The 212884-nt window shown below is 44.3% G+C and overlaps 1 protein-coding gene across 1 annotated transcript; it reads left to right on the top strand.

Moving 5' to 3' along the window:
* Window positions 1-41866: 41866 nt before the first annotated feature.
* Window positions 41867-189838, top strand: ATXN10 (ataxin 10). The gene is made up of 12 exons (XM_081059850.1): window positions 41867-42243; window positions 62108-62299; window positions 63770-63852; window positions 73020-73116; window positions 75123-75281; window positions 87371-87451; window positions 94972-95137; window positions 102696-102804; window positions 104537-104706; window positions 160718-160781; window positions 188816-189003; window positions 189536-189838. The coding sequence occupies exons 1-12, from the start codon at window positions 42128-42130 to the stop codon at window positions 189536-189538; spliced, it is 1428 nt and encodes a 475-aa protein (XP_080915976.1). The 5' UTR covers window positions 41867-42127; the 3' UTR covers window positions 189539-189838.
* The last annotated feature ends 23046 nt before the right edge of the window (window positions 189839-212884 follow it).

Below are 212884 nucleotides of genomic sequence, written 5' to 3'. Positions count from 1 at the left end.
GTCGCCAGGCTGGCCTCTGCCAGATGCCCGGTGGAGAGGAGCCACCAGCGCCCGGTCTGCACCCACACCTGGTCACAGCTCAGCCTGAGAGCCTGGTGGCCCCTGCTGCTGCCTGTTGACTCTGCTGGGTCAAGTCTGAGGCTGCTCCTTGGAACCAAGGCTCTGCCAGGGTTGTTGAAGTGAAGATGTTTCCTCGCCTTGAGGCTGGGAAGAGTTAACGGTTTCCCTTGGGGCTTGGGCCATTCTCCCTTTGGGTTTTGGAGACACTTCTGGAAAACCAGCCTCCATTTCCTCTCCATAACCCCCCTCAATGGTCCACATAGCCATGCGTATGCTCTGGGTCTGATTCACCTGTGCCCGAGCTGAGCCCTAATCAGCCACAGTGCTGGGGAACCGTGGCAACTCCACCCTGGGGGCTCTCCACCTTCAGAGAGCTAGGCCATCGCTCAGACTGCTGTCATCTGGAGTGGGTATGCCCTGTCATGGGCCCTGGTGCCGCTGGACCAAGTGCTCTGGGTGCTGGGGACAGAGAAATGCTCCCCCAAATTAGTCTTGATTCTCTGAATGACCCTCCATCACCACCACCATCACCACCATGCTGGGACTCTGGAGCCTCTCTGTGAGGCACAAACTGCCAAGTCTGCTGTTCCAAGTCTGTTCTCCCCAGTCTGCTGTTCCACAGTCTTCTGTTCCACAGTCTTCGCACACGCAGCCACCAGTGCTGAGGAGCAGGAGTGGAGGGGTGGGCTCAGGGTTGTTTTCAAGGGGGCAGTGGAATAACCACTCACGTCACTGGTCTCCGTCCCTCTTAGTTTCTCTCTCCCTCTGCAAAAAATTCGGGGACAAAGCACACAGTCTCTGTTTGTGAGCAGCTTGTGACCATTTGCCTGTGAGTCTGGGATTACCTTAGCACACAGTGCAGAACCCCAAGCTGGGGGGAAAGCTGGAGCCCTCCCTGTAGTACCCTTCTCTTCCTACATACACCTAAACTCGGCCCCGGAACCCTGGCTTTGGGCAACACTATTAAGAAAAGTGACAAGTAGTAGGGGAAGAGGTGGGCGTCCCTTGTGAAGCTGAGAGAGGGGCGTGGCAGGGGTCACAGGAGCATGGAACTGGGTCAAGGAAAAGGGAGTCACTTGGAAGGTGGGACCCAGAAATGTCACAGAACAAAAGCGGCCATCTAGCACCCCTACAGGCCTCTTGGGGTGGTGGCCAAGTTCCAGTGTCCACATGGGAAATCTAAGCAGTTAGCAGGGCCAACTCTAATGGCTGCCTCAAGCAGCAACTCTGCCCCTGTCGCTGTATTATCATTCAAGTCCCTCACTGGCAGCACCGAGTCTCAGGCCCCGGCACCTTGCCCCACTTCCTGCGCCTTTGTGGGTGAATTATTCCAGCCCATCTATTGAGTAGCCAGCGAACTGGGCTGTGGACCAAGTCAGAGAGAGCCGAGAAGAAATTTTCAGATTCCCAAGAACACACTGTCCTGGACATCCTTTCCTTTCTGCCCGTACACCACTGCGCACACAGAAAGTGCTTAATTCTTGCTGTAAAGAGCCTGCCACCCCAGCATGAAGAGTTTGGATGTGCACAAAAGAACTATTTCTGCCTTGCCTCCGTGATTAGAAGAGGCCCCTGATTAAAATTGCTTCTCCTGAGCCTCTACCATTAGGAACTAATAAGACCCTCCCAGTAGCATCACCCTGGAAACCTGAGCACATCAGCCCCAATCCCAGATCACAGCAGAGAATGAGGCAGGCATCCCAGGACCACATGCTGATAGCATGGAGGTCCCTGGAGAACCCACTCTGGCCTGTGCCGGTGGTGACTTACTATTGATAATATTAGTGTTTTCGGTGAACAGGAAGAAATCCATTCCAGCATAATTAATCCAACTGGAATTTCAGATGGCTGGGGATTTTCCACATTCCAGATTTCTTTGGTTCCATGGGAGGAACAAAAAGAGTTATTTGTTTTTTGTTTGTTTCTTTTATGCCACATAAATGTGGCAGGGAATAGTAACCTAGGGTGACATGAGAAAGTTTATTAGATCAGTCTGTGGCTTTCCTGCCAACCTTGTGAGTTATACGATGATGGGAAGACTGACACCAGCTCCCCAGAACATGGGTCTTTGCAGTTGGATTTAAGGCCAGGCTTGGTGAGTCAGCACCCGGGGCCTCACTGCCGCAGGTGTTTAGGGAGAGGCAGGGTGAGTGGGTGACAGGCGACAGGCATGTGGAGCGCAGAGATGGAAGCTACCAGTATTCCCAGAGTCTTAATAGAGATTGGAAAGGAGATGACCGCTCCTGGAGCAGGATGACTCTTTAGAGAAACGTCACCACCTTAACGCACACCACGTCCAACGAACACTGCGAGGTCAGTGTCACTATTACCATTTTTCAGAGGACAACCTGAGCCTCAGAAGTTAAGAAACTTGCCCAGGGTAGGACTCGACAGAGCTGCTTCTCCCTCTGGAGCCCTCCTCAGCTCTTCCCACTACAACCCGAAAGGACAGACTGCTTCCATCTAAGCTCCTGATAAACTCTGACATCGGGGAACCAATCTTTCCTCCTTGCAAACAACATTCAGTTTAATTTGATAAATATCGATGGAACCTTTGTTATCTACAAATCCCTGTGTCCAAATACACCTGAAATAAAAAAAACCACAGCACAGGAATAACCAAGTGAACACAAGGCCACACTGCCCGGGCAGGCCCCTCCGTGGGACGTGTGTGTGTGCCAGATGGAGTTAGCGGGGCGGCCGCTCCCAGTTCTCCAGGGGGGCAGGTGTGGCATTTCATCACTGGAAAAGGACCCTTTCCTCACTTCTCCCCGTTGGACCAAACCCAACGTCTAGTGCTTTTCCCCAACTCATTGCAAGATCCTCCTAAAGTTTTCTTTAGGATCCGTATCAGTTTTCTGATCTGAAAAATGGGCCCAATAATGACTAGCCTGCTGGGCTTTTGTGAGCAGGAAGCAAGATGGTGAATGGAAAATGGCACAGTGCCTGACCCAAGGCTGGGCTCAGAAATGTCTGTTCCGGCTTTTCTCCTCCTTCCCTGGGGAACCTGCTTTTGTAGCCTCTCAGTAAACATCACTTTACTCTTCATTCTGTTTTTTAAAAAATTATTTTCAACAAAGGTTGATTGCATATGTTCCATACCACAGGTGTAGAGTCAGGCCCAGAGATACAGTGAACAACACGCACAGTGGCCCGCAAGGTAATGTAAAGAACGGTATGCGGGGGGGCGGTGGGGGCGGGTCTTTTGGACCCAGAAGAAGCCAGTTTCTTTCATTGTCTGTCACAAACTTGCTGGACTAAGTTTTGTTTTCATCACTTTCATTTTGTTAATTTTCTGTCTAGGCACCAAGATAAAACTTATTTAAGATAAAACTCATTTCAACTTCACAAACATTTAGAGAAATAAACTCTCAAAGAGAGATCCGATGAGTTGGTTATAATTTTACTCTGCTAACTTTGCTAATAAAAATATCGTCGGCTTTTAGAATCCTTAGAACTAACATACCCCTTTTTACTTTGGCTGCTGAGAAGCTCGAATCTATACTGAATGTCCCATTGGTTAATACCTTACTCCCATTTACATTTTACTTTACCTCCCACCTTGTTTCTGATCTCCATTGTCTTAGTTTATCCCTTAGTTTAGATATGTTTAAAAATATATATCTAAAGAGTGTTTTTTAAGGGAAGTTGTCTCAGACCCTCAGTTAAAATGAGCCATACATTATAAATAATTTTGTGAAAAATGAAGAGAATATCATCATAGAAATCGCCTGACACAATAGCCCAAAGGTGGAGGCCACCCAGGTTTCCACTGACGGATAAGTGGGTAAACAAAATGTATTATATACATACAATGGAATGTTATTCAGCCCTAAAAAGGAAGGACCTTCTGACGCATGGATGGAACTTGAGGACATTATGCTCAATGAGATAAGCCCGTCACAAAAGGACCAATACTGTAGGATTCCACTTATCTGAAGTAGAGTAGTGAAATTCATCAAGACAGAAAGAAGAATGGTGGTTGCCAGGGGCTGTGGGAGGGGGAGTGGGGCGTCAGTGTTTAATGGGGACAGAGTTTCAGTTCGGGGAGATGAAAAAGTTCTATGGATGGATGGACGGTGGAGATGGTTGCATACTGTGAATGTTCTTAATGCCACTGAACTAGACACTTATGAATGGTTCAAATGGTACATTTTATGTTACGTACATTTTACCACAATTTTTTAAAAGTTAGTGAAAAAAGAAGTCACCTGAAAATGAACATTGTAACACTTTGGTATTACAGAACATGCCCTGGGCCAATTTCTGCTGGGGTTTTTTGTTTTGTTTTGTTTTGTTTTTGTAGTCGAGGGATCTTGGAGTAGCTTCCACATTTTATATACCTCCTACCAAAGTAAATTGTGTTTTGACCTCTCCGAGGAGGTGTCTGTTGTGCAAATGCTGACTTGCTACCCAACGCACCACAGCCATCCCCAGTTTTCTATAACGTGATGAGCGAGCAGAGCTGTGTCCCCAGAGCAGACGGGTATTTGTTGAGCAGCAGGACACCGGCTGGAGCTGGAGCGCCGGGCACCCCCACCCCCTGCCAGCCGGCCCACAGGCCTCGTTGGAAAGGAACACTGTAAATGTAGGCTTTCAGCAGCAGCAGCGACTGTCATCACCGTTTTATTTTATCTTTGGCCTCCAGGTATTCACACTGCTTCCTCGTTATTAGTCATATTATATCATCAGCCACAATTTTGCTTGTCAGTCCGTGGGGGGAGGAGGTACCATTGTACTATGGGGGCACTCTCTCCGGGAGAGGAGGAAGACAAGAGGGGGTGACTCAACGCCTGGTGCTCTAACTGTGCTGGTGACAGACGGGGGCCAGAGAAAGGCTTCCTCTGGCCAGGACCTCATACATACTCGCTGTCGTCTCTGGGGCCCTTGAAGCGAGTTTTGCTTAAGGTGGACAGAGGCCGGTCACCTTGTTGACTGGCTGTGCTTGTGCCTGACTCAGTGGGTCTTACGGGATCTCTCCTGAGTGAGCCAGAGGTGACCATGGTCACCCTGAGGCTGGGCAGGAGCACAGTTGCCTTGGTAACTCATCCTAACAACAGCCCAAGTGCAAAGGTGGAGCCAGATGGCCTGGATTTGAGTCCTGGCTCTGCCACTGGCAAGCTGTGTGATGTGGGCAGGTTGCTAAACTTCTCTGAATCTGATATGGGGAATGAGACGCTATTCACGATAGCTCCTAGCACGGTACCTGATACCTTTTCCCCTTCCCCATTCTCCTCCCCGTCATTATGTGGGGAAAACTAGGCTGGTAACAAGACTCTAGACCCCTTCCTGCGTGCTCAGCGCCTTCCTCCCCACACTTCCCTCCATCGATGGAGAGGACAGCCTCTACGGGACAGTCATGACCATACCTTCTTGGAACCACTCTGGCTGGTGTCCTGCAGAGTCAGGAGGGCTAATTCCTAAGGACTTGCCTTGGACATTCTGCTCGACTAATCTCTGCTGAATGGCAGGCTGCAACCCAGACAACAGGAGGAGAGGATAATATGAACAAAGTATTAAATAGAGAAAGTCTCCATGGGCCGCCCTAACTGGGGGCAATGTGTAGCAAGTGAATTTAGTTCTTTGGACGATGCATGGGGCAGTGTTCTGCAGTCAGCTTGCGGTGAATACCGGTTCCCTTTCCTAGCCCCTTCTTTCCTTCTGGAATGTGAATGAGCCACTTTCCATGTGTAAGAATTGGCAAGCACAAAGCCCAACAGAAGAGCAATAAAAACAATGAGCCCTTTTTGGATTAAACAGTGAAAGGAAGAGTAGCCCCGGGTGCCAGTTACAACGAGACTGTCACACAGATGACAGGCCGCCCTGTTACGAGGAGCCCATTCTAGCCTGCAGCTGTACCTTGAGTCTCAGACCCCATCAGGACCTGAGTTGGTGAGAACTGGATGTCCAGTGATTTCGGCAACCGTCTGAGGACAGGCTGTTGGTGGACAGGGAAGAGACAGAGGAATGTTCTTTGAAGCAGCTCCTCACACAAGGTTTCCACGCTGTCGTGGTGCGGAAGGACCACAGACCAAGACTCAGACCAGCTGTGTTGCAAGCCTAGCCCACCTGACCTCCGTGGAGCACCTACGTTGGCCCTCCCTGCCAGTGCCCAGCCCCCTAGAGGCAACGCCTCTCCTGCCTCCTGTCACAATTTTGCTTATTCTTGAATGTCCTGTAAAGGATATTCTGTATCTCACTCTTCTGTATCTAACTTCTTTTGTTCAGTATTATGTCTGTGAATTTCATCCATATTACCAGGTACATCAGAAGTTCATTCTTTTTTTATCATTGTGTAGTATTCTGTTGTGTGAATAAGCAACAATTTATTTATCATGTGACAGCCGGTATGTGCATGCTTGTCCATGTGTTTTGGTGGACACGGGCACCCATTTCTCCTGGGTAGACACTTAGGAGTGGAAGGTCTGGTTCATACTGTAATGATCGTACCAATTTGCAGTACCGTAGGAGAGTTTCACTGACAGTCTTAGCAATACTGGTGTCATCAGTCATTTTCATTTGAGCCATTCTAGTTAGCCACATGACTTTGAGTACTTTCTTCACCTCTTCAAATTGTATATCGTTATGGTTTTAACTTGAATTCGTTTTTGATGGTTAATGATGCTGAGCTCCTTTTATTTATAATTCCTGGTCCTTTGGGTACCCTCTTTGGTGAGGTGCCTCTTCATGCCTTTTGCCCATTTTTAATCCAGTTGCTTGTCTTTTTCCTTTGGTTTGTAAAGATTCTTTATACATTCTGGGTATGAGTCCTTTCCTGGATATATGCAATGCAAACGTCTTCTGCAGCTTGTATTTTCACTCATTTATTGGTTTCACTTGATGAACTTCTGTTCTTAATTTTGATTAAGTCCAATTTTTTTTCTGTTTTTTTGTTGTTTGTTTGTTTGTTTTTTGTTTTTTTTTGTTTTGTTTTTTTTTTACAATTAATGGCTTTTATGTCCTGTTTAAGAAATCTTTGCTTACCTGAAAGTCATGAACATATTCTGCTGTTTTCTTTGGGTAGCTTTTTTGTTTTACCTTTCTTATTAGGAATATAGTTCATCATGAACTAATATTTGTGAATGCTATGAGGTAAGAGTCAAGATTTCTTTCTTTCCTCATGGATATCCAATTCAGCATCATTTATTGACCAAACCATCCTTTCCTTTACTGTCTTGTTTAGGTACACTTATTGTAAATTAAGTGGCCATATACAAGGTGTGCTCAAACAATACGGTGAATGTTTAAATAGAAAAAATGTATTACAGTAAAAGACGCACTGCCATTAATCCCCCTCAAAATGCTTCCTTTCGCTTCGAACACACTTATCCCATCGTTCTTGTCACTCTCTGAAGCAGTTGGAAGTCCTCTTTCGTCGTGTCTTTAATTACACTGTTGTGGCTGCCTCGATGTCCTGAATCATTTTGACTTTGGGGAAGAGCCAGAAGTCGCACGGTGCCAGATCTGGTGGATGAAGACACACTGTGTTTTGTTTTGTTTTTAATTTTTATTTATTTAAGTGTGTTTTTCCAGGACCCATCAGTTCCAAGGCAAGTAGTTGTTTCAGTCTAGTTGTGGAGGGCGCAGCTCACACTGGCCCATGTGGGGATCGAACTGGCAACCCTGGAGTTATGAGCACTGCACTCTAACCAACTGAGCTAACCGGCCACCCCCATAATGTTTTTATTTGACAGAAGTTTCTGTACCGGAAGCGATGTGTGACAGGGAGCGTTGTCATGGTGGAGGATGATTTACAGCACACTTTAAAACACACCGTCTCTCAACTGTAACTCACACCCGACTGACTGCACTGAACAAATGGAAAGTTGTCCCACACGTTACTAAGGGTCAATGCACCACTTTCCATATTGATCCTGCCTTTCTGTTGGATGGCACTCGGCAGCAGCATTCACCGTATTTTGTGATAACAATGGAAAGGCTCCATGTCACACATCGCTTCTGGTATATGGCATTTTCTGTCAAATAAAAACATTACGGTGTTTCCTCGTCTACCTTATTCCCTAGATCTGGCACCGTGTGACTTCTGGCTCTTCCTCAAAGTCAAAATGAGCATGAAATGTAAATGTTTTGAATCAATTCAGGACATCGAAGCAGCCATGACAGAGCAACTAAAGACCCTCACGAAAGAGGACTTCCAGAACTGCTTCAGAGAGTGGCAAGAGCGATGGTATAAGTGTGTTTGAAGTGAGGGGGAATATTTTGAGGGGGATTAATGGCAATGTGTCTTTTACTGTAATAAGTTTTTTTTTAATTTAAACATTTACGATAATTTTTGATCACACATTGTATGTGTGGGTCTGTTTCTGAGCTCTCTATTCCAGTCCGTTGGTCTGTGTCTTTTCTAATGGCAATGTCACACTGTTCAATTACCATGGCTTAATTATACTTGCCTTATTGTCAGTCAGCTACTAGAATAACTCTTCCAACTTTATTCTTTTTAAAAATAGTCCTTGTTCTAGATTGTTCTCAGTTCCATACAAATCAGTTTGGCAATGTCCATTACAAAAACACTGCTGAAATTTTGATTGAGATTTCATTGAATCTATAAATCAATCAGGAAGACTCGACATCATAACAATATTAAACTTTCCAATCTGTAAATGTGGTATATCTCTCCCTTTACTTAGGTCTTCTTTAATCTCTCATAGAAATGTTTTATAGTTTTCAGTATAGGTCTTGCACATCTTTCAAAAGATTTATTCCTAAATATTTTATATTTTATGCTATTGTAAATTTTTTAAAATTTCATTTTCTACCCCTTTGTTGTTAGTATATAGAAATAAAATTAATTTCATATGTTGACATTTTATCCAGTGATCTTGCTATATTCATTTATTAATTGTAATAGTGTATAGATTCTTAGGGGTTTTCTATGTACTTCATTACGTCATCTGAGAAGAACAGTTTTACTTCCTCCCTTTTCCAGTCTTTATACCTTTTCTTTTTCTTGCATGATTGCACTGGCTAGGACTTCCAGTACCATACCGAAGGGAAGAGGTGGTAGTGGACAACAGGTAAGTGCTTAATTGTTTCATTTGTAGTAACAGTCTAGTGTTTAAATATAACCTTTATCAGATTAAGGAAGTCTCTTTTATTCTTAATTGATTGACAGTTTTTATCATGATTACGTGTTGAATTTTATCAAATGATTTTCTGCATCAGTGGGCATAGTCATATGTTTTTTTCTCCTTTATTCTGTTACTATGGCAAATTACATTGACTTTTCAAACATTAGACCCACCTTGAATTTCTGGAAAATACTCTATTTGGTCATTAAGCATTATCCTTTTACTGCTTCTGTATTCGATCTACAAATGTTTTGTTTAAGATTTTCATTTATATTTATGAGCAATATAAGCCTATAAATTTCTTTTATTGTAATGTCACTGTGAAGTTTTAATATCAGGGTTTTGCTGGCCTAATAAAATGAGTTGGGAGGTGTTCTCTTTTTCTCTGTTCTCTACAAGAGTTTGTATAAAATTGGTATTTTTTTCCTTAAATGTTTGGAAAATACCCGTGAAGCCATCTGAATCTTAAGTTTTCTTTGTGAGAAGGTTTTTAATCATAGATTTCATTGTTTTTAACAGTATAGGATTCTTTGGATTTTCTATATCTTCTTGTATTAGTTTTGTTATATTTTAGTTTTTAAAGAATGTGTTCATTTCATCCAGGTTGTCACTTCTATTGCCATAAAGTTGTTCAGAATATCCTTTTATTACATATAAAATGTCATTGGATGTGTAGTAATGGCCCCTTTTTATTTCTGATATTGGGATGAAAAACTGTGGAGGTTATTTTTTTCGTTTTTTTTCCTTAAGCAGTCTTGATGAGATTGTCATTTTCATCAATCGTTTCAAACAATTAATGTGGCTTTGTTAATTGTTTCTATTGTATATCTATTCTCTAGTTCATTGATTTCTACTCTTGATTACATTCTTCTCTCCACTCTCTTTAGGTTACATTTACTGTGTTTTGTTTTGTTTTGTTTTTAGTTTTATGAGACAGAAGCTTAGGGTATTGATTTTCAACCTCCTTACTTTCCAATTCATGCATTCAAAACGAAGGAGGTCCACTTACGCCCTTCTTGAGCAGCTTCTTCCACATTTGAATATGTTTATTTTCATTATCATTCAGTTCAATGGATTTTCTAATATCCATTGTGATGTCTCTTCTGACCCGTGGGTTTATTCAGCAGAGTGTTGCTTAATTTCCAAATACTTGGGGATCCTGTCATTATCCTTCTGTTGTTCATTTCTTGTTTGATCTCACTGTGGTCAGAGAACATACTCTGTGTAATTTCAGCCTTTTGTCGAGACCTGCTCCATCCAGCGTATGGTCTATTTTGGTAAATGTTCCAGGGCTCCATGTAACCCTTTCCTGCCCTGGAGTCATTGAGATTATGCATTTTAGCATTTAGTCATTTATTATTGTTTTAAATCATCAATATTACCCAATATTTGCCCTTTTCAGTGTTCTTCATTCCTTCCTGCAGTTCAGTGCTTCCATCTGGGTCGCTTTCCTGAAGAACTTTCCACTGGGTTCTTTGTAGGGATGATTTGCTGGTGACTGATTCTCCTCCCTTTTACTTGAAGACATTTTTATGTAGCATTCATTTCTGAAGAATATCTTCTTCACAAAGGTTGGTAGAGTGTTTTTGTTCTTCCAGCAATTAAAGATGCTATTCCATTGTCTACTGGACTGGATTCCAAAAACGTGAACTGCTTCACAAATCTGCATGTCACCCTTGGGGGCCATGCAGTTTTCCACGTGTTGTTCCAATTTTAGCATAGCGCTGCCAAATCAAGCACATAACGTAGTCTTTCAAACATTTAGACTTGTCCTTTAAAAAAATCTTTCCTTCCAGCTTCTCTTCCAGTTCCGTCCTCTAAATGAAGAGTAGATAACGTCTCCCACACCCTCTGGGTGTTTTTTTTGGTTTGTTTTTGGAGGGGGTGATTGCCAAAAGGCCCTAATACCTAATACCTTCCTCCCTCACCCAACTTCTGAGGAAGCTAGGAAGCAAGTGAGCAGTGCCAGCTGCAGAGAGCAATAACCCTTTTTATTTTGGACACAGGGGTCCCAAGTCGAGGGCGGCAGGGGATATTTGGAATAGGCACTAACTCCCACTTAATGAGGGCCCACCAAATGTCCAACACCATACCGGGCATGTCCCACACATTTTCTCAACCAACTCAGAACCCCATCCTCTGAGGCCAGTGTCGTTAGCTCCACCTGACAAATAGGAGGCCAAGTTTTAAGAATTAAGCAAAGTTCCCACCAGCCTCAAAAGCAGGCAGGCCAGGCTTCAAATCCTGGCCAGTCACGGTTTAACAAGGTTCTCAAAGTGGAATGGATCCTCAGTTCCCCACATAGCGCTCCCCACGTGGCGGACATGTTAAATGGAGTAGAATATATTATAGTTTTATGTTGATCAGATAATAGCATCAAGCCACCGTCTCCCTTGCTTATGGGACTCTAGCTCCATGGCCTCTTGTCAGATCCGCACACATTCCAAACTCTTTCCCACCTTGGAGTCCTTCATGCTGCTCCTTTGGTTAATATGCTTGTCCTGGCCCCCTTCACCTGGCTCACTGCCACTCCAGTAGTTCTTAGTTTAAATGTTCTTTTTAAGGTGTCCATTTTGACCCCTCCCCCAATTTAAATCAAGTCCCCTTTATGGCCGTTTATCATATCCTGTCATGTTTTTTCCTTTCTAGCTCTTACCATACATATAGTGAGTCTTGTTATTTAAGTAATCTTGTGGTTTATAGATGCTTCTTTTAGACAGTACGCCTCTCAGAGGCCAGGACCCCTCTACTCTGTTCCTGGCCGTCCTCTCAGTTCCAACCCAGTACTTGGCACTCTTAATATTTAATCATATGATTGATTCTCCTTTTCCTCTTTTCACAACTTTCCTCTTTCTCCTCCCAGGAGGAGAGGGCTAAGCTGGTGTTCTCCTTCTCTCCCATCCCGATTCTAGTGGAGACAAGCCAGGGAATTTTCTGGAAGCTGCACAGGTGAGTAGAGCTGGATACCTGGCATGACTGTACTGGCTGGATCATAGCAGAGCGACTGGCAGCTCGGCTTGATAACTTGTTTACCTGAGTCATCTTGGCAAAGGTTGCCAGTCTCCAGGATGAAACATGTGTGTGAGAAATACCTCTTCTAGGACACACCCTCTTCTCTTTAAAGTCAGACAAGGTGGGTAGGTGTGGTCCAGACCAGGTGAAGAAGTCTGGAGGTTACTAGAGTTGGGGAATGTATGTGCCACATATAGAATGGATTTCATTTTCAAGAAGGCGAGGAGAAAACCCTGTTCACGTTAGAATCCTTTTGCCACATTCTGTCCCGTTTTATTTGTATTAAGCCATGTCTTCACAGCTGGTTTCGGCTACTCTGGAGTGAGGATTATATACCTTTTTCTTCTGTCTTCCGCAAAATACCCAACCCAATGCAGGGCCAGAAAGTGCTCAGTAGGACAGACTTTTTAGTGAGGATGGTCATAAGAGTCATGGCAGGAATTGAAGATTTTATCTACATAGTCCCTCATGCTGACAACAAAGTTACCTTTTTTTTTTTTTCATTTCTGTTTGACACCTGAGGAAACCGAAGCCCAGGTCTTGCCGCATTCGCACCTTTAGTAAGAAGAGGATTCCAGACTCTGACCCAGGTCTCAGCACAGCTCAGGGTGCAGGTATAAATAGGAATAAACTAAACCAAGAAAGCAAAAGCAAACAACGTCTAAAGGCATTGGAACTAATTACCGATGATATTGAAGTGTAACCCTCTAAATGCTGTACCCTTCTTTGCAGAGGCCCAGGCTTGCTGTTGGGATGAGGTCACCGCAGTGTTTGCACTGGCCACCCGCACCCCCCCACAGCCCCTCCCCCTCCTTGCAGGTGCACCAGCCGTGCAGGGTTCACCCAGAGGGAGCTGTGTTGGAGGCTTGGAGGCTTCGCTTATCCTCGCAGACCTTACCCTTGAATTCCTTTCCTGGGACCGTGTAAATCAAAACAAACCCCCAAACCTCTGACGAAATAGGGTATCACAAGTCAATGAAAACACTGCCCTGGAGCCTGTTTGCTTCTGTGAAACACTTCCAGAAACCCAGGCTGTCCCTGGGCCACAAGATGGTGCACTGCCCTGGGGGCCGTTACTAGTTATTACGGTTTTGTCCCTGCGCCAGAACTAACCTGAAAACAACTCTCGCTGGAGAAAGATTCAAAGGTAAGCGACTCCCTTCCGCCACACAGATGGGTGGCAATCGTGTTGTTTCTGCTTCAAGTTCAGCAATGATACTTTGTGGCAGGAGTAGTACATGTAGCAAAAAAGTAGTAATACAGGTAACGTGACTTGTAGTGGCGTTAATTGCTGCAAGCAACAGTGGTTTGGACGCCACTCCCAGCACACCTTGGTGTGACTTTTGCGCATCATTGAGAGTCTTTCTTTCTTTCTTCTTCTCTCTCTCTCTTTTTTCTTTTTTTTCTTTTTTTTTTGTGACGCTAGTATGACTATTGGAGGCACACCGAGTAAAATTTACTTCTCTTTAGGGAGACGCAGCATATGTCACTTAAAAATGGCTCCAAGCAGGTAGTCCACCAAAGTCAAAACACAGAGACTTGGGAGTGAGGCAGACCTGAGTTCAGGCGGCCGCTTGCTTGACAGCTCTGTGGGTCTGGACAAGTCATTTCAACTCTCTGAGTCTGTTTCCTGGTGGTGGAGTGGAACTAACACGTGCCTCGCACTGTGGTTGTGCCCAGCACCCAGCCTGGCACCCAGTCGGGGCTTCGGACATGTGAGCTGGTGATCTTAGGTGCAATCACAGCCATTGTTACACGTTCTCCCTCTTTGATCAATGGCTGTGGATCTCAACCATCATTTTTACCGAGAACCTACCAGATTCTGAGCACGAGGTGAGACAGTGACATCTTAGGGTGGTTAAATGACTTGACCAAGGTCACAAAGCTGGTAGGAAACTGAGCTGGAATTAAAAGGCAGAGTTTCTTGTTTTTTCTTATTTTTTGGTGTTTAAATCCTTTCCCCAACCTCAAAAGTGTTAATGAGCTCAGCTTTTTGAAATGGGACCTTTTGGACTCAATTTGTCCCCTGGATAGTTATTGTCAGGGCTTTTCTTCCCCATCTTTTCCTCCCCAACTCCTGTGTCAGAAGCCTCCAGGATGCACAAATTCTGGGGACGTCCTCAGTGGTCTGGCAGGCCACATCGAACTAGTTTGGCCAGGTTAGCTAGAGTTTATACACTTGGCCTTGAATTTCTCCCTTATACATGATCTCCCTGTCCACACTCTGTTAATTTCATAACATATTCACACTTCTGCTAAGGGGTCTGTGGGGAAAGCTAAGCCATTTGGGCTACTTAAAAACTATAGGGAAAAGCATGGAGCTCATGGCTCAAAGCGGCCCGATGTTTAGTGATGGGCTTGTTAACCGCAATCTGTCCTTGCTCTTCATCACTGATTATCCTAATTAAGCTGTGAAAAAGCTTTAAACATCCACATCTCTGAACTAGATTGTAGGGGGGTGACAGGCTGGGAGGTCCCTCAGTGCATTGATTCACTGATTCATTCAGCAAAGCGGGTCATGACCCAAGGCCTGTCATTAAGCCACAACTCATTAGATTCACCTGAGGTTCCAATTTAAAACTATTTGAAAAAAGCAGAGGGATGAGTGGAAGGAAGCAGTTGCCTCTCCAAGCACAAGAGGCTGGTAGCTGGAGGGAGACCGGGAGAGAGAAGTGGCTGGCCGGAGGCCTAAGCAGGAGGTGGACCCCACGGAGCTTGGTGATTCCACAAATATGACTAACTTTTGGGACAGAGCAGGACCCTTGGAGCACAACAGGTAACTGTTGTAAACAAGTCTGAGGATTACCCATGCTCCTGCCACCTTCAGGGTCTCGTTTAGCATCACAAGAGCCCCAGAGGAGGTCCAGCTGGGGGGTGGGGGTGAGGGCAGGATTGATAAAACTGGGGTTCACTGTGTGGGAGGAGGGCTGCAAACTCTGAGTTAGCAGGGGAGAAATCGAATGAGTCTGGGGCATGTATAAAGGTCGCTGAGACCTTGTGGAGAAACAGACAAAACCAGCAGGAGGAAACTGCAGATTGTACCTTCTCACGGGGGCCGACTGCACAGCTGGAGCCAGACCAAGAAATGCCAGGTTCTCCCAGAAGCCCCCAAGTGAGTGAGTAAGCAAGCCAGTCGGCTCTTGGTTGCCCTGGCAACATGGCTGCTTAGGATCAGGGAATTAGAATGAAAAAGCCATATGCAAATGTGGTAAATTGCAATTAGGGGAACTGCACAAGGTCTGTCCTTGAGGAAGTGCTGGAGGGAGGAGGTCTGGGAGGGACTTGTGCCGCAGACAAAGGATGAAACCAGGAAAGGAAGAACTTGGCATTGTTTCAAAGCAGCACCCAGGCCTGGGGTGCCCAAGGGTCCCTTGGATCCTGCAGACCTGGTATAACTCCCCTGAATGTTAGCAGTGGTCAAATGAAGAGCGTAGTTACAGTGTGGTATCCTGTGGCCGCCTGGGCCTGTGTAATGCCATTGCTACACTTACCAGAGGGAGCAGGGTTAGCACTCAGCAGTGAGAATGCTCTCCTTCTGGAGGAGAAAACAGGCCTAGAAAGATGTAGTGGTTTACCCAAGCCATGTGTGCTGGAAGAAGATTTGAATGCCCGTCTCTCTGAGATAAATCCAAAACTTGGTTTCTAGATCAGTCAGAGACCAACATTCAATATCCTGACATTTAGGGAGCCGCTACTCACCTGGTCACACCAAACTGAAGCCCGCCTGTACAGGGCTCTGAATCAGCTGGTGTATGTCTCGCTATCAAGTGTGAAGAACAACTGAGGGGCAAGGACTTCGAGGAAAGCTTCTGATGTTGGAGATCAAAGCAAACCCAAAGAAGAAGAATCCTGCAGTCGCCGAGAATTGAGGGAAGGGTGAGAGCTAGCACATCAAGAGAACAACCACAAAAACCTTGCCCTTAGCGAGATTGGAGAAGATACTGCATTCATAAAACAAGAACAGAACACACTGAGAAAGGAGCCCCAAGACAGGAGAGAGATCCTGTCTGCAATAATAACAGTGCAAGAAAGAAAAAATAAGTATATGACTAAAAAAGAAGGAGACAGAGGAGGAAGAAGTGGGGAGAAGGTGTAGGGAGAAAGAGTTCCAAGCAGAGGAAGGCATAAGAGGCAGGATTTCTTGGTGCCAAAAATTGGTCCTTGGTGACTGGTTGGCCAGCCCAGGGCCTGGTGCCCACCACCCACCAGACCAGACCAAGTCCTGCAGCAGTCCCTTCCCTACCCCCCAGCCGAGAAGTGCCCAATCAGTCCTTTTCTCATGGGTCCAGGGCCAAGTTGTCCCCTGTTTCTCGACTAAGCTCCCACCCCCCACGAAAGTGATTTTTTATTCCCCAGGACAGGTGATGAAACAGAAAGGCATTGTGTCGGGGTCCACAGCCTGCCTTCCCTTCCTTGGGGGGGCAGAGGGTGGGGTGGGTGGGAGTGCCTGTGTTTATTTTCCTAACTGGTAGATAGCCTGGGCGTGTGACCTAACTTCAAACCACCCAAGCAAGAATGCGCTTCTATTGTTCTGTCTCAAGAAGAGACCTTAGTGTGTAGTTCAGGGCCAACCCTGGAAAATACCAGTCATGGAAACTAAGAGGCGATGAGGGATGGGGCTGGTAAATGCCTCTGCCGAGGAAGAGCCGACTAATCACTGCTTCCCACGAGCCAGAAGTGAGTCTGGCTGCGGTGGAGAAATGCTGACAGTAAGACCAGCCTGCCTGACGCGTGGACACCAGGTCACTGGTGCGCAGATGGAGAGAGCCGGGCAGAGAGCCCAAATCCTCCAACACAGAGAGTTGATGGGGAAACTGAGGCATGGAGCGATTGTGTAATGGAGCTGCGGTCACACAGCAGCAGCAGCACCAGAATTTGCAGTGGGGGGGTGGGGGTGGTGGTGGATGGGATGACACTGCCCTTCCCCCCATGCTCTTAGGCCTAAATACTTTCAAAAATGTATGTTCTCAGATGGGGTATAATCAAAACACTATGTGCTGAAACCACCTGCTTTGTTTACATTGGGCCTTTTTTAAAAGTCCAGTTGAGGGACGGCAGGGTGGCTCAATTGATTACAGCGTGTTGCTGATGACACCAAGGTTGCAGGTTCCATCCCCTGTGAGCTGCGCCCTCCAAAAAAAAGTTCAGTTGAAGTTTGCATAACTGGGTGTTTAAGGAAAAATGAAAAGGTTCCCAAGGAAAACCACAAGTTAAATGACTGGAACTCATGCTGGGTGGCAGGGGGGCCGGGCTGGGATGTCCAAGCCAGACTCCCACTGTGCTTCAGGAAAACTGTAGTTAGGTCCCGATGACCAGGTGACCACAATGACCACACAGGCCAACTTGTAAGCCACAAACAGCCTTTGCTCCTGGAGGAGGAGCAGCAACCCGCTCTGCGGCTCCAGCTGCAGAGAAATGTTTAAGTTCCCCTCGTGAGGTGAATTTAACCCAATCAAATGAACAGCAGCCAGGCAAGGAATATTCCATTTACTGAGTGATTTTAAGCAGCTGTTTTTGACTCTTCTTTGTAAGAATACGAAAGAGTCAGCCCAGCTATTTCAGAGACGACGCTGCGATGTGAGGGGGATCCTGCAGAATCACCTCCAGATTAGAAGCTGTGGCCCTTGTGGACTCCAGGATCTTCTACACCCAAGGCCTCTCTTTGCACAGTGGCTGCAGGTCAGATGGGGGGAAGTTGCGGAATGTTTGGTAAGAGGACACAGCATTCCAGCTCCTGCCTACCTCTAGGCAACCATGACTGCCTGCCCCTTTCGGGGCTCCTTGCTGCACGCAGGCTGCCCTGTCATGGGAACACTTTATAAAAATTGCCAGTCACATTTTTACTGGGAGACCTGCACAGGCAAGAGACAGGGTAGGTTGGTCTTGGTTCCCCTACAAACAGGCAAGCAAGCTGGGCTCACTCCTTCAGAACCTGGGTCAGACTGCAGCCAAGCGAGGGACATGTTTGGTAAGAACAGTGGACAATTTCTGTGGTCTCTCATGGTTTGGGCCCGGGCTGGCTGGCTTCCACTCTCGAGAGGGTCTAACATTCCTAGACTAAAACTTCAGATCCCCAGTTAGTTTCAGAGCAAACAGGACACCTGGTAGTCAGTGAAATGGGCCATTTCAAAGTTCGCCTCCTCTTTCCCACTGTAACTGCAATCGTGCCAGACACATGAGCAGTGAGAGTTGGAGCTGTCTCCCTGAGTTGATATTCCAAATACTTACATTCGCTGACTGATATATATTTAAGAAGCAGAATCTTCACTGGTTTTGATAGCTATCAGGAGAGGAGCAAACGGGGTGGTGAATAGTTAACGCTGGCAAGTTATTTACTTCTGGTGAATTTTGCTAACACGGGAAGGGAAGTGATAGTTTTGGAATCTGAAATTTGCCATGAAACTGCCTTTCCCCTCCACCCATAAACCTGTCACGGCCTTGCTCGATCTCTGTGTCCAGGTAATGCCTTTCCAAACCCCTTCAGGCCATATGAACCCCACTCCTTTGTGCTCCCATCTCTGTTACAGCACCCGTTTCATTGCTGTCTGGATATCCAGCCAACTAGACCAGCGGCCTCGCAAGGCCAAGGGCGGTGTCGTGTCCCCAAAACACTCTCATTGGAGGGCAGACCAATGGCTCCTTTCTTGAGGCCCCTTACCACTAAGCCTCTCCTTGACTGTGACTGGTGCTTCCCAGACCCGAAGAGGGGCAGCGACTGCAGAAAAGGGTTGAACCTATAAAAATTAAAAGACGTTCACTGATATGGGGGAAAACTGCTCTGACCTCTTAGGTTTTTGCGTGTTGGAAAATGTTGACAATCCCTTTCAGTTTTCCCTTAGCATGCAGATTTCCCTCCTCTCTCCTCTTTCTTTTACAACCTATCCCCAAAGAGGAAAATTACAAAATCCTCTCACAAGAACGTTCTCAGAGGCAGTGGAAGATCAAAGAAAATGTTATTGAGTTGGGCGTGAGTCGTAATCTATATTCATTCTATTCTTAGCCATCTATATCCGTCTGTCTGATCAGATTCCTTTATAAGTATTTGCACCAAGGAAATTTGACTTGCTACCACTTGAGCTATTATGGATAAATGGGCTCTTGACTCGGCAAATCCAGAACCTTCCATCCTCATCAGCCAACCCTTTGTGAGCACTTATTAAGTCTCTGGCAGGGTCCTGTACACAGGCAATGTGATTACTAAGGTTTTTAAAGTCGGCTAAGAAAATAAATCAACATTTTTGTTTGTCAGTAAGAAGTTGATGGCCTATCTATATGTGTGTGTGTGTGTGCGCGCCCACATACACATGTATAAATAAATGACACACATTGGTGAAAGCAACGTTATTTGGTTAAGACTAAAAGCATTGTTCGGAAGGAAGGTAGTGGAATTAGATGTTGATACAGTAGGTGTTTCAAATGTCAAATTTCAATGGTAATGAAAAGGAAAAGGAAAGAAGAAAAATGGCTCCTTTAGAAGATATCAATTCATCATTTCCCCATTTGCAAACATTGAAAAAAGCCGGAGAAGCCGTGTGCCTTTCCTTGAGAGGTGCCCCTTAGTTCTCAGAGAGATGAATTTCGGTCTGATGTCAAGGTTACTAAGGAAACGATGTATGCTTACGAACAGCAAAGCAAATAGACATACACAACGCGAGTAAATCATTAATTCATTAATATTATTAGTGATGGGATCTGGAGAGACTTACATTTTCCTTCTTTATTCCAAGTTCTCAAAAGTTTTCTTTCATCGCAGAGCAAACACTGGGATGGCCACTTCACGGATAATTATTCCCCTCTTTGCCTCACTCTAGAGGCGGAGGAGGACTCGCTCTCAGATTTTAATGGATCAAAGAAAATGGCAAACCAAGTGTGCTTCGTGGTTTTGTTTTTTTTTTAATTGGCGGCTGTGGTTTTTGTAGAGAATGAAAAATGCATTAAGGAGAGTTTGATTTCAACACAAAGCACCTTTTGGTTGGACAAACAGATTTGAGTAGAGGCAAAGCCACACTATCCGACCCACGATGATGTCTGCTTTAATGGTGGCTTTTCCAGTGGCCAGATTTGGTGGTGCAGGGGGACGGGGACGTGGTGAAACCACCTCCTGCAAGGTGCTGTCGGGTGCAGAGATGTGAACATCGTCTGTGTGTTCATGCAAACCGGGGAGGGACACAGGCCTGGTGGCCGGCGAGGACACCTCCCGCAGGCCCCGGTTGCCACGCCAGGGAGTGGCCCAGCTTCCTATTATTCCAGGCCGCCCAAGTGAGTCAGCATTTTATTCTCTGGCACCCCCAGGCCTGAAGGTCACCATGGAGGTTAGTGAGAGGTGAACTCTCCCAGCTGGGTTTTGCCCCTGGCCTTCCTCATGGGTCCAGATCACCTTCCCAGGCACCCTCCCTTCACCACTGCCTCCTCTTTCTCTCAGGATTGCAAGTGTCCAGTCTGAAACGAGACCATGACCCTTGCCACCCAGGGAGCATGAGGTTGGAGACAGGCCTTCTACTGCACGGACACACCTGGGGTAGCCAAGAGTGCTGGCCAATAGCAAGTGTCCGTGTGGGGTCCTGGAGCTGCACCTTCCAAGCTGTGTGACCTGAGCAAGTTGCTTTACCTCTCTGTGCCTTGGCTTTCGCCTCCATAAACCAGAGTCAGCCATGGCACCTACCATGAAAGGTTGTCAAGAGCATGGCCTGGGTGAATTGCATGCCTCACTGATGTCCCACCAGTGAGGGACGCAGAGGCCAACAGAACTGTGGCTTAGTGGGCAACGTGGCCACTTCTGGACCTGCTGCAGGCACCCGGTGCCTCACAGCCTCCAGAGGACTCTAAATAAGTCCATCTCTTCACTTTGAGCCGGGGGGGACATATCATTTGTCTCCCATCACCCAGCAAGTTCAAAGAGAAATGTCAGAGCACAGTTCCTCTGCTCTGGGGGCCGAGCTTGCACGACCAAGATGAGGCCCACCTAGTGAAATGCTAGCCAGGAAAGAAAGAGCACAGCGTCTACTGATGGAATAACCGTGGGCCTGGCAGGGAGGTGCTGCTCTGCAGGGAGGCAGGAAGGCCACGGCCATGTGCACTTGTGAGCTAGAGCTGCCTGGAGCACCAGGTGGGAGCCGCGGTGTGCAGGCAGTTCATGCTGTTGGGGCACAAGTGGTGGAACCAGGGAAAGCTTCCTGGAGGAGGTGGCATTTGAGGTGGGTCTTGAAGAATGAAGAGCAGCTGACAGGGGCTCGGGAAGCTGAGGGAGCAAACCCATGGAGGTGTGGGTGTGCAGGGAAAGAGAGGGAGTCTCTTTTCCCCTTCCTCCTCCACCCCCCAGGGATACTTTGGTCTCAGCAGGCAAGGAGGAAGCTTTGCTGTCAGATGCTACCATTTTTGAGGGCAAACCCACCCTAACCCTCCTTAAACCCCAGGAGCTGGAAGTCCTGTGCGTTTTCTCCTCTCGGTGGGGTGGGCAGCAGTGCCCTGGCCCTCAGGGTCGGAAAGTGATGCCGCCTCTCAGGCTGTGTCCCTGGTCAGGAGGGGTCTGTCCCACTGCCTGTCAGCATCAGTGGTGGCAGGTCCTGGAGACTGGGGCAGGGTAGGGATGGCTTTCGGGAGAGTCCCTGTCCCAGAGGGACGGCTATGGAGGTGCCTGAATTTCCCTCCTGAGTGCGCTAGCTCCCGCTCTGAGACACACACCTGTAACTGCCCCTTTGAAGGGACAGGCCTTACAGCTTGGGGAGTCCCAGGATGGGGGGCTGCAGGTGGCCCACGGGATCAGCTGGGTGCATTGTATTTGTGGCAGCCACATTCAGTTTTGAGGACAGCCAGGCATTCACATCTGCCAAGAGGTTGGGACTGGATACTAGGATACTGTCTCCACTCTCTCAAGAAAAGCAAGGGTCAGCTCCACCCCTGCCCTGCACTAACCAGGGCCCATTCAGAGCACTTCAACCCTGAGAAGAAGCAGAGGCGCTCCCTCTCCTGTTTGGCATATAGAGCAGATGGGTTTCAGAGAGGTTAACTGACATACCCGGAGCAGCACAGCCAGGAAGAAGCACAGTGGGCCCAGAAACACGCTCCCCTAATGCCCAGTGCTCCAGCCATGCGTGCTGCCAGCTTAGCTCTTGGACAGTTCTGAGGTCCTCTTTTGCCCAGCAGCAGCAAGTCTGGGCATAGTGGTAGTCACACATTCTGTGAACACGCTGGCTGAGGCCTGAGGGACAGTGGCCTTGGAACCTCAGCTCCACTAGGTGTGAGCTTTGGCGCAGGCTTGAGCTCTGGGCCCACCTGCAAAATGGTGCTGCCAGCTTGTGGGGTTTAAACAGGCCAACGTTTGAAGAGTCCTCAGCCATAGGCAGTGGAGGAGACAGAGGGCCGGTGGGCAAAGCTCCATGGGGACATGGCAGGGGCAGGGTGGGACCTCAGCAGAGGTGGCGTTATAGATTTGATATTTCTGTTGTCCTGTTCATAAAAGTGACAGATTCCAACCTGTTTCTGATTTTGCATAGAGGTGGCATTGGAGCCCCATGATGTGAGCGATGGCCGTGTCAGATGTCCACCCCGGACAAAGAGAAGGCGTGGAGGGGGGACTGGGCTGACCACCAATGCTCGCTCCGGGGGTCTTGATTTAGTGAGCAGCCAGACCACTGAGATGATGGACATCCTGGCTCTGAAGGTCTGGGGTGGAGCCCTAGAAGGTGTGACTTTAGCCAACCCTGCCAGTGACATGTCCTGAAGCAGGTGGGCTGGCACTGGGCCCCATGGGGGCTGGCCTCCCCCAGGTTTGGGTGTGGGGTGCTGAGGGAACACAGTGTTTGGGATTGTGGGCCTTTCTCCCGAAAGGAGTGTCATTATGAAGAACAAAGTCCCCTTTCACTCACTGTCTCCCAGGCCCTTTGGTGAGCCTGCCCACAGCACATTCCCAGAGTCACAGACATTTGGGATTCATCAAATCATGGGGTTCACTATCAAACCCCCTCCCTCCTAGCCTGGAAAGGCCCGTCTAGTGGTGACCCAACTGGAAATGGACACGGGTCTGCCTTCACCCTCTCCTCTCAATGAAACACTTTTTACTTTAGCTACCGTTTTTTAGATTCGATAGTTCCATTGTCCTGTTCTTAAACGTAACCGATTCGTTCTGTGTTCTAATTTTTTTTGTAGCAAAAACTCCCCTAGATGGGAGCCCTGATCTCAGAGGCTCGTCCACATGCCGCGGGGCCTGAGAAAGGCCCCTGATGGGTGAGTGATTGAGAGGCTGGGTGGTAAACTGAGCAAACACCAAAAGCTTTCCCAGAGGTGCCCACATTCCACCAGTTACTACTGCTCTCTGCATTGTTGACAGCTCCCGAACATTCTTTCCACAGGGAATCAGCCCGCACACGACAAGAATGGGCTCGTTTTATATCAGAAGGCTGAATTTTAACTGACAAATTGGACAGGTTCCCTAAGGCAAGGGTTACTAAGCTTTGTCATTCTCACTAAAAATGTGATTTATAATATATTCCTATTTGCTAGACACTCCTGGGCCCAGGAATGAAGGCCTAGTGAAGAAACAGGAGGTCTACTTAATGTCTTGAGCCCATATAAAAATACGCTCCCCCGGAGTCTCCGTGAGTGTAAAAACAGGTGTGCATAAATCAAGATCTGACAGAGCCAAGTGAGTTTAATTTCATTAAGTTTAATGATAGTTTAGGCAGTCAAACACTTAAAATTCAGGACAGGGCAAGAACAACCCGCAATTTACTTTTAAGATTTTCTATTCTAAAGGAAAGACCGAAGGGTCTGGTGAAAGGAGTTTTATTTCCTCTGCTTCCAGTTTATAAAAATAAAAACAGTATTTGTTGTTCGTTAAATACTGACATTTGTGAATATAGACTAGGTCAGATATCAGAGATCAATCCACACCTTCAGCCGGGCTTCCTCAGAGATCTTTGGTAAAAAACACACACGCCAAAGCAGGGTAAACCACCTGACTTCTGAAAAGTCGCAGTTAAAGTTGCAAACTCATTTTGCCCGAGATAACCAGCCCCACTCTAAGCTGTCTAAGTGGGTAGCAATGGATTTGATCTCTGGAACTGATTGCTTAGCAGCAGAAGTCAAGCAGCCAACTTTTCAACAATGTCTCTATATCATGAAACTTCCTAAAAATCTTCAAGGGGGTAACCTGAGCTTGTGAAAAACGATCCCGAATGTCAATAGGACAAAGCTTCCCTTCCAAGATGTAATTAGGGGAGCCCCAAGCACGCCTTTCATATTTTACTTGACAAGCATCTTTTTCTTTGTTCTGCCCGCTCTGGAGCGCTTCGCCATTTCTTTGTGAAGAGGAATGGTTACAAATACGTGCTGATAATCATAGTAACCATTTAAAATTGAATCCACCTGATTAGGAATGTTCATTTTTTTTACCCAACATTTTGTGTGTGTGTGAAAATAAAGTCGTTTTTCTAGGTGATACACATATTTTTGAACTTGTACACACATTTGAGTTTATCAAGTCTTTGTTCAGAAACGTTAAGGACATACTGACCACAAAGGATTAGCTAAGAGGGCGGATGGAATCTTAAGGCTCCACGCAGAGCTATCCGTTGTGTAGACTCCAAATGCCCAGCTGGTCAGAGCTGGGCTGGACTCCTGGAACACAGCGCGGTAGAAACGTCAGTGACGGACGAAGAGTATCCACGGGAGTATCCACGGGAGGGGCGGGGATGTTGAGATGTCTCGGAGCTCGAGCTGGGGGCCACGACCCCAGCACTCACTCATTTGGGGCTGGGTTCTTCTGTGTGTGTGTCTGGGGGGTGGGGGTGTCGCCTGGGGGGGCCCTGCGGAGCACGGCCGCGCGGCGCATCTTGGCCTCTGCCCACTAGATGTCAGTAGTAGCCCCTCTCCTCCGGGTGTGACAACCAACTTGTCTCCAGGCACTGTCAAAGGACCCCGAGGGGCAAAATCGTCCTTGGTTGATAACCGGGGGTCTAAACAATGAGGGATGTTGAGCACGTTTAGCCAAAATGACAGTATTTACAGGGAACGTAAAAGCTTTTTTGCAGGCATTGCATTAAAACGAAAGTTATTCTGAATCGCTTTGGCAGGCTGAGCAAGGACAAATGGGGTAAAGTTGTAGAGAGGCCAGTGTTGACTAAGGAATCGGGAGAAGTTTCTAGAAGAACTGCTCGGCTCCCAGTCCCCACGGCGCTTATGTTTAGACTAGGCAGGAATCCTGGCCAAAGACCCAGGGCTCGTTCCTCTGCCAGCTCTTTCTGGGGCACTTCCCACCCGCAAAGCACTGGCCTGGTGGTAGGTGCTTGGCTGCCAGGATGGGATGTCCTCCTGTGTCGGGTGTACCCTAAAAGCTTTAAAGGCGGGCCTCGTGCCCTGAGGATGAAGGCCTGCCCTTCCTGCGAGCTCGCTCCGGTTGCAGAGAAAGGGTGGGCAGAGCCGCAGAGGCCCGGGCTGTGGTGGTGGGTCTGGGAATCCCGGGACGTTGGGGCCGCGGAGGAGCGCTCGGGCTCCCCGGCAGCTTCTGAAGTCTGCGCCAGGCCTGAAATCCGGGATCCTCCCAGCGCGAGGGAGGCGGGCTCCGGGGCGCGCACCTGGCCCAGGTTCTCCCTGCCCTGAGCGCCCTGGGCTCCACGAACCCACCTGCGCTCGCGTGTCCGCGGCGGGAAGCATCTCCCCAGGTGTCCACGAGGTGTCGCTCTGTGGTCTCGAATCAGCGCTTGGGGGCGCCTCGGACGGGGGGCGGCTATTTGCAGACTACATTTTCAAACCCTCCTCTCTGCCTCCGGCGCAAACATTCCCAAACCGTCCACGACAGCTATCTTTGCTTTCCCGCTCAATGGCCTTCCCTCTTTTCTCCGCGACAAACGTCCTCCCCCTTTTGTGGACCTTTCCTTGGCAGTGTCCCTCCGGAGAGGTCAGGGCGCAGCGGTGCGCTGCTGGGGGTGGGAGCGGAACCCCCAGAACCCCCAGAACTCACCAGAACCCCCAGAACTCACCAGAACCCCGCGGAAACGCAGTCCTGCGGGGGCGCGGGGAGCAGGGGGGGCCGCCCCGAGTGTGCCCTGGGCAGGAGTGCGGCTGGCCCCACGGCCCCAGGCTTGCCGCTTGTTGGCCTAGGGTTTCTCGTGGTCTGCCGGGTCACGCCTTGCTCTGCGGCCTGTCCCACCTTCACCTAGATTGGGAGCTCTGAACGTCTCCCACCTTTCTAGTCCCCACACCACATAGCTGGCAAAGCATGTGGTAGAATGTGGAGTGTCTGGGACTGATGTCCCTGAAGGGGGGGAAAAAGAAACATTTTAAACACAGATCACCGAGACGAGGAAACACATTAAAAACCAGTAGCAATTCTAGTCCTAAAAGTGAAGAACCCAGGGAGGTGTGTGTCCACAGACAGGATGAATTTGGGGAGGAGCTGGCTAGGAAAGCTTTGGGGGGTGGCAGATGGACCTGCAGGGTACCGGAGGCCCTGGCAGGCGGTGGGGCATGGAGAGCACCCCAGGTGCGGGAAAGGTGTGTGCTCTGTCTTGGAGGCAGAAACCAGTGCCGCCTGGATGGAACAAGGAGGGGTCGCCAGGAATTCCTTCCTGTAAATTGAAAGAGCCGCTTGAATCTGCTTCCCACCCCGCTCTCACTTCCGGTCCCAGGTGGCGTACAAAGGTCTCTTCTCCCAGAACCTAGGTTAAAAAATCGCCAAACCATCAATTACTTAACATTTTCTTCTGGGCGGTACTGCCTGTGGTGGTGGGGTTTGTATGTGGCACAAAAATAACAAAAAACAAAGTTGGGAAGCACCGAGGATGGGGGAGGGTCACTCTGTGGATGAGTGTCGGGCCTTGGGAGGTGTTCAGCTGAGACATCAAGTTGTGTGACCTTCCTAACAGAGCAGATGACAGAGATCTTTATGCATTTGGGGGAACACGTGGACATTTTTTAGGTAGTGGGGTGAACTCAAGAATGATCTGTTGTTAATAACAATAGCAGCTAACATTTATTGAGCACTTACTATGTGCCAGACACTGTTCAAAGAGTGTCCCACGCCCTGTCATTGAATGTTCAGTTACCCAATGAGATGGTTACATCACGTGCCCAGGCCACACGGCTGGCAATGCTAACAGCAGGCCTTTGGGCACAGGCAGCTTGACTACAGATGGTCTCTCTACCACGGTCTGTAGTGGTACTGTGATGGCTCTGAATGATATGCACAAAACAGCCTTTAAGGGAGAGTGTTCTCCTTGGACCCGGACTGAAGGGGTACATGTTGGCAGTATGTATATATTGAGAAGCCTGGGACAATAATTTGTTAACTTACTTGAGACTACAACATCACCATTTGCAAAGTATCTTCCCGTGCGTAACCATCTTTGATTCTCTTTGCAGCTTCGTTCTGTGGGCAAGGCAGATGAAGTCTCAGGGCCAGTTGGGTGACAAGTCAGGGGTGGAGCAGGGCTCAGCAGTGGCCCAGAGCCTGGGCCACCATCCAGAGCAGTGTGGGTAAATCTACAGCCAGCGTCGTTCTACTGGAAGGGAACTAGCACCCATCAGGTACTTACTATGTGCCAGGCGTGCTAATAGCTAGTACTTTCAGCTCATGTTTACAATATCCCCCGTTAGGTATTGTTTTCTTCGATTTACTGAGGCTGAGAGGAGCGCCAGGCCTGGAACCCACATCTGTCCGACTACCACATTGTGCTACTTCTCCCCCATCTAAGGACTTCGTCTCGCTGCGGGTTCAGCCCATTTCTCTTGCTGCCAGTTCATGAGCAAGAGTTTAGCTCTGACAATTGAAAGAAGGGGCTTGGCTCACAGCTGTTCTGGACAAAATAATTCATGAGGATTCATAACAGACCAGACGATGGGAGCAAAACCAGCAAGAAAGGAGAGGAAACGAATGACATAAAAATTGGGGGATTGGGAAGACAATGATAGGGTGGTTAAGAAAGGGGAGGATTTGGTATAAACAAAATGAGTTCCGTTTGAGGTAGGTTGAGTCGCCAGTGGTGGTGAAACCTTGTTCACATGTTAGGTAGAAGGCAAAACAGAAAAGAGGAACTGAGGGTAAGAGGTGGGGGGCCAGAAGAGCTCATCTGTGAGTCATCTGGAGGACAGACAGAACCCCAGAAACTGGGCACAGAGGTCCCAGAGCCGAGGGGAAATAAGTGAGCAAAGGAGATGGGGGTTGGGGGGAAGGGGCTGCCAGGTCCGTCCGTGCTTCCCACGCCTCCCCCTCAGCCGGTCACTTTCACCTCCACTCCCCTCCGGCCGCCCACACCCTGGGCCTTGTCATCACTTGGATGGTTCCAACTGCACTCCCTGACCACAGCTTCCGAAGCTGCCAGTCCTCTCCCGCCTCCACCCCACCACGCCCCCAGCTGACCTCATCCTGATCTCCAGTCCCCGGACTTTCCCACGTGGACCAGCACCCCTGGCTCCCCATTGCCAGACCTCCGGACTACACAGGACATGGACGCAGCCATTCTCTTGCCAGTATCCTCCACGGCTATGCCCCTTTGTCCTTCCGCCCTGCTCCTCCGGCCAAATTGGAGCCAAGGATTTGCACAGGCACCTGTCTTCTCCGCCCTACACCGCTTCTGTGCCCTGAGGGAGGAAAGCCCATGCCAAGGATGTCTGCTGCCCACAGAGCCATGGTACCTAGAGTCAGCTGCTCCCTGCGCACGGCCCCACCTCCTCTTCTTCTCAGCGTCTATTCCAAACCTCAGCAGCTCCCCCCAGCAGATGGCTCTGCCTTCTGGTTCACGCAGGAACTAAGGGAGCGTGGCCGCCATGCCATCGGGGACTCTGTGCTCCCCTGCCCACAAATGTATTTCTCTATGTGTGTGCACCATTCTAAGTGCCGTGTTACTGTGTTCTCTCACGTATCCTTGCAACAACCCTCCTTTGTTCTCATTTTACAGGTAGGGACCCAGAGGCTCCGTGACTGGCCCGAGGGTCCACGGCCTGTAGGTAAGAGGTGGGGGTGGTGGTAAAAGGAGGCTGCGTGTCTTTCAATGTGTGTGCGTGGTCCAGAGAATCAGGTGATGTGCTGGAGGCTGAGGACACACTGGTAAACAATTTAGACAAGGTTCCTGCCCTCATGAAGCTGACATTCCAGAAGGACAGGCAGACGATAAGTAAATGAAGGGCTACATTAGGTAGTAAGAGACTAAGTGCCAGCAAAGGAAGAAGCGGAGTTCAGTGACTGGAACAGAGAGTAGACCGCTTAGATAGTGTGGTTGGCGAGACCTCTGAAGGGAAGGAACGTGGATAGCCTCCCGTCCATCCTCACTCCCCACTTGTCCCAGAAGAGACACCTCCATTCACCGTGTTCTGGATGACATCATTAGCAAAACAGTCTCCCCCACACTGGGAGCAGGTATCTCCTGTTAGATGATAAGCTCAGTGCAACCGAAGGTGGGAAGGTAGTGGGAATATTTCTCAGTCAGTCAATCATCCAGGAAAGAAATGGGTCCTTTGAGACTTGGATCGTTAGCCGTAGATGGCTGCCCCCATTGCACTCCTCCATGGTAAGAGAGAGATGACACTCACCACAATGGAGTCGAGTTCGTTCAATTCCATCCAACAAACAGTTGTTGAGTAGCTTGTTCCAGGTTGGGTTCCCTGGGGAGTAGGGGGCTAGAGATCTGGGGGCAGGGAGCTTATTGGAACATATTCTCAGGATTGACACCTGCAGGAGTGACGGAAGTGGGATGGGGGAGGGAGAAGACTGAACATATGGTAAATCAGCTTTACTGTGTGGTTGCCATGCTGTTGGGGCCACACATAGCCCCAGTCCCTGAAACAATAGCTAATCGACTCATGAGAACATTGTGTCAGTACCAGGGCGGTGGATGGCAAAGGTTGGTAAAGTGATTCTGTCCACTTGGTTGTTTAGGGCCCCTTTTGTATTGGTGGCATTAACATGTGATGCAAAGATGTATTTTCTCTGTGCCCATTCTCTTAGGTTGATTCACATCTCCTTCCCCAGATCCTTCTGTTCCCAATCTTCCAATATTTCTTCTTTCAGGCCTCTGATCAAGCGGCCAAGCTATTTGCCACAGCTCATGGGTCTATGTATTCTAACCTTGGGCCATTTCTCTTTCCACATGAAATGGATGCGTCAGTCCTCTGCTCTAAGATTTCCACTCACTGCTGTCTTTTTTAGCCATTCCTCAATGGGGCTACCCCATAGCCACATTCCACTTTGGCTTGAACCCGCATTCCAAGGGTGGTAAGCAGAATAATGGTCCCTAAAAGATGTCCCCAACCTAGTTCTTGGAACCTGTGACAATGTTAAATTACATGGCAAGAGGGAATTAAGGGTGCAAAATAGTTGATCTTCAGATGGGAGCTTGTCCTGAATTACCTGAATTATCTGTCAATGTAATCACAAAGGTTCCTCTAAGTGAAAGAGGAAGGCATGCGAGTCAGAAGAGAAGGTGTGGTTATGGAAGCAGAGAACTAGAGGGGCAGAAGTATGAGGGCTCAACCCTTCAGCCCTGTGTTGCTGGCTTTGAAGATGGAGAAAAAGGCCACGAGCCAAGGAATGCGAGTAGCCTCTAAAACTGGAAAAGTCGAGGAACGGATTCTCCTCTTGAGTCTACAGAAGGAATGCAGGCCTGTCCCTCCCAACACCTCGATTTTAGCCCAGGGAGATCCACTGCAGTCTTCTGAACAGTAAGACTCTAAATCTCTTCAGGCCTCTAAGTTTAGTGATGATTTGTAAGATACTAAATTTGTGTTGTTTCAAGCCACCAAATTTGTGATGATTTGTTACAGTGGCCATTAGAAACGAATATGACACTAAGCAATCCTATCTGTAACCAAGCTGGCTACTTTCCCATCTCCATCTGATCATAAGCTACTCCCTTCCATGTGGCCCGAGGTGGTGAGGGCTTCTGGACACGTGCCAGTACAACAGCGGTGGATGACATGATTTGGGGCTTCTTGTTTATGCTGCTTACGTGTGCCTTGTAGTACTTAATCCCAGATATTCTACCTCCATCTTATGAGACTTGCTATTGCAGCCTTGGAGGGTCTGAAAGAGTCCAGCTCACCATGGGCTGTGCTGGCCACATGGTCACATGATGTCACGGTCACGTGCTCCATACCTACCAGGGCCCAGTAGCGTGCCAGGAGCTTTCTTTCTTTAACACTTGGATGAGTTTTTGTAAATTTATTCAGTTGTGTAATCATCACTATTTCTGTTTTAGAACACTTCCTTTATCCCCCCGAATTTCCTTAAGTCCATTTGCAGTCTATCCCTGTTCCTACCCCCAACCCCAGGCAAATACAGATCTGCTTTCTGTCTCTATAGTTTTTGCCTTTTCTAGAAACTTCATACAATGCAATCATGCAATCCGTAGATTTTTGGTCTGATTTCTTTATGTTTTTGAGTTTCGTCCATGCTGTATGTGTGGCTCCAATCTGACTGGCTGAAACTCAGGCTTCTAGCCCTGTGTGCGCTCTGGGGCTCGTTCTCTGTCTTGCTTCGTGGACTCTCGCCCTGTGCAGGCACCGTTTAATATTTAGTTCGAGACCCAAACAGACTGCTATCTGATCTCTGGAGTTTGCTCTCTGCAGAGCTCCCACCTCCGCAAATTCCAGCCACGTTGATTTGCCATCTGTGATCTCTGTCTCCTTTATTCAGTGAGGCCGTCTTGCTATCCTGGGCCCCTGCTTTCTGTGCTGTGATGTGGAAAGTGAGTCCTGGCAGAAAGGCTGGGCAATCAAAAGATCATCTCATGTATTTGTGTTGTCTCAGGGATCCCAGTGCTATGTCGCCTACTATTCACTATCTGAAAATGATTTTGTTTTTGTTTTTTCCTTTGTGTTTTGTCCACTTTTCTAGTTGTTTCCAGCAAGAGGACCAGTCTGCTACTAGTTATCCATTATGGCCAGCCATACTTTTCTTGTTGAATTTTTTTTACTAGCTATTATTTATATACAGTCAAGTTCACCTTTTTAAAGTATGTCGTTGGAACAATTTTGGAAATTGCACAGTTGGTAACCACCACCACCATCATGGTAGAGAATAGTTTTCTTATCTGAAAATATTTCCCCACACCCCCTCACGCTCCATCCTCTCACCTCTTCTTATGCAACTCCTGTCAGTATAGTTTTGCTTTTTCTGTAATTCTGAAATTATATAGCACATAGCTTTTTGTGTTTGATGTCTTTCGTTTAGCGTGATGTTTTTAGGTTATCCAATTATTGCATATGTTAATATTTTGTTCCTTTTTATTGCTGAGTAGTATTCTATTGTGTGGATATACCACAATTTGTTTATCCATTCACCAGTTGATGGCCATTTGGGTTCCTTCCAGGTTGGGGCTATTATGAAAACGTTACGATGAACATTCATGTGTACACGTATGTATATGTATACGCATATACACACATGTCTTTGTGTAAAAAGACATATACATGTACTCTGTGGATATAGAAATGCTGGGGCCTGCTGTAAGAGTATGGTTAATTTTTAAAGACATGGCCACACTGTTGCAAAGTAGCTATGTCACCTTGTACTCCCACCAGCGATGTGTGAGAGTTCTAGTTGCTCCATGTCACTTATGACCCTATTGTTATCTGTCTTTTCATCTTTAGCTTTTCTAATGGGTGCAGAGCGGTATCTCATTGATTTCCCCTTTGAATTACCTTGGTGCTTTCATCAAAAACCAGTTGCCCACGGACTCTCTTTTCTATTCCATTGATCGACGGGCCAATTCCACACTGTCTTGATGACTAGATAGTAAGTCTTGAAATCAAATAGTTTAAGTCCTACAAATTTGTTTCATTTTTCAAAGTTGTTTTGAATATTCTAGGTCCTTTGTCTTTTCACATAAATCTTAAAATCAGCTTGTCAATAATATTTTTACAAAGTCTGTTAAAATTTTAATTGGAACTGCATTGAATCTATACTCGATTTGAGGTATAGAATGACAATATTAACCCTTCCAGTCTATTAACATGGTATATCTTTTCATTTATTTAGTTCTTTTCCAATTTTCTTTTGTAATGTTTTAAAGTTTTCACTCTAACAGTCTTGTACATCACTTATTAAATTTATTCCTAAGCATTTTTGATGTTGTCATAAGTGAAGTTGTTTATTAAATTGAATTTATAATTGTTCATTGATAGCGTATAGAAATACAATTGATTTTCACATATTAACCTGTATCTTCCAACCTTGCTACATTCCTCATTAGTTCTAGCACTGTTTTTATAGATACATTAGGGCTTTCTACATACATGGTTAAGTAGTCTGCAAAAAAGACATTTGCACCTTTCCTGATTTGTATGTCTTTCATTTCTTTTTCTAGTCTTGCCTGGGACTTCCAGTAAAATGTTAGATGTAGTGAGAGCCATCCTTACCTTGTTCCTGTCTTATGTAGAAAACCATTGAGTATGACATTTGGTGTAAGTTTTTTCTGTAGATGCTCTTAATAAGGTTTTATAAGTTCCCTTCTATTTTTATGTTTCTGGGAGTTTTTACAAAGAAAGCATGTTGAATTTTTTAATCAAATGTTTTTACTTGCATCTATTGAAATGATTGTGTGGCTTTTCTCTTTTATTCTATGAATATGGTGAATCATAAAGAGTGTTGGATGTTAAACGAATCTTACATTTTCAGAATATGTTCCATTTGGTCCTGAGTTATCATTTTTATACATGATCAGATTTGCTAATATTTTGTTAGGAAGTTTTGTGGCTATGGTCATGAGGGATATTGGTCTGTAGTTCTTTTTTCTTGAGGGGTCTTTGCTTGGTTTTGAAGTCAGGGTAATACTGGTCTCATAAAATAAGTTGGGAAGTGTTACCTCTCTGTTTTCTGAAAGAGTTTGCATAGGATCAATATTATTTCTTCCTTAAGTGTATGATCGTATTTGCCACTCTGTAGTTTGCTTTATGGGAAGGTTTTATTTATAAATTCAATTTATTTAACTGATATCAGGCTGTTCAAATTTTGTATTTTTTTTTCTTGGGTGAGTTTTGGTGATTTGTGTCTTTCAAGGAATTTGTTACATGTAGGTTGTCATGTTTATTGCCATAAAGTTCTTTATAATATGCCCTTATTATTATTTTAATGTCTGTAGAATCAGTACTAATGTGTCCTCTTTTATTCCTGACATTGGAAATTTGTGTCTTCCCTTTTCATTATCAGTCCAACTAGAAATTTATCAATTTTATTACTCTTTTCAAAGAACTAGCTCTTGCTTTCATTAATATAATACATTGTTTTTCTCTATTATTTCATTGTGTTTTTTTTCTCTTATATTTACTATTTCCTTCTTTACGCTTATTTTGGCTTTAATTTTCTCTTCATTCTCTAGTATCTTAAGGTGAAAGTTTAGGTTGTGCATTTGAGATCTTTATTCTTTTCCAATCGAGGCATCTAAAAGTATATTTTCCTCTAAACATTGCTTTAACTTTATCACACATTTTGATATGACATTTTCATTATCACTCGGTTTCAAACATTTCCTAATTTCTTTTTTGATCCAATGATTATTTAGAAGTTTGTTTTTCAAATATTTAGGGGTTTTCCAGGTTATTTTATTATTACTAATTTCTAACAATTCCACTGTAGTCAGAGGACATACTCTGCATGATTCAATCTTTATAAATATATTAAGACTTATTTTATGGGCCAGAATATGGTCTACAACGTCACTTGAAAAGAATGTACACTTTATTATTGTCGGGTGTTGCCTTTTATAAATATTAATTAAGTAAAAGAGGTTGAGAATATTGTTCAGATAGTCTCTGTCTTTGTTAGTTTTTGTCTAATTGTTCTCACTATTGCTAAGATTGGACTGTTAACATTTCCAATTATGATTGTGAAACTGTTTCCCTTTAATTCTGTCAATTTTTGCTTCGTGTGTTTGAAGCTTTCTCATTGGGCAAATACGCATTTATGATTATTATCATTATTATGTCTTCCTCCTGAAATACCTTCAGGTGGTTGTGTGTTTGTTATGTTCAGGTGTTATGATTGTTCCCAGGGTGTGTGTGTGTGTGTGCGTGTGTGTGTGTGTGTGTGTGTGTGTGTGTGTGTGATATGGTAGGGTCTTCATCCATCTTCCCCAGAGGTAGAATCTTAAGAATTGCTCCACAAAGAACACTTTGAATAGCACAAGTCTAAACCAATGATGGCTCCTTTCAGAATTACATTTGTAAGCTTCTCTTCCACAGTTTTCTGCCAGATATTTATAATTAAGGGCTCAATACTGGACAACGTCAGTGCCAGTGGAGGGACTCCCGAGTTCAGGCACAGAAGGTAGGAGGAGTGCTAAGAATATCTGAATATTGTTTGGTTCTGATTGACTTGACAAAGCTCATTTTATATCAAGCAGTTCTGGCCTTTGAAGATTATTCTCAAAGTCTTTCTCTTATTCTCTGTCAATAGACTTTTTTCTTTTCTGACCTTCAACTTTCTGTGATTTTAGTTGCTAGGAAGTGTAAAGCAGAGGAAGTCCTTAGGCAAGAGATATGCCTGGGCCTGTGCCCACAGAAGTGGCCTTTCCCCCACGTCCCCAAATTTTTAAAATTGTGATAAAATACACATAACATAAAATGTGCTGTCTTAACCATCTTTAAGTATACAGTTCCGTGGTATTAAATACATTCACAGTGTGCAACCATCACCACCATTCATCTCCATAATTCTTTTCATCTTATAAAACTGAAACTCTATTCCCATTAAAAGCTCCCTGTCCCTTCTCCTCAGCCCCTGGCAACCACCATTCTACTTTCTAGCTTTATGAATGTAACTACTGTAAAGCCCTCGTGTAAGTAAAATCACAGTTTTTTTGTTTTTGTGACTGGCTTATTTCACTTAGCTTAATGTCCTCAAGGTTCATCCATGTTGTACTATAGGTCAGAATTTCCTTCTTTTTTAAGGCTGAATAATATTCCATGCTTTGTATAAATCACATTTTGTTTATCCATTCATCCATCAATGGACACTTGAATTGCTTCTACATTTTAGCTATTGTGAATAATGCTGCTATGAACATGGGTGTGCAAATATCCCTTCGAGACCCTGTTTTCAATTCTTTGGGGTATATACCCCAGAACTGGAATTGCTGCATCATTTGATAATTTCATTTTTAACGTTTTGAGGAACTGCCATATTGTTTTCCATAATGACTACCATTTTACTTTCCTCCCAACAGTGCATAAGGGTTTCCATAGCTCCACCTCCTCCTCTTCAAACTTATTATTTTCTATTTTCTTCTTTATAGTAGCAATCCTAATGAGTGTGAGGTGGTAATTTTATTTGTTGTAATTTTATTTGTATTTCCCTACTGATTAATGATGTTGAGCATCTTTTCATACGCTTATTGGTCATTTGTATATCTTCTTTGGGGAAATGTCTATTCAAGTCTTTTGACCATTTTTGAATCAGGTTATTTACTTTCTGTTGTTGAGATTTAGTTCTTTTATTTTTCTGGATATTAATGCCTTATCAGATATATGATTTGCAAATAGTGTCTCCCATTCTGTGGGCTGCCTTTTTACTCTGTTGACAGTGTCTTTTGATGTACAAACAAAAACTTTAAATTTTCATGAAGTCCAATTTGTCTACTTTTTCTTTTGTTGCCTGTGCAGAGATGTCATTTTGAGAGACCTGGGAGCACAACCTTGGGCACCAGAGGGTGAAAAGTCCCCAGATGGTGTCATGATGGTTTGGAGCAGAGCCATGTTATAAATATTCCAATTATTTATTTTAAACCCCATGACACATGGTTCCTTTATTATTACTCTATACTTTGGATGTTCATTTAGATGAAGCTGAATGTTCACTATTCTTATTTCTCTTTTTTTCCTCCCTTCCACCTGGATTGCTTTCTTATTCACACACTTGTATTTCCTTAAGCATGGGTCTATTTATTTATATTTTTTCAGCACATTGAAGATAACATTCCATTATTTTAGTGTTGATTTAGTGTAAAATTTTAGCGTTTCTGTAGAGAACCCAGCGTAGTCAAATTCTCCCTCCTTTAAAAATAAACCATCTTTTTTCCCTATGGCTTCGTATCAGATTTTGTCATTGTCTTTTTCTGCAGATTCACTGTGTGTGTGTGTGTGTGTGTGTGTGTGTGTGTGTGTGTGTGTGTGTGTTATTCTGCTTTGTATTCATTGAGCTTTTTGAATTTGTGGTTTGCAATGTTCCCTCAGTTTTGGCAAATTCTCAGCTATTATCTTAAGTAGTGCTTCTAACCTATCACTCTCTCCTCTCCTTCTGAGACTCCAGTTACATATGTTAGACTTTCTCAATCTAGTCTCTGTGTCTCTTAGCTCTTCTTTGTTTGTATTTTTATTTCTTTATGCTGGATAATTTCTTCTGATCTACCTTCCAGTTCATTTATTCTCTCTTTACGTCTCTCTAACCTGCTGTTAAATCCATCGAGTTCTTATTGTTCTAGACTCTTTTTCAGTTCCAGAATTCCTATTTATTTCTTTTATAAATATTTCACTTTTTATATTTCAGTTCCTTACTTGGACTTAGGACTGTGTTTTGTTTCTTTGGACATAGACATTGTTGTCTCATTGTTTATGTGTGATCATTCCAGTATCTTAAGACTTTGTGGGTCAGTTTCTGTTGTATGTTGCTGGTTCCTCTCATAATGTCTTGGTTCCTTGTAAACCTAGTCATTTTTGTGCGATTCACTAAATGTGAAAATCATAGGAATAATCTGATGCCTAGGAGGTCACCTTCCTCCGAAGATGGTTTTCATTTGCTTCTGCCACGTTTCTAGATGTGCTACCATTCTGGGTTTGTCTTAGTCCTAATTCAAGTACTTTGGTTTGGATTAACTTGGTGACAAGGAAATTTTGAAAGATTTCATTCAGTAATTTTTTAAAGTTTTTCTCACTCAGAGGATTACTTTAAATAACCTAGCCTGTCATTACTAAAAGTGAAACCTTTTCCATTTTCTGAAACTTCTTGTATAAGACAGAGATTTTATCTTTTCCTTGTATCTGGTAGAACTCATATATAAAACCAATTGATCTTAGGCCATTTTTTGGTGCTTCCTTTTCTGGAATGTACTTCCACCTTCTGCCTGTCTAGCACTCATCTAATTATTTTAGATTCAGTTCAAATGTCTTCTCTAGTCTTTCTTCATCTCCCAGTTCCCTAGCTCTTTGTATACCTTTTTCTGATATTATTACGTGGTATCATCAGTATGTGTTTACATTTTTGGATTCCCTTAACGTACCTTGAGCTGATTGATGGCTGAGGCATTATATTATCCATCTTTGCAATACTAGATTCTAATACAGTTAATGATAGATGCTCAAAAAATGTTCGCTAAATTGAAATATGAAAGTGAAATTAAAAATGGATTGGTAGCAATCATAGGGAATTAAGTTACTAACTTTACAAATTGCATAAAAGTCATTAATTCCCTACAATTACGGGTAACTATCAGTAGTAACATCAGAATTATCGCCTCAAATACCAGCAGTCTACCTACCTACTCCCTTGTGTTCTTGATTTGCTTAACTACCGAACAGCTTTCTACTTCCTTGCCCCCTTTATCCCTCTTACTTACTCAATTTCATATCATATGTAGTTCAATGTTAACATTTATTGAGCTCAGCTAAATATATGACAGTGGATTGACATAGATGATCTCACTGAATCCTCCCAACCAACCAATTAATTCAGTAGGCATTATTACTATTCTATTTTACAAATAAAAAATATCTCTTAAAGAGATGGTTACTTGTACAAGGACAGCTGCTAAGAGGTGAGAGCAGGAGGCACACCATCCAGGTGTGTCTGACTCCAGAGCTCACGTTCTTTACCAGAGATTGGCGAACCTTATAAAGGACCAAGTAGTTAATATTTTAGGCTTTTTAGGCCATACAGTCTGTCAAACTACTCAACCCTGCCACTAGCATCAAAGAAGCCATAGACAATATGGAAATGAATGACCATGACAGTTTCCAACACAATTTATAAAAATAGATAGCGGGAAAGATTTAGCTCTCAGGCTGTAGTTTGCTGATCCCTGCCCTATATATAAAAACTATACTATCCTGTTCTTTTTCCTTCAGTCTGTAAGTTTTCTGTTCAGCAAATATTTGTAGCATTGCTTTTAAGCACAAGGCACTTGGTCCTGGATGGAATGAAGAAGACAAAGGCCCTTGGATGAAGGTAGATGGTACATAAACACACCTAGTCTAGTCTGACGAGAGCTTCCCCTGATGTTGTGGTGGAGTAGGTGGCGATGGTATATGCTTTCTGGAGAGAGAATCACAGGCAGAGATGGTAAGGAGAAAGTCTGAGACAGAGGGGCACCATAAGCAAGAACTTTTCCAATTGTCATTCATCTTCCATTCTCTTTACCATCCACTTATTCCTCTCTTTTCTCTGCCAAAACTATATGCCCTTTGGTCCAAATCTTTTTGTCTGCACCTTACCTACTTTCTCTCTTTCTTCTTCTTTTTTGTTTCCTTCCTTCTTTCTTTTTATGTATGTTTACTTCTTGATTACTGAACCATTGGTGATCCAGTTCTTCTGCAGTGGGCTCAAGACACAAATTTATATCACAAATTTCATCTGAAGTTTAATTCAGGTACATCAACATGGTGGCACGTTTGTCTAAGGCAAACAATTATATAGCATTAAAAATGCCCTGTAGCCCAAGTGAAATATTAACTTAGTTCTGTCAGTTCAGTCAAGGTTGAAATCCTCTAGTCGATTTCAGGCAGTCAATAACATCCACTGTTTGACCAATTTAATATCCTAGTTTGTCCTGTTAATATCTCTCTCCCTTTTAATCTTCTTTTTTCTTCCTCTTTTCCATCCTTCTTCTTTCCTGTACTTTTTCGATTGTTGTACTTCTGGAGGCATGTTGTTTCCTTTCTCCTTTCTGAAAATACCTTTGAAAAATATTCTTTGTTAATTAATTTAATGAATAGTTATTGGACAATTACCACACCGTAGGTCCTTTTCTAGGAGCTAGAGTACATTCTGGTGGTAAACCAAATAAATAAGTAACAATAAACAGGTAAGTAAACTGTGACATAGAAAGTGTTAAGTGCTGTGGAGAGAAATTCCTGAGGAATGTTGGTGGTGTGTTAGTTTTAAAGATTGATAAGGGACACTTATTAAGAGATCATTTGAGCAGAGAGTAGAAGGAAGCCAGGAAGCAAACCACCCAAGTATTTGCTGGGAATGTTGAAAGAGTTCCATGAAAAATGAACAGCTGTGCAAAGTCATGAGGCAGGAGGCTGGTGTGGTTGAAGCACAATAGAGGAGGAAGAAATGTGATCAGACTCAGGGCAAGAGGAGGGAAACAGACGACTGAGGGACTTTTCCACTGGAAAAACTTTGTCCTGAGTGAAATGGAAATCCTTTAGACGGTTTTGAGCACCGTGCAATGTTGACTTGAATTTTGAAAGGACCCAGAATAGGCAAAAGCAGCAGCGAAGTAATCACTGAGGATCCTATTGCAATTTCCAGGCAATAAATTTGAATTTTATGGGGAATGCTTTCTGGAAGCATCAGAGTAGTTACTCTTGTTTTACAATTGAGGATAGAAAAGCAAGGGGCAAGATCCTGACGCAGGCCAGTGCATTTCACTATCCCCTGCTGCTCTAGGAAAAATTGGGAGATTTTCACCCTCTAGTCTAAGGATTGTTCAAGATTGTGAATTGCGTGGAGCACTGCGAGGTGGTCTAATGCCTGGCACACGGTGGGCACATACATATTTGCGGAATGAATAGTAAGTGCTCAGTTACACCGGGGAGGTTGAATTATATACTATCACGTAACTCGCTTGTGCATGACTCCTTCCTCCTGCATACGCTGGGGTGTATTATTGTGTTCAAATTGTATTTAGCAAAGGGCATCCCAAGTGCCCCATTATAATCCCTCCTACTGTTCAAGTCCGAATGCAGAGGCTATGCATGTGCGCATCAGTGGTCCCACGGCCACTGGTGCAGGCCTCCGTCGGAGCGGTTATCGACTGCACTGCATTACGTCTGCCTCTTTCTCAAGTCAGCTCTTGCGGGGTGGGGGTCTCACCTCGCCCAGGTCTTGGCAATAACGCTGGTGGAAAACACGCACGACGGGATCGGGGCCGCGGGAAGAAAACACGTGCGTTACCAACACCTGCCAGAGAACCCCGTCCGATTCCTGAAACACATACTCGTTTCTCTTGGGAGAAAAACCAGTCTGCACCCGACGGCCGCGGAATTCAGCCCCGTCCCTTCGGACTGTCTGCAAGCCCTGGGTGAGCTGGAGCGACGCGTTCTCCCCCGCGGTCGGGTGCCCGGTACGCGGCCACTACGTGCAGGGAGCTGAGCTTTCAGGGTGAGACGCGCGAGGTGGAGACAGCCTGCTCCGCGTCCCGCGTGTCTGCGTGCGGGCACCCACACCACGTGAGGACCACGCCTCCGGCCTTCCCCGGAGCCCCTGCACGGCTCCCGCTCCGCCTGCCCTCCCAGTCGGGGCCCCGCTCGCATCTCGCGCTCAGGTGAACCTGACCCGCGCCCCCTCGCCTTTCAGGGAGACCCGGGCACCGGGCTCCTCCTCGCAGACCCAGCACCCCGCTGCCACCCCTCCCCGCCCCTCGCGCGCGACCACGCGGGCAGCCCCTCCGCTCAGGCTGCACTTCCGCCCGCGCCGCGCCCTCTCGAGCGGCACTTCCGCCCGCGCCCCCTCCCCTGAGGCTGCACTTCCGCCCAGGCCCCGGCCCCTCGGGCGGGACTTCCGCCCGCGCCCCCTCCCCTCGGGCCTCACTTCCGCCCGCTCCCCGTCCCCTCGGGCTGGGTTTCCGCCTGCGCCCCCTCCTCTCGTGGCCGCGTCCTCCCCCCCGCCCGGGGCGGCACGCGTGGCCTCGCCCCCTCCCGACTCGGCCGCGGGCTGCGGGGCGCAGAGGCAGCGGCGTGGCCCGCGCGGTGCGGGGCTCCCTCCCTCGCCTGCTTCCCTCCCGCTGCTGGTCGTCGTCTCCCGGCTCCGCATCGGCAAGATGGCGGCGCCCAGGCCGCTGCCCGTCCGGCTGTCCGGCGTCCTCATGCCCGCGTCCATCCAGGACCTGGAGGCTCTCCGCGCGCTGACGGCGCTTTTCAAGGAGCAGCGGAATCGGTAACGGCCCGCGCGGCTCGAGTGTCCGGGGCGGCCCGGCGGCAGGAGCGGCGCGGGGCGGGCGCGGCGGGTAGGGCCGCTCCGTGTCCGGGAAGGCTGCGGGTGGAGGCCTCCGCGCTCGGCCCGCGAGGTGCCCCCGTCAGCACCGCTGTGCAGCCGGGCGGACGAGGGCGTGCGCCTGTGCCGTTAGCGGAGCACGAGCGGGTGGCGCCGCCGTCAGTGCGGGGCTGGGCTCGGCCCGCGGGAGCCCACGGACGGGCCCCACGCGCACGGCGGGCGTTTCAGGGGGCGCACGCTTTCCGGCTCGCGTGAGCGCCGGTCGCTGGGCCGTGGGGCTGGGAGCGGCCCTCGGCCTGACCGTGGGCCCAGGCTTTGCTGTCCCCCGTGGGCGGCGCGGTGCGAGGTGTGCAAGGGCCCCGGCCCGAGACGAGAGGCCGCGGACTCCACCCTGCGGGCCGAGGAGGCCGGGGAGGCTGGTGCCCGGGCCTCCCACAGCCCGGGGTGCGGCTCCTGGCCTCACACGCTGCGCGACACGCTGATTTCTGGAAGCCTTAGATTTCTTGTCTAAAAGTGGGAATACGCTGCATAACTTCACTCCTGGATTGTACAGAGGGACAAATGAAATAAAGCTTGTGAAAATATAAAGTACGTGATGCTCTCAGTCAGTGTTTGTTTGATTTTGTTCTAATCGTCTCTGGGCCTTAGTTTTCTCATCTATCTAATGGGAATAATGTTGAAGGGTACCTCCGTGGTGGGATTGGCACAAGGATTAAATGAGATCATGCACGTGAAATCCTTGGTACATACCTGACACAGTACTAAGTAGACGTCAGCTGATGTTACTTCGTACGTTTATGGCCTCCCCGTGTGCCAGGTTTTGTGCCAGGTGATGCAGTTGAAAACGAAAAGGCCGCTACTGGGAAGTCAGATCGTGGGAGTATGTACACAGGGTAGAGGGAGCATAGAAGCACGGGACAGCGAGACTTGGAGGTCCTTTTGGCCCTAAACTAGACACCTTATTCTGAGCGCTTCTACCTCAAATCATAACAGGAGGTGTTGAGCTGCAGAGAGAGTGCCCAAAGCTGGGGGCACTACTCCTGGGGCTTTTTGGGAGGTGTGTTAACTGACACGACACTTCTGGGAGAAGTGTTGAGTCGTGCTGCCGCATATTGTACCGTGATAGACGCTAATCAACCATTTATTGAGCACCTACTATGAAACAGGGTCTTCGCTAGGCGCTGAGGGTACAAAGTTGAATGTGACGTGATCGCTTTTTTCAAGCATGTTAGGGAAATTGCTGTGTAAACAAATTGAAATTGGGGAGGGTGGAGGAGACTGGATGTGTTGGACACCTCAGAGGGCGGCGAAAGCCTTTAGATAAAAACTGACGGCTTAGAGATGAGAGGTCTAATGAGGAAGAACGGTATATGCAGGGGGACCCGATGCTGATTTTGCAGGGTTCCTAAGAGGATTAAATGAGATAACACAGGGAAGGTGTCTGGTACAGAGGAGACATTCAAACATCAGATCCCTTTCTATAACCTACCTGTAGGATAAAATCCAAGATCCGGAGCCAATTTACAAGGTGTTTCTTTTCTTTTCTATTGTGAGAGGAGTTAATGGGGAACTAGTGAAGGTTCTTTCAAGGGAACAGTGTGATAAGATCTGCCTGCATATTACAGAGATCTCTCTGGCTGCCTTTGTGGGGAATCAATTAGAGAGGGTGAGGCTAGAGGCTGGGGACTTTGAAGAAGCGGATGCTGGAGCCCAGGTGAAAGAAAAGTGCCTGATTTAGGATATTGTCTATGGGGATGGATGGATAAATATTGAAAAATATTTACAAGGTTGAATGGGCAGGACTGTTGGGGGAGAATGAGGAAATGAAGATGCTTCCCACATTTGGTTCCAGTTTTTCTTGGGCTGTGTCCTTGTTCCATGAGTTTGAAGAACAGGAAAGGTGAACTGACATGCAGGTTCTTGCGATGGGGAGGCAGCTGTGCGGGGAGGCAGAGAGCTCTTGATGAGGGTTTGTAGGTCCCAGTTCTGTCACTGCTTCTCTGTATGTCTTTGGACAAATCACTAGTTGCCCTTCAGAGGGGCCTGGTGGGGATTAGACCGGAGTCCAGCTGCTCTGAGAGGATCCCTCCTATGCAGATGGACTCAGGGAGGATGGGCCAAGGAGCCAGGAGCTGGATGGGACCCAAAGTAAAGCAAAGTGAGGCCTCAGAGTACCAAGTAGAAAACACCAGAAACAGACTAAGGGAAAGTAAAAACGTAATCGATGGAACTAAAGAGATGCATCTGAGCTGAAAAAAAATGTATTTTGTGGTCCTTCCTAGATGTTTGATGCTACAAAACAAGCTTCTGTCTGTGGTAGCTAAAGTAATGGAAGTGTCACACAGTGAAAAAAACAACAATGACTTGGGAACCAGGTCGACCTGGGCAAAAATTCTGGCTTTTCGCTCCTGACTTCTTATTTTTCGTCTTGCAAATGATGATGCCCAGTTTGCAGGATTATTGTGAGGATCTTACACATACAGCACAGTGTTTCATGCATAGTAGATGCCATTTATTTAGCACGTGCTATTGAAAAGTAACTGGGCTGTGACCTGAGAACCCAATTGTGTTTCATGTCCTGTTTTATAGAAAGCAATGGAAGCTATTCCAAAAAGGTGATAACTCTAATTTTGAGGTTTCCAGGAAAAGGGATCCCAGGATCTCATTCCAGTTTTTAGCCAACTCCCCAGTGAGAGGCAATTCTCGTATCTCGTTGCAGTGGTTTTAGATTGTCCACAAATTCTTTGCTGCTCTGCCCTTCAGGAGGAGGGAGGTAATTCCTCTCCCCTTGGGTAGGGGCTGAATTCAGATTGGCTTTTCAATATGGCAGAAGTAACACTGTGACTTCTGAGACGAGGTCATTCATAAAAGGCATCGCGGCTTCCTCTGCCCTTCCTTGGATCACTCACTGGCGGAGCCAGCTGCCATGTCATGAGGACCCCAAGGATCCGTGTAGGGAGATCCGGGTGGGGAGGAGTTGAGACTGCAGCCGTGGGGTGACCATCCTGCAGGTGACCATCCTGCAGGTGGATCCGTGAGTCCCGTCTTCAGACTCGTGTGCGGCCTCCAGGGAGACCCTGAGCCAGAACCACCCCACTCAGCCACTCCCAGATTGCTGACCCTCACACGGGCGCCAGACCAGAAGTGGTACTGTTTTATTAAACTGCCAGTCTCGGGGTAATTTATTAAATAGCAATAGATCATTAATATCCCAATCTAAATGCTTTATGCTCTGGATTAAACCCATATTCTGTAACCCGCTTGAGTAGTATCTGAATCACTAAAGTTCATAAAACGTTTCTGATGGTCATAAAATATCAGTATTAATGATATTACTCAACTATTCTCAGTGGAAGGTAATTTTTTAAACTTTAAGTTTGTTTTCTATCTTTTGTTTAATGTGCATATCTGCATTTTTAACATTTAACAAGTTATTTTTCTTGCTATGCTGTCTTAGCAAGTCATGTCAGATTCTTTCTGGAATGAAGTAAGATATAAATACATTACAAATTCTATTTTTGGCCTTTTCCTAGAGGTGTTATTTCCCAGCCCTTAAGTTACTGTCTGCTGTGTCTCTGTCATGTAACTTTATGATGTATCCAGACCCCCCTTGTTAAAATGTAGAGCCAAGTGAGATCACTTGTAGTAGTCACTCGCTGCATGTGGTCGTTTAGGTTAATGAGAAATAAATAAATGAGTCATTCTGTTCCTCACTTGCACTGCCACATTTTAAGTCCTCGGGAGCCACATGTGGCAAGCGGCTACCCTACTGTACAGTGTAGCTCTAAAATATTTCCATCAGTGCAAGGAAGTTCTGTTGGATAATGCTGCTCTCTATTTTTTTATATAGAGAAGATTGTGTTCTGGTTCTTGAGGAGTCAGTGAAATAATGTAACATTTGGACATAACTTTGTATAAATTCTCATACTGAAACTGATACCTCGTTGCTTTTCCATCTGCTAAGCTTCCGGAATAACGGAATAAAATGAACATATCACATTCCGTGTGCCCCTTGCGTCTTAGCCTAGAGTCTGATCATTGTTGGTGCTTAACAAATTCTTGTGCAATTGTTTCTATTTGTATAGCTTATTATTCCGTTGTGCGTGTTTGGGTCTTTTTCTTCCTTGGTCTTTTTTTCCATACTCAGGTAGACAATTTTTTTTAAGCTTCTGTCAATATGGCTTGTTTTTCCTCTTCAGTCTGTGTTCAGTTAAATCATGTTTCTGCTTCCTTCCTTCATGTTTGTGTCCATCATATTTAATAGTGCAGATATTTCCCTCCATACTTCTGAAGCCCTTTACCTTATGAACTGTATATTTATTCCTTTTTCTTTTTAGAAAGCACTTACTACATTCTCACATATTATGTCTTATTTATTCTCTGTCTCCTTCCAGAATGGAAGGCCCATGAAGGCAGAGATGTTTGGCTTTTTTGTAATGATCCTGTTTGGAGAATGCTTCTTGAATTTGATGTCTTCTGTCAGTTTGGGAAATTGTCAGCCAGTATTTCTTCAACTATTGCTTCTCTCCCATTCTTTCCTTCCAGGGCTCCAATTACACATACGTTAAACCTTTCAATTATATTTTTTATGTCTCATAGGCTCCCTTCTGTATTTCCCATTCTCTGAGCTTCTGTTTGAAAATGTTCTGCTAATCTGCTCTAGTTCTCTAATCTTCTCTGCTGTCTTACCTATCATCTGTTGTGCTTAGTTTCATGTATTTTTGAGTTGTTGAATTGCAGAATTTCTATTTAATTTTAATTTTTAAAAATAGATGACACTGTTGAAATTTGTTTTGTTATTTACCTTCTTGAACATACTATAGTTAAAGAATATGCTTGATGACTTTCTAATGTCAGTTTTTGTCTTCTTGGTGTTTAGTCATTTGGTCCTGTCTTTTTATTGAAAGTTGAATGTTGTGCATAACAAATGAGGCCATTCCCAGGGATCTTCCCTTTGCAGATACTTGCAAGCTCAGAACCAAAAACAATCTAAAAACTATTTCTTTCAACAAGTGGTGGTGGAATAACTCAATATCTAATTGGAATAAAGTGAACCTTGGCTCACACATTGCACCATTCACAAAAAATATTTCAACATGGGTTATAGACCTAAACATAAGTGCTAAAACTCTAAAGTGTTCAGAAGAAACAGCAGAATATCTTTGTGACCTTTGTGTTCTTATCCAGGACACAAACAACACTAACCATGCAAGAAAAAATTGACTTTATCAAAGTAGACTTTATAGAAATGAAAAACTTCTGCTATCAAAAGAAATGAAAATGAAAAGGTAAGCCATAGACTGAGAGAAAGCATTTGCAATACATCTGACAAAGGACTTGTTTCAGAATATATAAAGAGCCCCTACAACTCAATAATAAAAAGACAACCCAGTTAAAAAATTGGACAAAATTACATGCTTTGCAAAGGAAGATATATAAATGGCTAAAAAAACATGACCATTACTCATCAAGGAAATGCAAATTAAAACAAGGAGATAACCACTTGATGCCCTTCAGGATGGCTAGTACCGCCCCCCCACCCCCAGAAAAAAAAAAGAAAGAAAAGAAAAATAAGTGTTGGTGAGGATGTGGAGACATTGGAACATTGTATATCGCTGGTGGGAACATAAAATGGTGCCGCTACTGTGGAAAACAGTTTGGTGGTTTTTGAACATGATGTAGCAATTCCGCACCTCCTGTGTGTATTCCCAAGAGAATTGAAAACAAGGACTCAAATGGCTTGCTTGTATGCTAGTAATGTTCATTGTAGCATTATTCACAGTAGCCAAAAGAGGGAAACAACCCAGGTGTCCATCAACCGAGGAGTGGGTAAACAAAATGGGATACAGTGGAATATTATTCAGCCATAAAAAGCAATGAAGTACCCATACGTGTTACAACATGGATGAACCTTGAAAATATGCTAAGTGAAAAAATCCAGACATAAAAGGATGAATATTGCATGATTCTACTTATATGAAGTACTTAGAATAGGCAAATTCATAGAAATAGTACATTAGAGGTTACTAGGGATTGGGGGAAAGGTTGGGGGTATTGCTTAATGGTCATAGAGTTTCTCTTTGGGGTATTTGAAATGTTTGGGAATTAGTGGTGATTGTTGCACATTGTGAATATAATTAAATCCACTGCATTCTACACTTAAAAATGGTCCAAGTGACCAATTTTATGTTATATATTTTACCACAATTAAAAAAAAAACCCATGCATTTACTGTACCAAAATCCAATGTAGTATATACTTTAAATGGGTGAATAGTGTGCTATGTTCATTATATCTCAATAAAGCTGTTATAAACAAGCAAAACCATAATGAGATAGGCCCTCATCATACCTGCCATAATCGCTGAAGTTACTAAATGGCTGACAGCACTAAATTGTGGTGTGGCCATGCAGCAGCTGGAATTCGCATGCATTGCTGTAGGAGGGTAAATGGTGCAACTGCTTTGGGACTTTGTCGCAGTTTTTTATAAACACCCCTGCCCATGACCCTAGGTGTTTACCCACAGGAAACAAGAAGGTATGTTGACAAGACTTGTAAAAGGACGCTCATGGGAACTTTATTAATAATAGCCTAGAATACTAGAAAGAACTCCAATGTCCATCAGTGGGAAAATGGCTAAGACTACTTGGTAATTAAAATGAATGAACTACTAATATACACAACAACATGGATGAATCTCAGAAGCATTCTGAATGAAAGAAGCCGGACACACAGAGTGTATACTGTGTGATTTTTATTTTATGAAGTTCTCGCAAAGCTCATCAGTGATGACACAGGTCTGAACAGTGGTTGTCACAGGAGGTTAGGATTCACTGGAAAGGAGCGTGAGGAAATTTTCTGGAATAAAGGAAACCTGCTATGTCTGTGTGGAGTATTGGTTTTCTGGATGCAGGCATTTGTCACAGCTCATTCAGCTAACACTTGGAACCTGTGTATTGCACTATAAATTCTCTCTACTTTCAAAAAACTTATTTGAGCTGAATCTTAGCCAGCATGTTTGAAGGAAACAGGCCTGGCCTTTTCTGCTCACATTTGAGAGCTATCACTGGTAGAACAGGATTTTTGAATTGTAAAATTTGCTGAAGAAGAGAATTGGGCATTGTGTTCTCCAATGTTTTTCGTGTACTGGGAGCGGATGGGGTTTTGCTCCACGTTCTGACCTATGCCAGACAGTGCTCTCTGTGTGTCCAGAGCCGGAGAGGAGCTGAGCTGATACGTGAATGAGTGAATTGCCTGAGACCAAATCTAAAAAAAAGTGGAAGTAATCTTGGAAGGATGAGGGAACCAAATAGCAGATGTGGCACTGGAAATTTCAGTTCTTTGTCCACTTTTGGAATCTTGCATTGCACGGCTAGCCATGGTATCGTATTTTGTCTCACTGGTTTGGGACTTCAGAGCCTTTCTTGGAGGGGCAATGACCTCAGCTTTTTGTGAACCTCTGAATAATGCAGGGCTCCTTGTGGGTCTGTTTTGCAATTTGATTGAAATTTTCTTATTTTTATTTTTTAACAATTTGTGTTTTGGGGGCTTCTTCCCCTCTCCTCTTTTCTCTCCTGAAATGTGCTGTATGAGATAACCGTACCTTTTTGGACTCAGGCAGTGGGCTTGAAATTTGGCAATTTCAAGGCTTTTGTGAGGCATAGGCTTAGTTTCAAAAAATCCAAGTATTGCAACTTTCTCGCTGTATGAAATGGCAAATATTTTAACTTTTCTGAGCCTTACTTTTCACATTGGTAAAATGGGTATTATAATAATGCCTACCTTGTAGGGTTGGTGGGGGCAGTAGAGTGTGCTCTGTGTAGAGTCCAGAATGGTCCCTGGTCATAGTTGGTACCCAGCAAACCCCGGTATTATTGCAGGCTCGAGTCAGAGTCAGAATTGAAAAGAAGTGAAATGTGTGGTAGTTCTTGGAATTTTGAATATTTTAAAATAGTGCTTATAATGTTTTTAATTCCATTTCAATTTCTTGATCAGGTCCTTGTTTTACTAGGCTTTTCAAACTGCTTCTGGAACTTTAGAATAAGGAAAATGTTTTTTTTAGACCCAGAAGACATGGGCAGTAATTTCTTGCCAAAATTTGGATTCCTTGGTAGAAAGGTTTGTTAGAAATATTAAACAGTTCTAAAGAGCTGTGAGAATTTCCAGTAAAAAAAAAGGAACACTTGAAAATAATGTTATGACTTGAGCAGAGGCCTGGAGATGATTTTGCATGGAATAACTGCGTTAGGAAGTGACATTTTAGAAACCATACTTGCATAGTCGAAGGACAAAGGAAATTGAAGCTTTTCATTAGCTTTCATCCTAGTGTTTTGTTGGTTTGCTTATTTTTAAACTGTTGACAAGTCAAAACTACGAATACATAATGATGTGAATGCCTTTATGGATAGAAGACAACCTAACAAGTACTACCTTGCAAAATCAACAAGAGTTAACATTTTGTCTTGTTCTCCCAGAATCCACAACATTACCGGTACTGTTAATGTCCTGTGTATTAGGACAGATTACCCCACAAGTCAACGACTGAAACCACAAACATTTAGCCTTTCACAGTTTATGAGAGGCAGCGTTTGGGAGCCGATTCTGCATGAGGTTGCCGTCCCAGGTCTGCCGCCTCTGGAGGCCCCACGAACTGGAGTTGGGGATTCCAGCTCGCAGGAGGCTTTGCCGGAGCTCCTTTCCCGTTCCTTCCCTCGTGGACCCCGCCCTAGGGAGGCTCCTGAGGACAGCTGGTGTTCCAAAGCCGGGCGATCCCAGAGTGCCCTCCAGGGAAGCTGGAGTGTCTTTATAACGTAACCTTGGAAATGACATACACTCACTACTGTGGATTCTGATGGTCAGGGGGGCTGGGAGCCCGGGAGGGGTCACATAGGTAGAAGGGGGAATGGGGGGCGGTGTCCTGGTGGGGTGCCCTTTGTGTCCCTCCTCCCTCCCTCCCTCATAAATGCAGGCTGTGTGCTCTGCGGTTTGCATTGTTATTCACATGATGGTTCTGAACGCTACTAGTTTACACTCAGAGAGCTCGGTCCTTCACATCAGCTGTCCTAAGTGTACCATCCTAAGAGTACATCATTGACCTGCCTTTCCTATTACTGTCAGATGTTTGAATTTTGGGTAATTCAAACACCACCAGAGACCATCTTTGTACACATCTCCTTGTGCACCTGAATGTTTTTCCCCAAATCAGCCTCTGAGGCAAGGACTTGGGTGACGTACCTGAATCAGAAGTGAGCCCCAGCCGGAGTGTGGGAGAGGCGAAGCTAGGCCGGAGGGAGAGACCCCGCTGTGAGGGGCCTCACGGAGCTGGTGGCTGTCGTGGGCAGCGGGGCCGGCGCCGAGCGGTGCGCCCCTGGACGCCGGAGGGTGGCTGGGTCATTCCTCTAGCCCCCTGTTGCCCAGGGATTGAGGCCCGCCCCGGGGTCATTAACCAGGTGGGCCTCGGGTGTGGGGTGAGACCACGAGCAGGTCACCGTCTGGTCTTCCCGTTCCTGTCCCCTCCGCACGCTTCCCGGTGGGGTCTGAAAGGAGAGGCCCCGCGGGGCCTTCAGTACCGAGTGCCCAGGCGCAGCCTGCCCTGCGTGTCCCCTCTCCACGCGCCAGCGCGTCAGCTGGGCCACGGGGGCCGCGGGGCCGCCTGCCTGTCGTCGGGCCGGTGGCCGCGGCTGCCTGTTTGCGGTGCCGCGTGGCCCGGGAGAACCGAGCCACGTCCATCCCCCGAATCCCGCGCTGCAGACCTGCCCCTCGCGCCCCAGGTCGCCTGCTAACGGGCACGTACTCCTGCCGGGGCCGGGACCCCTTCCTTGCCTGCTGGTCCACGGGTCCGAGGGTCCGAAAGGGGACCGCCCGTGGATGTAGGTTAAGTCCACGGGCTTGCTCCCCGTGCTCCCGGGTGAAGTGTGCTTGTCTGGGACCCGGGGCCGTGCGGCACCGTCAAGAGCTGCGCGTTCTGCAGGTGGGTCACAGGGAGCGACGAGGAAGCCACTCGGGGTAGTGTTTCTCCCGGACCTTTAGTGCGCTGGCTCACGCGAGTGGGGGGTTTGCTACATGTTCTCCCTCGCTGGGCTCGCTCTGCCCCGTGGAACGGTTTTGCATTTTCCTGCACTCACCTCCCTAAGCCTAAGACCTGCTGTCGGTGATTTATGTCACTGTCGTAGTGGGACACCACGTATCGGTCACCGAGCTGGCCAGCGCCTTGGGCCGGGGCCTCGCGGAGCCTCTCGGCCTCCGGGGACGTTGGAGGTGCGCGGCTCTGCGTGGAACGCGGGCCACGGCCGCGCGGGGGCAGCTCCTTCCGGGCGGGGCTCGGGCGCCCTCCGCCTGCGCTGAGGTCCTGAGGTCCGAGCGGCTCTGGTCGCCACGGGTGGGGCCTTCCGTGCCCTGCCACCTGCCGCGGCGCCGCTGCAGACGGACTCCGCCCTGTCTGGGCTCGTCCTGCCCTTTGGTTTGAGGCCCGGTTACAGCCGAGCACTTCCGTTCCGTGTCCGGTGGGTGGACGTACTTACCTAGCTCTCAAGTCGGGCTGTGGATGTATAATATTTTAAAATAAACACGATTACACTTTTGGAATGGAGGGGAGAGGCTGAAAGTGTGAACTTCTTCACTGCACTTTTTATTTCACAGTGAAATAGCCTGGTCATTTACATGGTTTGCTCGCTGCTTGGTGGCGTCTATGTTGCGAGCTGGGTTTGTCTTCTTCACGGGATTTCCCAGCACAGCGCCCGGTCCATTTGGGGTGCGCAGCACGTGCTGAACTGGACAGAGCCGTGGCTGTGATGAAAAACCACCCCGTGCTGTCACAGAGCCAGTCGGCCTGCTCGGATGACCCCGAAGCTGTGAATTCTGTTAGGCACGGCGCTCCTTCGTGCGTTTAATCACTTGGCACACGCCGTGCGCCCTGCTCTGCCTTGAGTGTTGCAGCTGTAGTTGGTTCAGCGGAAGTGACTATATTTAGCTCACTTCGAATCACCAAAATAGCACTAGCTGGGGGCTGTAATATTTTATATTAATAAATATAAATGTCTTATGTCTTCATTCTTTTGCTTGTGCACGCTCTTAATTTTTCCTCAAGATTTAGTTACCCTTTCATCTCCTCCTGAAGGCTTTTCTGACCTAGATGCCGTTGCCCTCTATTCCCTTTGGCCCCCTGTTTGCCTCTTTCAAACAGCTTCATGTGTCACTGAATCACCCAGCAGTGCCACTAGAATGACAGCAGCCTGAGGGCAGGATTCTTATTTACCTCTGGAGTCTCAGGAGCTACTTTAAGACAGCACACAGTGAGCATTTGATAGCATTTTTTGTTATTTCCTTGACTATTTTAATTTTCTTGAGTCATTAGATATAAAAGTGAGAGCATAGAGGAAGGCATAGAGAAATTATCAAATATGATGACTGATTTCAAGAGGTGACACTGTCTTGCTATTGCTAATTGCTTGCCTAAATACGTTGACTAACTGCCATAAAGAAAGGGAATAGATTGAGCACTTTAGACGTCAACATACTGCAGAACACAAAAATAAACCTGTCCATCTGTGTACACACGTTCACATAGGTTTTCCCCAAACATTACTGAGCCTCTGGCCAGCAAGAGTCTTTGATTACGCCAAAAGCAAAACAAAAAACCCCCAGAAAGCCCACACGAATTGTCAGCTTAGTTAAGGGTGCCATATCATCTTGACTCAACCATGATTCAGATCAACTTTGTTGAGAGAGAATGTCAATTAAGTTACACTATAAAAAGAACTTTCTAGAGTGATGACAATTTCCATTATTTTTATGTGTGCCGTGAGCTGGGCTACCACATGGAAGGAACTGTTTGGTAAGGTGTTCTGACTCAGCTTCAAAATACAGATGTGGTCAGTGTGAGCCATCCCTCACATCCAATTATCCTAAATGGACCAAGTGGACCGGAAAAAGTTTGAGCCAGCAAATCAAAATAAATAAGGTTAGAGTTGTGACCAGTAGTACCCTTAGGACAGTTTCTCAGCTCTTTATTCTTCCAGTCTTTTGTAGTGGTCCCTGGACCTGGAGGCCTGGTCACAGCCCTGTGGGCAGGGACACTCCCTCAAAGGCACAGGAACCCTGGGGCTAACTCTCGGCTGAGTCACCCGGTCTGCGGGCCACAGGCTGGAGAAGTCCTATCAGCGTGGAGGAGGCGACTTGTAAGCAAGCAGCTCTCTTACTGTGGCCATCGAGGAGTTCACACACACGGTGGTAGGAAGAGTCCTGGGCACAGAACACGCACAAGCCAAGTGTTAGTGGATATTGTTGTCACAGAGAATGTCACAAAGCTATCAGACGACAGTAAAGAAAATGTAAATGGTGAGATGCTCGTATCCCATTACATGATAGGAAAACTCAGGAGCATAAAGCCATCAATACTCAGTGACATTCAAAGCAAAACCTCAGCAGGGTTTTTGTCAGAAATTCACAAGCTGATTGTCTAATTTCTATGAGAAACTCCTAGGTTTCCTGTTATGGTGGAATATGGCTCATTCCCGGGGGTCAAGGCGGGCTGTCTCCTCCGTCCAGTGAACTGCTTGGCTCAAAGGTGTGGTCGGTGTTCCCTTGCATTGTCACTTTCCCACCTTTTTCCTCCATAACCCCTCCAACTTTTCATCTCATGCCATCAGAGTATGCAGTATACATAATCTGTTGCCCTTACAAGAGATCTGTGGGTCCCTGACCTTATTCCTTGAAGAATGTAGCTCTAGTTCACCTTAACTCAATTTTCTTGCTGCTTCTCTCTCTCTCTCTCTCTCTCTCTCTCTCCGCAGCTCACAGTAGTCCACGCAGGGATCTAACCGGCAACCCTGGTATTACCAGCACCTCGCTCTAACCAACTGAGCTAACCGGCCGCCCCACCCCTTGCCTCTTCTCTTACACTTAATATTTTCCTTTTTACACTCCAGCTGTAGTTAAATACAACTGGCTGTTTCCTTTGTGCCCACACCCAAATAATTAATGAGGCTGGGGAAAAACTTGAACCCAACTGGTCTTTCTTTATATTGAAGACCACTAACTTTGGTAGGCATTTCGTGCTGCTTACCTCCCTAGTCCACACAGCCCCTTGCTTTCCTACTTAACAGTTTTGTGCCTTTCGCTCTCCCTAAGTTTCCATTGCCTCTCCATCCTCTTCTCAGCTTCCTATTATACTGAGAAGAAAGGAACAACCAGAGGATAACGTCCAGGAACTCCCATCACCCTGTCTACTCACCTCCCTGTGTCTCTGCCTGTATCTGTGCCCTCCCTCTGGTCCTGTGGACGAACTGTCCTGCTCCAAATGCCAGCTCCCCTCAGGTCTGCACTCAGTTCCACTCCTTTTTGCATGCATTGCTCCAAAGATTCTCTGCTGTCTCCGTCTTTTTCTTAAATCATCAGTTTCGCCCTTTCTATTGCATTGTTCGCATTATGTTACCCTAAGAACAGCCCCCCCCCCGCCCGTTTTCCCTGACCCCATTCTGCTTTGCTGCATCCCGTGGTCTGCATCTTACCCTGTCTTACGCTGCGTCTGCTCTAGTTCATCCCTTCTTTTGCCCTGAAACACCTTCTTCACTGGCTTCCAGAACACCACCCCTTTCTGACTCGGCTTCTACCTTCCTGGCTGCTCTTTCTCAGGTCCCGGAGCTCAGTTCTCAGGCCTCTTGCCCCCTGGACTTGCTTCCACGTGATGTCACTCAGTTTTGCGGCTTTAATTCTTTGCATTTGCTGGTGACTCCCAACATTTTTCACCAGCTGGACTTGTCTCCAGACTTGTCTATTCATCTGCCTTCTCCATTTTCCCACTTGTATTTCTAATCGGCACCTCAAATTTACCAAATCTCCAACTGAACTCCTAAGTCCCCCATTCTCCAAATATCTTCATGGCAGTCTTCTCCATTGCAGTAAACAACAAATACATCTGTCCATTTATTGCTCAGGCCAAAGCTTGGAGTCCTTGACTCCCCTTTCTCAGTTGTCTTTCACAGTACTTTATCAGCAAATCTTATTGACTATCTTCTAAATATGTTCAGAATCTCATCTCTGCTTAACCATGTCTGCTGCCGCCACTTCTTTTCAAGAAGAGAGTCCCCACTGGTCTCCTGGTGTCTTTTCTTTCTCCTGTCTTGATCAGTTCTTTACAGAGCAGCCAGAGGGACCCTTTAAAAATGAAAGTCAGGGATACCACTCCTCTACCCAGATGCCTCCTTGTCATTCATCACAGCAGGGTGACAGCTGAAGGCCTGTGGAGCCTGTGCAGTTTGTCTCCCTCTGACCTCTGACTCCCTTCCCTCGTTGGGTTTCTTCCAGGCTAGCCCCCACTTTTCCTGACTACCAGATATGCCTTCACCTCCATCCTCGCTCTTCTCCCAGGAAGGTGCATAATTTGCTTCCGTCTTCAGTTCTGTGCTCAAATGCCACTTTTTAAATAAGGTTCTTAATAAATCGTACATACCAAATCTTTCTGTACCTGAGAATAAAAAGACATTCTTCATACCGTGTTTCCCCGAAAGTAAGACCTAGCCGGATAATCAGCTCTAATGTGTCTTTTGGAGAAAAACACTAATACAAGACCCAGTATTATATATTATAAATTATATTATATTTATAATATTATATATTATACCCAGTCTTATAGTAAAACAAGGCCAGATCTTATATTAATTTTTGCTCCAGAAGACACATTAGAGCTGATTGGCTGGCTAGGTCTTATTTTCGGGGAAACAGCACATTTTCTTCAGTGTGTTATAGTTCTGCCTACCATATTATTCCTAAATCCGTCTAGAGTTACTTTTTTAGTGGGGTTATAAGTAAGGATCCAATTCAGTTTTTTCCCATGTGGATGACAGTTGTTACGGCATCTCTTCTAGAACAGTCCAGCCTTCCCCTACAGACGTTTCGTGCGAGCACTGTCATTTATCAAGTTTCTCTACACTCACGGTTCTGTTTCTGGACACTATCCAGTGGTTTATTTTTCCACCTCTGTGCAATTTCACCTTCTCTTCGCTTCTTTCACTTCTCACAGTGCATTTGAGATTGTTTGTTCTGAGAGGTGAATTTTGACTGGTGAGGACAGTGGGTAATGGGGAAGCATGCAATGCTTTGGGGGTGAAGAGGGGACTGATATGTTTGGAACCCTTTAAAGCGGGAGTCGCCAGACCATGGTCCCTGGGCCAAATCTGACCCATCACCTGTTTTTTTCCCCCAATAGTCTTTGAGTGAAGAATGATTTTTACATTTTTAAATGGTTGGGGAAAATAAAATTTCGTGCCCCAAGAAAATTAGATGGACTTTAAATGCCCGTGCCCATAAAAAGTTTTATTAGAACACAGCCATTAGCTTGTTTAGGTGTTGCCCGTGGCTGCTTTTGTATTACAGTGGAGGGGGTGAGAAGTTGGGAGAGATTGTCAGACCCTCAGAGGGGAATTTCCTCTGGCCCTTTACAGAGAACATTTGCCAGCCCTGCAAACTAGAGTGTCTGGGATGGCAGGGACAGCCTGACAGGCCTGGATGTGACAGGAGCGGAAAAGAGTATAAAAAAGAATTCTGAGATCTGCAAAGATGAATTTCAAAATTTTGCCCTAGGCTATTTCTGGTAGGAGATAGAAAAGTTTTTATTTTCTGTTTTTGTTCAATCCAGCCCAGTCAAATCAGTAAGCGGGGTTTATGGTTTTAAATAACAACCAGTGATTGTTACTTTAATCTCTGAACTTGTGTATATTTTAATAGTTTTTCTTAGTGACAGTGGTTAAACGACTCTAAACCACATATGCCAGTTTTTAATTAAATCTGAGGTATTAGAGTAAATCTTTTAACAAGTATGAAAGTCTTAGCTGTAGCATTACAATGACTAGCATTTAGTTTCCTTTTCAATAGGCTGTCCCACCTGATGAATTCACTGTAAGATGTGTGTACATATAGTATATTAGACCTATCTAACCGGTTACATGTAATCACGGGTAGTTTTCTTTAATTTTTCTCAAACAGCACTTGCCAAGATTAAACCTACAGATCTGTTCAAACTTGAAGGCAATGAAATTCTACCTTTTGTATAATTCAGAGGCTTTTTTTTCGCTTTTTTTTGTTGTTGTTCTGTAATGTAACATTTCATTTTTACGTTGTCTTCAGGGTATGCATTCCTATCTAATAGGAATGTCTAACGGTTGAATTTTAATTGTCCTCTTAAGTACTTTTTGCCTTCTGTGAATTGAAGTAACTAAGCTTTTTAAAGTCTTTGTGCATATTTTGTGTTAGTTTGGTTAAAGCAGAAATGACAGCAATTTTTATTATTAATAACATTTGTAATATAGGAACGATTGACTGATCTTTACTAGCTATTTCACTGTCATTAATCATTACACATATTTAGCTGTGTTGTCTTGACAGTGAGCAGACTTTGCAGACAGAGTACATTAGGACTACTTTGGCTCTGTGATGCCAAATAGCTTTTTTTCAAGACTGTACGGAAGGTACAGAGTATAGAAGAGAGTTAAATGCTTTCATCGTATTTCATTTGCTGTTAGTAAAAGCTTTTTTGTCCTCATCTGCGGAAAGTTGTTAATGTATTATATTGTATCAAAACGTGGTAAAGAACATCTACAGCTATTGTATGGCTCTAGCGGAAAGGGCTTTTCTCCCATCCTTTATAGAGGGATACAGACATCTAAGAAATTATCTCTGCTCTCAAGAAATTTAAAATATAATCTGGTTATATCTCCTCTCCCCTTCCTCCCCCTTTACGCGTACCCATTGTATCATTTAGCACAGAAGGAGAAATTAGATGTTTGTGAAATAGCGATCATAAGATATTTCCATCTTTAACTATGACAGTGTTCCAGTTTTGAGTCCAGAATATGTGGGTTTCTTAAAGGGAATGGAAGACTTGAACGAATGCCTCAGTATTTCTCCAGTTGCTGTGGCAAAGTGCACTGATGTCACTGCCCCCATCAGGCTTGGTGCCTGGCTTCAAGCACATGCTCAGGAGGGGTTCGGATCACATGACAAGCTGGGAAGCAGTCCGGTGCCACATTGAGGATGAGAAAAGTCTCCTCACTGTTTTAAACTTGAATTGAACACGTACAATTAGTGACTCTCGGTTCTGGGCCCTAAAAATAAAGGAAAAAATAAGATAGTCTCTATTTTGGGGCGATTTATAGACTAGCTGGGGAAACAGACTGGATGAGTGAATATCATCTGATGTGGATGAGTGTTATTCCAGTCTCGTGGACTGTGTGCCCTGGAGATGGGAACTGGTTTGCCTGGAGTAGCAGAGGAGTTTCACCGGGCTGAGAGGGAAGGAGACATAAGATTGTTCCTGGCCGAGAATCGGGTGGGGATGGCATGGAAAGTGCATTCTGGGGGAGGGCGTACGTTTGCATAGAAACAGGATTCCACGTGCCTGGTGCTTTCGGGAAATGATGGCTGTGCAACATGGGGAGAGCAAATGCCAGTAATCATAATCCCAAATTGTTTGGGATTATGCGAATTCTTGTGTGTCAGTTCGATGCTGCCATGATTCCTCTTTAGTAGCTATTAAAAGTTATTTGGAATCTTTTGATTGCTTTTAGCTCAGGTAAACATTTTTCTTTTGGTTAAAAGTGTAATAAGGGAAAAAGGCATGGTGCATATACGACAAATTAAAATATGACATTGGGAATTACTCACAGGATAGTTCATGAACTTACTAATTGTTCTGTAGTTGGAATATCCATTACTCAGCTTTCCTAAGAACAATGCTTTTTCCCTATCTTGTTTAGTCTACCGTAGTTTGATTCCAGAGTTTTTGCTGTGCTAGATGCCAATTTTGAGTAAAACGAATGTTAAGATTTCAAAGAGTGACATCAGGGAAGACCTGATGCCCAGGTGAGAGGTAATTCGCAAAGGTAACCTGAAAGAAATTGTATTGGCTTCTTTATCATAGGTGTAAACATACATTTCTTAGCCATCTTACTAGAAAAAGGAAGCTTAACTGTAGATTACTCAAGGTGTAGAGTTCTATTTTTATTGACTGAAAGATGAAATAATAAAGTTATTTTATTATTTGTTGTAGAAATCGTGATCACTCCTGGCATTCTCTGACATGTTTTTAAAATGGGTATTTTCTTAGCATATTAATGTCTACTTTAGTATTCCTTAAAGCTTTCTTGAGAGTGTTAATGAATGTGTTTTTTTATGGCATATTGGCCCTGAAAATGGCTTACTTAATTGCGCAGGCTCGATGTTGTACCCTCGAACTTTCCCTTTTTTATTCAGTCACTCAGTCACTGCGACATGGAGTCTGAGCTTCAGGAGCTACATTTAGGGACGGCTGACCAGGGAGACCTGGGCAAATTATTTTATTTTATTCAGATTTCCCAATTTTTAACTGATCAGTTTACACTATGCTTCCTTCCAAAAACGAATTTGAAGCACCTTGAAAAATAAATACAGATAAATACAATAAAAGATATGGGAGGAGATGGGTGAGAAGGGAAAAAGGCAGATAGGAAAAATCAGGTTAGTGTTGCCGTGGGATTCAGTGTTACATATGGATGGTGGATTTGACCCCAGACCTCTGAGAGGCCCCGACGGAGATGAGTAGTGTGGTTTGTATTCTCTGTCTAGAAGATAATAACATACCACTTGGAGTAGAAGTGCTCATGGTCCTGAAGTTTGAGGCTGGAAGGGAGGGGTTTGTGGCGTCCGGGCCAGCACCTGAGTGGCACGGTGGCTTGGGGGGAGGGAGGTCACATTATCGGTAGTTCTGTGCAAATGTGCAGCTCCCTGGATGTCCGGCTTAGTGCAAAGCTAAGATGGACGGGGCTGTGATTGCAAAAGGAGACGATTCACATGGTTAGAATTACTCTGTGATAATCTCTTAAATTGTCCACACAGCAGTATTTCTTCTACCATTAAAACAGATTGCTGTTTCTTTAGGGGAGTCATGGAATGAGGAAGTTGACTTGCATATAGGTGCCACGTTGTACAAAAACATTCTTGTCTTCATAGCTCTGGAATGATTGCCACTGCAGGCCGTGTTCCTGGCGCGAGAGGCGTGTGGGAACAGCCGCAGGTTCCTGTTCCCCTGGGCCTATACTCGGTTAGGGCTTTCTCTCTGTGTCTCTGTGTGTCTCTACCTACTGCCCCCACCCCCATCTATGTAGTTAAACGAACACATATACAACATTCACACACACACACACACACACACACACACACGCCGACACTCACAGCACGTGTTGCCAGCTTGTCTATAGCTAGAGAATGGCTAGTGTATTTGCCTTTTAGGTAGTTCTTTGTGAATATTGTTTCTCATAGTTGTACTGTAGGGCCGTATAGGGCGGCGGAGGACATGGCTCTGTTCTCTGTCTGGAACATGGAATACAGACATTCCGTTCGTATTAAGGGCAGATCTATAAGCAGAACAGTCACCTGACACTGGGACTTGGGTTGTCCTGTGGGTGGGAACAAAGTCAGATTGCTTCAGGTGGGATGGTAGCTCTGGCCTGGATGTCCTTAGGGGTATGGGCACATCACTTAAGTCCCCTCTGCTTCAGTTATCTGACCTTGAAAGCAGAGAGGACAGTATTGGCTTCATAAAGTTACCGCACAGATTAAATGCGACAGTACACGAAAAGGTTGATCAGAACAGTGCCCGGTCCGGAGGCAGCGCTCAGTACACGTAGCTCTTCGTTTTGTGTTGTAAGTTAGGGAGTGGGGAGAGGCCGGCCTGGCTCACCTCCCCACAGAAAGGAGTCCCAGCGCTGTTCTGCGCAGGACATTGGGAAAGTAGGTCACCCATTTCTGCTTCGTAACAAGTGGATCCTTTTTTCAGAGAGACGGCGCCCAGGACCATCTTCCAAAGAGTGCTGGATATCTTGAAGAAATCTTCTCAGGCGGTTGAGCTGGCCTGCAGGAATCCATCCCAAGTGGAACAGCTGGCCTCCAGTCTGCAGTTAATTACAGAGTGCTTCCGGTGTCTGCGAAACGCTTGCATCGAGTGTTCCGTGAACCAGAACTCCATCAGGTCGTGTTCTTCGCAGTGCCACCTATGCCTTTCCTTTCACTTCTGTGTGCGCATGCGGGTTCTGTCAGATGGGTACATCTGGTAGGAAGAGTGTGGGCATCTGCGTGTCAGCCGTTGTGACACGTCTTCCGGGCAGACTTCTGAGCATAAGTGGTATACTTGTAGTAGAGTGAGCTTAACGTGACGGGGTATTCAGGTTTCTCATTTGCATTTGTCATATGTTTTGAGGTATTTGGTTTTCTCCATGGCACAGAGATTTGAACTTATTTTTGAATTCTGGATCCTAGATTCTGTCTGCCCAAATGCACAGGCAGCTCTGGACCTCACTTGTCTTAGTTGCAAATGTTTTAACTCATTACCCTCATGTTTACTTTGAACAGGGAGCATGTTTTGTAAATTTCTAAGATGACTTCTCTTCAGATTTCCTTGAGGTGATGTAAAGTGACAAGCTGCCGTGCCACTGGTCTTGGTCCTATAACGTGGTGCCTGAACCATGGCTGTTCTTTCCTTTTTCCTGTGCCTCTCTCCTCCAGACCTGAGCGCCTTCGCTCTTTGGCTTTATGGAATCCGCTTTTTCATGAACATTTTTTACTGCGGATGAACTCAGAAGACACAAAGAACACGCTCACCTTTCTTTCCTGAACTTGAATGTAGATAGAGCCTCGGGCCTCCCTGTCACTGCCGTGATGGGGGACGTCGGGCCGGTCCAGAAGCCACTTGAGGGACGCCCTTCGCTGCCTAGACAGTTCTTAGACCTGAGGCTCAGATATGATTAATGGGATTTTTAAGATGAAAGGAGAGGGGGTGAAAAGCTAGGGTTGTTGAACTTTAATTCTAAACCAAAGCTGCCATCCACTTGCAGATAAATGGATAGAAACAATTAGAATCTTGATAATAATAGTTAACATTTTAAAAACATGACTGGTTATGTGCTAGGAGAGTGGGCCAGAGGCTAGTTTATTTTGTCCCTTTCTAGGCAAGGAGGCCCTGGTGTGAGGGAGGAGGGTAGGGAGAGCCTCGGAACAGAAACTTTGGCTGTGGGCTGGCCGTTATCTTTGTTTTCTGCCAGCCTGGTGAGGAAGGAACCGAGCATTGGGTGAGCCTGCCCTAAGCAGCAGGCTTTGTCCCAGGAGCTTGACTTGCAGCATCTTGTTTAATCCTCCGGACTCGGACCATCTGCATCCTTCTGAAAAGGAGCCTTGTGGTTACGTGAGGCCTACCCAGATAAGCCAGGATACTCTTCCTGTCTCAGGAGCCTTAGTTTCCCTTGACTGGGAAGGCCCCTTTGCCGTGGAAGGTAACATTCACGGGTTTGGGGGAGTAGAGGGGCATCTTTGGAGGCCATTGTTCTCCTACCACAGGAACTGTTCACCAGCAGTCTCACCTCAGCACTGTTTTGGGGTCATTTGAAATTGCAGGCTTTGGAAGAAGAAGGCATCTAACTTTGTCTTTTTGAACAACCTGATGCAGGAACTTGGATACAATTGGCGTTGCTGTTGATTTGATTCTTCTTTTTCGGGAACTGCGAGTGGAACAGGAATCCCTGCTGACAGGTAACTTGCTGGATGATTCATGAATTATGTGATCTTTGAAAAGGTTTAAAAACCAATACTTTGAGTATTATGTCATTCATTAAAGCAAATATTCTGTATTTCATGATACAAGACACTTGGTTAGTGATATTAAAGAGTTACCATAAAAGAAAGTTGGAACAACTTCCTTTCTTACCTGTCTTGTGGACTGAATTGTGTCCCTTGAAATTCATATGTGGAAGTCCTAACCCCTCGTACCCCAGAATACGACTGTATTTGGAGATAGAGCCTTTAAAGTGATAATTAAGGTAAAACGAGGTCACTAGGGAGGGACCTAAAAATCCCGTATGACTGGTGTCCATCTAAGAAGAGGAGCAGGACACAGACACACAGGGATGTGAGGACACGGGGGGATGGCCATCTACAGGCCAAGGACAGAGGCCTCAGGAGGAACCAGCCCTGCCGACGCCTTCATCTTAGATCCTGCCTCCAGGGCTGTGAGAAAAGACATTTGGATTATTGAAGCTTCCCAGCTGATGGTACTTTGTTATGGCGGCCCGAGCAAAATAACACAGGGTTGTTCTGTACGTAAGGATGCGGCACATTCTGGGTATGGGGTGTGATCGGAACAGTGACCCAAGCGAGAATACCTCTTACATTCCCATGGGGGAGCCAGATATTACATCTGTTAAATAAACAAACATATAGTGTGACAGAGTGGCAATTTAGCTCTGATTGTTAATGGCTGTGGGTGGGGATTAAGAGAAAAATCAAGCTTCTGAATTTGAAGACCAGGAAGCTTTTCTAGGCTTTTTTGAATGTTTTTGGTTCTTGAACTTCTAGTATCAACACTTCTCCTTTGAACTGGGGTTATTATCTTAATCTCATATACAACAAAACATAGAATTTTAATATATGATCTCTGTATCCTAAGAAATGAAATGCTAAGTCATTTAGTAAGAAAATCTCAATGTAAATATCTAGCTTATAGGTAGATATGCTAGACTGTAGGTTTAAAAAATTCTGTTTAATAAAGAAAGTATAACATAAGTCAACAAATACTCCTTTAAATGAGAAACCTCCCCCTATATTTAAAATGATTTGATTTATAAATCGATTTACATACGGTTCTTAATGCCTATGCTTTATAAGGTGAAGCCTTCTTAATGTTAATGTACTGGCTGCTGTAGGAAGGGCGATCGAGAACTGAGGGGATATTCTTTTTACAGGCATAGAAACTGAGGCACAGAGTGAAATAGGCTAAGTTAGCTGTTAGTGGTGCTGCCTGACTTGGATTATTTCTCATTCTATTCTGTGGTTTCTTAGTGTTTTCATTTAAAACTCATTCGTTAAAATTTCTGCATCTTTCTATTTGATTTAGAATTTTTCCTTTGGGAATCGTAATTATTTTTTTGAATTAATTAAGTTTTCTAAGAATTTACAAAGGGTTTGCTTTAAGTTTGTTTAAACAACAGTAATTTCTCGAATTTTCTCAAGAAATTGATAGGATATAGGACTTAGTTGTAAGGTGTTTTTGAGATGCTATAAAGTTATATTTGTTATTCCCCTTTAAATAAAACGGAAGCCTCGGTGCTCAGCTTGGAGGATTTAAAAATGAGCAATAAAATACAGATTTCACTGTCCTGCATGGAAAGGCGGCTATTTTTGAAGTCCGTGTGTGGTATGGTAATGCAGAAAGAGTTCAGAACGTGCTGTTTTGTAATTGCTGAAAAACACTGGTGTGGTGGGTAGTGTGTCACTGGCACCGCCGAGGACCTGTGGTGGCAGAAGGTTTCTCTTGTCGTGATGTGCCCCTAAATAAGATGCCCAGCGGAAGTGCTGTCCACACGCTGTGATTAAATGACGATCAGCGGGAGCCAGCGCTCCCCTTGTGCATTGAATCCCATCCCCGCTCGCCCACTCAGAAACTCTTCTCCTGAAATTATCCCGTCTCTCCCGCATCATCAGTTTTTCCCTCTTCATTTCATCACTTTCCGTTTCCCACTCTAGCAACCACCGTTCTGCTGTCTGCGTTTTTGTCTCTGGATTTACCTGTTCTGGATATTTCATAAAAATGGAGTCATAGAATTACGTGCCCTTTCTTTCGTGTCTGGCTTTTTCACTCCGGGTAATGTTTTATGAGGTTCACCCACATTGTGGCTCCTATCAGCACCTCATTTCTTTTCATGACTGAACGGTACTCCATTGTACGCTTAGGGCACATTTGGTTTATCCATTCATTCGTTGATGGACATTTGGGTTGTTTTCACCCTTTGGCTATTGTGCCACCTCAAATACATGCATGTCTGAGTCCCCGCCTCCATTTCTTTTGGGTACATACCTAGGAGGAAAGTGGCTGGGACAAATGCATATTTAAATTTTTGAGGCTTTTCCACAGCAGCTGAACCATTCTACATTTTTACCAACAATGTACAAGGTTCCAATTTCTCTACATCCTTGCCAAAATTTATTTTCCTTTTTTAAGATTATAATCATCCTGGTGGGGGTGAAGTGGTATCTCATTGTGGTTTTGATTTGTATTTCCCTAATGACTAATGACGTTGAATGTGCTTGTTGGCCATTTGTAAATCGTCTTTGGGGAAATGTCTGTTCAAGTCCTTGGCCCAGTTTGTAATTGAGCTGTTTATCTTTTTCTTGTCAAGTCGGAAGAGTTACTGATATATTGTGGATACTAGGAATTATGTTGAATTTATAGATCCATTTGGGGAGAGCTGCCATCTTAATGACATGGTGTCTTCCAGTCCACGAATAGGGGATATCTCTCTGCATATTAAAGATACACATGCATCTTTAATATTTCAGTTGTATCCTTTTCAAGTAGAGAACCTGGGTTTATAGGTAGAGTTGGAAGGCTATTACTGAGGCAAGAAGGAAAACAAAAAGTAAGAGATACTGCTCACTACCATTACCTTTGGTAATGATATTACTGAATTTTATTTGGAAATCAACAGTGAAATTTGGGTTCAACAGTGAAACTTAAAAAAATTTATAGTATGTGAGTTCAAACCTAACACAACTCTTGAAAAGTATCCTGGCTCCTAATAAAGTATCTGTATCTTGTGACTATTTCTCTGTGAGAACCTTATTCTTGGTAGAATTTTAGCAGGGTATCTGTGCCAGTTTTTTGTTAACCACTTTTGAGGTAAGAACTATAATTACATTGTCAAAATAATATTTAGAGTATTATTTTCAGAGAATAATTACAGTGGTGTGACGAATATATTATGCTCATCAAATTTTATGTAAACACAAGCATGAGTTATTTTAATTGAGCTATTGGTCTTATTTTTGGCCTTTATTTTTTCCTAATCTGTAAAAATAATGTTGGGATTTTTGAAGGGCTTTGTAACATTTGCAATATTTACATAAAGATCATTTGATAAGCTGTTTGGTAAAAGTAAACTATTATTTGTACTTGTCTGGATGGAGTTTTTTTTTTCTTGTTTCTAGGACATCTTTAAACCTTCTCCTTCCTCGAATCGTGTTTGATTCAAAGTGCTGATTTTTAGTTGCCTGATAAATTGTGGGGTCAGTTGGCTCTCAGACCAACGTATGTTGTTGGCTTTTTTTTTTGTGTTAAATTTTACAAGGATTTGAGCATTAATGTCCTGAAATACTAAATAGAAATATAAATGTGATTTAAAACTGACTTATCGTAAAAATGAAGATTTTTTTATTCTAAACATTTTGTATAATTTCATTCTAGAGTAATTTTTTTTAAACTCAGAAAAGTGGAAAGAACAATAATCACTGTCTCGGCAGGCTACATTAGACAAACACTTGACTTGTTAGTCACTTTCAGTATTTGTATGTGTGGGCATAAATGTGTACGTGCAGTTTTGTATGCCGTGTCACTGTTTTACATTATAACACCAACTTAATTCAGTTTTGAGGTGCTTGGTGCGTTGTTTTCTTTTTATACCTTTTTCATTTCAGTGTTTTGATTTTTGGCCACAGTTTTGCAAGCAAGCAGTTGTTGTTGGTTAGTGAATAAGTGACTAGCATGGGCACGTTACACACCTTATCCTTTTCAATCTTTACAACCACTGTGCCTTTGAGGTATTGGGGCCAGCAGCCTGCCCTGTGTTCAGGGATTAGGCGACAGGGTTTGGAAGGAAGGCTCAGGTCCTGGGAAAGTGCGAGGACAGCAGGCCAACTCCGTTCTTCCAGCAAAGCAGGGGTCTAGAAAGTTGAAGGTATTTGGACATTTACATGCCCTTAAAAATGTCTCCTGGTCGATGCCTGGTGCCAATTCCTTTAATGAAGCAAAATCTTTGATTTCAGCTCAAATTCTTCTGTGGCTTTTTAAACCTTTCTTGGTCAACCTTGATCCTGTGCTTTGGGAAGCTCAGGAACCATTGCTTTTCCAGCCCTACTTAGTACCACTTAAAAGCTTCATGTGAGTCAGGGGTGAGTCAGTGACCTTCTGAACTTAGGTTTCCTCTTGTGTGAAACGGGGAGAATATTACCTCCCTCATAAGGTTGTCATGGGGTGCAGAGGGAAGTAGTCCACGGGGAGATACCATGACTTGGAACTTGCTTTGAAGCATCCGAGGAAGTTTCTGGCTGTTGCACATTGCTGGTTGTCAGGCTGTGCAGGAGCTAATTACTGGAGAAGCACTGCAGGTGCCCATTGCAGGAGTCCGCTGCAGGCAACCCACCACAGGCATCCACTGCAGGCATCCGCTGCGGTGCCCATTGCAGGAGCCCGCTGCAAGAGGCAGATGCTGGAGAAACAGCGCACTGAGAAGCCTGGCCAGAGGAATACCTCAGAGCCAGCAAGAGGAAAACCCGCGCTTCCTCCATTCCTCCAGTGCCCTTCCAGCACCTCTGCTGACAAGGCTGTCTGTGCCAGCTGACAAAGCTGACTTGAAGGGCCCAGCTTTCCTTTCACAGAGCAAGCAATGAAGGCTTCATTTGGCGCTGAGAGTCAGTTATGGTAACTGGAACCCACTCTGAAATATTTTATATAAATGCAGTCGGTGTGACAGCTCAGGGAATCTCTTGGGCATAAAGGATTTTCGAGAACCTTCAGTTCCTGTTGCATTACATCCTCACAAACACTTTGTTATTTTTGACTGCAATTTTTGCCAATTTGGTAGATACATAGTAGAATCTCATGGTTTTCCCATGGGATTGAGCACTTTTTCATATATATGTATATATTTGCCTTATGGAAATCTTATTTTATAAAGTATTTTTCAAGCCTAGGTTTTTTTTTTTATTTTTGGCTCATTTTTCTATTGGATTGTTTGTGTTGTACAATGATTTATAAGAGCTCTTTTATTATATTTTATATAGGAGTCCTATGGCAGTTGTGTTCCATATCTTTTCCTATTCTATTGATAGGTTTTTTGTTGTTGTTTTTAACTCTTTGTGTTGTCTTTTGAGAAAAAATAGTCTTAATTTTAATGTGTTCTGGTTTATTAATATTTTTATGTGTCTTGTTTAAAAATCTTATTCTGCAGTGTTGTTTTCTAAAATCTTTCTATTTTTACTGTGTTACATTTATGTTAGTGCATGGAATTGACTTCCCTGTGTTGTGTGAGCAGGGCTGCCCAGGTGCCCAGTGTTAGTTTTGGAAAGACGGTCTTTGACTCAACTGTCTGCTCTTACATCTCTGTCATTAATCACATGTCAGTATAGGTTTGGGTCTGTTCTGTTCTTTTCTATTGGCTGTTGCTTATTGTCTTGTGAAAACAAATCCTCTTACCTTATTACTTTAAACAACATCTCAGCTATGTTTATCTCAATCCTTTTTATCTTCAGACAAATTTTAGAATAATCTTGTCAAGTTATAGAGCACTCACACAAACATATACACATGCTCTGGTGAAATAACACGCACGCACACACACACACACACACACACACAGACACACGTAGTTTAGTTTGGGATTGCCTTTAATCTCTAGATAAAAGCAGTCCTCTAATCTGTGAACATGATATAATTTTTCACTTAGTGCTACTTTAATATCTCTCAGTCAAGTTTTAGAATTTTACAACATTTTTGGTCATATATTTGTTGCTTTTATAAATGATGTCTTTTCTTGTTTTTAGCTCACTCCCTGTATATAGAAAAACTGTTTTTTTTTTTCATATTCAGTTTGTATCCAGCAACATTTATAGCTCTTGTTAAATCAAACAACTTACATACATTTAAAAAATATTTTCTACATACATTAGAAATGACATTTCATCTGTGAGGGTATAATGACAGTTCTGTTTCTTTTCCGATTCTTAGGCCTTTATTTTTTTGTCTTGCTGACTGAGATTTTCAGTACGGTGTTGACTGGCAATGGTAATGGCAGGTATCTTTGACCTGTCCCCTTTCAAAAGGAGCATTCCTTCTCTCCAGTTGACAATGAACGTTGGCTATAGATTTTTATGGGCACCATTTTTAGGTTAAAGAAGGCCGCTTGTATTTTTTGATGGCTAGGCGTTTTTTTTATTTTGTTTCGCTTTGAATTATGAGTGGGTGTTAAATTTCATCAAACATGTTTTCTGTAGTATTTGAGATATCATATGATTTTGTCCTTTATAAGTTAATATGGTCAGTTACAATTTTTGATTTCTAATGTTAAAGCAGCTTTCAATGCAGGTATAAATTCTACTTTGTCCTGTGGTATAACTGGATTCATCTTGTTAGTATATTGTTGAGTATTTTTCACATGAGTGTTATTTTCCTGTCTGATACTATCCTTGTTCTGATTTGGGTCTCACCGTTAGGCTAGCCTCATAACGTTGATTTGGGAGTCTGCTCCCTCTTTTTATGTTCTCTGAAAGAGTGAATGTGAACTGGCCAGTGCAACTGTCTAGGTCTGGGGTTTTCTTTTCGGGAAAACATTTGACTACTGATTCAATTTCCTTAATGGTTAGAGGGCTCTTCAGGGTTTTCCTGAATATTTCACAGAATTTTTTACCGTCAGTTTTTATTAGTTATATTCTACAGTTTCGTTTATTTAAATTTTCAAACAGTTTGGCATAATGTTTGTAATATTTTCTGATATTTTTTGATGTCTGCAAGGTCTATGGCGGTGTCCTCTTTTTCATTTCTGAAAATTTGTCTTTGTTATTTGTGCTTTTTTTCTCTTTTGGTCAGTCTTCCCAAAGGTTGGTCAGTATAAAGCTTCTTGAAGAATCACATTTTGAATTTGTTGATATTCTCTATTTTATTATTATTTTCCATTTTAATAATTGTTTTACTCTTCATCTTTATTTTCTTCATTTTTTGAGAAGTTATTTTGCCATCCTTTTTATAATTTCCTGAAAGCTTAGCTCATTTTCATCATTCGTCTTTCCCAGCATAAAGCATTTTAAAGCTATAAATTTCCCTCTATGTACTGTTTTAGCTGCATCCCAGATGTTTTGGTTCGTAATATTTTTGTTAACATTCGGTTTGAAATATTTTATTTTCATTATAATTTCTTTTTTTTTGTCCCCATGGGTTATTTAGAACTATATATTTTATGGGTTTGGACAAATGTATAATGACATGTATTCATCATTATAGTGTCATAAAGAGAAGTTTCACTGCCCTGAAAATCCTCTGCGCTCTGCTTAGTCACCCCTCTCCCCGCAACTCCTGACCTTTTTACTGTCTTCATAGTTTTGTCTTTTCCAGAATGTCATATACTTGGACTCATATAGTACGTAGCCTTTTCAAATTGGCTTCTTTCACTTAGTCATATGCATTTAAGTTTTCTCAATGTCTTCTCCTGGCTTGATCATTAATTTCTTTTTAGTGCTGAATAATATTCCATTGTCTGGATGGACCACAGTTTATGTATCCATCACCTGCTGAAGGACATCATGGTAACTTCCAAGTCTTGGCAATTACGAGTAAAGCTGCGATAAACATTCGTGTCAGGTTTTTGTGTGGACTTAGCTTTCGGTTCCTTTCGGTAAAGACGGAGGAGCACAATTGCTGGAGCGTGAGCTAAGAGTACGTTTAGTTTTGTAAGAAACCGCCAGACTGTCTTCCAAAGTGGCTGCACCATTGTGTATTCCCACCAGCAATGAAGGAGAATTCCTGTTGCTCCATATCTTCACCAGTATGTGCTGTTGTCAGTATTCTGGATTTTGTCCAGTAGTGTGCAGTTTTATTTGGTGGAATATTCTAACATGTCAACAAGGTTATTAAATCATGTTCAAATATTTAAAATATACTAACATTTTTGTTTACTTGTTCTGCAAGTTACTGAGAAAGGTATATTATAATTGCCCAATTTAACTGGATTTTTCTCTTTCCTCTATACTTTTGTCAGTTTTCCATATATATATATATGTATATAAATACATATATACATATATATGTGTGTGTATATATATATATATACACACATATATACATATATATGTGTGTATATATATATATATATATGTATATAATTTTAAAAAAACTTTTATTTATTTTAAGCGTGTTTTTCCAGGACCCATCAGCTCCAAGTCACGTAGTTGTTTCAATCTAGTTGTGGAGGGCACAGCTGACAGTGGCCCCTGTGGGGATCGAACCGGCAACCTTGTTGTTAAGAGCACTGCGCTCTAACCAACTGAGCTAACTGGCAGCCCCTTTTTGAGGTCTTGTTATTAGGTCGTTCCAATTTAAAATTATTATATCTTTTTGGTGAATTACGTCATTCTGAAACAACTTAGGAAAAAATCACTTATAACACTTTTTGCCTTAATCATTAGCTTTAACACTTTTTGCCTTAATCATTAGCTTTTATTATGTCTGATTTTAAATGATCTGTGATGTTCTTTTTAGGCTGATGTTTGTGTTGATATCTTTTTACCATTTTTTAACTTTCAGTTCTTCCGTAGTCTTATGTTTTAGATGTCTGTTTTAAATAGCAGGTAGTTAAATTTTTAAAAAGCCAGGCTAAGTGTTTAATTGGAGTCCATATTCCAATTATATTTCATGTAGTTACAAGTTTATTTGTGTTAACATTTACAGTCTTTTTAAGAAGTTAATTTTGTAGAATGCATTGTTTTGGTAAGGCATTTTATTATTGATGTCATGCCCAAAGTTTCGTCGTGGCAAGAGACATTTATAATGAAAAGAACCTCACAAACTTCCTGGGGAATATTTCTTATTAAAATGTATTCATTCATTGTGTTAAAAATATTTTTAAAATCACATGTCTTTTTTACTTTTATAAACTCAGCTTTTCGCTGTGGCCTGCAGTTTTTGGGCAATATTGCCTCACGAAATGAAGATTCCCAGTCTGTTGTCTGGTTACATGCTTTCCCAGAACTCTTTTTGTGAGTATTTTGATAAGAGTTTTTCTAACTTCTGAAAAGATTGTGGTTCTGTCATTCCATTTACATGAAATTCAAAACCAGGGGAAACGAACCTTTGGTAATAGGATTCAGGACAGTGTTTTTGCTCGGGTGGTGGCAGGTTGAGTACTGGCTGAGAGGGCACCGAGGCGTCTCCAGGGTTGTGAGAATGTTCTCTGTCCCGATCTGGGTGGGTGGTGATCACGTGGGTGTATTCGTCCCTAAGCGTTCATGGAGCTGTGCACTTAAGATCTGTGCCCATTGTTGTATGTCCGTTTTACTTTAAGAAAATAAAAGTTTTGGTTCAAATAAGAAATACATAGTCAAGGACGCTGTAATTATTTATAAGAAAACATTTACAAGGGAAAAATAAGAACCAAGCCAGAAAACATTGCACGGGCAGTGAGTCAATCATTCATTAGTTTCCTGAGCGCTTGCACACGTTTGGCTCAGCGCCGCGTGTTCTGGTGGCCGTGGAGAACTGGGCGGTGGGACCCCGGGGCCGCTTACCTCCAGCGGCTCCCGGTGCATTTCCCAAGTGATCTCGTCCTTTGCTTTGAGCAGCTGTTAGTCTGTGAGAAACTGAGCAGAGGGAAAAGGTGAGCGAATAGGGAAGAGGAAAGGCGCCGTCTGGGAGGGCGGCCCCGGCTCTGCTGCCTCCCAGCGTTGTGACTTCCGTGCTGGCAGCAGTACAAGCTGCAGGGCAGCAGCTACCGGTCAATGGCATTTGCTCTGTGTTATCCCTGTTCTGTGGATCTGGACACACGTGGGAACTGACACTGATTCTAGCAAGTGACAGAGCTGCTCTCGGCTCCAAAGCCCACACTGTTCATACCCGCGGCCTGCATTCTTTGCTGCCTTCCCTGGTTGTGGAGGTTTTCTGGGTCATCTGGAAAGTAGGGTGTTTGGTTCAGATGCCTCTCGTGTCACTTCTAGCTCGCTGAGTCTAACTGCTGCTCAAATTCCTGCAGATAATCAGAGTTGAAGGCGTATACATGCCTGTTATCTTCATGATGACTAATAATTGAGCTTAGGTGGAAGGGAAGGATTGTGGAATTCCAGCTACAGAAATAGAAATTACTTATTTTTGAGAATTCATTCCTTTAAAACAGTTTGGGTGCCTCATACCTGCCGGTTTGAGCTAGGTGAGTGGAATGTGGGTATTACTCCCCAAGAGCCGGGTGGGCGCTGGTGGGGGAGATGAAGGAGTAAGTGAGCACATGGTAGTGTAAGTACGGGCCATCTAGAGAAATCCAGGTGTCATGGAAACAGGAGGGGCCCTTGAACATGGGTTGGTGGTCAGAGAAGTTGTGACAGTTTACCTGGTGCTTTACTTACATTATCTCATCCTCACAGAGGCCGTGGGAGGTAGGCCGAGGAGGTGTTGAGTGTGTTCCATTTTCATACCAGAAAGCACACCGGAAGAGGTTAGGTGACTGCACTCTTTATGTGTTTCTGAAACACATAGAACCAAATTTGAATTCCAGCTTTGGCTGGTACTGATTTTGTGTCTTTGGGCAAGTAAGCCAACACATTCTTTATCTGTAATGCAAGGATAATACCTCCTCAGAAGAGTATTATGAAGTTGAAATGAAAACTGCCCAAGTGCATGACCCCTAGCATAAGTGACAGTTAGTGACCCCTTCTAAGATGACACAGCCGCTAGGTAGATGGACCAGGATGTACACTGAGTCTCTGGACCCCAGATCCTTTTTCTTGCCAATATACCATCTTTCCCTTAAACATTCTGTCCCTCAAAACTATTAATGGATACTTTTATGTTTGACTAATTTTATACTTGCTATTTTCACAATAAATGATGTACATGTTTCAGAGTATTGTAATTCTCAGTATTCAGAGTATTATAATTCTTAAACAATCAGCATGTACTGAATTTGTTAATGGGATTATTATTACATATGTGCTATAATAGTATTTTATTGTGTTGTTAAATTGGGCTAACACTTTTCATTTCTTTACTTTGGAAGGTCTTGCTTAAATCATCCAGACAAAAAAATTGTTGCCTACTCTTCAATGATTTTGTTCACATGCCTTGATTCTTCAAGAATTAAAGAACTGGAAGAAAACCTGAATATTGCAATTAATGTCATAGAGGCTCACCAAAAGCACCCTGAATCAGAATGGCCGTGAGTATCTTATTAGAAATTTGACTGCTTAAGAACGTCCTGACAGATCACCTTCCTTATAGAGGTGTTAAGTAGAAATTTGAATTATAACAATTGAACAATAAATTAAAACAACATATGTTGACAAAATGAGAAAAGTTTCTCAGCAGACTCTGGAGGCTCTGTGAAAGGTAAAGTGAGGTAGGTTTGAGTTAGGCCTTGAAGGATACGGAGAACTTTGTAAGGTGGTGGTGGGGGCACTGAGTATATGAGACAACACAGCGTGGACATGCACACGAGCTTTTGGAGTGTACAGATCAGACCAGTGTGGCTGCAGTAGATGGCTCATTAAAGATTAGAGGGTGATGTGTGACTTGTGATCATCTGGTCTGAGGAGAAATTCAGTCATGTGATGTCATTGGGATTGATGAATACACTATATCATTTCATTACTTTTAAATACACTGAGGCCTGTTTTATGGCCAAACATTTAGTCTATCATGGGGAATGTTCCAGGTACTTGAGAAAAATGTATATTCTGTTTTGGGTGGAGTGTTCTGTAGATGTCTGTTAGGTTTAGTCGGTTTATAGTGTTAAGTTTTCTGTTTCCTTGATGGTCTTCTGTCTCGTTCTGTTCATTATTGAAAGTTGAGTATTTTCTACTTCTCCTATTTTCAGGCTTTGTTGTTAGGTACCTCATTGTGTGTTTGTAATTGCTGTGTCTTCTGAGGTATTGACTCTTTCATCATTATAAAATTCTTCAAAATTTTTGTTGTTTTCTTTTATTAGTGCTCCTCAACTGTTTTCTTTTTTTTTTTTCTATTTAATAATTTTTTAGTTTTTATTTACAGTTAACATATCATGTTATATTAGTTTCAGGTGTACAAAACAGTGATTAGACATTTATATAACTTATGAAGTGATCTCCCCAATAAATCAGATACCGACCTGACACCACACATAGTTATTACAATATTATCAACTATATTTCGTATGCTGTATTTTACATCCCCATGACTATTTTGTAACTACCAATTTGTACTTTTAATCCCTTCCCCCCTCTACACCATTCCCCAACCCCCCTCCCATCTGGCAGTTATTAAAATGTTCTCTGTATCTATGAGTTTATTTCTGTTTTGTTTGTTCATTTATTTTGTTTTTCAGATTCCACATATAAGTGAAATCACTACAGTGAAGGAGGTGCTGTGTAGGTGCTGACCCTACAGAGTAGGATTCGCTTTATTAGGTTGGGCTCTGCTGCCTGCCCAGTTTGCCCTTTGGGTGTGTTTGTGGAGGTGGGTGGGTGGTACTCTGGTGTAGTCTGAAGCTGGCCACCAGGAGTGTTGGTTCTGGGGCCTCTTGGAAGGAGCTCTTTTGAAGGTCAAATTCAGCTGCTGCCTGTGCCCTGCCTGGGGCCACTTTGTATGAGCTACAAAGTGATCTGCAGATGGTTGCCACTTGTGCTGGGCTTGAAGGTGCCTGGGAGAGGCTAAGCTGCTGACTAAAGCTGGCTGCTGCCAGTGCCAGGCTTGGGGCTGCTTAGCAAGAGGTATGGGGCATACCAAAGCCGGATGCTGCCTGTTTGGGGTTTGGGAGCCTTTGAGAGGTTTTAGGAAAGTCTGCAGCGTGACCCAAGACAGGCTGTTTGTATGGAAAAACCACTGGAAGCAACTTGGGTGGGCTTGCAAGTTGGGCGGGACGGGGTCTCATGGAATCACCACAGCAAGGCGAAGGATGTTAGCCAGGTTGATGGAGACTCAGATATGGCAGTCACCTGTGTATGAAAGCTGGGTTCATATGCAGCACTGTTCAACAAAGGAACAGTGACTTCTGCCAGCACTTCTGCCCCATAGAAAACTGCCCCACCAGCCCTTGCCCTGAAGCCAGACAACTCAGTTCCCCCCAGTGAATCCCTGGTGCCTTTCGAGCTGCTGCCCCAGTAGTGGAGCTCAGAGCGAGTGAGTCCATCAGCGAGTGAGTCCGTGCGTGGGCTGTTTAAGAAGAGCGCCTGGGACTACAGCTGCCCTCTGTCTCACTCAGCTACAATCTCCCCTGGTTTTCACAGCCAGAAGTTATGGGGATTTCTCTTCTCAGCACTAGAACTCCAGGCTAGAGAGCCTGGTGTGGTGCTTGGACCCCTTGTTCCCAGAGGGGACCTCCACAGCTGAGATATCCCTTTTGATTTTTAAACACCGTGTGCATGTGTGTGCGTGTGTGTGTGACCAGCCAATTCTGAGTCTCGGCCCCTCCTACCAGTCTTGATGTGGCTTCTTCTGTATGTCCTTAGTTGTAGACTTCTGTTCAGCCGCACTTCAGAAGATTCTCAGTGATGGTTGTTCTGTAGTTTAGTTGTAATTTTGAGGTGATTGTGAGAGGACATGGTGTTTACCTATGCTGCCATCTTTTGTTTTCTTTAAAATCTGTTTTTACGTCTGTTTTCCACAGTGGTCAGTGTGTTTAGGGCACACCTTGTGTCCCGGTGCAAGCCTCGAGCTGCCAGTAATCTCGCTTGCCTTTCACAAGCGAGGTATGAACTTTCCCAGTTTTGGTCTTTTTTGGTGTGAACGGTATTGTTCTGTTGAAATTATATCTAATTTTTAAGTTATTTATGTTTCTGAACATTCATTTATATTTGAGTTACCACTTGCACAACAGAAGCTGGTGAAAAAAAGTATTATGTTGTGTTTGACTTAGAAAAATCTCCTTCAGTATTCAAATATGTTTTAACATGATGATTGAATCATTAGTCAGGTTACTGAGTTTTCTGTAGCTGAATTCTGTTTCATTTGTTAAGTATCTTGGATTTATATTTTAACCACCTGCAATTTTTTAGGAGCATGGAATAAAGGGCAAAATATAAGGTCTTCAGAATAACTCAAGTTGAAGTTAATCAAAGGTGACTAGATGGGATTAGACAGGAAAAAGAATGGAAAGTCATAGTTAACTGATGTCTTCTGTGGTCCATACACTGAAGAGTTTGATTTACGTGAGAGGAACTCTGCATTTGGTAAACAACAATGGGACCACAAAATATCCTGAGGCATCCAACAAAATTGTTACTTTTCACTGTTAAATGTGAACCCATCCCTGAAAATTAGAGGAAAAGCCCACTTTTTGCCCTCCCACCTCCCGACAGTATGAGATAGCTGACAAAGAGTACAAAACTACATGGTGTTAGAATTCATGGGTTTAGTATCTTTTCTTGGAAAGGGACAAATGTAAGGTTTCAATAACTTTGGGTCTTTTTGTTTCGGTCCTCCAGAAACACAGGAAATTGTAGGCGATGGCACTACTCAATTTGCATTATTGGGATAATGCCCTTCTAAAAATGTTTGTTTCTTTTGTTTGTAGGTGTGAGAGATGTTTTCATGCTCTTAGATAACCCTAGATGAATCCAAGGGCTGAACTTTCGCACTTGAATTCATCTGAGTCTGACAGCCCAGTAAATATGCGTTGGTAGGTTGGAGGAGAACAGGTGGGTCCGTGTGGAATCACGTGGGAGGGAACTGAGTGGGCCTGCCTGTGCTGTCCTATGATGTGTGGCGTGTTGTGTATGGGATCTTGTTTCCCTGGTACTGCCATCCTTTGACTGTGGTTTGTCACTCGTTACAGATGATGGCCCTGAGACTTAAGCAAGGTTAACCAGCTTGACCAACATCACAGAACTAGTGTAGAGTTGGAAGTTAGGCTAAACTGAAGGCTTATATATTTTTTAACCATGTCATTTATTATAAGAATTACCAACTATGGGGAGGTACAGACTCTTTCAGTTTTGGCCTCTTTCAGAATAAAGTTTTATCACTCTGTTGAACTTCTACACAGTTCCACTACAAAAACAAATTTGTAAGTGTGAGTAGAGTATTGTTTTTTGTTCATATTTGGGTTACTAGTTGATTTATTTTGCATGACCAAGTTTCACCCCCAGACTGATGTCCCCTCTGCTCTAGGGATGTTTCTTGCCTTATGCCTATAAATTGTACTATTTCTTTAACTAGAAAGATACTGGGAAGATAAATATACATAATTGTCCTTCTTGTTACGGATTGAATCTGTTGCCCCTCTTCTGTTCTCTCAGAGTGTCCCGTGCACTCAGATTTCACAGCGTCTAACACTTGTCCATTCGACAAGCTCCCTGATGGCAAGCTTTAGTGTTTGTTATTGGACCCTTGACAAGATAATGTCTGGCACACTGTAAGCATTATGTTAGTTGTGGTTCTTCTGAATCTAAGTGACAGAGCCCAGCTCAGAGAGCGTATGCACAAAAGAGAATTTCTTGGCTCACCTGACAAAAAGTCCTCGAGTATTGGATATTTAGGCACTTGGGTCCAGGGGCTGAAAGACCTCATCAGTACTCTCTTCTGTCATCTATGCCCCATTTTTCTTCCCTGCTGCTTTCTTCCTCAGGCACCTTCTCTGCTTCCTTTGCTGGCTCCCACTCTCTACATTAGCCCAGAGTGGGCGTGGCTGCAGCCAGTCTTCAGACCACTCTCTGTCATTGCTCATTCCCTGGGTGACCTTACCTAGTTTCACAGCTTAAAATTCCTTTCTAAGGTGATGATTTCCAAGTGTATGTCTCTGGCCTTGACCTCTTGCTGAGCCCCAGGCTTATGTATTCGTATTGTATGCTTCTAGTTGGCATCTCAGACTTAGGAAGGCTCAGACCAGACTGGGTTTTCCCACCCCCTAAGCTTGCCACTGCCCCACCAGGCTGCTGTTTCAGTGAGTGGTGTCACCATTCACCCACTGGTGAGGCCCACTGGCTTGGCCCCTACTTAGGCTTTGAGCCTGAGCGTTCAGTTTTTCCTTTTTGTAAAATAAATACGTGTTTCTCTGATGCCCCTTCTACTCCTGTTTCTGCTTTTGATAGAATATATTTCTGACCCTCCCCCAAGAAAGTTTGTTCTACTTTCCATAAAGTTGGAGTATTACTTGTGTATTACAGTCTCTTAAATATCTTTTGGCATTTTAGGTTCTAGATTAGTGGGACCCTACCTCCCTCATACAATATTACCACAAAATTTCTGACTTAATAGAAATAGTAGTTCTGTTAAAGAATTAAATCATAATTTGAACTGTGTAACTTAGACAAGATTGAGCATGATTGGGTCTCTGTTACGGATGCCTTCATCTGTGGTTACCGTGGAGTAGATATTTGTTAGAAAATATATGAAATGAATTCTGACTGAAATTTACCTGTAACTTTATGCAGCACTCTGGAATGGAGAGTATATTTCTTTTATTTAGAGAAACAGTTGCCACATCTAACACATGCAAACTTCTACATCATTGACAACCACTTAAATGACCATTTTCGCGTTGAAAGATGAGCAACCCGTCATCATCGCTTCATGTGTGCTGTATTGTTTGCAGTCGGTGTTATACATTAAATGTTAGGCCAGAAAGTGCTGGAGCAAAGAATTCCAGGTGTCCACACAGAACACGTTTTTCTGACTATATTTGTAAGTCGAATGCGGGTGATAGGTGTTCTTACCCTCTAAATACATAGTTCTAAAGTTAAAGTCAAAATGCCACTATCTCTACTCACTAGTAGATGTTTACTATTTCTTGAATGAAAGAAAGAATGAATTTTACCACTGATCATTTTGAACGGAAGGCAACATGAAGAACTAGACCCTGACTTAGGTTTTAAGTTCACCTGAAACTTCTTTCCAGGCAGGCTGCTTGAGCAAGTCCTAGCTCTACGTAGGGGAACGTTCTGGAACGGACCACGGAAGGCAGGAAGCTGAGTGCTTGTTCTGACTGAGTGCCTAAGGACCATCACCAAGACACTGAGCTTCTGTGGGCCTCCCTTTCCTTGTTTCTAAAGTGAAGGCGTTGATTTAGATTCGAAGTTTCCAGACTTTGGAACTTCACGTTCTGTATGTTTGTTTAAGGGTATGTGGACGGCATTGCAGACTCCCCCAATGTTTGGTGTGGCCCAAGGATGGGTGCAAAACCCTCTCCTGCTCCCTGTGTGCCTGAGCCTCGAATGGGGCACGTATCCGCCCTCTGTTACGTAGTGTTGTGGGAAGATGTCATTCTAGCCCTTTGCTCTGATGACTTGGTCTTTGTAGTTAGAGTCGATTAAAGCAGATCAGCCAGTATTCAGTTCTGGTGCCTTTTAGAGCCTATGGTTTTGCATTTGATGGGTAACAATGAGTGCACGCCTGATGTTGTCGCCCTCACTACTTACCTGAACAGCTCAGAAGTGCACAAGAGTACGTAGGAGATTTCCCTGGAAAACGCACAGCCCATCTGCATCTGCACGTACTTGAGAGGTGTCCTGTGTCATCCCGCCCGTCGGACAACTGCCTCTCTGCATCTCCCTGGCGTGGGTCCTGGCCTGCGCTAGGGATCAGTGCCTACGCGGCCTTGCTTTGTGTTGTTTTGGGTCTGCCATGAGGACGTCCTGACCGCACTGTCTGCCATATCACATGACAGAGGCTTTGGTTTCCATTCAGGGAACAGCTGCCCTCTTCATGAGAATGGGATGTACCTTTGTCTTGAAGAACCTGTGGTTTAGAAATAGCTCCTCCTCTGTGCAGGCTTTTAGGAAACTCAGAAGACTTACAGATGTTCATTTCCTACATAAATTAATTAGTTAATTCAGTAATTATTGATTGAGTTTTTGAAGTGTGCCAGGTATTGTTTATGACACTGGAGATTCAAAATTAATAAGACACTGTTTTAGTAAGGCAGATAATGAACAAAAAACCCCAAAATAAATGTCTGTAAAATGCCAGATAAATGCTTCGAAGAAAATACACAGCGTGTTTTGTGTAAGCTTTCCCTTAAAGTGGTCCTTGGCTCATAATAAACACTATATATAGTATTAGCTATTTTATTAGTTGTAATTTAAATACGATTGGTGGGGAGGACAGACAGTGAAAAAAAACGAGAGAACACCAGGCCTTGACGCAATACTCTGGTGAGGAGATGTGACTTTGACTAAGGAGGTGCGAGGTCACGGAATTGTCTGAGTTGGTGACTTTTGAGCCGAGAACTAGATAGCCAACCATTTGCAGAGCTGTGGGGAAAGGTGGGGACAGGCTGGGAAGAACAGTCCAAGCAGCGACTACACCAAGTGCAAAGACCCCACGGCAGAGGCTTCTGTGGCAGGACTCAGGGGCCCAGGATGGCTACGGTATAACGAGTGATGGAGAAAATCGTAGGACATGCACGCAGTCCGGGAGGTCATGGAGACCAGTTATGGAGGCCTTTGCAATCAGGAAAAGGCAGTTGAGTTTACTCTCTTTACTATGGGAGGTGAGGGGAGCATTTTAAGCAGATGTGCAACAACCCGGGTTATGTTTTGAAAGATCCCTCTGGCTGCTGGACAGAGGTTGAACTGTTGGGGGAGAGGGAAGAACGGAGCTTGCACCTTTTAGGAGGCAGTTGTAGTCCAGGTGAGAGGTGATGGTGGCTTCGGGAGGGTGGTAGCAATGGGGTTGACGAGAGACGAGTAGATTGAATGTGCTGAGTGGGGAGCATTGACGAGACTTTGTGATGGATTAGGTTTGTGGGGAGAGGTGCTCAAAAGAAAGGCCAGGATAGGAAGCTGGGTGTTTGGCTTGTTCCACTGAGTGAGGTGGGCAGACCAGTTTGGGGTGGGGATAGGGAAGATCAAGAGTTCTCTTTTGTCCGTGTTAGATTTAAGGTTCCCACTCTGCATCTAAGCGGCGATTTCTTACGTACGGTGCAACCCTCGTGGAAGTTCCAGAAGAGGAAGCACAGGGTGCCATGGGAGCCGTGGCAGGGAGTTCAGCTGGCCTGGCGGTGAGGGAGGCCTTGCAGAGGACGTGAGACTTAAACTGAAAGGTGAAGGACGGATTGGGTCGGGGAGAGGGGATGGTAGTCGGATTGCGGAGAGAGAAAAGACATACTCGGTCGGCAGTGTTCAGTCAGGGCTGTGGTTTGTGTGCAGTTACCTCTTTGCAGGGAAGAAGTAGAGACAGAGAAACTGCATTTCAGCGATTAGATTTTGATTTTACATAAGCTGAATTTTGTGCCACTGAGTTGCATGATGGAGAGGTGAGGTTAGTTCATCTTTCCTTTCTATTTCTCTTTATCTGTTTGAGAAGAGATGTAGAGATTTATTATTAAGTTATTTTGGAGAAATGACTGAACTTTGCCTGCCCAGAAATAGCTGCTAAGATGGAACTTAGCTGAGTGTCCAGCATAGAAATCTGAGTTGCGGGGGTCACCTGAATAATTTCCCACCAAGGTGTGGCAGTGCTCTCATCCTTTGGCAGAATATCTGTTAAATGGAAATAAATTTCAGAGAACTGCCTGGGTGTATTACTTAAACGATATGTTTAACTTTGGGGGAGATAATACAGTCATGTCATTCCAATATGAAAATGCATCGTTTCCCTCCCCGCCATCCCCCGAGTTGCTCCAAGCCCATCCTTTAAACGGGTTAGCCGTTCTCTCTTCTCACCACACTTCCGGGCTTCTCGCTTTATTATACTAAGTAGTACATTTCTGACATCTTTTCATATCAGTGCATGAAGAACCTCCTCATTCTTGCCTCTTCTTCCATTGTATGAACATAGCAGGATTTATTTCCTCAGTCCCTTATTGGTGAACACTTAGGCTGCGTCCAATTTTTCATAACTGCATATAAAATGCTGCAGTAAATAGTTCTGTTCATACAAATGCCGTCTTGCATGTGGGCAAGGTGACTGTCGAATCAACTCCCGAGTGCAGTCACTAGGTCCAGGGCAGTGTGCTTTCATTTGACAGACTCTTCCGTGTTGTCCTTCATGGATGTCATACCATCCACACGCCTCTTAGCATGTTTTGACAGCACCTGCTTTCCTGCATCGTTGCTAACAGGGCATGCTATCAAAGTTTGGGGTTTGCTAGTCCTGCCAAGGTTTAAAATGGTATCCCTGGATAGTTTTATTTTCTGTTTTTCTTGCAATGATGTTGAGCATTTTTTTATATGTTGAGGAACCTTTTTTTCCTTTTATGTGCATTCCCATTTTCTTTACCCATTTTCCTATCAGGATGTTAGTCTTTTCCTTATCTATATGTAGGAATATTTTCCAAATTAGGGACATTAGCCCTTTGTTGGAAATAAAATGTAAATGCTTTTTCTTTTTTAATTTGTGTTTTGACTTTGCTTGTGGCACTTTTTTCATGTAAAAACTTTTGATGTTTTTAGTAGATGAGTTTGTCAGTCTTTATTCAATGTCTTACTGATGTTTGGTAATAACTGTAAGGCCTTTGCTCTCCTTAGGTTTTCTTCTAGTATCGTGTCGTTTCAGTTTTGCTGTTTAAATGTTTGATTCGCTTGGAATTTTATCTTGGTGTAAAGGTCAAAGTTTGGATCCACTTTGATTGTTGTTCCAGGTGACATTGGTTGGTGGTCACAGCGACAGAGCACTGCAGCGGCTGTGACCTGCCGCTCCTTCCTCCACCCCAACCCCATTTCCTCCGCCCTCACCGTCCCTGTATGTGGAAGACCTTCCCAGTCGGGTTCCACTTCTTCAACACACATTCCAGCTGCATAACTAACTCCTTCCTTCACTAAGTGGGTCTCAACTCTGCCAGTTAGGCCTTAAGGGTTGTATAAACATATCGGTCCAATCACATTTGTCACCCATTTATTAGGCTATTTTGTTTTAGTCCCACAACCTGATTGACCTGGGTTTCTTGTCTATTGTCTGAAAACTGTTGTTTGATATATTTTGTCTATTTTTGTAGTTAAGGTAGGAGGGTAAATTGTTAAACATCATGGCTGGAATTGGAAGTGATAGTTGGAGATTTTAACACTCACTTTTCCGCCATTAATAGAACAAATACACAGACATCAGTCTAGAGTAGATGAGCTCGGTAGCACTGAGACATGTACCCACTTCACCTGAGTGAAGTGTGTAGAATATTATCTCAACATATACAAAACCCACTTTCTCTTCAACTGCATGTGTTATATTCACCAGTATAGAAAATAGCCTGCGCTATTAAAAATGTCTCTTTCAAGATATAAAAGATTGAAATCAGACAGAATATGTTCTCTGACCACAGCAAGCTTACATAGAAAACAGTAACAAGATGCAAACAAGAAAAATTCCAAACGTTCGGAAATTAACACATCTAAATGATGGATGTGTCAGAGAAGAAATCACAAGTCAAAAATATGTTGAACTGAAGGATAATGAAAGTACAAAATTTGTGGGATAAAGCTAAAGCAGTGCTTAAAAGGAAATTTATAGCTTAAAAACACACTTAAAGTGTGTTTCTATCAGACAAGAAGGTCTGAAATCAGTGACTTAAGGTTCTACTTTATGAAGCTAGAAAGAGAAGAGCATGGTAAATCCTGAGTAAGTAGAAAGAAGAAAATAATAAAAGATAAGGACAGAAGTCAATGAACTAGAAAACAGAAAACAATAGAAAAAATTAACAAAGGCAAAGTTAGTTCTTTAAAAAGATCAACAAAATTGATCAAGAAAAAGATAAGGAACATGAATGACCAATATCATGAAAGAAAGTGTGATTGTCAAATCAGTCTTCCATAAACTCCAACCTTGGGGGAGGCAGCTATCTTAGCTGAGATGGTTCTGAAGAGACCAGCCGCTGCTGGCCGTCTGCCAGCAGCATTCAGGGACAGAAGCTTCCAGTCCCGAATCCCTCCTTAAAACCCTAGTGCTATTTTGTTGCTTATAGTTCCTTAAGCACACTGCTATTTCTTTCCCTCATGCTGTTTTTCCAAGTCGTGTGTTTTGTTTTGTCATGTCTAATTCAGTGTTCTTTCTCCCTCCCCCCTTCCTGCCTCCTTGATCTTCTCACCCATCCTTTGTCTCCCTCCCCCCACAGCCTTCTGGTTAGATAAACCATTGTTTTCATCATCTGTAATGTGTGTCTGTATGTTGCACTGAAGACAGTTTTCTGTAAATATCTATGTACGGGTCTTCTCCACTGTGAGAGTTTGCAAATATGGCCCGTGACCCAGTCCCAAGCACAGTACTTGGAACATTGTGTTTTTGAATGAATGTTTCTGTGGGAAAGTGTTTTAAGTTCCAAATAGCTGAATTACATGAATTAACTAGGATCACAGTTTTGTGTACCTGGCTTGAAATGCACGAATTTCTATTGTTGCAGTTTGATAAGTTACCAAAATTGATAGGAAAATTGTTTTGAGAATTTTGAATATTATCCGTTGATTGTTAGAAATATTTTGCATCAAAATGTTGGCCAGTTATTTTAAAGGTTGTGGAACAAATAGAGTACATATTTAGATTTTGTTTTTATATGAAGTGCTTCATTTGGTTGTCATACTGAAAGCCATACTTTTATTATATTACTTTATTGGTTAAGAAATGATTAAGTAAACTGTGATTGTAGCTATATTTAATACTTAGCAGTCACTCTTATTACTATAATCTTGATTATTAACAGTGTATTCTTTAGTTCTTAAGTCTTCAGATGCCCCCTGGTAAATAGGATTCAGAATTAATTAATAATACTATTCAAACTTTTCAGTTGTCACAGTGGCACTTTGAAGAAATATGCTTATAATCTTTGCCTGGGGGTTTCCATAAGTTGATCTCTAAGTTTAGATGACTGCATTGCTTGGCAATGAGGATGTGTTCTTGGTAACTTGAGAGCTCTTACGGAGGAGATAATCAAGCCGATATTCATGACTGTGCTGTTGGCATATGTTTAAATAAAAAGTATGATATGTCTGTTTCTCTGGTTAATGTTAGCGCGGAGCTTCTGACTAAAACAGTTTAATGTCTTCTGTTTTTACTTGAACTTGTAGCTAAATTTCATTTTACTGTTTAAACTATGGTGAAGTATTTTCCTTTCTCAGCTTAGATGAAAAGCTGTAGTAGGTCTTTTGCTCCAGTTGAATAAATTTGAATCATTTCAGTAAATTTTTCATAACATAAAATTGGAGAGAAATATTTTGAGGGTTCTAATTTTTCTTCAGCTGCTAGTAGAAAAATAGTATGCAAACCTGTTAAAAACATTTTAAGATTACAGCTAATCAAAAAGCCCCGTAAAAGAGTGCTGTTCTGTGTAAGATATGCCTATAAAGTAGGTAAGGCCGTGTCTATTTTACTATGTTTCTAGTAACCAAACTTTCTCCTCCTTTTTCTTAGGTTCTTGATTATTACAGACCATTTTCTGAAAAGCCCGGAACTGGTACAAGCCATGTATGCCAAAATGAGCAATCAAGAAAGGTAACCCCCCAAACCAGTGTGGTTTTGAGTATTTAGCATTCCATACAGAGTATCCGGGACACATGACTGAAAAACTGTGTGGTTTCGTAGTTGGCACAAAATCTCTAAATACATGTTTCTGTGTCAGTAATGGTTTTAAATTGGTTGGTTAACATTACAGCTTAGCCAGCCACAGCAGACGGTGATTAACGGAGGGTTGCAGAATTCAGGTTGGCGCCATTATCCAGTAAAGGCACAGTAAAATCATCAAGAACAGAATGTTAGGCTTGCACCGTGATTTTATAATAGTCATTCATGCAACTGTCGGTTACAGCTGCGTATTTGAACTGTGCTCATCTGTTCACATCGCCGGTACGATGATTAGGGATGTTCTCTACCAGGTTGGTAGTTTCCAGAGGTAGTTCAGTCGGAAGGAAAGTCAGTAGCGTCTGGGACCTCACCGCTGCTGTGGGATCTCACCGCTGCTGTAGCAGGAAGAACAGTGAATGTCCTGTAGTGCGACCTGGGCTCCCTGCCTCATTGTGATAGAAACGCTACATGTGACCTACGAGGTCCCTTACCCGTGTTTGGATGCAGTTCTTGACCTGTAAGATTAGAGGATTGACTCAAATGACTCCCAGTACTCCTTCCCTTTCCAATAGTATGTGTTCTGCTGAACTCTGTTGGAAATGTCATCTTAGGAAAATCAAACTGACTCAGAAATCCAATGATCAAAAACTGACCTAATGATCAAGAACTTCAAGAAATGTTAATGTTTCCATTGTAGTCACAATTTTTATAATTGCAGCGGTTTGGAAATTCCTGCTGTTTGGGTTCCAACAGTTAAGCCTATGCGCCCCTTTGTAGTCCTGTTAAGGAGTGGTTTTTCTTGTTTAATGTCTTTCACAAAAAGGAAAGGTTCGTGCTTTTCAAGTCTGTTTAAATCCTACATTTATAAGGCCAGTGCCCCTGCCACCACCCCATGTGGATACTTTTATTGCAGAAAAAGAATTATTTGTAGTTTTCTGACCTAAAATAAGTAACATGATGAGCAGAGCTATAAGTGAGTAAATTGCTTTGCAGTAAAGAACGCCTGGATACAGGAAGAATATGTAGTTTAATGAGATTTTAATATTCAAGTTAATATTTTCCCTATTCCTATCGAGTGATGCGTTTTTTAACTGATCTGTTTCCTAACCAAATGAGGATGACAAACTAAACATTTTCCATTTTTATTTATAAAATGGTCGCAACCTCTGCTTCCTGACTTCATGCAAATTTCTGCTCGTGTTACCTCCCACTTCTCCTTTATTTTTCTTCCAAAGGAGAAGTGCTGTCATTTCCCCACGTAGTTTTTTGTACGTCATATCGTGTCACATATCTGCTTGCTGTTACATGACGTCTCCCTGGGGTTGTTAGCTGTGTGAGGGCAAGGATTTGATCTTCTGTGGTATCCACGTTTCTCAGGCCGTGCTTGGCACACAGGTGCAAAAAAAAAAAAGAAAAAAAGAAAAAAAAAGTTCTTTGAATGAAAGAATGAGTAAATGAATGAATGTTCTTACCCATGAAAAGGTTTATTTAGTATATTGATTAATGTAATACCATCTGGATTAGAAGTTTCAGAGGTAGCCTCAACCCTGCGCCTTCGCTTTTCAGGCCACACTGGTCAGCAAGCCTTCCCACGCCACCGTGTCAGTCACCTGTGAAGTCACACTCTTGTCACAGCTCCGGTTTACCCTTATGCCATCTTGGACTAGACTTGGGCTAAAGAGCCTTGTTACAAATTGTGATAAAATATGCACAATATAAAATTACCATCTTAACCATTTTTAAGTGTATAGTTTAGTGGTGTTGAGTATATTCCACATTACTGAGAAACCAATTTCCAGAACTTTTTCATCTTCCAAAACTGAAACTGGACCCTCGTCCCACAGCCCCTGGCAGCTGCCACTCTACTTTCTGTCTCAGAATTTGACTGTATCTCATGTAAGTGGAATCACACAGTGATTCCTTTTGTGTGCGGCTTAGTTCACTTAGCATGATGTCCTCCAGTTTCATCCATGTGTAGCTGTGTCAGGATTTCCTTCCTTTTAAGGCGGCCATTGTGTATATATATCACATTTCACTTATCCAGTCCTCCATCGATGGACAGTTGGGCTACTTCCACCTTTCCGCTATTGCGAAGAATGCTGCTATGAATGTGGATGGGTCGGATTACTTTGTTTTTCTTTCGTCGTCCTCTGTTACCTGCTGTACTGCCAGCGTGGACCTGTGGGTCGTGCCGTGCCATTTTAATAGCATATGTAATCTGTTACAGGATGCAGTTAAATAATTCCTGCTATGGCATATGAGGCCCTTCACAGTGCTTTGTTTCCGACTCCTCCCCACATACAACTTCTCACCATTCTCCGAGTCTGTTCTCCGGGGCCTTCCCCTGTAGTTTCCTGCTTTTGCATTTGTTTGTTTTTTCTCTGTGTGAGTGTCCTGACCACGCCTCTCCTGGTGAGTATGCACTCGTACTGTATAAGGCCTCATCAGGTATTACCTGCTTTCTTTTGGCTTTCCTGACTTTCCCAGGCAAAATTCTGTGCATGTCATCTGCTGGTTTATCATAATTATTGGCTTTTCTGCTAGAATGTGTATTCTTCAAGGACAAAAACTGACTCTTGTGAATTCTCTGTCCTGAACACCCACCACAATCAGTAGTGGACCCGGGGATACTCAGCTAATGTCAGACACTTACCGAAACAAGATGTCTGTTGACACTTTAGATGGTGGGTGGCTCTCAGCAGGATTCTGGTGACGCTCGCTGTGAGGACTGTGGTCTTTGCTCAGTGGCAGTGCTTGGCCACACTTAGCTCTGCTTCCTTGTTTCATTTGTGTTCTAGGGGGAAAGATGTCAGTAGTGACATGGAAATCTCTGGGATTCTGACACGCTGGAAACGTGCCTAAGAAGAGCTGCCAGGGCAGAGGGAGACAGTGGGGCAGGAAACCGAGTAAAGCCCCTAGGACGCATCACTGTGCCTGAGTCTCAGCCGCGCTGCTGCCCTTTCTCTAGGCGTCTGTCCTGTATTTGGTGACAGCCACCATTTTGTAGTTGCTCCATTAGAGCAACGTCTCCAGCGTGGGGTATGCAAGACAAGCCTGCCGAATATGGCAAGAAAATACTAGAACATCTATTTATATTGACTTGTTATCTAAAAAATAAAGCAATGGAGCTTTATTAATGTTTAAAATCTAACTTAACAGATGTAGGTTATCTGTAAATTACATATATTGGAGGTGTGTAATGAAAATCTTTTTATTGATCACAAAAGCTTGGAGAGGATGTGCGGGTGACCTGGCTGCGGCACCTGTCACCCCACTGATCGCCAGGGTTGATTCGGCTGATCTGGCTGGCGAGGCAGGTGTCCCCTTCCTCCCTCACCGCTCCACGTGCGTCCCTCCCTAAGGTGTGTGCACAGAGGAAGAGCACGACCTTCCCTGTTGGAGGAGAGGACTGTTCTTTGGTCAAGGGTATACGAGTAGCTGGCTCCCCAGCTGGAACCTCCGAACAAGCTCTCAAGGTCCATTTGTAGGAGAACGTAGGGTAGTTAAGCTTCCAAGACTCCAGACACATCCAAATGAGGCGCTGCACGTGGCAGTCTGCCTTTCTTAAAAATAAAGAAAAACTTAGGGAATACTACACAGAAGTGTGCCGTTGCTAGATTATTTGTTCCTGTGGCGCTTCATTCTTTGTTTTTAATTGAACTTATATTCAGTGGGTTTCTATGGTGTGGCAAATGCTAAGAACACCAAAGTTGCCCAACACATTAGTATTCAAGGAAGGGATATTGAGTTTTAGCATCATTTTGTCATGTGGGTGCGTGACAGAGCTGTTGTCATTCTGGAGTAACTCTGTCAAAACCAATTTTACAGTCTCTGATACTTGGCGGGGGGGTGGGCAGCAGAGATACCCCCAAGGCCAGCAGAAGGTAAGAGTCCAACGAAGCGCCGCAAGGCTGTTTCCAGGGCAGAAGGGAGGAGAAGGGACTGCTATCCTTGGGCACCAAGTAGTAAGCTAATCCTTCCAGGCACAATGAGATGCTAAGTGCTATGCTAGGAGACGACCTTGCTCTTTTCAAAATGCTTATTTTCTATGGGAATATGTGTGAGTCAGAAATGGAACATTTAACAGACCACAGGCGGCCTGGCTCTGGTGTCTGACCTGATGCCACTTAGAGCTGAAGGCCACTAAGGTGAGAGAACACTCGTGTTATATGTAAAAAGCGTGAAATAGCCACCAGCACACTGTATGAGAACATACACATTGAATACCTTTAAGAAAAGAGAAGCGTTCTTTGGTGGTTCATTTCTCCTGAACATTGGTGTATTTCTCTCCTGTTGGTGGCACGTCAGGCGTGCTGTTTGTCATGAGCCATCAACAGATGTTCGATGAGAGAATGAAGAAGTGAATGACGATCGGAGCCCTCAATTTCATTGGGAGATAGAATCTATTGGAGGCGGGTCTTTGTAGTTCAAATTTCATGTGGTTCTATGGCCTAAGTAAGATTTCCAGCTGCAGCAAACTTCATTTTCAAGAAACATCAACCCAGAATATTCTGGCTCGAGATTTGTGCTTTTGTTTCTGTGCCCTCTCAATTGCACATGTGAACACGTGGAAGCAATTTAATTATACCGGCAAATTGTGTGACCCACTTGACCACTTGGGATAAAAGGAAATGGGCCTGAGTGTAGGGAGACATACATGGTGCTTTACACAAGCGAGGAGAAAAGGCTCCAAGCACTTTCTACCCCTCTGCGGTTTTACTTACAGCAGAGTTTCTTTGGTTTGCTTCATTCCAGTAAAGCGTGTTGACTCCCTGCTCTGAGCAGGGCGCTCTCCTTTGTTCTTCAAGGAGAGGCCACAATTGGGTGACACTGCCCACCCTCAAGGGTCCTGTAGGCTTTCTGGAAGCTTCGCGGCAGACCTGGTGGGGAGTGGTAAAACCAGGGTATTGATAATTAACATAAGACGTGTGTGGTAGATGTCACCGGAGAGGACAGACACAGTGCTTTAGGGACATGGCGGGCAGGGCAGAGGTCTCAGGAGTAAGTCAAGACTGTGGGAGAGGTAGCATTTGAGGGAGGGCAGAGAAGTTGGGGGGGTCACCAGGCACGTGTGAGGAAAGAACAGACATTTTCTAGGCGAAGGAACCCGACAGGCAAGCACAGGAGGACTCTTTGGGTATGTTTGCTGTCTGTTTTTTTTTTTATGAAACATGAATCATCATTTTGAGGACGCAGTACGTCACTATTTAATCAGAAGTGAATTAGAAATAGAGTGTTAATGACAGCCGGTGATTGGGAGATACTGTTATAGACCCTTGACTCTGAGTTGTGGGGCTGTGTCTGGTGAGCCTGAAACAGCCTGAAAGATGGTTTCTGGCCAGACTTTCCCTCTGATGTGTGATAATTTTAGGCAGCTAATCTCTGACCTCTTTGACTGGGTTTTTCCTGCTTTTGCGTCCTCCTCCCCTGACTGAATACATCGGTGAGTGACGAGCACTTGTTAGGCCACTTGTATTTTATGTTTTCAAGGCAGCATGGAGTGTGGTTCCCCCCAGCTGGAAGAAGTAAGACATTCCCATTGTGTGCCGTTTCCCTGACTAGCAGTACATTTGAAAAATGCACACATGCTTTCTGGCCTAGAAATAGGGGCAGCAAGTACCATACAAGCAAATGCAGCCACGAGGAAATGATTTTGAAGACAGTTTCCTACTTGAGTTGTGTGTGTGATTCGTTTGTTGTAAGGAGGGTGGTTTTTGGTGGCGGCGAGAGGTAGAAGGAGATGGATCGCCAGGTGGGGACCGTGGTTGGAAGGGCCCCACGTACCCCACTAAAGAGTTTGGGACCTGCTCGCTCCTTCATAGCAGGAGCCATTAAAAGTTTTATTGGCAGATGACTTAATGTAAGTAGCGTCATTTAACGCAGTGTAATTTATTCTCCTGTGACATTCAAGCTTGGTTTATATTTTTGGATGTTAAAGGTTCGTTTCTGACTTTCCCCCTTTTTCTTCAGAGTCACTCACTGCCTGTGTCCTTAGGTGTCCTGTCTTAGAATGACAGGGTCCAGTATAGCGTGCGCCTGCTGAGCTGGGAGAAATCCCCGGACGGAAAGACTGCCTCACGCGTGTGTAAACGCCAGGTCTGCCTTTTCTGTCCTTTAGCGCCAGCTTCCAGGCCGCCCGCAGTTTGTCCCTTTGGGCCCCACAGCCTGTCTGCTGGACAACCTGGATGACCTTCCTGGTGTTCAGGCCTTTCCCCGGCGAGCCATCCGTCTTGTTCCTCGTTCCTCCAGACCGCGCTCTGTGCACACCTGTGACTTCCTCTGATAAAATTACTTATCAGGTTATATGGGAATAAAGGAAAACAAAAATATCCTACTTCTGAACTACTTGTTGTTCTTTTGTGCTCAGTTGAGGGGATTATTTGTTTGTTTTATTTTGGATTAATAGTTGCTGTGAGGAATCTGAGGTCTTAGGAGTTTCGAACATCGTTAAGGTCTGTGGGTGGTTTTTCCAGACTGGTGATCTTTCCCATTAAAATAAAAAGAAGAGTCCAGTATACTGGTTTTATTTCTTGTTGTAAAAATTCCTATTTTTCCTTCAGTAAGATGTGCTCCATACCTAATGTAAATGTGTTTTCCCTCTTTTGCGAAGCATTTCAGATACTCATGCCCTTTCTGGTATAGAAATACATAAGATTTATACATATAATCCCAGATTAAAATACGATTTTGAGGAACATCCTGCTTGATTTGCGCCAGATAGATGGCCCAGTGTGTGATTCGTTTTTCCTAAGAGAAGGAAAGAAGCTGTTGAATAGAAACATTTATTTGATAATTTAAATATTGATGTAAAAAGTAGCATAGGTTTGAACTTCAGATTTATGTCTTTGTAAGCTAAAATGAGGAACCAAACAAAAAAGCCAACCTTCGTAAGAAAGGCTCCTGGCCCTGGAGTCAGAGCTGGCCTCCTGTGTGTGAATCCTGTCTTGGCAGCTTGGGATGTGTGACACTGGGCAAGTAAACAAACCTCACTGAGCCTTATTGACCCATCTGTAGTGAGGCTAATGACAATACCTGCCTCGTGGAGTTTTTGTGTCGATCAAATGAGAAAATGCCTGTAAAATGCTTGGCTCAATAGTAACTAGTGAATAAATGTTAGCCCACTGCGCTTTGCTGTTGTTATTGTTGGAGATGGATTATAAAACTTAAACTGACAGCATTTCTGAAATGCTGAATTATTTCAGTGCTCAAAGCAATGGATATAAAAGGTGCTTGTTACTGTAGTCATGTCGCGTCAAAGAAATCAGTATTTTAAAAAATAGGTAATTGATGATTAATTTTATTCACAAAAACATGTTTTCCCTAGTTAGACATTATAAGCAAAGTAAGAAAGTTAAAAATAAAAGTATTCTCTTTAAATGGTGACTGTAAATGTTTTTAGCATTGTGTAGTTTCAGTATTGCATGTTCATGTAAAATCTGTTATGTTTGCAGGGTTACGCTGTTAGACGTTATGATAGCTAAGGTCATGTCTGAGGAGCCCCTGGCCAGGGATGAAGTCCCGGTGTTTCTGAGCTACGCCCAGTTGTTTGCAAGCACTTTCGTGGACCAGTGCAAAATGGTGCTGAAACTGACCTCCGAGCAGCATGCGGACGATGAGGTAAGAGGGCGGGTTTGTTTCTAGGGTGGGAGGAGTGGTCAGACTTCCGACTCAGCTAGGTCCTCGGTGAGAATTCTTTCTTAAAAGCTTTAAAAAATACTGCGTAAGTCATGCATCTGCCAGAGCCTGAATGTCTGCGTCTTCTTGCCCCACACCCGTAAGTTGGAGACCTAATGCCAAAAGCCGTGGTGTTGGGACCTTTGGGGGTGATGAGATCGTGAGGGAGCCCTCCTGATGGGATCGGTGCCCTTACAAAAGGGACCCCACAGAGCTCCCTGCCTCTCCTCCACGTGAGGACGCAGCAGGAAGCCTATAGTCTGCAACCTGGAAGAGGCCCTCACCCGAATCAACCCTGCTGGCCCCTGACCTTGGACTTTCACGCTCCAGAACTGCTAGAAATACATTTCTGTTGTTTATAAGCCACCCAGTTTCTGCTGTTTTTTGTTACAGCAGTCTGAATGGACTAAGACCAGTATCCTTCTTTTAGAACTTTTAAGAAAATATAAAGGAAAATAATGTCCTTTATCACTACCGTTCAGAGTTAATGACCAAAAAATTCTAGGGAAGATATATTCTGGGCAGATAACATCAATACATGCATACATACGTACGCAGGTACACACACCGACATATTAAAAATGAAATCATCCTGTGCCATCTTTTTATCAGTTCCTGTTTTTGCCTCCTGAACGGAAGCTCCATGAGGGCAGAAGTTTTGACTTGAAGTTCATTGTACTATGTACATAGTGGCACTTTGCAAATATTGTCTGAATGAACACACATGTAATACTTTCTGAACGGCTTTGTAAAATGCCAGTGTAGCATTCTATGTAAACAATGTATCATCACTTATTTGTCTAACTCCCTGTAATTGGATATTTCGGTGGCTCTTGTTTCTGTTTGTTAAAAATAGTGCTACAGCCTACTTGCATGTCTTGGAGGTTGTCCGTTTCCATACTGACTAACCGAGGACCCAGTCTCAGCAGTGGAGTTGCTCGCTGTCAGGGCATGTCCAGTTTTAACGCATTGGGTGCACATTTCTCAATTTCCTTCCTTCCAGAGAGTTTGTTTCTTCTGCCCATTGTAGGAGGTTCCTGTTCATCCAGCATCCTGTTCAGCTCCTTGGAGTGTTTTTATTCTCCTGCAGCCTACCCTAGATAGTTCAGGTCTTCTTACATTAATTCTGTTTTCCTCCTCTTCACTTCAGACATCCTCTTTATTTGTATCTATTCTTTCTTCCTTCCCTTGTGTCTTACGGTTGGAATTGTCCTTTCTTTGGAATACTACTGAGTAGTAAAAAGGAATATATTTCTGAGACAAAAACAGGTGAATCTCAGACATACTGACTGAAAGAAGCCAGACTGACTAGAGAACATACTGTATGATTCCATCTCTGTGAAATTCTGTAGCAGCAAAACCTATCGGTGGTGACAGAGCACATCCAGTGTCACCTGGGGCTGGAAGTGGGGGGTGGAATTGATTATGGAAGGACATGAGGGAGTGTCGTTGGTAACAGAGCTGTCCGGCATGTGACAGCACTCAGCACCATACACCTCCGAGCATGTATTTTATTGCATGTAAATTATACCTCGATAAAGTTGATTTAAACATGTTCAAGAACACCATAGAGGGACGTTCCTGTGCTGATACCGTAAGAATGGTGACTAGAGAGGGAATCGCTTTGGCACATAGGTGGGACTTGGTGTGGGGATTGCCCTCTGAGGGGACTGTCCACTGATGGGAAAGTAGCGGATGGGGACACTGCCCCGTGGCATTTCCTGGAGAGTTGTGTGAGCGCCTGGGAACTTGGTAACCCCCAGTACAGACGTGGACTGCGGTTCTACCGAGAAGGTATTATAATTTCCTTCTCTGCGAATATACTTTTCTTCAAGATTATTGTGCTATTGACCTTCTGTGCTGTGTCGTGCAGACCCCGTTAGGGCTCGCCGACGAGCCCCTGCTTTCACTCCCGTTGTTTGTGGTAGCAGAAGGCAGGTGTTTCTTCCCTCAGGGCTGCCTTTCCCTTCTGGAGCTCCCATGTGCCTTTGTTTCCAGCAGGAGGAGCCGTGAGCTGTGCGTCCAACAGACAGGGAAGGAAAACTCAGTACTGGTGAGATCACGGCTTTAAACTCTTGCAAGGCACTTACATTTGTAGTATAGACGATTTCAGTAGTGTAATAAGTTTCCTGATGTAACTTGATACTGAGGAAATTTTCCCTCCAAATAGTTTTATCCTCTAAGGTGGGAGACATTATTATATATTAAACGATAGAAAATTGTAGACAGTTTTGTTTTGAAAAGCCCAAATCGTTCACTTTTTGAAAATTCGTTGATCTATACACGTAAGACTTGTGCATATTAATATATATGGTATCCTTTAAGTTAGAAGTTTTTTAAAGAAAAGCTACAGGAGTTTTAAAGATGAAACTTTACCTCAATTTTTAAATACACTGTATCTCCAGGGGTGTGCTGGAGTGGCCTCTATTAGCTTCCGAGGGTCAGTTGTTAAATACTCAGAAATTTGTGAGAATTTGTTAAGCTCTTGGTAGCCTAGAGTCAGCCATGGTTGAGTATTTATTCCAAGGAAATCGGCGAATGTACAAATCAGGGCTTTAAGCTCTGCTCCCTCCTCCTCTCTCCCCCCAGTCAATCTACCCGCAAACCAAGGTGTTTACCCATTTGTGATAATTTGGGAAGAGATATCCAATAAAGTCTTCATAATGTTACGGAAAAATCAGAATGAAAATAGTCATTTTTCTAGCATCTATTTTTTAATGTCTTTTTTTGGCTTTAAAATCCTGAGATTTATTAATCCGTGTGTTTCTTTATAAAAATGGTTTTAGGTTTTCATATTAATGTACATGTTTCTGTCTTTTGGTATCTTACTGTGTGCTTGTTTCCAGTTTTTGACATATTTTTGTCAGTTCTAATATGCTTAGTCTTTAAGATTCGACTTAGCTTTGTCTTGAGTCTCCATTTTGTCACTTGTAGTGAGCTTTGCCTTTCTAATGAAAGTAAACAAAACTGTGTTTAGTTTTGTATTTTTTTTTTAATTTATTGGGGTGACAATTGTGAATGAAATTACATAATTTCAGGTGTATAATTCTGTATTACATCATCTATAAATCCCATTGTGTGTTCACCACCCAGAGTCAGTTCTCCTTCCATCACCATATATTTGATCCCCCTTACCCTCATCTCCCACCCCCCACCCCCTTAACCTTGTTTTGTATTTTTTTGTATCCATATATTTTGAGAATTATCTTCAGATTGTGGGTTTTTTCATTCTGTTTCATTCTTCACATTCCCAACTTAAGTTGTAGTGTCTGTTACATAGTAGGTGTTTAATAAATATCTGTGGAATAAGTTAAAGAGTAGTCTTTCATTCCACATACTGATAAGGGATGACATTTTCATATTAAGCAAATAATACTGGTTTTGTTGTTAAAGAAATAATTCACGCTGAAGTCAATGAAACAAAAAGTTATGAAGTCCCCTTTTATGTCTAGCCCCATCTGTTTTCTACAGATATATCAGCAGATACTTTTTTCTTTTTCTTCCAAAGGTTTTTTTGTGTATACACACCTATACATTTTTGTTTCCTTTTTTAACAATACTATATATTCTGTTCTTCAGCTTGCTTTTTTTCCTTACTCTGATCTGTCTTGTGCATCTTTTCATTTAACAGATACATGTATGTTCATCTCATTCTTTTTAGTAGTTGAATAGTATTTCACTGTATAGATCCATCATATGATTTTTCACTTGTGTTCCATAGGTGGACATTTCAATTGTTTCCACGTTTGTTTTTTGAAAAACTTTTATAAATAATGTTATGGTGAACATCCTTGTAAAAATATCTTTGCAATTTTGGACAAATAAATCTCGGGTTATAAATTCCTGGAAGTTGAATTGCTGAGGCAGAGACTACATTTCTACATTTATTTAAAAGTTTTAGAAATATTTCTAAATGATATACTAACAGAGAATCAGAATGTGTGGCTCTACAACCTTCACTAATATGATCTAATTATCATTTCTCTTTAACTTTTTTTTCCCCCAGGGACCAATATGTTAATTTGTTTTTCATATTAGGTTACCTTTTAAAAATACATTTATTACTGAGCATTTGCAGAAAATTTATGTTTGTCATATATTTTAGGAACTTGTTTCTCTTAAGTTTTTGTTTTAATTGTTGGATTTATGGTACTCTTAACATCTTAGAAGTTTCTTGTTTGTTTTTAATCTAGTTCAATTTTGTCCTTATGGCTTCTGAATTTTTTTACTTATTTAGTAAAACATTTTCCACTTTGGTTGTGGAAATACACACCTACATGTTCTCGTTCTTTCAACACATTGTCCGCATTTTTTATTAACCTAGAATTTATTTGTGAGTAAGGAATGAAGTATAGAGCCAAAAGAATTATTTATGTCCTTTTACTATCCAAGATTTGGACAGTAAAATCTTTGGTGACTGCTTGGGCTTGACTCTTGATTTCTTCTATTTCGGGATGTGTGCTTTTGGAAGTGTTACTTGCCCTCTCTGTGCCCCAGTTTCTATAACTGTAAAATGCGTTGTATTGTAATATAAGCATTTATTAATAGCCTGCTGACTAGTGAGTAGTTAATGTTCCCCAAATGTTAGCTATTAGTTGTTGCATCAGTGCCACTTAGTGAATAATTTCATCCTTTTCACTTAATACCTATCATACATTAAATTCTGATGTATTTCTGCATTTCCCACTTTTTACACAGGGAACAAAAAAGATGAACAAATGGCCAAGAATTCAGAGCCACACATGTATATGCAATAAAAGGATTTGCAAACTTACAAACAGACACAAGCACCATCTGTGCACAAGGCAATGATTAATTGCATTCCAGCCAGACACAAGTAATCTGCATTTCTGTGGACAAGAATCATTTGTATTATTATCATTTTTCTACAACTTACAATGTTGTAAAATAGCTGGGAGACACTAAAAGGCGAAGTTAACCCAGATGGATGATCCTGACAGGAGACTACTCTTTTTGTTACCTCCTTTGCCCACTTCATAATCTTGTTCTTTTATTTGCCTATGTCTTTTTTTTAAATTCCATAGTGCCTGATTTAATGAATATAGTGTTATAATACTTATAAATACTAGAAGGGCATGTGACTCGTTGTTCTTATGTTTTAAGAGAATAATGTTTCCTGGCTTTTGTTATTAATTTCCAGATGCTCATTAAATATAATTTATTCATAAAAGGATTCTAATGATTAAAATTGGGGATGTGTTAGGTAGAGATAGATTGTTTCTTTTGGATTTCTTTTAGTTAATACCAGAATTTAGGAGTTGGAAGTAAACTTAGATCATCTCTTCTAAACCCTTATTATCTATTGATTACCAATTTCGTTTTGTCTACAATTCCTCCTGTTTTTATGCTAGTTTTCCTGGATTGAAATAGAGCACCAACATATTTTATCAGTTAGTATTTTATATGTATCTCTAAAAGGTAAGGAATCTTCACACATAAGTAAAATACATGTAGCACATCTTAAAAATAACAATGAAATATTAGTATCAGGTAAAACAGTATTCACATTATCCCCATTGTGTGATTTTTTTTTTTAACTTTTTTCAAGTTTATTTCTTTGAATCAGGATACAGATAAGGGCCTTACATTGCGATTGTTTGGTATGTCTGAAATCTCCTTTAGTATAGTATATAGGTTCCCTTTTCCTTCTCTTCCTTTTCTTCTTTTTTTTCCCCCTTTGCTACTTATTTGTTGAAGAAATTGGGTTGTTTTATGTGTAGAGTTTTCTACAGCTTGGATTTTGATGAGTATATCTTCATGGTGTATTTAACTTACTCTTCTTTTTCTCAAATTTCCTGTGAATGGTAATTAGTTCCAGAGGCTTATTCAGATTCGAGTTAGTTTTTGTTTTCAGTCATGTTTCATTGTTGGTGATACATACTTTCATCAAGAGACTCAGAATGTCTGTTGTCTCTTTTTGATGTTCACAGGTGTTGATTATTACCTAGTTCCGTCCATTGTTTAGAGGTTGTGAAATGATGGTATTTTGATTGTCATTCATTTTTTATTAGCTGCAATATTTTATAAAGAGAATCTTCCCCTAATCAACTATTAGGTTATACAAGGTACATTTTGATGTCCCCTCCCCCTTTGATTACCAACGTTCAAAGTCAGGAATTGGTTTTGTCATCCAAAGATGATGAGTGACTTGTTTGAATTATTATTTTGAAGTCATGGTTCAATTTGTTTTCAATCCGTTGCAGCTATTATACTTCCTAATGTTTGGATGTGCCCTTGCTGGCCAGTGGAAGCCTCTCCAAGTGGCCTCTGATTTCTTCTGACCTGATCCTAATAGTCTCTGGTAGCTTCCTTGCTGTCTGGTATGACGAAATGTTCAGGATCATCTTGTGTGTATTGCCCCAGACCTAGAATTAATCAGCCATTCCTTGAAGGAGAAATGGTATCAGGAGATGATATTTGGGAAGCTCTCCATTTAACAAAAGAGGGTGCTGAAGGCATGCAGAGTTCATGGATTTGCTCAAGAGTCTTTTAAACATGGCACTCATTTCAGACTTCTTACCTAGATATTTTCCGCTGACTTTTTAACTAGCAAGTGAAATCTGTTAAATAAAATTGAAGATACAAGGCATTAAAAGTGTGTGTTGTTTCTTGCTATTTATTTTGAGATTTCAGAATGCTATACTAAAATAGGACCTTTAAATATCCTAATTGGAGAATAATAAGTACACATTTAGAATTAACAGAAGGCAGTATTTATTTTTCTTTTAAAGAATGTTATCTTTATGACCTAAATTTATAGCATCTACCACATTTTGTCAAATAATATATATGTTAAAAATGAGGTTCAAAATCTGTACCAAAATTGCATTTTAAATTTAATTTTGATTAATGCCATGCAGTTCGTAGTTTTCTTAATCACGTAGTCTATTTGATAGTAAATTACTTAGTAGTTATGCCAGCGAACATTTTCAAGTAATATATTTTCCAGCCTCCCAAGATACTGCATATAGATTTATATTTACTCAGAAATAATGCAAGTTCTTGTAGCCAGAATCCTTCCAACCACAGCATTTTACAGGATTCCTGTGGACAAGAAATGAATGTATTTCGTTGGGTATTCGTATTGTTAAAGTAGAACTTGTGTTGCTAGGAACACTTTAAAAGGAAAGTATTATATTTGCATAAATATGTGTATAGCTAGTAATTTTGGAATTTATTCCACTGTTGGAAGGTATTTTTGCTTGAATAAGAGCTTTTCTGATTCTCTGCTCCGGGAAGACACATGATGATGACACGTCGTCTTGTCCCTGATGGTGCTATCTGCCATCAGTGTAAAGGGACGGTCATTCATGTGCAGGCTTAGCTTCTGGTTTCTTCTGGACACTGCGGTTTCTCTCTTTACAGCTGTTAGAAGCACTGACTCTTTGGTACTTATTGTGATATTTCATTCTCTTACAGTATTTAGAGCAGTCAGGTCATTTAGCTGGACGTAAAAATTTATGTTTCCTTTTTCTTTTAGGAGGCACTGGTTACAATTAGGCTTCTGGATGTCCTGTGTGAAATGACTGCTAACAGTGACCTGCTCGGCTACTTACAGGTTTACCCTGCCTTGCTCGAAAGAGGGATTGGTGAGTGAAATATCACACGTTACTGTTGTTAACTGAGAAATCTTTGACTTGTGATACTGGAATAGAAGTCCAAACACAGATCCGTAACTTTCAGGGTATTGGTATATTTTTGAGACTTTTTGGAATATTTCTTCTTGAGAGGAATTATGGTGTTTCAGTAACAGCTCAGGCTTTTGTCATTACCTGCTGTTTAACTCAGGATGCCTCGTCAGTATGCGAGGGTACGCCTGTTACACAGGTGTGCACTGTGGATGTTTCATCAAAGGTGGTTATGATGACGATGGTGGGGTATTTGTGATGATGGTGGGGGGTTGTTGATGGGGGAGGTTTCCATCATGGCAGTTTTTATAGTACTATAGTTTTACCAAATTTGTTAGTAAATTTTTTCCTAATTCCATTTATGGGGCACGACGAATAGTGCCTTACACATAATAATTGTGTATTCTATTCTTATAGGAATATTGTTTTTAAACCAGAAGACAGTGTTTGAAATTTTACCGTCTTTGCTGAAAAACTGTTGGCAAAATAATTCAAGTAGAGCCTGTTCCTGAGTTAGCTACACTTATGGTTCCTCTTCATTCTTTGCTATTTTTTTTTCTTTAAAAAAGATTATACTTATTCTGGAGACCCATATGCTAAGAAAGATGAATTTGTATCCAGATGGTAGATAAGTTAGCAGTGAGCTATAGAAGACAGTTGGAACCTTATATGTGTTTTATTTTTGAACGCAGTGCTTTTAGTGATAATTAAAACACCACGAACATGGGAAATCGAATCATTGTGGAAAAGACATGTGTTTGGAGCCGGGGCAGACATGGGTGGCCATCCCTACTCTGTGAAATGACTAACTTCTGCGATCCTGATCCTTTCATTATAAAATGGGCAAAGTGATATGTGTCCTTAATACTGTGTTTCCCCCAAAATAAGACCGCGTCTTATGTTAAGTTTTGCTCCAAAAGACCATTAGGGCTTATGTTCAGGGTATGTCCTCCTGAAAAATCATGCTAGGGCTGATTTTCTGGTTAGGTCTTATTTTTGGGGAAACACGGTAGATTTGCCGAGATGGCTCAAGGAGATACTTAACATTTAAATACAGCTTTGGGAAGCTTGCTTATTTCCAGAGGCTGCTGAAAGGCATCTCGTAGAGCATAACAATTTTAAGGTGTTTCTTCTGAATGTGGCCAGAATAGATCTGTGGAGAGCACTGGCTGCCTTCTGATGATCTGGCCAATGAGAAAAGAGCAATATGTCTCTTGGTTTCTGTCACATGGCGCATTACAGATCGGTGTTGTTTTTAGATTTTGCTGACTGTTGTCATCACATCAGCTCTTCCGTAAAGAAGCTGGAATGGAAAACTGTTTTCTAAGAAAGATGGTGGAAAATTGTTAGCCAACTTTTCTTTGTGGATAAATAGAAAGTCTGAGTTGGGGTCATCATTCTGGCTTCTGTCCCCAAAACCAGAGTCCTGAAAAATTTTAAAGCACAAGCAGAAGAGCCTTCTAATCATTATTTAAAGAAAGCTTTCAGGACTCGCTACCTTTAGTTTATTTTATTAGGGTGGTACAAAAGTAATTGCATTTTAAAAGGTTAAAAATAATTGCCAAAACCACAGTTACTTTTGCACCGACCTAATAGTAATTCATTAAAATAAATTAGGTTTACTTACGGAAAACTAGTGCAAAATCCTAAAAACTTTTCTCTGAAAAATGAAGTTTTGTCCTCCCTGGGATAGATCTCTTGAGACTGGTCCACGTGTCTGGCCTGGACAGCACAAGCATCTTCAGTACCTGTGGTTACATAAAGGCGGAAGGCAACGTCTCAAATGTGGCCGAGGGGTTCAAGTCTCATCTCATTCGTCTGATTGGAAATATGTGTTACAAGAATAAAGATAACCAGGACAAGGTAAGATTGTTTCTTATTATTATCATGCAGATGGGACTTCATTTAGAGGATAGTGTTTAGAATTAGAATATATTGACTCTTTTGGAGTGAAAACTTTGAGGTACTTAGACCATAGCTGAGCTATGTGTATGTATACGTATCTGTTCCCACAGAGAAGCATAAGGTGTCATAATTGTTAGCATTTTTGTCATTTGCGTTGTGTTTGTCCTTGGTGTGTTTGAGTCAGTCTTCTGTCTTAAAAATTGTCAGTGTTTGTGCTCAGCTTGTGCACTTAAGCACTCATACCACATAGAGAACAGTCAATAAAAACAGGTATTTAAAAAGCCTAGACATTTTCGAACACATAGATATCTAGTAAATAAAATGGTAGTTATTATTGACATGATCATAAGAAAAAAATAAACCTTAACATGTATCTGTACCCTACATTTTGAATGATGACATCATAAGCATTTCTTCTAGGTATTTTGAAATGGACATAATATTAAATCTTTGGACACTCAATAGACTGCATTAGAAACCTACTTTGTGCTGAATAGCTCAGAGGTTAATTATATTGATAATAAGAGAGGGTGATAAAAAAGGTAGCAGGAGAATTACACCACGTGCTTCATTCACATAGCCTGCCTGCATCTTCTTAGGGCTTTACCTTAGGTGGCATTTGTTTTGCTTAATCAAATATTGGATATACATGTGGTAGATTACATTTTTCCAAGATGGTGGTACAAATAATCTGTCATTCTGCATGTATTCCTGCAGTGTGACTTTACCACTCCTCCATCAAGGGTTGACATTTATTTCTCCATCCTCTTGAATTTGGGTGACTATAACCCTGTGAATACTTTGAACAATAAAATATGGTTGGAGTGATTCTGTGCTATTTCTGGCATAGCTCCAAACTGGCCTGGCAGGTTCCATTGCTGGCCTCTTAGAAGCCAGTTGCCACGTAAGAGTGCAGATTCCCTGAGATCACCTTGCTGTGAGTTGCCAGGTCCCTATGTAAAAGCCCTGGAGGAGGAGATGTGATGAGGAGAGAGAAGGAGACTAGTCGAGGTACCAGACTTGTGAGCGAGAAACCAGCTTGGAAATGGTGCTAACCTCAGTTCCTTAGTTGCCTAGCAGGTGTTGCATGAATCAGGAATAATCTGCCCAGCAAGCCCTTCCTGAATTCATCACCCATAACATGGTGAGAAAAAAGTAAAAGTTGTGGGGAAAAATTAGGTTGTGTAGGTTCTGCTTCTGTTAATGGCCCTGTCAGCTACTGTTGGACTCATCCTCCAACAAATAATAATTACAAACTGGGCAGAAGACAGCTATGTGAAGACACTCAAATTTGACCCAAACAGGCAGATTCTAGAGTTGAATTAACACTTGGAAGAAGGGAAAAGCACAGTGTGTTATGCAGAGCAGTTAAAACTCTGATAGAAAATCTACAGACCTTTTAGTGTAAAGAATTAAAGAACAGGTTGAAGCAACCACAGCCATTTGAAGGCGAAGGAGGTAATCCTGGAAAAGAAAAAGCAAGCCCCAAATTCTCTATACCAATGACCTAAAATAAATCCCCCAATTCACACATGTGTGGGTCAAGGGCCAAGCAGTTAAATAAAGGGTAAACTCATTGTATTGAGATTTGAGCAGTCACTCTGAAGAGTTTACAGTTTAAGTCCAACTAAGATAATTGCCTGCTAACACAAAAATATCATTCTTTAGAGAAATATAATAGAATGCGGAGTTTCCACAACAGAGTACTCACAGTGCCCTGGATAAAATCTGAACTGACTTGCCACACAGGAAAATTCTTAAGTGGGGAAAGAAAGATAATTAACAGAGACTGGCTGTGTGATGACACAGACGTTAGATTTAGCAGACAAAGATTTTAAAGCAATTGTAACTATGCTCAAGGATGTAAAGGAAAATATGCTTGTAATGAACGAAAAGAGAGTGTATGTTAAAGAAGCAGGAAACTACAAAAAAAAAGAACCAAATGGAAATACTAGAGCTGAAAAATACAATATCCAAAATAAAAATTAAAAAATTTTGCTGGGTGGGCTCATAGTAAAGACTTGGTGTGCTTGGAGATAGGTCAATAGCAATCATCCAGCCTAAAAGACAGAGGAGAGAAAAGACAAAATAAAATGGTCATCTTAAATCTTAAGATGTTAAATTTGGGGGCAGTATGTTATGCAGCATTTGATAAGTAGAATGATTCTTAGGGGACACGGCACAGAACCAATGCCGGGGAACCTGCTCTTTTATTATATGTGTGCACCATTTCGACTCCTCCTTATCTTCAAGCAGGTTTGAGTGGAAGACTGCTAATCTCCCCTTGGAAAATTACTGGATTGATCTTTGTAAGAGAAAGTTTCTAGAGAATAAAACACTTTACCTCTTTAATGACCAAAACTGCCTTTCTTGAGGAGCACAAAGGAGGTGTTTTTTCTTGTGTTTAACTATTCTTTTGTTGCTACTTTGGATTGGCCTCTTAGAGGAATAAAATGTAGTAACCCTTAAAAGGCTTATGAAATAGCTCACTGAAGTCAGGCTCAGATTGCACCGTAAGTAAATATGGAGTGTGTCCAAGTGCTGCTGTGGAGAGGTCACTGGGGCGCCCAGGAAGACCACGCTGGGTGCCTTCACGTGTGCAGTTGCTAAGAGCACTGCTGATTTCTGAGCAAACACTCTCGAAGGTATGAAGGAGCTCGTTCTTTGAGTATAAGAATGCCTCTGTTTCTCCCACTTTCTTACCTGTGCCAACAAAAGGCCTTAACCTGAAAGCATTACCTCTGCAATTTTTTTTCTCCTTCCTAAGAATCTGACACAGCCTCACAATCTTATTCTGGATGTGCTGGAAGCTTCTTTATTCTGGTAGCCACGTCCTGATTCCAGCCGGGTGTTACAGACGTTAACTTTGCTCACGGTTCCCTGGAGGGATGGTACTCACTAGCCCTCAGATGACTTCACTTCCAATTTGGAGAAATGGGTGATTAGGAGCGTATGTAGCGAGTCTGTCACCAGGCCATTAACTACCATTGAATTGTCTAGACAGGTCATCCCACTTCTACCCAAATTGGTGCCTAAAGGGAAATTTAGTTCTGTCTCTGCCCTGAGACTGAAGATGTGTGTTAGGGGATTTTGTATCATGTAGCCTAACTTCGTTCATCTTTCACCCAGAAAAAAAGGGGACTGATGATTTGTTTAGTGTCCGTGATGTCCCAGCATTGTGTTTGGTGAATTATGGGTAGTACCAGTGTCATCTTTGCATTGGGTCCTGCAAAGCAGGTTCTGCCAAACACATTTTAGGGAGAGACCATCCAGTGAGTGAGTTACAGAGCCCAGAGTAGAATCTACACTTGTCTGACTGTGAGCTCCTGGCCTCTGCTTCCTCCCCAGGGCCATGGTGCCTCATTTGGGAGCATTCCAGGAGTTTGGAGGAGACATTTGAAATAGACTTCCCGAAGGACTTCAAAATGAAGATGGTGGAGGCTGGTGAATCTGGTTCTCCTAGGCTAGCCAGGCCCCTACAGCCCCTTCTTGGTGCGCATCTGGCACTCTGGTGGGATGCACATCTCTGTCTCCATTCATCCGTTCACCAAATGTGAATGCCCAGCCTTGGGGGTCCTTCAGTGCTTCTATCTCGGGGTATCTAGGGATCATGCTTGCCACTTTGAACCAGAATCCCCAAATCATGAATGCACACATTTTCCCAGAATGTTTGTGCCCTACCTGATTACTCTGAGGTTTGATCAGAAGCCATGTAAGCCCAACTGGGTCTCTGTGCTTGCTGTGTGACGCCATTCATTGCGCTGAGCGTGGTACCCACCGGCTGGCTAGCACCCGGTTGACTTGTTACAGACAGAGTTGGTTCATTGGAGCCTTATGACACCTCTGTGGAAAAGACTGAAAAGGTTTAATTGTCACCAGTTTTTAAATGAAACACCAAGGCCGAGAGGGACAGTGATTTAATGTCAGGTAGCATTGATGAAAAGGAAGCCGCTGTGTGCTGCAGGCTCTGGAGGAGACAGTCACCTTAACAGGTGATATCACGCATAAGCACATGTAACTGGAATAGAAGTCCGTGCGGGGAGGCCTGTCCCACAGGAGCCGTGTGCTGCTCTGGCTGGCTGTGCCAGGGCAGGAGTGGACTGCCAGGAGCACCACGGTGATAGGAAGGCTGAGCCTCTTCCCTTACCCCCTCCCTGTGTCTGGAGCTGTACTTCAGAGCAGCGAGGGGCCTGGCTGAGTTGGCAGATCTGCTCAGAAATGGATGTTATAGCCGTCCCGTGAGTCTGTACACACCATGGATTGTGGTGTTTCCTGAACTGGAAAGAGACTGCTAGGCTTCCCTTTACCAGGGCACGGTGGGGGGTTCCTAACCCTTCCCGGCTTGTACTGGCCTTGTTTTTGTGCTCCGCTTACACCGTATCCCCTTGCCACATCTGCGCTGATTAGTTTACCTTTAAACCTTTGTGGACTTGAAATGGAGATTTCTGTTTTGGTTTCTGTCGTAAAAAGCACACGGTATTAATGCTGTAAACATGAAGAAAGCATTCTTTGGCTTCTTTGTTAGAATAAGGAATGTATGGTTTATTTTCTTCCTTCCCCATTCTTCGTTTCTTTGCTATTATCATAAATTCTTTAAGTGAGCGCTTTATTAGGGGAGGGAAGAAAACCACTTTTTTTTTTCTCCATAAAGCTACATGCATTCTTTTTTTCAAAATGGACAGGCGGGTGACCTAGTTTATCTACCTTCTTTTCCCCAAAGAAATTGTCTTGGCTGAGATGGGCCATCCGCTGTTTTGGCTGTTGAATCCATTCTGCCAAAGGTTTTCTGGTTGTGCTGTTCGGTGTTTTACTCGTCTTCCACCTCCTCTTCCGTGATAGAAAAGATTCCTAGCACGCACATGTATGTTTGACCCCATGTGTGCAAATATGTGCACACAGAAAGCTTTTATAACAGGCCTAAATTCACTTTAAAATAAGTTTGTGCTGTATGGAAATGTTCACATAAAGGTAACTATTTGACAAGTCCAATCCCAAATTATCTGTCGTGAAGGTAGGTTTTATTTATTAATGTACACATAAAAAAACTTTGTGATACATTTTTCATTAAAACGTTTTGCCCATCATGTTATCCCCAAGTCCATATTTTACCTGCCCCATAGTAGGCATTCAGTTAATTTCTCTTGAATGAGAATTTATTTTTAAAATTTCATTGAGTCCACTACAAAGCAAGCACAGTTTTAGGTTCCGAAAATATAAAGCAAATAAGACACAACCCTCCTTTTCAAGGAGTTTTATATTTTATATATATTTTATATATATTTTATATTTTATATATATTTATATATATTTTATAATATATATATATTGGATTCTGTAATTTTTTGAAAGTTTTGTTTCGTGTATATTTGAATGTATTCTAACTGACTGTAATTTGCCTTTTTGGTATTTGACTTATCTATATCTATACTTTAGACTGTAAGAGCATCTCGATAGTACAGTATTTGCAAGCAATTAAAATACATTTAGTTTAGGCTTTATAGATGAGTGTACTTTTTTCACTAATGTTAAAGAAAGTTTTAGACTACATTTTCAGTTTTTAAGCATTCATACCTTGATCATTTTTCTTTCTTAGTGGCTTTGTTGTTGGAAGCGGGTGGTACCTTTCAGCTTTTCATATTCAGACATGAGCCAAGAGCTGGGAAACTATTAAACCCTTTTTTATGGTTTCTTCCTATCTGAAATATCCTCAAGCAACTTATTTGCCCATTAAATCATGAACCTTAAAAAAGTCTGTTGTGATTCCTAATGATTTTCGGTAGGTTGTTGCTCTTAGTAGGGTTGGTGCTTGTTCTGGACATCAGGACCGGCTGACCTGTCAGTTCCCCGATGACTGAATGACTGTCCTACAGAGAAGTGGTCGTTGACTGGCCTGTATGGGCCGGGGTAGCACGGCCTGTGCTGCCGTCCTCACAGCTGCCCGCGCGTGTCTTGGCCTAGTCTGCAACGAACGGTGTGGACTTCCCAGCCTACATTTTTTACCAGTGTGACCTTACCTTGGCCTTTAGAATTCACGGTCACAAGGAGCCTTCTCTGGGAAACCTCAGGTGGATGCAGAAACGCTTTCTACCCCCCATTCCTCTCCACACCGCCTGTCTGTTCTTTACCCCCTTCATTATTCGCCACCTGTGCCTTCGGTGTTTGCAAGTGTGTCATCGGTTGTTAATTCTGGTGCATTTTAGTAGACGTCTGCTGCTGTTTTGAGTGTGACACTCGCCGATGAACTGCCACCAGCAAGACCATGACATGCACAAACTTGGATTTGGGTATCACTCACTTGTACTTAGAAGCCTATTTCCTTCCTGGTCACAGCACCAGCACCAGCACAGCCACCGTGCTTCTCCCTTGATGTTTAGTCTCTCTAGGTCTTCCTGGATGACAATGGCTCAATCTGCCTTCTCTCCCAAGTTCTTATTTTTCTACCTTCATAGGAAGTGTCAGTACCATACCTGGGCCTGACTAATTGGGGAATTACGGGACGGCTGCTGAAAATGTGCAGACAGTGGGCTCTCCTTCACTGGCCCCACTGTCTTTGCTCGGCTTATAGCATTTGGAGCCATAAATATGCATGATGCTCGCGGAGGGAGCTCACAACAGACAGAAAGCTTGGCCTAGAACAAAAATAGGACGTTAGAGTTAGACCAACCTTGATTTGCCTGAGTTTTACCATTTTTAGCTGTGCAGATTTGGACAAGTGACTTACCCTCTCTGAATCTCACCTTCTTCGTGTGTCAAATGGAGACTGTTGCAGCTGCCTTATGGGGCTGGAAGAATTAGATGCAGTCACATATATAAAGTGTCTAACAGATTGTCTGGTGCCTCTTACCACCTCCTCCTCTCTCACCCTCCCTTCCCCACCAGTCTCGCTGTAAATGATTAGGTCTAACTCATTTCAGTGCCTCCCCATTGTATGTACTTGAATAGAAAGTTGTAGACAGTATTTCACAGGTACTTACGACATTTAAAGTAATCCTCATATTCCTTATTTTGTGTACATTTCTTTTCTAATAGAGGGGGCTTTTTGGAGGAAGTAAAGTGAAAGCAAATATGAGCACTCTCTTTACGACAAGAATCATTTTTTTTCTTGTCAGTTTGACCACAAATGCTTTCTGAGTTGAATTTTTCTTTTGTTACTACCTAGTAAAGTGTTTTCTGTGTGGATACCAAAACTGTTCTAGCTCGATTCTGAGAGCGTGTTAAGGAACTTCATTTAAATTACAGGTACATGGCCTGTCTCAGTTAGGCTGTGTGTTTTTCCTCCGTCAGAAACAAGTTGCATAGAATCCCAGCTTATTGATTTGAAGATTGAATGTATAGGCAAGATCGGACTTGCTTAGAATTCCACTTTCTTTGTAATGTAATCCCAGTTCAAGAAATATGTCAAAATTCATAAATCAAGCTGTCACCATTAGTTTCCTGAACTTACAGTTCCTGTTACAGTAAATGAAATTAAAATTCCTATCTAGAGGACATATATCGTGGTTTAGTTTGTTGCAGCTGTAAATTTTTTTTTAAAGAACCAAAACCCCCTTTTTTTCTGTGTCTTGTTGTGGAGTGATCAACTTGTTCTTTTGCAGAAAAGGCGTAACATTATTTAAAAGGAAGGCTCATCATGCTCAATGTATAAATAAAATGTAACAGTTGACTACTGTCTGTTACTATTACTACTGCATACCAACTAGGCTCCGGGCCCAGCGCTGTGGTCCCCACCACCATGCTCCTAGAAGGTGGAACATGCTCTGGGTTAACACCTGCCACAACACCTGGCATGTAGTGGAAAGAATTAATGGACGGTGCATGAGTATCCCATTTTACTGATGAAACAAAGCTTAGAGTGGTTCAGTTACTTGCTTGGAGCGATAACAAGCTGGATTCTGACTGCAGAGCCCGAGCCATTCCTTCCCACAGTACTCCACTGCTTCTATATTCACTGGAAAAAGACATTGGAAGCTCGTCCTTTGAAATCTTTGGCCAACTTGGTGGGTTCTGAGAGTGGACACCTTTGGTAAAACAGTGCAGTGCATGTGAGACAGACTGGAAAGTCGTTCTTGACAATGATCGCACTCATCAATGCTTGCTGAACTGTTTTCTTTATGGCCTGACGTGTTCTGGTAGGATCTGACTTCCCTGAGAGGCGTGTGGAGAACTCCATTTCAGGAACATGCAGATTTCTCAGGAGCGTAATTGACCCGTATCCTAGATACCCAAGGGAGACATAGGGGATGTCATTTGCCCGTGGTGACTCAGCAGTTTGTACAAGCCTGGAATCCAGTTCTCTTAACTGCCACTCAGTTCTTCACTGTGTCACAGGAGCCAGTCTGGACAGCAGGGATTTTCAGTGGATTTTATGTAACAGTAAAAATGATTATTTCACAGATTCCACAACAAGAAATAATCTGAGACTTAGGTGAGGGGAAAACATTAACTGAGATGTGCCTTGTTTCTGGATGGAAATACGGAATATTCTAAAGATGTTAGTTGTTTTTTAAACTCACTTATTTGTTTATTGCTAGGCCAGTTAAAATCCCATGGGCGGGGGCGATGATAGAATTTTGAAGAAAAACAAATTGGGGAATTGTTTTAACAATATTAAAATATATTTTAAAGCTAAATAGTGGCAGTGTTCAGAAGTATATAGGTTAGTGGAAGAAAAACAGTTTAATTCCCCTGAGAAGTTACAAGAAGTTAACATGTGATAAGGATAGTACAATAATCCAGAGAGAAAAGGAATGTTTATTTTAAAGACAAACTATGAATAAGTGGCTAACTCTTTGGGAAAAGTTAACCTCACCTGTAACAAACACCAAAATAAATTTGGGAATAATTAAAGAGTAAAATGTTAAAAATGGAACCATGGAAATCTACAATAGTATTTAACCGATTTTTTGGAATAAACAAGGATGTTTTATGGGTTAGAAATAATGAGGATTACCATAGATTGCATTATAAATAAGTAAATGAGGCTTGAATGAGCCCAAATAGGTTTAAACCTGGGTTCTGTTAAATAATAGTTGGGTGACCTTGAGCAGATTCTTTAGCCTCTCTGTGACTCAGTTTACTCCATCGAAGACAGAGTCATATTAGTAGTTACGGCAGAAGGTCGCTGTGAGAAGTAAATTAGATAATCCGTGTAAGATGTATGTTAGGCGCTCAGTCACAGTCAGCTGTATTTATGCTGAGGCTTATTTCAGCATTATTGACAATATTAGGGACAATCTACTTTTCCATCGATTGGAAATGTTTAAGTAAATTACGGTACTATGATATGCATCCAATAAAAACCATGTTTTCCAAGAGTGTTTACTGTCTTGATACAATACATATGACACCATGGTCAGTGGGAATTCAAAGCAAGACACACACTGCATCTATAAGCCCTGACTTTTATATGCTTTATAGTGATGTTACATTTATATTTAAGGTCCACACATACATAGGAGCATGAGAAAACGACCAAAAAGAAATACGCTACAACAGCACCATGTTTCCCCCAAAATAAGCCCCAGTTAAGATCGTCAGCCAGACGGACACATTTAGTACGTTATGACGCTGTTCCAGAAGATGACATGACTGTATTTGAAAAAATGTAGATTGTTGTACATGAAAAAAATAAGACTTCCCCTAAAAATACCCCCTAATGCATCTTTTGGAGCCAAAATAAATATAAGACCTGGTCTTATTTGGTCTTATTTTCTGGGAAACACGATAATAGCAATTACCGTATTTTGCTGTGTATGATGCTTACTTTTTTGCTCAAATTTATGAGGGAGAAGTAAGGATGTGCATTATACATGGATGGGTAGTACTAATTCCATATCTACATAAGTGTTTTTAATTCTTTTATTTATGCTGATGAGTTAAAAGTGTAACTCTAGAAATCAGTAACAATATCCATTTGCAAAATAATACCCTGGAATACGACAATAGACAATCGATTTTGTTGAACTTACGACCTTGGCCTTCTATGATGTGGAAATATCGTAAATTTGTTACTGGCACATAAAATTTCTTGTACCATAATATGTTAAAAAATAAACGCTAAAATTCCTTTATAATACAAAAAGACAAGTACCTAAATGTAAACAATTAAAAATTTGAATTAAAAAATTAAAGCAAAAGATTTTTTTCCCCTGAAAATTTGGGCCAAAAACGTGGGTGCATATAATACATGGGAGCGCATTATACATGGCAAAATACAGTAGCTCCAGGTGGTAAAATAAAGGATTGGTTCTTTTTTTTTTTTTCGTAGTCTTTACAGTGAACTTGAACTGCCTTAATAATGACAAGGAGATACTATTAAAAAAGAAGAGACACGTGTGTAGAATTCCTGTTTTTCTCTGTGATAAGGAGAGAATGTGTTTAGTGCACAAGTGACTGAAATACTTTCTTCCTTCCACTTCCATAGCAGTGCACCATCTCAACCTTTCCTTGGCCAAGATCTGAGGGCTTTAACAGTTACAATTTCAATTCTATTTTTAATTGAAAGATTTTAAAAAAGTAAAGCATTGGCATAGGATTTGGGTAATTTGCTAACAAATAATAGCTGAAATAGGGGTGGTGGAGAAAAAAAGAGGGAGGGAGGGAGAGACAGTGTGTGTGGGGTGGGGAGGAGAAAATAATAAAGGTTATTTTTCCAATGTGTTAAACATTGTTTTCCCCTTCGAAGGAATAGGAGTTTCAATTCAACCTTCATTGTCAGGTGTTCTTCTTCGAGTACATTCGCTTTTGCTGAGGGTTTGAGTGTTGAAGATTTCAGTTACATATCTCAACCTAATGTCACTCTGAAATTTCTATCTCCCCAGGCTTCATTTCTTTGGTGAAATGAAAAAAGTGCTCTTATTTCAAATGTTGGAGAGTTCTCTTCTTTTCTAAAAAATTAAAATGGAACTGTCTGTCACACATCTAAGACAGTTTTGATCTTTAGCATTTTTAGTTGTTTTTTTTTTTTTCCTGGCAGCAACTGAAAATTAAGAGGATCAAAGTCACGTTCCTGTAAGAGTTTTTTTCATCAGCACTATCAGACCCTCCCCCCCACCCCAAAGGTTCTGAGAGAGCTGAGTCTCATGCCCATTGCATTCTAATGGACCAAGAGTGAGGTTTAGTCTCGGTCTGTGGGTTTTTGTTCGACTGTAAATGTGCTGCTGTGTTACAGTTAAGAGTAAATTCAGGAACAATTTGGAGTCCGGGTAGGAACGAACATGCTGTTGGGCATCGTGCTAAGAGCTTTTAGTGCCCTTCAAACCTGCCGTACACTGTGTACCAGCCCAGACACTGGGACGCCAGAGAGGAGTTGGCCTAGGCTTACTCTCAAGGGATTCAGGGTGCAAGGGGGAGACAGGTGTAAGCACGGGTCATTTCAACAGAGTGGAGTAAGTAGTGTGTGAAAAGTACTCAGAGTAGTAGAACCTTTGTAAATGCTTCGTATAGATGGCTCACCTCGGAGCTTCCGGGAGAACCTCTAGGATCTAGGCTTTAAAAGAGGAATGAGAAGGAGTTATGCAGGTTGGAGGAGAGGGTCTGTCTTACAGGCAGAACGACACCTGTGAGTTGGTGTGTGGGACCACCAGCTGTGTGCTGGACTTACCTGGGACCCAGGGGTAGGAAGTAGGGGGCAAGGGGCGGGGGACTGGGCTGGAGAGCAGGGCTGGGCAGCTGGGCCACGGGCCTTGTTGGCCATGCTGATGAGCTCTGAACTCCACTGGAGGAGTTGCAAGTCTTAGGAGCTTCAGTAAAATAGATGTCTTTCATCTCTGAGAATGATCTTGAGTTGTTTCTCTGATCCACTTCTCTCATTGTTATCTCTGTATTTTGACTTCAGCCATACTTATTCTCTTTCAGTTTGCTTCTATTATTTCTAGTCCTTGGGGTGTAATTTTTCTCCATTGTCTCCCCACCCTCATCCTCTCCCCTCCTTTTCCTTTGCTGGGTCTGTGGTTCTTTTCTCCCAGTGATTTTTTTTAAATGCACCCTCATCTTGTGTGGGGGGTGACTTTCCTGCAGCAGGCCCATGCACCCTGGGGTCTGTGGACTGGTTTTCACAGAGTGGTTTGCTTTTGCTTCCATCTCCGGGGTTCCTGCGAGTCCTGGTTTTTATATTAATGTGATTTCCTGAGCAGGGAGTCTGGTACCACACTGACGGTGAACGTGTGGACCCAGCACCTGCTTGTGGTGGGGGTCCCCTCCCGCCCCCACTTGGATCTCTGGGTGAACCACAGGCCTTCCTAAACCAGGGCAGAGTTTTTCATGAAGTGGCCGCCTGTAGTGTGGCCTCATTCTAGACTGATGTTTCCATTCCTTGTCTCTGCCTTTTGTAGGCTGAAGGCCACCTTGCTTGCCAGGGACTTCCTCCTGGTTGGATCCCCGCTGCCTCTCCTCTGGTCGACCACTCTGGCTTTTCATTTGTGGCATCTCGGGTGATGGAAAGGCTGCCCAGTGGCAGGGTGATACCCAGGTTCCTTGAGCCCTATGGGGGTCAGGCCCAAAAGTGCGTCCTGTCATCCAAGCAGAGCTGCTGTGAGCCTTTCCCCGACTGCCTGCTTTTAAAATCTTCATACTCTTACCTTCAGCGTAGTGTATGGGAAAATTCTGATTTGAGGGAAAAGACGGTTTAAATTCCAGTTTTCTTATTATCAAGGTGACCTTGAACTGTGATCATTCTCAGTGGTGCTGTTCTCCTTGCGGCTCTTGGCGCAGGCCCCAGGCTCTTTGGCAGGCAGCATCCATGAATGGGAGCCGAGAGGGCAAAGGCTGGGGTCCTTTGCCACTTGTGAGCTGCCAGCAGGTCACTGGCCCTCCCTCTACACAAGGACTGGCTGGCTCTCTTGCCAGGCAGCATCCTGGAGCTCAGGAATGCTGGGTGCCAGGGCCCTAGAAAGGAAAACCACATGTGGCCCCCAGCTGGTCACCTTAGCCCTCAGAGCAGATAGCCTCCACGTCTGCTTTAGGAATTCTTCTGCATGTGCAGTGCTTATAACATCTACAGAGCTGCCCTCCTAGTGGGCAGAGGGGCCGGATTCTTCTCCATGACCCCTCCATCTTCCCTGTGTTTTTCATCATGCTAAGATACTAACCTTTCATTTTCTTTAGTCCAGATTTAGTTAAAGTGTAAATACATCTTAGAGGCGAAGCATGGTAAGCTTTTATCATCTTTTACATATTTGTGTGATAGGTTTCTTCTTTTCCTGAGAGCAAACTCGGTAAGACGCTTAGGAGAGACCAAGCCTCCCTCCTACCGAAGCCTAAATGCTGTGATCAGTCATTGTGGTCATTTCTTCACTGACACTCTTTTGCTGCTAATAATTTGTCGACATTGCAAATACCTGCATCTTTTGGAGAAAAGGCAGCGGTTACCTTCGCCACTTACTTAGATTGGAAAAATAAAATTTTTGACCTTGTCTGAGACGCTGGAAAAGTAAATTACATCTACAATGAAGAACACAATAGAGGTAAGCATTATATAGTGCTTCCTATGTGATAGACATATAAGCCCTCTCTGTACATCTGTGTTTCCTAGAGTAGGTAATATTATTACCCCTATCTTATAAATGTGTAAACTGAGGCCCATCACAGTTAAATAACATGCCCAGGATCACACATTGTGGGCCAGTGGCAGAGCCCTGTAAGAACCCAGCTGGACTGGCTGCAGACCCACGCTCATGACCAGGCTCCGCGGCCTCCCAGCCTCCTGCCCCTTTATCGATGTGTGGCCCGCACTCTGTGTCAGCCACGTCTCTGCGATAGCTGTCCGCTGGAAACACCATCAGCCAGAGACACGATTCTTCAAGCTTTCTATTTACGTCACAGATTCGGTTTCTGTTTACAAGTAAATGCGTACGGAATATCCAGGATCAATCTTTCAGGTGTAGAAGATGATTTTTGAAAATTAAAAATCGAATTCTCTTTGCTCATCCAGAGTAACTTTAAGTAACTAATATTCCAAGAGCATTGGACGTTCCCAAAGGCACCTTTATTAAAGATAGTTTTGTCTGCTAATAATATGTGCTGTATACAGAAGGTGCCAAAACAATGTGTACACATTTTAAGAAAGGAAAATGAATGACGCCAGCATTCATGTGACTAACGCCATCTTTTGAGCAGACGTCATACTACACATTGCTGCCGTAATTCAATTCAACTTCGAAAAGTAATAGGTAACGTCTCTTAAAATGTTATTTTTTGGGGGCACCCCCTGGTATATATATGTACATGCACAATTGGAAAATATGTTCTTTAATCATTTAAAGAAAAATAATAAACTCATTGGCATCAAAAGAAGACAGCGAACGAAGTAGCTGTGATGCACTTTAAGGATATTTCTGAGAGGCCAGTGACAGCGTCTCAGGCCCCTCCGCTGAGAATGCAGGACGCCTGGCTCCCCTTGCTGCTGAGCGCTGAGCCGGCCTGTGCTAGGTGCCTGTGGGGGGGGTGCGGGGGTGTGCCGCGATTGTCCTTTTGAGCTTGAACTATTTGTATTGTTGTACATCTTATGTTACAAATCCTTCCCCAAGCGGCTCTTAGCTCATGTTACTCTCTGGCATTTGAGTCACTGGTTTAACGTGAGACTAATTTCTGGGAATGATTCATCGTTATTTACTTGGTATGATTTAATGACAATGTTGAATGTATGTACCCACTGGAAAAACCCAACAGGTAGCTTTAAACATAAGTCATTTCTGTGGCAGAGTTGGGGACTCGAGGGGGTTGGAGTTGAGTTCTCATTTTGTAATCCTGTCGGTCAGTGCCTGCGATGGAGGAAGGGGGCACCAACCTGAGGGTCGAGAAATACAGTTTCAGCTGTTTTCTAAGGCACATCTCGCCCTCCTCCTTTTTGTGGCCAGGAATGACTTTGGTCTGCACCTGCAGCTCCAGAACAGACAGCCTGGGGGCTGGGGGTGTGGAGGAGGGGGGCTAGGGAAGTGGGAGCAGGGCGGTGGGTGGTGGGGGTGTTGACAGGAAAAATCCGGCAGGCAGACCTGGGAGCAGGGAGGGAGAGGGCGTGTCTTGCCTGCTGGAATTTCAACCCTGGCAACTTCCAGCTACATCCTCCTCCTCCCCCAACCCAAAACACAACAAAACAACATCTCAGGGCCTCCATGCCCAGAGGGGCCCTGCCAGCTGATTTTTACAGTGCCATGAAGGAGCAGTGGTAAACCCGCCACCCCCTGGCTGAGGAGCTGCCTCTCTTTCCCCCTCAGCTGCAGCTGCAGCGCCAGGAAAGGCCCTGGGGACCAAAGGCTCCAACCTGGGCACCCTGGCGGGGGGCTGGTGTGGCAGAGCTCTCCCTTCACTGAGCCTCACCTTGGGGGCCCCAGAAAAAGGTTCCAAAAGGGAGGAGTGGATGTTTCATGCAGCACTTTGAAGAGAAAAGAAGAGTGTCCTTTCTGTATCTTTCTTTTTCAGACAGATTTGTGTTTAGTCTTGAAAACACCCATTTCTAGCAGTGTTAGAAGAAAACAGTAGGAATGCACCGGGAAATACGGATAGGATAAAAAGCTCTTTTTCACATACACAGGATTCAAGGAATTTTTAATCCACAGACCTTGTAAGTCACATTGTTTTGAAATTTTAATGATTAAGTCAAAATTGTGATTAGAATTCTTGTGTAAATTAATCGATAATTTATTCTCTTTTAAGTATTATCCTCGTAGTAGTTTTTATAAACAATTCAGCATGGCCTTGCTAGAAAATGAAGCACTGATACACTCTCGCCAATCAGTCATACTCACTGAGGCTACATTTATTAAATTGGCATTTATTAGATGTCAGTATACGTGCACTGTTTGGTAATTTTATTTAAATTTATAAATGATGAAAAGACAAACGGTGAGATATATGAATTTGAACTAAAGTTGATGCTTCAAAGTGTCCACAGAGGGACACTCACTTAGCTGTGCGACTAGGAGTGGCAGCAGGAGGGTCCTGTGCCCTGGTCAGTGGTCCCCTGGTGCACTCTTTATACCCAACATCAGCCCTCTTCCTGAACTCACAGTGCTCCTGCCAGATCTCTGGCTCTGAGTTGTCCACCCTGCCCACCTCCCTTATTAGCAGAGTAGGCCCTCCATCCCCCCGGTAGGTCCTCCATCCCCCCGGTAGGTCCTCCATCCCCCGGGTATGTCCTCAATCCCCCCATAGGCCCTCCATCCCCCTATAGGCCCTCCATCCCCCGTAGGTCCTCCATCCCCCGTAGGTCCTCCATCCCCCATAGGTCCTCCATCCCCCTGGTAGGTCTTCCATCCCCTGGTAGGTCTTCCATCCCCTGGTAGGTCTTCCATCCCCTGGTAGGTCCTCAATCCCCCTGTAGGTCCTCCATTCCCCTGGTAGGTCTTCCATCCCCTGGTAGGTCATCCATCCCCTGGTAGGTCTTCCATCCCCTGGTAGGTCTTCCATCCCCTGGTAGGTCCTCCATTCCCCTGGTAGGTCTTCCATCCCCTGGTAGGTCCTCCATCCCCTGGTAGGTCCTCCATCCCCTGGTAGGTCTTCCATCCCCTGGTAGGTCCTCCATCCCCCTGGTAGGTCCTCCATCCCCCGGTAGGTCCTCCATCCCCCCATAGGTCCTCTGTCCCCCTGGTAGGTCCTCCATCCCCCTGGTAGGCCCTCCATCCCCCTGGTAGGCCCTCCATCCCCCTGGTAGGTCCTCCATCCCCCTGGTAGGCCCTCCATCCCCCTGGTAGGCCCTCCATCCCCCTGGTAGGCCCTCCATCCCCCTGGTAGGTCCTCCATCCCCTGGTAGGTCCTCCGTCCCCCCGTAGGTCCTCCGTCCCCCTGGTAGGTCCTCCATCCCCCTGGTAGGCCCTCCATCCCCCTGGTAGGCCCTCCATCCCTCTGGTAGGTCCTCCATCCCCCTGGTAGGCCCTCCATCCCCCTGGTAGGCCCTCCATCCCCCTGGTAGGCCCTCCATCCCCCTGGTAGGTCCTCCATCCCCTGGTAGGTCCTCCATCCCCCCATAGGTCCTCTGTCCCCCTGGTAGGTCCTCCATTCCCACGGTAGGTCCTCCACCCACGTGGTAGGTCTTCCATTCTCCTGGTAGGTCCTCTACCCCCTAGAAGGGTTGTTGCCGGAGGCCCCTGAAAGCACTGAGTGTGTATCACAGGTGTATGGGCCTCCAGCGTCTCCATGTAGTACTGCAAGCTTTCCAACTATTTCAAATCCATGTACAAGCTCGAAAACCAGTCTTACTTTAATGAAATTATCTATTCGTGGCTGGAGAGATCTCCATACTTAGTGTTGGACGTCGTTATTTCTGGTCCAGACATTAGGTTCAGTTTACTGATCTTGAAAAACTGAGGTTTCCTATGGAATATCACACCTACTTCTAGATCGCTTCTGATGTGTGCTGTGCTAGTCCACAGCCTTGGGAATTCCTGGTGGGTGCAGCGTTCCATGCTCTGCAAGTTCTCTTAGAGATGTTGTTTTCAGGTTGCTAGGTGTTGATTTAAACATACACTGGCCTGTGTGCTTACACGGGCACGCACGCCTACACACTCACAGCAGAGTGCCAGGAGCTGTAATGACAAGTGCAACCGATAGAGCAGTGGGTGATGTTTAAGTTAGAGTAGGCGCCTGATAGACAGCTTCATGTGGCATCTCGTTTTGTAACAGCCTGAGGCCTCAGGAATCTTGAGAGCAAGAATTCTAGTGCTGTCTTATGCATTCCAGGCTTGCTGTCTCTTCTGCCCAGTAAATATATGGTTTTTTTGGATTTATAAATTATGACGGTAGGATTTGTACATCTCCAAAAAAGAAGAGATTTAAGTCTTTACAGAGTTCCTAAGATTTAATATAATTTAGACATTATTCCTGCTAAGAAGCAACATTCTTATCTAAAGGCAGCGTATTTCATATCTGAGATAACTTTAGAAACATATTGTCGGAGAAACAAATATTCATTAAGAGCATACTGTGTGCCAAGCATAGTGCTAAGTGCTGGAGAGAAGGAAGTGAGGGAAATGGTCACAACCCTTAAGTAACGCAAAGCCAAGAGGAGGGTGCCACCTGGAAAGCTGTGTTTTCATGATGGAGGTAAGATGGCAGCTCTGTGACAGGTGGCTGGGGGGGCAAGAGGAAGGGCAGAGGAGTCCCACTCTTTCTGTGGCTATTACGAAGCTTGAGGGAACGCTTTCCGCGGGAGCTGGCACTGCAGACTTGCAGATAAGTAATGCGTAATAATGTCGCGAGCAGAGGCCAGGTTCACCCATCTGCAGTTTTTCCCTCCTTCCTTCCCTTCTTGCCTTCATGAGGCTCTAGTTTTGGGGGACGCTGGGAGCTAAGGGAAACAAAAGGTGTACAGAACCTTTGGTAGCGTCTGTGGCTTGCTCCCTCCACTTATACACACTAAAGTGCCCGGGTTTTCAGTGAATGTTGTGGTAAGTTTTGACATGTGCCTGTGCCTGTGTAACTGTCGCCCCGGTCAAGATACGTAGAACATTCTCACGCCCTCAGAAAGCTACGCCATGTCCAGGCTGCTTGTCGGTGCTCGGGGACAGTGGCCCTAAGTAAGGAACGGGGGACAGAGTGGAAAGGAGATGGACACGGCCCTTGGCTTAGATGACCCTGGGAGCAGCCGGCCATGTCCTGGCGACTCCCGCCCCCACTGTGGCCTGAGCAGGGCCCCACAGCAGTCAGTCTTCCCGTCTCCAGACCCTCATCCTGTGCTTTCAGTCAGCTTGCTTGTAGACCAGACGCCTCTGTGAGCGTGTCTGCATTCACACAGTCCTCAGTGCGACAATTCAGCATGAGCGGGTTTATTCAGGCAACATTATCCCCTTTGGTTTGGCGGAGAGGTACGTCTGCCATGTGCCAGACTCTCTTTAGCTCTGGGGTTCAAAAGTGACATCAGATGCAATCCTTTTCCTCAGGTAGCTTCTGACCCCCTGGGGGCATCGATGGTTAAACAGCGACAGTGGGGCACGGTCGGAGCTGGGAAGGGGAGGAAGTGCCAAAGCTTCTCATCAAGACTTGGGATGTCAGCAGAAGCTCCCTAGGAATAACAGCAACAACAATAGTAGTACCACTTACTGAGTGCTTACCAAGTGCCAGGCATGGTACTTCTCTCTTGACTCATTGAATCATCTTGTTATTTCCCCCTTTTGCAGAGGAGGAGACTGAGGGCCAGAGACGTTAAGTAACGTGTCCAAGACCACTCTGCTATTGAATGCCATGAGCGAGAAATAAACTTTATTTTAAGCTGCTTAGATTTTGCTGGGTTGTTACTGCAGCACAAACGATCCTATCCTGACTCAGACAAGCAACCCTATGGAAGCTTGGAGAAGAGCCACCCCCAGGGGGAACCAGTCAGAGGTTGTCTCAGGTATCCAGCCCGAGGAGGGCGGCCTGATGGGCTGTGGGGACGAGCCTGCAAGTGAGAGGACCGGTTACAGGGGAGAGAATCTCAGAAAGATGGGAAATGCAAGAGGACTTTTTTCTTTTTTTTTTTCCTGTTCTTTCCTTTTATTTTTTCTGGCAGGAAAGATGGGCCTGTTGTACTTGATTATCGTTATCCTGTTGGGAAAGAAGTTAGCTTTTTATTGTTGCCTTACGGCTTCAAGGACCACCTCACAATTTGAGCGTATTTATATTGGTGATTTTGAGCAGAGATTGAAATACCACCTAAAATAGGACAAGGCTGCCGACCCCATGCCTTCTTTTGCCCGTCCCTCTCCCTGGCCCCCAGCACAGCGCCTCGTCCAGCATGAGTGCTCTGTACACTTTCACGAAGAACAAAGGAATATTCTTCAGTGCAATCACGTTTTTCACTTCTCTTACGTTCTTATGTAGTGCTATTTTGCTTAGTTTTCATTTTCTCTAACATTTATAGGAAGACTAGATACACGAGTGATCATTGATAAAATTGTTAACAGTGTGATAGGTAGAAATTCCTTTAAAAAGGTGAAAGTTAAATGTAATGTAGCATTATACTTGTAATACATTCGTGCTAGAAAATATCTATTTTCCTTTTTGTGAGCCTTTTGAACCCAGTGAATAGAATATTTTATAGAGCCCATTGCTCTCTATTTTTTTGATCATATACCTCTTCCCTGCTTTTTCCAAGTCATTATTAGTAATTACGTAAAAATCTGTTTTAAGCTACACCCCAGGGAACAGCAAAAGTTGGTGGTTTGTCTAAATGGTCTTTAATTAAAGTTGAAAAAAAAAAATGAGGTTGTCATGAAGGAGATATTTTTTAAATGTTGTCTAAAACAGAAGAGGCTGATTTAAGTTCAATCGTGTTGAAACTGTACTTTAAATGGATTAAAGTATAATCTGGCTTTTTTAAAAAAAAACCACATCTGTCTGGGAAGTTTTAGGTGTGGTCCTAATTTTAAGTAGGTGTATGGACCAGGTAAGCCTTTAAAAGTCTTCTGAGTCGCAGATTTTTCTCAATTTTTAAAAATTTCCTATTTAAACGTAGGTTTTTACTTTATGGTCTAAGTGAGCTGAACAACAATAATTACTCATAAAAGATAATATTATGCTCATAACAACTACAGAAGCGAAAGGCTTAAAATTATAGATAAAAAGTAAGTTAATTTCCTCTGTACTGGCTTTTGTCATGACTTTTGTGAAGCTCTTCCCATAGTATTTTCCCTTTGAGTGTCTCCCTTGACTGCTCTGTATTTCTTTTTTGAGGGGCACGTACCTTAGCTTACTTTTCTCTGGGTGTAATTGCCTAACAGAGCCTGACCCAGGTCCTCAAATATTTATGAATATTTTCCCTGCTAGAGGGAAGGGATGACTGTTTCTTATTTATCTTTGTAGCAATGGTAGGTAACAAAAAAAGTAGATTATTTGAAGCAGAAGCAAGTGGACGCAGTAGACTCTCTGGGCCTATTGTATGTTCTTTCCTGAATATTGTTAACACACACATGTTTTGAATGTGGCATCTCTGAATGTGTCTTCACACTATACTAGTTTCTTAATAAGGATTCTCAGCCTGACTGGCTCCACTGCAATAGAAAGTCGGGCCTTCCTGGGGAACCCCCAGGCCTGGTGTGATCGGGGCCCTTCCTTCTAGTTGTTCTCAAGCTGGCTGAAGAAAAGCTGGACCAGAGTGTGTATTTCAGAGAGACGGCAGGTCCTCAAATAATGTTGTTTTGTTAAAAGTTGATGAGATTCTGTAGGAACTTAATTCTTGTTTATATCAATTATCTGTGGTAAATTTGGTTCCGCTTCAAATCCCAGAACCTATGGACGACGTGAATTGAGGACGTAACAGTGAGAACATGGAATGCTAGAGCAGGAACTGACGGGCCTCCAGGGCCTCAGGAAATTCGAAAGCCATCAGGAGCCAGAGCTGTCCCCATGGTCCTCCAGAGGCCACCTGGCCTCGTACTCTGCCCTCCCACTCACCCAGCCCAGTCTCCCATCTCCCCAGACTTCCTTCTGACGTTGCGTATCATGCCAAGCGGCCAGCAGTCTGACTCTTCCTGCAGCCTTACCTCTCCACTCTGGAGCCGGCCATTGACAGATGTCCCTCTGTGTCTTGGTTCCAAATTCTAAGTGAGAATACTTGCGTGGCTCCTTGGGTCTGTTTCCATCCTTTCAGGCCCTTGTGGACCCTGGGCCACCCACAGAGGCATCCCCTGGGCACTTGTCTGAAACGCAGATACTCAGACTCCACCTCAGACTGGCTGAATCACAAACCCCCGGTGATCTGAACGTACGGTCAAGTTTAAGAAGCACTTGTGGAGGCCATGGCCAGTCCTGCAGAGAACTGCACGGCACTGTTTCCTGGAGAAGAAGGATGTCACCACAGCATTTTAATCTGGGAGGAAGCCTAGAAAATGACCTTGCCTGTGGCCTTCCCTCCCGCTCCCCCATCGTGGTAACTGTCAGGGCAGGGGTGGGGGTGACTGAGCACGGGGTGGGAGGGGGGCAGGAAGATGGTGGACGAGCATGTTCACGCTAGCGTGCTCAGTGCAGAGTATGGTGGGAAAAGGGCTTTTTGTGTCTGTTTTTGGTTTTTTGAGGGCTCCTAAGAGATAGGGCAGCTTAGTCAAGATTATGGGAGGCCTGTGCTATCAGCTGAGGAATTTGGACTTTGTCTCTCTCGCCCACTTTGCTCTGGCATCCAGGCGGCCCTGCCGCCCTTCGTATGCTAGCCTGGCGCCTTTCATGCTCTGCTCTCTGTCGGATTCTCCAGAGTTGCTTGGCTCACGCCCTCATTTCCTTCAGCTTTTTGTTTATCAGAGACCCTTCCTGCCCCTCCTCCCTTAAAATCGTACCCCCTCCCGCATCCTTACCCCTTCCCGTCTCTTTGGCACTCACTTCTCTTTTCTCTGTCTGATTCCTAACTGCCATCTGTCATACTCTATGTGTATGGTGTGTTTGCGGTTTTGTCTACTCCCATCCCCGCTTACACTCCCGGACTGCAGGTACGATGAGGGCAGCCTGGGACCATGTTTCTCTTCACCATGCCCGTCCTGAATGAAGGGCGTGATGTCAGCTGTGTCCTTTCCTCCCCCAGCTTCCTCTAGGCCCCCTCTGCTGCTTCTCTCAGGCTGCTGCCCGGTGGTACTGGAGAAAACTGCAACACCTGGTCAGGGCGCTCCTTCTAGACATGGCAGCCCATCTTCCCTGGGCCTTTCCGGCTACGACCGCCTCACTCTGCAGAGCACGTTCTTCAGGCAGCACTGGGCCGGCTCACAGAACTGCAGGCGTTTGCTCGCTCAAGCCAGACCCCTCCCCTCCTTCAAGAGGGGGCCTTCTCTTCAGGGTCCAAAGCGCCACCACCCTTGCCCCCAGTGCCAGGGCCTCAGTCAGTCACTGCGAATGCGTAGGGGCATCTGAGCTCGCAGCAGAGATCGTGTCTGCCTCTGGCGAACCCAGGTTTGTTCTGCTGTGTCTCCTCAGATTCAGAATCTGACTCGCTCGTTATTATCCTTTGTCTCTCACCAGTGGCAGTTTGGTTGACTTTTCCTTTGTGGGCAGATTCCAGCTAAGATAGAGATTTCTCTTTTTTGGTATCCGACCCTTGCATGCTTTGGTGAAGAGGAGCTAAACAAGCTTTTAAGCAACCGAAGAATTTATTCAAAACTGTGTTAAAATGAGACTGTCTGGATGGAACAAATAACAAAAGTCCCAAACCACACATATATTTAGTAAGCTCTGCAGTTATTGAAATTCAGACACTTCTGCTCCTCACACATTCTGTTGGCGTTCTTGGTGTCAAACAACGAGAATGGAAGCCCCATCTGGCTGGCGACCAGCGGGGTGCTGGCCCGTTTTCACCTGGATTGCACGTGGCCTCATAGCCGTACTGTGTGCTCTTCATTTATCAGTCAGTTCATTCTCAGCACCTATTGGTTCTAGTGTCCCGTGTTTTACATTGTGTGTGATCATATGTTCTGCTATCCTCTAAATGGTACTATCCCTTTGAGGAATTGAAAGAGCCGTGTGGGTAGGAAAGCAACATGAAGGAAAGTACATCTTCACAGAAAGAGGACAGGGTCAGTGGAAATGACCGTCCCAACACTGGGTCGGCCCTGGCACGCACGCAGTTCTTCCTCGAGCAGTGGAAAGTGAAGTATTTGACTTAGTGCAGGGATGGTAACAGCAATAGGTTGCAGCTGTCGGTCAGAGTAACACCCAGACATGCACAGAGGGAAGACAGATCCGAGAGCCAACGGTGGGAGACTGAGAGCTGGGAGACCTGGCCGGCTTTTCAGGAAGGCCAGACTCTGTCAGGAGCTGCGGAGCGAGGATAATTCATCCATACACAAGTTCGTCTTTGCGGATGTGGGGCGCTCTCTGAATAGGAAGGGCAGGAGGCTGCTAATACCTCAGTTCAGGGAAAGGAGAGATGGCCTGGGAAAAGAGGATCTTGCTCTGTGGTAGGGTGGGTGACTAGCTGTGTGGCAATGAAGAGAATGTGCAGGAGGAACGAGTTACACCACAAAGGTACAGAGGAAGGAAAGGGTGAGTACAGCCTGGCCGAAGCCAGAAGACTCTGGAAGAAACTTGGTCAAAATAAAATGGATGGAAGCCAGATTCCACAGGACTTTGAGTCAGTCAGCTAGAGGACCTCTTGGCCAGGGCCATGCCTCTTTCATTCTGTTTTCCCCATACAGTGCCTGCTCGGTGCTCAGAAAATATTTGATGAAGCAATTTACTCTGTGCACAGTAAGGGAGCCTGATCTGAATAAAGACTTGTGAGAGTGTCAGGAAGTTTAAAAAATAGGAAGAAATGTTCGGATGGAACACAAGATAGAGATACATTGGTTGAATAAAAATGAAACTTTGCCATAAGTATAGCGCGACTCTATAAATACATTTCTAAATAAGGAGTCACGGAGGCAGTTCCACAGAGCAGACTGTGCCCCAGATGGTAAGACCAAGAGCCGAGGGAGCGATCTTAGAGTTTCTGCACTGCTAATGCTACAATTTCTTGAGATCTTACGACGTGTCAGACCCTGTGTTTTATGCCTGTCATTTACCTATGAGAGATGTTACCCGTTTCACAGATAAGGAAACAAAGTCATAGTAATTTGCCCAAACCAGTTATAGTCAAGGGTGATTGAAACCTGGATCTGTTTGTATTCCATCTTGAGCAGTTTTTTAAAAATGTGGATTGCAACCCATTGATGGGGTGTGAAACCAATGGAATGCATCGTAAAATGAGGTAAAATGGAATAGATTATAATAAAGATTGTGGCCAATTGAGATAAATGATGGGAGAAAGATAGGGGACTGTGTGTGACGATTACGTGCATTGACGGGACACACTCGCACGTGTATGTTTCTGCATGAGTCTGTGTATATTAGGTTCAATATAAAGTATATTTCTGACTGTGGGGCAGAGTCAAACATTGAAATAACACGGCAGCGGCTGTCTGAATGGGCTGGAGGGGAGCCAGACTGGGTTCTGAAGTGTCCTAGAATGAACCAGATAGAAGGGCGCCCCACAGAGCACATAGGGGAGACACACCTGCTGAAGCTTGGCCCGTCGTAGGATGACAGATGTGCGAACATAAGAGCTCACTGCTGCCAGCACCGGCCCGGGACCAAGAGAGGGCTTCCTGTGGAGAAGGAATCCAAGGTCCAGGGTCCAGCGAGCACCAGTCCGCATCCCCTGCCTCGACTCTCTAGCCGGTGAGCTGTTTTCACTGGATCGCGTGGCCTTGGAATGACCCCTGCTTCCCTCACCACTCCCTGTGCGGCTTCTAGAAACTGTCACTTGGAAACAGAGGACGGCAACCTTCCCATACAGAAGAGCTTTCACCAGTCCTGGGCAAACGCTGGCTCAGCTCTTTGGACTTCCAGGGCTGCCTTTTCCTGTTCATTCCTTGGCACGGAGTTGAACCACCTCTAGGAGACCGCAGTCTCTGAGGCCCTCTTCTCTGCAGGCACTCCTCGCAGCAGCCCTCAGGGCTGTCACCGTTTCCTACTCGAAGACTCCCCCCTGCAGCCACTCTGGCAGCTCTCCTCAGAAGGGCGTCTGCGTCCAGGGGACCACAGACTTTGCCTGCTTCCGCAGGGCTTCCCCAGAGCTGCTTGCTTTTTCCATTTCTTCCTTCATACCAGAGTTAGAGGAGAAGTTTCTAGAGCACACAGATACGTTGGCTTGTCTGCCTCTTTCTGCGTGAGGCACAGGGGCCCTTCCTCGCAGAATGCACAGTGCACAGGCTGTGCTGGAGGGACAGCACCCACTCAGAAAGTTCCAGAAGACCCGGTGGTGACTTCCTCCTGCAGATGGACTTTTCCCCTCTGACTGCCCCAAAATATCCTGGGAACTAGCAGACTAAGGAAAGCATGGAAGCCTTCTTCCTTCATCTCCTTAGAGCTCTGTAGCTTCTGAACCTCTTTTTTTTACTTATCATACAGTAAAGTTGACTTTGGGGGCAGGGGAGGCTATACAGTTCTTTGAATTTTTAAGTATATATGTCGAGTCATGTAACCACCACTACATAATCAGGATGTAGAACCAGGACCTCTTTAGACGAGTAGTTTGACCCACTCGTAGGAAGGTTTCACATGGGTGGAATCACACAGTATGTAACATTTGAGAATTGCCCTCACTCATCAATGTCTTTGACAGTCATCCAGGTTCTCCGAAGTTCCTTCCTTTTTAGTGCTGAGGAGTATTCCATTGTCTGGAGGCACTACCACACTTCAGCCACTCACCCTCTGAAGGACATTTGGGTTGTTTCCAGCATTGGGTGATCACAAACAAAGCTGCTATGAACATTCGTATAAAGACTTAGTGCTCATTTCTCTAAGGTAAACACCCGGGAGTGGGTCTGCGAGATTGCAGGATAATGTATGTTTCGTTTTGTAAGAAACTACTAAAGCATTTTCCAGAGTAGCGTTCCCATCTGGTCTGGCATTTATACCAGCAACGTATTATAGAATCGTCATTAGCGCATGGTCAGTGGTTTTTGTTTTAGCCATTCTGATAGGTGTGTGGTAATATCTCGTTTTGTTTTAGTCTGTGTTTACCTAATGGCTAATGATGTTGAACATTTTTTCATGGGCTTAGTTTGCCATCTTTGTATCTTCGATGAGGTGTCACTTTTTTTTTTTTTTTTTACTGTATGTTTTTTTTTTCTTTTTTTCTTTTTTTATTTATTAGTTTCAGGTATACAAGACAAGGTAATACTTAGACGTTCATCATTTATATCCCTCACACTGTGAACCCTCCTCCCCCCATCCACTATCCCTCCGACCTCACACTGAACCATCACATTATATATATAAAATTATAGTTGGCATTCATTAATGTTTAGCTTCTGGTGTACAATGCCATGATCAGGTATCCACAGTATCCCTGAGATGGTCTCCCAAATAGGACGCATGTCCATCGGATACCCAACAAAATCTTTACAACATTATAGAATACCTTCCCCAAATTAATTTTCAAAAAAAAACCCTGAGGCCATCTTGTGGTTACCAGCTGCTTCCAAATCCCTTCGAGGTGTCACTTTTTAATTGCATTGTTTTCTTGTTGAGTTTTGAGAGTTCTTGATAGATTTTGGATACAATTTCTTTGTCAGCTATGTGATCCACAATATTTTCTCTAGTCTGGAGTTTGCTTTTCATTTTCTTAACACGGTTCTTGGCAGAGGAAGAGTTTTATAATTTTGACAAAGTTCAGTGTATCAGTTTTGTCTTTGATGGATCGTGCCTTTTGTGTCATCGTAAGCACTCTGTGCCTAATTCAGGATCATGTTTTCTCCTGAAACTTGTATAGTTTTGTGTTTTACTTTTAGAGCTATGTTCCATTTGCGTTTGTCTTTGTAGAAGATGTGAAGTTTAGGTCTTTTCTCTTTTTCATGTGGATGACCAGTTATTCCAGCATCATTTGTTGTTAAAAGTATGATATTTTGTCCATTGAATTGCTTTTGCATCTTTGTCAAAAACCACACGGCCCTATTTGTGTTGGTCTGTTTCCGGACACTCCATTCTGTTCTGTTGATCTTTGTGTCCATCTCTTACCAATACCACCTTGTCACGATTACTGTACACTTATATTAAGTCTTCTAATCAGGTCGTGTGATTCCTCCAGCTTTACATTAGCTGTTCTACCTTCTTTGCCCTCCATGTATATTTTAGGGTAGCTTGTCTATAACTGTACAGAATCCTGCTGTGATTGGAGTTGTGATTGGAATTGCATTAAATCTGCAGTTCACTTTGGGGGAGAATTAATACCTTTACTACATTGAGTCTTCCAATCCATGAACAAGGAACATCTTTCTATATTTAGATCTCCCTTGATTTCTTTTATCGGTGTTTTGTAGTTTTTGGCATACAGATCCTGCATATTCCTGGACATTTCACTTTTTGAGGGGAGTTACTAAGAATGGTATTTTTTTTCTTTAAAAAAAGATTCAGATATCCTGGTTGTTCATTGCATATGTGTAGAAATATAATTGATTTCTGTGTGTTGACCTTGTATCTGGTGGCCTTCCTAAACTCATATTCTAAGAGTTTTTAAAAATAGATCCCCTGGACTCTTTTACATAGATAATGGCATCCTCCATGAATAAGGATGAAGTTGTGTTTCTTCCTTTCCAATCTGTATGCCTTCTATTGCCATTTCTTGTTTTACGGCACCGCCGATGAGCCTTTTCTGACTATGCTGTGATGTCTCTCTCTTTCCTCTTCCCTGGGTTGCTGAATGGGAACAGAAATCACTTTTTACTGAATAGAGAAGTATTAAAACTGAAGAGAAGAATCACAAACAAAACAAAACCAGAAGAAGGGAAAACAGACTGATTGTTTTTTAAATGACCCAACTATTGAAAGAATAAAAGAAAAATAGTTATGTTTACACATAGGCATATTTGTATGTGAAGGTTTCCTACTCTGGAATTAACTTTGGAGAGTTCTTATTTTTGTCATTTCTGGGTAGAGAAGGGCTGGTAGAACTGAACTGGAAAGCAATGCGAAACCATAGCGACAGAGCATGTTCTGGTCCTTCAGAGCAGAACAAACCATTCGTACCAAGTGCAGCGGCTACACCAGTACAATGCGTGTGTGCTTGCACACCCTCTGGGAAGCCCTGTGACAGGCCGTTAGTGTCGGGTGGGCCTTAGAAACGCAGGGAGTCACCATCTCCTGGTGACATTTCACCAGGGATGTCTTCGGCCACTGTGACTCTGTTACTGTTTCTCACTGCCACTTGTCCCATGGCGGGAGAGCAGATGGTGCCTGCCTGTCTCTTCCAATGTATCAGAGTTTTAGAGCTATGACAGTCTGCAGACAGTGCATCAGCGGGCAGCTCAGTGGAGACCTCGGCCTCCCACCCCTTCTTTGTGAAAACCCAAGCTGCCTTGGAGGCAAAGAGGAGCAACTGCTTTGTTGAAAGAGACCAGTATTGTTGGATTCCAAATGTCCTCCTGTCACGTCTCTGCCTTCCCAAATCCTACCAGTGTTGTCCAGCAAAGAATCCACCTTCAGCAAATCATCCAAGTTGAGTTCCCGAAAAGGAAAAAGGAATTTTAAATGGTTTTTACAAAACGGAGGTGGGGCTAGGGGGTCACGTTACACTAAAGTATAGTTCCTGCTTTTTTCCTTTCCTACTCCCCACTCCTGGTAATTACGAAACGGGAGTGTCCTTTGATCAGAAGCACTTATCAAAGTCAGTGACCATGCAGACGTTAAGATCCCCCCATTTCCAGAGGTTCTGAGTTTGGCCTTTAGAAACACTGCCCCTGGGTCCTTAGAAAAGGAGGGGTGGGGCGGGCAGGAGAAAGAGGATCGGTGTTTGCTCACAAAGAATGTGAGGTCTGCCACACACCACGATGCCACCATGTTTAACTAGCAGCGGGACCCGTAGCTCACGGTTCTGAGATGGTCTCTGTGTCCCTGTGTGTACGCGCTGGGCCTCAGCAGAGGAACCATTAGCTAAGTGCTCCCCCTGTGAAGTGGCTTAGTTGAGATTTTATTAGCAATCAAGACTAAAGTTGAAAAACACAACCATGGTGAGGGTTTCTAGGAAGGGAGTGCACATGCTGAAAGCTCGTATTTAGTCCATATTTAGCTGTCTATATTTTGTTCATTTACTTATTTCCTTGTTGAATCATATTCAGAAATAATTATTCTGTAGTGTGTCAATTTATTATAGTGTGTCAAGTATTAAAATACACTTAATACTGAAAAATCCGGTTAGAAGTAGGTGCCTGCCACCGATGACTTTGGGCAATTTCAGTCTGTGTAACAACACCTTTTTTCTTAGTGTGATTATTTATAACGCAAATACAACTAAGAGTGTTGTTAGTGAGGGAAGTGTAGCGAAACACAGCATCTGAGTAGTTTCATGCTGAAAGATTTTATCTTTTTAGTGTCTTATGCGGTGAACATGGACTTCAACTTACTGAACATAGTAATTCTAACGGTAAACATGTACGGTGTACCGTTGGGCCCTGCACAGCAAGCCTGGGAGATAAGCGTGGCGTCCCTTGTTGTTGATGAGAACGTGGGGCTCGGGAAGTTGGGTGGCGCTGCTGTGGGCACTGGCATCCGGCCACTCCCTAACCTTCTGTCACCTGACTGCTTCAGGACGGCCTGATGCATCAGCCCGGGCTGCAGTCAGTGCCCTGGAGCATGTCACGTGATCTTTCAGGACTCTAGTTTTCGTGTCCTTAAAATCAAGATGAGGACACGCTCGGATCTGTGGTCAGACAGGTAGCGTCCTGCAGCAGTGCAAACCCCCACTGCGTAAGGCCTGCGGTGACTTTCCCTTTCTCCATCAAGAACTTAAGAAACGCGGGCCATGTCTTACCGTAACCTTAAGTCACACACTGGTTTATTAATAGTGAGTCATCTTTTTATAGCAAAGCACTTTCACATGCACATCACTGAAGGAGATTTGCAGAATAAATCGTCTTTGCTGGAAACACTCTTTCAAGGGTCTTGGTGCGTCAGGAAATCAGTGTGTGACGAGCGTGGTCAGTGGCTCGTGGGCATCTCAATGCACAGCGATGGCCCCTCCACATAAACTCCCAGAGGACTGTAGAATGAATCTTCCTGTTTCTAGAAAAGCAAATGGTGTGCAGTTATTGAACTTTTTGCAGTGGTGTTTGTCGTGGGACTTGTAACTCTGGCCTGGATGTTGTATATTTCTCAAGGTGAACGTGAGGGTGGATAGTTCCTGTCGTTCAGTGAAAGACCTGAGCCGGAGTGGTTGGTTTGTACCCTCGCACTTCTGTCCTTAGGCCAGAGAAGAGAGAACGAGTCATTCTTTGTTTCAGAATTGCGTGAACAGATGGGAGCAGCAGGTTTTTGAAAGGGCTGCACAAGACACTGAGAACATCTCGCAAGTGTGATACATGCTACATGTATTTCGTCTGAGCTTCTGTCCCTTTCTTCTCCTTTAAAAAGTTTCCCTTTCAGCAAAGCTCACACACCATAATCATACAAAGTTTTTCATCTAGTGAGCAGCGGCCTGTCAGGTCCCTGAAACCAACACTAGGACGTCAGAGTTCAAACTCTGCTTTTAAACTAAGCTAGGGAATGAGTTTGGAATGGACACCCAAGCGGACCTGCTCTGTCCTGCAGGTGCCCGCGTGCTGGGGCTCCGGGACTCACTCAGCTGTGTGCTTTGGGACCAGAATAACTGAGCCCCAGTTGTCTCAATAGAGAAAAATAATGCACGCGTTGTATCTTGCAGGATTGCTGTAAGTGTGAAAGTATATATGCAAAGTATATCAAATGATGCTCGATATGACAGTCACCCCAAAATACTAACTGCTGCTGCTACTGGTGTTTTAAGCATTTATATGCCAATTAGTTTTTGTACCAGTGAGTCTGAGACAGATGTGAAGTTTTTATTTTCCCGTATCATTTTGTAAATAATTTCTCAGTAAATGTATTGCATTGAACTTTTTGAGCCAATAATATTTATGTCAGTCCAAATAATGGACACCATTGAACTTGAATGATTTTTTTTTACATATGAACAGTAATCTTAAAGCAAAATATAAAGCTTTTATATTTTGAAGAATAATTGGCTTGAAGTTTTCTATTTAAATTTTAGCATGTTACTCCTAAGTTACCGAGATCTGCCAGCTTTATGGAGAAGTTTGTCACACTTAGTTACATACTAAATAGCTTAAAAATTATCAAGGTTGTCCAGTTAGCATAAAGTGCAGTTTAGTTTTTGTTATGTCGTTGTTACCATAGCTGGAGTTGGGTGGGTGTTTAAACCTTTGAGAACTCAAAATTCTTTTATGATGACGGAATATTTCACATTTAATACTCTTGGTACAAAGTATGTGTTCAAATATTTTACCAGGTATGTGTTTTTAACAGGTTCATATAATATATAAAATGCATTTCTGTTCCAAGAAAAATACAAGTGGTAAACAGTTGGGAGAGAGCTTGCATATTTTCCTTTATTGTCCTGTCTGATGAGTAGTGCATTCAGCTATGCTCAGCCTCACGCTTAACCAGGTTAGTGTTTAGTTTTGGTTAGGCTGTTTTCCTTCTGAGAACAGAAACGGCCAATCCTGTGCCCTGCCTGTCTTCCAGATGGAGTCTTTGCTTTGTTTCCAGATCACAGTACTTAATGTAAGGTCAGATTTTCTTGTGAAAACAGATTTTGGATTAACTGTGTCTGTGCACTTGCACACACCCCTTCACACCTGCCTGTGCACTTAAGCTCCAGCCACCTGCTGAGGTCATGGTTCTGATTTCAAGATGCAAAAGAGAGCTGAGACCCGACTTTGCAGCAGAAATGCAAAATCACATTCTGAGTGCATGACAGATCTGCAGGGCTCCCTCTCACATGGGGCTTGGGGTTTAGTGGGAAAAGCATGTGTAATCTTGGATGAAGCCCTTACTAGCTGAGTCTCTGGTTCTCATTAATCAACCTTGTTTGAGTAGTGTGAGGATTTAATGCAGGGGCTGGCAGACTAGAGCCAGTGGACTTGTTTTTGTAAATAAAGTTTTATTGAGACATAGTCACGTTCATTCCTTTAATATTGGCTGTGGCTGTGCACATGCTACACCAACACAGCTGGGTCATTGTGACAGACACGACCGTATGACTTGTAAAACCTAACGAGTTTATTTTCTGTCCCTTTACAGGAAAAGTTTGCTGACCCCACTACAATGCAATAAAAAAACACTGGTTGAGTCTTAGCCCTGCCTCTCAGTAACTGTGTGACCTTGACCATGTTTCGTAACCTCTCTGTACCTTGATTTCTCCTCCACAAATGTCATTTATTCATTCATTCAATGAACTTTTATGTTTACCATGTGGTAAAGCATTGTTCTAGGTTCAGGAAATGTAGCAGTGAACAAAACAGACACAAATACCTGCCCTCATGGGGCCTAGATTCCAGTGGAACCTATTCAGTGAGGATAATGGTGCTTACCTCCTAGGGAGGGTTGGTGAAGTAATACTGTAAAGCACACTTAGAACATTTCCTGGCACAGGCAGTTGTAAGTGGATTGCACACTCAATGATGTCAGCTTATTACTGTTATGCTCAGTGTAGGGTGGTTCATGTACAAAACAAAGTAGAACCTCCATTCAGGATCAGAACGCTTCTAATTCCATGTGTCCTGTCTGGAAGGTTTTTACTGAAAGAATGAATAACTCGAAGTAACAAGATGTGTACCTGGTGCAGTTAGCCTGGTAGAGACAAGAACTCCTGTGAAATGATGTGTGGTCTCCACGAAGTGAGAATTGTGTCACTGTGTCTCGGTTCAGAGCGGTGTGAATCAGTTCACAGGTCGTGCTTGGTACCCAGGACTCCAGACGGAGAAGATAAGGACAGAAAACCTGAAAATCTGCAGTCTCCAATCTCTTACTATTCATTTGTAGAACTTGGAGTTAACTCTTGGAATTTTCTGCTCAGTCCATATTTTTAAATTCTCCTTAGACATTAGATCCCTTGGACTCGGCAGTTATTTGGCTCCATGTAGGAGTAGGGAGAAGTACTCAGGAGAAGGATCAGCTTAGGTGATGTCCTTTGGAGTGGTTTGAAAACTGAAGATTATTACGTGAAAGTCTGAAATTGATACTAGTTTCTTCATATACGTTAAATGTTGATGATCTAATGGGTGTTTGTACACAAGGTCCTTCGACCTGAGTATTTTATATCTCGATACTCGGGCATGTATGGCGGGTGGGGTAGTTAATTGGTGAGTGGAAGGAACACATAGTGTCAGAGGACCTCAGTGTAACTTGGGGAAAATCATTTTGTCAATTAACTCATTTGTAAAGTAAGGAGATTGGACCAAGTTCTTCCAGGTACTTTTCAGCTCTAATTATGTGATTGTGAATTTTCTCTTTGACCAGATTCCCCAAAGCAGAAAGTCTTGTCTGTTTTTCCCTCCTGCTGGAAACTGCTGCTGTTTCCTTCTCAACATGGTGTGACACCCTGGGCTCTTCCTGTTTCTAAGTAAAGAATGCATAGTACTGGGGTAACAGCCCCGTGCTTCCTGAGAAGTCCCCTGTTTCCTCCTTCTCTTAATCAGGGTACTTTCACAGTCCGCATTCGTAGGCAGGGGTGCAGTTCTCATGGACCACCAGGGGCACTTTCCAGTTCTGCCATTCGAAGGTTCCAGAGTAAAATTCTGAAAATTAAAGGTGGGCTGGAAGGGAGAGGGCTGTGTTTTGTCTCTTGTTTTGTTTTTAAGGTGGATAAGGGGGAAACCTCCAGAGCTGGGAGTTTTCAAAGACCAGAGTGGCTGTGACCCTGGCAGTGACGTCGGGTTCAATGGGCATCTGTCATGTTCTGTGGTGTTGGGCAGTGTCCTTTTTCCTGTAAAGCTTGCCCTTTGGCAGACAACTCCATAGGAAATGTTTATGCCTAAAGGCACATATGACGTGAAATGACCGATTCCAAATTGCCTTGTACAATTAGAGCTGTAAAAACTAAAACTTGGAATCTACAGTTTGTGATCTGGCAGAGGTTAAATAAAATTCACATATCCTTTTTGAAAATACAAAGGAAAAATCATTTGTACTTTGTTTGAAACATGTCATTCTTCTGGAACTTTCATTTTTGGGATGTTTACTAATTAGCAATATGTTTCTGAAAAATCACTGGCTGATGAAGTCAAGTGGGAAAATACACTTAAGTGATTTTATCAGTCAGGAGTCAGAGCCTTTAAAAACATAAGGTTAATGTTAGCTATGACTTTTAATGTCTGTAGTATTCCAAATTCAGGAAATTCCAACTAAAAAGGCTTTAATAGATCAAAGGGCAGACGGTCGTTTGAAGCGGCTGATTGTTCGCCTGTATTGGGTCGTATGTTTGGAAGACAGAGCAGAGTGTGAGTGAGGGTCTCTCACTGCCCATTTTGGAGTGTGGTATGTGCTGTAGACATTCATGCAGTGTGGTGGTTAGGAGCTCTGGTTCTAGGGTCAGATGAATCTAGGTCCAAGCCCTGGACTGCTGTGGACCCGGGCATGACCCCCTGTCACCCCTCTGAGAAATGGAGCGATGGGAAGTCCTACCCCAAAGGCCTTTGGGGAAGATGGTCAGGCAGCTCACGTCACGTGACCTGTGCTGGGCAAAGCCTTAGTAACTACTAACTGCAGTCATTTTTATTTGCACAAGGGCATTCTCATCTTTCTTCTGAAATCTAAGCCTGGATCATTGACTTCCTTCTTTATCTCCTAATGGAAGTCCTTTGGCGTCTTAAAAACAAAATGTCGGGAATGGCACGTGTGGGTCTGGATGGCGATGGTGTAGGTGTATTTCTCCCACAGCTAAACACCCTGGACATCGTGTGTCAAACAAACTAGTAAGACTCAGAAAGGTGGAGAGGAGAAGGCGGCCTGTCTGGGGACCTCGGGACTCAAGGCACAGCCTGAGGGTGAGTCCCCTGGGTTTCCTTTTCCCTTGCATATCTCAGACCAGATGTTAAAGAAGCTGTCAACCCAGAACCACAAGTGGGTGCAGACAGAAAAAGCCCCCAACAGAAGCTTGCCAAAGGACCAAGAAAGAGGCAACTTAGCAAGGCAAACTTTTAGACAGTCAGTGCCCTACTTCAGACAAACACCATGGGGAAAAGGGGGCGCTACCCTCATCCGCCAAGGCCAAGTGGGGAGCCTCGACCAAAACCTTCACCTGGATATATGAGGGACCCCTTGCCCCACTGGGTGGTGTCTGAGAAGACTGGGAGGGAGTCAGGACTTTCGTCTCACTCATCAGTAACTAGGCGTCCTCTCCACTCCTGCACAGCCTCGCTGTTGATAGCAACCATGTGGGAAACCGGAAGTCCCACCTATTTGAAGGAGATAGGTATAAAACTGGTTTGACCTTCTGCTGGCAGTAAGGAACCCTCTCCCCCATGCCTCAGCTTTCAAAGGTGGTCAAATGAGGGTCCTGCACCTTCACTCCATGTGGCAGGAGCAAGATACTGCCCCCCACCCAACCCGTCATGGTGTTAGAGGAGACCAGCTAAAAGGAGATTTGCTTAAGATCCACAATCTCTGAAGAGCCATAGCATCAGACTCCAAATGTTTTGAGTACAATTAAGAATCGTGTGTTATACCAAGAACCAGGAAATGTTCAACTTGAATGATAAAAGGCAATGAACAGACGTCAACCCCGAGACAACACAGATGCTGGAATTATCTGACAAGGGTGTCAAAGCAGCGTCATGAAAGTGCTCAGTGAGCAACGAACACTTGAAGCAAATAGAAAATCGCAGCAAAGAAATAGAAGATGTAAAGAAAAGCCAAATGCAAATTTTAAGGCTGAAAAACCCAATAACCCGAAATAAAATTCTAAAACTCAGTTGGTGGGCTCAGTAGCACAGCAGAAAGGACCCAGGAAATAGTCAGTGAACTTGAGGATAGAATAAAAATTATCCAATGTGAACAACAGAAAACAAACCAACTGGGGGGAAAATTGACAGCCTCAGGGTCATGTAGGACTCTGATAAATGGTCTGTCATTCTGTCATCAAAGTCCCAGAGGGAGATAAGAAAGGATGGGTCAAAAAAGTGTTCAAAGAAACAGTTTCCCAAATTTGGCAAAAAAAATAAACCTGCAGATTCAGGAGGGTCGAGACTGGGTCATTCCTTGGTTTAGCTTCCGGATAATAAACGACCCACCTCTCTGGAAATTTTTATGATCCCATTAACCCATCCATCCAGTTGAAACAAAGGGTCTTGTTTTCAGTCTTTTATTCTTAATGACTAAGATCCAGGTTACAGCAACCAGCGTTTTCAATAAAAGCATAACAAAATAGTCTTTTTTGCTACATATCTTACTTTTCCCGAGCACAGCAGTTACCTGGGTTACCCAGTAGAAATGAATCCTGTGTCACTGAAAGTCATGGACACAGACGTTCGTAGCACAGTATTCTCAGTAACTGAAAACTGGAGACGCCCCAGATGTCTGTCATTATGGAATGGGTGGACACCACCGTGTGCTTGGTGGAACAGTACACCGCAGTGAAAAAGACAAGCTGCCATCAATCATACTGCAGCAATGTGTTTGTTTAGTGCAGGAAACCAGCCAGGAGAGTACTTACTGTATGACTCCATTTACCCAAAATTCCAGAAGAGGCAGAAGAAATCTAAGATGATAGGGGCTAGAGCACTGGTTACTGTGAAGGGTTACCAGCTGGTGGGGGACACAAGGGAGCTTCTGGTGCGGGGCTGTTCTCTGTCTTGATCTGGGTGGTGGGTGCCCATATATATGTATATAAAACTTCTACAAGCTGTACGCTTAAGATCTGTGCACTTTACTGTGTAAATTAAATTTTAAAATAAAATCTGTATGTGATCTGAAACGAATCTCTCTAAACTCTTCCTACTGCCATCAGGATAGACTTGAAACTCATGAGCTTGGCCTTCCATGCCCCCGTGACCGGCCCCCCACCCCCGGCTGGGTTAGGTGTGTGGCTCGTCTGTTCCCATGGTACCCCCATGGCACGTCACATGTCCTCCGGCCCCAGACAGCCATGGTGGTTTTTGCTTATATCTACGGCCTTTTCTCTCTTCCTTATCACCACCCTCATCCTGACTTTTGCAAGCAGTAAATGTGTCTGATTCCCCCTTTGGTCCCCAACATGAGATCTGTCACAAAGAAGCTTTTAAATTTTTGTCAAATAAATGCATAGTTGTAGAGTCAAACATTTTCAGGTGTTCAGGTGTTAGCCAACAGAGAAATCAGCCATGGAGAAAGGACCTGGAAATGACGCTATAATTCTTACGTCATGCTCACTGTGAGATTCCTGAGGGCTCTGGAGACGTGGCCAGAGTCTGTTCCTGCCCACCGGTGGTCGGGGCTGCAAAGGGTTTGGTGCTAGAGGCCTCCCTGGGTTGCTGAGGCTGGCCATGCGCTGTCCCCATTGCTCTTGACAGCTTCCTGGGCTGGGGGCCGTCCTGTCCCCCTCCAGGCCTGTCTCATTGGCCCCTTCTTCTCCCCGTCTCAATTCTGAGCACCCTCTGCTATGTACACTTTGAGGTTTTCTAGCACATTTAATACTGTGTCAGCCACTATCTCTTTTCTGAAGACCAGAAATACCCTCCTGCCATTTGTATGGTGCGATTTATAAAAAGCATGCATGTTTAAGTTGGACAGACCTGTGCTTTGCCACTCACTCAGCTCTGTGACCGTGAACAGTTGATTAACCCTTACAAGCCTCATTTTCTTCATCTGTCAGATCAGAGCACTCCTTCCTGCCTTGCAAAGCGGTTACAAACACCAGGTTTTTGCACGGAGTACGTGGGCATCCCAGCAGCTCATGGGTGTATGTTTCCTTCCTCGTCCAGGCTCCGTTCTGTAGCAGAACTACCGTTTCTGACAGCTGGGTGTGTTTCTGACATGTGTCGTCTTTGTTCACAGACATATTCCCCTCATGGTAATCTGCACCTGAAAGGTGACAGTAGGCTTCCACGTGACGCCCTTCAGAGCCGGTGACGGGCTGTCAGCCAGTCCATCATGATTCCCAGATACGTGCCAGAGAGGACAGGAGGTTGGCTTCCCCAGCCTCACCTGTCACTTCATTCCTCCCTGTGCCAAGAGGACGCAGGGCTCAGAACAGGGCCCCTGTGGGGGCCTGGCCCCTCCTCTCCGAGCTGTTCTCACACTCCAGACTCCTTCCATGGGCCGTGTATGCCATGATTCCGGTGCTGGCTGCAGACTCCTGCTCTCAGCAACTCTGTTTTTCAACACCCTGGGCAAGCTGATCCGTTTCCAAGGCTGTATGTATCAGTGGCAGAGAGCTCATCATAATACAGCGGGCAGCTGAGGTTCTGTCCATGGGTTAAAAATTAAAGCCTGAATGTGTTCTGGACAGGTCTCTGTTTGTTCAGGCACTGAAGTGTGACACTGTAGGTGACGCGTTCGGGTGGGAATTACACCCCAAGTGGCAGAGGTGGAATGCATACTTTTAACACCTTGCTCTGTGGGTCGTTTTTGTCTACATGCGGCTCTGCATGTTAGCACAGATGTGCCAGAACGACTTTTTCGAGCTGCTTTGTGTCCTCTGCACGGCCAGGGTGTGCCAAGCCCGTTGTGGTGCCCCTGCTTTCTCAAGTCAGATCTTGTGGCGCTTTACTTTAGGGAGGCCGCTAAGTGGAATGCAGCTTTGAGTCATGTGCACTCGAGTGCGTTAGACATAAGTTCCCTTTTGATGTTTTCCCTGCTTCTGCTCGACAACAGGCCTTTCATCTAGCTCTTCAGATATTTCACTGGTCAGCCTAGGACATTTTGCTTAATTAAACAATCCGAAAGAAACGACAGTAATGGAAAAATAACATTGTGCTTTCACTCTTTTCTTACTAGTCAGCCAGTTTAAAGTTCTTTACAAAGAGTGCAGCAGAAATGCCGTCAGTAGAAGGATAAGTCAAAAAGGTGCTATTAATATCTATCATTTTATCGAGCACTTTCTGGAAGCCAGGTTTGCGCCCGTCTTTTCTCACCATCTACATAAATCACACCCTCCGCTTTGCCAGTAGAGCTTTCTGTGTCTTCCTCATGTGAGACCAAGGTGACTCCTCTACGTTCACATGGCGGAAAAGGTGGCAGGGATAGGGTCCTCCTGCAGCTTTTCTGCTGCCGCCCCTTGTCATACAGAAGTCTGAAGACGCTCACAAGCGGGGACGGTGGTGTGCATAGGCTGTGGTGCTGTCCTGTGGGAAATGCGCTCGGCGGCCTCTGAGCTCCACTCTCCTGGACCAAACGCCTGGAGAGGTCTTGCATTCTAGCTCAGGTGGAAATACGGTCGTGAAGCCCAGCCCTAAGCTTTCTGGTTGTTGTAATGGGACAGTGTGGGAGCTGTGCGTTTCCTTCATTCACCTGGCATTTGCCGAATTTCTCCCGTGTGTGAGCCATTTCCTTCTCACTTAAAAACAGTACTTTTTTTTCAGCCTGGTAAGCAGAATATAGTAAGCATCTTCAAGACCAGCCAGCTTCATTCATTATTTAAACAGAGGTCTTAGCTGCTGGGTAAAGAATGCGTGAGAAAATTGCACTGAATTCAGACGCATGCTTGCTAAAGAAAAATGGGTCGTTCGTCTCTCTGGAATTTGGTAGTTGAACTTAAAGTATTTTTATTAATTACATTGTTCTTTGTACTTCTGGGTACTGTTCCAGTCTCAGTCTTTACTCACAGTCTTTACTTGCAAAGCTTCTTTGTCTTTCTGCAGACGTTTTCAGAACACTGCTGCCTCACCCGTGAGTTTTAGTGCACAGCCATGGTTGTCATTCTTCCCTCCAAAGTCTTTTCGGAGTGTACCTGCTGTCCTAGCTGGAGCGTGGTTTATTTTTCATGTTTTGTCTTTCCCAGAGTGCTCAGCCTGGCAGCAACTTGGGGGGCAAGGTCACTTATGGGACGCGTCTCTGAACAAGTCTGGGTCCATTGCTGGCCCTCACTGTGGCCCTGCATTGGCACTGTCACCCTGTCCCTGATGGTGGCATGGAGTTTCTGTGGTGTGTCAGTCTCGTATGGAAACTTGGCAAAGGCTTGTCCCATAGGTTATCATCTTTCCTGCCTGCACATTTGTCCCCCCGTAGGAAGAACTGCTGGCTCTTCCTTATGAGGCTTCAGAAGCCACTCTGAGAGTGACTCGTGGCAGTTTTAGCTGCTCCACAGAACGTGACTGTGAAGCGCCTGTGTCTCCGGAAACCTTACGTGGCGAAAACTCAGGCAGGTGGGAAAATGCTCAACCTAATGCTAATAGTAAAAGACAAAGTAAAGCGCCCAAATTACATTTTTATATTTTATATTTTTTAAAAAGCAGCCTTTAAAACAATTATGCGCTTGTCAGTAGGATAAAGTGAGTGGTAGTTCTGAGGGTGGTATAAATTAGAAGAACCCTTTTGGGGGCACCGTGGCCGTGTGTATTAAAGAAATTTACAGATGTTTGTGTTTTTTCATCCAGTAATTCTTGTTTTAGAAATTTCTCCAAAGGAAATAATCAGCGACATAGTAAAAATATGGTATATATGGATGTTCATTATATTGTTGGTTAAATTTTAGAAATGAATCATATGTCCTGAAAAGGGGAAAGTTAGATTATGGTAGATTGTAGTCATGGACTCATATTGCACCATTTAAAAAATCACAAGTTCAAAGAATTTTTATGGAAACATGTAAAATAGTGTATATATAAAGATGATCTCTATTTTCAAAAGTGTGTATAATATACATGGGTTGAAAAAAAGTCTGAAAGTGTGCATTGATAGGATCTGTCCCCATCTCCAGGTTGGGGACTGGCCTCCAAAGAGAGGGGTCAGGTCCTAGGATGTCAGCCTGGCTGTGGAAATGAAAGGCGGCCTTTCTTATGGCTGCAGTGAGCTCTAATTCTCATTGGCTCCGAAACTCACCTTTTCCTGGTTCTGCGCTGTTGTTTTCACCCCTTTGCCCTCCAGCTAGAGGGACAGAGGGACTCAGGACACGGTGAGTCCAGTGGCTATTTCACTCCCACCTCCCCGCCTCCCGCTCCCAGGACTGGTATCTGTGTACCCTGGGCACTCAGGAGACCTACTTCATGGGAACCACCGCCCATCAGTCTTCTCGAAGTTGAACTTCTCATCAAAGTTGTCTTTGCTCTTGTGGCCTGGGCTGGGACATAATGAGTCGGTTGGAATTATGTTTTATTCAGTTTAGAGAGGTAGGTCTGTGTATCTGTTTTTTGTATATAATTTTAACAGAACAAGCTAAGAAATGTGCATGTTTCACAGCCCACAATCGAATTTGGCTCAGAAACGAGCTTCTAAAAGCAGTTACCCTCCAGAGCGGTCCGTGGTCCGCTGACAGATAATCTGATGATCATTGTAACTTTGAAAGAAAATCTTGTTTCTGTGCAGCTTCAGTTACTGGGTATCTCCTTCCAGGAAAAAAATATTCACTTTGCTTAGAAATTAATCCATCAAGAATGAGTGCTTCCATTTGCCTGCAGTGTCTAGTGTTGGATTACTCAAACGTTGTGACTAATATTTGGTAATGATGCCAACGTTATAGAAAGTTACAGAAGGAGCCCAAGCTTTCTCTCCCGAGACCTCTAAACAGGACTGGGTCCCAAGCCCTTCACTCTCTGCATCCACCCCCCTCAGGAGACCTCAGGTTCCTAGGCTTGAAAGGCCATCTGCGTGCAGATGACCCCAAAGTCCCTCTGGAGCCCAGACTTGTCCCCTCGGCTCCGCCCAGGTACGTAGCCGATCACATCCTCTGCCTGTGCAATGCGGGAGACACAACTGCTGACGGACGCTGGGATGTCTCCACTCCCCTCACCCCTAACTACTGTGTCCAGAGTCATGCTCTCAGGTGCCCAGCTCCCCCCAACATCTGTTCTCCTCTGTCTTAGGAACTGATGCCACCCCGTCCAGCCTACCAGAAACTGCCACTGAATTTTTGAGTCCTGTCTTTCTCTTAACCACCCACCTTTCTAGAAAGCAGTTCCTGTCTGATCTACCTTTAAACTCTGTCTCACTTCAGCCGGCCTGTCCCCGTCCTCACTGCCACCGCCGCCGTCCCTGCCTGTGTCCCCTTTCAAGCCCGTTACTGCGGTGCTTCCTAAACAGGTCTTCCTGGAGCCACTCTTGCTCCTTTCCAGCCAGTTCTGTTTATGACACTCTGGGGTCATCCTCAGAAAAATCCAAATTGAATTTTTTCTTTCACCTGCAGGTTTCATTCGTTTATGCAGGTTTTTCATTCACCTGCATAAGAATCTTCAGTGGTTCATTTAACACAGGGGTGTCCAAACTTTTTTCAACGGTTTTCACCAAGGGCCATATGCTGTAAAATACACACACAGCCGGGCCACTCACTCGTGGTGAAGTACATATTGCCTCACCTGGTTTATTTAAGTAAACTAAATATATTTTTGGAATTTGCTGCAGGCCAATGAACAATGGATTGCGAACCACAGTTGGCCTGCGGGCTGCAGTTTGGACACCCCTGATTTAACCCTTAGAAAAAAACCAAAATAATTTTCCTGGCCGTCAGGACTGTGCTCTCCCCCACTGAATCACCTAGGAAACTTTGAAAATATAGTAGTACCTTGGTTTTCGAACATCTCCATTGATGAACATTTCAGTTTACAAACGCCGTACACCTGGAAGTAAATCCTTCGGTTTTCGAACACGCCTCGGAAGTCGAACATGTCATGCGGCTTCCACTGAGTGCAAGATCCTGAGGCCTAGCTGCCGGCTGTTTTCCAACGTTTCAGAACTTGAATGGTCTTCTGGAATGAATTACGTTCGAAAACCGAGGTTCCACTGTACACCTGTGCAGATATGTGCCTGGACCATCATGCCCTGGTTCCCATTAAGGGGATGTGAGGTGGGACCAAGGCATTGCCAGCTTTCAGAACTTCCCTGGGGATTCAGGTTCACAGGCCTGAGAACTGCTGCTTCGAAAAGGGCGCGCCGATCACAGTCATCAGAAAGGCGGTTGCCACACTCTCTGCTGGGCCCTGACCCAGAGGTTCTGATTCTGCAGGTCTGGGGGTTGCGCCCAAGGATTTGCATGGCTCAAGAACAGGTTCCCAGGTGATGCTTCTGCTTCTGCTCCAGGGACCACATTTGGAGAACCAGCTCCTTCCTCTCCGGCCTCGTCTCCTGCAGTATGCCCATTGCTCCTGCACACACCATGCTGGCTTCTGGTCCCCCGAAGGCCACTCTCACCTGTGAGCCTTCACACTCCTGGTTCCCTCTCCCTTAAATGATTTTGGTTCCCTCTAGATCTTTGCATCTGCTCCATTTTCATGACTCAGGTGTCTGTTCAGTGTCACCATTTTATGGCAAGTCCTTCCTCACCACCCTGTCTAAAATAGAGCCTCCCCATCACCCTCTAGTTTATCTTCCCATTTTTTTTTATATACATATATTACCCATCTTCTGGTGGGACCAGTCATCAAAGCTCTTTCACGTACTTTTTATTTTTTTCTCCAAATAGTTATTGACTTCTAAGGGCAAGAGAAGGGATGCAGGAATGAGGGAAACGTGCTTTGTGCAGTTGAAAACCCCAGGGTCTAATGAAAGAGTCATACAAATAGCTGCTACATGTACCATGGACTTGATACAACCAGACTCACTAATCTGATTGTCGTTGCCCTGGGAAGGGGCCAGTGAAGGACATAGGAAGCCAAGGAATGTTAGGTTAATCCAGCTCTGTCCACAACATAAGGGAGGAGCAGTATCTTCTACCTCTCTCAGCATTGCTTTTTCTTGTTGTTCTATTAACGTGTCGGGCCAGGGACGTGCCCCTTCTTTGCAGAGAAGCTTAGTTTATCAGAATTGTCCTGCCCCCACGTTTAGGAGGCTGGCATCTCTTCCCTATACCAACCATGCTGCTTTCTTTCTCCTGGATCGGGGGAGTGGAGATTGTGCTCCCAGAAGATTCTTAAGTGGGTCAGATGAACACATGAATCAAATTAACCCCCAAATCACTTTGACCTCAAGGCAGAAAATTTATTCCATATTAGGATACTCCAGTGAAAGGTCTGAATTCACTGTGATAATGAAATGCCCACAAGAGATACTCAATATTTTAATATTAAATTCTATCTCATTATTAAACTCCCAGGGAGAGATTAAAATCCGAAGATTACATTTCATTTTAAATTAAAGTTCAAAGGCATTAAAGTCAGATTCTCAGCCTGTGTAAATTGAAATTCAAAAAGAATTAAAATGTATCCTGCCTATTCTTACTCTGCTTGGTCCTGATGGGAGGGGCTTGGTGCCTGCGTGGGGTCAGGATTCTTGTTACAGCTGCAACCTATGCCGGTGTCTTGATGTTTCACAAATCCCAACACCAAATCCCCGCCCTCTCCACACCACAGAGAACAAGCCAATCCCCAGTCTTCTAATAGTTAACCTCAAGCAAAAATGTGTCCCCAGAAGCCAGCATTCATACCTGTTGCAAGATAGCAGACCGTAGCAGACAGTCTGTGACATGGCGGTGTAAGAAGTCCTGGTTCCTGCTTCCCCAGGACTCCAGTCCGTCTGTGGCAGTTGGTGGCCTGTGACATTTGGGAGCAGTCTCTCATTCATTTCTGGGGTCCAGCTCTCCTTTGATGAGTGATTCCAGTGAGCCAAGACCATGCTTATCTTCCTCTCCTGGGGTTTGTGGGCCCCAGTCACAGTTTCTGTTGTAGTGACAACTAAAATGTTTACGCCTATCCTGAAACTCACCTTAAGAGCACTTAGGACTAGGTGCAATTTTCATTTCCCTTCAGATCCTGTTCTCCTGACCTTTTAGATAATTATTTCCTGTTTTATTCCTGGGTACTCTGTCCTCTAAGACATCAACTTTGGCTCCTAAAAAAACCCAAAAAACAAAAAAACCACTCGTCCTTCATGTAAATCAGCCTGATTCCTTTCTTTCGCTGTCGATTTTCCGCTGCTTCTGTTCTACTAGTGAGAACTTTTCACACCACTAATTCCTCTTGGATTTTCAGGGACAATGCTCCAAAAACCTTTTGAACTGCAGTGTGTCGTTGAGCGCATTGTTCTCCAACAGAGTGAGAAGACAGAGTCCTTGTGTTTTCTTATGGACTTGCGAGCTCTCTGAATTTCCTCTTAGGTATTATATTTACTATCGGTTTCTGGCACATAGCCTTTTTCCAGTTAAAAAAGTTCTCTCATTTTCTGAGAACTCTAAAAAATCATAAATAGGTGCTAAACATCAGATGCTTTTTCTGTTACAGAGATAAGTATTAGTACATTAATGAGGACAATTACACTGTGGATTTTCTGATCTGCATTAAGATCATGATGAATTTTTGTAGCATGTTTAATTTCATTAATATTTCTAGGATTTTTTTTTTCAGGGCCAACGGGGTCTATGTTTGTAAATTAAATAGGCCTGTAATTTTCTTACTGGTCTGTCTTGGCCTGGTTTTGGAACCAAGTCATAGTGGCTTCATAAAATGAAGTGAGAAACTTTTCCTCATTTTCCATCATTTTGGAACCTCTTATATACATGATAGGTGATCTGTTCATTTAAAATTTAATGGTGCCCACTTGGAGTGCTGTTTTGGTCTTTGACTATTTTTGTCAGTGAGTGTTGGTCATTGCATCTTTAAATTATTGTTTTATTCAAGCATTTTATTCATTGTGTTGATTTTTTACTTTTCTCAGAAATATCTATTCCATCTAGACTTTTAATTTTGTCATAAAGTTTATAATATTTTATGTTTATGTTTTCTATACCTGTTTCTTTTCATTCTATTCTTTTTAAATTGATGGTTCTTTTTTTTTCCCCCTCACTGGTCTTCCCAGAATTTTTCCATTCTATTAATGTTTACAAAGAACCAGCTTTTGGTTTTGGTTAATCTTTTCTATTATGTGTTACTCTCCAATTCACTGACTTTTGCCTGTCAGTTGAGAAGAACAAAGATAAGAATGATAGCAGGCTTTTTAGTTATAATGCAAAACAGCAATCAATGAATGACATCTTTAAAATGCTAGACAAAAACTGTTCATCTAGAACTGTCCAGCCAAAATATCCCTCAAAATAAAGACATTTCCAGAAAAAAAAAAGTTAAGAGAATTTATCAACAGAACTGTGCTATACCAAATGCCGGGGGATGTTGTGTGAGGTGAAGCAGAATGATACCAAATGGAGACCTGATTCTATATGAAGAAATCAAAAGCACTAGGAAAGTTACATATGTGGGTCAAAATAAAATACCTTTATCCTCACTTTTTAATTTATTTAAAATATAATTGGCTCTTTGAAGCAATCATAATAACAATGTATTTTGGGGTTTATAATGTATGTAGAAATAAAACGTATGAGAGCAGCTACCCAAATGTCAAGTAGAATATACAGCTGTAAGATTCTTACATTGTATGTGAAATAGTAAAGAGGAAGTCCTCACTTTACATCATTGATAGGTTCTTGGAAAATGTGACTTTAAGTGAAACAACATATAACAAAACCAATTTTACCCTAGGCTAGACTAATTGATAAAAACAAGAGTAAGTTCCTACAGCATATTTCTGGTCACAAAACATCACCCAACTTCTAAATAAAGACCCAAAACACATCTAATATTAGACATTGAAATAAATGTGAACTGTAGATACATTTAAGGAAGATTGATAAAAGCAAGTAAGGGAATTCTTTTCTAACTCACTTATTTCAGTTCAGGTTCCCAGGTGGCTAGGACACAAGGCGGGAGCCCAACCTGGACAGGACACCCTTCCATCGCAGGGTACACTCACACTCACACCCACAATCACACTGGGACAGTTTAGACAGGCCAGTTAATCTAATGTGCACCTCTTTAGGATGTGCGAGGAAACCAGAGTACCCAGAGAAAACTCAGACAGTGGCCCTGGCTGGGAATCATGATTTTTGTTTTTTTTTCTCATCAACATTGTAACAAAACAATGTTGAATAAAATGACATTATTCGAGGACCCGCTGCAATATTATTTGTAGATAAACTATAACAAGTTTAAGATAACGTACTCTAACCCCTAGAGCAACCTTTTTAAAAAAATTATTATTATTGAAGAAAAAGATAATAGGCCAATAGTGGAGAAAGAAGTGGAACATTAAAAAATATGCAGCCTAAAAGAAGTCAGGAAAAGAAGAAAAAGGAAAAAAAGAAAAGTCAGGGCAAATAGAAAATAAACGGCAGAATGATAAGCTTAAACCCAACCCTTTTAATAAGTACATTAAAAGTAAGTGGCCTAAATATTTCAGTTAAAAGACAGAGACTGTTAGACTGGATTTAAAAAGCAAGACAATTATATAATTGTCTACAAGAAACACACCTTGACTGTAAAGATGAAGATAGGTTAAAAGTAAAAGAATGAAAATGATATTGCAAACACAAAAAATCTATATAAATATCAGACAAAATAGACTTGAGAACAGGTATATTAGATAATACAGAGGGATATATCATAGTAATTAAAGGGTCAATTCATCAGGAAGATATAGCAACCCAAACATATTGCTAATAGCAGAGTTTCAGTTATATGAAGAAAAAACTGACAGCTGAAAGGAGAAATAGATCTTCTAATAATAATTGGAGATTTAAACACTCTTAGTAAATTCTAGAAGAAGCTGAATAAATTCAGGAGGAATATAAAAAAACTTGAACACCATCAATCACCTTGACCAATTAAATTTTATAGAAACCCCAACAGCAGAATATACATTCTTTGCAGTACACATGGAACATTCACAAGATAGACCATTTGCTAGGCCCTAAAACAAATCTCGATAAATTTAAAAGAATCAAAATCAAACAGCACATTCTGACTATAACAGAATTGAATTAGAAATCAGTAGCAATAAAATATCTTTAAAGTCTCCAAATGTTTGATAATTAAACACATTTCTAAATAGCCCATATGTCAAAGATGAAATCATTTGGAAATTAGAAAATATTTTGAACTGAATGAAAATAAAAACACAATAAATGTGTGGGATGGAGATAAAGTAGTGTTTAGGAAATTGTTTCAAATACTTATGTTGGAAAACAAAAAAGGTTTAAAGCCAGTGATCTTAGTTTCCACCTGAAGAAGCTAGTAAAACCAAGAGCAGATTAAGCCATAGTATGTAGAAGAAAAGAAATAATAAACAGGAATGGAAATAGTTGAAGTAGAAAACAGACCTACATTAGAGAAAATCAGTACAATCAAAAGCTGGATGTTTGAAAAGATAAGTAAGATTGATAAAAGATCAATAAGATTGGTAAATCTGCCAAGAGAAAAAATAACGAACTACCTGTATCAGGAATGTAGGAGGAGCCATCACTACAGATACTACAGGCATTTGAAGGATCACTAGGGGATATTATAAACAACTTTGTGCCAAAATTTTTGACAAATTAGATGATGGGGAAATTTTCCTTGTAAGACACAAAATACCAAAACTGAATCAAGATTAAATAGAAAATCTCCACAACCTATATTTTAAAAAATGAGTTTGTGACTTAAAACTTCTCACAACAAAATCTCCAAGCATACATCGTTTCAAAAGTTAATTTTGTCAAGTACCTGAGAAAGAAAAAATACCCAGTCTTTGTCTTTCAGAAAATAAAGGAGGAGGAAACACTTTCCAACTTATTTTATGAAGCTAGCAATATATTTGTCTTGATATAATCCAGACAAAAGCCTTACAAGGAAAAAAACTAAACTGTAGAACCATGAACATGAATAGAATCATGAACAGAAACAAAATGTTTTCAAAATATTAACTAATTGAATTCTGTACTTTATAAAATGATAATGCATCACAAATAATGATGGTTCATCTCAGCCATGCATTGTTGAGTCAACATTAGAAAATCAAACATTTTGATTCCCACATATTACTAGAATAAAAGTGGAAAAGAGGTATAATTATCTCGTTATATGGAGGAAAAGCATTTGACAAAGTTCAACACTCAATCATAATAAAAATTTGCAGCAAACTAATAAGAGTATAAAGGAACTTCCTCAACTTGATAAAGGGCATCTATTTGAAAAAAATTCAACAGCTGATTTTATACTGCATGATGAAAGACTGACTGCTTTCCCCCGAACATCAGGGACAGGGCAAGAATGTCTGCTCTCACCGTTCTAGTTCATTGAAGGTCCCAAGCAATCCATTAAGCCAAGAAAAAGAAATAAGTATACATAATTGAAAGGAGAAGTAAAACTGTCTCATCCATAAATGGGAAGATCACGTGTGTTAAGGAATTTACAAGAAAGTTATGAAAAGTGAATTTTAAATGGTCACAGTATACACACACACACAGTGGCCAAAACTTATGGTGAATGTTTAAATTAAAAAAAAAAATTATTTCTCATTACAAATGAGAAAGAAAAACTCATAGACACAGACAATAGTTTAGTGGGTACCAGAGAGTAAGGGGGATGGGGGCTGGGAGATGAGGGTAAGAGGGATCAAATATATGGTGATGGAAGGAGAACTGACTCTGGGTGGTGAACACACAATGGGATTTATAGAAATACAGAATTGTACACCTGAAATCTATGTAAATTTACTAACAATTGTCACCCCAATAAATTTAATTAAAAAAATTATTACAGTAAAAGACACATTGCCGTTAATCCCCCTCAAACTACTCCCCCTAGCTTCGAACACACTTACCCATCGTTTTTGCCACTCTCTGAAGCAGTTCTGGAAGTCCTCTTTCGTGAGTGTCTGTAGTTGCGCTGTTGTGGCTGCCTCGATTTCCTGAATCATTTTGACTTTGGGGAAGAGCCAGAAGTTGCACAGTGCCAGATCCAGTGAATAAGGTGGTTGAGGACACAGTGTGTTTATGTGTGTATGTGTGTGTGTATGTGTATTTGTGTTTGTATATATACACACACACAATTTATATTACCTAAAACTAATAAAGAATAATTAGAAAAAAATTAAATACTACCTACAATAGCATTATAAGACATGAAATATTTAGGGATAAATTTAGCAAAATAGGTGGAAGACGTGTACTCCGAAAACCATCAAACATTGCTGAGAGAAGTTAAACAAGACCTAAGCAGAGAGATCTACCATATTCATTTAATAAGCAGCTCACTGTTAAGATAATCTGTTTTCCCCAAGTTGATTTATGGCGTGAACACTACACCAGTCAAAAATGTAGGAGGCCTTTTTTGTAAAAATTGATCGGGTGGTTTTAAACTTTTGATGGAAACATGACAGACTCAGAATAACTTATGGGACTTGTGTGACCCCAAAATCCATATGTTGAAGTGCTAACCCCAGTACCTAGAATGTGACCTTATTTGGAAATAGGGTTGTGGGAGATGTATTAGTTAAGATGAGGTGGTACAGAGGTAGGGTGGGCCCCTCATCCAATATGACTGGTGTCTTTATAAAAAGGGGACATTTGGACAAAGATCGCATGGACAAGAAGAATGCCATTTGAAGGTGAAGACAGAGATTTACAAGCCAACGAACTAAGAGATGGTCAGCCAACCACCAGACATTCATGGGACGCAATCTCATCCCCAGCTCAGGAGGAACCAGTCCTGCCAGCACCGTGGTCACAGACTTTGGCCTCCAGAACTGGGAGAGAATAAACTGTTGTTTGAGCCACTCAGTGTGTGGTAGTTAGTTGCAGCAGCCCTAGCAAACTAATACAATAGTCAAAACAACTTTTAAAAAACAAAGTTGGAGGATTATACTCCTTTCATGATTTACTACAAGGCTGACTAAGTGTGGTAGTGGCATAAATAAAGATATGTCTGTGTCAGAGGAACAGAACAGTTAGAAATAGATTGAATGAGGAAAGGCTAGTCTTGTCAACACATGGTACTGGAGAAATTAGATATCCTTATGGGAAATAAAAAGTACCTTATCTTACACCAAGGTCAAAAATTGATTTAAAATGGAAATACAAAACCGAGACCTATAAAACTCTAAGAAGAAAACGTGAGTAATGATTTCTGAGGATACAAAATCACTCATCATGAAAACAACAATAAATGATTCATCTGAATTGAAAAGTTATACTCTTTGAAACACACGATTAAGAAAATGAAAAGACAAGCCCAGAAGAGAAGAAAACACTCGTGCAATGCATGTATCTGGGACAGGACTCACTCATAGCCAAATCACGTGAAGGACTCATACTGCTCAGTAAGAAGGAACAGCCCAATTCATCAAACGGGCAGAAGATTTGAACAGCACTTCATAAAAGATTCGGGACTGGCCCATACGCCCCGAAAAGATACTTCACTGTTCACTTCCGCACGAGGATGCTGGTGATCTTTTCATTTGTGTGTTTGTTTTGAGGAGGTGTGTTACGAATACACGTTTACCAAATGCCAGGCTCACTTCCCTGTTTGAAAAGAAGCTTTGGACCAAACGAGATTTGGTCCTGTGTTGGTAACGTGGTCTTGTGTTTCTTCAGGTTTCGGTATTTACCCTTCAATGGGAGAGCAGCGAATAATTGAGGCTGTGTTTTCTGTTAACCTAATACGCTTTCCCCAGGGAGATCAGATGTTATGGGGGGGGCGTGTTGCAGAGTGCGTTCTCTGAGATTATTGGCTAAGGGGGGAGAGAAGAGTTAGCAAACCAACCCGTTGTCCTTCTGTTTACACTTTATTTCCAGAGGCGAAATGTTAGTTTGTTTAACGCAGGCAGGTTGTCCTGTTGGGATGTGTTAGCTGAGGGAAAGCGTTGACTGCGCTTGGCTCCTAGATATGAGAGGTACAACTCGTGACTCATTTATTACGGGTCTAGAATCAGTTCCCAACATGTTCAGTGAAAAAACAAACAACTTCCTTGTTTTATGAAGAGCGAGCAGAAGAAAACGTGTTCATTTCCTAATTGTCTGCCCTGCCCCAGACATGAGCCCCACACAGGGAGCTGCAGCCGGGTATTTGAGCTTGGTCGTCCCACAACTGTGCTGACAGTCACTCCTGACGATGGTTCATCCATGCGCTCTTCCTCAGGACTGTACCTGTCCTCGTTCCTAAGTGTATACTTACCTGTTTGTCAGGATGCCGCTGCCGTCCTTGTCTAGAGCAGGTCATTTATGAGACCAGTATTTAATGAGTTTATGTAAACATTTATTTTGTTTCATTTCATAATGCGTTGGTGTGAATGAGAAATGTTTAGCTAAGGAAGCATACCCTTAGTTCAGCTGCGACTCTGGAGTAACCATCATTGTCAGGGACTCTTGAATGCACCCTTACTGCCTGCTTCAATTTTAGTTTTAAGCACGTGACTTCATTTCCTTCAAAGAACATCTTACCCATTTAGCGTATCAGAGAATTCTCCCCCCCCCCCCCGGAAAATGAGACGTTGCTCTTACATTGAATAATAGAGCCTGAGTCCTTTTATTTCTCTTACACACAAAACTGGTTTTTGAACATCAATTTACAATCTTGCCCAATATGAAGCAGAACTGTATACTCGGTTGTATGAAAGGTATCCTCCCGTGTCCTCATGCTCTCAGGCCCTGGCCAACTGAACTGGCAGTTAACAGCACTGAGTGTTACCAGCTGTCACTGTCACCCCCGGTGCCCTTCCTGGAGAGTTTACTGTGTGCCATTCAGAGTAATCCATTCCCTTCTCACAGTCCCCTTTGAATTCCGCCCTGTCGTCTCCAGTTTACAGATGAGAAAATTGGGTCTTAGAGGGTAAGTGCCTGGCTTGCAGTGGCAGCTCGCAAGTGCTGTAGACCTGGCCGAGACCCTGGCACTCTGGCTCTGCCGTCCGGCTCCTACTTACCCCTGTTCTGTGCGGCATCCCAGTTCCCTGACGCTCCATGTTCCTTCCCCCCTCCCCGCCTTTGCACATGCCCACCTCTGGCCAGAGCAGTCTGCACAGCCCCTTTCCTTTGTCTGTTCTAGTCCTTGTCATTCTTTTCATCTTGAGCTTAATGTCGCTTCCTCAGAGAAGCCCGGTGAGTCCCACACTATATGGTCCCCGTTATCTGTAAAACGCAACCAATAATGAAATCATTCAAGTGTCTGTCATCACCAAGTACGTGGTGGATGTCTATTAAATGGTACTTCATTTCCCACCCTACCTCAGTGCCTAGAAGAAAGGATGGAAATTGGATTTACTCTTTTCTTGCCTGTCCTCAGCACGTCTGCACCAGGCAACTGGAGATCTGGCTTCTTTCATGGGCGTGACATTTATAATAATTCATCTTGTACTGGAACGATCATTGCTGCTGGCTTGTCTTTGCTTCTTGGGCTTTTCAGTAAACAGCTAGGAAATAAATATTTTTTAGAAAGAGAAAAATATGTCATGAATTCATGCTAATATTCCTAATTTAAATGTAAAATTAACTTCTTTTTGATGCTGAAAATCTTGTTCTTAGTGGTTAATTACCCATTTGCTTTAAAGTAAATGTGTAAATAACCCATGGAAAATAACAGTGCCCATCTATTATGCTCAGACAACTGAATGCGGTTTTAAGGTTTCTGTGTAGTTCTCTATGAGTTTAGGATACATCTCACTAGAAATGCAAAGTCAAAATACTGTTTTAACTCTGTGAAATGATTTTTCTTTGTTTTACATGTCATCAGATTAATTTGTTTCTGTTTTTATAGCTTTGTCAATTTCATTTTTTTTAAAAAAATTACGTGAACTATATACAGGATTCCAAAGGCAGAATTACACACCAGGTACATTCCTGGAGGTCTAACCTCCATTCCTGTTTCCTGCACCTCGATCTCTTCTTTGCCCTCTGGATAACCATTAGTAATTTTTTACTTAACCCTTCATCATTTCTTTTTAGAAATACAAGAAAATCTGTATGTATCTCCTCCCTTATTACACCAGAGGTTCCCATGTAAGCCCGTTCTGCCCTTGGCTTTATTTCACTTCCCGTTCTAGTCTGATGATCCCTTCATAACAGTATATCTCGATCATCTCCATTCATTTTCACAGCTACATAGACGGGTTTTGTACTTGTGCCGTGGCCTGCATCGATGGACTTTTGAGTCATTTCCAGGACCTTTGTTGTTATAAATTTGCCACACTCAAAATCATTAGTCATCAGAGAAATGCAAATCAAAACCACAGTGACACACCACGTCACACCCACTATGGTGACTAAAATAAAAGACAGGCCATAACAAGTGTTGAGCAGGATGTGGAGAAATTGGAACCCTCACACATTGCTGGTGGACTGTCAAATGGTGCAGCCAGCCACCTTGGAAAACAGTCTGGCAGTGCCTCAAAATGTCCAATATAGAGTTACCTAAGAAACAGGCAATTCCACTCCTAGGTATACAGCCAAGATACTAAAATGCATATGCCCATCAAAAACATGCACATACCGTAAATGATAACAACATTATCATAATAGCCAAAAGGTTGAGACAAATATCATAATAGTCAAAAGGTGGAAGCAACTCAGACCCCCGTCACTAGGTGAATGGCTAAATAAAATGGGGTCTGTCCAGACAATGGAATACCATTTAGCCATAAAAAGGAACAAAGTACTGGTCCATGCTACAATGTGGGTGAACCTTGAAAGCATTGTGCTTGGTGAAAGAGGCCACATATTGAATGACTTGTTTGAAACCAAATCATGGAGGTTTGTATGAAGCCTCCAGAGTAGGCAAATCCAGAGGCCGAAAGTACATCAGTGGTTGCCAGGATTGGAGAGAGAGGGTGGAGTTTCTTCTTGGGGTGATGAAGGTGTTCTAAATTAGACAGTGGTGGTGATCCCACAATTTTGTGAAGACGCTAAAATCCACTGAATGGTATGCTGTAAAAAGGTGAGTTTTATGGCATGTGAACTGTAATCTGAATAAAACTGTTATAAAAATAGAAATTGTGCCACAATGAATAACCTTGTGCAAACAAAATTTCATGTGACGATGTATGTTTATCTACAGTCCCAGAAATGGGATTACTGGATCAAAAGAGAGAGAGCAAATAATTTCTGGACTAGGTATTGCCATTTGGACAGGTGGGGAATGGCATCTCAGTGTGATAATAACCTAACCTTTGTCTTACTGTGAACAGAGTTGAGATATTCTGATATCTCTGTGGTTCACCTGCATTTCTTTTTTGCTGTGTCATTTCTGTTCATGTGTTTCATCCATTTTTCTATGGGAATGGTGGTCTTTTCTCAAGTTTTACAAGTTCTTTATATATTAGAATATTAACCCTTTGTGATATCTTACAAATAATTTTTCTGGTTTTCATTTGCCTTTTAAAAAAAAATCTAGTCCAATTTTAAAACCCATTCCCTGAGGTTTCTGGATTTTGAATCATAGAAGAGCTTTTCCTACTCGTAGCTTAGAAAGAGAATTCACTTACTCATACTAGTAAACTATAAACTCAGACCATTTGGAGTTTATCCTGGTGAACAATATTAGGAAGAGATCTACTTTTATCCTTGTTTCTATGGCTACCCAGTTGCCCCAACATTTTTAAAAGGAAGGGGAGAGAAAAAGTCCTATATGTCCTACATTGCCTACATGTCTGTTAAGTATTTCTGGTTTGATGGTGGTGTATTTCAGGTAATTGCACCAGCAGCAGCTTAGCAATGAAGAAGGAAATAAAAAAAAAAAATGCATCATCTGTCATCTCTGACGCTACCCAGGCTGTTGCCAGCATGTAAATGTGTCTTGTCCTTTCTCTCTAGGTCAATGAGTTGGATGGCATCCCCTTGATCCTGGACAGCTGCAGGCTCGATGACAGAAACCCTTGTATCCTTGCGTGTGAATTACGGAGCATTGGTTCCCACCAGGGGCCTTAGCGCACCACGTCCCCTTCCTGGGAATTCATGTGACATGCAGCTGGCATGCTCTCTTACTTGCTTCTTCCTCAGAACTGTGACACTTGCTCAGGGTTAGTGCTGGCCAATCAGTGAGCTGAAATGTTCAAGGTAAACAGAGCATCCTAAACCAGCCTTCTGATGGAAAGGACCATAAAACTCTGGGGCCCCAGTGTGGGCTGCATGTTACCCGTGTCACCTTTCCAAACCGTGTATGTGTTCTTTGGAGTAAACGTGAAGCATTTTACATTCTTTTGCTATAAAGATTCTAAGTACTCAGTCCTTTGGGAGAGCCATTTAGACAATGGTTTGGTGACATAGAGGCACGAGGGGCATGGAGACCCCAGCAATAGGGAGAGACATTTCAATGGCACTGAACTCTCATTTTCGACGGCTCCTGTCCTGGGCTCATCTGTAACTGAAGCTGGGGGCTCTGACCCTTGCTCTTACCTAGCCTGGGGGGGAGGGGGTGTTCCCAGGGGACTTGCTTCGCCAAGTAGTTATACTGTAGGAAACTGGCCTAGTGCGGTGGCCAGGGACCAGGGACCAGATAGACCCTTTTTAGGTGGAGAGGGAAACTGGTTAATTTCAGGACCTTCCCTGGTGAGAGGTAAACGCCCAGCCATCCCCTTGCCCTGGCTTTGTGTTGTGGGGGGGTGAGGGGGGAGGGTGCAACTAAGGCCCTTGTCAGAACTTGGAGATGTGACCCTAGGGAGACAGTGAGGAGCCCAGCCTAGGACAGGAGACGGAGGAGAGGGGCGTTTTAAAATCACATTCCCCTTACTGTGGATGGAAAAATGCTCATTTATGCTAAAGATACTGTCATGTCTGAGTAGCAATAGGAAAAAATTTCTTACGTCAAAGAGCAGACAGCTCACAAGCTTGGTCAGGGAAAGACAGACAGCCTCAGACTGTCCTTCTGGGTGGGACAGTGGGCTTGCTGCATGGCGTCGTGATCGGCCACTCAGGCTGGGCTCCTGCGAGTTCTGAAATTATTTCAGTCCAGAAAAGGAAAGGAGGAAGGAAAGAAGAAAGCTTTTCATTGCAGGAAAGCAGCAGGAAAACATTCAGGTGCTGGTGTCGATTTCCTGATGAGAAGGGTGATTCATTATGATAAATGAAGTGCACCCACTGTTTTACTTTTCTATTCCCTGCACTGACCTTCTAGTGAAAACCATTTTTGTCACCAGTCTGGCTTTTCTGGTGCACAGAACGCTGAGCCCCTCAGCCGCGCATGATCGGTGCCCACGGCCTTCATGCAATCTCTTCCCTCAGGGCAGTTAGGGAGCCCTGGCTGTCTTTACCCACATGCTGTGTCTGCACCAGACGACACCATGGGCAGTGCTGTTGGGATCACCCGCCCTGTTTCCTAGGTGAGCAAGTAGGTGAGTCTCAGTGACTTGTCCTAAAGATCAGGCCCGGAATTCAAATTGGCCGTGTGTGCCTGGTTCTTAGCCACCTGCTACCTGCCACACTGTCTGCTCACCAGTCTGGGAGGGGACAAAGCACGGACAGAGAAACCATAGTAAGTCTTCGTGTAGCGGAGAAATTACTCAGAATTATAAGTTGAAAATATTTACATGGATACTCTATAGAGATAACTGGCTTTTATGATGGTGGTGAAGCATTACAAGCTCCCAGAAGCACCTCTAGATTGTCAAGAAAAGGTAAAATATTATGTTTAGTGTGATGTGTATTCCGTCATTCTTTAGAGTTTTATTCATTAAAGCTACCAGATTTTAAAGGCATATAAAGTATGCATAAGATGTAAGATAACATACTGAAATATCAGAGCAAGGGAGAAAGTGATTGATCAGAAACAAGGATGTGTTACATTTAGAGTCCAGAAATTCGGTCCTTCCACGTGAGCACGTGAGCCATAAGCTACAGCCTGGCCTTGGTAGTGGTCACAGCAGACAGTACGTCCTACTACAGGTGACAAGTAAAGGCACACCAGCGCCCCTTCTATGCTGTGTCTGCCCCCCCACCCCTCCCCTTGCAGACAATGCTGCCTGAAGTTTACCAGTTACCCTCACCTTGCTCCTTGCCTCTTGTGCACTTCGTTCTTAGGGGGTGTGTTTTCCTGTCTTTTATTCATCAAAATCCTACATCTGAATTGACTTTTTTTTTTTTTAATGCCAAAAGGTGTTGAATGAGGGTCCGAGATCTCTGGCTCCACCCTCCACACTCTTCAGTTCACTCTCTTAGCTCTTCTGGTAGTTGCTTTTGTCTTCCTAAACAGTGTGCTTTGCTGTTGCTTCTCGATATATCCCATTGTAATGTTATCTATTTGTTGTGACCCAAGGATTCCGCGCTTGTATGCCACCTCCTGTCCTCCCCCCTCACTTCCACTGTGGTTAAGATGACAGATCCCATTTACTGTTGCCTGCATGACTGACGAAGCCAAGTGTCTTCTAAAATGTTTGTTTGCTATTTGGGCTGCTCGTGTGTGTGTGTGTGTGTGTGTGTGTGTGTGTGTGTGTGTACATGTATGTGTGTACGTAAAATGTACTGGATAAACCGTTTTGCCTGTGTTTTCATTGGGTTATCTCTATATTTATTTGTGTATCTTTATACATTCTAGATAGAAGTTCTTCGTCAGCTACATGTGCTGCTAATACTTTTTTTCTTTTCTTCTGTGACTTACCTTGTCATTCTCTATACTTTGTTTTGATTAACAGAAATTCTCAATTTTTAGTCAAATTTATCACTTTTCTGTTACGATTAGATTTTTGGGGTATGCATCTTGTTAAAGAATTATTTTCGTACCCTCAGGTCATGATGATGATCTGTAGTCTGAATCCTGTATAGTGATTCACTTGGGGTTGATTTTTGTGTGTGGTGTGAGTTTGGGGTCTATTTCTATATTTTTCCACATGGACACATAATTGTCCCAGCTCAGTGCAGGTATTATTTTTGTTACCATTCATTTAAAGTGTTTTCTGATTTCTATTATGGTTTCTTTTTTGACTCATAGATTATTTAGAAATTCATTTCTTAATTACTAAACAAATAGGAAATTTCTAGTTATCTTTTGGAGATTGATTTTTAGTACAAATGCATTATGATCAGAGACCACATACTTGATGTTCTGTGTCCTGTGAAATTTCCTGACACTTGCTTTATGATCCATTATTGGGCAGTTTTTGCAAATGTTCTGTGTGTGCTTGCAAAGCACATCTACTCTCCAGTAGTGGGGTGCAGTGTTTTACATTTATACGTTAGGTCAAAGTCTGTCAAAAACTTTCATATTTTTATTGATTTTTTTTAATCTACTTTGGTTTATCAGTTACAGAGAAAGATTTTTAAATACTAGCCTATGATTATAGATTTGTCTATTTCTCCTTTTAGCTATATAAATCTTTTCCTTTATATATTTTGAGGTAATGTTACTAGATAGAGGTGTATAAGATAGATCTTGAGATATGTCCCTGTTGTTATTATAAAATGACCCTCTTTATCTCTAAAAATGCCTTTTGCCTTAAAGTCTTTTTTGCCTAATATTAATATAGCTACTCTAACACTTTTGGTTGGTATTTACATGGTGTAACCTTTTCAGTCCTTCATTTTCAACCTTTCTGTACCCAAGGTGTTTCTTATAAACAGCGTGTAGTAGTTGTTTTTTCTTAATCTAGTTTGACTATTTTTTAGCTATTGCATTTGTCCCATTTATATTTAATGTAATTACTGATATATTTATACTTAAGCCTCTGTATTTGTCCTTTCTATTTTATTTTATTTATTTTATTTATTTTGGATTGTTTCTATAATTCAATTTCTTGTCTTTTTCTAGTTTAAAAGTTCTTTATTCTTTTTTCTGTTCCGTTACTAGTTCCCTAGGAAATTACAATATGCATTCTTAACTAAGCAGTGTTTACTGTTTCTCAAACCTTTACCCCCTTCCAAGGTAATACAGGACCATTTAGCACTTCCCAGCTTATATGCTGTTACTAATGAATATCTTCATTCTATGTTTCAAACCCCATAAACTATTATTGTTGTTTTACAAATTCATTGTTCATTTAGATCTATCCACATATTTGCTAGTTTCCCAGCTCTCTCCTCCTTCTGTCTCTCTCCAGCTGTCTGCAATCATTTTCCTTCTGCCTGAAGTCCTTCTTTTAGGATTTCCTTTAAATTGCGTCCATTGGTGGGGAACTGAGTTTGTTTGAAAATGTTTCTCTTTTACCTCCATTTTTTTTATCTCCTGTGGAGAGCATATGCCAAGTGCCAGTATTCTGTTGGGATGGTTGCAGGTTCTCAACACTTTAATCTGGATACTTTCCCTTAATTCCACGATTTCCAGTGTGGGAGCTGCACCCTCTGGTATCTGGTATCTGGTATCCTCCTTTCCAAGGAGTCTCTGTTTTACCCTTTTTGTTAAGTTAATGAATCTTCTAATCTTCTATTGAGATTGAGGGGAGAACTGGAGGTTCACTTGCTTTTCAAAATTTGCAAACAACTTTCTGTTTTAATTTTCACCTTCATTTCACATTAAAGGGGTACATGTGGTCACCAACACCTGAGTTTGGGGGGTTCTACAGGGCCGATTGAATTGTAGGATCAGCTCTGCTTAGGGTTTGCTTAGTTGCTAGAGCCACTGCACCGTAAGCCACGGGCCTGTCTGTTACCTCGTGTCTGTCTGCCTGCCTTTCGGCTTCTGAAATTCTTTTTGTCCTTGTGGGTTTATGCTTTTTTAAAAATGCCAGTAGGTCTTCAAAAGGGAGTATAGATAGAGGAATGTGTTCATAGGCTTCCTCATTTGCTTATTGTCGCCAGTCCCCACCGTATTGCCCAGATCAGTGGATACTTTGCAGTTCTCATCATATTAAAACTCAGTTCGACAGAATTAATCACTTCCTCCTTCACATACCACTTTTTTCTTGGCGTGCATGATCGCACCTTCTCTTGGGTTTCTTCACGTCTCTGTGGCACCTCCCTGTTTGTCTCCTTTGTTGCTTCCTCTTCATTGTAACTTTCCAGAGTTTGAGTACTGGGCCTCCCAGAGCTCAGCGCCCTCTTCCCACTCATGTTTCTCCCTACAGAAACCCGCCTCTCATTCATTTATTCATTCAGTGTTTACTGAATACCTTTTGCATCCCAGACATTCTTCTGGGCCCACGGAATGTAGGGCAGCTCTTACCATTTCCAGGCAAGAGATGACAGTGGCTTGAGTCAGAGTAGGAACCTTGGAGGTGGGGAGACAGAGCTGTCATCTGAGTATTCTCATGGCTTTAAATACCATCTCTTCACCTGTGGCTCCTAGACTTAACCTCTAAGCAAACCTCTCCCTGAGACTCAGACGTGTGGCTAACACCCTGCGTAACATTTCACTTCTATGTCTTACCGCCATTCCAAACCTGGCATGGCCAAAGCTAAACTATTCCTATCTCCCCACAGAACTACCCCCTCTTTCTCAGTAGATGGGTGAATGTCTCCATCCCTCCAGTTGCTCGGTCCGGAAACCTGGGAGTCACTCACGGTGTGTTTCTGTAGAGTAAATGAATAAACAAGAAAATGAACACATGGTAGCGTGGTGAATACGTGTGTGTATGTGTGTATATTCTGTTGGGGAGGGTCTTGAGCACGAGAAATTTCTCCCATGAGTTCTTCGATTCTTCTGTGAATTAATTACACTTGGTTTGGCAGTGATATTATTTCAAATTTGTTTGGTTTCACCGCATCCTGATAGTGAACACCAGCCAAACTTTCGTTGAACGTTAGCTACAATATGTTGTGTTAAAAAGCAATAGATATTTTGGCTGTGCTTAGACTAGGAACAGTGCTGATGTTAAATGTTAGTGAATGAAAGTACCCCCGTTCTCTGGTCACTCTGGACCCCTGGCCATGCCCATAAACCACCTACATGTGGTGGGGTGAGGGCTCGCGGTACCTTTGGACAGCAGTCCTTGCTCCCCACCGGAAATCCGTGGTTAGGACCCCGTGAAGACCTCTCCTTTTTTGGCCACCCTTGGGGATTAGGGACTTCAGGCTGGCATACCAGAAAACTAGAGCTAAAAACTCCCTCGGGCCAGGGACCAGGCTGGAAGGCTTACTCTCCCATTTCTTGGAGGTAGATTCTGGAGGCCAGCGGGGATTTCCAGTTCCAGGGAAAAGACGTCATCTCAAAGGGGTGGCTGACTCTGAAGGCGCGTCCTGGGCTGCTGCTTCGGCGACACAGGCCCAGCCAGCGCCCAGCTGGTCACCCACCCGCTCACTTGTGGATCACCCACGGTAATGACATAGTAGCAGACGCCATCGGAAAATTCCAGCTGCACTACCACAGGGTCCGTTTCTTATTTGTCAGTTTATTGTGGCAAGTGGGATTTTTTTGTTGTTGTTTCCAAATAGAAACAGCTGAACTTTATTTGAAATGTTTTCTTTCATCCTTTTTTGATCTGTGTTTTGATCACTTGTCCTTGATGTGGGTTTTTTTAATGTTGTTTTTATTGGAGGGGAAGGGGACAGGGTTAGAATGAGAGTCCAAACAGGACTTTTTCTTTCTGTTTTCTTTTTTTTTCCCCTTCCTTTTCTCTTTCCTTCCTTTTTCTTTTTCTTTTTTTTGTATTGAAAGACCACATTTGTAAGTTTCACTTACATACAGAAATGTAAGTTTCTAGGAATAATAAGAAAACAGTGTTTCCCCCCGTAATCCCATGTTGAGGAAGTATGGCATAGTGGCAAGAGCAACAGCTCTTGGGACAGACCGACCCAGGTTCGGCCACTTCTTAAATTCTAAGCACTTCACTAAACCCCCTGAGTTTTAGCTTCTTTGTCTAACGTGGGACCTACCCCACAGGGGGATGGTGAGTGTAAAATGTCACCATGTTTGTAAAGGGCCTAGCATATAGTTTCTCAACAAATAGATGTTCTTATACAAATATCCTATTCAAGCTATTAATCCCTAGGATAAAGGTGAACTTTCATCATCTATGATTGCACTGTGAGTCAATGGTAAAGCTCAAATAATGAGAATAATATTGCAAAACAGAATAAAGAGTCCATAAACAGATTCACACACAGGCCCCACCGCAGTTCAGGGAGTTACGGATGGTCATTGCCATAAATAGTATTAGATCAATTTGGTATCCATAATGGGGGGGAAAACTTACAACCCCTACCTCACGCCGTTCACAAATGTTAATTCAGGATGAATCATAGACCTCCACGTGAAAGGGAAAACAGAAGAGCTTCTAGAAGGTGTCATAGACATAAATATTATAACTGAGAAACGCTATAAGGGGAAGAACATTGAAAAGATAATTGCATTGTATACACCTGACCGAGGCCTCATACCCATAATATATATGTAAAGGGCTCCTACAAAACAACAAGGAAAAGATAATTCTGTTTTGTGTGTGTGTGTGTTTTCAATGGACAAAAGACACACTTTACAAAAGAGGAAGTCCAGCTCGCCAGTAATCATGGACAGAGCTCAACATCATCAGTCCTCAGAGAAACGCAAGCTTAGCCCACTGAGGAACTCCCAGGACCTGGTGAGGGTGGAGAGACCATTTTTGGAGAGATGTAAATTGGAATAATCCCTTCAGAAGCCTTCATGGCAGTGTCACCGAGGCCAAGCATGCCTCTGCCCCGGAGCCAGCAGCTCCATTCCTAGGAGTGTCCCCAGGAGAAATGCGCACATATGTCCCTCAGAAAACATGCAAGAATGTTCATACCATTATTTATAATAGGCCCAAAGTGGAAACAACCCAAATATTCACAGTAAAACAAATAAATAAGTTGTGTGTCCATTCCATGGGATATTATACAGCAGGAAAGAAGAATGAACTGTAACAGATGGATGAATCTCACTAACATACTGAGTTAAGGAAGCCCCATTCAAAGAGCATATACTGTATGCTGTACGAAGTTCAACAACACGCAGAATTAACCTGTGGTGATAGAAGTCAAAATAGTGGGTACCTTGGGGTAGGAGGTGGGTCCTGAGAGGGGCGCACAGGGGCCTCCTGGCTGCCGGCCTGTCCTGAGTTGGTCTGGGTGGGGTTATGTGAGAATACTCATAGGAGACGCATCCAGATGTGTGCATTCTCTTAGACCTCCCATTAACATTTTTAAATTATTTACTCAGTTATTTCTATATGCCAAGTCTTGTGCATACATTACCTTGCACATAAAAAAAAGCAACAGACTTTTGGGGAACTATTTCCATTTTACAAATGAGAAAACTAAAGCTCACAATTTCCCAAGTCAAGCTGGTCCAGCTTCTCCCAGCCCGTGAGCGGCAGGGCTAGGGTGCAAGCCCAGCTTTGTCCTCCTGCTTTCGAGTTTCCAGCCCTCCGTGTGGGTGCCTCACTGACTCGCTCAGTGTTTCTCTCAAGTGTCCTTTCCTGGGGAACCTGCGGGTGTCCTGCCGTGTCGGACAAAAGTCTTGAACTAATCTTGTTGAGCTCCTTGCACGTCGTCCCCACTCCAGCTGAGTTCTGACCCTAGACAATGATCAAGGTTGATCCCGGAGCCCTGAGATGGTGGCTTCTTGCAAAACAGGTCCCTCTTCCATTCCCTACTCCTTCCTCCTGGAAGGCTTTAGTTACGTGTCCCTTCCTCTCGGAATTCTTCCTTGATACCCCTCAACTGAGCTGAGCACCTCCATTTGGTCTTTCATGGTTCAACTGTGTTACTCTGCCACTCCGTGACAATGTGACACAGGAGTACCTGGATATGTGACTCGGTCCCTCGAGGAAGTTGATCCTAGGCGGGGTCTGTGTCATCTTGCTCCTGCACCCTGAATGCACACCCCATGTTGGACCCCCTGGACCCAAGGGAGTGTTACCAAAATGGGTTCTGAAGTACTTTGTTTTCTGTAGTGTCTCAGATAGCTACTATACAAGAAAAGGCTTCTAAATAATAAATACACGTACGTACATTTTGGAAACTCTGGATGGTAGGGCCACATCTTGGAGAATGCATGAATTTTAGAATAAACATGGAAATATGTCCCGTTCTGTACTTTTCTTCATGGGGACTCCAGCTTGTGACTGGGCCTGCCAAACAGCAATGACAGGAGAGCGTGGAGGAAATGTCTTACACGTTTCAGGACGGTGCTCCTAGCTGGGTCTGGTGTTGGTAAAAGGCGGCAATGAGTATCCCCACCAGAGAAGCGCTTGTGCTGTGGCCACAAAGTGATGCACTTCTGCTCTCGGAGTCTCACTTTGTCCCTCCTGATGTTAGAGGCAGTGACTGGCTCAAGCCAGTCTGACCTCTGGTGGGCAAGGGCTGCCCTCCGTTTTTTTCTGTGTCCCTAGTGTTAAGCCACTGATAAACACTCCGTTACCATTTGTTCGGTTGTTAGGCTGACGTGACTTGGAAACTAGAAAACCTCTTAGTGCTGTTTTGCTTTAAAAAGGTAAATTTTTGGTTCGGCTTCCAAACCCTTTAATTCGCCCTTTTAAAACCTCTCATTGATTCTTTTTTTTTTTTTTTTAAAGATTTTATTGGGGAAGGGGAACAGAACTTTATCAGGGAACAGTGTGTACTTCCAGGACTTTTTTTCCAAGTCAAGTTGTTGTCCTTTCAGTCTTAGTTGTGGAGGGCGCAGCTCAGCTCCAGATCCAGTTGCCATTTTTCTAGTTTCAGGGGGCACAGCCCACCATCCCTTGCGGGAGTCGAGGAATCGAACTGGCAACCTTGTGGTTGAGAGGATGCACTCCAACCAACTGAGCCATCCGGGAGCTCAGCCGCAGCTCAGCTCAAGTTGCCAATCTTAGTTGCAGGGGGCGCTGCCCACCATCCCTTGTGGAACTCGAGGAATCGAACTGGCAACCTTGTGGTTGAGAGCCCACTGGCCCATGTGGGAATCGAACCGGCAGCCTTCGGAGTTAGGAGAATGGAGCTCTAACCGCCTGAGCCACCAGGCCGGCCCCTCTCATTGATTCTTTTACCCCTCACCTAGTGTGATTGGTGGTGTGCAAACCCGATCTTTCTCCCCAGCCAAAGTACACAAGTGCAAACACACAATTTTGCAGATTAGCGGAGACCTCCCCGGGACCCTGTGTGAAGAGTCGAGAGTGGGGCTAAGGATTGGGCGATAGACACACTGGCCGCTAAGGGTGTAACCCGCTGCCACCAAGCAGCCCCGCCCCCCAACACACACAGATGCAGGCCAAGTTGTCATCTAAATAGACGCATTCAAAATGCAAGAGGAAAGAAGACCTGTATTATATAGCTTTTGTGGTATCCTAGCAACTGGTTCCCCAGAGCTGGAAGCCGAGCTGGACAGGTCAGATGTAATGTCATGAATGAGGCTTTCACAAAATGAACTGTGTTTCCATATTCAGGTATTTTGGCAAATCATCAGACTTTTAAAATGAGACAAAAATGAAATGCTTCAAGTTGTACACAATCCTTCAGATTGTGTCCAGTAGGCTCTTAGTTTCGTGTTTCTCGTTGTCTTACGTCGCTGCAGTCCAGAGGATAGGACTTCCAGTATGGTTACCACTCGGTGTGATACTGTGTGGTGAAGCCTGGCGTGCCGTACCCGTCTGCCCTCACGCCACCACATCCTGCTCCTGCTGTCCTCTGGCCCTGTCGTGCTAAGCCTGGTTTGCTCGGCTCGTCCCTGTTTCCCCTCTCAGGTCAGAACGCACCAGGTCCTGCTTTGTCTGTTTACCTGCACTAAGAGCAAGATTGCCGGAGGGTTGGTCTCATCACTTGAGTTGGAAGATGAGAGTTCGTCCTTTCCCAAGGTGAGGTGCCCAGTGTGAACTGTGTGGTCTGCAGGTGGCCTGGCTCTCACTCAGTGTCGGCCTGGGCGGGACCACGGCACGACTGCCCACACACCGGAAGTGGTGCGCCTCTCCATCACGTTAGCCGCCTGGCTTCGAGATGAGTGTTTTCTTAATTTTACTTCTCAGTGGTTATTGCTAATGTTCTAAGTGCCACCCTGTAAAATTGATTTGAAACCAGAAACAAAACTTGATGTGTACACTTATTGCCAAGAATTCCTATTCTTAAGGAGCTGCTCCTTGAGGCTGATTAACTTAACGGAAGCCGTCTGATGAGTGTGACTCGGGAAGGACTGTCACCGGGAAACATGAGGCACGTGTACTTGCCTCAATAGCCACCACGGCAGTTGTGAGTTTCCTAACCTAAGAAAGTATATCTAATTTGGAAACTACATGACACGTTTATTTATTGTTATATCATTGTTTTTCCTTCCTTGTTTTTTAGGAAAAAAAATGTAATGCTTTATCTTTTTAGAGCAATTTCAGGTTTACAATACAATTGAGAGGACAGTGCGGACAGAGATTTCCCACGTACCGCCACACTTGCATAGGTCCCCCCCCCCATTTCAATATCCCCCAGCAGAGTGTGTGACTGACAGGTCATCATCACCCAGAATCCATAGCTGAAGGGTTCTCTCCTCGTGTTGGACAGTCTGTGGGATTGGACCAACATATACTGACATGTGTCCATTATTATAGTGCCATACAGAGTATTTTCAGTGCCCTAAAAGTCCTCTGTGCTCTGCCAGTCATCCCCCCCACCCCCAATACTGATCTTTTTACTGTCTCCATAGTTTTCCCTTTTCCAGAATGTCACAGAGTTGGAATCAGACAGTGTGCAGCCTGTTCAGACTGGCTTCTTTCACTTAGTGACATGAATATAAGGTTCCTCCATGATTTTTTATGGCTTCATGGTTGTTTTTTTCTTAGTGCAGAATGTTCCATTTTCTGGATGAAATACAGTTGACCCTTGAACGACATGGGGGTCAGGGGCACCAACCCCGTTGAAAATCCACCTGTTAACTTTTGACTCCCCCCTAACTAGTAACCTGCTGTTAACCAGAAGCTCTACCGAAACATAAACAGTTGATTAACACGTTTTGGGGTGTTACCTGTATTACATACGGTGTTCTTACAATAAGGTAAACTAGAGAAAAAATGTTAAGAAAGTGATAAGGAAGAGAAGACGTGTGTACGGAATTCATTGACAAACACCCACGTATAAGTGGACCCACGCAGTTCAAACTCATTCGAAGGCCAACTGTACTTGTTCTTCAAAATGCTTTTCTCTAACGAGGATATTGACACTGGTCATTCTGCACCTCCCCAGTCTCTCTGTCGTATAAACTATAGTATAAGGAGAGCTCTGTATTTCAGAGATTTTGTATCTGATGTGTAGTTAGATCATAATGTCTGAAATATCAGCCTATAGTTCACTCTCCGGAGGGCTGTACTTGGGTCCCAGAGAGCCTTTCTCTGCACAGAGCATTCTGGAATTCTTTGAAAGCATATTCAGCACGAAGCGTTCCAGTCACAAGGAAATCCTTTCCGTGCTGGATAATTAGACCTCACCTTGTCCCCAGATGGCATCCCCCAGCCGCGTCACTGGGCGTGTCATACTTGACGTGGAGTCCTTTGGCAGGTCACAGTCAGCAGTCCCCAAGGATGTAGGTTTGCCTTCACGAGTTGCTGACTTTCGAAGGAGTCTGAGCACCTGGCCTGAAGTGCCTCGAGCAGTTCCTGGCACATGGTCTGTGCTTAATAAGTGTTATTATGGTGCATGTATTTTCTCACACAGTTAATGATTGGCCAGTTTCCTTTTTCTACTTGCTTTCTTATTAAAAAGAGCAGTGACTTTTGGATGTGTTTAGGATGTTTAATAAATAACTTTTTGAAATTGCTATGCTTAAACACCATTGCCACAGAGAATATATGTTTTCTAAGACACTCGAGAGATTGGGTTGCCGCAGTTTGGCACAGAGAAACATGTTCCAGGTAACCCCCACTAATGTCAGTATTTTTTGCCTAAAATGACCTTCCTCAAATTTAGCAGTGACAGAGAAGAGTCTGGTGAAAACATGGCGTGGCATGACCATTTCAAGCATAGTGAGATAGTAACTCCCTGGCTGTGTTGCTTGAGATCGTCTTTCCTAGCAGGAACAGTTGGATTCTATCGCTTATTTTTCTAGAACCAACAGATTTAAAAAACAAACAAACAAAAACCCCTGCGGGGCGAGTGTTTGGGTCTGTGGAAGAAGGAGCTCAGTGAGCAGGCACTGGTGGTGAAATGACCGCGGGCCGGGTGCCAAGCCCAGGACCACTGGGTGAAGGAAGTGTGAGCCCTGCTCACGGGCTGGTTGGGAAATACACACGTGATCCCCCTTTCAGCCCCACGGAGCATGCGGGGGACTCTGACCACACGTTTCCTGAGTGTGTCCTGTGACAGACACCTCAGATTCTGGGGAGACATGGGGTCTGCTTTCTGTCTGCAGTTGCGGCTTCACAAGGGTGAGATGCGGGGCGAGGGAAGGGACAGCCCACGGTTGCTGTGGGCCGTTCTCGTTGTCGTGTTTTTGTGCGCCCACCTCAGCCCTGCACTTGGGTAATGGTCACAGATCCAGAAAAGAGAAAAATAAAGCCACGTATCAGATACCCTCCCTCTTCCCGCTCTTTCCTTTCTCTGGTCTGAGCGTCTTCTCAGAGGTAGAGACAGATTTGACCCCAGGGCAGCAGGCCTGTGGCTTATGGGCCGCCTGCGCTCACACAGCCTGGCACCTGGTTTCTGTAAGCTGCCAGCAAAGGCTGTTTGGGAGATGGACAGACCTTCTCTTCAGGGTTAGCTGAGTGCCCTTGAAAACTGCCCCGGGCGTGGAAAAGCCTCACTGGTGGGCAGAAGCAAAAATAGGAGGTGAGTGGCCAGTTTACAACAAGGGTCCACCCTGCCATGTGACAGTAACCAGGTCATGTGACAATAACCAGCCTTACTTTTACAGGAGAGTCTTGTCTTTATTTTTGGTCGGTGGCCCAATTTTACATTCTCATACAAGCTCACAGAAGGATGATTGTCAAATGCAGGTGGATTGCTGCACTTGCTGGTTCGGGGAGGAAAAGCTTATAAAAAAATCAAAACATTTTCCCGATTTTTGAGAGAAACCAAAATATGTCAGAATCAAAACTGCTGCTGTTTTTCTCTCCTTAAAGCACTTTTAGAAACTAGCACAGCTCTGAGTCAGGTGTTTTCCCAGGGGCAGACCTAGGAAGCACCAGGAAATCCTAACGGGTTTTTAAGAAGTAAATGATGCCACTGGGACGTGTGGCACAGCCTGGCGCCCGTTGTGAATCGCCAAGGCGGTGGGACCCACAGAATTCCGGAGTTTTGAGGTGTTAGCGACAGTATTTCCTAGCGCTGTCTAGTTGACGAAACACATGACCTGCGTTTGGCAAACCACCCCACGCTGCATCTCAATTCCATCATCATCCTAATTTTTCAAAACTATTTATTTAGAAATACAATGTGGATTCCCCAAAGTGAAAAGAGTATATATGTACTGTTTGCCAACGATTATAAAGCAGACGTGTAACAGCACCTAGTCAAGACAAAACACTTCCAGGCTTCCCTGAGCCCCTTCAGATCACAGCTCATGAGCCTGACTTGGGTCAGCGCGACCTGCCCTCCCCGGGTAGCTCCTGTGCCTGTACCCCTACACCATGTGCTTTGGGGTGGCCGTTTGGGGAAGTCATGTAAGTGGAACCATGGCTCGCATTGTTTGGTCATCTGTCCTTCAAAGTCAGAATTGTATGATTCATTCCGATCGTTGCAGGTGGTTGACCGCATAGTATATACTGAGACAATTTAATAGCCATTCACGTGTTAGCTGTTGGTGGACATTTGGCTTATTTTTGCCTTGGGGCTAGTCCAGTTAATGCTGCTATGGACTCTTTTGTACCGTGCGTGTATCTTGGCCCATGAGCATGAGGTGTTTTTCTAGGTATGGAATTTTTGTAGTTTGTGTATCTTCGACTTTATTCTAGATGCTGCTAAACTCTTTCAGAATCATTTGTGCCAATTTGTGCTCCTCCCACCAGCAGGACACAAGAGTTCCCCTTGTTCTGTGTTCTTGCCAACACTTGATGCAGTCACACTTTGGAATTTGTGCCTTTCTGATGAGTACATGTATTTTCTCACATAGGTAATGACTTGTCATTTTCTGCAATACAATTGTCGCGATACAGTTTTAATTTTTCTAATTAGTATGGTAGGCACATTTTTATGTTTATTGACCATTTGCGTTTCCTGTGTCATGAAGGAGCTGTTCAAAATTTTTTTGCTTGTATTTATGTTCTCTCTCCTTTTTATTGATTCATAGGAAATTTTTTATATTCAAGTTATCAATTTTTTTGTTCATTTCTATGTATTGAAATAATCTCTCCAATCCTGTGGCTTGATTTTTTTATTTTTCTCTATGGTATCTCTTTATTACTGAGGTGCAACTTACATGTAGTGAAATGCAAAACTTGTAAATGAGCATCTCTGCATATGTACACACCCACGGAACCCCCATCCAGGTGAAGACAGGGCATTCCCATGCCCCCAGAGGGTTTCTTTGTGTGCTCTGTCACCCAGTACCAGTCCCCACAGCTGAGCTCTGTTCTGACTTCTGTGGTGTTTTCATGAATTTTTTCTTCCCTCGGTGGTTAGAGGTTTTTGTGTCTTACCGAAGACCCTGAGGCCATAAGAATATTCTTCTGTATTTTCGTCTCAAAGCTTTATAGTTTCACCTTTCCCGTTTAGATCTGTAACCTATCAGAAGTTAATCCTTATTTGTGGTGTACAGTAGGGGCTCAGTTTTTAAGTTTTCTCCTGTGGTTATGCAGTTGTCACAGAATTGAGAAGACCTTCCTTTCACCCATGGCTCCGCCGGCCCACCTTGTCATAAATCATTGTCCTGTGGGCGTGGTTCTGGTTCTGGTTCTCTTGTCTGTTCAGAGCGTCAATCCTGCCCTATCTGTTCCTTATCCCAGCAGGAGACTTTACCGTCTTAATTATTATGGCTTTATAACATCGACCGGGTAGAACAGATTTCCACTGTCAACGAATGTTTCATTCACTATCCTTTTCCTGTTGCTGGATTCAGTTCACTGGTGTCTGTCATTTTCGTTCATCCACTCAGCAGCATTTCTTGAGTGCTGGCACTGTTCTAGCTGCGGGATACAGTGCTCACCAAAGAGGAGATACCATCTGTGCCCTCTGGAGCCTGCAGGCTGGTGGGGTAGGCTTCAGGACAGCGCCCAGCTTCCCTAGGGGAAGGAGCCCTGACCTCGCCCTCAGGAAGCCTCTTCTGTGCCCCCAGGAGCTTGTGAGGTGTCTTCAGTGGACCTGCCACCTGTATGTGATTCTGAGCTCCCTGAGAGCAAACCACATCTGATTGACCTCTTCTCGGTAGAACCACATCTGATTGACCCATGTTTCTGTCAGACTGCATCTGATTGACCCGTTTCAGTTGTCCCTGGCACAGAGAAGCCACTTAGGAAGTGCTGGCTGGAGCAGGGGCGCGTGTTTCCAGGCCTGCCCGACTGTCCTTCTGGCATGCTGGCCTCCCTCTTCCACTGGCATCCGAGCTTGTTCCACCCCCTGATATGCACATCCTATTCCTCTGCCTGGAATTCTCCCATCGACACTGGCCAACTCCTACTTATTCTTCCATTTTGATTTAAGCGTTATTTATGGAGAGAAGTCTTCTGTGACCTCAATTTGGATAATTATGGCCCCTGTTACTAGTTCATCTCATCCTGTCGTTTGACATTGTAGCTGTTGTGAAAGTTTGTAGTTTCCTGTTTCTTTCCTGGAAGGTCAGGACCACTGCCTTTCCTGTGACAAGCACTCTGATTGACACTGACCGCGTCAACCAATGGATGTGCACGTACCCAGAGCGTCTGCTCCTTCCTCCCTCTGCGCTGATGGGCTTGACGTTCCATCCCTTAGTTGGAAATCGGTAAAGGGAGAAAGAACAAACTACGAAATGGTGTTGTGTTTAATGAAATCTACACATGCATGGGGTGCTGGTTGGGAAACAGTGACTTATAAGATGCGCTAACCATCTCACATGTCCCTGGGGGAAGGGGCAGCCAGACAACTAAGTTGTGTTGATCACTGAAAAGACAGAGGCGGTCCTGGGTTTTCTGTGATACCCAAAGTGTACAGCCCAGCTTTGCTGACCTCCGGGTAGACCCCTGTGACACTAGCAATAATAACAGATCTGGGTGTTTCACAAGGAGAGCTGGCATCTATTGAGTGCCTCTTTTAGGCCAGGCATTGTGATTTTATTTAAACTTCATGGTCACTCTATGAAATCCATACTGTTGTTATCCCCATTTTATAGACGGGCAAGTAGAGGCAAAAAGGTTTTGTAACCGGCCAAGGCCATGAGCTGGTGAGCAGCAGGAAGGGCAGTTCGAACCTGGACTTTCTGACTGCCGGGCCTGAGACCTTACTGTCTGTCCGGTGCTGTCATTTGACATACTGGGAAATCATTTTGTCTCCCATGATTGTATGGCTGAGAAAACCGAGGCGAGGCAAAGTGGAGTCTCCTGCCTGACAGGGGAGCCGGGCACTCCACAGCCCTCCCAGTGTCCTAGGCTGGAGCTAGGCAGCACCTGTGGCCCTCAGGTGTGCCGATGGACACCCAATGCCTGGCGAGGCGCAGGACAAACGAGGTTCTACAAAGTACCCAAAGCTTATAGAATGGCAGAGTGGGAATTGGAGCCCGGGTCTGCCCTCTTCCAGAATCGGCATCTTGCCACGTGGACTCTGATTGGTCTCCAGTCCCTCCCTCGCCTCCCTGCACGGAGGTGCCAAAGGGTGCTTTTCATTTTTCTACCTCAGCTGCTAGTGGCTTCTCACTGCATGAGAATAAAATGCAGACTCTTTATTCCGGCCTAAGATCCCTGAACGGCCTGGCCTCGGCCTCCTTCGGCCGCGTTCCCTGCCCTTCCACACAGTCTCCAGCAGATTTCCCGCGTCTCTGCTAGTCAGCTTTTGCACGTCTGCTCTGCTGCCTCCCGCCAGTGTCCCCATCTCGCCAAGTTACCCGTTTCTTTTTATCCTGTGGGTTCTTGCTCAGTGTCACCTCCTCAGAGAGGCCTTGTCCAGCCCCCCTTGTCTGTGCTGTTCTGTCCTCCTGTTCTGATGCTTCGTCACATCACCCCGTTCAGGTCTGGGTTTGGTTGAGTGGGTTGGGTGCAGCTGGGCCTGCCTCTCTGGAATGCCAGCGCCGCTGACTGGCCTGCGAATTGCTGTATTCCTAGCATTGAGCGTCATGCCTTCCCAGTCATCGAACGTGTGAACAGGTCAGGGTGAAATTCTTAAGAGACATTCAGATGTGTGATTGGCAGTTTAAGTTTCTGTTTATATTTAAATCCCTTGCTGTAATGCCAGTATAAAAATCAAGAAGCGTACTGTTCATAGAGAGAAGGAAAAAGATGTTCAAGTATTAGATTTCTATAATTAAATAAGATTCCTGCCCCAAGATATTTCGTACTTTAGAAGTGTTAAGAGACGTGTGTCAAAAAAGAGCTTTAGAACTCAATGTCACCACGACAACCAGCTTGGCTTTTAAATTGTCTGAAGTACGGTTGGGATTTATTTCCAATTAATGCCAGAGTTATTTGCATATTATAAACTTCTGCTGACGGTTGTCTTGACTTTAAAATGGATGCAGCATGCTGCTCCCTTACTGAGGGTAAGCGAGAACTAGAGGTCTCTCAGTTCTCAGCTCGCCCGTGACTCATAGAAATGGAAGCAGACGACACAGAAGGGAACCTCCACACACACCCCGTGTTGACTTTGCAGCACGGCGTGTCCTCGGGAAGCACACCTGTCCCCGGATCTGGGCCTGTTCAAACCTGCGGGCCCACCCGCCCTTGACTGCTGACCTCTGGGAGCTACCGGGAGGGAGGAGAGGGGAGAGGCAAGCTGGCATGGCCACGGGTGACCCGCAGAGCGGAACTTCCCAGGTGACTAGTGACCTCTGGAGCCAGCACAGAAATAAGGAGCAGGCACCTAGCTTACGTGGGTGAGGAAGCGCCCTGCCCCTGTAGCCTGCTGTCGTGTCTCATCTGAAAGCCGCCAGAAGCCCCACATTGTGGCCTCCCTAAGCTGTATCTCTCAGAACCGGTTCGGCCTCCGGCTACACGTTATGAATTTGGAATGTCAGTAGTGCGAGACTCCCGCTAATCTTCTATAATTTAGATGGGATTACATCTTTTTCTGCTTCAAATATTAACTTCATTTTAACTGTTTATTAGCTACTTCTAAAGGCATTTTGCCGAGGTAGTTACCCTAACTGGTGTCTGCAGGCTTTATTTTATGCTTTAGGATGTCTTTGAAGAGAAAGGGAATCAGAAACGCTCCCATTGCTGCCGTGGGTCTGTAGGCGTAGCTGAGAAGCTTGCAGTCAGACTCACCGGGAAGAAGATCTGCCCCCCTGCAGAGGTCCGCGTTGTCACCGTGGTCGTGAAGAGTGTGAGGGCGGTATGGCCCCGTGCGTAAGGGGGTGCCGGGGCCCCGTCGTGTGGCCTTGGGCAGGCCGTAGCCTCCCGTGTCTGTCTGCTCAGCAGCGGAATGAGGATGCTATTAGTCGCGCAGAGCACGTTGGTTCCGGTGGATTGCTTTCCGAGAGGGCCTGCAGCGGCCCCTGACACTGTGCGTCTGGTCGGTGAGGGCTGCTGCCATTATCTTTGTTGTTCTTACTGTTACGGCTTTATGTGGATAACCGGACAGTCTTGGCTTATGCGAGAGACACTTAAATTAATTCCTCTTGCAAAGCTTTGCTTACACTGAAGGTAGCAGTAGACTCCGTGAATAGAAATTCAGTGGAGCCAGCTTGTTATTTGATAATTCCTTTATCCCAAGGAGTGCAGAGTACTTTACAGACACCCTCTTACCTGGCAGAAGGGGCCTGGAGCTCCCCGGTGTGTCTGCTGTGCTTCCACTGGCTTCCATCCATAAATTCCTCCGCTGTCAGGACCCAATGAGCTCAGGTTCCATCACACCCTCTCCTGCTGCCCTACAGGCAGTGACCCCGCATGTGAACCGAGGCCCTGGGCAGTATTCTAGTCTTTGGGAGTTTGCTGTGTCCAGGACGCCTCTCCCTGACGAGTTCTCCCTTGCAGCATGATGGCTGACGTATAGCACTGGGTTTCCATGCATTCACTAAAGGACACCACAGCCCAGAGCTGCCAGGAGAGCTGGGGGTACTGCCGCTGAGGAAAGAGAAGCCAGGCACCAGGGGGCATCCGTCCAGCAATTACTTAGAACATGCCTCCTTCTGTAAGTGCCAGGAGCTCCTAGGACCGAGCCAGGAGTCCCAGCACGAGGTGAGCACACACTCTGTAGAAGGAGCCAGACAGAGAGTTACACAGGGACAGTAGAGTGAGACGTGGCATGAGAGAGAGAGGGTCACAGAGAAGACAGGCCACACGGCGTGATGGACTCGAGAAGGATTATTCCTGCACCATTTACTGAGCAGCGGCTACACGCCTGGCGTGTGCCAGGCACTCTGCTAAACACTATGCGCAGTGGCTCGTTGACAGCCTCAGAACTGATGTTGGGGCGCTGCCCCAAGTACAAATGGAACGACTTCGTGGCCCCAGAACCCTTCCGTGCGGTTTAAGTCAGAAGCGGTATCGGTTGTTCCTGGTCCAAAACCTGACCTGTGACGCAGGTGCCAGACTGACTGCTCTACACCACGCGTGCGTTGAGGTGGCTGGTAAATGATGCCAGAGTCTAATGTACAAAATGAGCCCCAGGGCTGCGGGGTCCTTCACCGACAGCACCGTGGATGTGAGGTTACCTGGGAGGACGGCGCTGGTGGCGGCAGGAGCTTCGGGAGGGGCTGTTGCCTATGGCGACTGAACAGGGAGCAGGGGTCCCTCTGCCTGTGACGTCACTGCCCGACTGACAGCAGCAGCGACATGTTCTGCCTGTGCCTGTGCACCGGGCACTTGTAAAGGCCTCTCTGCTCACAGCCCGGCCGGGGTCCACACGGCAGACGTGGGGCCTTGTCAGGTGGAAAGCGTTCAGGCTTCCGAGAGGAGGGAGGCCCGTGGCGTCCTGAATATGTCATCTCTCCCTTTAGAGGGTCGATGTATGGAAAGGAAGGTGTGCCTGCCGAGGACAGTGAAGTGGCCTTTGTTTCAAATCATGAAGAAAGGGCCGATTGGGGTTTGCGCAGGGCTGAAAACTCTGGGGCTGCCACTCGTGCTTCATTGTGCTTCGCAGTTCTGTCAGAAGCCAGCGGTGAGTTTTGTTGGGCCTCTGGACTACTTCCTTTGCTGTCCAGTTCCCTGGGGGCTAGAGGCCAGACAGGCAGCCTGAGCTCGCCAGGGGTAGTGTTTCTAGGTGACTCTCCCTCAGTCGGGACTGGAACGCTTCACTCCTTCTCGTGCCACACACTAAACAAGTATCACATTTTTCAGACTGTGACCTCTAATTGACAAATTGGGCAATTATTTGTGTTCCCACCGTCTTCTGTTCATTTTTTTAACTACTTTCACCTAACCTTAATCGGTAAATGAGAGTGCACATACAGTGTACATTCTGTTAAGATGGACTACAAAACCCAGAAGAGTCCATCTCAGCACAGCAGCAAAACACTCGAACCACAGCTGTCCCCTCACATTTAAATACAAAACACGGAGGGAATGAGATACCAGCTAGATCAACAGCGTGAGGAGAAGGGAGCCACGATGGGTGGTCGGCGCTGCTTACGGAGCCCATGCGGGTCCCCACGTCGTGCGCGGAGACCTGTGTGGGCTGCGCACTTCCTACGGAGCCTTCCACTGCCTGCTCTGAATGAGGAGAGTGGGCTGTGACTGGGCGACGTGAGGGAGTGGAAAGCAAAACAAAACTACAGTCGATGAAGGCACAAGAAACATGAGCTTTACCACGAAGGCCTTGAAGTATCGCTTGGCGTTCGGAGCGATTGGCCGATGCAGGAAAGTGTGTGCACTTTGGGCAGGGCTAGGGCCCGTGCTTCTCAGGCTTCCCCTCTCCTGTCAGAGCCCTCGTGTCTGACCACCTCCCATCTTCCACTTTCTCCCGTGAGCTGCCCTCTGTCCCCTGCCCGCAGCTCACTCTTCTTCCACCATCTCCACTGGGATGATGTCCTCTGGGGTTTGGACAGGTCCCTCGCCCCCCAGCAGCAGAGCTACCTCCAAGCTACTGCCTCGGAGTCCCTGGGCAGCAGTGGTGGAGGAAATGCCTTTCTCCTTCCCTACAAAAGCTAATGTTTCTTTCGAGAGCAGGGCCAGGGTTGGGTAGGACTTTTGCAGAAGGGGTGAGAGATCAAGGTCCCCCAGGGGCCACACCACCCATCACGCACAGGCTGCTAGGACAGAGTTTGTCCTGTCAAGGGAGAGAAGTCATCTTGCTGCCACATCCCGTGCTTTCCTTCAGCTGACAGAAACTGGCATGTCTGGAAGAATTTTGGTCTTTAGCGGTGTATAGCATTTTAAGAACGATTTTAAAAGTTGAACGCTTCGCACTGTGAAAACTTGTGCGATCTTCCCTAGTCTGGGGAGGTAGTAGCGTCGATGTGGGAGGTACGAAGCGTCCTTTCAGCCTCACGTGGCAGATGCCTCGGCGGCTTTGTGGCAACCTGATGGAGGAGGTTTCCCAGCCCTGAGCACCCTGGTCTCAGACCAGCTTTCTAGCTGGTTTTTCTAATGTGTGCTCTGCGCCCTACTAAGCACTGTGCTTTAGAAAGTTAGGCGTAAATCCCTGGGTTGTCTGAAAATCATTTTTAAAAATCTGTCCTGGAAGCAAAAATTAAAGTCATTATAGATACAGTACATATATTTATTATATACATATTTATTATACATATATATGACATTAAACAGATACATTATGCATCTATAGAAATATAAAACATATAGAGGTGTTACATATATAGTGTGTATATATATATATATACATATATATATATATATAGTGAAAAGTCAGTAAAGTCTTTTAACATATTTAAATTGTTTGAATTAAAATAATGCAAGTTTTTCAGTTGACAGTACTTGTACAACAGATATTTATTGGTGCTGTCCGTGCCCTAGGCAGAGATTGGCATACCTTCAGGTTGAATTTTGGTAAATATCTTTGGCTTTCCTTGGTGCTGTATGTCTGTCCCGATCACCCAGCTCAGCCGCTGCAGCATGGAGTTGGCCATAGATAGTAGTCAGTGAAGGAGCACGGCTGTGCCAATAAAACTTTATTTGTCATGGATACTGACATCTGAGCTTCACATAGTTTTCATGTGTCACAAATTAGTGCTCTTTGGCTTTTCCCAACCATTTAAAAATACAAAAACGTTTTAACTTGTGCCGTAATTTGCCAGCCCCCATTCTCAGCAGTCTTCTAGACACAGAGTTAGTGCAGTGACAGAACAAAGTCCCTGTCAGCATGGGGCCCAATTTCTAGTCATTGACAGGATAAGTACCACTGCATCTGATCATTGAAAGGCTGTTGCCTTTTTTAGTTAGATAGAAGCTTTCTCATCAGACAGTTGCCATTTTAATGTTTTAACTCGTCTGACTACTTAAAAAGTGAATTTGGTGCGTAAATCTGCTGCTTAGTAATATCCTTGTCGTGAAATATTTCTCTGTATTGGGTTGTCTTCCAGCGTACATTTCTCGTCACCTAACTGGCACGAGGCCACAGGGCTCAGTGCTTGGAGTCCAAGCACAGCTTCTCACTGCCACCTTCCGAGGCGCAGCAGCCTGGAGGTGCCGAATTGTCACTGTCCCCTTTGTGGCCCGTCTCAAGACAGCGGAGTGCTCTGTGCAAGAGCTGGCTGGCTCTGTCGAGTCCCCCTCGCTCCAGTGCTGATGCAGCGTTCTTTCAAGGCAGTTTTGTAACCAACAGGCTCAGGCCTTCTGTTTGCAGTAGCTATGGAGACCTGAGAAGCTCTCTTTCTAAAGCTAAGCATACAAGAAAGCACTTCAAGTGTTGGTAGGATTAGAGACTTTAGAAGATGTTTAATTTTCTCCCCCACTCCTCCTTTCTTTCTGTCTCTTTAGAGAGGGAACAAGAGGGCGATGTGAATATTAACTGGGACTCGCTTTAATCTCCCCTGTGACACTCCAGGCTGTCTGGGTCTGCACAGGCCAGCAGGCTCTCAGCCTTTCACAGCGCACTAACAAGGAGGGCCATGCATATTCATGAGCCAGCCTCCCGCATTAGACACAGTTCCTAAGGGCTGTGCTGCAGTGTTTCTCTTTTCAACTCAAATTTTATGAAAGGAACAACCATTAAAATTTGGTTTTTAAATTATGAGTCAGAGACCCTGGACAATAGGGCTAAAATGTTCTCATCGGAAATAGGGACACATCAGGGGACCTTCGTGTGGTATTTAATTTGTAGGTAGACAAGGCAAACCCCAAAATGTGGGTGCTCACTTAAGGTGGAGAGGTACCTGCCCAGGAAGAGTGTGTCACAGCCGCGGTGTTCTCACCTCCTGAAATCCCCCTTAAGGAGGAAATGAGAGGAATGTCACTTACACATAAGAATGTGAACTACACCCTACGGTGAAGTGTTGGGGGCTTTGTTGTTCATTTGTAATGTCTGGTTTGCAAGGTGCTGAAAACACTTCCAGCTCCACCCACTCCTGCCACATGCACCTCTGTGCCCTTTGAATGCGAGTTTTGGAAGAAGACAAAATGCCTCTTCCGCTTTGGGCTTTCATGCTGCGTCTGTGAGGGTGGTCATGCCAGGAGTCTGCTCCTCGTGAAATCTTGACCGTCACGTTCTGTCCTGAAGTCATGCTGCCCCGTTGGGCACGACATTCTTGCTGCCCAGTGAGTGCCTGGGCGCATGCGTGTCTGATCGGTTACCCTGCGGTAACCCCATTCCCGTCTGTGCTCCTCCTTTTCTATACATCAGATGGGGATCATGTAAGTTGTTCTACAGAAATGAGCTACCAAACCCTTTAAGGGTGCCATGCTCTTAAAATACTGTGACAGTCTTTTCACCAAATGTGGTAGCTGCCTGCCCAGATGACGTGATTAAAATCCACCCTTTCATCCGTCCACATGGGACTTCTCCTGGGGTTTTGTTGTCATGGACCTTTTATTTACACAGTTCAGCTTCCTTGCCTGGGTTGCATTTATATTGGTTTACTTTCATCTAATCTCTCAACCCTGCAAAGCCCTGAGTCAGGAAACCACACTGAGAACGAGGAGGAAAAGCCCAGCCTGTGTGGGTCACTGCAGCGCCACCACGGCCCCACCCCATGGTGAAGGGCGGGTGTGTTAACTCGTCCGGACGTCCAGCAGACATCTCCCAGCACTGAGCTTGGGACACAGAACAGAGGGGTGAAGAAGACCTCAGATTTGCTTATCAGTTCACGGGGGGTTAGGGCAGACACGTATAAACAGGTCGTCGTAGCTTACATGACGTCAACAAACACAAATCCGCGACCCACTCTGTCAGGAGCTAGACTGGGTGATGAGGAGACAGAGCTCGCTTGGGCGTGGCTCCTGCCCCGCAGACGCTCACAGACCCTCGGACAGGTGGGTACAGGCGGTGTGGTGACGACAGAATGCTTGGACAACATACAGCGGGCATGCCTAACATGTGGTGGTGTCCAGGGCAGCTCGGGCAGTAAGGGAAAACTTCCGGGGCAGGTGGAGCTTAGCTGAGTCTGAGACAGGAAGGGGCAGGTGAGGGGGAAGCACGTCTCAGGTCAGGGACACGTGTGGGAAGACGGGACACCGGTCATCATGGTGTTGCCAGAGGCTAAGATATGACAGGCGCCAGGCAAGAGAGCTCTGCGGGGCCGCTCGGCAGGCGTCTGTTTGCCTGGAACTGAGATAGTTTGACAATCTGAGGCTGGGGGTGATGGTGCTTTCCTCCAGAGATCCTACGTGACAGGCTGGCGTCGCATTCCTCCATCACAGAGCAAAGCAGCCCTCAGATTCTCAGGGGCTTTCGATGCAGTTAAAGGAACTCGGGTTTCCTACTTTGAATTACATTCGAATGAATAACCAGAAAGCTTCGGACTGAAGTGCTCTGCTTCTGTCATTAGCAATAGAGAGTTACGCACATTGACTCAAACTCCCCCACCTTCCAGGCCTTTTCTTACCCAAATTTACCCCTGAAATGATGGCTCCTGCCATCAGTCCTCATGACTGCCGCCTGTCTTTTCCTACGGAAAGTGAGGAAACGGATTCATGTAAGGACAGTGTTCTGGACGAGAAATGGTTGTGGCAGATGAGTCGTCGTTCCGAGACTCACTAATATATTGGAAGTTTTTGTCGCCCGGGGTCATTATGTCTATTCTCTATACTGGCACAAAGTGGGGGTTTGGCGATTGTGCAAGAGCCAGAAAATCTAATTAAGGTTTCATGCGTTTGAATATTTGTGTGGACTCTGCTACCAGACAGGAAGTACAGCCTCACAAAGGACCTGGGCTTTGTCATGAAACGATGGCAGATCGGTGGCAAAATGAGGCCTTTTTCCCACCAAAGGGGGTTGACTGATTACAGAGTCAGCATCAGCTGGGCACCAGCAGTTCCTTACTCCTTGCCATCTGGAAAGGGTTAGTCATTTATACCCATCAGTGGTTTGGATGCTAAACCCCCAGAGACCAGTGGATCACTCAGCAAACGTTCGCTGGTCCTCTTCTTGGTGCCGGCCAGTGTCTCTCCTCCCCGGCCTGGAGGTGTTGGGAGAGACAGGCACCCATAGCCAGTGCTAGTGAGGACTCAAGTCTAAGATCCGGAAGCACCCACGGTGAGGCCCCGCCCACCTCTGGGCACCAGACAGGCCTTGTCAGGACGGGACCAGCGGGGGTGTGTCGGAGGGACGAAGATGGAGCAGCATTTAAACCCCAGGAAACACATCCCGGGCTTAAAACTGTTTGTGCTTCCTGTTTTATTTGTCTGACTTTTGGGACATATACATCTTTTACTATTTTCCTTGGAGGTTACTGAACTAGGAAGACCGTTTGATTCACTTTTCTTCCCCAAACACTATAAGAAAGAGTCCCAGGCTTTATGCATAGTGAGGCCTTTCTCTTTGGTTTCCTGCGCCATCAAGGGAGCCGGAAATGTCTGGGCGCCGGACTCACTGCTGTGCTGGCCACCAGGACAGGATCAGAAGCCTCGACTCTTGAGCTAAAGGGCCTGATCCCTTTTGGGGACACAAGGCCCCAGTTCTGCATCAGAAATACCTGCATTGGAAACTCCTGGTAATCAGGACAGGGCTTGGTTTTCCTGCTGCCTTCCGTCCATGTGGGCAGGAAGGCCTGTCTTCACTGGAAAAAGTGTTTATTCCACCCGAGGCGCTGTGTGTCCCTCTGGACCAGTAGAAGGTGCCAGGCCCACTGTTGGCATCTCTTGTGTGTCCCTGGGTCCAACACTGGACACTGGTCCACGCAGCAGCTTTTATACACTGCTAGAAGACACCATCGAATGGCAATGCGATGCTTTCCTGAGGTTCCCGCAGCCCTTGGTTACTAACTCAAAGACTTCAGTGAATGGCGCTGTGAGTCTGTCTTCGTAAGTTGTCTTCTGTCTGCTGTGAAGGACGCTGGGCAGAACATTTAAAACTAGGGCTGGGGCACATCAAGGCAGCGAGGGGGAGATGCTTTCTCGAGAGCACAAGTATTCAAATTGAACACAGCAAATCCTTCAAAGGCTTCCTAGCTTCATCTTTAAAATGAGGAGTGAGGGAAATTCCATGGTGACTCCTAGGAAACAATTCTTATTTGTAACAGGACTTTCTTTAAACAAGATGATTTTCTTGTCGGATTCTAGCTGGCACCTTTGCGACTAATTCTCTAATGCTCTTATTCTTTCCTTAGTGACTCAATAAGTATCAAGTGTGTGTGCGCGTGCTCGTGTGTGCCTGCGTGCGTGAGTGCACATGCTGGTGTCATACACTTCAGACGTGGCCCCTCGAAGCCTTTGCTTCCTTATTCATACTTTGAGCAAATCCTGCTGAAGCTGCCGGACATCGCACACAGGCTGGACACCCGTGTGCATACGTGTGATCATACCTTTGAGTACTTAGCTCTTCAGATACATACTCATAGCACATCCTCAAGAAAACCTTAATTGAGTCTGGGTTTTGGTGTTGCTGTGCTGCTCTCTTCCCACCCGCCAATGCTCGTGCGAATTTCTGAAGCAGGAGAGTATATGCTGGCAACTTCCTTCACTCTGGTTCCAGTTCTGACCCAGTGGGTGGTGTATGCCATCCGAAACCTTACAGAAGACAACAGCCAAAACCAGGATTTGATTGCCAAGATGGAGGAGCAGGGGCTGGCCGACACATCCCTACTTAAAAAAGTGGGTTTTGAAGTTGAAAAGAGAGGTGACAAGCTGATTCTGAAATCTACTAGTGACACCGCTCAGCCGGTGAGTATGCTGGCGTGGGCTGTAACGCCCTCAGCTTGTAGCAAGCGGTTCCCCCTTGCCCGTCACCTTGCACGTGGCAAGGTTCCGTCATGAGAATGTGGAGGGGAGCATTTTGCTTTTAAAATAGCAAAGAATGCCCTAAATTTTAATTGCCAATCATTTTTTTCCAGGCTTTATGCTGCCGTTTTCTTAAAAGCGTTAAAACTGCAAAGTCATTCTAAGGGAGAACTATAAAAAGCATATCAAACTTTCATGAGGTCCAGAAGTGGTTTTTTTTTGTGTGTGTGTGTGTGTGTGTGTGTGTTTTTTAGGTCCAGAAGTTTTTGACGGGAATTCGATTTTCTTTAAAAGATAGCTAATGTTGACTGCAATGAAAAAGACAGAAAACTCCTTGTATAATATTGAATGAGTTTTGTCGGGGTTCTCGGTTATTTCTGATCACTGATCACAATTCTCTGGATTATTTTTTCCTTTAATGATTCTTATAAATAGATCTGTTACATCTGCAATTTTGTTTCTTTTTTCTTTTTAGTGAACACACTCTCGAAATACCTGAAATTTTGGAGACTGTTTCGTGGATTTTTTTCATCTTTGTCGGTATGTGAAATTGCAAGTGTTTGAAGATTTATTAAGTACAAGTTCATAAACTCGTGAGGCTTTTAGGTAATAGAGTTAAATGTGTTTAAGCTTAAAAGTGAAAGTACATGAGTATTCTGCTGTTTCTTGGCATTAAAAATGTAGCTGTCTTGAATTGCTTTGTCCCCATGGACACAATATGCATTTAAGTCATATATTGTACTTACTGTGGCAGCAAATAATAAAGTCTTCTTGTGGAGAGCCCGTCCCTTATTTGGCAAAGATGTGGATGTTTGCTGGGGTTCCATTTGTTCCTTCAGATGGCGAGTCAGCCTTATTCCTTTTATTTTCCTTTTCTCGTTGGGTTTTCTGAACTCTGGCAGGCAGCCCAAGTACTTTCTCACTGTGATTAATTCTAGCAATCTCTTTCCACCCCCTCTGCCTTTCCAAAACATTGACGAGACTCATTTCCAGCTAATTAATTCGAGAGATGCTGAAGAATAGAGCGCTCTCCCTCTTCATTTTAGGACCGGGCTGTGTTGTCACCGAGCCCTGTCCCTTTGGAATTTAGCAGGGATGAGAGAACATGTAGGCCATTAACTCTTCTCATTCCAAATCCTCCTAGAATCAGACTCCTCAAAACCCAGTATGTTTCAAAGCTGGTGCCTGTATCTTACCCACCTCCACGCCTCTGTAAAGGGGGAAGAATGACTTTCTGGTCGGTTCTGTGTCCAAGGCCACTGCATTCAAGGTACATTGTGTCCTCTTCAGTTTAAAAAGCACCAGCCTCGCAAAGGCACCCCCCTCGGTGTGGGCCGTGGTTTCCCTGGACTTGCAAAGGTAGCCTTGGGGAGTGGGAGTTAATTCCACCAGTATCTGTGTGCGTGTTTGCACACACATACACATGCATACATATATGCACATACACACACACATACACATATACATATACATTCATGTTGGAGGTAGAACTGGATTAAGTGAGCACCACAATCTTTGTAACTACCAAATCGTATCATCAGAAAACTCCTGGGGGGTTGTGTTGTGAATACTTAAAACATATCATCTCCTTAAACAGCCATGTTACAAATACCTAGAGATTTGGCACAATTCATGTCGAACCTTCCAAAGTAACAACAACAAAGAGCCAACCGGAAATTTTCCAGAAATACTGATTGTGCCAAAGTAAAGTGCTTCTAAGATTTTTTGGTAGCCATACTTAAATTGCTTTGTAAAAACAGCTTAAGCACGTTAAGAACGAAATAAAAGTTTTCCCCTGTGCTATCTAATATACTCTGTACAACGCTGAAGAAATGTCAGCTTCTTGGATCATGTGGTAATCTACAAATAACACTTTTTCCTCTCACTTATGACATTCCACCAGTAAAGAAGCCATTGCAAAATTTAAAACACACAAAGAAATCATTCTCTTCTGGGACACAAAGAGTTAAAATTCTATTCTCTAAATGGAAGTCTGGCCAAAGGGAAAAAACCAGTGGGAGTCCCTTTTTCCTTTTAACAAGTTTGCAATAGACACTTCTGTTTTTTCTCTCTCAATGGATGTGTGCACACCAGTGGAATCACACAAACATGTCAGTATAAGCCATATAATAACAAACACAAATAAAAGGGAGCCTTGTGGGAATACAGAATGGGGTAATGGTTGTGTGTTTTCTAAATAGGAAATGTGGGGCTTGCAGAGTGAAAACACGCTGACGGCTGCATTGTGGCTGCGTTTTGATGCCCTCAGAGAGATTGATTCTTGGGCACAAGAGCTTCCCCGTCCTCCAGCAGTGGCCTGGGAGCTCCTGACACGCTGTAGAGGATTAAGTCACCACCTCAGCCAATCATCTAGAAGGGGAAAAGGGCAGGCCAGCCTTACCAAGTGTGTAAAGTGTCGCGCCATGTTACTGCTTCCAAGTGCAAACTGACAAAGCAGTTCAATTTCTTAGCGCCTGCTTCATTTGAGAAGATGACAGGGAAAGGCTTTCTGTTTGATGTCGAGTCCCAATGTTTGCAGAATAGTTTTTTAATACCGTAACGATGGTTGCTCATACTTCGGAAATACTTATTTTCACCATTTTAGTAATATACTATTAGAATTCATCCATGATGTATATACAGACGGTTGTGTGTGTCTATATGTATATCCATATTAATACCTCTCATGGCTTTAGATTTGGGGGGAAGCTAACATTGAGATGCATTTTGTTCAGTAACTTCTGAATCTAACTGCAGGACTCTGCAGACTACTAAAAGATGTCCATTTTGCAAAAATGGATATAGAGAAATGATTGAGGTCATTTGGGCTACCCATTAGTAAATTTTAAATCAAAATGTAATATTTTATATGTAAGTATGTATCTCTTATGTCCGTTACCTAAGTCTTTGGCATTGCTATACTGCTCTTACAACACCTATGATTTAAATGTCATTTAAATGTTTTTATACTGTTCTTGAATTTCTATCCTTGAATGAGGAAACAAAGATGTGGGAATAAAAACGCCAGTCTTTGCAGGAGGAAGACTTTTAAAAACTACCTATTTCATCATCGGTAAGTTCCACACACAAACATAAAGGAATCAGTTTTTACGTAAGAGTCAGTAAAATTAAGACTGGAAATGCAGAGAAGTTGAAGGAGGAAGAATCTTAACATTTGAGATCCAATATAAAACCAAGTCCTTTGGAGAAAACAGGCCTTCTTGGTGCTGTCCAAGGTTCTGACAATTTCAGCGACAGTGGCCTGTATGTGGAAAATCAATTAAAAACCTTGTTTTCAAACTTGAGATTCCCCCCCTTACATTTGTATGACATAATAGCTATTTTCTTCTTTCCTGCACATTGTTATAGGGTTACTTGGATTTTTTTTAGGTCAGATCTTATTTAGGTGATATTTTTACAATAATTTGATTTACCAGCTACAATATACATGAATTTGAAAGGTAAGCTTTTTCTGTAAATGTAAGGGGTTGGTATTAACTCATTCATCCACAGTCAGTTATGGCAATGGAAGTAACTTTCAAGCTTTCGGTAATTGTTTACTCGTTTAAATGAAAACAAATCAGAAACGTTAAGTTACATGTTTCTTTTTGTTTGAACAACATAATATACGTTCTTTATTTACAGACTTGTATCCTGCTTATTTCCGTGAAGCAAGAGCTTGCGTGATGTTTTAGAGCGTGGATGTGATTTTTAGCAGCTCTGTGGAAAGGGTGGTGGTTGAGAGCAGAGACTCGCACACGAGTGCCTGGTTCCAGTTGCCCTTCCCTCGCTGTCTGACTAGGCAGAGTCCTTCGCCCTGTGCGTCCATTTCCTCATCCTAATACCAGCGACCTGTAGGAGGTGTGAGGATAAAAGGAAATGGCTACGAGGTGCTTATGACAGTCCCTGATGCGTGGTAAGCATTCACTAGTGCTGGTTATTCTCATTATCGGAGTGACGCGCATGTTTAAGCACCTAGAACTCCCACTGTGAGCATCTGATGCCAGTGCACAGAGAAGCATATTGTCTCCTGCTTCTCCTGTCGCCACGGTGCTGGACATACAGTCGGTGCTTACTAAGTGCATCTTATTTCTTCAGCAGATTCTTGTGTAATGTTTTCTGTGTACCAGGCAATGTTCTAAGCACTTGAAAAATACGAATCATTTAAACTTTAGCAACTATAGCATGTTCAGTATCGATCCCATTATATGGATGAGAAAGTTGAGTTGCAGAGGTTAAGGCCAGGGGTCACGTGCAGTGACGGCCTAATGATGAATTGCTGTAGTTAATTAGAAGGGGATGAGTGAACGAAAAAAAATTACAGCTTCTTTCCTTGGAAGCATATAAAGTGAATGTGGCAGAAAAGCCTAAATGGGGGTTCTGGATGGAGAAGATGGGGGGCCCCATGGAGAGAAGGTGGGCTCTGCTCTTAGAAAGTCCAAGTTCAAATCTCAGCTTCACTCCTCGCCAGTTGTGTGGCCTTGAGCAAGTTTCTTAACTACTCTGAGCCTAAGTTTCCTCCTCAAGCAGTGTACCAGGCAGGCACTGAGGTGACGCATTGAACACGACAGACAGGGTCTGTGGTCTCATGAAGCTGATGTTGCAATGAGAATGTCAGAAAAGTAACAAGTGCACGAATAGATAAGAGCATCATATCTTAAAATAAATGCCATAAAGAAAACAAACAAGGTGATGGTCTGAGTGGTAACTGGGGTGTCCTTTCTGAGGTGGTCACATCTGATCTGAGGCCAGAGGGTGGAAAGGGTGCCAACTGTGCAAAGAACTGGGCGGGGGGAGGGGTGGACAGGCGGCAGGGGAGTAGCACCCCAGACAAGGGATCACCGTGTGCAGAGGCCCCCAAACTGACAGGCTTTGTGTGGTCAGGGGCCAGGAGGGTGGCTGGGGCCAGAGCCTGGTGACTGGGGTAGCGGGGCATGAGTGAGACTGGGTCAGAGGGGAGAGCAGGGGTCTCCAAGACCACGGGGGCGTTTGGATTTGACATGAGGTGCGCTGGGAAGGTTATGCATTGGTTGAGTGGAGGAGTGAGGAGTTTTACCTCACCTTTATCACTGAACGCTCACTGCTGTGGGAAATGCATTGGAGAGGGAAAAACAATGGAAGGAGAGAAGTCACTTCCGGGCCATTGAGGATGGTGATGTAGCAAAGCGTGGCAGTAGATGTGAGAGATTTGAATTTGATACACGCATTGGAGGTAGGATTCCTAGGATTTGCTGAGGGTTTCATCGTTGAGGATGGAGGGAAATGAAGTAAACAAGAATAACGCCAAGGGTTTTGTTGAACAACTGGGTAGATGATTATACTTCCACCGAGGTGGGAAAGTTGGATGTGAAGAATTTGGGGCAGAGAGAATTGAGAGTTCTGTTCTGGGCAAACTAAATTTGAGATGCCTTTTTTTTTTTTTTTAAGATTTTATTGGGGCAGGAGAACAGGACTTTATTGGGGAACCGTGTGTACTTCCAGGATTTTTTCCAAGTCAATTTGTTGTCCTTTCAGTCTTAGTTGTGGAGGGCGCAGCTCAGCTCCAGGTCCAGTTGCCGTTGTTAGTTGCAGGGGGCACAGCCCACCATCCCTTGTGGGAGTCGAACCGGCAACCTTGTGGTTGAGAGGACGCGCTCCAACCAACTGAGCCATCCGGGAGGCAGCTCAGCTCAAGGTGCCGTGTTCAATCTTAGTTGCAGGGGGCTCTGCCCACCATCCCTTGCGGGACTCAAGGTATCGAACTGGCAACCTTGTGGTTGAGAGCCCACTGGCCCATGTGGGAATCGAACCGGCAGCCTTTGGAGTTAGGAGCACGGAGCTCCAACAGCCTGAGCCACCAGGCCGGCCCTTGAGACAGCCAAGTGGAGGTGACTTTAAAAGAGCTGGATGTACAAGACGAGCTCTGCGGGAGGTCAGCAGTGGAGATCACGTTTGGAGTCCTTGGTTTTACCTGCAAGTGATATTTGAAGCCTTAGAAATAAGTGAGATTATCTGTGGAGAGAGTGGATAACTCACACTTCACACTATATCATAAGGTTCGTCCATAGGTGACAAAACCCTCATAAAAAGAATTGTGATGGTTGCAGCATCCAAATGTTCTGTCATGGACTTAACCATTCCGTTACCATTACTAGACGTTGTGTATTGTGTTTCTCATCATAAACGCTGCAGTGATCATCTCAGTGCATCCAGCTTTCGCCGTGTTTCAGGTTGCTTGCTGTGGGGGGTCAAGGAAGAGGAGATGGGGGCTAAAGAAGATTTTCTCAGAATTACTGATGTTAGAAAAGGGAGGACACTTCCAAATCCAGTGATAGGTGACTGGGCAGTTCCAGTCCAACCTCCCTGAAAACTCCCACAAGCAGGCCAGAATATTTTAAAACTACCATTTGATGGTATTAGGAAGTTAACGGGACACAGTGAAAACTTACGGGCCCGGGATCCGGGAGCAGACCGGCTGGAACACAAGCCTGATGTTTGGGCTGCTTTTCCCTCTAGAGGCGTTTTTCATTTCACAGGATAAGCAGAGGGGCTAAGCCACTGAGTGGTGCTTAGCACAGACTTGAGGGGCGGGGTGACTGGGGTTACTGCCCCGCAAACTTCCGTTTCTTTCTATTGGAACCCCAATGGCTGCATCAGAAGAGTGAATCAGAACTAGCTCCTCGCAGAGACAATCTCAGTGACCCAGGTGTCCTCTGCCGTCGGGCACCCTGCAGTACGCTGTTCCCCTAGCTGGCAACATACGTCCTCTCTGGGGAAAAGATCACATATTTGTCTTCAGTTCTCAGGTGTGTTCTCTAGTACTCAGTCAAAAATAATATGAGGTGACAAGGTAACATGATAAGAAAATCAAAAGAAAACCATAGCTGCTAGAAATGAACATAGTGGGGCTCCAGATAACAGTTATCAAATTTAAAATAACCTGTTCAATATGTTAAAAGGGAAAGACAAGATCGAAAATTCACACTGAAAACGTCACCCAAAGACAGGACACACTATGAAAGGGGATCAAATGGAAATTCATGAACTGAAGAAAATATAACCCAAATTAAGAAGTCAATCGTGAAGTTGAACCACAAACGAAAGAAATCATAAATGGAATATAGACCAGTTGACGATACCCAAAATGAACTACTAAGAGACAAAAGGATGGAAAATACAGAAGATTAGGAGATGCAGTGAAAAGGTCTAATGTCCACATTTAGAGTCTACGACAAAAGAGAATGTGTGTTTTGGTTTTTGGTAATAACACCTGAAAGTCAAAACCTAAACCTGAGGTTTGAAATGTCACCAAGAAGACAATAGCGAGAGGAAATTCCCTGAACACTGCTGAGCGTAGACAGATGGTTCTTTTCTTTTCTTCAAGAGCAAGCACAGGGTGCGGGCTGCGTTCCCAGGGACTGGCCTCTCCTGCCTCAGCCACCACTTGGAAGTTCCTGCCCGTCAGCACAGGGTTGGAATCACGGTCAGCATGCAGTGGTCTGCCCTCTTGTTGCATGACAAAAGAAGCAGACAGAAATAATCAGTTAAGGATAGTCAGGGTGTGGTCGATGCTATTTGACATACAGGACATTGCAGCCAGCAGCTGCAGGACGTACGTTCTTTGAAAGTAGACGAGGTGCGATCACAAAATACCGTGGATGTTTAAAAAAAATAAAGTTTTACAGTAAAAGACATAGTGCCATTAATCCTCGCAAAATACTCCCCCTCACTTCGAACACACTCATCCCCTCACTTTGAACACCGTCATTTTTGCCACTTTCTGAAGCAGTTCTGGAAGTCCTCTTTCCTGAGTGTCTTTAGTTGCACTGTCATGGCTGCCTCCGTGTCCTGAATCATTTTGACTTTGGGGAAGAGCCAGAAGTCGCCTGGTGCCAGATCCAGTGAATAAGGTGGATGAGGACATTCCGTAACGTTTTTATTTGACAGAAATTGCCATATACCAGAAGCGATGTGTGACACGGAGCGTAGTCATGATGGAGGATGATTTACACTTTAAAACACACCTTCTCTCAACTGTAACTCACACCCGACTGACTGCACCAAACAAGCTGAAACTTGTCCCACACGTTACTAAGGGTCGATGCACCGCTTCCCGTATTGAAGGTCCTGCCTTTCCGTTGGATGGCCCTCGGCAGCAGCATTCAGCGTATTTCATGATCACAACAGAAAGGCTCCGTGTCACACATCCCTTCTGGTATATGGCAATTTCTGTCAAATAAAAACATCACGGTGTGTCCTCATCCACCTTATTCACCAGATCTGGCACCATGTGACTTTTGGCTCTTCCCCAAAGTCAAAATGACCATGAAAGGTAAACGTTTTGAATCAATTAGGGACATGGAAGCAGCCATGGCAGAGCGACTAAAGACGCTCACGAAAGAGGGCTTCCAGAACTGCTTCAGAGAGTGGCAAGAGCGATGGGATAAGTGTGTATGAAGTGAGGGGAGTATTTTAAAGGGGATTAATGGCAATGTGTCTTCTACTGTAATAAGTTTTCTTTCATTTCAACATTCACCGTATTGTTTGATCACACCTCATACGTGGAAGCACTTACCCAAATCAATCCTTTGCCACATGACAAATCTCAACACATTCCAAAGGACTGAGTTCATACACATAGCGTGTTCTGACCCTGGCACAATTAAGCTACACAGCAACACCAAAGAGATAATTAGAGCATCCCCACAATCTTGGAAATTAAACTGGATTTCTCAAATACCTAAGGGTCAAAATGAAGAAATGGAAATCAGAACACATTGGTAACTGCATCTTAATGAAAGGGCGACTGCGGCATTTGTGGGCTGTAGCTGAAGTTTAGATGAGATTTATGACCTCAAGTGCATGTGTGAGAGAAGAAGGCACAAAACCGACAGCCTAAACATCCATCCGACGTGGCTATGAAAAAACTTAAACCCACAACCGAAGAAAAAAAGAAGGAAAAATATGAGAGCAGAACATAATTAAACAGAAAATGACTACAATAATATACGGGGGTACGGGAGAGGGGAACCCCAGAAACAAACATATGAAAAAAAAGAGCCAAAAGTTGGCGTTTTTTAATGTATTAAATTGATAAAGCTGTGGTAAGGTCAATGAAGAAAAAAGAGCACCCCAAAATCATTGTCACGACAGATTTTGTGGACATTAGAAGAGTATTGTGAATATCTTACACTAATAAATTTAAACTTGTAGATGACATGGACCAACTTCTGTAAAAACAAAACAGATACTAAATGAAATAAAATACAGTATTCTTAAGTACTTAATCTTTAAAACTTCCACAGAGAAACCTCCAGGCTCAGGTAGCTTCATGTTCAACAAATTCTACCAACATTTTAGGAAGAAATACTGCTAATCACGTACAGATTCTTCCAGATAACGGGGAACACCTCAGACCTCACTTGAGGTGGGCATAACCTTGATACCAACACCTGCGAAGTTTATTAGAGGGAAGGAAAGGTGAAGGCCCATCCATGGTGCCTGAACAGAGATCCAAAGATCCTTACACGTTATTAACACCGTTTTAGAGGTCGCTCGAGGCCAGTGTGGGTCAGCCTGGAGCCAAGACAGGACAGCTGCCCCTGGGGACCTCAGCCTTGTGCCGCTGCTGAGGGAGACCTGGCATGCGACCTGAGACCGTGGGGAGCCCCCCGCAGGAGATTCGCACTCGGGTGGCAGCACATGGACGAGGCAAAAACTGATGGCTCGGAGGCCAAGCAAGAGGCAGCCTAGCCAAGTGGAAGGACACAAACCGAGGTCACGTTCCCAATTCTGGAGCTCGGCAAAAGGCTGGGTATCTGGGGCTCAGTGTCTGCCTCTCAGCCATCAAGCAGGGTGAGTGTTAAGTCCGATGGCTTACATATTCAGGGCTTTGTTCTCAGCTCTTCTGCTGGGGCTCCTGCAGGACTGGTGGGGCACGGGGCAGGGGCCTACAGCCTACGGAGAAGCCTGCTCCCAGAGGCAGAGCCAGGTGAGGCTCAGGATTGGCTCTTCCTGCCCTCCTAAGCCCTGCTCATTCCTTCAGGCCCCACCAGAACACCCTCCTCCTCCAGGAAGGGCTTCACCTTGTTCTGTACCTTCGGCTAACCCCTGGGTTCTGCAGCCACTGCCTTAGTCTGTCAGGACCACCAACTCCAAACAGGCTTGGGAGGTGGAGGGCTGGGGGTGGGCGGTGGTTTGTGTCTGACTCCTTTAGCAAACAGCTCCACATGCCTTTCACACAGCTGGGCTCAGTGCTGGGACTGGAGACAAGACAGTGGCCCATGCCGCTCCCAGTTTGCTGAGGGAGGCCGACGTGGATCGAATCAACAAAATGCAATTAAACTTCAGTAAGTGCCCGAAGAGACGGAGCCTCGGGCGGCAGGTCCTCGAATGGGCCGTCTCACTCATCCATTCGTTACCATATTGACGAGATGCCACAGGAACTTATCTCTTGTTTCTATCCATTAGCCTGTAGTAATATTGATTTGTTGACCTACTGACAACATGAAGTGAGGACTTACTGTACATCATATCCTCAGCACCCCCAGAAGTCCACAACAGCTGTGTAAAACTATAATGTCCCCCCACTGCCACCCCTTACCTGCTTCACCAGGGCCTTTGAACTGGAGCTGCCTCCATTTCTCACACCCTTCTGGGCTTTCTGCCTCTGCACCCACCTTCCGCCATTCCTCCTGTTACAATGAAAGCCCACCTGACCACTGGTACCTCCACACGAGTGGTGGGTGCCGTTTGCTCCACTTACACTGGGACCTCACTGGCAGGACCTCTCTGTCCTGTATCGCCAGCCTCTTCCTACCACCAACAGGCTCACGTGTCTCCCATCTTAAAAGAAAAGGAAAATTCCCCAATTTCATTCATTATTTAGGTCAGTTGTCTTCAAACTTTTTGTTCACATCTGTCTAGAGGAACTTTGAAAAAAAAACTACACTAACATTTCAAGTTAGTATCTAATTTTTTCATCTTGTCTTTACAGATAATTGCAACAAATAATAAAGATACTTTAAAATAGAATTATTACATCATTCTGCAATGATTTCAATATAATTGAAATATAGAAAAATGTACCCACTCTAATCCATTTTAAGAATAAACATGCTTGCTTTTTTATGTATGGTAACAATATTCTCACTTTTTCCTCTGGAATCTGCATTTTCATTTCATTTCACTCACAGAATTTTATCCTAGTGTAGTATTTTTATGCTTGAAATTGCACAAGATATGTATGATTTTACATACAGAATTATCTACTAGCCATAACAGAATTTAAATCTGTAACAAAAAGATACCTGGAAAATATCTTAATATTTGGAAATTAAAAAGCACACTCCTAAATAACCTGTGGCTTGGAGAACAAATTATAAAACAAAAATGTTTAACTGAATGATTAGGAAACTATGAAAATTCTTGAAGTGCAGCTAAAACAGCGTTTAAGGGAAATCAGGAGCTTTAATATACTTTGTTAGAAAAGAGATTTGAAATCAATGATTAAATTTCCAGTATAAGCTAGAAAAAAGAAGAGCAAATGAAACACAAAGTAAATATAAGGAAGGAACAATACCAGGAAAAGCAGAAATCAATGATACAGAAAATGGGCAAACAATAGAGAACATCAATGAAACCAAAAGCTGCTTCTTTGAAAATATCAATAAAGTTGATAAATCTCCAGCGAGCCTGCTAAAGAGAAAAACCAATTATCAATAGCAGCAGTGAAAGATGGGACATCACTACAAATCCTACAGACATTTAAAGAAAAATGAGGGACTATGAAGAAAATATGAACAATTTTATGCCAAAAAAATTGAAAACGTAAATGAATTTTTTCCTGTGAAAGACATGAATTATCAAAATGGACCCAAAAAGAAATAGTAAATCCAAAGAGCTCTGTATCTATTAAAGAAACTGAATTTGTGATTCATCTTTCCACAAAGAGAATCCCAGGCTTCTACCTTCAGTCTTAACACCCTCTAAAGCTTGCGTCACCTGGCAGCCAGTGATCTTCCTAGAGCAAAAATCTGTCCTCATTCTTCTACCCAGAATTCTTCAGTGGCTTCCTCCTCAATATGACATGCAAGATAATTTGATCCAGGTGCTGCCTGCCTCTCAACCCTAACCACCATTATTCTCCACTCCTTGCCTCATCCTCCCCTTGTGTCTTGTCTGTCTGTCTGTCTGTCTGTCTGTCTCTCCCTCCCTCCCTCCTTCCCTCCCTTCTTTCACACACACACACACACACACACACACACACACGATGACATACGTTCCTGACTTCTACCCCAGTCCAGTTCTCTGGTGGCAGTACCCCCTACCCCCACCAGGGGGCATTTGGGAATGTGTGGGAGCAAGAGTTGTGACAACCAGTGTAGGATGTCACTGACATTCAGTAGGCAGGAGCCAGGGTGTCAAACAGGCCCCACAATGAAGAATTACCATGTTGAGCATGCGGGAAGAACCCCACCACGTCTGGCCTAATTGCATTGTCTGGGTTTCCCCTCCAGGACTTGGACCTGTTGGCTCTGGCTTTCACCTCTTCTCACCTGGCTAATTCTGACACCATCTCTGGGGCTCTGCTTGGAGCCCTTCCCAAATTTGCCCAACAAACTGACCGCAGTACATTTTCCTCCCTCGTCCCACACCCCTTCTGTTAAATAGAAGTCAAGTTCAATTCCAGGAGCACAGGACTAAAACACTGCAAAGAAACACGAAGAAGGGGGGGAAGGGGAATTCTAGTATTTCCTCTGTAGCCGTCGTGAATGCTCCCCGCCCTTGAAAGAGGCATTGTCCCGATCTTCATTTTCCCTGATTGTAAGTGGTTTCTGCAGGAGCCCTGGCTCACACCTGGGCCTTCCCTGCGTGTCCGCTCTCCTTCCCACCCCTTAACCGTCCCCATTAATCTCTGCTTTTCATCATCATTCTAGTTCATCTCTGTCCCAAGGTGGAGCTGTGTGAGCTTTCCAAACCCTTCTTGCTCCGGCCGGGAGCCCAGCTACCTGCGGACACCCCCACCTGCCCAGCTTCCCTGTGGGAAGGAAGGGGAGAGTCTGAACATTAACCAGAGGGGGGCACGCGCCAGCCACGGCGCTTTGCACTGTGTCTGCTGACTCGGCAGAGGCGGCCCAGCGCAGGTCTGCTGTCGCTCCTTCAACGCTGGCGTTGGTAATTACGGGTTGTGGTCTTCTGCAAACCTGGAAGGCGCAGGGAAGAACGGGGTCTCTGTGCCGTAGCCATTGATGCTTTGCTTCCCGACGTTCATGGCTGGGTCTGAAGACCTGTCAGTCAAGGCGAGAGGATTAGCCTCACCCATGTGGAGGGAAGGTCGGGAGGAAGAAAAAAAATCTTTGTCTGAACTTGAAAATAAAAATGCTGATGTGGTTTTATTCCAGAAACATATCTTACTGATTAAGAGCATGGAGAACTAGCGGCTCGTGGGTGGGCCAGCCGGAGTGGGCTCCCCGCCGTCGGACGCCGCGGGCCCTGCGGTGGCTCCACCCGCTGCACACGCACGTGGACACAAATGGCCTTAAAACGGGCCCCTTAAGACGAGGCCAGTTCCTTCCCTGGCTTGTTCATCCTCATGTCAGGGTGAGCGAAAGGCAGCACGTCACCCACGAAAGAGTCGGGTAGGGCTGGGGTCATCCCAGTACTGCCACTTATTAGCTGAGTGATCCTTGGCAAGTGACGACTCTGAGCCTTAGTTTCACCATCTACAAAATGGGGATAGTGGGCCCACTTTGCTGAGGTTGATCACACAGGTACCCACACAGAATAGGGGCTCCGTGAATGGCAGCCATTCGGTGGCCAAGATGGTGGCACGTGGCTGCCTGATACTCCCCTCCCCACCCTTCTCGCACCCTTGGCCACCTGAGGCCATGGCCTCTTCCAGGCAGCTTGATTCTACCTGGGTTCTCTGTCCAGAGTCTGAGCTGCAGGAGTGGCCTTGGCTGAGGGAGCCTTAGTTTCCATGACTGTGAAATGGGGCCGACACCTCTGCACACTTCGACCACACAGGGCTTGTGGCTTGGCATGACCGCAGAGATTCCTGCCAGGAAGGCAGCCTTCGCCAAGGATTGCTCCGGGCCCGGCCCAGCTGGCATCTTCTCCAGTTTCATTGGCTTGGGTTACAGAGCGATGGCAGTGAGTGATAATGCTGTAATTGGGGTGACTTGGGCATTTTCCTAGGTGCTGCTGACGACTCATGCTTGGTAAGTCAACATTCCACTGTCGTCGAGCACAGCAGACGGTGAAATAGCCTGATCAGGAATTCAGGTTTCACAACTTCCGTGTCTGGATGTGAGGTCCTTGAGTCACCCAGAGGTTCCACACCTTGGGAGATGTTTACGTGGAGCCTTTGTTCCCAGAGTCCTGCTCAATGGCTTTTCTTTGAGGCATTTAGCTGGCACTTAGAGGTTTTCCAGCTGCAATCTGTCCCCAGTAATTAACATCCGTAGATAATAAACCCGCCAGGAGCTCACTGAGGCCCTCGGCTCCTCTCCCCTCAGCCCTTCCAGCTGCTCCGTCTGCACTCTTCCCTTCCTTGTGACCGACCCTCCTTCCTCCTCCTTCTCTCCTGCCCTCCTCTTCTTCAGGGGTCCCTGCCCTCCTCTCTCCCTGGCTGGTTCTCTGGGCTTCAGGCTGCTTCCTGTGCTGAGCACACTCATTTCCTGCCCTCCACAGGGCGCAAAGCCAGGCTGGGCCCTGGAACGTGGAGGGGACAAGCCATGGCCCAAGGGAACTAACTGCAGGCCCTGGGGGGAGCTGGAGACACGGCCCGGCCAGAATGGGGCTTCTCTCCTCTTCCTGCCTTTCCTCCTATAAACACGTACAGTCTACAGTCCTGGGTGTGAATCCCAACCATGGTCAGCAGTGGTCACTGAGTGCCCTGTACATATCAGGCCCTCTGCAGAGACCAGGTCCCTGCTGTCCTGGGCGGGAGGAGACTACAAAAGACCAACCAATACGAGATTAGAGTGTGACAGGATCAGGGGCCCAGCCGGGTGTGTGGCAGGGAGTCCGGGGACCCAGTCTGCAGTGTCAAGGCTCGTGGGCCCTGCCGCAGAGTGGCGGGCTCAGGGCCTCAGACTGGAACCTCAGCCACTCCCTCTCTAGCTGTGTGGCCTTGGGCAAGTTGCTAGACCTCTCGGGGCGCCCGTTTCTTAATGTCCAATGGCGATGACAACAGTAAGTACATCATAGGGCAGCTGCAAAGATTTGATGAGACCCCACGCACACCGCAGCTCAGGGAGGAGCCTGCTTTAAATCCAGGTCAGGAGCCGCAAAAGAAAACCCGAGAGGAGTTTTCTTTCAGGGTACAGTCCGATCCAGGCAGGGCAGCCATGGGCAGGGGTTTCTGCCAAAGCCGGCTCCCCTGCTGTGGGGAGACTGTGTGTGGCACACAGGTGATCCTGCACTGCCCTCTGGGGGATGGCCTCGCAGGAGTGAGGAGCAGCGGACACCCAGGCCTGCCAGCACCTCCCCTCCTTCCTCCTGCGGCCCTTGGGCTCACCAGGCCCTCACACTCCTGCACTAGCTCCTGGAGACGTCCCCACCAGCGAGGTGGCCCCGCCGCCCTAGCTCTCCGAGCTTGGGCCGTGGTGGTGAGGGTGCCGCCAGCCAGCACTTACCCAGGGCCTACGGTTCCCAGGCTGCACGTCACACCGAGTTTGTGACAACTCAGGTGCAGTTACTTCCATTCTCCAGATGAGGAAACTGAGGCACAGAGAGTGACTGCAGTGACCCTCACTCAGCCTTTCTCTTCCATGGACACAGCCTGGAACTTAGGGCCCGCGACTGCATATGTCCCGTTTCCGGTGCCCCGGCCTCACTGCCTCCTGTCTCCTCCCCACAGTTCTCCAACTCCAAACTCTGCACACCAACTCAGTTCTGCATTTTCATCACACCCCCTGCACACCCTCAGGCCCCGTCCTCCCCCGCATGGAATTCTTGTCTGGCACAATCCCAGTCCTAGTAAATCCAGCCTCCTGCCTGGAGGAAGTGCTCACCACACAGTCGGGTGGCACCGATGGGACTGTGGCCCCTGATGCCCTGAGCCCTTCTGCCCACAGGCCACCCCTGCCACCTGTGCTCCTGTCACCCCAGCTTCCCCACTGCCTGTAACCCTTTCCCTCAGCTCTGGCCCTTCCTCCCCAGCTCTGGAAACAGCAGCAACCAGAAAGCTCCCTGCAGTCTCGGCCACCGCATCCACCCTCTCGCTGTCCTGAGCTGGGCTCCCCTGTTCAGCGGTCCCCCACCCCCGCCACAGTCTGTGCCCCACCATGCAGATCCCACAGCCTCGATTTCTCCCCTCTAAACCCCTTTGTTGACCCACCCTGCCCTCCAGCTGCCATCATGTCTCTGCTCCTTTTGAAGCCAAGTCCCTCCAGAGTCGCCTGCTTCTCTCCCACTGTCCCCCTTCTCCCACGAGTCTCTCACGCTGCCGGCCCACTGCTCCACATGACCCACTGCAAAAGCTCCAAAGAAGACCTTCACGTGCCCCAGCCTGATGGTCGGTTGGTGCTCAGCCCTCCTGGGACGTGGCTCTCAGTGCCAGGGCTCCCCGCCCTTTCCCCTCCCTCCCCCTGCTCCTGGCCGCCTCCCTGCTGGCTCATTCTCCTCTTCCAGCCCCTAAGCCGAAGTGGTCCAGGTCATCATTGCTAGAGTTTCTCTCTTCTGTTCTACACGCTACCCAGTTTCAGAGCTTTCAATTCCAATGACACCCCAGCAACCCCCAAATGTCCCCAGCCCTGAGGTCCCCAGCCCCAGTCTTCCCAAACGCAGAAAATGCAACTGCAGCCTTCCAGTCACTCAGACCAAACTCCAGCGTCATCCTTGGCTCCCCTGTTTGTCCCAAACCCCACATTTAACATCAGCAAATCCTCTGCCCTCCATTCCCATATATCCCGAGTCTGACCATTTCTCACTTCCACCCTGAGCCACTGTTCTTCAAAACTGTTGTGATTGCCTCCTTGTGTCATTCCGCTGCCCAAAACCCTGCAAAGACCCTCTTGCTCAGAGCAGGCCAGTGTTCCCCGAGTCGCTGGGGCTGCCCCCACTGGCTTCCCCTTCCTACAGCTCCCCTCAGACCCACCACCTCCTGGATGCCCCTGAAGCCAGCCACGCTTTCTCCTGCCCCAGGGCCTTTGCATCTGAAGTTCTGTTTGCCTAAACACAACTCCCTCAGCTGTCGGCCTGGCTTAGTCCCTCCTATCCACCCAGTCCTTGCTGAAATGTCACCTCAGTAAAGCAGCAGCCTCTCCCCTGCAATAGCCCTGTGTCCCCATCCCTGCTCAAGCCCACAGCCATCTGGCAGGCCCAGTGTCTATTTCCGGCGTTGTCTGGTTCGAGACATGGTTTATGGTCTGGTTCATGAGGGCAGGGATTTCTACCTCTGCTCACTCCTGCATTTCCTGGGCCCAGAACAGCACAGGCACGTGGCGGGGCCTGTAAATGTCCACCCAGTGAATGGCACAAGGAAGGCCCTTTGCCACCTGCTCAGAACCAGGAGCCCCAAAGGGAGGATGCCAGGGCAAGTTCTCCCCGGTCCCCAGGAAGCCCTCGCCCCGCCCTTCAGCCGTTGAGGAGCTTCGAGTCAGGTTGAGTGAGGTAGGTTCACACTCGATGTTTCATCCAGGGCCAGAGCGGGTGGTCCTGACCTGGTGCCCTGGGCACTCCAAGGGTCAGCATCAAAGCCAGATTAACGCACAGCTTAACCTCGGCTACCACATTCTTGTGACAGTTGTAAGCTGGGGATATTCAGCGGCCCCAGTCTCAGACTGAGACTCAGACCTCTGGGAGTCCCCGCTACTGTGCGCACACACGCACATGCACACACGCACACACACGCGTGCACACACACGTGCACACATGTGCACACACATGCACTTGCTGGCGCTGCCACCAGTGAGGGAGCCAGGGGTTCCTCAATTTGCTAATGACTATCGAGGCCCTGGCATCAGCCAGGACCCCAGAGAGTTGGCACTAGCAGGCCCTTGCTGTCCATACCACCTTGTCTAGAACCTTACATCAAGGCAGGGACCCTGCCCAGAGAGAGGATGTGGTTTGCTTCACCTTCGGCTCTGATTCCCAAGCAGTGTTGCTCCCCTGAGCTGCAGACATGGTGAGGGAGAATGCCAGCTCCCTGAATAAGCACCCGCCTCAGTAACCACCTCCCCAAATGTGAGTGGATAAAAGTGACCACTGGTCACTGTGTGGACCAAGCAAGATGCCCCATGGGAGTGCCCAAAGCACAGTGGCTTTCGCAAGCCAGTTGGTGGTGATTGTGACCATCGTTATCGTAATACCAGGCTCCGGGCTCCGCTTGATGCAGCCGGAATTATTGCTACAATAAGTCCCTCAACAGGCTGCTAATGTACCCTCACCTGCATTGACTGGTTCTCACCTCCTTCCTGACCTGTCACACCTCGGCCCTTTCCTGCTGTTTCTCCATCAGTCTGTTTCTCCATTTCAGGGGAGAATGTTCTCTGAACAGTAACCAAAGCATAACCTAGGGGTTCTAGACTCTCCATGCTGGCGTCACGAAGACAGTGAACACCAAGCTCTTTGTGTCTTCATGAGCAAAGCCCCGAGCATCCTTACCAGGAGGCTTGCTGGCTGGCTGGCCTCTGTCCAGGTAATGTGTCTTGTCCTGAACCGCCTAAGCACCCAGCTACCTGGGTCAAATCACATTTCAACCTCTGCTGAAACCTCTGTCTGTCAGTCTTCCTGCCCCCAACCTTGCCATCTCTTGGGAGGGACTTGTGGTCAGGAGAGGGAGGGACTTTTCTCCAGCTTTGCATGAGATTATACACCCAGCAAGCAGGAGATGGCCAATACTTCATTTAAAAGGAGGGAGTGCTTCTTCTGGCCACGATGAGTTAACAGGCTGTTTTTACCCCCACCTTTACCAAATGAAAGAACCAGACAGAATATGTTAAGACACTGGACACTAGGCAATGACATGAAATGATCCCTGAGAGACAGAAAACAAAGCAAACTCTGCAACTGCCCCAGCTTTCTGCTTTGAGAGAGTTCCCAGGCCGCACTACAGGGCAGGGGGACCCAGGCAGATCCCAGAAGACTCCCTGAGTTGCAAAGATGGAGCTGAGAGTCCAAGAAGACCAGGATGGCAAGAGTTGACAGGACCTAGTGTCAGAGAAGAGAGAGCTACACACAGAAAGAACCCTGGAGCTGTGCAAAGGGTCCCCCTCACGTGTTCCCCAGAGTACTGACCACTGCATATGTGTGAGGAAACTGCTCAAGACATGTGAGAGAATCATCCTAAAGGATTACAGGAAACAGTGTCCCATGCTCTTATAGGGCTGGGAACAATGCCTGTTCCTACCAGGTATTGGGAAAAATTCATGATTCTGGTGAAACATTTGGGTGAAGCGGGTAGAGTACTCAGAAAGTACTCAGTAGTGGAGAATAATTAGCCCTAGACTGAGTACTTACCCAGACCCACCTAATATATCACAAAAGCAAGACCCAAAGGATCAAACTGATTCCAAGTAACTTAACTGCATCCCCAATCAAAGCTCAAGAATATTTATTAGAATACAATAACATCTAGTGCCCAGCAAGGTAAAGTTTTACAAACTTCAAGCATCCAACCAAAGATTATGAGAAATGCAAAGAGGCAGGAAGCATGATCCATAATGAGGTAATAATCAAAACTGACCCAGAATTCACACAGGTGTTAGAATTAGCAGGAGAGACATCCTAACTCTATTCTACAAGTTCAAATGATAAAGTAGAGACATGAAGGATTAAAAAAAAAAGACCATAGCCAAATCAAATTTCATTGAAAACTACAATGCATGAGAGAAAAAATACAATGGATGGAATTAACTAATTAGATGCTGCAGAAGAAAAGATGAGTGACCTTGAAGACATAGTGAAAGAAACTATCCACAATCAAACACTCAGAGGAAAAGGAACATCAGTGAGCTGTGGGAGAACTTCAGGCAGCTAATTATTCTCCACTACTGAGGCAAGAGCTTTCTGAGTACTCTAGCCTCTTCACCCAAATGTCTCACCAGAATCATATGTGTAATCAGTATCCCTGAAGGAGACGAGGTGGGGAACATCAAAAATATGTGAAGAAATAATGAGCAGAATTTTTCCAAAATGATGAAAACCCAGATCCAAGAGTTCCACAGACTCCCAAGTACAAGAAGCATGAAGAAAACTACACCAAGGCACATCATAATCAAATTGCTCAAAAACAGTGATCAAGAGAAAAATCTTAAAAGCAGCTGGAGAAAAAGAAATATTACATGGAGAGGAAGAAAACAAGAATGACAGCAGATTTCTTGTCAGAAACAATGCAGTGGGAATGTAGGGAGGCAACATTTTCAAAGTACTGAAAGAAAAGTTGTCAACGTACACCTATCTTTTAAACAAAAATATCTTTCAAAAGATAATCATAGCAAAAATATACCCAGTGAAATATTTTTTTAAAAAAACAAAAGTGGAATACTGACATTTTCAAATACACAAAAGCAGGAAAAAATTCATCAGCAGCACAGAAGCATACAATATATACAAAAGAAAGTCCTTCATGCAGAGGAAAAGTAATCCCACATGGAAACGTAGATCCACACAAAGGAATTGAGAACACTGGAATTGTTGCCTACACGAGTAAGTATGTAACATTTTTAAAAATTTAAATTGCTTTAAAAGATAATTGAAAAGAAGACCTAAATAAATGAAATGATATCCATTTACGTTCATGGATTAGAAGACTTAATATTGTTAGATGGAAATACTACTCAAAGTAATATACAAATGTAAGGCAATCCCTATCAAAATTCCAACAGCCTTTTTTGCAGAAATGGAAAAGTCAATTCTCAGTTTGACATGAAATTGCAAGAGGCCCCAAATAGCCAAGACAATCTTTAAAAAGAAGAACAAAGATAGAAGACTCACAGTTCCCAATTTCATAACATAGCACAAAGTTATACTATGCAAAACGGTGAGGTACTGTCATGAGACATATAGACAAATGGAATACATTGGAGAGTCCAGAAATAAACTCATACATCTATGGCCAACTGATTTTCGACAAGGGTGCCAAGATCATTCAATGGGGAAAGAATAGTCTCTTCAACAAGTGCTGGGACGACTGGATATCTACATGTAAAAGAATGAAGTTGGACCCCTAACTCACACCATATACAAAATTTAACTTAAAATGGGTCAATGCCCTATATATAAAATCTACAACTGTAAAACTCCTGGAAGAAACATGAGTGAATCTTCACGGCTTTGGATTTGGCAATGGATTCTTAAATATGACACCAAAATCATGGTGAACAAAGAAAAAAAATAGATAAATTGGATTTCATTAAAATTAAAAACTTTTGTGCATCAAATGACTTATCAAGATAATGAAGAGACAACTAACAGAATGGGAGGAAATATTTGTAAATCAAATATCTAATAAGGGGTTGGTATCCAGAGTATATAAATAACTTACAACTCAACAACAAAAACAGCCCAATTAAAAAATGGGCAATGGGCTTGAACAGACATTCCAAAGAATATATGCAAATGGCCAACAAGCATATGAAAAGACGCTCAACATCATTAGTCATTAAGGGAAATGCAAATCAAAACCACAATAAAATACCACTTACATACTTGGTTCTGTTTTAATTATGGTTAAAACAAACAAACAAGAAAAATAAGTGTGGACAAAGATGTGGAGAAATTGGAATGTTGGTACATTGTTGGTAAAAGTATGAAATTGTTCTGCTGCTGTGGAAAACAGTTTGGCTTTTCCTCAAAAAGTTAAACATAGAATGACCATCTGACACGGCCATTCCACTCCTAGGTAAATGCCCAAAAGAACTGAAAACAAGTACTTAAATCCTTTCACATCAGTGTCCATAGCACCAATATTCACAGTAGCCAAAGGGTGGAACAATCCAAATGTCCATCAATGGATGAACAGATAAACAAATCGTGGCCTATCCATACAAGAGAATGTTATTCAGCCATGAAAAAGAATGAAGTACTGATACGAATTAAATGCCTATACTAGAAAAAAAAAATCTCAAAATCAATGACCTCAGTTACACCTTAAGAAACTAGAAAAAGAGCAAATTAAACCCAAAATGAGCAAAAGAAAGAAAATTAAAAAGAGCAAAAGTGAAAATCAATGAAACAGAAAAGAGAAAAATAATAGAGGGGAAAATGAAATTAAAGGCTGTCTCTTTGGGAAGATTGATAAAACTGATAAAACTTCAGCCAGCTAATCAAGACCAAAAGAGAGAAGATGCAGATTACTAAAATCAGAAATGAGACAGGGGGCATTGCTATAGATTCTACAGATATTAAAGGATACATCATATTAAAGGGAATATGATGAACAACTTCATGCCTACAAATTCCACAACTTAGATAAAATGATTCAGTCCTTTGAAAGACGTGGACTTCCCAAGCTCACTCAAGAAGAAACAGATAACCTGAAAATCCTTATGTCTATTAAAATTAAACAAAGAAAACTTCAGGTCCAGACGTTTTCACTAGTGAATTCTATGAAACACTTAAGGAATTCTACACAAACTCTAAAAATACTAAAGAAGAGGGTGTAGTTCCCAACTTATTCCATGACACAAAAAACAGATAAAGACACGACAAGAAAACTACAGAACAGTATCTCTTGAACATAAACGCAAAAATTCTAAATTCGTTAGCAAGTTGAACTCAACGGTATATAAAAAGGATAATTACATCATGACCAAGTGAGGTTTGTCTAATGAATGCGAGGTTGGTTTAATGTTAGAAAATTAATGAAATTCACCACATTAAAAAAATTGAAAAAAAACCACAAATATACAATCATTTCAATAGATGCAGAAAAGGTATTTGATAAAATTTATATCCATTCCTGATAAAAACTGTCAGCAAACTAGAAATAAAAGGTAACTTCCTCAACCTGAGGAAAAACTTCTACAAAAAAACCCACAGCTTACGTACTTACTGATGGAAGACAATGGTTTCCCCCTAAGATCGGGAACAAGACAAAGGTGTCTGCTCTCAACACTTTTATTCAACATTGAACTGGAGGTTCTAGTCAGAGAAATCAGGCAAATAAATAAAAAGCATCCAGATTAAACAGGAAGAAGTAAAACTGTCTTTATATGCAGATGACACAATCACTGTCACCATATGACAGTATACAAATATATCACATTAACATGTATACCTTAAGTTTACACAATGTTGTACGTGAAATATATTTCGATAAAAAGATAGTACAAAAAAAAAAAAGATAGTACAATCATCTAGGTAGAAAAATCGAATAACTACAATAAATCAGGTAAAACTAATAACTGAGTTTAACAAAGTTGCAGGAACAAGATCAATACACATAAATCGATTGTGTTTCTCTGTATGAGCAGCAAATAGTCAGAAATTAAAACTTTGAAATTCCATCACAATAGTATCAAAAATATGAACTACATTAGGGTGAATCTAACAAAAGATGTGAAAGACCCGTACCCTGAAAACTATAAAACATTGCTGCGAAAAGTTTAAGACCTACAGAGATGGAGAAGGAGACTGTGTTCATGGGTCAGAAGACTCAATATTGTTATGACGTCACCTCCCCCCCCAAAAAAAATTGATCTATAGATTCAGTACAATCACAATCAGAATTCCAGTAGGATTTCTTTTAGAAACTGGCAAACTGACTAACATTCATAGGAAATGTGTAGAACCTAGAAGGAACAAAGCAACTTTAAAAACAAAACCAAAGCTGGAAGACTCACACTGTATAATTTTAAGACTTATTATAAAATTATTGTAATCAAGAGAGTGTGGT

Source organism: Rhinolophus hipposideros (assembly GCF_964194185.1).
Source record: "Rhinolophus hipposideros genome assembly, chromosome: 9".
NCBI lineage: Eukaryota > Metazoa > Chordata > Mammalia > Chiroptera > Rhinolophidae > Rhinolophus > Rhinolophus hipposideros.
This window is presented reverse-complemented; position numbering and strand designations above follow the sequence as displayed.

Bases quoted from the DNA above. Each gene is read 5' to 3' on its own strand.
- ATXN10 (XM_081059850.1), top strand. From the start codon at position 42,128: ATGGCGGCGCCCAGGCCGCTGCCCGTCCGGCTGTCCGGCGTCCTCATG. The intron at 73,117-75,122 runs GTGAGTATTTTG...TTACTTTGGAAG, and splicing joins GCTTTCCCAGAACTCTTTTT to GTCTTGCTTAAATCATCCAG. The intron at 160,782-188,815 runs GTATCCTTGCGT...CTCTGGTTCCAG, and splicing joins GCTCGATGACAGAAACCCTT to TTCTGACCCAGTGGGTGGTG.